The sequence below is a fragment of the Macrotis lagotis genome, chromosome 7, assembly GCF_037893015.1.
Source record: "Macrotis lagotis isolate mMagLag1 chromosome 7, bilby.v1.9.chrom.fasta, whole genome shotgun sequence".
NCBI lineage: Eukaryota > Metazoa > Chordata > Mammalia > Peramelemorphia > Peramelidae > Macrotis > Macrotis lagotis.
Genome location: NC_133664.1, coordinates 67663678 through 67952035, shown reverse-complemented (window position 1 = coordinate 67952035; position 288358 = coordinate 67663678). Strand labels below are relative to the sequence as shown.

The following is a 288358-nucleotide window of genomic DNA, read 5'->3' as shown; positions in this document are numbered from 1 at the left end:
GTTCAGGGGACAGTCTGTTCTGAAGTATAAGAACAGAGGAATACAGAATGAAGTCAAAGAACTGGGGCCAGATTTGACTAGAATGTAGTATGAGTAAAAGGGAGAACTGAGAACTAAGAATGACAAAGTAGGATTTGGGAAAGACGAAGAGCACAGTCCTACTGAGTCTGAGGGGCCTGAGGGACATCCAGGTGGAGAAGTGGAGTGGAAATACAAAAGAGGTGGAGGGTGGAAAAAATGCTCAAAGGAGGTGGAGATTTGAAAGTCATTTGAATTGAGGCAATAATTGAAGCCATGGGTTTGGAAGATCACAAAGGCAAAAAGAATTTTAAAAAAAGATATAAGGAAAAAGAACAATCTTGGGAGATGCCTAGATTTGGCGGGGGGGGGGGGGGGTGCCTGTGTAGGATATTGAGAGGGAGTAGTCAGATAAAAAAGTCAAGGATATAGAATTGTCACAGAAACTAAGATTAGAGAGAACATTTAAAAGAAAGTGGTCATCAGCAATACTACCAGACAATGATGAGGACCCATTGGTGACAAAGAATAAGAAAACAAGGGATCCTGTTCCAGCTCCATCACTTACTAATCATATGATCATTTTATGGGCACTAATTCATTGTATTGTTCTATACCCTGCTGGGTTTTTTGCCTCCATTTCTCCAAGTCTCATGTCTAAGTTGTCTATCCCCACTGGGAGACTCACTGCTGCTATCTATAGAACTCTTATCTGTTGTCTTCAGTTGTGGTGATACACCTCTTCAAAGACACCCAGTCACTTTGGTTTCCATCAGCTAGGATATAATGACTAAAAAGGCCCTCCCTCATAACCATTAATAGATATTTCCTTTAGGGAGGCTAGGTGGCGCATTGGATAGAGCACCAGCCCTGGAGTCAGGAGTACCTGAGTTCAAATCCAACCTCAGACACTTAATAATTACTTAGCTGTGTGGCCTTGGGCAAGCCACCTAACCCCATTTGCTTTGCAAAAACCTAAAAAAAAAATAGATATTTCTTTGATCATAGGCCGAACAAAATTGAAGCAGAAAGACCTTCCATTTATCCAGTACTGAGTCACAATCCATTGATCCTGACAGTTATTTCATTTAATATTATAAATTCCATGTAACCCTCACCATTTAACCCCTTATGGGAATCATATGCCCCTAAAAAAATCTTGCAGAGAAATCTATCAAACAAACTCATAATTACTATATGGAAGTTGACTTCTCTGCCAAGATTCTCTTCAGAATGACATGTAAAAGACCCAAGCAAGAATAAAACTAAGCAAAGGAAGTAATGTCATTTTCCTGAACCCTCCTGACACCTCTTCTAACATATTATATACCATTAGAGGGGAGAAATTGGGAAGAAAAGGAGGACGGGGGAGAGGAGAGAAAGGATGGGCACTAATTCCCTACAGTCCTACTACAGATTTATCAAAATGAAGGAAATCCATATCTTCCACAATTACATTCACTGCTAAATAATAACAATAATTATTTTAATATGATGTATAGTCCAAAGGAAGAAATAATGAAGCACAATATAACTTTCAAAACAACCATTTTAGCAAACCAAAATTAAAAAAAAAAAACCTCTACTGCAGAGCCAACTTTTGAAACCTAGTAAACTGAGACTCAGGACAGGTCACTTAGCTTCTTGGCATTCATTCCTCTTCTGTAAAATAAGAGGTTTGGAGTAAACAATCTCTTCTAATTCTAAATTATAAAGAAAATTCTGTGATTCTTAGTTTATTTCCAAAAAAAGATTTAAAAAAAAATCAGCTCCTGTAAAGCCTGGAAAAAGAAGAATTTAAGCCAGCAAGAGGAATTTGGGTTTGATATAAATGGACAAATTTCCTAACTTGAGTATGATTGAATGAGGGATTACAAATATAAGCATTAGTGTACTTTCCCCTAGGGATCTTTTAAACTGGGATGAATTCTAATCAGTCTTGGATGATTTAAATGTGAGCTCTGAAAGGCAAAGGGATAAATTATTTGGTTTCATTAAGCCATCATCAAACCCCCACCTCCCTGAGGAAGCTTTGGCTTCCCAATAAAGTGGAAATAAAATGAACGCTCTTATTCTCTTCCCCAAAAACAAGGTTACTGGATTGTGGATTCATCTTCCTTTTTTTATAGTTTTATAACATTTTCCCAAGGGCAGAAGCACCACCTGAAACCTAGAGACACATCATGAATGACGATGTAGGCAGAATAATTATAAAGATTGTCACCCAGAAGATCATTATTCGGGATGGTGCTATTAATCCTTGAGAAAAGTAAAAGATCAGCATTGAATTTAAAAGATTATTAGAATTGGAAGGTCATCTAATCCAAAGATTTCATTTTACAGATGAGAAAATTGAGACCCTGAGATATTTAAGCAATTTTACCAATTTCTTATAGTAAGTAAAGATAAGCAACTAGCTCATTAGTACTTTGAGACACAAGTTATCTTTTTTTTAGGTTTTTGCAAGACAAATGGGATTAAGTGGCTTGCCCAAGGCCACACAGCTAGGCAATTGTTAAGTGTCTGAGACAGGATTCGAACTCAGCTACTCCTGACTCCAGAGCCGGTGCTTTATCCACTGTGCCACCTAGCCGCCCCTGCCTAAGTTAACTTTACTGACTAGACATTGACTTCAGGATTCAGAATAAAAAAGGAAATGAAGGATGCTTCTAATCCCAATGCAAACAAGTTTGGAAGGTTTGAATATAATCATCTCTTCTAGGTCCTGGAAGTCTTGAGTTTGCATATGTATAGATTCTATGGTACCTGGATTGAGAAGGAACCATGGGAAGCCTATATTATAGTAGAGATATATATATGAATTATTTGTTTTGCTCCTATGGCCACAAATAAAGATATACACGGATAAATTGGGTTTATTTGATCAATTTCATCATGGAACGCATGTGGAAAGGAGTATTTTGAAACTTTGAAATAAGAAAAGAGCAGAGAACCCCATGTTGAGAATAATTAGATAACTACAATAGTTCCACACTAATGAAATAAGTACTGTCACCAAGGAAGAGGCAGAGCTAAAGGATAGACTGAGCTAAAGGATGCCAGATTTCTGAGAACCATAGAGCTTGGTCTTAGGTGAAACATATACCCACAAGACTGAATATGGGATAGCTAGCTAGCTCCTGGTTATCATTCTTTTTTTTTAGGGTTTGGTTTTTTTTTTGGCAAGGCAATGGGTTAAGTGACTTGCCCAAGGCCACACATCTAGGTAATTATTAAGTGTCTGAGGCCAGATTTGAACTCAGGGACTCCTGACTCCAGGGCCAGTGCTCTATCCACTGCACCACCTAGCCACCCCTTGGTTGCCATTCTTGAAAAGGATCACATGCTTAGTGAAATTCAGCAATCACACTTGGGAGTCAAGAGTGAGAGTCATCCAATTTACAAATGAGGATATCAAAGCTATCCATAGTCATGAAAAATCGCTCTAAATCATTACTTGTTAGAGAAATGCAAATTAAAGCATCTCTAAGGTACCACCTCACACCTCTCAGACTGACCAATATGACAGAAAGGACAATGATCAATGTTGGAAGGGATATGGGAAATCTGGGACACTATTACATTGTTGGTGGAGCTGTGAACTCATCCAGCCTTTCTGTAAAGCAATTTGGAATTACACCCAAAGGGCAATAAAAATGTGCATGCCTTTTGATCCAGCAATACCACTACTGGGTCTATACCCTGAAGAGATGATGAAAAATGGTAAAAACATCACTTGTACAAAAATATTCATATTAGCTCTATTTGTGGTAGCAAAGAATTGGAAATTGAGTGAATGTCCATCAGTTAGGGAATGACTGAACAAATTGTGGTATATGTATGTCATGGAACATTATTGTTCCATTAGAAACCAGGAGGGATGGGAATTCAGAGAAGCCTGGAGGGATTTGCATTGATGCTGAGCAAGATGAGCAAAACCAGAAGAATATTTTACATCATAACAGCAACATGGGTTTGATGGTCAGCCTTGATGGACTTGTTCATTCCATCAGTGCAACAATCAGGGACAATTTGGGGGTATCTGCAATGGAGAATACATCTGTATCCAGAGAAACAACTGTGGAGTTTGAACAAAGACCAAAGAATATTACCTTTAATTTAAAAAATAAATAAATAAATAATCTGTGGCCTTGGGCAAGCCACTTAACCCCATTGCCTTGAAAAATCTAAAAAAAAAAATTATCTTATCATGTAATCTTCCTATCTCATATTTTTTTCCTTAAGGATATGATTTCTCTCTTAACACATTCAATTTAGATCAATGTATAGCATGGAAATAATGTAAAGACTAACAGACTGCCTTCTGTGGGGGTGGGGAGGGAAGCAAAATTTGGGGGAAAATTGTAAAATTCAAAAATAAATAAATACATTTATTTTCAACATTAAAAAGAAGAGTGAGAACCATCTATCTATCAGTCTCTGAACAGGGGCTGGGGGCAGACCTGCTAAAGTTTCTCAACTCCTTTCTCATTTTTACATTCAAATTCCTCTTATTTACCTCTTTTCCTACTCGGAGTATCTGATACAACAGGTCTGAACTTTGCCACTCACAGATTTTTTTAAAAAGTTTCAAAAAAGGATGACATGTATACAAAAATGGAACCAGAGAGAAAGATGAAAATAAAACTGATTGCAGAAAAATTTGAACTTTTCCCCTTTCCTATCTTATTTATTAGAGATATAGGCAGTCTAGCATTTTAAAAATATCCTTAGATTCAAATTGCCTGGTTATAGTACTTCAGAATCACTCAAGTAAGTAAGGAATAGCAGAAGCCTGGTAGCTACATTTCTAAAAAAAAATATGAGAACATCTGGCTGATGTGAAAGAAATATACCAGAAGCAAACTGGCTGATATTCAAACATGTGTATTTGTGTGTGTGTGTGTGTGTGTGTGTGTGTGTGAATCTGTATGTGTCAATTTGTTGATGATATCCAAATCAAATACATGCATACGGCTCAACCAGAAAGGATGTGGTTCAGTCATAAATATCTAAATTGCCTGGATCTTCTAGAATCACATATCTCTCAGCTCATGATAGAAGAAAGATAGAAATGTGCAAAGAAGTAGAAAAGTCCAGGCAGCTGGAGAAATTACTTTGGAAAGTGGCTTAGGATACCCTTAGGAAAGAGACCCTGAGAAAAAGAGAAATCCATTTTAACAAGTATTATTATGACACCAAAAAAGGCTACCCTTATGCCAACCCACGATACACTGAAATAGCCATGGGGAAAGTCACAGTGAGGGAGGGATAACTGTAAAATGTTGCTATTGTTATTGTTGAGTCATTTCAGTCATGTCCAACTTTCTTGCCAATAAAATCCATTTTATTTGGCAAGCATACTGGAGTTGTTTGCCATTTCCTTCTCCTGCCCATTTTTGAGAAAAGATGAGGAACTAAGGCAAACAAAGTTAAGTAACTTGCCCTGGGTTCGTGTCTGAGGCTGGATTTGAATTCAGGGTTTCTTAAGTCTATACATTGCATAACTAGATGATACATACATACATACGCAAACATGCCTGTAGGTGTATATATAAAAGTCACTATACACTTAGCTGCTCTAAATGTGTGTACAAATTTCCATTTTACACATATGTGTTGAATATATATAACACATATGTTTTTTAAACCTAATAGATTAAAACTGCCCTAAGACATTGGGGACAACCAGTATATAACAATATATTCAAAAAATTCTCTGGGGTAACAATAACCTGGAATAGTCAGTGGTCATCAGTTGGAGGAAGGGTTGAGCCAACTGTGGGGTATGAATATAATCCATGGTGAAAATATCATGTGCAGTAAGAAATAAGAGGAAATCAGAGAACTATAGCAAGACCAATATGATATGATATAGAAATAAGCAAACAAGTAAATGAAAATATGAACTATAACAATTCTCAAGGCCGTAGAACTCTGATGCTTGCTAATAAATAACCTGGGTCCTAGGGCACTGATAATGGAAAAAGGCCTCTTTTCTCTCACTATAATGGTGGAGGACCAGGAATGTGGAGTGCAATCTATCATATGGGGTCACTCTTATCTATTGGTTTTCTCAGATTTTTATAAAGAAGGGCTGTGATATAAAGTTAAAAGGAGTTTAATCATTGGGAGTTTTTAATAATATAAAATTAAATTCAATGCCTATGAAACATACCTACTATGTGTAAGATACTAGGTTTGGTCTGGGATATTCCCCACACCTTTTGTTTCCCAAAGCTGCAGATATTGTATCTGAAATCCCAGTGCTTAGTAAGGGCCTGAGACACAATGGACAATCAATGCTTGTTGATTAATTTCTTGGAAAAGCTCAAATAAGAGAATGCATGTAAAATACTTTGTAATCATAAAGCTTTAAATAAAGGTAAATGATTATTGCTCTCAACCACATAATATAAGGGACTGGAAGAGACTTTAAGAGATTATTAAATCTCACCCCTCATTGTACAGATGAGGAAGGGCCTTCCCAAACTCAGGAGAAAATAACCAGATTAGATCTGAACTCCATTCCCCTGATCCTTGGGCCACTAGGCCATGTATAATTGTTAGCCAAAAAACACAACCAATTATAGCAGGGTCACAATATAATAATATCAGCAATGTAATGGATTTTTCACCTACATCAAGGTAACAGGTGCTTGGCCAAATTTCTTTCCCCCTTCAGAAGGAAAGAAAATCCTGGCCAGGAAGACATTCCACTTAGATCCTCCAGGCAGTAGCCACACAAACTAAAGGTGAAAGAGAAAAAAGAAGGAAACTAGTTGCTGGGGTATATTGAAATGTTAAGGATATACCTGGTTGGGGGGGGGGGGGGTCCATTTATGAGAAAGCAATTCAAGAAATCCATCCAAAGGATTTGAGAAAGAAACAAGAGTGAACTGGGGCATGAATTCGATCCTGGGAACTGAAAGGTTAAATATATATATATATATATATATATATATATATATATATATATATATATATATATATATAATGTCCTGAGAGAAGAAGAAAACAGATAACACAAGAGAGATTAAAAAAAAAAGCACTTACAGGGAAACATGGACCAGCAGATAAGAAAAGGAAGAGATAGATCCAAGGATAAAGAGGAAACAGATCAATAAATAGCTGTAAGAAAGCTGAGTGAAGAAATCCAAGCAATATGTACTCAGACCTTTTAGAGATAGCCTTTTTCCAGTTGAAGGAGGAAGTCAACCATCAGTGAGTGGAGGGATAAAAGATAGTGAATTAAGCACTAACCATTGCTTCTGAGCTATGACTCCACCTTTTATACCTAACATTAGAAGCTCTCCTAGATATAAACAAATAAAAAAAAGAACTAGGCTCTTAGAACTAGCTTCTGGAATTCAATGTCTCAGAAAGGGCTTTTAAAAAGACTATCATAATATTAAAACTCATAATAAATATAATTAGGGAACCTAATTCCATGGTGAAATGGATACTGAGCTGAGAGTGAGGAAACTTAAATTCTGGTATGATTTGTGCTTCAAACTAACTACATGATATGGGGTTCTGTCAAACTCCACACCCCTAGAACCCAAAGAAATTAGTAGCCTTGTCCTGGGAAACCAAACTGCCAGTGGAAATAGGGTTAACAGAGTAACCCTTGAGTCTATATGTGCTACATATCCATCATAAATTACACATAAGGGCAATTCGTTTAAGAAGGGAAAATCAGTTCCAAATCAACTAAATGGTAAAAGAATATGTTTATTCAAATTCAAATGATCACAAGTTACATGTAAATCTGCAATTTAACTTGGATACCTTAAAATCATGGCTCTGGAACATATTAGAAAGGAATACAATATATTTAGAATATAGGATTTTTGAGATGCAAAAGACATTAGAAATAATATATAATGCATTGCCTGTATTTTATACAAGAGTTAACCGAGGGGGCGGCTAGGTGGCATAGTGGATAAAGCACCGGCCTTGGAGTCAGGAGTACCTGGGTTCAAATCCAATCTCAGACACTTAATAATTACCTAGCTGTGTGGCCTTGGGCAAGCCACTTAAGCCCATTTGCCTTGCAAAAACCTGAGAAAAAAAGAGTAAACCGAGGTCCAAAAAGGGTGAAGTCATAGTTTGAGGGGGGAAGAGTAAGAAGGGGTTATAGGTTTCTTTTTACTCCTTATACTTAACAACTTTGAACACATTATAGTAGCCCATTATATACCACAAGTTATCTAACCCTATTGCCTGATTATCAAATATTTGGACAGTTTTCAGCAGTAAATAATGTTACCATAAACACAAAGAGGTGTATATGTAGAGATAAATCGATGTGTTTATATGTAAATTACATGTATGTAATGTGCAATTCTATATAAAATTAAATGCATCTATGTAGATTTGGGGAAGGAAAGAAAGATAAAAAAGAAATTTACATAATAACTATTATATATTTAAAAGGAATAGCAACTTATACACAATAGAACTGGAGTTTCATTATAATCTTATTTATTATACTATGTTATAGAAATGCTTTTTAATTCCATAAATTAAAAATAAAATAAATTTTTTTAAAAAGCCAATAATACTGTTATATTTTTACATATATCCTTTCTGATAATGTGCTTAGAGTATTTTCATCCTTTGAATTTTTCTTTTGCAAGAGTCAGTCCTAAAAAGCTTAAAAAAGCTTTAGTCTTTCATATTTAGGAGATAAGAAGGTATTTCAAATTTACCCTGGCAGTTGCAACACTGCTATGTTTGGTTTTTATCCCTTTCTGATCCTCCTTCTGTTTGCTTCTGTGTAATTTTTAGTGATTCATTGATATTCTCTACCCTCTACTTTTAGCATCACTATTACTTTTCCTGTATTCCTCTTGCACTATGCAAAGCTGTCCCCAGAAATAAAAACCTTCCCTTGTTATTGCTAAGCATGTAGTCATAAAAAATTACATACATAGGCTGTATAAGCAAATCCATATCTTCTTCTCCATCTCTAATCTATCACCTCTCTGCCAAAAAAGTGGGAAGACTCATCAAAAGTCTTCTAGAGATGTGATTAGTTATAAGGTTATACAGAGTTAATGAAAAAAGCAGACCAAGAACCCAAATCCTTCCAGTGTTATATTAATAAATGCTCAACAACCATATTTCTTTTTTAAAAAAAGGATACAGGGGGTGGCTAGGTTGCACAGTGGATAGAGCACCGGTCCTGGAGTCAGGAGTACCTGAGTTCAAATCCAACCTCAGACACTTAACAATTACCTAGCTGTGTGGTCTTGGGCAAGCCACTTAACCCCATTTGACTTTCAAAAACCTAAAATAAAAAAGTCTATAGTACACACTTTTAAATTTAATCTGAATTGTTAACTTCACCATTTTCTCAAGTCTAGACAATAAAATAATAATAACAATAATGATTGATGAGGATGATACCTGATTTGTAACATTTGCTGGGCTTCTAAATTATGCGTGTTCCTACTTAAAATTTAACAATCAGATCTTGCAAGCCCATATAAACTTGCACCAGCATCTACCTGTCAGATTCCCCAGTTAGTATGCTATCCACTGTCCAAAGAAGACTCCATGAGAATCATGACTTAATCTGTTCACTATTCTCCCCTTTATAAAGGACACCATGCCTTGATTTAAAAAACAAAACTTAAATAAACAATGCTTAACAAAAGTCAGAGATGTTGTAGGGTGATTTCTGCACAGAGTAGGAGTTAAATAGATGGCTTCCCAAAGGGTCCTTCCATACCCAAAGACTGTGTGAGGATATTTTTGATAAATACATGAACTTGTCAACTATTCATGCACATGAAGGGATCTGTGGGTGTTGATGATTAGAAACAGCAAATATTTCTGAAGTGTTGGATCTCATTTTGACTGATGGATGGTTTAGTAAAGAAGATATTTCTAGACTATGACACAATGAAGAAACAAGCTGGAAAGTAATAAAAGACTGGACTCAGGGGAAAAGAATTATGAGAAAAAAACACCTAGGTACCTTTTTCTAAGTCTTGTCTCCCTTCACCTGAAAATAAAAAAACACTAAATTTGTATTCTTTGTTTTTAGAAAACATAAAGAGAACAAAATGAAGAAAACTGTACAGTATTTGCCTTCATAAGAAGGACGGCGCCAACACAGAAGGTCTCCAGTAATCCTGTCTGGCTGCAAAGGCAATTAAACAGGAGTGGGGTCCTGTGAAAAGGAGGCCTGCAAGCCAGATTATCTCCCAGCAAGCAAGAGGTAGCAAACATTTTCCATAAATCTCTCTTTCTGGCAATTTAAAAACCAGAGAAAGATAAATGAGAGGTAAACCTAAAGGCCTTTCTCTTTTCACTTGGAATAAGCCATGGTTACTGTCCTACTAATCAAGGGGAGATAGACTCCTTTCATTTTTTAATGAGGTCATAATCATTACTCACTTCCATATTATCATATGACCTGACCCTTGTTCTGTGGTAGGCAGAGCTGAGGGGTAGCAGAACCTCACTCTCCCACCAAAGAGTTTATCCCCAACATTTTAATGAGTAAGTAAATACACTTCCACTCAGCCCCAAATTCCAACAGTTGGATAGAGACTCCCCCTTTCCATGATAGGGAGCTTAGGCTTCCCCATTATTTCTACCTATTATATATAATTCCCCCATTCTTTTGTAACTGGTCCATGTAGAGATAGAGGAGGCAATTAGAATTTTCTTCTTCTCATTACTCCCCCAGCTGACTTTCAGGAATGTGTTCTCCTTAGCTAAAACCCAGACAGTGAATAAGTGTCCCAAACCAAAATTTGGTATTCACTAGTCAAGTTTCCTATCATATCTAGCTGTCTGGGAACAAACAATGGCTTGTCCCAGTCTTTCCTGCCAGCTATTGTCAGTATGGGAAAAAATGCATCTTCCTTCCTATCTACCACCAGCTCTCCCAATCCTAACTTTCCTCCAGACAAGAGAGAGGGAACTTGAGAGTCAGAAGTGCTTTCCATTTCATATCCAGTCAGCTGGATACTGAACTTGAGGATTCAATATGAACTTCTGGAATGTCTTGGTGCTGAACCCTCAACTATCAGTGACAGCCATTATTGCTATGTATTTTTATATATCCATCAAAATAAAAATGTTTCCATCTGCTCTATCATTCAAGAAACATGGATGGGAATTGGAAATCAAGCAAATGCCCTTCAATTGGGGAATGGCTTAGCAAACTGGGGTATATGCATGTCATGGAACACTATTGTTCTATTAAAAACCAGGAGGGATGGGAGTTCAGGGAAGCCTGGAGGGATTTGCATGAACTGATGCTGAGTGAGAGAGATGAGCAGAACCAGAAAAACATCGTACACCCTAACAGCAACATGGGGGTGATGATCAACCTTAAGGACTTGCTCATTCCATCAGTGCAACAACCAGGGACAATTTGGGGCTGTCTGCAAAGGAGAGTGCCATCTGTATCCAGAGAAAGATTTGTGGAGTTTGAACAAAGTCCAAGGACTATTACCTTTAATTTAGGAAAAAACCTGATATCTTATTGTCTGATCTTGCTATCTCTTATACTTTGTTTCTTCCTTAAGGATATGATTTCTCTCTCATCACATTCAATTTGGATCAATGTATACCATGGAAACAATGTTAAGACTGGCCAATTGCCTTCTGTGGGGGGTAGGGGAGGGAAGTAAGAGTAGAGGAAAAATTGTAAAACTCAAAATAAATAAAATCTTTATAATTCAAAAAAAAAAAGAAACATGGATGGGGAAAATAACGTCCTCTTCCAGAATGCATACAATACATTCATTGAAATTCAGTAAAAAAAAATATATTAAATCAATATAACAATTCCTGGGGCAGGATAAAAAATGACATCACCCATTTTTCATGAACTTTCTTATCTCTCTCCTCCCTATATCCTTTGACATTTACTCTTTCTTTCCTCTGCTCTCAAAGGGTAAGGTAACTTTTCTCTATGCCAAAATGAAACCCTCCAATTGAGTCTATTTTCCATCCAGTCCAGACTTTATTCCATTGATGATTCTCTTCCTCTCTTTCATCTCTTGTCTCATTCTCCTCTATTACAAATATGCAAGTCTTCCCTTCTTTACTTGCAAACCCTCCCACCATCCCTCAAGACAGCTATCTGTATTATCTATCCCTTTAGTCCTCCTTCTCACTGGCTCTACTTCCTATGCAATCTGGCTTCCATTCCTTCTATGTTGATGAAACTGTTGCCCTCGAAGTTACCAGTGACTCTCTAATATCCATACTCAAAAACTTGGCCTCATCCTCCTTGAGCTTTCTGAAGCATCTGTTACTATGTACATCCCCCTCCATGATGCTCTCTCTTCACTACTCACTCCTACCTATCATTTTCCTCTAGTCTCATAACTGTCTTTGGCTGTCTCCCTTTAAAAAAACTCTAATGGTTCCCTACCTTGTTTAACTTGCCTAGTTTGTTCATTCTCCTGGCATCAATTAGCACTTCTATGCAAATAACTAGCAGATCTCCATATCCAACCCAAATCTTTCTGCTAAGTTCCAGCTTCCCATTTCCAAGTTCCTACTGGACATGTCCTCCTGGATGTCCCCAAACATATTACATAAATTATCTCTTAAGAAGGTTAAGTGACAACACGTTCCAGTTGTGTGACTATAGAGTGCAGATTCTGACCCAGATCTTTCCTGATCTGAGCCCAACTCACTTTCCATTAAGCTTTTCTACTTCACCACTGCCATTGAGCCAGTGTCCTCATCTACCTTAATAGGACAAGCACATAGATGGATGCACAATGTGGTGACCCATTTGGGGGGGGGAGCAAGTTTTCTTTTCCTTGGAGTTATCCATTTTCAATCTGAACAACCCTTAAGTCATGTTGAACAATGACATTTTTCAGAGTATCTTAGGATAGCTGAGGAAGTATTAAATTTCACAAATGGTACAGACATAAATCCAGATGAACTACGCTGGAGGTAGATATAGCATAACAAAATTGATGTGTGGGACTCTTGGACTGTTCCAGGTAAAGAGCTTTTGATGATCTGCATAAGTTTTATGTAATCTCTGGATCCCTTTCTTTCTCTAACCCCTTTTCCTTCCTCATAGCTTGTTTTGTTGTTTCAATAACATCTGATTTTTCATTATACCATTTTGGGGTTTTCTTGGCAAAGTTATTGAAATGATTTACCATTTCCTTCTCCAGTCCATTTAACAGATGAGGAAACTGAGGCAAACAAGGTTAAGTGACTTGCCCAGGGTCATACAACTAGTAAATATCTGAGCTACATTTAAAGTTAATAAGACGAGTCTTGCTGATCCCAAGCCTAATGTTCTATACACTGCACACTTATCTTTCCCTTCTCACTTATCACAAATGAAACTTCATCCAGATAAATCAGGACCAGGATTGATATCTGTGGAATTAGGGAGGAATAAAGTGGAGTCATAATATATAAATATGTATATATATATATATATATATATATATGCAATTTTATAGTAAAACATGAAAGAAATGTTTTTATAGCCTACTCAGTTTTTTTCACAAATAACTTAGGAATCTAAAAATTATAGCTAGTGGAACATTTGCCTGTAATCCTATCCATCCTTTATTTTGTACATTTTTTATGTTAACAAGTAGTATTAGTCTTTTTCCTGATTATAAATGAGTTTGTTAAAACAATTATAGTAGCCCTTCCTTGAAACAAACATGAGATTAGTAGGCAGTATAAATTGTGATTCCCATCTCAAAGATTTAAAAAATGGAGGTCTGCAGAAAGGAAATGTCTTATCCAAGGCTACAAATGACAAAATATAAAATACAGATTTTCTGAGTTCAAATTCAGACTTTTGCCAACTCTGGTGCCTATAACTGTCCAAACAGAATCATAACCTTATATTTAGAGCTGGCAGGAACCATAGCCACCATCTAATCTAGCTCTGTCATTTTTGCACATAAGAAACTGACGTCCATAGGGCTAAGTGACTTACCCAAAGTCACACAGGTACTAAGTTTCAGAAACACCTCCACAGAAGACTATGAAGTGGCTCTCTAATTACACATAGTCACCTCGCTTTTTATGTCAAGAGCTGGATGGGTAGGGTGCATGGCCAAAATCGGGCCCACTCTACAATGATCAAGTATGACAGAAACATCTGGTCCAAGGTTGCTTTTGTAGCAGAGAGTTTTCTTTGATCTCCAGCTGGTGTTCTCAATGGAGTCCAGCAGATCAATTAGTTAAGAGACCTTTTCTGCTAGTGGTTGCAATCATTGCCTATCAGGGTACAGTATAGAAATCAGCTCTTCTTATCAATCCTTCCTTTCCCCTATCCTATTTTAAGTAGATATTTTTCTTCCCTCTTGAAATAGCATAACTATTAAACAACTCCACTGCCGCCTGTGTGGTTAATGATTTCCCTATTTTCTTCTGTTCCGTTCTCATGCTGAAACCTATTTTCAGGGGTTTTAAATATGCCACTCCATAGCTACAGTTTCATTTCCTATTGCAGTTGAGGTTATGAAGAACTTGCTATGTCATTATTAAAACTAACATCTTGTTCAGGTTTCTCTGGTATTTGGGAGAATTCAATCATTATGGTTTTATCATTATTTCTCAAAAGTTCAGGGATCCAATAGAATGTTTCCATTTCACCTGGATTTCATTTTGATGGGGTTTGACTAATTTCCCTTGTACTCAAGTATCTATTTCAAAAATGTCAATGAGTAAATGTAAACTTTCCCACACAATCTTCAGCTCATTCATATCAGCACTAAATTTGATGTCACAAGGAAAATGGAAATTGTGCATTAGGGAACAATGATGAATTATTTTGAAACACCCTTTTAGTTCCACTGATTTTGAACAATATGATTCTCTAAATCTATACCTAACCCCAAACTCCAATTTCTAGGGAGGTTAGACTAGATTTGTTTCAAATCTAAATTCTATGATTTTTGCACTTGATCACTTGGCTTAATCCAAAAGAAAAATTCATGTGTAGGGTTCAATTCAAATAGTTAAATCAGTTGGATACTTTTTGGTCTCTTTTTTTTTCCTAGATCTGTGACTTCATCTCTCTCCACTGATACAGATCAGTAAATATTTTGTTAATGTTTTGTCTTTCACAGTTACCAAGGACACCAAAAGGGTAAGGTGTATTAATTAACTTACCTGTCTTTGAATTCAATCTTCTCTCAATTCCTTTCTATTCCATTCCACTCAAGAAATATCTATGAAGCACCTGTGTGCCAGACACTGTCCTAGTCACTGGAAATACAAAGTCAAAAGCAACCCAGACCCTGACTTTAAGGAGCTAACCCACGATGCCATACTCCCTCTCATTTGTGCAAAGACAGTTATTGGTAACACATTGCATTGGCGGACTTCCTTGCAATCTGTACCATGCGTACAATGCATTTCATGACCACAGAACTCAATCTGATTTATGGGCTGTGGTAAAACGCACACTGTGCAGGAACTAGAGCTGGCCATGAATAAAACACACAACACCACATGGGAAACATGGCGACCACTTCCCAGGGTTTGCCCAAACAAGCCAGACAGTTGAGATCAAGGAAAACTAAAGAAGAAATTTCAGGAAGCAGAAGGTAATTATCCTCTTTGCATTTAGCTTGAATATATGAAATAAGCACAGCATCCTCTGTCTTGAGGTGGGTAGAGGAGAGAAGGAAAGAAGGTCAAAGGATATACCTATACCCAAGGAAAAAAGGTGAGCTTTACCTTCTCCTTCTACTTCTATAGATCACAAATTCTAATGCTCCCAAAGAAATGAAACATAGACATCTATCTATTTACCATCCCTGAGCCTTAGTAAAAGTTCAGAGTATTACTGTAGAAAGAGTGCCAAAGTTGGAGTCAGACAGACCTGGGTTCAAATCCTACTTCTGACATTTACAGATTCTCTGACCTATGTAAATTGAATGACTTCTCTGAACCTCAGTTTCCTCATTCATCAAATAGGGGTAATAATAGGACCTACCTCACAGTTCTATGGGAAGCTTCAAGTGATTGTTTTCAATGTGTATATGTACACTCAGGGAGATAAACATATTTACATATTTTATCTAAATCTATATTTTCACCTTTGGAAAGAACTCTCAATGTGGAAACTCCCTTTTCTAATGCATGCTGTTGTAGCTCAGTCATTTTTGTCAGTCATGTACAACTCTCCATGACCCTATCCAGGGTTTTCTTGGGAAAGATCCTGAAGTGGTTTGTCATTTCCTTCTCTAGCTCATTTTATGGATGAGGAAACTGAGGCAAAAAGGGTGAACCTTCCCAGGGACATACAGCTAGTAAGTGTCTGAAAACAAATTTGAACTCAGGAAGATGAGTCCTCCTAACTCCAGGACTGGGGTCACCCAGGTTCCTCCTTCTAAAACAAAAGTGCTACATAAAGTCTGAAAGAATTAGTTGGAGAGATTTAATAACTAGGGGCACTAAGCCCAAATGTATCAGAGGTAAGATTTAAATCCAGGTCTTCCTGAGACCTGATTATAAACTATCCATTATCTCAAACCTCTATACAGGTTTCAGTTCTTAAGTGTCCCAAGTTAAGGACCAAGCTTTTTCCCAGCACTGACCCTTCCTTAGTTATCATTATTTCCTTCATAATTTTAATTTTTGAAATCTTCAAGAGTTGAAAGAGACAGTTAAAAGCTCCTTGTTGAATCTGCAGTCTCATTTTCCCATGGCTACCTTTTCTTGTTGCTATTCTCATTCTAATCTTTAAATTGTAATTAGGGAGGGGCACCCCATCTGCTAGGGCAAGACATACTTAATGGAGTGAATAAAGGCTAAGTTGATGAGGTCACTATCAATCAGATGCCTAAACAGGTTTCCAAATTTTAACAGGTCCAGAGAGCTCAAACTGAATGGTGACCAAGCCTTTCACTTTAATTTTTTTTTCACTTTAAATTTAGATACTTGAGTAGTCAAAAGAAATAAAAATCCAAGGACCTCTACCAAATGATGACAAACGCCCTTCACAAAGGTCTCCAAAGTTTATGGAGATTTCACAAGTGATATCACATTTGATCTTTACAACTACCCTAGGAGATAACTTGTGGTACAGTGATCATCTTTGTCCAAACTGAATTCTACCAAACCTTAAACAATTCTCCTTCCTTCTCTAGGTCTCAATCATTTAGTCAGTCAACACGAATTTAATGAAGGACTAATCAAGGACCCAGGGCTGGAAATGCAAAAGAAGGCCAAACCTACTCTTTGCTCCTAGTCTAATGGGGAAGATTGCAAACAACTATGTACAAACAAGATATCTACTGCATAAAATGGAGATCATTTCACTGGTAGAATTACTGGTTTTCAGGGGATTAGAAAAGGTTTCTTGAAGATGGGGTTTTAGTTGAGACTTAAATTCCAGTTGTAGATGACAACCTGAGAAAATACCTTGAGTTGGAGATGGACGCCTTTGGCATGTTCATATATATGAAAGGAGTAAATTGGACTGAAGATCTCCAATCTAAATCTACAATCCTAAGTAACTTGTCCATAATCATATAACTTGGTGTGCATAAGAAGAATGATGTAAACCCAACTGTCTCCTGACTCCATACTGATTTCATCTGATTTGGCTCTTAGAATTATACCAGTTAACTCTGAATTATGGGAAAAGTTAACCATAAAATTAAAAAATGAACTATTCTTTAAAATTTTTCTTGCATGAAGCTGAAAGCATATGTGTGTGTATGTATGTATGTATGTATGTATGTATATAAAGCTCTCCTATTTCCTATTCCCATTTTTCTACAGAAAGGATTAAGCCTCCTTTTCTTAGGAATGTTTCTAGGTCACACATACTTCCCAGAGGCTAGGACAAGGGAAATTTTCATCACCTGGATCACAAATCACGATGTAGCAAAGATAGTGTCAGCACCAGGGATGTAAGAAGTCCATCTGCCATTTTTGACCATGCCATTTTTATACCTATAATGACTAGGTAGGTCTTAGTCTATTCCCTACCAAAACTACTATAGCTCCTACCAGAGGAGAGATTACCTCTTTCAAAGAATAGTTCAAAAAGTCTCACTTATGTATTTTCTTCTTTTCTCCCTACTTTTATTGTCTCTTCAAATAAATATCAACCAACAAGTCAATTAGTAATCATTCCTTATGAACCTGCTCTCTGCCAGGCTAAATTCTAGAGATACAAAAAGAGGCAAAGGCTATCCCTGACTTCCAGAAGCTTTGGAGGAAATTTAAATTTAAAGATCTTAAATTAAATTTAAAGATCTTAAAAATTCAAGCAAAAAAATTTGTTTGGGTATTTAAGCAAATGCTCTGTGCTTTTAAATATGTACCTGGTGGATCCTTTAGTACTTTCATATGAGGTGGAAACTGAGTCATAGACATTTAAATGACTTGGTCAAAGTTATCAATTCAATTACTATATGTTAAATCTCTTTTTGTTCGGGTTTCATATTGGATAAGATTCCATGGGATCTTGAATTCAAGGTCTTTTAACAGGAGACTGGAAATAAATGTCAGAAAGATGGATATTCAGCCAAGATAAAATAGAGAAGTTTTTACTCTTTCTCTCTTCTACTTTCAATAAAGTTGTAATCTAATTATTGTGTAGAGTCAATTCTTTAACAAGGAATGTCCTAAAAGGACCACCAAACAACAATCTAAAATAAAAACAAACAAAAAAAGATTTATGTATCCCATGTGTATTCTTAAAAATCCCATTTTACTCATTCTTCAAACATTACTAAGTTCCTGCTGTTGGCAATGAGCCATGCTGGGCCTTAGAGAAATTACAAAGAGAAATAAAATATTCCCTGCCCACAAAAAGTTATTAAGAGAGTAAAGGTAATAAGGCACATATACAGATGATCATGACATGACCAAGTATGCAAATGGGATGTAAAGAACTTCGATCAAATGAGGGAATAAGGACACCCAGTTGAGGACAATGCAACAGACAGCAAACATTTGTTAAGCACTTAGTATGACAGAGGCTTGGTGTCAAGGGCTGGAATTCAAACACAAACTAAACAAAAGACAGTTCCTACCCTCAAGGAACTTACATTCTAAGGAGAGAAGACAATACATTAAAGGAAACTAATGGGGTAAGGAGGATTATGGCGCAGCAAAGCCTAGAAAGTCAGTGGCTCAACCAGGAAAAAAATGAAGTCTGGCCCTCTTGGGTCCATTCTCAAAATGGAAATCACCAACAGGAAAATGAAGGAAAAATATTTCAGGGAGAAAAAGCCTGGATAAAGGGGACTTTAGGAAGATTCCATGGAAAAAGTAACATTTGAGGTGAGCCTTGAAGAATAGTTTAGACCACCATAGGAAGAAATGAGAAAAGAGGACATTCTGCATATGGTAATGGTGAGAACAAATGTGTAGACACGGGTAACTATTTGTCAGGGGACAGCAAATAATCCAATTTGACTGGTACATGGAAGTCAGACATGATAAAATGAGAAGAGTGCATTGGAAGCATATTGGATAGGACTTTAAAGGCCACAATAAGAATTTTGAACTTTATTCAGTTGACAATAGGGAATTATGAAAGGCAGTTAGGTGGTACAGTGGATAGAGTACAGGCTCTGGAGTCAGGAGGACCTGAGTTCAAATCCAGACTCATCCAGCCTCAACCACTTAATAATTGCCTAGCTGTGTGACCTTAGGCAAGTCACTTAACCCCATTGCCTTGAATCAATTTTTTTTTTCAAAAAAAGGTTATTGAGCAGTGGAGTAACCCAGTTAAGACTGTATAAGATAGGGGCAGCTAGGTGGCACAGTGAACAGAACACCGGACCTGGAGTCAGGAGTACCTGAGTTCAAATGTAACCTCAGACACTTAATAATCACCTAGCTGTGTGGCCTTGGGCAAGCCACTTAACCCTGTTGACTTGCAAAAAAATCCAAAAAATAAACAAACAAATAAATAAACAAACAAACAAATAAATAAATAAGATTGTATAAGATGATCTGGAGAAGAGAAAGACTAAAGACTAGGAGACTACAAAGAGGTTTATAACAATCCAAATCCTAATTTCTACTGCCTGAAAAATCCATCCTCCATAATCTAGTTTCCCCCAGGTCCCAGTTAGAATGGCATGAAAATTTTTCTGAGGGGTTAGTCCTGCCCAGTAGTACTTTTCTCCTATTGCTGCTTTTCTAGGAACTAGCTTTGTTTCCCCTCTTTTAAAAAGGTGTCCTAAAGGCTTTATATTTTGGTAATGTTTCTAAAAAGAACTCGATGAATGACTTCTTGGGGTAGGGAAGAATATCGATGTCTCAAATATTAGTCAATAGAACTAGTACACAGATATTTCATTCTGAAATGTGTCCTTAAAATTCCAAAACAAATAGTAGGCACCTAATAAGTGAGTATTAATTGATTCTCCTCTAGTCCATTTTTAGGTGATGAAGTCTTTTGGCAGTTAAGGCTTCAGAAGCATGTAAAATAAAATATATAGGATTACAACTGAAACTAAAGGTTAATTAAAAACATAGATGTGATTTTTGTTTCCATCCAATAACCCCCCTTGAATCTACAGACCCTTCAAGCCCCAGGTGGGGCAGTCTTACAGAACTGAATTTCTAAATCTACTGCCCCATACAATGGAATGGAAAAATGTTCTGAGTATAGATTGAGAAGACCTTCAGGTCCTGCTTGTCTCTGCCATGTATGTAACCTTGGATAAATCATTCATGCACTCTGAATCCATTTTTTCCTCTTGTAAAATAATAGAGTTGTATTAAATGACCTCAAATGCCCCTTTGACCCTGAATTTCTGATCCTACATAAGATTTGAAGCCTGTAATCCCCAGGAGAGGCAATGAATATTAAAGGAACTACTCAATAATACTATGTTTGATTATGATTCCTTCAGATTTAGATTCCAAAACCATTATCCAGCCAACATGAAGTCCACTGACCCTGTTAAAGATGCAGTTACCACACAGGAAGACATTCTGATTATTCTTAGGGTGGCTACCCAATTCCATCTAACAGGTCTAAATTGATGATACCCAGGTGCAACATTAAGCAACAGGGGAAGCATCTTAGTGGCTGCCTTTTAAACAAAAACATCCTCATGCATAAGCATGTCTTTGAAAAATTAAGGTAAACATCTTCTGGACATATTGCTGTTGACAGCATGTTTCCAATTTGCAACACAAATTCATCGGAAGCTTTTCTGCCAGGGAGTCGGATAGCTCAGGGAATTAGCCATTGGTAATGAGTCAGCTCTCAGTTACCATTTTGAATCCAGCTCAGACCAACCAGTACCCAATTACCTGATGCTTTTAGAGCCCTTTGTAATTTGACCCTGTCCCCTGGATCCAATTTTTCCTGTACAACATTGTGTCTGGGGAGGGAAGATAGGACAGGACAGGGCAAGGCAGAGAGAAATGTCTTGACCATATTAAAACTTGAGTCTTGATCCTGGTTTTGTCCTGGTCCTGGCTAGCTGAGCTAACTAACCCCCTACCCCTCTATTTCCCCCTTATTTCCACCTACAGGTCATTCTTTCCCCTTGGTCTCCTAAACCATCATCCCTCCCCCCCCCCCCGAAAAATAAATTCAGTTTTCTCAGGAGTTATCCTATGGCATAAATTTGCTTTCCATTTGGCCTAGTGCACTGAAGACCTGGAATTTCTTGAACCCAAACCTCCAGAACAGGCTATGGAGGTGGGGGGGATACATCTTCCTCATCTCTCTCCTACCTTAAAAAAAAATGAGTATTTACATCTTCCTTGGATTTTCCAAGGATTTTTGTAATAGAGAAACAAACTTTGATATCCCTTCTTCTACCAATGCATGCCTTTCTCACCTTAGCTGACAGTCTTTGCCATACATCTGTCTCGTGCTTAAAGTCAGTGTCTACAACATTCTCTCTCTCTCTTCTCTTTGCCTGTTAAGATCTTACCAATCCTTTAGAGCGGGGCTGTCCAACCTTACTTTTGAAAGTTTTTATTGTAACAATAAACAGTATATTTTGCTTTTCCATTTTAGGGAGAGTTCTGCCATAGCTCAGCTTTGTTTACTAAAGCATCTAGTAAACCCACAGGTAGGTTGCAAAAAAATCACCCTGCAGGTCACTTGGGACCCATGGGCCACATTTTGAGCAACCCTGCTTTAGAGCCTAATGCCAATGGAAACTCCATTGGGAAGACTTTCTTGAAAATGAAATGATCCTCATTCAAATTGCTGTTTAGTTTCTAGGACCTCAAACATTACGGAGAACTTGGCAAAGGTCTTTTTAATGTGTTTATCATGTGTTATATTTATTGGGGAATGGAACTTCTCCAAGATTATAAGCTTCAGGAGGGCAGGTATTGTTGGATCCTATACAAACCTTCAGAGTAGATCCTTAACAACAGATCTTAAAATAAGTATTTGTTGAATTACATTGGTAAAATATGCCAAGGGGGCAACTAGGTGACACCATGGATACAGGGCAGCAGAGGCAGGAGACCTGAGCTCAAATCTGCCTTTGGACATTTGACACTCGCTAGCTTTGTGACCTTGGACAAGTCATTTAATCCTGATTACTTTGCAAAAAAAAATCTGCTTGTGTTTATCTATATCTATATCTACAGATATAAAGACATATGTATAAAATAAATGCATAGATACAAACATATATACATATATGTGTATAATATGTGCATAGATGTGTGTGTGCCAGAGTTCATGCTCTACTGGCATAATCCAAAGTCACTTTCACCCTAAATTACATAAGGGAAACAAAAAGGAAATTAAAATTATATACACACAATACATACACACCTGATTTTTGTCACACTTAAACATAATAGATGGAATTACACATTTCCAAGAGGACAATATGGCCAAGGCAATGGGACACAGTGGAAAGGATACAGTCCCAGGAATCAAAGAGGTCAAATCCTAGCAAGGTAGTTTCCTCCCTTTTCAGCAAAGAAGTGAACCTCAATAGGTCCAAGTTTCCCCCTGCTAAAGATTCCTTTAAATTCTAAATGCATGACCCTGATAAGTTCTAAACAACTTGTGAAACCAGATAACCCTGGTTTCTAGTGAAGTTCCTTATTCTATTCCTTCTTTCTAATCCTTGAAATCAACTTGGAGCCCAGTTTTCCTATCCTTTCTTTTTTTCCCTCAGGCCTCCTTTTGCAAGTGGAAGTAAATTCCCTACCTGTCCCCAAACTCAGCCCTAGCCAGCTTCAACATTCACCTTAATACAATAGGTGTTAAATGGCCCAGCAGGCCTAAGGAGGCCAAGGTAGGGTTCATTTACATCTCAGAGGAAATTCCAGACTGGCGGTCTCCATTTCACATTCCCCTAGGTCCCTCTCACTTAAAGAAAAATCCATAACTTTCTCACCATTATTCACTAAAAAATGGCGTCAGTTTGGCAGTCTCAGTTGCTGAATGGTGATTTGCAAGTGGCACCTGGACCATGAGAATGGCATGGTGATGGAGAGGCAAGAGGGAAGAGTAACTTCCATTCCTAGGATTTGTTTCCCAATATTTCCCAGGCACCACTGCTCTGAGTCCTTAAATTAGATCATACCTACAAAACAGTACTTGGGTCTAGATTATCTTTACTGAAAGGTCAAAAATTCCAGGTTTTATTTCTAGCATCCTTATCTAGACCAGATGAGTGTTCAATGCTCAAAATTATCCTATAACTATTATAAAGCTTAACTGAGGACTTTGATATTTAGGAGGAATCCTCCAAGAAGCAAATTTATTTAGAAAACTACTGAGTCTTAAAAAAAAAAAAGAAATAGAAAAAGAAACAAAGAAAAAAAAGAAAAATAATTAGTCTTCTTTTCCAAGTGAGTTATCAAAACCAAATTTGGTGTTACAATCTGGTCTGCTCTGTTTTATTTTAGGTATTTGCAGCCATCCTAAGGGAACCATCTTATAGGAAACAGAACATTTTACATTTCCAGTTTTCCTTACCTATTCCAATTCCATATTTATATTGCTCCTTTTCCTTTACACTCCACAGTTTAGAAGAGCAATAATTCTCCCCCATATATCGTTCCACCAACAACCAATTAACAAATGCTCCAAGCAGTGAGCATTCTTGGCTATGGGGCCCAGTCAGTCATTAATTTGGTGAAGGAAGGGCTAACAAACTCATAAAGGGGAACTTGATTTTTAGAAGTTAGTTCAATTTTACATTATTAAAAAGGAAAATGCAGTAAAAATAATAAGGGCATTGCCAAGACTCTATTGCAAAGTCAATTAGTCTCACAAAAAGCCTGGGATTCTGAGATATAGACTTGCATTTGGAATCACTTACCCTATTAAAGCAACTCCAACTATCATCCCTGGCAAATAATATTTCATTGCTAATGTCTAGGGGCCTAATGATTCTTTAGGTTTTTTTTATTCTTTCACCATCTTCAATGCAACAAAATTTATAGCATCTCATATTCAACTATATGCATATATTATATACATACATATACTTCATAATAAAAATTCCATTCAGTGAATACAAAAGTGTAGCTAAATACTTGTTACGTGTATGTGTGTGTGTGTGTGTGTGTGTGTGTGTGTGTGTGTGTGTATGCAAGTTCGTTAAATGCTGTCAAGGGAAGAGGGAAGGGAAAGGAGGGAGAAAATATGGAATTCGAAAATCTTGCAAAAGGGTGTATGCTGAAAACTATCTTTGCATACAGTTGTAATAATAAATAAATTTTAAAAAATAAAAAATAAAGTCTTTTGGGGGAAAAAAACTATTCAAACTTCAAAGTACCAACCTTTAACAAGCTATTGATCAATCTAGTACTCAATTTTATTTTCTGTAAAATGAGAGTGTCAGACTAGATCAGCATTTCTCAAAGTATGGTCCAGGGATTTCTATGGGTCTCCTCATTCTTAGGGGGGCTACAAAGTCAAATCTATTTTCAAAATTATACTATAGCATTCCAATTTCTTTCTTTTTTTTAAGGTTTTTGCCAGGCAAATGGGGTTAAGTGGCTTGCCCAAGGCTACACATCTAGGTAATTATTAAGTGTCTGGCGCTGGATTTGAACTCAGGTACTCCTGACTCCAGGGCCGGTGCTTTATCCACTGCATCACCTAGCTGCCCCTAATTTCTAATACAATAAGCATTGATGGATATTACCTACATATACAAAAGTTCTCTAGGAGGCTCTTGACCATTTTACAGATTTCACAAAGGTGTCCCAAGCCTCAAAACCACTGAGAACCACTGGCCTATATGATCTTAAGACCAGTTCCAGTTGTACCATTCCTGCTTTCTATGATTCGAAATCTGTGTTAAGAATAAGCTGCATTCTAGTTCAGAAGAGTAATCATTCCTACAATTTCACCGCAATAATTATTCAATATCTTAAAGTCTTCATTTTTTCTGACTCTGCTCTTTTAATTAAGACATTTGGGTAAACAGACCAAAGGAAATATACCATTTGTACATCAGAACAGACCTCTAAATGAGAAACATGTTTTTTTGATCAGTTACTGGTAGGCAGAGAATGGTAGACAAGATTCTTTCAGCAGCCCGTTTCTGCAAAGCAATTGCTTTGCCAAATTCATGGATTCTAAGACCATTTTAAAGGGAAAGAACATTTAACCTTATGAAGTTCTAACAGAAACAACCAAAAGAAAAAAAACCCTCAACATTCCTTCCATGGAAACCAAGCTATATCCATTCAGGCACCCCACTTGCTGCCATCAAACCAAAAAGTCCCAACAGATTCTACAGGTTTTCACAAGGAAGATTCAACTCTAATTAACTGTAATCTTGTACATATTGCATTTTTCTGCTGGTTAAAAGACTAGCAGGGGGTGAGGTCTGCAGAAAAAGGAGATTATTAAAACTTTAATAACCTGAGCCTTTGAACCTTTTCAAATTCTTTACAGTTTTCTCACAATTCCATACCCAGATGTCTACATAGAGTTACTGTGCCAAAGTGGGCTTCATGTTTGTGTTTTCATATCTGTTTTCTTGCTTATGTATTACCACTCCCTTTTTTCTTACAAAATAGTAGAATATGCAGGGCTTCTTCCAGGTCTAGGCAAGAAAGTCTAGTTATTCTTAGAGGGAAATTTGCACCAATGATTTTTATTCATTACTAGCATTAAAAATTTCCAACAACTCAATCATTCCTTCCCAGCTGCTAGAGGTAAATTGTTAGGCAGCCTAGCAACGTGGTAGGTTGAATCACAGCCTTCATCTCAATCCACTGACAAAGAAAACCTCAAGCTCTTAAATAGCATTGATTTGGGAAACCTGGACTAGGCTTGTTACAAAGGGAAGACAAAGAATATAGCCCTTAATACAATGAGGAGGTCATTCTTTTCCCAAAGAGGAAGACATTCCAGCAAGTACAACAATTACCCATATCATATTAGGAGTTACTATCCCACAAGCTATAGTTCCAAACCTGGGGATTTATTTTGTACCTATGTAAAAGATTTATGAAATAAAGCTGAAATGAACATTAGCTATCATCTAAATCAAAGCTTTAGATTCAAACTCTTTGGCTTTCTTTGGGTGTTTCATGGTTTGTTATAGAGCGTCTTACATTTTGTATATTATTGGAACTCTTTAAAATGAAAATTCCTTAAGTCTCCATACAACCTACATACATACATTCTGTAATTCATGATATCAGTCTTTTGACTCAACTCTTACCCAGACCTTAATCATTGAATGGGCATGGTCTTAGAAGAACTGAGACCTTAGAAAGATCTTAATTTAGAAAGTCCAAGGTCACCTATTGAGTCTTGGGCCATCACCAGTCATCTTCACTTTTGTCCTGTCAATAGACTTTGACCACTCTGGAGGAGAGAATGAGACTATTGACTCCATACAGTTTTGTCTCACATAAATCCATTTCACACAAAAATTAAGCTATAACCCTCATGACATTATTGGTTCTCTTTAAGAACGAAGGACAAGGGGCAGCTAGGTGGAACAGTGGATAGATCACTGGCCCTGGAGTCAGGAGTACCTGGGTTCAAATCTGGTCTCAGACACTTAATAATTACCTAGTTGTGTGGCCTTGGGCAAGCTACTTAACACCATTTGCCTTGCAAAATCCTAAAAAAAAAAAAAAAAAGAATGAAGGACAAATAACAGTTCCACCTTATTCAAAGGCTCTATTATGTTAAGATATTAGTCATTTACCTATAAAATAAGGCTCTTGAAAAGAGTATCTTTCTGGAATATTCTCAAATATGAAAACAGAAGTGGGAAAAAGTATTCCTTTTTGTAGATTATAACTCACTTTGGAACAACTCAACAACTTCTGAGTAATGCTAGCAAAAAAGAATTCTCTTTTTTGAAGTCAAAAGAGACCGGAGTTTGCTTCCTGCCCCTGCTACTTTCCTGGCTATGTGGCAATAGGCAAGTCACTTAGGATAATAGAATATAGATTTATAACCTAAGAAAACTTAAAGTTTATCTACATCAAGAATTTTTAAACAGAGGTCCATAAGGGGGCAGCTAAATGGCTCAGTGTAGAGCACCCACCCTGGAGTCAGGAGTACCTGGGTTCAAATCTGGCCTCAGACACTTAATAATTACCTAGCTGTGTGGCCTTGGGCAAGTCACTTAACCCCATTTCCTTGCAAAAACCTAAAAAAAAAGAAATTAAAAAAAGAAAACAGAGGTCCATAAACTTGTTTCGATTGGTTTTTATATTTATTTATTTTGATAACTATTTCAATATGATCGGTTTTCACTGTAATCCTGTATATTTTATTTTTATGCATTCACCAGACTGCTAAAGGAGTCCACGATTCACACACACACAAAAAAGTAAAGAATCCCTGATGTAGCCCAAATTCCTTATTTTACAAATGAAGAAAGTAAACGAGACTGGCCCAAGGCGACACAGGTAGGGAGTACTAGATTCGAAAAGAAAAAGCAAGTCCTTGGAACCCAAATCTAGGAAAAACTCTTTACACTCTACGTTTTGCTACCTGCAAGATAGAGATAACAATACCTGTCATATTCACCTCACAAAGGGGTCAAATGAAAAATGTCCAAAAAAATTCTATGTAACCTTACAGTGCTCCCCTGACTACTGTACTGACCATCTCCCTTCTTGTTACTATCATTAAAAAGTAAAACCATTAGCAGGTGATATAGCCTGCATATTTGTAATGAGATGAGTGTATCTTTTTCCTATAAGATATATTTTTAAATAATATAAAAAGAAGTTATTCATTATTATTTATAATTTTTAATATTTCAAATCCCATTATAGGCCATTAACTTTCACAAAAATTTGAGGTGCCTTCCTATTCCCATTGTAACAAATTTGGGAAGAGTGTCTGAAAACAGAATTTGGTTAACCTAACCACAGTTTAGGAGTGTATCTATTAAAGATTAATAAAAGTAAGTTTTGCTTGAAGACTTGGGAAATTCAGTGTGGTCCAGTGGAAAGAACTTTGGATTTAGAATCTCAGTTTTGCAGCGGCTAGGTGGTGTAGTGGATAAAAGCACTGGCCTTGGAGTCAGGAGTACCTGGGTTCAAATCTGGTCTCAGACACTTAATAATTATCTAGTTGTGTGGCCTTGGGCATTTGCTTTGCAAAACCCTAAAAAAATATACTTGTAGAGTCTCCATTTTACCACTTTCTAACTATGAGACCTTAGATAAGTTTATGAAACTCTAGAAGTTTCAGTTTTCTCATCTGTAAAAATAGTAGATTTAATTACATGATGTTTCAGATCTCTTCCAACTCTACATCTAATGATTCAATGATCAAAAGGACTTTAAATTGAAAATGGAAAGGGAAGGGGAAATACCCACATATTTCCATCAAACCAAAAATCCCAAAATTATAATACATATAAAGAAGTATAACAGTGAAAAAGAAGAAAATTGTCAAGATAGAATACTTAAAAGAAACAATAAAACCTATACAGAGCCTCAGATATATTCAAAATAAGGACAATTTTTAAAAATGAACTTGATATAATAGAAAGATATAAATTTGACCTAACTGAACCTTGGTGGAATATGATTTATGTCAAAAGAAAGAAATTAAAGGAATGATAGAATAAATAAAGCCATATAGGCATAGACATATTTTGTTTTTGTAGAGGGCAGTCCAACAGAGAGCATCAGAGTGAGAATCAACAAAGGTAGAACTAGAAATACACTAGAAAACAGATATAAAGTTGGGGATACATTATAGAGACATGATATAGTGGTAATTGAGAAATTCAGCAATCCAGATTTTTTTTTTTAGGTTTTTGTGGGTCTTGCCGAAGACCCCACAACTAGGTAATTATTAAAGTGTCTGAGCTCAGATTCAAACTCAGGTCCTTCTGACTCCAGGGCTGGTGCTCTATCTACTGCACCACCTAGCCACCCCTGATTCAGATATCTTTTGAGTGCTATTCTGGATCTGATGGGGACCAATTTAAAAAATGAGCTATTATACAAGTAGAACTGATAGGAATTGTGGAAGGAAGCAAAAAGTTTACCTTAAATTTCTTGACATTAAGCAAGAGAATGTTTGTCATATTCTGCTATACACCCTACAGATCCTAGGTTTGGGAAGGGTATAGATTTTAAAGGATTCATAAAAAGGATAGGTAGGATCCCATGTCCTAGAATTCTATTTAGGTAAGTCAGTTCAAGAGGAACTTGGAATTTCTGAAGTATGAAATTCCAGTAACACAAATGGCTCCAAGGAAGTAGTAAAAGGAATATGGTCTAAAAACACAAATTCATGAACCAACATAGATATTAAAAGATAAAAAGACAAGAAAAGAAGACAAGAGCAGATAACTGAGGATAAATCAAAACACAAATGTACAGTCCATTAAGGACAGCATCAGAAAAACTAAAACTCAGACCTGAGTGTGACAAAAAATGCTAAAGTATCAAAAAGGCTTTTTTGAGCTACACTGGGGACAAAAGGAAAAATCAAATAAAAAGTAGAAATGCTTCTTGGTGTGACTGGGTCATAGTGATAATGAATAACAGAGAGGATCATAGCATCATAGATTTAGAATTAGAAGTATGTTTAGAGATCCCTGCTAGGGCACAGTGAATAGACTGGACTTGGAATCAGAAAGGCAGGTTTGAGTTCAAATTTAGATTTGGACACTAGTGGTATGACTTCAGGTAAGACATTTAATGTCTGCCTGCCTCAGTTTCCTCATCTGTGAAATGCAGATATAATAACATCTATCTTCAGTTATTATAAATATAAAATGATATGCTATTTGTAGAGTATTTCACAAATCTTAAAACACTAAATAGATGCTAGATAGCAATAAGTAAATAAATGCTGAATTCAATACCTTCATTTTACAGATGAAAAATTGAGGCACAAAGAGGTTAAGTGACTTGCCTAAGGTCATGCAACTAATAAGTGTCTGAGATGGATTCGAACTCAACTCTTCTTGAATCCAAGTTCAACACTATTAATCCCCTTCTTCATCTCCAAATGTAAAACCACTTCAGTATCCTTGTCAAGGAAACCCCAAAAGGGGTCACAAAGAATTAGATACAACTAATTGATTAAACAACAAGGATCTGGAATTAGGAATGATTAGGGAAAGTTTCCTGCAGAAGGTAGGAAATTGCAGGCCTCTTGAATGGATTATGGCACAGTGGATAGTACAGATCGTGGAATCAGGAAGACAAGAATTCAAATCCAGCCCCGGACATATGATACTCACTAGTTGTGTGACCTTGGGCAAATCACTTCATCCTTACTACCTCGCATTCAGATTCATCTCCAATCATCCTGACTTATATCTAGCCTCTGAATCCAAATGGCTCTGAAGGAGAAAATGAGGCTGGTGACTTAGCACAGCCCTCCCTCCCTCCCTCAAATCCAATTCACTTGCTTGATGTGGCATCACCTCTCTGATGTCATAGTCTTCTACTATGAAGGACAAACATCATCATCATCATCATCATCATCAGTGGGCCAATTTCTATTGGAAACCACCACTCTTGGACACACCACTAGAAACCTCCCCCAAGTTGACAATCATCTATTAAGTTCTGGTCTTTCAAACCAGTCAGCCCAGTTCTAATTCCACCTCACCATCATATAATACACTTCTCTCCATCTTGTCTAGAAAGAGAGTTCAAAAGACTTTTGTCAGAGGTTTTTCTTAAATATAGATAAACTATGTCAAAAAGATCTCCCTGCTTTTATCAGTGCAAAACCCTCTTTTAAAAGGAAATAAAGTTAGTCTGTTGTGATTTATTCTAGTTGAAGCCGTTAGCTCATAGTGATCACACCCTTTCTAGATGTTCAGAAATCATCCCTTTAGTCTAAAACTCTAAAGAATTCAAAAGTAAACTCAATGACCTATATTTACAAACTTCTCTATTTTTTGAAAAAAATAGAGACAATCTTTATCCCCTCTGCAGGCCAGGAGCACCTTTCTCACTCTCCAAAAATTTCTCTAAAACCACTGACTATCCTCTGAACACTACATTGAGCTCCCCTAAAACAGTATCTTGAATTTTTTTTGAAACATCTTTGATTTCAATTCTATATTGAATACATCATTTCTGTTCTATCTTTTCCATTTTTCTTAATAAAAAAAAAACAAGCAAAATGAGTGTGGTGGTATTGCCTTCTCTCCATGGTCTCTTTGTCCTTTTCATATTAAGATCCTCCTCTTTTTCCTCAGTATTAATTTTTAAACATCCTGTTTGGTTGTTCTTATTACTCCTTACCAGACTCAATTCAGTTCCTCCCCTTGGTCTTTACAGACAGTTCCACCTCATTCTGAAGATTCCTCTAGTCTGCATCTCAGCACACTCTGCATTCAGCTTTGGTAACATGTCAAACCACAAGTACAAAAAACTCAGAGGGATCAACTGAATTTGTTTGTTGTACTGGAATTTTGTTGTAAAAGAACATCAGCCAAGTCTTGAACAATGTGTTATTATCAGTATATGTCATATAGAAATTTTCATTGTAATAATATGTTACAAAAGAAACTACCCTCTCCATCATTTTGTGCTCCCCAAAATGTGGCAATATTTTGTTTGTATACAGGTTGACTCCCTGTTTAGATTCTAAGCTCCTCAATTTAAAAACGGATAGTATGTCTTTTGTGTTTATCCTACCCTCCTACTACCCACTCAGATTTCCAATACCTAACACAGCACTCCACATAAAGAAAGGACTCAACAAATATTTAAGTGATGAATAAGTTCTCCTAAAGGACTCCTAAAGATTTGAAATTTAAGGAGTCACATTAATGGCTCTGTCTTAGAATTTTTTTTCCTTTAACTGTTAATTCTACTGTAAAATGGGAGTAAAGCTGAAGAGAATAAACTTCTATGACTCTTGGTTCTATTAATGCTTTTTTTCCAATGATTTGGGAGCCTTATTAATGGCTCTGGTTAGAATTTTCATTTTTTCTTCATTTAACTATTAATTCTTCTGTAAAATGAGAGAGGTTGAAGAGAATGACATTCTAGATGGGACCTTAAGTAAGGTCTTTCTGGAGTCAAGAGCTAGACCTTCAAATCTCTTCCGAGTTAAAATTAATTTTCTTCTGCCTCAGTTAATTCACTCATAAAATGAGGGGTTGAAGCAGAACCTCCCCCATCACCGCCAAAAAAAACCTGCTCTTCTTTGGAGATAACTGCATTCCTCCATACCTCTATCCAGTTGTAATCCTGTGATACATTGAACTCCTCACCATCTATTTCAATGAAATGAATAAAACACTGATTTTTTGGAGTCAGGAAGACATTAGATAACAAATTAAGCACGTTGCCAAACTTCTCTGAGACAATTTATCTATCTTTAAAATGGTGATAATAATAGTGTCATTGAGAGGATCAAGTGAATATATATATGCATGCATGTATGTATCTATGTGTGTGTATGTATGTATGTATGTATGTATTGCTTTGAAAACTAAGGTGAATCATCCTAATTCTAATTCAAATCCATCTTTCACCTGTACTATTCGTCTCCCTAACTCAAGTTCCTCCTCATTCCAATTCACCCTCTACATAGCTGCCATTGCTATTTTCCTAGAGCACGAATTTAATTCTGTCACCCATCACCTCAGGTTTCTAAGTAAACTCTAGTAGTCCTCTATTACCTCTATGACCAAATATAAACAGAAGTGTTTGGTATTTTAAAACAAGTGCCCAGGATGGAGAGCTTAGTATCTCCAATCAAGGTTAAATGCTAGAAATGCAAATAAAAGAACTCAGAATCTATATAGCCTTGTTCATAGTCAGATCTAAGAAAAAGGTTGGATAACAACAGCAATAATGATAGCATGTATAAAGTGCCTACTAAGTTCCAGAAATTGGCACTTTACAAATATTATCTTATGTGATCACAGGGAAAACCTTAAAGGTAAAGGAAACAGGTCTTGGGAAAGCCCAAAAAAAGTTTACTAAAGAAAAGAATTACTTAAAAAGTAAAATCAGTCAAATGTAAAAGGAGGTTCAAAAGGTCATGGAAGAAAATAATTCCCTAAAAACTGGAATGGAGCAAGCAGAAGCTAATGGCTCTGTGAGAGAATAAGAAACAATAAAACAGAGTCAAAAGAATGAAAGAAAAAGAAGGGCATGTGAAATAGATGCCTAATTGGAAAAACAACTGACCTAGAAGATAGTTTGAGGAGAGATAATTTAAGAATTATTAAACTACCTGAAGCCATGATCAAAATTTTTAAAAAGCATAGGCATCATATTTCTTTTTTTTTTTTGCAAGGCAAACGGGGTTAAGTGGCTTGCCCAAGGCCACACAGCTAGGTAAGTATTAAGTGTCTGAGACCAGATTTGAACCCAGGTACTCCTGACTTCAAGGCCGGTGCTTTATCCACTACACCACCTAGCTGCCCCGGCATCATATTTCAAGACAATCAAAGAAAACTATCCTGATCTCTTAGATCCTTAGTGTAAAATAACAATTGAAAGCATCTACTGATCATCTCCTGAAAAAGATCCCAAAATAAAAACAAATTATAGAACTACCAGGTCAAGGAAAAAACATTACAATCATCCAGAAAGAAACAATTCAAATATCACTCAGAATCACAGAAATTTAGCATCTTCCACATTAAAAAAATTGATATTTTGTAAGGCAAAAAGAGCTAGGGTTACAGTTAAAAAAAAATAAGTATAATCCTTCAGGTGGAAAAAAAAAATGGACATTTAAGGAAATAGAGAATTTCCATACATTCCTTATGAAAAGACTAGAGCTGAAAAGAAATTTTTATGTTCAAAAAGAAGGCTCAAAAGCATAAAAAGACTAAACATAAGGGTTTCAATAAAGTTAAACTATATACATTCCTATGTAGGAGAATGATACCTGTAACTTCTAAGAACTTTATCATTAAGATAATTTAGAAGGAGTCTACATAGAGGGCACAGGTATAAGAATGATCTCAAAAAAAGAGGAATGCACTGGGAGAAGGAGAGAAGAAATGATAGGAAAGAAATTTTCTGATACAAAAGAGGCACACAAGAAAAATCTTTTTATAGTAGAAGGGGAAATGGGGGAGGTAGCAGGCAATGCTCAAACCTCACTCTCAGAATCGGTTCACAAAGGGAAGAATACACAAGACATCCATCTTAGTCAATTTGGAAACGGAAAGGAAAGTAGTCAAGAAATATGGCAGAGGGTGGCTAAGGTGGTACAGTGGATAAAGCACCCACCCTGGAGTCAGGAGTACCTGGGTTCAAATCTGGTCTCAGACACTTAATAATTACCTAGCTGTATGGCCTTGGGCAAGCCACTTAACCCCATTTGCCTTGCAAAAAACCTAAAAAAAAAAAAATATGGCAGAGAGGTGATAAAAGAGAGAGGGAAGATTAAGGGAGGCAGTGGTCAGAAGCAAAACAGACTTTGAGGAAGGATAGGATCAGAGAGAGAGAGAGAGAGAGAGAGAGAGAGACAAACAAGAACAAGACAGGATGGAAAGAAATACACAGTAATCATTACTGTGTGAATCGAATGAGTTAACCCATAAAACAGAAGTTATAGTGGATAGCAGAATGGATTAGAAAACAGAATCCCAACAATGTGATGTATATAAAAGATACACTTGAAATAGAAAGACACAGAGTGAAAAATAAAGGCCTGAATAGAATCTATTGCTTCAGTTGAAGTAACAAAGGCAAAGGTAGCAATAATGACCTCAGAAAAAGCAAAAGTAAAATTTTACCTAATTAAATGAAATAATCAGAAATACAATATTTTGCTAAAGGATATCATATTCAAGGAAGTAATAACCAAAATGTTTAAGGGAAAACTTCTCTGGCAAAGGTTTCATTTCTCAAATAAATAGGTAACTGAGTCAAATTTATAAAAATAAGACCTCTTCCCCAATGTATAAATGATCAAGGAATATGAATATGTAGTTTTTAGAAGAAATCAAAGTGGATAGTTATATAAAATTTCTTTAAACTACTGTTAATTAGAGAAGGGCAAATTAAAACAATTCTAAATTACTACTTCTTACACCTATGATAAATGATAAATGCTGGAGGGAATGAGGGAAAATAGGTACATTAACACTGTTGGTGGACTAGCAAATTGATCCAACCATTCTGGAGTACAATCTGGAACTTTTTCCAAAGGAATATCAATCTGTGTATACCCTCTGATCCAGCAAAGGTATATATTCCAAAGACATCAAAGAAAAATGAAAATGAGCTATATGTACAAAATATGTGTAAGCCATTCTTTTGTGGGAGCAAAGAATTAAAAATTGAGAGGATGTTCATCACTTGGAAAATGACTGAATGAATTGTGGCATATGATTGTGATAGGTTTCTATTGTGCTACAAGAAATAATTTGGGGGATTAATTTCACAAAAACCTGTCAAGACATATATATATATATATATATATATATATATATATATATATATATATACTAATACGAAGTGATCTAAAGTGAAGTGAGAAGAGCTGGAAGATCATTGTACACAGTAACAGCAATGTTGTAATGATGATCAACTGTGAAAGACTTGGCTACTCTGATCAATAGAATGATCCAAGTCAATTCCAAAGGACTCATGATAAAAAAAAAAATGCTACCCACCCCCATTGAGAGAACTAATGAGCTCTGAGTACAAACTATAGTTTTCTAGCTTTCTTTACTTTTTTCTTTTTCTTTTTGTGATATGACTTATATGGAAAAATATTTTGCATAATTGCATATATAATTGATATCATTTTTGTTACCTTTTCAGTGGATGGGGGAGGAGCAGGAGGAAGGGAAAGAATCTAGAACTAAAAATATAAAAAGAAAAGAATGTTTAAGACAAAATTTAAACAAAGAATTTAGGGGCAGCTAGGTGGCACAGTGGATAGAGCACTGGCCCTGAAGTCAGGAGGACCTGAGTTCACATGCAGCCTCAGACTCTTAATAATTACCTCGCTATGTGGCCTTGGGCAAGCCACTTAACCCCATTGCCTTGCAAAAAAAAAAAAAATTAAACCTAACAACCTCTCTAAAATCACCAGAATAAACCAAAAAGAAATCAGTGATTTCCATAAGACCACAAGAAATAGTAGAACTAAATCAAAAGAATGAAAAAAATAAAAGGAAATGTAAAATATCTGATAATAAAAAACCAACCTGGAAAACCAATCAAAGAAAGAGAAGTTGAGGCCCAATAGTCTTCCTAAAACCATTATTTTTAAAAATCCTGGACACTATATTTAAGAAATCATAAATGGATATTTCCTAGGTCAATTAGAACCAGAGAAAAAAGTAAAGCTGGAAAGAATGCACTGATGGTCTCAAGAGAGAAATCACAAAAGGAAAAGCTCCATGAATACTATAACCAAAATCCAGAGCTCCCACATCAAACAGCGATGCTCAGCAAGAATCCAGAAAGAGTATGTGTACCATGGAACCATGATCATCCAAGACCAGAGAAGGTTTTGGAATACAATGTGATAAATGGCAAAAGATACACACCCAAAATGAAGTTTAATGTAATCAGATGAGGGAGAGGAATAAGCTATAATTAAAGAGAGGATTTGCAAATAATACATCAGGGAGGTAAAGTGGATATCAATAGTGACAGAGAGAGAGAGAGAGAGAGAGAGAGAGAGAGAGAGAGAGAGAGAGTTTTTTAAATACCAAAAAACCCCAGAAGGAAACAGAAATAAGCAAGACAGTTTTAAAAGTAACATGTGGAATTTATTATATACTTTTTAAAGCAAGAGCTAGAGAATAGAGATTCACAGTTTCATAAACAATTCTTTTCATATTCTGATGTGTATATGAAAATACAGTACTCTTTCTTTGTGTATGTTTGTGTTTGATGATGGTTTTCGTCCCTCATTCTTGAAATGACATCAGGGAGGTGATGCCATGACATGCAAATGAATTGGATTTGAGTGAGGAGATGCAGGGTTTAGTCACCAGACTCATTTTCTCCTAGCAGGAATTTTAGCAGGTATTTGAAGGAAGCCATAGAAGCCAAATGGGAGAATGAAAAGTCATAATAAAATCCTTCACCATCTTGGTCACTTCCTCTGGACACTCTCCAAGTGAGTCTCCCTTCTAAAACTGAAAAGTGGGCATTATACATCACGTGTGATTGGGCAAACACAAATGTAAGGCTTTAAGATAAAAGAAGGAGGGATTTTTGATGGTAAGCTTTTATGACTTTAGAGTTTCTCCAGGATCCAGCTCTACTTGTGTGGCCCCCAGGGTAACTGCCTTTTGGAAAATCTATATTTAAGAAGTTTTCCAAACAATCTCAAGGCAGAAAGAACAATGTATGTTTTCTGGATAGTACGTATCCTTCACTTTCAAGTATTATGTTTAGTTTATGAACATTCATCTACCTGGACTGCTACTGGGCCAGAGTCATGAAGAGACAGCAATGCCAGAGCAAATGTGACAGAAAAACGGGGAGCAAAAGGAAAAGGGTGTGGCATGGGGCAGCTAGGTGGTACAGTGGATAGAGCACTGGTCCTGGAGTCAGGAGTGCCTGAGTTCAAATCTGGCCTCAGACACTTAATAATTACCTAGCTGTGTGGCCTTGGCAAGTCACTTAACCCCATTGCCTTGCAAAAAAAAAAAAACTTAAAAAGGATATGGTATAGGGTTTTATACATCAAAAGCCAAAAGGGTCTTCAGGTATCATCTAGTTTAGTTCCCTCATTTTACAAAAGAACATAATTAAAGCCCAGAGCAGTCAAGTGATTGGCCTGAAATCACATAGAGAAATAGTGGCCAAATCTGAATAAGTGGGGTCTAGTATTCTTTGCATCAGCCCTACAGAATTTTGACTTTATCCAGATTTATTCTAACTTTATCCACTTCAATACTTTAATGCAACTAAAGAAGCATTTCCCTCCAGGAGAAAAGATCATATCCAAAGCCCATATTTACATATGGAGTAATTCTTGTCTGTCACCTCCTAGAAATCCACCACACCAGACTCTATTCAACAAGCTGGAGATCTTCAGCTAGGTCTTTTAACATCCCTGGTGTTCCATTGGTGCCCTGGGGCTATCTCCTTACCTGACAAGCTCACCTTTTCTAATATTAGATTTTGTGGTTGATATCTTTTACATCACTTGCTGCATGAAACATGACCAATAATATACTGTAGCCAGTACCCACCATATGTCTCCATTGCCCTTTGGTTCACCTGAGTCAAATCCACAAGCATTTGTTAAATAATAATTTTTACTCACAATGTTGATTCTTTGGAGAACAGTTTTTCATTGATTTGTGGCAATGAAGCACCACTGGGAGAATGTTGGTGTCAAAAAGAAGAGATTTGTGTGTCAAGGAGAAATTTGGGGTGACGGAAAGTGTGAAGCTATTTTCCAGATGTTTTCCAGCCTACTCTCTTTTTAATTCTGGTTCCAGATCATTGTCCATCTGCAGTGCCTTTGCAATTTACATAACTAACAATAACAGCAATAATAGTTTTAGATTTGCAAAATACTTTACAAACATCATATCATTGATATTCACAACAAACTTGGGAGGTAGGTGCTCTTAATATCTTCATTTTGCAGTTAAGGAAACTGAGGCAGGTAGGAGCTCAGGGACTTGCCCAGGGTCACAGCAGGTAAATAGTTGAATTAGGATTTGAACCCAGGTCTTCCTGTGTCCGGATTCAATGCTTTATCCACTGTGCCATCTCGCTGCATTACATTGTTGTACCAATTCAATTGGTTACCCAAATAACCATATGTGGTAAATGTGCTTCATTCCCTCGTTTTCCTCTGAGCTTACTACAAAATATCCACAGATTGCCCTTAAATTTTATTGAAGAGGTCCCGCAAGACTCTGAAGCTTGATATATAAGCACAATGTCATCTGTAAACAGAAGCATCTGGAGAACTTCACTATCCAGAAAGAATTCATCTTCTGTTTGGACTCTGCATAAAGCATGCTCCATGAAAATGGCAAATACCTTTGGTGAATATTTGTCTTGTTTATTATACCTTACTTAATATTAGTCATCAGATGAATATCGCATAATGTTTTCTCTGTGACTTCATCTATTGAGAAATCTTGTAGAATCTTAATATACACAACTGAAGGCGAGTTTTTAAGGCTTTGTTTTGCTTTGCCAAATCGAAAGCTTTTTGCAATAATAATAAAATAATAAACACTGAAGATTATTGTTATTGTTGGAGTCTGAGAATGCCCAGGTTGAAAAGTGGGATAGTCATACTCTACAAAGTATGTCAAGATCCAGATGCCAATCTTTCTGTGGACTTTATTTAAAAGATATTGAGATGTGTCCACCAGTTGTGTGGAAGGAGGTTTAGCCTGGGAGTTGTAGTTAGAAGAGTGACTCCTCCTGGAGAGCATCAAAGTTTATTTAAAAGAGGAAAGAGTAAGTAGAACATATCAAGGAAGAATTTATTTTTCAAGATTTATCTACATTCTTGTGTTGTACTACAAAGTTGCTATTTAAAGGGGACTTTTTATGCAAAGATAAATGAGGGAAGACAGTAAAAAGATCAAAGGCATGAATCAAGTAACAGGTAGTTTTATTCTCATAAAGAAAGGGAATTCAGGAACAGTTGAGAGGCATAGTGGAGAGAACACCAGCCCTGGATTCAGGAAGACCTGAGTTCAAATCTAACCTCAGACATATGGCAGTAATTAGTTATGTAAACCTAGGCAAGTTACTTGATCCTGATTACCTTGCAAAAGGGGGGAGGGGCAAGAGAAGGATTATAAGCAATTAAAAATTATATAATGATTATAAATCATTGAGTAGTAATATTCAAGTCTTATTAGGACATTTGTAAAGGGCCTACTCATTAAGTATTTTACATTTCACTTGATGATCCATGACAAGAAGGCATTTTCTTTACGGATTGTCTGTGTGATTATCTACTTAGCTTTGTTTCTCTGTCTCTCCATCTCTCCCCTTCTCTCCATTCTTCTCTCTCCTCCCTTTTTCCTCCCTCTCTTTGTTCCTTTTTTCTCTCTCCCTTCTTTTTCCTTCTTCTGTCTCCTCCAGCTCCCTCTTTTTCCTCTCTTTTTCTCTTTTTTCTCCCTTCTCCTTCTCTCTTTTTTCTGTCTCCTTCCCCCCCTCTTTTTCCTTGATCCTCTCTCTCATTATCTTTTCTTCTCCTTCTTCTTCTTCTTCTTCTTCTTCTTCTTCTTCTTCTTCTTCTTCTTCTTCTTCTTCTTCTTCTCTCTCTCTCTCTCTCTCTCTCTCTCTCTCTCTCTCTCTCTCTCTCTCTCTCTCTCTCTCTCTCTCTCCCCCCTATAATTGCTCCTATAATCTATATTGATTTTCAGGAGTCCTCCAAGAAAAGGAAAGATTCTAGCTAGCTTTCAAGATTTCACAATACTCTGAACCCATCCCAGACATAGATTTGCCTAGGAAACCTTATATTAACGGCCTCTGACCCAGTGGTGGTGATGGTGGGTTTAGAGAAGAGTATTCATTCTACTAATCCTTCAGAGTTCATGGAGTTATCCTTACACTTCAAGGTCAGAAGAAGGAACAAAGATTATTTCCACTAAATCATACATCTAAACAAGTTTCTCTACACTGGCATAGTGGGTCATCTCCTATTTTCCTAAATGATGGTCTTTCTTAAGAGGATTCTTTCCTCCCTTGACAATCTTCTTCCACTTTGCTCCACTCCACCTATTTTATGACCTTCTTTGCTATTCCATCACATCACATCAGATGCCCCTGCTGCCCTAGAATGTTCTCTATTCTCCCCTTCATCTCCTAACTTCCCTGGCTTTCTTTAAGTCTCAGCTAAAATCCTATTTTCTGAAAAACACTTTTCCTCCCCCTCCCATTCACACTGTAAATATCTTTTACATAAATAGCTGTCTTTTTGTTATATCCTACAATAGAATGTGAGCTTTTTGAGGTCAAGCAATGTTTTTAACTAATCTTTATATCTCTAAAGCCTGCCACACCAGTAGAAGCACTGGTCTTAGAGTCAGGATGATGGAAGTTTGAATCCAGCCTCAGACACTTGCCACTTACTAGCTGTGTGACCTTGGGGAAGTAAGTTAACCCTAATTGCCTTGCCTCAAGGACCATCTCCAGTAGTCCTAATTCATGTCTGGACACTGGACCCATGTGATTCCAGAGGAGAAAGTGAGGCTGGTAACTTAGCACGGCCCCCCCCCAGTTGAAATCCAATTCATGTGCTTGTCATGGCCTTGCCTCCCTGATGTCATGGTTTTCTTCAAGAATGAAGATCAAACAATAGCAACATATCCATTAGAATATCATGTTCTTGAGTACAGAAATGAGTTTTGCATATGTCTTTATCTCCAGAGCTTAATTCAATGAGTAAGTGCTCATTAAATTGAACATTTCTGAAAGTACCAACAAAGGATTCGCAGTCCCTTCTTTGGAGGGCAATGAATTGAATTTTCCTTCTAATCTGAGCCTTCAAGACCAAGCCCTCTGTCAACAATGCCAGTTGATATTCTAGCAGCTCAACTCTTGGCTTTTTGAAGGGGTCTAAGCTCTTCCCAAAGAGTTTTAGGGACACAAGGTACAAGAAGAACTCAAAAGCTCTGAAGCAACAATTTAAATTATTGTACCAAATCAGCATGCCATGTTTTCTTTGACTTACTTGTAAAATGACCATTAAAAACAGGAAATTAAGCCACAAGAAAAAGAATTTCAACAAATTAAAATAATGTTCCTGCTCTGTCCTGAGCCCACCAAAGCCAGGAATTTTACAGGCACATTTGACTCTCTACTCTTAACTTGCCCTCTTGGGCCAAGGAATTAGAATGGAGCAATTTTGCATCAGGTCTGAGCAGGAATTTCCACTCACTAAAAGGCTGGGCCTAGGACAAGAGTTTCCACTGTGAGTTTGATTGATTGGTTTTCAACTTTTTTCATTGAGTCATTTTGAATGAAAGTGTAGTATTTTGTTGTAAAGAATCTTGAAAGAACACCTTCACACTCAACCTCATTTCATGGTGCAGAATTGGGCTTCTGCCTTAGCCTATCTTGGTGATTCTACAGCCTTATTCTATCACAATTCCTCTTCTCCTTTCCTTCATTCTCACTGCCCTTCCCCTCATCCGATTTTTCAATCAATGTTACGATGTTTGTTAAGTGTTTATAAGATGCCAAACACTGATCTGGGTTCATGTTCTCATGCCTAAATTACTATAGCAACCAACCTCATTGGTCTCATTGATTTTGGTCCTTCTTCTCTCCAGACTATCTTAACTTCCACTAGCAGACATCTTCCCAAAAATCACTTTCATCATAGGATTTGAGAATTTAAAACTGGAAGAGACTGGAATACAAGGGCAAAAGTTACTGCCTTCAGTATGGGTATAGTATGTATTCTTAACCTAGATTCTTGGGGAAAGAAATTGGAAAAGATTGGGGGGAGGGAATTCTTGAGGAAAAAATTACATCTTTTTTTAACTATCTTCTAACTGAAATTTAGCATTTATATTATAAATGCAGGCAACAAACTACAGAAATAATAAGTTTCACCAAACTATCAAAGGCATCCAAGACAAAAAAAAAAGATTCTTGCCCCTCCCAGGTGAAGTTCATAACTTCTAATCTCATCATCATGCTGCCAACTGAAGCCTTGATTGCCACCACCTCCCTAGGGTTCTTCTTCCCTCTGATTGGAGAGCTCAAGAACAGAGGACTAAATTCAATACTTTCTTTTACTGAGGGCAGAAAATGGACTCTTCACTTTTCATTTTCTTCTCTGCCTTGTTGCAATTCCATGGAACTAGAAACATGGCAGGGAACCCCAAGTATTTCTTTCCCCCACCTTCTTGCCTCCTTTTAAATGTCTCCTTTCATTGGATTGTAAGCTTCTTAGTGGAATACCTGGCAAAAATGAGTAATAAATATTGATTGGACTGAATTGGATTGTTCCCAGAATACAAGGCACATCATATCTGCAGATAAGCAAATATAAAATATATGTGAAATAAACATAGCTAATATTTAAAACTATTAACCTAGAAGTCATAGAGAGGTCACAATCTGTGTAATTAGCAGAGTCACGGTTCCAAGTCACTAGGTTAATAAACATAATATATTATAGAAAAGTTTCCATCAAAAGTAGTTTTATTGGATTTTATTTGGTGTTTAATAAGAAATTGCTTGGAAAACTCTGTTTTGTGAAATCCTCATTCCCTAACAGTGTGTCAGTACTTCAATCTGGACATTCTTAACTGCTAGAAAGAAACAGATATGTGACAGGTTGGTTCAGCCCTTATCATCACAAGAAGAAGATGATTCATCCAGTTATGATCCAGCACATCCAACCAGATGCTATAAGTCTCCTAACCAAGTGGAATGCTGTCATTCAAGAGCTGCAGGTAGCACTTGAGAAAATTTTCTACCCAGATGCAATAGAGGAATGGCTGGAAGAAAACATCCATCCCACCATCGAGAAGCTACAGCAGCTATTTCAAGATTTAGATGCAGCAATAGCAGTTCAGTCTTTACCATGGAAGTAACCTATCTTATGTGGAAAGCTTACCCGCCACTAACCTCATGGGGATTATTACAAATGGCTAAGACCAATCATCTTAAACATGAAAGCAGTGCTGAGGGGAGGGGAATAGGGTTGGGAGGATTCCTGTGAGTATGATTGAAAAATCTGATGCTAGGTCAAAATCTGAAAAGACATTGAGGCATGAAGGCTGGATATTGTGTTAAAAGCTATTACTATGCAAGGATGAAGCTGAATTTATTATGTCACAAGTGAATCCAAAAAATTAGAGGTGTGGCAATCATAGTTTCCACAAGGCAGCAGTTAAAAAAAAGTAAAAGTAAAAAAGCCAAAAAAAAAAAAAAGGTAACCAAGGAAATTACATTGTTTGAAATGCTATAAATAAATAATGTTAATACTAAAATATATGCACAAAAACAGCAAAGCATTCAAATACTTGAAGGAAAAAATAATTGAATTATAGGGTGAAATAGACAACAAACTTTAAGAGTTGGGAATCTCAATGTGTCCCTTTCTACCTTTCTTTACAAATGTATCAATAGAAAAATCAGATATGATAGACATGTGGTAATTAATGGATGGAAAGAGAAAGGTAAAAGTTCTCTGCTATGTATGGTACCTTTACAAAAACAAATGAAAGTTTAAATACATCCTTTATTGAATGGTTCATTGACAAAAAAAAAATCTGGACATTCTTTTTACTGACAGATGACAACTCATCCTTACAAGACAATCTATGAGCATTTCAGGAACCAACAAATCACCTTGTGTCCAACTTTCTCAAACTGGGAGAAGCCGGTCCCATATCAACAGCCCTGGATCTCAGACAATGGACACCTAGTTAATCTGTCATTAGACTTGTACTTGAAGACTTTCCAGCTTGGTTGAGACTGCCAGAGCTTGAGCTCCATTGGCCTAAGAGCTCAGGGTCATCTCCATATCCTGCTGAGACATCATCAATAAACATTACTCAATAATAGGTGGTGCAGTGGATAGACTGCCAGGTCTGCAGTCAGGAAGATGAGCCTTCCTGAGTCTAAATCTGGTCTCAGATACTTACTAGCTGTGTGATTCTGGGCAAGTTACTTGACCCTATTTGCCTCCATTTCCTCAAATATAAAATAAGCTAAAAAAGGAAATGGCAAACCATTCCAATATCTTTGTCAAAAACACCCCAAATGGTGTCACAAAGAGTCAGCCATAACTAAAAACTGACTAACAATAATTGGGAATATATGAGGCATACTATCTTATACTTCTTTGTACATATGTTGCCTAGAATCATGTTGACAATACAATCTGTAATCAACAAACATCTGTTGAACAAATGAGTAGGAACTATCTATTATAACTTCTCAGCATTTAGTCAAGAGAGACCACTCCTACCCTCTCTTCCAAATCTAAAGACTGATCCCAGAAATAATGTTATAGCTTGTGAACAGTCCATGTATGTACATTTTGGTGGTTAACCAGGTTTCAATGCACATGATAAGAGCCAGCCTTGGTAGTCAAGTTGATGGTAGCTACCAGTCATCAATAAGCCTTGGCCATGGGTCACATAGCAAAATTCTTTTTATTCCTCATAATTGGAGCTCCTGCTTAAGAACCTAGGTGACTCCCTATGATTGGCATGCAGCAGCATTCTTGACTTGAAATTTATTTTGTTTTTTAACAGGAACCCTTTCCTTGGTCTTCTTTGTTAAGGAAAGCCTCATCAAGGAATAAGATTTCAGTATATGATTAGGAATCACTTGTGATATTTATGTGATAGTTTTCATTGTACAGTGCTGAAGTCATTCAAGATCCAAGTATTCACCTGAGTCCATGATACTAACAAGTCATCTGTCTCATAGGACTACCTCCTCACCAGATAGTTTAAATAAAGAAAGGGTTCCAAAGTATTTGCATTTCAGAGACAGTCTGGAAACAAAAGAAATAGGAAAGGGAAGGGAAGAATTTTTGTCTGTGTTCACATCTGACAAAGCAAAAACCATTTTAACCATTTGGTTTCATTTTCTTTCTTGATCTCCAAACATAATTGAACTCTGAACACCAGAAATGAAAACCAGAGTTCCTTCCTCATTATCCCTTAAATCTATTCCAGCTTCTTCCCTGAATGGTAGTATCAAGCTGATGGTGAAGCATCTGGGAAACTCATCTCAGTGGTATTGATCACCCCTAAAATACTCAGGTCTCTTAGAAAAGAAAACCATGTAAAGAAGAAGAAATGTATCATTCAAGAGGCCCTAGGCAAGCAGCTTTTCAGAAACAATTATCTCATACAAACTGTAGATACAGTTTTTTTCCCCCTCCTTTTGGCAAGGGAGCCTTTAAGAAAAGTGATTTACTGTTGCCTAATAGGATTAAATTCTTAACTGAAGCATTTTTGTCTAATCCATCCACTACTTTCTAATCCCTCATGAGTCAGAGAACCTAAGGAAAAGTTTCTACTTTGAATCAAAAGCAACAGTCTTCCATTCAACAAAATTTAAGAGTAGGCCCCACATCTCTCAGACTAAAGGGCCCCTCTTCTGATGTGACAAGGCCAGACTGAATGTCAAAGTGGCAACAAATCTACAAGGACTTTTGGATCGTTTTAAGAATACCAAATTATCTAAGGACTTCCTTCATATCCTTGGTCAGCTGGATGACCCTTTCTTGCTCCTTGGCTCTTCCAACTTCACAGTAGAAGTAGATAGCAGCTAGATGGTGCAGTGCGTAGAGCACTAACCCTGAAGTCTGGACCTGAGTTCAAATCGGACCTCAGATACTTACTAGCTGTGTGACCTTGGGTAAATCGCTGATTGCCTCACACCCAGGACCATTTCCAATCATCCTGATTCCTATCTGGACACTGGACCTAGATGGCTCTGGAGGAGAAGGTACTCAGCACATTTGATTTCTCATTCAAATCCATTTCACAACCTTGTTATGGCATCACCTCCCTGTTGTCATGGCCTTCTTTGTGAATGAAGGACAAACATCATCAGAAGTAGAGGTGACTCCATCTGCCCCAAAATAATATTTATGAGATCTTGAAAGCCAAGGGTTCCCTATAATGTGCTCCCAGAGTGGTTTTGTTTTCCACAATTATAATTTTGCTTTGAAAATCCCTATGAAAATCCTTGCTTGCATGTTAACCCCCCCCATTAGATTGTAAGCTCCTTGAGGGCAAGGACTATCTTTTGCCTCTTTTTGTATCCTTGGTGTTTAGCACTTAATATCAGAGGCACTTAATAAATGCTTACTGAATTGTAATGAATTAAATTTATTGAATTTTTGAATAAAGCATTGTAGTACAATGAGAGAAATACTATATTTGAAGTCAGAAAACCAGAGTTCAAATCCCAGCTTCAGCAGGTACTCTCTGTGTGTGATTTTATTTTTCAAGACTTCTGTTTTCTCATCTGTAAAAATGAGAGGATGGATTTTCTAATTTTTAGCATCTCTTTCAGCTCTAAATCTATGATGCAGGACTAGAATATTCACTTAAATCCTATTATTTTCTTGGGGGGGGTTGCAAGGCAATGGGGTGAAGTGACTTATCCAAGGTCACATAACTAGGTAATTATTAAGTGTCTGAGGTGGATTTGAACTCAGGACCAGTGCTCTATCCACTGCACCACCTACCTGTCCTGTGATTTTCTGAATAGGACCAAAGAACTATTTCTCAGTATAATATATTGTTAAGAGACAGGATGCTGAACTATAAAGAAAACAGATCTAGAAGGAAGAAGACTTCACTAGCCTAGTCATGGGTCTTCTTACTACTTTCATTTGATTTCTCTGAATGTCAGCTATACAAATGTGAACTGTTGATTATTATCATCATCCCAGGGACTTGTTGGAAGTTGAAGGAAAAAAATGCAAAAAAGCACTTTGAAATCTATCGGGATCATCACAAACCATCACGATGATTATTACTGACATAGTGTTTTCATATAAGCCTTATTATCTTCCACTCTAAACCTTAGTCCCAGAAAGTGGTTAAAAACCCTTTTACTTAGAATAAATACAAAGTATTATTACTAGTATTATCTCTTGTATAGGGTATCCACCCTAATAAATACCAGTTATCTCTGGTCCTCTGGACAAGACTGTGAGTCTATAAAAATAATATTAATGTTATTTAATCCTGGGTTATCAGAGGTTTTTCTGTTTGGCAGGTGTAATAGCTCTGTTGGCATAAGATGAGACTGTTAGACAAGGTCAATGTTTTACAGAAATATTTATTTCTGCAGCTGAACAGGAATTTGCACATTAAATCACTGGAAAGATCTTCATGGATATGTGATATAAGAGTATGCTTTCCCATGAAACTATGTCTAGTATAAAATACCAAAGTAGATACCTATAAATTGGGAAGCATTCTTGTGATTTATTTATACAATTGAAGGGGAAATGAGTGTTTCATGGTTTAATGATCAGGTTCATGGCTTCTCTATCACTTTTTGGACATATTCTGTTGAATCTTTCCCAGAGAACCCTTACTCAGTGAACTCTGACTGCCTCCTGCACTACAAATCATATGGAATTTTGTCAGACTTACAATAGTGTCCAAGCACCTAAGTAAATGAACAGAGCATCTCCACAAAAAGAGAATGCCCAGATATCCAGGTCCTGGAAGGACCTCAGGTATCTGGTCCTCCTGTGCTCTGACCTTCCACCAAATTCTTCATCCCTTCCTGTAAAGCACTATATTGAACAGCTTGCTAGGTGACACAGTGGATAGAGCACCAGCCCTGGAGTCAGAAGAGCCTGAGTTCAAATTCAACCTGCTGTGTGATCCTGGGCAAGTCACTTAACTCCAATTGCTTTCACCCAAGGCCATTTCCAGTGACTTAGCACAGCACCCCCTCACTCAAATTCAATTCACATGTATGTCAAGACCTTGTTCCAGAAGGAAGGACAAAACAACAACATAATGAACAGGTTACCTCCCATAGCACTGGGACAGGTGTGGCTGTCCTCTGATTAATTAGACCCTTAATAAATACACCAGAAACCTTTTCTGTCCCATTCTAGCAGGTGACTCACTAATTGCCAGTAATTACAACTCCCTGATAGACCTGCACCCATTTCCCTGTGCAAATACAGGTTTTTATCCCTATAACCATACCTGCCTGAAAATATATGCTATTGTGATGTAATTGGAAATGGCTGAAAGACTCAGCCCTAAGTAGCCATAGGAGATGTGATTTGCATATTTAAGAGAATAAAGTCTTCCTCTAGGCCCCCCCTGCAGTCAATGGGTTAAGTTAAAATGGGTATGTGAGTTTTTTTAAATTATATGCCAGAGTTCTTTTCAAATTTTGTTGTTTTTTTTCTTTCAGCATAGGAAAGGTAAAACCACATAGTCACTTCACTATTTCAGATTAACTGGGGAGAAAACCAGTCAGAATGACAAGATTTTAGAAGAATTTCTTTCAAATGGATATAGTTAAACAAAATTAATAAGTAATAACAATAGAGTATAAGCTATTTGCGGACAGGAACTGGTTTATTTTTTCTTTGTCTCCCCAACAACTAGTATGGTTTGGTTTCCTGTACAAATAATCCTCATAGGAATACCCATCAGTTGGGAAATGGCCAAACAAGTAATGGTATATGAATGTTATAGAGTACTATTTTTCTATAAGAAACTATGAAGGATCAGACTCTAGAGAAGCATGGAAAGAATTACAGAAACTGATCCAGAGTGAAGAGAGCAGAACCAAGAGAGCATTGTACACATTAGCAACATTGTGAGCTGATCGACTATGATGGAAGCAGCTCCTCTCAGCAGTTCAGAGAGTTAGGACTATCCTGGGAGGTCTGTTATGGACAACACCATCTATATTCAGGAAAAAACCAAAACACAGAATATGGATGTTCACTCTTTCAAAAATTTCTCTTATGTTTTTCCTTCTTTTCTCATGTTTTTTTTTATTTTCATTTAGTCCTAATTCCTTATACACAAAATGATAATATATAAACACATGAAATACAAATATACATGTACAATGTTCACTGGACTTCGCCACTGAGGGAAGGGAGAAGTGGGAATGAAGGGTGCAGGAAAATTGTGTAACTTACAAATATAAAGGTGGATGAATATTGAAAAACTTTCATAACATGTAATTGAAAAAATTAAATAAAATAAAATACCAATTAAAAAATCCAAATAATCCCCATACCAAAAGTTCGCTCAACTGAATTGGATACTTAGTTGAGACTCTGCTTTAATAAATAAAAATTACTTTTAATTATTGTATTATTAAAAATTCTGCTGACTCAGTAACCCATTATTCCAGCCCTGCTTGCAATCAATGTTGGGAAAGGTGTCACCCAGTCTTCAGCTTTATATTACAGCTATATATCACCTACCAAGACACCCCTACCTGTTTGTACCTGGAAATTTTCACAGCCTTATGCACTGAAGAACTGAGATGCAATGGCCCATCTCCTTTTGCTGATGTGGACTTCTGATTAGTTTTTATTTTTTGACAAAAGTGATCAATAAAAGTTAGCTCTATCTTGAAATCCTTGCAGACCTCCAGTGATCAGGTCTTCAATGTATTGCTACCTGGATGTACTTTTAATAAACTGTTTCATTTTCTTTAGCCTGAGATTTGTCTCCTTAATCTGGGGGTGGAGGGAGCTCGAACAAAGAACTTTCCTTTTAGCATTATCAAAGGTTTGTAAGTGAATGATGCCCTTAATGGGTTTTTAGGACATCCGGTTCTTCTATAGATTTTTAGAATCTAAATACTGTAGACTAGAACTTCTCCCTAATCCCTTGCTAAGCCATTAGTTTACTTTAAACATTTTCTCCACAAATAACAACAAAAATAATAATAAATGACATTTATGGGCTTCAGGGTTTAATCTTAGGAGAACAAAAGTAAACTACAAGCAATCTTCTCCCTACCCCCTTTCCTAATTTATCATGAATTCTGGATTGTAAGGTTTGAGTTAATGAAGTTTGGCTGTAATCTTACTAATAAGACACAGGAGACACAATACTGATAGGTTAATGTCAAACTCCTGAACCCCCATGAATCATTTATCAGTGTATCCTAAGGCATGTTCTGCTTTGTGGAATACATGAAATTACTAATCCTTACATCTTTTATGGCATAAAATAAAAAAACCACAGATTATTAACACCAGATTCTTGAACATTGTTTCTCCCCCCACCTCCACTTTCCCGCCTTGAATTGGAGCTTTGTAGGGAAGGCAATAATGCATTGCCCTGGAAAAGAACAAAAAAATAAAAATAGAAATCTATGGACATCACCATGCCAATATAAGAAAAATGGGAAAATGTTTACTATTTAGCAGAGGACTTATTGCAGTAGCAATTGTGGAATGTTGTCTGTATCTCAGCTGCCTAGCTACCTCAGCATAGTCAATGACATTCTTAGTGATGTTCGGTTAGCAGCCTTCTGAAAACCCCTTCCTTCTAAAGAGACTTTGGACTCTAGCTCCTACCAGCTCTTGTAGAATGATCATCTTAACCAAGTTTGATTTTCAGTACCCTCTTATTTGAAAAGTTTGAAGAGATAGCACTGCCCAGTTCTGCTCCTTGTTGTTTGTCCTTTTGAAGAGGACCAAGGACATCTTGGGCAACCTTATGATTTAAGAATGAATTGTTGCTGCTCAGTCATCAACCTCACTTTTTCTTCCTAAGTCATGGAAGTTCAGTGGTAAGACAAAAGTCTCGATGACTTCCATTAGGTCTGAGGCTGGCTGATTACTTCAACCCTGCTTACCAGGATGTAGCCACTGCACATGCTACAGTTTCTTTGGAGCCACAGGTGAAAGTTGGGTGGCAAATCGTTACCAAAGGTGAGTGAGCATTCCTGAAAAAGACTCAGCAAATCCTCACACCAAAGGTGCTGGTCCTCCTGAACACCCATACATCTCTAACAATAGCTCATTGGCATACAACTGCAATTCAAAAAGCTCAAAAAAGGGGCAGCTACATAGTGTAGTGGATAGAGCACTGGTCTTGGAGTCAGGAGAGCCTGAGTTCAAATCCAACCTCAGACACTTAATAATTACCTAGTGGTGTGATCTTGGCCAAGTCACTTAACCCCATTACCTTGGAAGAAAAAAAATCAAAAAAAGTTTTTTTTACATAATGGGTCAATGGGCTGTACTAAAGGAGCAGAATTAGCAAAATCTGATCTCTTTGATGAAACTCTCCAGTTCTTTAAAAGGAATTCACAGAAATTCAATCAACAGACATTTAATCTTGTATAAGACTTAGAATACATGATTCAATTCACCTAAGGACCAGATAGAGGATGGAAATACAAGAATGGGGGGGGGGAGAGACAGTTCCAGCCCTCAAGGAGTTTCTACTAAAGGGAAGCAACTTGTTCAAAGAAATATGCTTTTAACCTAAGGCAAGGAGGTGACTCCATATATAAATAAATATAATTTATTATAGGAGTAATAACACCTGGAAAGGTGGAGAAAAAGAAAAGGGAAAGGGACATTGAAAAAAATTAGGAACAATTTCTTGTAGAAGACTTTGATTTTGCCTCCAACTCTCAGAGGAATAGACTATAGAAAGACTTAGAAAGAATGGAATTGGGGCAGCTAGGTGGCATAGTGGATAAATCAGAGAAGGGAAGAAGGTCCAAGAAATAGGTAGATGGGGGGAGTTGCTAGAAGGAAATAAGGCAATGTCCCATATTGTTTATACTGGTTTGGGGATTTAAGATGGGTTGTACTCCTAGCTCCAGAATTTAACTAGCTCTGAAACCAAGAGCCCTCCCTCTGTTTTTTCATTTGTAAAATGGGGATATCTTGTATCACCTATGCTTAGCATAGTAACTAGTATATAGTAATATAGTATATAGTAACTAGCACCACCTAAAAGGTCTTTCCTGATCCCTCTGGATCCTAATGACCTCCCTTTCTAAACTTACTTTGTAGATATTTTGTCTATGTTCTGCATATTCTTATATATTTACATATTATTTATCTTGATGGTATATGAGCTCCTTGAGGTCAGTAATTGCTTTGCGTTTTTTTTTTGTATTCCTATCAATCAACCATTCAGCAAACCACTTGATCCAAGGCAGAGAAAGCCACCTAGCCACCCTTCCCCCAACATTTAGAAGCTCACAAGGTCATAGACATCCCTAATACTCCTTTACCTAAAAGTAGGTTAAAACAAATACACAAAGAAACAAAGACCTTGGATCAAGTGGTTTGCCAATACAAGTCTAAGGCTTCCTGCATATCTCTCTCACTCACCCAAAGTCAGAAAATATTTGGGCCTGGTCAATGACTTTTGAATATATCCTCAATCTATGGAATAGGTTCCGCTACTTCACATAATTCAATACCCATATATCCTCTGAATTAGCAATCAGATACCTTTCAGAAGTATGACCTTCTCTAAGCAGGCTCTGCATTCTCTTCCACACAGACTATCAGTAGTTGAGGATGCTGTCCGCGCTTTGTAGATGAGTCTCCTATTGGCCAAGCCCCTCATCCCCCATAGGTTTAGAATCAGAAGAAACCTCACAGGCCTTTTAGTCCAATTCCTTCAATTTACAAATGAGAAATTGAGATACAGAGAGGTATTGACTTGCCCAAAGACACAAATAATAAAGCCAGCATTCGAACCCAGATCTGATTCCTATCTTTTCATTGATCTATAATTACTAGCTATATAACCATGGGCAAATCACTTGATTCTCTGACTCCTTAGTCACCTCCCTCATTGAATTATCTAGAGATTATTTCTTGTACTTTTTATTAATTTTTTTATTTTTGTACAAGTGATGTTTTTTATATATTACTAAAATATTCTTGCTTAAGAATAAACATAATATCCCTTCCCCCAAAAAAATATGGACCCTCATGAGAAATAAAGTAAAAGAAAGAGAAAAAAAATGTGTTTCAGTCTGTGTTCTCATACCATCAGCTCTGTCTTAGGTGGATCACATTCTTTGTGATAAGTCCATTACAAAAGTTACTGCCATATTTTTTCACTGTTGTTGCTGATCACAACCCCTCCATTCATACCTCCCCACTACCATATACTATATTTTCTCTCTCCTTTCACTCTGTCCCTCTTCTAAAATGTGCTATAGCTGAGTGGTGCAGCAGACTGATCACTACCTCCTGGGGTCAAGAGACCACCCCTGAGACCCAACAACCACCTGGCCCCGTGGTCCCACACAGGCCTCCCAATCCCAGCCCTTTGCAAGAAGTAAAAAAAAAAGTGTTATATCTGACTATTCCGCCTATGATCTACCCTCTCCTCTATCACCCACATCCTTCCTCTTCCCTCTTTCCCCCTTCTCTTCTTTTTACTCTAGATGTCTATACCCTATTAAGTATATATGCTGTTTCCTCTCTGAGCCATTTCTGATGAAAGTGGAGGTTCCCTCATTCCTCCTCACCTTCCCCCCTTTCATATCACATGGAATAGTTCATTGCAATAAAATTTAAAAAATCTTTTATATAAAATATCTTAGCCTATTCCACCTCTCCTTTCTCTTACTCCCAGTATGTTTCCCTTTTATCCATTGACTCCATTTTTACAATATATTATATCTTCAAATTTAGTTCTCTCCTGTGCTTCATCTATGTAAGCTCATTCTACCTACTCTATTGAATAAGAAGTTTCATATGAGTATTATCAGTATCATTTTTCTATGCAGGAATACATGCAGTTTATCATCATTAAGTCTCTCATAATTTACCCTTTTCCTCTGCTCTCTATGCTTCACTTGAATCCTGTATTTGAAGGTTATACTTTCTGTTTATCTCTGGATGTTTCAACAGGAACATTCGAAATTCCCCTGCTTCATTGAAAGTCCAACTTTTCCCCTAGAAGAAGACATTCAGTTTTGCTGGGTAGTTGATTTTTGGTTGTATTCCAAGCTCTTTTGCCTTCCAGAATATTATATTCCAAGCCCTATTAGCCTTTAATGTAACTGCTGCTAAGCCCTGTGTGATCCTGACTGCAGCTCCACTATATTTGAATTGTGTCCTTCTAGCTGCTTGTAATATTTTCTCTTTGACTTGGGAGTTCTGGAACTTGGCTATAATATTCCAGAGGGTTGTTTTTTTTAAGATCTCTTTCCAGGGAAGATTGGTAGATTCTCTCAATTTCTATTTTGCCCTCTGCTTCTAAGATATCTGAGCAATTTTCCTATAGGAATTCTTTAAAAATGAGGTCAAGGCTCTTTTCCTGAACATGACTTTCAGGTATCCCAATAATTTTTAAATTATTTTTACTGAATCTGTTTTCCAGATCAGTTGTTTTTTCGGGTTGTTTTTTTTTTGCAAGGCAAATGGGGTCAAGTGGCTTGCCCAAGGCCACACAGCTAGGTAATTATTAAGTGTCTGAGACCAGATTTGAACCCAGGTACTCCTGACTCCAAGGCCAGTGCTTTATCCATTATGCCACCTAGCCACCCCATGTTTTTTCAATGAGATTTTTCATATTTTCTTCTAATTTTTCATTCTTTTGGTGTTGAAGTACTGTCTTGACTTATTGTAAAGTCATCAACTTCCTTTAGCTCCATTTGACATCTGAGGGATTTGTTTTCCTCAGAGAGCTTTCTTATCTCCTTTTCCATCTAGTCAATTTTGCTTTTTAAAGCATTCTTCTCCTCAGTAATTTTTTTTTTAGTTTTTGCAAGGCAATGGGATTAAGTGACTTGCCCAAGGCCACACAGCTAGGTAATTATTAAGTGTCTGAGGATGGATTTAAACTCAGGTACTCCTGACTCCAGGGCCAGTGCTCTATACACTGTGCCACCTAGCCACCCCCTCAATAACTTTCTGAACTGTTTTATCCATTTATCTTATGCTAGTTTTTAACATGTTATTTTCTTTAGCATTTTTTGGATCTCCTTGACTTAAGCTAATGACTTCTTTTTTCATGTTTTTCCTGCATCTCTCTCATTTCTTTTCCCAATTTTTCTTCTATCTCCCTTACTTGATTTCCAAAATCTTTTTTGAAGTCTATCATAACCTGAGACCAACTTTTGTTTTTCTTGGAGTCTTTAGATGCAGGAATTTGTACATTCTCATCTTCAGATTGAGTATTTTGATTCTTCTTGGGATCATAGACAATGTATTTCTCAATGGTGTTCCTCTTTTTTCTGTTTACTCATTTCTCCAGCCTGTGCCTGGTTTTGGGGTGCTTCCTGAGTTTCTGGGTATTATTGGAACACCCCCATACACATAAGGATTTCAGTGTGTGAATCTCTGACTTCCCTCCTGGTTTGTGAATGACCACAAGCACACCCCTCTGCCACATCTAGAGATGATTTCTGACATTAATTTCAATGTTATTGTTATTATAAACAAATTCACTGGTGTGGAAGACAGTGAGGTTTAAAAAGCTGAACTTCTTAGAAATGTTAAAGAATTTGAAAATAAGAAAAATATCAATGCATTTGGTCATAAAGAAGCTAAAGTTCTCTTTTATGTTAACAGAGAAAAGTAATTACAGTATTCTGAAATAATCTCTCTCCCTTTTTTTTGGCCAAGGAACCAAAAGGTCATCTGCCCTGGAATGTCAAGAAAGAAAGATATTTTTTAATTAAGAAATACAATCACAAAGCAAAATGCCTTTGGTGTGATTTTACTTTAAAAATCTCTAAGCTATATGGGCAAAGTTGAGAGAGCTAAGTAATTTTTAATAACACAAATTCTTCAGAATTCTGGTGCTTGTTCTGCTTGCCTGCAGTCCCCTGGAGAGAGAAGCTACTAAGGAAATGAAGAGTGACCCTGGATGCTTGTGGAAAGGAGAGTCAGTCTGTAAGGAAGCCATCCTATGATACAGTAGCTCATATGAGACTAGATTCGGAACTTGAAGGGGACCTTAGAGATTGAGTCTAATTCTCTTCTCTACTTTACAGAAGGGGAAACTGAGGCCCACATACGTTGGACATCTTACCAAAAATCCCATTACTCTCATTCTAATTATAGCTTCTATAGTTAAGTATAAGGAGGAAGAAAAAGAGGTTCTCCCAGCAGATTTTATTGGGGAAGTCAGGGAATATGGAGCCCCAAAAGCCAAACCTAGGACCTGTGTTGCTTTTAAGGTCCAGACCCAGGCCCTCTGGCTCCTCTGAATGAGAAAACCACTCCCCTATCTAAATTAAATGCAGGGGCTGAATTAATACAAAGAGGAAAGCTATGGTAATAAAGAATGGCTTTTCATGATGGGCAGGGCAGTGCAGATCATTGGTCCAGAGGATGCCAAGGTTTCAGCCTCTGGCTCTCCTCAAAGAAGAGGAGACCTTGGTTTGTGCCACTGAGACATTTCTATTTTGAGACTGTCTGCTCAGAAGATGAGGTTGCCACATCAGTAAGAGCTGGCTTGGGCCTTTTTTTCTCCTCTCTTCCTCCCACTTGTACCCCAGCCATTAATTCAAAGCATAGCTTGGCTTCTTCCTTCTCACTGGGCCTTTCCTATCAACCTCTGAATGAGCAAAACAAACCTTTCTATTTGAAAGATTATCTGACGCAAGTCCACTTTGAGTCCTATTACCATGATTTTTTTAAAAAGTCTGTCTACTTGAAACAATCCAGCAAAGAAGGTCTTTCCCACATGGATAACCTCCCATCCCAACCCCTTCTTAAAATGAAAAAGGACTTGATTTTCAACAGTACAATTTTATTCAGCTGTTCATCTACTCTTGCTCTCTCTTTTTAATCATTTGGACTACAAAGTAATTAAAGGGAATGACATTCCCCAGTAAAAATATCAACAGAGCTTTGTAATTCTAATTTATACATGTAGATCATTGTAAATGTTCATATTAACACTGGATTGGAATGAGTACTCAATGCTAATTACAACCCAGACCCCTGACTTTTTTAAACACCCACATTTTTCCACAGGGTCCCAGATGATGGGTTCTAATCACCCCCATAAACCCATCTGGGACTTCCTTCCCCTCAGTTTCCAAACCACCACTACCCCCAACAACTCAATTCAAAACAGTCATTCTTCATCAAATCATTGTACAGGCAAAGTTAAAATAATGTTTTGGGAGAGGGGGGGGAGGAGCAGAGAATGGTAATTATATTCCTAATCACATGTAATTTTAGAGAAAATGAGTAGATGTGAGAAGTAGCAGTTTTCTTTCTGTCTCATATGTAATTCCACAGTCTGGGGGCACCCCTGTTATCACCTGGGTGACTCTCAAAGCTACCCCCAAACTCAGTGGCCAACCTACTAATTACCATTACTTAAGAAAGAAGTTTATTCATTCCCTGGCATCTGCAACCAATGAGACAAAACTATCATCAGTTACCTCCCAAGTCCCAGAGATCTTGGTGGCCAACTCCTTTGTTCAAGATTCTCAGGACTTTACAGTGATGATTCAAATGGCTCAGGAGACACATGTGGACTTAATAGAAGTCAGGATAATTTATGTAAAGTTAAAGGAACTTTCAAGATCATTGTAGGTGAGGAGTACATCATTTTCTTCCCAAACCCACTCTATTACCAATTCCCCTATTACCTTGGAAGGTAATCTTTCCAGGGTAAAAACATCACTTGTACAAAAATATTCATAGCAGCCGTTTGTAGTAGCAAAGAATTGGAAATTAGATGAATGTCCTTCAATCGGAGAATGACTTAAACTGTGGTATAAGTATGTCATGGAACACTATTGTTCTATTAGAAACCAGAAGGGATGAGAATTCAGGAAAGCCTGGAAGGACTTGCATGAACTGATGCTGAATGAGATGAGCAGAACCAGAAGAACATTGTACACCCTAACAGTAACATGGGGGTGATGGTCAACCTTAATGGACTTGCTCATCCCATCGTGCAGAAATCAGGGACAATTTGGAGCTGTCTGCAATGGAGAATACCATCTGTATCCAGAGAAAGAATTGGGGAGTTTGAACAAAGACCTTTAATTAAAAAAACCCATTATCTTATTATGTAATTTTGCTGTCTCTTATACTTTATGTTTCTTCCTTAAGGATGTATTTTCTCTCTTATCACATTCAACTTAGATCAATGTATACCATGGAAACAATGTAAAGACTAACAGACTGCCTTCTGTGGGGAGTGGGGGGAGGGAAGCAAGATTAGGGAAAAAATTGTAAAATTCCAAATGAATAAAATCTTTCTTTTAAAAAATAAATAAATTACTCCACCCTGTTTAGCCTTTATCCAATTTGTCAAGTGAAAATATAGTTTAATTGTTCACTAAATGTGAATAGAGCCTGGGAACTTCAATAGATGCAACAAGAAATCTATTCAGATTGATTTAGGGACTTGGTCAAAGTCTTTTATAATCTGAATGAAGACCTAAAGCTTGGTGGAACCAAGATATTAGAGTATCTGGCAGTAGAAAGGAGACTGAATGCTTCTATTTGGTCTGGAGGAATCCAGACTTTTGGTGTTCCCATTGGTGTCCAAAAAGTGTCTTCAGAACAGTTGACAACAGTATCTGCATCAGGAGTCAAGGACTTACTACATGAAATTAGGAAAGCAGATTCAAGGATCTACAAAATTCCCAGTAAGAACACTAAATCATACATACCAGGAACATCATTAGCGTTCCAGAAATAGGACTTCCAGAAACTGTGAATTACCCCTAACCCATGTGCCCTCTCTTAGTTTTAGCTAACTTTTTCTGGGACTCTGATGTCCCAGAATGTATGGGAAAGAATGTTCCAGACTTTTCAGAGTATATTTTTATACCAATAGCTCAAGTTAATTAAATCTGGCTAACTAGTTGATATCAACTAATAATCAAGGCAAGAAAACTAACTGATGAAAGTATATGAGATACAGCACTAGAAAAAAAATGTTTCCCAGGACCTCAGTGATGAACCTAGAGCCCTGAGGAAATATAGTAGCCATACTCTGGATGCCTATTCTACCAATGAGAGTAGAGAATGAGATAATATCCCTAGAACATGTGAGCATTGATCTCATCCTTTTTAAATTTCTGCTTTTGTGTAGGTTTCATAATATATATATAATTACTAGCACATTAATTTATGTTTATTGGTTATAAGTAAATATCTATACATTGCATTGTATTCAATTATTTATAAACAAATAATCAACTATTAAGAATGTATGATCAAAAATATTTTACTGAATGAGGTATGCAATCAAAAAGTTTTGAGGTCTAGAAAACCTACTGAATCTAAATGTAGGCTGACAGAGCTAAAAGGGAACTTACAGGACATTTAACCCATTTTTCTTGTTTTAAAGATAAAGAAACTAAGGCCATGCTTGATAATTACATGACTCAACTCCTCATATTCATGTGGTAGCAACATGTCACAGGAGAAAGAGTAACTTTTGAGTCCAAGACTTGAATCTGTATCATGACTGCTACCTATGTGACACTGAGTAAATCATTTAACCTCACTAGACTCTATTTCCTCATTTGTAAAAGGAAGAGATTGAAGGAAATAATTTCTAACTTTCCCTCTACTCCTAGAAATACAATCCTATGATCTCTTCAGGTATATGCTAGCTCTTAAGAGCAGAAATCATATCTCTGAATCTTCCATGGAGGACTGAGAAAAGATTTGAAGTAAGAAAAACTTGGATTTGAATCCCCACTTCACACACTTACTAACTGTGTAACTCTAGGCTTGTCATTTTGTTACCCCAAGCCTTAGCTCTGTGTTCTTTGTAATGATAATGACAATATAGTAGCCACATCACAGGGTTGTTGTGAGTTCCTCCATGTTAAACTATTTCAAACATTTCTGCATTTAAATCCAATCTCATCCTAATTGCCACATCTACATATGTGGAGAAATTTCTACCAAGAAAATGAATAGAATTATTACCCCTATCTCATAGGAATGTGAAGGATCTACAATCTCCCTCCATCAAACAGATCACAACTGGCATGTTTTTTAGCAGATATGTCCTAGCGAGTTGCTTGAGGAGTATAGAACTTAAGTGACTTACAAAAGTTTACCCAATTAATAATTTTCAGGAGTAAAGATTCAAATCCTCATCTTCATGATGGCAATTCTAGCATACTCTCTCCACTCTACCAGGCTTCCTCCATTATCCCCATATTACAGATCCAAAAATAGAGACCCTGTAAAAAGAGTTTATGTCCATACAAGGCAAGAATTAAACCAAGATGCAAGGTCAGCATCTCCAGTGCCACATCTTGTATGCTACATGATACAAGAGCAAAAACCACTTAGCTGAACACAGTATAAGGAAAGGAGTTGAAATTTTAGGCCTTATATGAAGTTCAACTATAGTGACAGTTTGGCTGGATCCCAAAGCAAGAATATAATCACCCATTTCCACACATGATACAGGTGAGTATGCCTGGAACCCTCTGAAGAACCCGGCTGCCTGAACATGTAGCCAAACTGGCGAAACTTGAGAGAAAATCCACCCAAGTGTTTAAGTGGATTTTTGAGGTAAAGCATCAAAGAATGAAATATTCAAACGAAGTTAACTGATGACTGGGAATGGGACATAATCACTGGCAAGTTGCAAAAGGGTACCAATTTAGGAAGAGAAGAATATTTTAGACACAAACAATATTTTGGAAATGAGCAAGTTCAAGTAGAAGGACTCCCTTGGTTTATGAAATAAAGGCAATCCTGAAAATTGCTATGCAAAGCAAATTCCACAAATACAATCCTATTTTCCCAGTGACTTCTATCTTAACACTGAAACTACATCCCAGAGTTAAGGAAGAATTATGCTCAAGTGCAGTGACTTTCTGACTAGTGGCATACTTAAGCTAACTTTACTCCCCATCTGTAAATAATTTAGGATTCTCAAAGGATGATTCAATTCAGACCTGTAAAGGTTCTATCCTCATCCCCCCAATTGCTAATGTCTTCCTTTTTCCCCAGACATTATGAATTTATTCTGTATATATTTTCTTTTTACTTATCTGTATACACATTATTTCCTTCAAAATAGGATATAAGTTCCTTGAGGGCAGGAATTGATTTTTTAATCTCTATCTTCAGTGCCTGGCATGTACCAGAAACTTAACAAATACTTGTTGAATGCCCATTGAGTGAAGTTAATACTCTGCCATCAAGGAATATACAACCTAGTTGGGGGGCAGAGGATAGGTAGGTAGTGAAGTAAATAGGTAGGGTAGTAAATAGAATACTAGCCTTGGAGTCAGGAGGACCAGACTTCAAATTTAACTTTATACATTTGACACTTACTAGCTGTGTGACCTTGGGCAGGTCACTTAGCCCTGATTGCCTCAGATCCAAGGCCATCTCCAGTCATCCTGATTCATATCTGGCCACTGGACCCAGATGGCTCTGGAGGAGAAAGTGAAGCTGGTGACTTAGCACTCAAATCCAATCTACTTGCTTGTCATGGCATCACCTCCCTGATGTCATTGTCTTCTTCAAGAATGAAAGACAGGGGCAGCTAGGTGGCGCAGTGGATAAAGCACCAGCCCTGGAGTCAAGAGTACCTGGGTTCAAATCCAGTCTCAGACACTTAATAATTACCTAGCTGACCGGGTTTACCTTGCAAAAAACCTAAAAAAAAAAAGAATGAAAGACAAACATCAGCAGCAGCATCATTATCATCATCAACCTACTTGGGGAGATAAGATAAATAATACAAGTTTAACAATTGGATAAGAATTAACAAATATAAAAGAATGTTATAATACAAAGCAATATATTAGGAGTACCAAAGAGAATATTTTAGACTACAATTAAGAAGCCTTTTATTTTTAATGTATCTGGATGGAAAGACATCAATTAATTCTTTCTTAGATTCAGAAATACTCAGTTTAATATAGAATAAAAGTTTTCTAATGTACATTATAAGCATTTCAAGGAAGAAGAGATCACAATGGGTTGGATGGAGTGCTCATAGAAGGCTTGTACCCAAGATTCATACTTTGGGGGGGGGGCAAGAACTCACTATTTGATAAAAATTGTTGGGAAAACTAGAAAGTAATTTGGCAGAAACTAGGCATAGAGCAACATCTCCCACTATATAATAAGATAAGGTAAAAATAAGTACATGACTAAGGCAGAAATAAATATTGTAGGGGAACATGGAAAATTTTACCTGACAGATTTATGGATAAGGTAAGAGTTTATGACCAAATGAGAGAGAGGATTATGAAAAGTAAAATGGATAATATTGATTACATAAAATTTAAAGTTTGTGAATTAAAAAAAATGCAACCAAAATTAGAAGGAAGGAAGAAAACCTTGGGAGAAATTTTACAGCAAGTTTCTCTGAAGGATTTTAGGCCATCTTTCTCAAAAATATATATATTTGAAAACTAGGTGAAATTTATAAAAATAAGAGTCATTCTTCAATTGATAGATGATTAAATGATACAGAGTTTTCAAAAGAAGAAAACCATGTGTGAAAAAATACACTAAATTAGATTAGAAAAAGGAAAATTAAAGCAACTCTGAGGCACCACATATCACAGCAGATTTGTATTTCAAAGAAATCAAATTAGAAAGGAAAAAAATACTTATAGCAGCCTCTTCTGTGGTGAAAAAAGACTTGGAAATTAAGAGAATAGCCATCAACTGGAGAATGGTTTACCAAGTTGTGGTATATGATTATGATAGAATACTATTATACTATAAGAAATAATGAGGAGTGTAATTTCAGAATAACCTGGGAAAACCTGTATAAATTGATAGAGTGATGTAAGCATAATCAGATGATCATTGTACAAAGTTAAAGGAATATTGTAGCAATGATCACCTATAAAAGATTTAACTACTCTGATCAAGACAATGCTCCAAGACAATTCAGATTTACTCATGAAAAACAGATGAACTCTGAGGGAACACAATTTTTCACTTTATTTTTTCCTTTTTTTTTTTGCAACATGGTTAATATGGAAATATATTTTATCTGATTTCATATGTGTAACTATAGATCGCTCGCTTTCTCAGTGGGTGGGGGAGGGGTGACAATGAGAGAAAGAATTTGGAACTTTCCAGTGACATTGATATGCCATTAAAAGAGGGGTTATTTTTGTTCCAGAGACAAGTTATTTATCTCAATTCAAAATCGGAGAATATGGAATATATAGAATGCAACAATTTCATTCTGATACCAGACCAGGGTGAGATAAGAAGATCTGGGTCAGACCAACAGACATACTATAGTTCCTTGAGAAGACAGTTTTCTATTCAAGAAAGTTCCAACATTTTCTAAAGGGACAATATCTGGAAAGCAAGGATAAATTATACTCCTTCCTTTCTGTCCTTGGCTGCAATACTCTTGCAACAAGACTATTAATTCATCCACTTTGTCCTCTTTAGCACTTACAAGCTATACATCATCATAAAAAAAACTTTAAAAGCAAAATCTTAAACTATGTCCATACAGACCAGCATCATATTTTATGATTTCATATCATAAGATCATATATTTAGAGTCCATCTACTCCCTCCCTTCATTTTACAAAAATTGAGGTCCTTCTGCCATTGCTAAGTCAAAGGCAGCTGTTCAAAATGAATGGATTAAACAATGATAAACATTTATTAAAGGCTTAATAAGTGCTTGACCCTAGTCTAAGGATATAAATACAAAAAAAAACAAGGTAGTCCCCATCCTCAAGATGGGAGGAAACAACACACAGAGAGAAAGTAGGATGGTTGGTTCCTGTTAACTGTTAAACAGTGATTTATCATTTCACACACAGAGAAAAAATGTAGGTCAAATCCAATGGGTTGTGAGCCTATAAAGCAAGGTAAAACCTTGAAGGAGGCAATTCCACAGCTCTGAATCAGTCTCAAGAGCTCGTTGATCCTTCATATGTTCTTGTTCAAGACTTTTGGTCTAAATCTAAACTTCCTGAGCATCAAGTTTAAAGAAGCAGAGTTCAGTTTACATAGCTATGAAATTTTTCACCCAAATACTAAATTTATTGATATTAATCTCATGCTTTCTATAAACCCGTCTGTCAAAGTAGTCAGTGTGGCATAATAGTAGTAGTAGTCCTTCATAATCAAAGAGGACCATAAATACATATCATCTATATGACAGCATAATTTGCACATTATATTTATTATAGTGAGGGGAATGTTGTGCAAAGACACCACCTTAAAGAGAGAGGACTGGACTCTGAGTCAGACAGTCCTTAGGTTTGAATTCTTTTCATGACACTTGTTTCCCCATGTAACCATGGACAAGTCATTTGACAGTTTCTTTTTTTTAAGAATGAGGATAGGGGGCGGCTATGTGGCACAGTGAATAGAGCACCAGTCCTGGAATCAGGAGTACCTGAGTTCAAATCCGGCCTCAGACACTTAATAATTACCTAGCTGTGTGGCCTTGGGCAAGCTACTTAACCCCACTGCCTTGCAAAAACCTAAAAAAAAAAAAAAAGAATGAGGATAATAATATTCCTCATACCTACCTCACAAGGTCATTGTGAGAACCAAATGAAATAATAAATCTAAAAGGCTCTGTTAATTTAAAAACCTCATATAAATATTAGTGATTATTGCCTTTTCTTGACATAGGAAGAAACTGAGGCTCAGAAATGTCAAATGACCTGGTCAGAATCAACAAATCAACTAGCACTTAATGTCTACTATAAGCCAGACACTATGCCAAATGTTGGGGATACAAAGAAAAGCAAAAGGCATTCCCTGCCCCCAAGAAGTTTAAAGTCTAATGGAGGAGAAAATGTACAAATGATTTTGAACAAACATGATAAAGTCAGGATAAATTATAGATAATATACAGAGAGATGGTTCTAGGATTACAGGAAACTGGAGAAGAGAAAGATTTCTTGTAGAAGATACAATTTTAGCTACGACTTGAAGGAAGCTAGAGAGGTCCCATCACTAATAAAAATTGTGGCTGGGATTCAGGCCTCTCCTAATGTTGGTTAAATGTTCCTTCTGCTACACTGTTCTGCCTTTCCAAAAAATCGAAATTTTTAGCTATACCATTATTATAAGAGGAAATTTTAGCAGTAGAATTTTACCTAGAATCACACAACAAACAGTATTTAACACCTAACCCCAAAGTCAGAATATAAATTGAATAATAGTCAAAAGCAAGTCATCTCTATAGTACATGCAAACCTGGTCCAATGAGTTTGTTAGCCAGTCAACTTGTTAAGACACAAGGACCAAAGAGAAGCGCTACATATTATCTTTTTAAGTTTTACCTCCACTATTGAAACAAGAAAGATAATTCCTGTTGGCTTAAAAAGGAACATAATAGCAAGTCCCTACAGCAACTGAAAGCGTGATAAATCCACCCTAACAGCAGCGATTTCTGCCTAAACTAACAATTCATTTCATTGCTACAGTTCGCTGCTATTGTCATCACTTTCATGCCTCTAATTAACGTACATCTGTTTTACGTTTGAAGTTTACAACACTTGCCCACTTTGGCTACAGTAGTTTACATCTAACACCAAACATATGTTTATGTTTACTACATTCCAGTTCTGCATTCTTGGACTTAAAATTGTATCAATTTATAATCCCATTAATGGAAAACTTATGAGAAGGATCCGGCTCTTTTAATAAAACTAGAAAGAACAACCATTTGGATGCTGTTAAGTCCAAGCCCATACTGAGGGCTAAATGGTTCCATTAGCAGTACCTCACTCAGATAAGTGGCCTTCATGAAATACTATCTTGGCTGCCACAGAGCAAACTTTGCTTGGAGATGCCTTAAGACCTCCCATTTTCTGGTCCTTTATTCTCCAGTCCCATGCAGTCTTCATTTTGGAGACAAGCAATGATCAAAGAGATGAGAATTGGGATGTACTTTAATCAAATAGATTGGTTTTTAACTGGTATTCCAGACACATGGAAGCCATGTTTGTGATTCAGCATGGAGGACAAGGAGAGACAAGTTGAGGGTGGGTGAGGAGTTAGGAAGTTGAATTACTGATTGGTGGGAGCCTCTTCATGCAAAGTTCCCTAAAAGATGGCTGGTTACACATATCTGGACATCTCTACCACTGAAAACTTTCCAAAGCAAACTATATGCAGATAAGGACAATATTTGAATCTGAAGGCTTTTAGTTCCATAAAAAAATACTCTGGGAATTTGGAAGAGATAAATTTTATTCCCACATGTTTCATTCCATTAAAGGGAGAACAACTCTTTTCCCTGAATCCTGAGGAGTCAGGGAGTCAAATAATTGTCTCTGCTATCTTTTAGAGTCCTTCTTTTATTGACAAAAAATTTGATCCCTAAACCTGGTAAATAGACAAAATCCTCTTTGACTTGTCAGTGACTTGGAGACTCTTTTCAAGAAACATTTCTTTAAAAAAATATCAAAGAGAAATAAACATGTAGACTGCTCATTCAGCAGTCAAGATATGAGCAGTATCCTCACCATTTGAGGACATTCAAGAATAACAAATCAGAATGACAGCTATGAGGAATCTGGGTCGTTTTCACTAACATGTCTTAATTCTGACACTTTTCCTTCTTTTTAATTGTTTCCTTGCTTTGTATATATTTGTTCATATGCTGTCTCCCCCATTAGATGAAAGTTCTTTGAGGGTACAGACTATCTTTTGCTTCTTCATGTACACTCAACACAGCACCGTGTTGGGCAATTGATAGACATTTTTAAATGTTTATTGATTGATATTGATTGACCATTCTGTTTAATGAGGAGTTTTCTTGGGACGAGACGTAAATTCCCTGGGTCTTATCTATAGAAGACTTCACAGGAGGATAGGAGAAGAAACCCCCAAATTAAAATGAACCTCAAAAAGTTCTCCTAGAAACAACATATATCAATTAAAACTTTAAAAACTAGTCCTTCTCAAGCTCTCTAAGAAATAGTGAACAATACTAATTACATCACTAGTTGATCCAGAACTGTGATTGATATGGAATACTTTGCTGGAGATTTTTCCCATCTTTACTCCCACCCACCTCTACCACTGCAGTTCTAAGAGAATTTAGATCTAAAGAGCATATATACACTCTTAGACACACAGAGTCAACTTGAAGGTTTAGTTGAAGGTCAGGTTATAAATGTGGATCTTAAGTTCTCTTAGAAGAGATAGCTGTGTCTGAGTTCCAATCCAACCTCAAACAATTGACACTAGCTATATAACCCTAGGCAAGTCACTTAACAGCTGATTGCCTCATATAAAAGGGAAAAAAAGAAGAGGTATAAAGAGGACAGTAGATTTGGCATCAGAAAAGATCTGGTTTTGAATTCTGGCTTTCATAATTACTAGATGTATCTCATTTTCTTCATCTGTAAAATGGGTATAATGATATATGCACAACCTACTTCATGGGGTTGTTGGCAAGAGAATGTTTTATAAACCTTAAGGTGTTATGTAAATGTGAACTGTTATTATTAGAAATTCTTCTATAAATCAAACAGCACTTAGTAAAAGTATTTTTCAGGGTTGGGGGGAAGGGAAGAAAAGAGAAAAGTTTTTCAAATCACTTCCATGGGACTACAAAGAGAATTCCAGGTAAGTCAAAACCCCAATAGTGCATTCTCAGAAGTAAACAGAACCTTCAGGGGAGTTTCAAAGATGGCTTGCCTTGCTCATGTGCTCTCTCTATTCTCTGTCTCCATGTCTATCTCCTCTGTCTCTGTCTCTCTGTCTTTCTTTATCTCTCTGTGTCTCTATGTCTCTTTCTGTCTCTCTCTCTCTCTCTTGGTTTCTGTCTCAGTCTGTCTCTCTCTCTCTCTCTCTCTCTCTCTCTCTCACACACACACACACACACACACACACACACACACACACACACACACATACACATTCTGAGGAATTTCCTAACTCCATACTCAAAGTTTTCAAAAGCTCCCTTCCTCTATTTACCTGGAGTTTCTCAATAGCTAGCAGAGCTTAGTTGCAACATAAAACTCTACCAATATTAATATCATCAATTAACACATGATAAAGTTTAGACTGAAAATTTCTTAAATGTAAGACTTCAAGTGATGGAAGATATGTAGTGAGAATGACAGATATTGAGTCAGGGATTTCAAATCCCAGTTCTGTCACTCCTTACCTTTAACTTTGAGGGGACCACTTGGCTCTCTTTGGGTCTCCTCCTCTTTGGCACAGGGATGTTGTGGAAGGGAAAGAGAATAAGCATTCATTAAGTGCCTGTTCTGTGCTATGATCTCATTTGATCCTCACATCAATCCTGGGAAGCAGGTAGTATTATTATTCCCATCTTACAGAAGAGGAAGCCAAGTCTGAAAGGGGTTAAGTGACTTACCCAGGGTCACATAGCTAATCTGAGACCACATTTGAAGTCAAGTCTTCCAGACCCAAGGTCCAGCTCTCTCTCTCCAGTGTGCTACCTGGCTGCCCCAAAATAAAAGACTTTTGACATCTCTCCTGTATCAGAATCAGTGATCCTATAAAAATATAAAATGAATGGAACCTGTAAGATCAAGTTTGTACATCAAATTTACTTTAAATCAAGGCTAACATGGCCTTGGTAGAATTCCAACTCCTTAGTCTGAATCTAGAGGTATACCCTTCTTTTTTCTTAAGGTTTTTTGCAAGGCAAATGGGGTTAAGTGGCTTGCCCAAGGCCACACACAGCTAGGTAATTATTAAGTGTCTGAGACTGGATTTGAACCCAGGTACTCCTGACTCCAGGGCCGGTGCTTTATCCACTCCGCCACCTAGCCGCCCCGAGGTATACCCTTCTGTGGGAAACACAGGATGTTATAGGGATAGATGCTTCTCTATTGATATTAGCAAGAGTTTTCTCAGTAGTTTTTTCTTGTAATTTTTGCAGAAAACATTAGTGCAAAAGAACTAACTATGGATACCAAATAGCCTCCCTTACCCTAAATTGGAAAAGAAATCTCTTCTGGAAAAGAAATCTGCAGGTTTGAGGGATGTTTTCCTTGACCTCTCTTGAAGAAAATTTTTCTAAGCAAGTATCTTTTTGCACCTACCCAGTGGTTAAGCCATAGAACTAGTCACAGATTGCTTTTGGCCCTCTGCTTTGGATCTTGGATAGACCTTTCTCTTTAAAAAACAAAACAAGACTTTTGCATAAATGGTCAAATTTATTGGATCAGGGTATAAATGTGTGGGCCATTGTGAGAAAGGAAAAATTTTCCATCAAAAGTCAAAGGTGGTGTAGCAAATAGAGTATCAGCCCTGGAGACAGAAGGATCTAAGTTCAAATCTGATCTCAGATACTTACTAGCTCAGTATGACCCTGAATAAGTCACTTAACCCCAATTATCTCCAAAGAAGCCAAAAGTCACACAAAACTTTCAGAAATAGGGGAAATTACAGGTACCATGAAGGTCATGACATTTTCTACAAGATGCATATTTTTAGAAGTAAACAACAGAAAGTTAAATACCCTCTTTTTTTAAGCAAATGCAACTTACTGATTATCTGATTCTGTCTGAATTCTCCCCACCTCATCATCCAATCTCATGTAACTTTGTAGTTATCTATATCTCTTCCTTCTTTCTCAAACATCACAACCAGTCACCAACTCCAGTCAATTCTAATGCCCTATATCCCATATCTTTCTTGCACAAAACAAATGAAACAATATTATTATGGAAGTACTATATACAGATATGATATATAATAAGCTATTTCAATAGAAGTAGATCAAAAATGGAACAAATTGTGGAGTCTCTTGGAAGAGAATGAGGGCTAAGCCATTATTAGATAACTGTGCTAAACCCTTAAGGAAATAATACAATATTGCTATCTATAAAAGAGCAGAGGAGACAGACAGCAGACAGAGAGACACAGAGACACAAAAAGAGATGGGTAGAGACAGAGGAGAGAGAGAGAGATAAAGAGAGAGAGAGAGAAGTTTCTGATATTAAGTCACGCACAAATCCACTATGTATGAACATTGAGTTGAGAGTACCTAGTCCCTAGTGGGAGCCACTATAATAGCTCACATTTATATAGCACTTTAAAGTCTACAAAGCACATTATCCAGATCAGCCCTGACCATTTTGTAGTTGAGAGAACTAAGACACAGAAGGGTAATAACTTGATAAGGGTCACACAACTATTAAATATCAGGGAGTAGATTGTAGCCTGTCCTCTCCTAACTTCGGGCCCCATTCCTTTCTACTATAACATCCTGCTTTGATATAATTTGCAGAAGACCTGGATTTGAATCCCATCTTACTGGCTGCGAGTTCTGTAGTCTCTGTTTTCTCCCCTATACAATGAGGAGAATGGACTAGAATCTAGTCACTAGACCATCTCATCTTTGACTCTCTAGCCTAAAGCAAATACAAAACTTAACTTCTTGATTAGATCTGGAACTGTTCTTTAGATGACAAGTAAGGAGCTTCAGAACACAGGTAGAGAACAGAGGCTCCAGAGCTTGACAAAGATTTTCTAATTTAGCAAGACATTAACAGGAAGGGTATCTAAACCCATCTGTTTTTCTTGAAGGACTAGTTAAGGCAAAAGAAAAGTTTCCAGCTGATAAGCAAATGATAATATAGCAAATTCATTAGACAATAAAGGCTAGACTAGATGAATATATGCTTGGGAGTAACTCCAGTCTCCCACTTATGTAGCTTTTAGAAAGCTTATTTTATATACCACCAGCGGGAATTGTCCTTCAAAGCCATTCCCTAGATTGAATAATTATGTAGCATGTCTTCAGGGAGGGTTCCATCTGTAGTCAAGAATCCTCATTAAAATTTGTGGGAAAATGCCCTGGCTCTTTCATTAGAGCCAAAATGTGATCACCCAAGATTAAAACGCAAGGAGTGGTTAAGTGGTTTTAAAGGTGAACAGCAAAGCTAAATTGAGAGTTGACTTAATCCCATTTTTATGGGCTGATTAATGCCTCCAGTAACCAGGCTGTGGAAGGGGTTTAGGGTCTATTCTCCCTTAATGGAATGTTCCTTACTTCTTGGACTTGTCATGCAGTCCTATGACCCAGACTAGACGTTCTGAAAAGTTCCAAGTGTCCAATGGGTCCCCAAATAGTTACTTACCAAAAGTAAGGGAAAATAAAATAGACCAAAAATATTTTGATAACAGGCTTTAAAAAAGCACATTCTGCAAGTGTGGATACTAGTTAAATGTAAACTAGGATTAAACCCCAAGCGCCTACTATTGAAAAGGTCCCTCAGTTAGATTGATGCTTCCTTTATTAACCAGAACTGTACTGTTTCTCTGATTTCAGGAGCAGTTTATTTATAAATTTATGATTGTTTAAAAATATACTCAAAAAAGTTTTTCTCTTATATAAACCCCATGAAATTCACTCTTTGATTCAAGATTATTCACATCCTGTCATTCCAGATTTCCTGAATTCCTGTGAGTAACTTTGTATGAGGCACTGTGGTAGAGTGGATAGAGAACTGCTCAAAGATCTGGGAAGACCTGGGTTCAGATTCTGTCTCCAACACATCCTGTCTATAACATGGGCAAGTCCCTTAGCCTTACAGTGCTCTAGGCAAATGTAAATCTATTAATTACAGTGAATGTGCCCATCTGAATTCATAAAGGAGCTCCCTTACCTGAAAGTTCTTTATATCAGTAATTTCATAGGTCCAATTACTATCTCTATCCTAACTTTAGAAGAACACATGATAAGGTATTAACAACCTTGGTGGATGAAGTTTGGAAAATGGTTGTTTTGGGTACCTATGGGTATAGATTACACACACACATACACACACACACACACACACACACACACACACACACACACACACAGTGTGACCATAAATTTCTAAGTTTGATTCAAGGAGTCCCAGATGAAAAACAATATTATGGATATACACGTACCCACATAAAATACACATATGTGTATATGAGTATATCTATTTTAGATTTCATGAATTCTTGAAACTTCATGCAAGACACTGTGGTATAAACATATGTGTGCATGTGTATGTGTGTGTGTATATATATATATATATATATATATATATATATATGATATATATGAGTGTGTGTGAGTGTGTATATATGTATCTAGCCATAAAAGTTACAGATGTTTTCCCATAGAAAAAGTAAATAGTTTGACTTTATTAAATTGCTTATAAAGACCAATGTCTTTAATGTTTACCTTTTAATGTTTCTTCTGATTTCATTCAGTTCTGGTTGTTTCCTCATGAATACCTGAAAGTCCTTTAATTCCTTAAATTTCCATCTTTTCCAAGGAGGATTACACTCAGTGCTTCTGGGTAAGTTATTCTTGGTTACAAACCCTATTCTTTTGCTCTTTGGAATATCATGTTCCATGCCCTTTGGTCTTTTAATGTAGAAGCTTGTATGACTGTGATGCCACAACATTTAAAATGGCTTTTTTTTAGTTGCTTATAGTACTTTCTCCTTGTCCTAGAAGTCTGGAAACTTAGCTATAATGCTCCTGTGCATTTTCATCTTGGGACTCCTTTCAGTAGTGATTGGTGGCTTTTTTAAAATTTTTATTTTACCCTCTAATTCTAAAACTTTAGGGCAATTTTCCTTACTAACCATAACTTTCATGTTGTTCAACAATTCTTATATTGTCTCTGCTTGATCTGTTCACCAGGACAATTGTTTTTCTAATGAAATGCTTCACATTCTGTTCTATTTTTTTTCATTGTTTTGAAGTTAATCTTATGAAGTTAATAGCTTCCCCTTGGCTGCTCAAGTCTAATTTTTAAGGAGTCCTTTTCTTCCATAAATTTTTGAATCTCTTTTTCCAATTAGTTAACTTTCTCTTTGTAATTTTCTGAATTTTCTTGCATTACTTTCTTTGCAAAGTTTTCATTTAAAATTTTGTGAGGCTATGCTCCTTGAAAATCTTTATTAACCTACTCCATAAGGTCTTCAAATGATTTTATAATCTAAATTGTAATTTTCCCTGGTTTCCAAATCTATCACTTGATTGGTTGGTTCTTATCCTTTGTTATCAAAGAAAACCAAAAATGGCATCAATATATTTGAGACAGATTACACTATGTCCAACTGTAGCTGATCTGACCAATATGAACTTGGAATGCTCTACTGCAGGTTGGGCACAAATAATCCATGTGAACATCTGGGGTGAGTACTCTAAACTTACATATGTCAATTCTGCCTTCCTCATAGAGTGCAGTACCCTCACTGATGAGGGTACACCATGCTGGGCAGTCCTGTGTAAGTGTCTCTCAAGCTGTCCAATCAATTCTAAAGTTTTCAAAGAAACCTTCAGAATGTCCCTGTATCACTTCTTCTGAGAAATGCTTATGAGCACTTTCCCTTTGTGAGTTCTCCATAAAAATAATTTTTTTTGGCAAGCATATGTCTGGCATTCTAATAATGTGCCCAGTCCATCATAGTTGTACTCTTCTATAGTAATGTTGGAATGCTTGGTAGTTTAGCTCCTGAAAAGACCTCAGTACCTGGTATCTTCTCCTGCCAGGTTATCTACAGAATCTTCCTAAAACAATTTTGTTTTTTTTTTAGGTTTTTTTGCAAGGCAAATGGGGTTAAGTGGCTTGCCCAAGGCCAAACAGCTAGGTAATTATTAAGTGTCTGAGACCAGATTTGAACCCAGGTACTCCTGACTCCAGGGCCGGTGCTTTATCCACTGAGCCACCTAGCCACCCCGAAATACTTTTTAAGATTCATTTTTAAAACTTTGAGTTCTAAATTCTCTCTCTTCATCCCTCCTCAAACCCCCTCATTTAGAAAGCAAGCAAGTTGATATAGGCTATAAATGCAAAATCTATTTTCTTAACAATTTTTCATTTTTATGTCAATTTGTTTAAATAGGGTTAGATGAGAGTCTCTTCAAGCTATCTCTAAGATAAATAAATTAAAGCATCTGATAAAATATAAATGTTATTTGTTGTTATTATTATTATTATATCTGAATTGCATAATATATAGAGTGTTGGGCTTGGAGTCAAAAGGCCCTAAAATTTAAATACTACCTTAGTTATTAACTATATGACCCTGGGCTAGTCACAACTTCTCTCTGGCTCAGTTTCCCCATCTCTAAGATGCAGACAGTAAATCCCTCATAGAATTATTATAATAAATAAGATAATATCCATAAAAGCACTATGTAAACCTTACAGCACAAACTAAATGTTAGCTATTTATCATTGTTATTCAAACATACATTATACTTTCTCATTTTTATCCTTAGAGGCCTAATGTTCTCCCAGAAATTTCCCAGTCAAACCTGATTTCAAGTAAAGATTTGAAACTCATTAACACTAAAGTATAACAGCTTTACTCCCAGAGGAGATTAGCATTTGAGCACATATTAGAACTATGAATTTAAAAATAAAGTTCCTAAATTTTAAACATCAATAAGTAAGTAAATGAAATTTGAATTAAAGAAGAGGGGGGCAGGTAAAAAGCCTTCCCAGAACTCCTAAAGTCACTTCTCCTAGCCCTATCTCTAGGTCTCATCCAACAGTTCATTTCTGTTCAGGTAGTGAGTGATGTCTCAGCTGAAATTGAAGCAAATCATTCCTTCCTCCACCCCCTCCTAAGAAAACTTAAAAGATCAGGAATAGATATTTTAATAGATCAGAAATTCTTGATCATTTTTGTGACATGGATCCCTTTGGCAATTTTATGACGCCTATGGATTTCTCAAAATAACATTTTTATATTATACATGAAGAATCATGTTACACATATTTCCATATTAGACATGCTGTGAAAGAAGAATCAAAACAAAAGGGAAGTCATGAAAAAGAAAAAACAAATTAAAAAATTGAAAATAGTACACTTTGATCTGCTTTCAGATTCCATAGTTGTTTCTCTAGATGTGAATGAGATTTTCCATCATAAGTTTTTTAGAACTGACTTTGTTCTCTGTATTGCAGAGAAGAGCCAGGTGTATCATAGCTGATCATCACACAGTTTTGCTGTTAATGTGTACAATGTTCTCCTGGTTTTGCTCACTTCACTCAGCATCAGTTCAAAATTAATATTTTTAAAATGCACAAAGAAGATGGGCTGCCAGATCTCTTGAATGGAATCCCCCAACCACCCAAGTTTAGATAAACCCACAGAGCTGCCAAAGTCCCCAAATACTTTAGTAGCTAGAGTTTGGAAGCAAAGAAAAAAATCAGTTGCTGGGATTCTAGAGGGACTCCTTAAGTACCTGACTAGCATCTATTATTTTGAGCCTAAAGTCAAGTAGAAGGATCATTTCAACTTTCTCTGTTCAAAGCTTCTATCTACCCTTTGAGAGAAGATAGTATTGCCCCAGGTGAGCCAGAGTCAGCTCAAACCTCTTCCTCTTGAGATTCATTATTAAACTTTCAGTGTGAGTGACTAAAAATTTTCAGTCACTAATAATGAGAGCTTGATTTATTGTTTTATTGATTACCTCTGCTTAAAGTAATGTAGAAAATATTAGTAATGTAAATTAAACTTTAAATGTCCAGTGTACTTTTTTTCAGAGATTATGTTGTTAAATATTTACCAGCATTCTGTTAATCTTTCCCTCTCATTCCCACCCTCCTTCAATATCACAATCAGGGTTAGTTATCACAATAGGTATGAATCAAATCCACCTGCACTCTGAGCAATCATGAGTATGAATGGGGATAAAAGGAGTTCTATAAAGGTCCAATTGTTGTCATTACTCCTATTCTCCTTAACAGGGAACAGCACTACTAATTTTATACAATCCTTCAGGGTATTTTTATGTCCCCAGATTCTTTTTCAGGCGACACTTAAATGATAGCCAGAGAAAACATTTTCATGATTAACACTGAGTCATATGACGGAGTCTCCCTTTCTCTCTCTCTCTCTCTCTCTCTCTCTCTCTCTCTCTCTCTCTCTCTCTCTCTCTCTCTCTCTCTCTCTCTCTCTCTCCTCTCCTCCAAACCAGCCTGCCAGTAAGAGATGACTAATTATATTTATTCCCAGGGTGTTTTTTTCTTCCAATTTTGTGTTTGAGAGGGAGGAAAGGAGATAATAGTTGGTATTAGTGGTTGGCGTGTCTGCCTTATTTCCTCTTCTACAAGAGGCTTCCTCTTGCCTTTTCTTACTCTGGATCAACATGTCCATTTTAATACTTGAGCCCTTAAAGTTTGCATGTGTCTTCTAGATATTTGTGTTTCTTTTTTAGACAGGATAAGCTTGGAAGCCCAAGCATATATCAATCTAATACAAAAACTGGATAATGAATTGGATCTTATTTCAGTAACTTTCCCTCCATACTTTTTCCTTTCCCTCCCTCCTTTTTTTTCTTTTCATCATTCTTTCCTTCCCTCTTTCCCTCTCTGCTTCCTTCCTTTTTATTTCCTTTCAATACTTCTTCAAACAGGAAACTCACAGGCTGTCTTATACAAAGAAAATTGAAATAATATCCACCTCCAGACCTAACCAGATACATTCCCAAAGGAAATGGAAGACTTAGACTGTTTAATTAGATATTTACCTTTTCCTGAATGGGAAACATGCTCCTATATGATGCATCAGCTCCTATATGATGCATCTGTGACAAGGATTGGTGAAAAGCAACTGGGAGGAGCTACCACTTGCTCTCTGGACCACCAATGAAATAGTAGAGCACAGACAAAAACAGAAAAGAAATGCCCTAATAGTACTCCAGTAACAAATGCACTTCTCTATACATACTTGTATCTTACCTGGATTCTTCTTTCTCTCTTTTTATGAAATCACTTCAGAATAAACAGTTTGATTGTGTGTGTGGGGGGGGGGGGGGTTGTGGCTTGATGTCTTCTTTGTTTTTATAGTCATTGATTATAAACTTAATTACAATGTCCACAAAAAAATTCAAAAAGGGGAAAGTCCAAATTTATTTTATCCTTTGATTTTAAAAATGAATATGTGCAAACTAGAAAATTACCATAACAATTTATTTGCTCTGGGTCCCCTTCCCTTCTTTTCTGTGTCTATGTATTTACTGTTTATTGCTGTTATTGTATTAAGACACAGTCAATGTGTACATTCTAATTCTTTCTTTTTCTATATTTCTATCTTTCATAGTTTACCTTAAGTTAATAACCTATTACATGGATAAATGGACCACAATAATTAACAATTTTCCAATTATTGAATTGATATGTATCTAATTATAAATGTACTTTTAATGTTTCTGTATAGTTATATCTTTTTATCCTATGAATAATATCCCTTAGATAAAATCTTAGTCATATAAATCATTGTGTTAAATATGATTATTTTTACTTTTAATTAAATATTCCCAGATTTCTCTTCAAAAGAATTGTATCAGCTTGCAGTTCCTAACATATTCTTAAGATGCCCAGTTTGTCAAAGTCACACCACCAAAGAATATCATTTTAAAACTTTTTTGTCATTTTTAGTATATATTTGTACTTCAGGTACTTATATTCCTCTAATTCTCAGAGTTTGAACAATTTCAAGGCAAAATTAAAAATTTTATTGTCTCTTTTAATAAATCATCTGTTCAGCCAGGAATGAAGGATCCCTTCACCTATATGCCTTTTCTTACTTCATGGAATAAGTAGAGAAGTCCTTCACTTTCAGAAGGAAATGCAGAGGAGAAAAAAACATTTAGGTGTTAATATCAATGTATAAAAAAGGAGATCAGCAAAATATTCCCAGAAACCATTGAAGAAAATTCCCCAGAAATATTAAGACCAGATTTTTTGAATTTATCATATACTTTTGAAAAAGCAAGTTCTATATACAGTAGATTTGTATTTTCATATAAAAAGCTTCATTTTTCTATTCTATTTTTATATGTGAATGTTCTTTTGGGGAAGATTTATTAAATACAGAATTTAAAAAAAAGATTTTTAAATATATGTGAATAGAAAGAGGACTAGATTTGCAAGTGGACATTCTGATAGCTGAAAGGGATAAAGAGCATTTATGCAAGGAAAACCAAAGGAAATCAAATATAACCTACTCAGATAAAAAGGTTTAAAGGAAGACACACATCTGGGAGAAAACTGCTCCTCAGATGAATGCACTGATATCTGTTTGAAAGCAGAACAGTGACTCCCTTAAAGATGGTTATGTGGGATTGTTGTGCATAAACTCATTTGTATGTGGCTATTTTCAGTTTTGAAAGGGCTGATAAAATATAAAACAAGTAATTGTTTGGGGGCAATGGGAAGATTATCCGTTACCTATCTGACAGAAAAGTAGATTTGCAGTATCCATAGTTTAGTAATTGTTCAAGGCTATTAAGAAAGCCAGGATCTGACACACTAGAAGCCAAAGGAGAGAAGTAGCAGATGATTAGATGAAGATAGAAGGAAAAGAAGCTTATGTAGGAAGCTTTCAGAGATAGAAGACACAGAAGTTATGGAGAAAACTGCTTATAGAAGACAAAATATAAAAGCTAACAAAAACCAGGATGACAAGCAGGCTTTGCAACTATTTTGTTGGGAACTGTGGATTGGAAGAGAATGGCTGAGGACTGATTGGTGGGAGAAAGTGAGCATTCATCTTCTACCACCAACAGCCTGAAAGAAGGGGAATTTCTTGAAGATTTGCTTATGTTGCCTTTACTGCTCTCTATGATTCAAGAGGGAGAAATAAAGGATTAAAGTCAGACTTTGTATCTGATTTGCAGTGAACTGTGTCAACTAAAGAAACAACATGTCTTTACTAAGAACTTGATATTTTGTAATTATGAAGGTTAATGTTCTTGTGCCTGAGGGAGATGATTTTCAGGTTTTTCTTTACTGAAGTTCTATGGGTTCTATTTGTGGAGTGGTGATGATTTTTTTTACAATCCTAGAGAATTTTCTTGGACTATCTGCTGAAGTACACAAGTGTTTAGGTTATTTTCTACTTTGACATTTTCTGAGAACCTAATTCTGCAGAGAATCCTTTCCCTTGTTTGAATCTATTATTTCCATTTACAATTCTTTCAGACCTTTTCCTGGTCATGTTCTTTCCCCCACTTTTCTAAAATACACACAAATTTTCCTTTACAGTTAATGAAAGATTCCTTATCCTTACATCTTCTGAGTTGACAATATGACCATACTTCATTGCCTGTAGTCAAAATACAGACCCCTTAGCCTGACATTTAAGGCCCTCCACAACCAATTATATTTGCAGCCTTATTTCATATTACCATTCTCATGAATGTTAAATTTCAGACAACAGCACAACTCCCAGACTTAATACTTCATTTTCACATTTCTGTGCATTTACATAAGCAATGGATTTCCGAGACAGGCACATTCCTAGAATGTACTCCCTCCTCATCTACAACTTTCCAAATACTTATCTTCTTTTAAGATTCAACTCAGGGGTCATGTCATCTCTTCTCTGAAGCTTCCCAGATTCCCTTATTTGTCAGTGCTCTCTCCCTCCCAATTTTTCTTTTTTAATGTCTATTTGTATGAGTTCTACCCACAAGCAGAACATAAACTCCTTAGTACTAGTAACTATTTAATTTGTATTTTTATATACCTAATAGCTTGAATATAATAGATAATAAATGACTAAATTCCATTTATTCCTTTTTATGGTAGTATACCTCTTCCTATTTAATTTTTCTAATGTACCTGGATAATGATTTCTCACTCTATACTTCCCTAATAATTTCTGTTTCCTCTCTCACCAGCTAAACTATTTTATATTGATTTTAAAATATTACTATGTTCTGTTCAGCTATGTTATTTTAAATTTTATGTTCTGATAACCTTATTTGAAAGATTATTTGAAAGGTTATTTCAAAAGGAAGTTCAAATCTATTCCTATCTAGGTAATATTTTCTGTGAAACTACTTTATGTAAATTAAGAATCAAACAATCTTTAGCTTCAAAGGACTAAGAGAACTACTGCTGAAAGGGAAAATTACTTCTTTGGTAAAAGACAATCACAGGGTTTCACATGAGTAAATGTAGAAACAAACTAGATTTTTTTCTTTCTTTGCCTAACTGGCTGTGGACAGAGTATTTGCTCAATGTCTTACACATGGTAAACACTCTATAAATATTTGTTGATGGATGGAATGACAGAAAAAGCTAATAGAGCAGAAGGGACATTCAGAAAGCCAAACCAACTGTTGGCAGACACTTTTAAATCAAAAAGAACATTACTAGAGCAACTAAAATCTATCCTTGGAATAACTGTAGATGCAGAGTTGGAAAGAACTATATCTCCTTGCCCCCAACTCCAGTCACCCTCCAGTTTGTCAAAGTGTACTTTTAATTAGGGAACATGTGATAACTGTCTTCAAGTAAAAGAGGATTGTCCTATGAAAGAAGGGCCAACTTTGGGGGGGGGGCAAGGCAATGGGGTTAAATGACTTGCCCAAGGTCAGACGGCTAGGTAATTATTAAGTATCTGAGGCCAAATTTGAACTCAGGACTTAAGTATCCAGGACCGGCAGTCTATTCACTGCACCACCTACCTGTCCCAAGAGCTAACATTTTGTAATAAACTGAAATAAAACAGTTATGTTCTCCATAAAGAAGGACTTTCTAACAATTAGGTCTATCCAAAAATGCAATGGACTACTATGGGAGGTTGTGAGGGACGAAAGAGCTTCTTCATGCAAAGGCTGGATAAACTCTAGCCAGGTAGAACAGATTCTTTTGAGGGGGTGGGGGGTGGGGGGGTTAGATGAGACTCTTCCAAATAGAGTCTCTCCCATATGAGGCATTATGCAATCCTATGAAACATAGCTAGAACACTTGAAACTGAAAACAGTGTGGGATCAGATGGGATCGGATGAGGCCTGACCACAGCTCAGAAGGACCACTACTTTCTTGTGACTTGCATTCCTTTTGTGCAGTTGGAGATCACATTACAATTTGCACTCCTCTAGGTCAAGTCTAAAACTTCTGTGATCCTGAGGTGTGATAGTCGCCCTGATTTTCCACCTTTTATTCGACACGGAGAATGGAACGGATAAAATACACGATGGACTGAACTGACTGCATCAACACTCTGTTTCCTCTGTGTGCAAGCAAAAGGAGATATTAGCAGTTGTTGGTTTGTTTGTTCTTTTGGAACCTACTTGATGGTTCCAAGTGATTAGGCTGTATAGTCTCCTGGAGGGAGAAGAAATAGGATACATAGTAGATTGGGTCATGGGGTGATGACAGTTCTGGGGGAAAAAAGTGAAAAGGATGTCTTTGAACAACATTCCCCTGACTATAATCAACATAAAGTGCATGCCGTGCCATCATTCATTTGATGTCATGAATTTTGATTTCAGAGGACAATAATAACAGCATGTTGAATTAACTGGAAGTGCTACCATGGTCAGAACTGGAAGATCCGAGGATCATGTGTCCCAAAGAGGAAACTCAGAACTGAGAAACATAAAAAAAGGAAATAAATAGTCATGATCTAAGCTTGGTTCTTGTTCATGTCCTCAGCTTTTCTGTAGTCTCATAACTCAGTTCTTCCAGCAAAATGTTCTTTTCTTAACTCAGTTTTAAGACATCTGGCAAAATAGATTCTGAACGGAGGGGAGGAATGACAAGGCAGAGGCCTGAGCAAGATGACTTTCATGTTCTCCAACCCCGCCCCCCTCAATTTGGGGTCTGGTAATATTCCAACACAGATCCTGTAGTTCATTCAAGTGTCTTCAAAACTGGGTCAAATACAGAGAGGGGGCAGTTAGGTGGCTCAGTGGATAGAGCACTTACTCAGGAGTCAGGAGGACCTGAGTTCAAATCTGACCTCAGACACTTAATAATGACCAAGCTGTGTGACCTTGGGCAAGTCATTCAACCCCATTGCCTTGACAAAAAGCCCATAGAGATTCTAGGACATGCCTGGGATTTAGTTTATCAGAGCCTAGAATGATTCTGAGGAAAGGCAGAGAATGAATCTTGAGCCAACTCTAAATTGGAAATGAATGGATACCAATCCCCAGAATAGTGAAGGAACCAATCTCACCTCCCAAGGGTTCCTTCAGTAAGGACCAGGCTAGACCCTCTTTGAAATTCCTAAGGTCAAGAACCTACTCATCTGATTAGATGTAAAACCATGCAAAACCAAAGCTAGAGAAGATACACCAAATGATCAGAGATTATTGGAAGGTCTTGTAGAAGGAGCACTAACTTTGGAATCATAGGAACTGGAGCTGAATCACAGCTCTAAAATCAATGACCTGGATATCCTTCACCTCTTGGGTCTCAGTTTTCTCATCTGTAAAATTAGGACATTGGTCTTTATGACTTCTAAAGTCCATGTTTGTTCCATGTTGCCTCTAAATTCCTAAAACAGGCACCCACACTCCACAAGTTACTTATACAATTAACACTTTCAGTGGTGAAATCAAGTATAGTCCTTCAACCCTGCTTTCCCACAAGTGTTACCTAGATTATTATCTACTGAAAACTGGAAGGAAGGAAACAATTAATAATACTAATCAGCCTTCAGTCAAATCATGGAGTGTGTAGGCTCCAAATGGAGTCCAGAATTTGGGATCTAGGCTGGAAAATGTCATCTTCTCTAAAGGAAGCTATTGTAGACTAACAGAATCAACATGAAATAGATAAGAACAGTTGCATTCAAAAATAATACTATGTTAAATGATCTGAAATTTTACTTATGACACTGAGGGGCTTCATAAATTTCAAGTGAAGTTCATCTGACACATGAAAACTTTGGGCATGATAGATTCTAACACATGGAAATGTGTTCTCTGTGTCTCTCTGTCTCTCTGATCCTGTCACCCTCTCTGCAAGTCTCTGACTCTGTCTGCTTCTCTCTAATATATCTCTGTTTCTCCATCTCTATATGTCCATCTTTCTTTCTCTCTCTTCATCTCCCTCCTTTCCCTCTCCCTCTGTCTGTTTTTCTGTCTGTCTGTCTGTCTGTCTGTCTGTCTGTCTGTCTGTCTCTCTCTCTCTCTCTCTCTCTCCCATCTCTGTGTGTCTGTCTTTCTCTTCATCTCTTTCCTCTATGTCCCTCACTCTCTCTCTGGCTCTCTCCTCATCTCTCTCTCTCTCTCTCTCTCTCTCTCTCTCTCTCTCTCTCTCTCTCTCTCTGTTCTCTCTCTGTCTGTCTCTGTCTCTTTTCTCTCTCTCTCTCTCCTCCTCCCTCCCTCCCTCCCTCCCCTCTCCCTCCCTCCCTCCCTCTCCCTCTGTCTGTTTTCACTTCCTGTCACACTCATGCCTATTTTTGCTGATTTAAGTTAAACTTTTAAGAGAATAATATTGATTCTTTATAAATTAAACCCATTCTTAGTCTAATATCAAATAACTCATTCAATGGCCCAATGATGTTATGATTTCTGTGTTATTTCCGTACCTCTGCACTTCCATTCTACTCTTTCTAATAATGATATAATATCAAATATTCATTGGCAGATAAAAGTTAGCTGTATCTGTACTGGTCCATTATGATGGAAACAGATATCCCATATTCTATGAACTCAATCATATTAAAAAAAAGTTCTGCTTTGTAATGTTCATTGATTATTTTCTAAAAATGGGAGATCTTTTAGTAGATCTCTATGAATGGAGCTGTCAAATTTTATTGATGGAGAAACTAGCTTCAGAAGGAGTCTCATAATCCATATAAGAAACCTGTTGACACATAGTTTCTTCAGAGTGTTGTAAGGCCATGGAAATAATAAATCAGACAGAGTTTCAAGGTAATGGCTACCAAGAAGTGTGTGCTGATATCATTTACCTAAAATTTTAGCAGGAGTTCCACTCCTCGATGGGAAACATAAATCAGAGTTTCTATAGCATTAAACTGAATGAGGCATTTTGGTTAGTTGAGGTGCTTTTATATATTTTTCACAAGACAGCAAATTACTCAATCTTCAAAGTTCTCTTAAAAAGGTTCATTCCTTGAAGTCACATAAGATCTCCAGAATCAATATTTAGGAGAAGAGGTTGACAGGAGAGGAAGAGACAGGCAGAAATGTGAGAAAGGAAAGAGAAACTTCTTTCCCTCTCTCTTCTCCTTTCTCTGTCTCTATCTCTGTCTCTATGACTCTATCTCTGTGTCTCTATCTCTGTCTCTGTGTTTCTGTTTCTGTCTCTTTGTCTCTGACTGTCTGTCTCTCTCTGACTCTGTGACTGTCTCTGTTTCTGTTTCTATCTCATCTCTCTATCTCTCTCTGTCTCTGTATCTGTCTCTGTCTCTATCTCTTTGTCTGTGTGTGTGTGTGTCTCTCTCTGTCCCTGTGTCTCTCTTTCTCTCTCTGTGTCTCTGTCTCTGTTTGTCTCTCTCTCTCTCTCTCTGTCTCTCTCTCTCCTCAGTCTATATGGGGGAAAGAGGGGAAAGAAAAGAGTAAAAGTAACTTCTCTTTGTCTGAGGATTGAAATAGTCACTCAGGACTAGACCAGATCACAAAATATACTCACAGAATTGAAGCAAAGAAAATGAAAAGAAATTTCTCTACCACCCCCAGCCCCTATTCCAAAAAAAAAAAATCTTTCAGTAAGATAGAAAATTCTTTCATGCTTCCATTGGGAGGGATGGGTGGTAATTTGGCAGAAGGGATGTGGGTTTTGGAAAGCAGGATTAAGGTTTGGGTTTAGTTTGACTTTTGCCTTCCTGAAAGGTGGAGAACCTATCTTGGACAAAGCTTCATTGTGAAGCTTCCATTCAGAAATGAAATATCATAGACTTGACTTTTTTCCCCCCACATCATTTTTTTCACGAACTCTTGAATGAGGAAGTGCCCAAAAGACAGAAATGCTTGGTCTGTCTTTAGTTCTCTCATGGCCTTGAGCAAATCACTTCACCAGCTTTTCCATCTATGTGAGTGAGAACACTTATCTTTGCAAAATGTTTTGAGATTCTTAGACATAATATCCTACAAGTGGCCATTAGAAAACCTCTGATGAAAAAGGAAAAGGAGATTTTTTTTCACCTTTAAAAGTCATGGTTGTGCCTAGTATCCTTATTCTGCACTTTCTTCATTTAATGAATTTCAAAGAAGCATAGGTCTGATGACAGTAAAAGCAAAGAGTATTTCATTGTTACCTAATATACCTGAAGACTTTGGACAAAAGAGGAAAATCTTTCAAGTAAAATTATCTCTATATTGTGTTTTATCTGGTCAGGCGTTTTGTTTTTTTCCTTTTCATTTTATTTAGGGGCCTCAAAATGAGTGTGTTCATTTTTTTAAATGTGCAGCTAATAGCCTAATAATAATATTGTGACCTTTCCTTTTTTTCCCTTAAACAAAATTAAATTTTAGGTTGATTGTTTTAAACCTAAATTACATTATATCTGGAGGGGAGGGGAGGTCAGACTTGTAATTTCTTTGGTGTAGGACAGGGAGGGGCTTTTAATGGATAGTTTTCAGGGGATCAGTGACCCTGAATAGGAAAAAAATACATCTTTATTTTCACTCATCTCTAATTGCATTATAGCATTTCTTTGGATTATGAATGTAAACAACAAACCATCAAGCTCTGAAAGCTTTACCAGATTGTTAGAGGAGTCTATGATAAAAAAAAAAAAGGTAGGAAGCCCTATATTAAGGGAATTATGTGATGAAGAAACTCTCTCCACCAATGCAGGTCCACAACTGCTCTGCAACATAGCCTTAGAGAGACACTTCGAAATTGGAAGTTATGTGACTTATCCAGAATCACAGTCAGCCTGTGTCAGAAGCTGAAATTAAACTCAGATCTTGAATGCAAGTAAGTGATGTTTGTCCTTCATTCTCAAAGAAGACCATGACATCAGGGATGTGATGCCATAACAAGAAAGTAAATTGGATTTGAGTGAGGGGGTGCTGTACTAAATCACCAGCCTCACTTTCTCCTCTGAAGCCATCTGGGTCCAGTAATCAGATATGGATCAGGGTGACCAGAGATGGCTCTGATGGGAAGCCATCAGGGCTAAGTGACTTGCCCAAGGTCACACAGATATCAAGGCTGGTGCTCTATCCATTTTCCTAATGCAGCAGATTAAATTCTGGATCTGGAATCAGGAAAACCTGGGTATGAATCCTGACTGGCATTCACTATGTCACTAACCAAGCATAAATACCTTCACTATGTTGATTGCTTTCTTGTTCAGTCATTTTCTACTCTTTGTGATTCTTTTGGGGGTTTTCTTGGCAAAGATACTGGATTGCTATGCCATTTCCTTCTCCAGTTCATTTTACAAATGAGGAAACTGAGATAAAAGGGTTAAGTGACTAGGCCAGGGTCACACAACTGTAAGCATCTGCAGGCATGATTTGAACACAGTTTTCCTAACTCCAAGTCCCATGCTCTATGCATTGGGCGATCTAGCTACCTTTACTTCACTGCTGATTACATCCCATTTACTAGAAACAAGACTTGTTGTGGAGGGACAGCTAAATGGCACAATGGCTAAAGTGCCAGCCCTGGAGTCAGGAGGACCTGAGTTAAATTTGGTCTCAGACACTTAATAATTGTCTAGTTGTGTGACCTTGAGCAAATCACTTAACCCCATTGCCTTAAATAAATCAAATTTTTAAAAGAATACTAGTTTTCATGTTGCCTCCCCTATTAGATCTGAATTAGATCTTTTGAAAAGAATCCCAGAGTTAACAAGGTGCCTGCCTAGCAACCATATGGTGGGTTCTTAATAAAGGTCAACTGAGTGATTTCACCTCTCTAGGCCTCAGTGTTCTCATATGTAAAATTTAAAGAACTTGACTCAATGAGGTCCTTCCCAGCTCTAAATCCATGTCTCTGTGTCTTCCCAATGCTGAGGCCACTTCACTATCCTCTCTTTACCAACATGCCTTTCAATTATAGACCATCTTATTAATGTGTTGTGAGTCAGGGAAAGTTGTAGAGAAAGGAAAGATCGCCTCAAGCTTATGGAGCAGTGAACTTTTTCCATCTTCTTAATGCCTATTTTATTGGTGTAGTTATAAATATTCTGTTAGAGACATGATTTTAAAACTTCATGAAGGGTAAAGAGAAGTGAAAATATTTTTAAAGGAAAATATGGAAACATGATAAAAATCTTTCTAACAAAAATAGTATTTTAATCATTTCTATTTGTTTACTGACTTTCCCAGGGAGATCAAAGCATCTTCATGAAATAAAAAGAGCAGGGTGGTACTGTGGAAAGTATTGGATTTAGCATCAAGGCCCCTCTTGTTCAGAACCATGGTGACTTCTTATGTGACCTCGGTCAGATCACTTCTCTAGTCTTCAATGTCCTCGTCTTTAAAAAAGTGGGTCGGCTGAAAAGACAGCGTGGTATTTATTAATGAGGAACCGGAGTTAGGAAGTCCTGTGTTCAAATGTTACCTCCAACACTTCCTCCATGTATAACCAGAGGCAAATCATTTAACCTCTCTCCAGGCCTCAGTTTCCTTATTTATAAAATGAAGGGATTGGACAAATGATTTCTAAGCTCCCTTCCAGTTCCAACTCTTTGATCCTAACAGTTTCTTGAAAAACAAAACAGAAAATCCTCAACTTGAAGGCAGAGATTACTTCATATTTTTTTCTGAATCTCTGTTGCCTAGCCCTAGGCCTGGCAAATGCAGACCTTCAATAAATGGTTGTGCATTGTGTGATGGATTTTTCACTCCAGCTATGATCAGAGTGAGTGGCTGAGTGTCAAAGACAGTATAGCCCCCTTTCGATCAAGGGAAGAGCTGGGAGACCCCATGGAAACTAATTCAATGTTGATAACCATGAAAAATAGCCTCATAAATCTAGAGGCCTTGATGAAAGGGGTGGACTTTCCTCGACTGCACTAAACAAATTGAGCATTTCAAAGAGATCTTTTAGGTACCAACCCCAATTTGCATATGAATGTCAACAGCTAACCTCCCATTGCTCTACAAGGAGGCAAAGGCCATTGGGTTTTATGGTCTAACCGAGTCCCTGGTCACAATCCAGACCCTCCAAGAGACTGACCCCACCTTTGACTTCACAACTAAGTGACAGGCAGGGAAATGACCCTCTGTATTTAGCTGCCTGTGTTAGTTAGACATGTCTCCACCTCCCCAGCAAAAAAAGAAGAGAATACAGGTGAGGCCACCTAATCTATCGCCAACAGCCCCTTAATTTTCCCCAGTTTGAGAATTTTTTAAGACTCCTAGAGCAGCCAAGGTTGGAATTAAACAATAATCAGATTAGGCCTGGGATTCAACTCAGACAACTTTGATTCTGTAAGGGATCTTTTACACTTTTTAAATCAAAGAAACAGGTACATTCCTAATACACCTGGGAAAGTAACAGGTAGCTTAACTTCCTATCACTTTTCCTAGTCTTTCTGCAAAACATTCATACTCTTAAAAGCAAATTAACAGGGGCAGTTAGGATAGAGCACTGGCCCTAGAGTCAGGAGGACCTGAATTCAAATTCCTCCTCAGACATTTAATAATTACCTAGCTGTGTGACCTTGGGCAAGTCATATAACCCCATTGCCTTGCAAAAAAAACAACAAAAAAGGCAAATTAACAAAATATTCTTTGTTCTCTGGGATGGCTGTCTAGGAAGGGAAGGGAAAGGAATGGATGGAGAAATTTAGACTGCGTAAAAGCAGAAGATATCAATAAAAACTTGTGTTTTTTTAGTTTTTTTTTTTTGCAAGGCAAATGGGGTTAAGTGGCTTGCCCAAGGCCACACAGCTAGGTAATTATTAAGTGTCTGAGACTGGATTTGAATCCAGGTCCTCCTGACTCCAGGGCAGGTGCTTTATCCACTCCCACCACCTAGCCACCCCTAAAACTTGTTTTTAAAAGAACAAATTAACATAGGTTTGAGGGATTCCTTAGACTAGAGATATCAACTTTTTCTAAATCTCAGAAAAGAAAAGTTACAATCTGAAATAGTCCATTTTTTCTCAGTTTAATCCCTATGAGAAATTTCAGGGAGAGGTGCAGGAGTCTGAGTATCCATTTGAGTATCCTTGAGAAAAAGATAACATGAGCTATTTATTATATTTACTAACAAATGTCAATGAGCAGAATTACAAAAAAAAAAAATCTCCTGAATAAAGGGAAGGAGAAAAAGCACCATAGAGTTTTCTCTCTCTGGGGTCTATAGAGTCCCTCTTTATACCTTTAAAAATGGGATTAGACTGATGTTTTCACTTGTAACAAGCAAGCATTTATTAAGTGCCTGCTATATGAAAAAGTACCAATCCTGGAATCAGGAAGACCTGAGTTCAAATCTGACCTCAGACATATAATACTTACTAGCTGTGACCTTAGACAAATCACTTAACCCCTTCACTCATCCACCCATCCCCAAACTAGTACCTACTATTTGCTAAGAAATGAGAATGCAAAAAGCAAAATCCAAAAATTCTTACCCTCAGGAAATTTTTATTCTACACATAGGATTTTATCAGACAAAACTTGTAGTTCCATTTTTTAAAAAAATTCTCTGCATTAAGATGCCACCTGACCATGGACTTTTTAGTTTAGCTTTTATTAAAGTAACTGAGCACCTCCCCCACTTGAGAGAATTCTGGTCCTCAAATATCTTCGGCAACTGTACCCATACTTAGGAGGCAGGCCAAGCAATTTGACCTTTGTGATGCTTCATTAATTCCCAGGCCATTTGGATCTTTTCTCCTCTGCTCGCTTAGCTGACAGTTTGTTTGCTTCAGGATTCCCCCCTCCAGGATGATAAACTGAGAAACAATGGCTTATGGGGAAACAAAAGAGGAAGACAAGGTTTGTTTATTTTGGTTAAAAACCTGAATTCTGTGGGCTAAAGACAAGCCTTTTTGCTTAATCCCAATCTAATTCCCTCTAGTTTTTATGGAAATGTGCAAAGGTTAGTATTGGCATATTTCAGCTGCCCTCCACTGTTGGTCACTGACTAATTATTAAACTGAGACCTGAATTAAGCTTTTTTGAAGTATCTGAAAATGGGAATCCTAAAAATAGTACAGACCCCCCCCCCGAAATATCAAAGGGGAAAGGATTAGAGATGACTCCTAAAAATTCTCTTGAGAAACGAAATATTGCCTTTTTAAAAATATATATATATACCATATCATTTTTTTTTTACCTCCAACACTGCACTAGTGAAGACCCCAGAAGAATTCCTGAATGAAAAAGGACTGGAAAAGATGGTATTTTCTGGGATTCTTCCTGGGGGGGGGGGTTGTTTTTGTTATTTAACAACAATTTAAACTCATTTTATTCTATCAGGTCTGTAAGGTTAGATGTTTCTGAGTCAATTTAGACAACAGGGAGTTCATTTTATTCACTGGAAGTTATTTGTTTTGTTCTCACTATGCTGAAAACAAAGGAAGTTTCTCAGAACCACATTATTCCAGCCAATGTAGGCTTCACTTGCGTTCAGAATTATTAGAGAAAGAAGCATCCAGCATTTCTTCAGTCTTGAGCTAGTTCTTAGTTTTCCAAATGAACTTGGCAGCAGTGGAGGGCTTAGAAGGTAATATGAAATAGATCTTTATAAATAATTCTTATTTGATTGATCTTCCCAGGGTCCTACTGGTCTCCAAGGAAGAAGAAATTGAACCCCAATAGACTCAACTAAAGCAGCTCCTTAGAGAACTTTCCAAATCCTAAGGATTTAGTGAGGTAAAGGAACAGAAAGACCATCGACTTGCATAGATGAGCTGAAAAGAGACACCTATAAACACTTTGAGATACAATCTTGACTGCTCACCAACAGGTACCTCCCATTGTGTCCCTCCTTGCCCCCCACCCCTTTCCTCAAGAGTTTGTCAAAGCTGCTTCCTGTTCCCCCAGCTTGTATTCTAAAGTCCCTTTTTAAATTCAAGGGATGGGGGTGAGGTGAGCCATTGCTGAAATATAGCCAGAGGGTCCCCCCTCCCACTGAAAGGGTTTACAACCTCCACAAAGTGGAGAGACCCACTGGGAAACTGCTAACTAGCTCCAAGGATTAATCTGATTGCCAGTTAAACTCGATTCTCTTCCTACCAGTCCCTTTATCCCTCTCTCACCTCCCTCCTAGCCTACATTACTCAAGTGAAAACCTATACGTTACCACCCCTTCTGATATTAACAGAATGAATGGGACGTTAGGTAGTTAGAACAACATTGAATGGCAAAGCTGTGTCCTAACCAGAGGGCACCAACTGAAGCTTCATTTCCTAGGGCTTCAAAATAAATGACATGTTCTAAAACAACAGAGAAGAGGGGGGTTGGCAAATTTAACTAGGAGGAAGACTATCCATTTGGAATCCCCTGATTTAAAGAATAGATATCCAAATAGATTACTCATTTCTTGCAATACAACACACCTGTATTTTGGGGGGGAGGGGGCACTGCAAAACAAAGGGGTTAAGTGACATGCCCAAGGTCACACAGCTAAGGAAATAAGTGTCTGAGATCCAATTTTAACTTGGGTCCTCTGGGGCTGGTGCTTTATTCACTATCCAAGGGCAGACCCGTATTAAACAGAAAAATTAAATTCTAAAAACAAGTTGCAGAACAACTTTCTATTTGTTTGGAACAACATAGATACAAGTTCTAAAGCACCCATTAGAGCCAAGCAAAGATTTGCCATCCCAGCATCTGAACTGGAATCTAAGTTTTGCTTCTTCCTATAAAATCAGATAATATATGCAAAGACTTTTGCCTATCTTAAAAACAATATATAACTGAGCTATTATTATATTGTTATTCCCTTGGGACTTTAAGCAAATCATTTCAATTCTCTGGAGTTCATTTTCCTCATTTGTAAAATAACAGATTGGGACTAATATCTCTAAAGGCCCTGCCTACCCCAAATAATATATTCCACTTTCTTGAAAGCCTCAGATATCCAGAGTGGATTCATGAAGTTTGCCATATTAGGTAGAATGAGCATGATATGGTGAATAGTTCTGGATTTGGAGTCAGAGACCTGGGTTCAAATTCTCTCTGTGTGATAATGTACAAGTCATGTGAACCTCAGTTTCCCCCTTTGTAAAATGAGGATTGGAATATCTTTTTCACAAAAGCGTTGAGATTCCAATAGGGTGTATGTGTGTACCAGAGCTTTGCAAATGTACATAAATGCCTGTTATCAAAACAATCCCTCTGCTCCAATTTCCTGAGAGGATAAACTGGCTGCAAGTAGCAGAATTACCAAAGAAACTACCATTCCATTTGGATGTTTTCTGCCAGAAAAACATCAACAGTTACCTAAAATCGAAATATTTCTATCATCAACCCTTGAGGTTATTTCAAAGGGAAACCACTGCAAACCAACCTGAAAATTAGAAAAGATGTTTCTTCTCCAAAGACAGCAAACCAAGAAAGAGATGGAAAAACCCTCTGTCTGGTTTGCAGGTCTCCATTTGTAATCCTCAGTCATCCTAAATAAAGAAAACAATGACCTAGAAAGATGGAGATAAGCTCCCATATAGTTAACCTGTCATGGCGGGTCAATCCATCACTGATAACATGTCTCTTATTAATTATATAATCCTTAAAGCATAAAGCTTCTAAAATATCTTAGGTTAGTTGGAGCAGAGGGAAAGATGTAAGAGGCAGCAAGCAAAGGATCAGTCAAATGTAAAAAAATTATCCTAGCTCTGAGAAGCCTACATCCAGCTCCCAGATACTGGATGCCACTGGTTGCTTTCAAGCTTTCAGCCTGTAATCACCCAATATTGAAACCAGATTTACAGGCCCTTTAGAGAGGGGAGCTTTGTGATTTTCTAAAGCATACATGTTTGGTATTTTAGAAGGTCAAACCCCCTGTGGTATAGTGTTTTTAATAGAATCAACTCAGCAAAAGTTAGGAGGAGACACATCAACCAAACCCCAGGAAGTCTGAGACCAATTCCAAAAGAGAGCAAAAGAACAAAAAAAAGTTAGGCCTATTGTACAGAACAAGATGACCAGGAACACAAGAGAGAGTGATGCTGTTTGAGTATCATAGGCATTCTGAAATAACCACTCCTAAGTTGGAGAAAATTTCCCTCTCAAAACAGAGGATATGATTCTCAGAAGTTTAGCATTTTTGAAGGGATCAAATTGTACTGCCACTCGAATAGAGCAGTATTGGGGAAGAAAGTAAAATCCCCACTCCCAACCTGCAAAGTCTGGCCTTGAAAATGCTCTAGCCTCTCCTCAATGAATATTGTTCTTTAAGGATTGATTCCTCAAAATCTCAGCATCTGGGGCGGCTAGGTGGCGCAGTGGACAGAGCACCGGCTTTGGAGTCAGGAGTACCTGGGTTCAAATCCGACCTCAGACACTTAATAATTACCTAGCCGTGTGGCCTTGGGCAAGCCATGTACCCCCATTGCCTTGAAAAATTAAAAAAAAAAAATCTCAGCATCTTAAGTCCTCCTGGAGAAAAAAGAAATAGGTTCACACCTAAACCTCTAAACAGGCTATATCACCACAGAAAGTCATTCAAATTTTGTTCAGAACAATGAACAGAGGTTAGTATTTTAAGAAACCAAGTGATGTTTTCACATGGAAACTTTACCTGGGGAAAGGGTTTTAAGCCTGGCATCAAAGAAGCAAGGTCATATCTAAAAGGTTGAAATGAAGTTCTAAGTAATGTAGAGATGGAGCTGATCTATTTGTTTTTGCTTGCTGGGCAAAGTAGAATCAGAAATCAGCTGACCTCTAATAAGTTTACAACCAAACCTCTGAAATGCTGAAGTCAACAGACGGAATGAATACAAATTTAGAAAACATAAGACAAAGGATCGAAGCTAGCTAAGACCCTAAATCCATTCCTTCCTCTGTAGGAGTTAACTAGTTCAAATTTAATTTTGTTCACTTTAATGTAACCTTAGTTTCATGATTTAATTTGATCTCAGTTTTCTGACTAAGAATTTATGAACTGAAAATTGGAAGCCTAATGTTCTCCAAGTATTTCAAGATCTGTCATCTGGAAGTGACAAAGAATTTTTCTGTTTAGTCCCTGATTGGAGATCCATGAGTAGAAGCTGCTGAAGAAGACATAAAGATGTATCTCGGATATAAAGAAAAACTTCTTAATAGCAACCATCATCCAAGCACAAGAACATGCTGCCTTCGGAGAGGAAGATCCTCCCCACCAAAGATGTTGGAGAAGTCTAATGGATTTATACCAGGGAAGGAACTTTACAGGGTCACCTAATCCAACTTTTATTTTAAGCTAAGGGCAACTTGAAGCCCCAAGAGATCAAATACTTTGCCCCCAGGTAGCTAAAGCTGATAAGCATGACTCCCAAAGCAAGTGCAGGTCTACTGCAATCCTGCTCTCTACCATTAAAGTAGGGTCCGGACTAAAAGACCCATGAAGAGTTTCCAAAAAAATTTTTTCCCTGATAACTTGGCCCTGGAGACCAAGGTATCAGAATCATCTGATATTGCCATGGGTTATATGGAAAAATGTCAGTTCAGTACCAGTAAGACTGGAAGATCTATATGTAAAATCCTGCTTAGAGAACCATCCATTAAGGTTACATGACAGTGGCATAGACTAAACAGAAATATATAGTACAAAAATCCATGAAGCTGTAGGCTTTTAACTTGTTAGATTGGACAAACTAAAATACCAATAGATAAAGGACACTAACATTTGACCTTAAAATTAATTTTTACCAGAAACTTCAAAAAAAAGCACAATGCTAATGTTGTGACTTTAAATATTTAATTTTAAAAGGCTTCCTTATCTTTCCAGAGCTTCATTTCCTTCAGGGACCATCAATCAAAATTGATCCAAGCATTCAATATAACTTTGGGATCACTCTAGTTGAAGGCAGAACTGATCATTACATTAACCTCATTATAGGATTAATTTTTTTTTAACTTTCACAAAAATAATATGCCCCAGAAAGAGATAGTAAAAGCAAATGGTTTTTCCCAACTCATAGAAGAGAAAGTCTTAATTCACAAATATACAAATTCGTAGGTCCTCTGCAAGTCAAAGAGATCTTATGGCCAACAGACATCCGTAGATTAAGTATAAATTAAGGCTGGACAGTATCAGCCCAAAGAAAATACTTAAGAAGATAGTGTAAGGATCTTGTTTATTTAACCACATCCTTGGCTAATATCAATGCTACATTGGGTGGCATTAATCAGATGACTACGTGTAAAATAAATTAAAAGAGATAACTTCCTACTCATATCATTTTTCATATCTTAGCTGGCACATCAGGTTCAGTTTTGTTAGGTCCTTTTGGAACGAAAGGAAATAAAGAGATGTCAGGATAAGGAATGGATAGGTGATAATAAGAGCTGTGATATAATGGAAAATCTGGTCCATTTAAGTGTGAAACAAAATGAAATAAGGAATCAATCACTCAACAAAACAAGTGCAAAGTGATCAGCTTGAATAAGAAAATCTAGATTGGGGGAGGGGGGGTGTGGATAACCAATAAGCAAAAGGGTGAAGCCAATTTAAACCAACGCTAGAAGCATTTCATAGAGATTTGACTGAAATACCTGGCCTGGGATAATTAAAGTTAGCATTTTAGAGAAGGCTGAAAATAAAGAGGATTCTCATGACCTAGACAATTTTGGGTAAGGGAAAGAAAGATGGATATGGCACATTTAGGGCACTATCCAAATTACCCAAAATAATATATATGAAAAGAGTATGTACAATCTTGGTACTCTTTACATTGTAACAGATCAGATCAAAACATTTATTGAGCATTGATTCCTTGTAACAGAGCCTCAAATATACAAGCTAATCTGTAGTTAGATCATCTTCCAACTGTTTTTTTTTTAATTTAAGAAAGACACCACTAAATTTCAGACAAAATAGATATAATATATATTTTTAAATCTTTACAATAAATCAAGAAACATGTAGGAGCTTGTGTACTGTATATTTCAGTTTATTTTGGTACTCATTTCCAGCTCCCTACAGTTCAAAGAACCCTGGTGACAGTGTACAACTTCTACTTTTTGCTTTTACAGCTTTAAAGCAAATAATACATTTGAGTGTATTTTAAATCTGTGCAAATAATCCTTCAGAAGAAATCTCCAAGACTCTGTTTGTAGAGGTTATTCTCTCTCTCAAAGATGATAAGTGAATTTTGTTTTGTTTTTCTTCAGATAAAGTGCTCCTGTCCAGCAGAACCCAAAGGCCTTCAAGAGTTTTTGTTTTTTCCCATTGTTTAACTGGGGGTAAAAAGTTGGTCATACAAATTCCAGCTTCCCATGCCCACTGTACATTCCCCAGTGAACCAGTGAGAGGATTTTCTCGTTGCTGAGGTCTGTTTGTCTCATTTTATCACAGGTCATACAGCAGTTCTCATGCCCACTGACTGGCACCATGCATTCTAAGTCTAACTTTGCCACCTGTCCCTTTTTGGAATGGTGTCCATGAAAACTATAGTGCAATCGGGAAATCATCTGCTGCCGCTGGTCCTGAAGTCTCTTGTTTTCACTGCGGAGCATCCTCAGAGCTAACATGATAAGCAACACTAAGATCAGCCCACCAGCTATGGGCACAGCGATGACGGCCGCTCTGAACCACAATTCTTTGGAAGAGGTCAGCTCCTGGACCTTGGTGATGAGATTCCGGCTGCTGTCAGGCTGATATCGGTTTCCTTGTCCTGCCGGGGAAACGAGATGAGAAAAACCATCAATCCTCTTTGTTTTAATTTAGGGACAAGTCACTTTTGACCCATCCCAAATGAAAAACACAAGATTACAACAAAAAGACCTAAGAGTGACTTGGCACAGGAGGGTTGGTTAGACAATCCTAACCCATTTAAAAAAATACCATGCTATGGACTACAATCGCTAAGACACCCAATATGAATGAAGACTAATGTTCTTTAACCTCTTAGAAATCTTGAAAAACCAGGCCAAGCCTATTAGGCAGACAGACATCTAATGCTTATGCAGACATAAAAGCTACTCTAGAGAGACGCATTTTTGTATCCAGCCATGCTTCTCCCTCTGGTGTCTCTAATTACATTAACAACAAAATCAATAGCAGACATACAAAGTCTTGGCTGTCACAGGCCTATAGATCAAGCAAGCGATTGAGTTTACAAAACCTCCTTCTCCCTACCTGAGGTCTCACCCTTGGGAGCAGAGAGAACATCATGCAGACCTCTATAATTGCACATATCTTCATGACAACATTCCAATGTGGGCACAGCGGTGCCGGAGTGGTTTTGTGCCTGTTTGGCTTGGCAGATGTCTGCTCTGCTTGCAATAGAGTCCAGGCAGCCATGAGTAAGTGGGGAATTCGTATTCTGGGGGTCAAGAAGTCTAGAGAAACAGGCATTCAGCTCCGATTTACACATATAGCCAGTTGCGACACAATGGGCTGCATCACAGTAACATCGGATTTCACCTGAAAAGGAAAGAAATCGGGTCAAAAATGGTAGCAGTGAGGAGGATGGGGTTGGGGTGGGGTGGGAGAGAACAGAGAAAGCAGAAGGAAGAGTATGGAAAGGGAGGAGGCCTACTAGAAGTAATTTCTGTAGCTAGTTCATTAGAGTAAAATCTTATCCAAGGTCCTTTTCATTGAGGTATCTTTTATTTATTTTTGGAAAGGAGGGGAATAGATCATGAAGATAGACTGGGTGAGAAGCCAGTAGAATATTCAACTCTACAGTATACTCACAACATGGAGTATTATTGTTAAAGCACTCTGGGTAATTGGTGACTAAATCCCAGTTCCTATTAGACTATAAGCTATGGGTCAACAGAGTTTTACAGAAACAAATTTCTAAAGAGCTAGAGGGTAATTAAAACGGTACTTTTTAAAGTAATAATTTCTGTTTTCTTGATTTTTTCCTCTTTACAGGAAAAGTAAATCACATTCTTTATTCACTTCATTCCCACATGACTAGAGAACATAAAACTGCTGGGCTTTTTGATTTTGTCAGTATAAATATTTGATCGGAACTGCTGAATTGTTTACTACCTCCAAGAGCTGTGCCAAGGTTTAAGAGCTTTACCTAACACCTTATAAAGTTATTAAGTAGAACCATAACAATCTAGAAACTTTTTTCAGTCAGGGGCTTTAAAAACGATGAAACTGGGCAGCTACTCTGCAGTGTCTCCAGAAAAGGCAACTTTTCCTATAAAGATCTTTTCATGCAAAGAAGTTTTTTTAGCCAGTATACTGTAAAATGGGCACTGCACAGTTTACAATTAGTGGTTTGTTTGCCAAAGTCAATTTCTTTCAACCTAAATGGAAAGTCATAAAAAGAGGCAAATCTGCAAAATGTTCAAGAGTCTCCTCCCTTCCCTCCCCTTCCCCTTCATATTAGCTCACCCTTCCTTTACAGTTTTACATGAAATTCAACATGTGATCTAAAAGGGGAACCATTTAACCTGGAAAATCCTCCACTGCTTGGATTAAGCCTTGTCCCCCCCAAGAAAAGTCTTCCAGGGAACCTCAAAAATTTCTGAAGGAAGCGATTTTTTTCAAGTTTCTTTCATAAAACTCTTTTTGTGAGCTCTGCCACCTCCTTCAGAGCAATGTGACATCTTCCTCCAGAAAACTTAAAACTCAACTATTTCAAGATCTATGAGTTATCACTAATCTGGAAGTCCCATCCGATCAGACTTTGCTCATTGTTCTATGAAAGGCTCACTTGGATGGCTTCAACTTCTTTCCTTGCCAAGTTCTCAAAATCTGAAAATCTGGAAATCTGTCTTCCTCTTACAGTCTAAACTGTGAAAATAAGCACCAGTGACTCTCCCATAAACCTGTTCTCATTGAGGACCTCTCCTCCCTCTTCTTTCTAAATCCATTCACAAACTCGACATGGCCTGAGCAAGGTAAACCAGCTGATTTTTCTGTCTCACTTGCAGTCCACCTTTGCCCACCACCCCTCTATAGCCTCTAACACAAGAGCACACATCACTCTCTGGCAGCTGGGTCAAAAGATGAAGTGGCTTGCTCCTAGTCTGAATTCATTCTCTTGGGCTTAATAACCCAAAGTAAAGTGAGCACCAGCCATTCCTTCCTTCCACCCCAGGTTCAGGAAGTTTTCCCCGTTTCCTCCCCTCAATCTTTGTCAGTATTTTTTCTAGAATATCACTAGATCTTGAAGCCTTGGTGAGGCTCTGCTAAAGAATGAAGAACCTCCACTTCACGGTTTTTAGATGTCAAATAAAAACAATTGACCTAAAAATCATTTACTCCTCAGAAGACATTATGAGATAACACAAGATGCCATTTTCAATGTCTGTAGGAGCTTGTTTAAAATGTTACCTTTTTCATTGATCCAAAATGGTCTAATAAACAAATTTCGACAGGCTAGTCATAGGATTGTAACCAGTCTTTTTAATTAGTCACATTTTTTTCCCCAAGGAGAATGGACTTTTGTGCTACTGTATTAAAATTGTAATTTTTTTTGTCGTTTCATAAAGTTTCTTCCTGTGGTATGCAAAAGGCCAGAAAGGGTATTGGTATTTTGAAACAGTGAACAATGCTCTTCTGTTTCCCCCCCTTTCTTGTTACTGTATGTAGCTATTAAACAAAAATGTCTGCTTTTAGTCAAAGATGGCTACAGGAGACTGCAGGCTTCCCTTAAAAGCTTTTGAAGTTAACAGCAGTCAGAAGTCTGTGATCCCCTAATTATATCATTATCAGGCACATAGTTTCAGTATCTGTGACTTCACATCAGTCTCAGTCACTCCCTGTTCTCCCTGCCTTTGATGGGGCCAGAAGGCTTCCCTCTGCAGGCTGCAAGGGCTGTTATTTAGGGCTAATTACACCCTTCCTTCCAAAATAAATAAATACTGTAGCACATCATCATCACTGTGCTAGCTTATCCTTTAACCTCATGCAGTGAACATAGCAATTAGAGGAAGGGGGGCTAAATAGCGCTGCTTACTTAAAATACATATAGGATCTATTCACATACTGCTCTGGGGGTGGGAGGAAGGAGAGGCGAGCGTTCTGTAAGGGAAGCCCAGCCCTTGCTACCCAAAAGGTGAAAAACGGGGTGCGGGTAAGAAAAATGACCAAATCCATGGCCCACCCACCCGCTTTTGGGGCAGATCGGCGGCAGAGTTCAGAATAAAGAGGTGGATCGTGGCCGCACAGACACGCACAGAGACACACAGACACACTGTCCCCCACTAGCCGGCTGGGGCGAGGGGGGGAAGAGGCGGCGCGCCTCCACTGGAAGTTCATTAAAGACAGACGAACAAAAACATTTTGACAACCGCCTGCCCCGGAGCTCAGACTTGGCCTCAGTGAGCGGGGCCGCCGGCTCGGGGGGGCCCCCCGCGTCTCGGGCAGCCCCCGAAGGCGCCTCCGCGGCCGGGCTTGTCGGGACCTGCGAGCCCGGCGCTGCGAGAGCAGCTCTCCGCGGCCGCCGACTACCAGAGGCTCGGAGCGCCCCCGGCCCCGCACCCCGGCCCCGCACCCCGGCCCCGCGGGGCACCCCCGCAAGTGGAGAAGCCGAGGAGTGGGGCCGGGGCCGGGGGTCATCTCCTGCACGGCCACTGCGCCTCTCGGCGCGGCGTGGAGCCCGCGCGCGCGGACACCCAGGCAGCAAGCCCTTCCCACGAGGGGCACGCGCGCCCGCAGACACACAACCCGAAGGCCCGCGCCCACGGGCGCCGGGCACGCTCACACACGCGGCGCCCCACGCACCTTTGGTGAGCAGGATGGCCATGGCGCACAGCTCGATCTGCAGCCAGATGAAGATGTAGCTGGAATGGCGATCCATTTACCCACCCCCCCTGGCGCCGCGCCCGGCCGGGCTCCCGACGTCGGGGGGCTCCGCCGCAGCCTAGGACGCCCGGGCCGGGCTGCTCATGGGCGCCGGCCCAGCGCGGCCGCGGCCGGACGGACGGCTGGAGCGAAGCCAAGCGGCCGGCGCCCCCGGGTGGCCTCCGGGGCCCCGCTCGCCGCGTCCGCCCGTCCTTCGCGCCGGCCGCCGGGTCAGCCGCAGCCCGGGGCCAGAGCCCGTCCCCGCCGGAGCCCGATCCCGCCGGCTGCCGGGGCAGCGCCTTGGCCTTGGCCTCGGCCGTGCCGGGCCCGGGTGCCCCCGCCTGGGCCGCGCGTCCCGGCGCCTGTCTCGGGCCGCCCCAGCCCGGGGCCGCGGGCTCCGCCTGGCCGACGGCCGCCTGGCTGCGGGGGACGGCTGCGCTCGCGGGCCCGGGCGAGCTTCTGGCCGGCGCGCTCGCCTCCTGCGCTGTAAATAGCGCCGCGGCAGGCCGAGCGGGGTCCGCGGGGCCCCGCCCCGCCCCGCCCCGCCGCGCCCCCGAGCGCCGAGCGCCGCCCGGATTGGTCCGGAGGCCTCTGTCAGTCAGTGGGGGGAGGAGGGGGCGAGGGAGGGGGGAGGATTTGGGGTCCAGTCTCCCGACGGGGAGACCCCGGATCGTGTGACACACACACACACACACACACACACACACACACACACACACACACACACACACACACACGAAAACTCCCAAAGAAATGGTTAATCACTTTGATAGACATTCTCTGTCTACACACGCACACATACACACAGACATGTGAAAAATCCCAAAGAATTGGTTTGATAGACACACACTCGGAGCTCACTCACCCACTGAGTCCCCACCCCTTTTGCCCCCCATCTTTAGAAGCTTTAACCGGCTGTGTGCATGCGGCTTTCTACGGGGTGCTGTTCTCACAGCAGTTCCAAAGGCCGCTTAAGGCCAGGGCCACCTCGTTGGACAAGGGAGGAAACTGAGGCCGGAGACGCGGACTCTGCGGCAGCCGCTCCTCCGCGGCTCTCTGCCTGGCCCTGGCCCTGCCTCTGCGTCCCAACCGCTCTGCCTCCCTCCGGACCTCCACGAAGCCTGCACTCCCCTGCACCCCCACTCCCTGCACCCCCACTCCCTGCACCTCCACGCTGGCCCTCCTCCCGGACGCCGAGCCAGCGCAGCCCTGGAGAGCAGGTGCGGCTCCCTTCGGCGCTGGGCGCCCCGGGACGGGCCCGCCAGGCTGGCAGCAGAGTCGTTTTGCACCTATGGAGAGGACCGCGGCTCAGGCTCCCATCCTTCCCCCTGCCACCCTGGGCCGCCTCGACCCCTCCTCCCCGGGATCAATAAAGCCCAGACAGACAGACTGTGGATCAGAAGGAGCCGAGTGGGCTCTTTCTCCCCAGCAGACTGGGTTCGAGTAGCCCGCTAGAGACACTTAACGAAAATTAGCAAATCCAAAAGCAGCAGGCGCCAGAGAGGCGACCCAGGCCGAGCCTGACACTCAATTATCCCCCGAACAATCGCGGGCAAACACACAGGCAGGACCTGATCGATATCAGCCCCGCCGTGAGCTCCTTCCTGAGATGCTAATTCACTTATTAGGGCTGGCTCCCGGGCCGCCCGGCCCACACACCCCGGGCGGCTCAGCTCTGGGGATCTGGTTCGAAACTCTCTCCCAGCAAATTCCCTCCAGGGTTGCAGCAAGCTAAAGGCAAACCCAAAGGCAAACCTGCCTTTTAAGACCCAGCCAGGTAAACTTCGGTAACCCCAAACGGGTACAGAACAGACAGTTGTCTGATTGCTTTTTCTTAAAGGCATCTCCCTGGAGACGCGTTTATTTAATTTATTCTTGGGTGGCAGGTGTTAGGTAAAATCCTAATAGTGAACACTAGTGCTAAGAACTGTGAACCGATCCGTTGGGTGCAATCACCTAAAAATGTCCCAGCCTGAAAGTTAAAAAGATGCGAGGTGTTTGCAGATTTTACCGAGGAAATGATCTTCGAAAAGAAATTGCTTCCATAGAAAAGGCTTGGGAAAACTTTGAAAAGCTTTTGTAAAAAAAAATCACTAAATTAAAATCCATTTGAAGAAAGGGAGGGGCAAATCAAATATTGAAGGAGAATTAGTTCTGAGACAAAAGTAAAGAGCTTGAGGACTACAGTAGATAGCTTGTGTTTTTCAAAGGCTATGAGACTGTCTTTGAAGTAAAGTTTATTTAAACTGGGTTTAAATCTTTGCAATTTCTGTTGGGTTTTTCCAACTAATAATTCTACTTATGATGCAGACTATTCATAAATTTTTGGGGGGAAAACCTCTAAATTGTTCAAGTTTACCTTTATAGTCATCAAGAAATTAACTATCCACTTAATTATCAAAGGTGCCTTTTTTGGAAATGATATTGGAAGTTAACTGATATATGATGATATATTTATTTTTTCTCCCTCACTATGTATCGGTTCTTTTTAATTTTTTTTTGTGAACAAAAATACATTGAACTTTCATACATTAGAACAACCTCTTTTTGGTGATTTCTCCACCAGTGAATTAAGACAGTTTCATGACTGAAAATTTAAATAGCTGTTAAGTTATATTCAAGAAATTAACTACTCTCAATATTTTATAACCACTATGAGTATGGTGGCATTGGAGAGGAGATACTGGACAAAGCCATCTGAGAAATGACTATGAAATATAAAAAAAAATTGTGAAGATTATAGCAGGCCTTCAGTGATTAGCTTCCTAGCTCTCCTTGGGGTAAAAAAATCTTATGTAATTTTCATCAAAAAATTAAGATAATCTTTTTTATTCTTTATTTATACATTTAGGTTATTAGAAAGTATATGCTTATAGCAGGAAAAAAAGGAAGCAAAATCTGGGGGGTTTTTTTGGACTTTCAGATTAAGGAAAACTTTCATGCTCTGGGATAAAAAAAGAAAGAATGAAATTACTTTATAGGCAAGAAAAAGAACTCAAGCTGTCCTTGGCCAAGAGTAGCATAATGATGCCTTTGCTGCATCTTCTTTGAATAAGGTTCTAGATATGATTGCATGTAAATGTATGTATTAGATAACCACAATTCCTCACGACTGTATCACAAGTCCTTCATCTTTGCCATATGCTATAAAATCACTTTCTAAATTTTGTCTTCATATGGAAACTACAAAAAGCAAAAACAAAAGCAAAGACTATTTTTCCACAGTACCCATTACTTGCTACCCAAATTGTAAAAGCTGTAATAAACTCTAGCATATCTAAACATCTAAGGAAAAAAGAAAACACTGTATTCCAAAGTAATATACAATTCCCACCTTCAGAAATGTCTTTCCATAATTCTGAAGAAGTAATTAGATCAAATTCATTGAAAAAAATGCAATTATTTCCAAGTTACTACCTGGCATACAACAGTAAAGCTATGTCTTATACTTCAGTGATAGAATCTAATATTTAGGCCTGCTATACAAACTTTCTAAAATACACAGATTTTTCAACAGAGGTCAGGTGAGATTTAGAATTCCCAGGACACCTTTTTTTAAATCCCATATTCTCAGTAGCAGTTGGAAGTTCAGACCTAAAATTGACTTTCATTGGAATAAGGTCAGAGGTGGGAGATTAGCCCAGTTCAAAGGAATGACAGACCAGTGAAACATTTTTTTTTCCACCAAAATGGAATGGGAGATAAGGACTGCAGAGGCCTGGGGCAGTATGATAGAATTTAGGAGGAAAGTTAGCCCAGAGCTTTACTTTTGTTGACTGAAGCCCACATTCCAAAAGGGCCTTCCTCCCTCCCACAGACAAGCAAAAATACAATGAGGTCTTACAAATGGACCATAGATTCACTTACCCAGTTTCTCTTTTCTCCCTACATGTTTATGAAGCACCGTTCTGGTCAGCAAATAGCCCAACATGCTAATTTAAACAGTGCAGCTTAATTATCAGATCAGCATATCCTACATTGTTTCTAGACTCTGCATATGCCTTGGGTTTTTTTTCCAGATCTTCTTGCTGTTGCTGTTGTTCAGTCTTATCACCCTCCTCATGAAAACCATCATACTGTCCATGGGGCTTTCTTGGCAAAGATACTGGAGTGGTTTGCCATTTCTTTCTCCAGTTCATTTGATAGATGAGGAAACAGGGTGAGTGACTTGCCCAGGGTCACACAGCTGGTAAGGATCCGAGACCATCCTTTACAACAGGCCACCCATATCTATTCAGGTTCCCGTCCAAGACTGTCCACTTCCCCACCTGAACTCTCAAGACTATGTTTTAGCCAACAAATAGAACAGCAAGATAGGCTTCAATAAATTCTATTTATTTCAATTTGATTGACTCTTTTATCTCCAGAATGCCTTCCTCTCTTCCCCAGAAACCACCCCAACCTTCTCATCCTTCTGTCCTTGGTGGTTCCATTATTAATGACTCCTCTAATCAGAAGGCCTTCACCTCTGATACTGGACCTTCCAACTGGAGGTCTCATTAATAATAACTAACATTTACATAGAATTTTAAGATTTTTGAAGTATTTTATAAAAACATAATTCTTAGTGCAGTTTTATGCTTATTTTTAAAGCTTTAATCAAGATTAAGCTGCACCAAGACTTAGGACAGCCTGTAATATCTCCATTGTTCCTCACAGTAAACCTGTGAGCTGTTATCTTCACTTTAATGGTGAGGAAACTTAGGCAGGTCAAATGATTTGCTGAAGATCACAGTTAAAAAGACTCAGGTCTTTGTGACTAAGAGTGCAAAATTCTATCAAATATGCCAAACTGGTTAAATAAACATTAGTGATATCTTTATATCAACTAAACTATCCCAAATTTTCATTCATCTGTCCTATTGCTTAGGAGACCATGATCCACCATAATTTCAATATACATTTAATAAGCATCTGAAATGTGCAAAGTATTAGGGGCAGAGAGAGAGAGAGAGAGAAAGGAAGGAAGGAAAGAAAGAAAGAACCTCTGATCTCAAGGAACTGATGTTCTACTAATACTTCATGTACACAGATAAATGGAAGGGAACAGTAGAGACAGCTAACAAAATATTCTTGGAAAATTGAGAAAGAGTAACAGAAAGACAAAGAGAGACAGAGATAGCTAATACATCAAGGAGGAGGTGGAAAATGATTTGTTTTAACAAAATTTAATATTAAAGTCTATGAAAATAAAAGTCAGATTCAGTTCATCATATTGAAAGACAATGTTTTCAAATGGTTTATTTCTGTCATTTTAATTAAATTTGGCAAATAGATGGAGATCTGATTTCACTGAACTCTATAGTTTGACAAATGGCAACTTATTTTTAGTAAAAGAAGGGAAATTTTTCCCCTAATTCATTTTTTTCTCTAGCTCTCCCTCCTTTTTTTTTTAAACCATCCATATGTTACAAAGACATTCATGCAAGTCTACAAAATTCTGTTATCTACGAAAGGCCTTCCTTGGTCTATTTTCAATTGATTAGTATTTACTTTAGCTACATATTTAGTTTGTTCCAACCAATTTATCACTTTGTAGGCATAATTTCAAACGCACAAGTTTGGAGGAACTTGCTTTTTAATTCTCTGGTACAAAAATTGTATCACTTAACTCCCCCCCCCCCACTCCTCCCAAGGAAATGAGTCAAGGCCAATTCTGGAGTTTAATTTAACTATCTTTTAGACTCTTAGGGTTACCCCAAACACTTGACAAAATATTATTTTGTTTGATCCTGGAAACAATTTTGATAAATGGAATGCATAAGTATTTTCATTTTACAAATGAAGAATATTTCCTTTTTCCAGATGAAGAAACTAAGGTTTGAAGAGGTAATTCTTAACTTACAGGGATAACTGAACTAGTAAGTAGAAGTGATAGCTCTTCAAATTCAGGTTTTCTCAACTCAAATCATTCTGATTCCTCTTTTTCCTTCCTCCCCCCCCCTCCCATTTTTGGGAGGTATGATGAACTATATTAGTTTGAGAAATTCAAATGACTTGCTCAAGATCACAGTTAAAAAGACAGGTCTTTTTGACTAACAGTGCAAAATTGTATCTAATATGCCAAATTGGTTAAATAAACATAGGGGAACTGGTATAGATGAACAACTTGTCTCTAACTCGAATCCTTGGAGAGTCTTTTGGAACACTGAAAGATTAAAAGTCTTTCCTAGGGTAATTCAGCTATATATGTCAAAGAGGCAGTATCAGATCTCCCATCCTTAGACTCTAGGGAACTTCAGTCTCATTCGACATTGTGTGAAACTGGATTTGACATAGTCATAGGACCAAATGACCACAGTCCTAGGTTTATAGGTTTAGTGCTGGAAAGGAACATACAGATCAGCTAATCAATCTTATTTTACAAAGCTCAGAGACCTGTCTGAAGTAGCATTTGAACCAGTCTTCTAGATTCTAAGTTTAAACTCAAGCCACTAATAAGCTGCATCAATTGGGGCAGTGGATAGAGCACTGGCCTTGGATTCAGGAGGTTGGAAGTTTGAATCCTGCATCAGACTCCTGCCACTTACTATTTGTGTGACCTTGGGAAAGTCACTTAAACCTGAGTGCCTTGCATCTAGAGTTGTCTCCAGTCATCCTGACTCATATCTGGCCACTGAACCCAGATAGCTCTGGAGGATAAAGTGAGGCTGGTTAGCATAGCAGCCTCTCACTCAAATCCAGTTCATGTGTTTGACATGGCATCACCTCCCTGGTGTTATGGTCTTCTTTGAAAATGAAGGACAAACATTAAGCTGCCTCAATTTGATTTTCTTTGCTTGACCTTCTGAAGAGGACAGAGAAATAAGTTCTGAATTTGGGGGCTTTGCCTTGAATTTCTCTCCCCCCCCTTTCTCTGTCTCTCTCTGTCTCTGTCTCTCTCTGTCTCTGTTTCTCTCTACTTTCAATTGTTTTCTTCTAATTCCTAATAAACTCCTCTTAAAAGGGGCCCTGACAATAAGCTACTGTGGTCTCTCCCTTGTACCTATAACAGTGGCAGCCAAATTGTACAAAGACCTCCTACAAAGCAGATGTGTATAGATGGGCACCATTACTTACTAAACTTGATTCATTGTTGGGATTAATAAGTAATTTATCCCAGTGAAGAAAAGAATTGGGGAATGGAAATGGTATAGGTCATCTTTCCTTATGCAATTAAAATAATCCTGCAATAATTTTTTGAAGAAGTCACTTAATACCACCTACCCCATCAGTTTCCTTAATTTAAAATAGGAGTGTTGAATAAGATGGTTTTTGAGCTCTCTTTCAGCTCTTCATCTGTGATTCTCTAAGCTATATTATTTAACTCTCACATTATTTCACTTTTCCTATGCATATTTTGTCACATCCTCCCTTTACTTTCTTTTTCTTTTTTCTTTTTAGATTTTTCAAGGCAATGAGGTTAAGCAGCTTGCCCCAAGGCCACACAGCTAGGTAATTATTAAGTGTCTGAGGTCGGATTTGAACCCAGGTACTCCTGACTCCAAGGCCGGTGCTCTATTCACTGCGCCACCTAGCTACCCTGATCCCTTTACTTTGTAAATTCTGTGAGATCAATACTTTCCCCTTAGCTTGGACTATGGCACATAGTAGAACTCAATAGATATTAGTTGAATGAATAAAATGAATGAGTTGGAAAGGGTATTTATAATATTTAATAGCAAATATATTTACTAAATCTTTTACCAATAAATAAATGCTTTTTTTTAAATTGGAGGGAAAAAAGACTTCATTTAAACCAGAATTTTAGTCATTCTGAGTAGTGATGGGAATCAGCTGACTTGCTTTGGAATCCTGGCTCTGGTTCAAATATTAAGTGGCCTTGATCAAATCTCGTGAGCCTCAGTTTTCCTATTTGTAAAATGGTATATGTCTGTGTCTACAAGATGGCCTCTAAAGTGGTTTCCAGCTCAAAATCTATAATCCTAAAATATTCGTGTTTGATTTCAGGATTCTTTTAGCAAAAGAGACTTGCCTCTTCCCTGGGGCCTAAGATTTGGGCAGGAATGTTACCTGCACCATCACCACCCTACTCCACCCCCACCTCCAACCTCCCAACCTAAGCAAAATGATGATATCTCTTCAAAAGCTTTATATGTCTTGCCAGCAAGCGTTTGCATCCATTGGTTTACAATTGTCTGAAAATCAGCCTAGACAAATTGGTCAGAGTGACTTACCATTATGCAAGAATTCTAGACAGCAAAGAATAAGAAATGCTTCTCAAGTATCCATAATTCATGCTCTCTGATCCCTGACTAGCAGGAAACAAAAGGGAGTATTTCTGACCAGGTAATAGTGTTCTCTCTGGTGAGCAAGGCAGACCTACAGAATATTCTTTTGAAGGCTTCTTCTGGGGCTATCTTCACTTTTCAAAGGGAAGGAGGTTTTTCTCAGGAATGCAGTATTCCCAGATCTGGATCTCTAAACATTCTAACTTCTGAAGGGTCTATCTCATCACTCTCCTGAGACCCCTTGCAAATAAAAAGGGGACCTAGGAGAAGGCCAGTGGAGGCATCTTGACACTTGTTGGCCCCTTTTCCTCCCACCCCGAAAATATATCCAGGAAAGAAAATGGAAGTTACTTCTAGGAGAGAATCTGAGCAGGGGGCAATTCAACTTTTGGTTCATTCAACTTAGACTCAAAACCTATGAAGAAATCCAGTTAGAGGAGCAAAGCAAATCACTCAGTCACCTGTAGGATTAGTTGAGGCAAATCTAACCCTGTGTGTGTGTGTGTGTGTGTGTGTGTGTGTGTGTGTGTGTGTGTGTATACGTGTGAGTGTATGTGTTTGTGTAAGAGACAGAGCCAGAGCCAGATGGATGCCTTCTAGTGACGCCTGCGGTCTCCTTTTCTGAAGTTTTTAAATGCATTACAATAAAACTTACAGAATTAAGAAGGAAACTGGAGGTTAGTGAAAAGAACAATGTCTTTTTTCGCCGGCAACCTTCATGGACCTCTTGAAATTTGCCCCCAGACCTGTCCCGTGAACCCCAGGGGTGAGAACCCAAGGTCTAGGGGAACAGAGAATGAAAGACTGAGGGGTGGGGGGCCTGAGACAAGCAGATAGCAAGTTTCAAGGGAGGAAACTCCCCTTGGGCTCCGCGCATTCTTCTGCTTCCTGTTTTATTAGAATGAAGGCAGCTAAGGGCTTTGGGATCTTATAAACCAAGCCATAAAACGCCAGGCTCCTCTAAGGTTTTCCATTTAAAAAAAGAAAAAGAGCAGCAGCATTCGTGTCTCCGACCAATCAATAGTAAGAAGACTTGCATCCGTCGGCCCAGAAGACTCGGGGGCGGGCAAGGGGCCAAGAGGATCGATAGGTGGAGAGTGGGGCTGGCCAGGAGGCAGCAGGAGGCAGACGGCAGGGAGGAGAGGGAGGAGAGGGGAAAGAGATAAGGGCGACTGGGGGGAGAGACGTAGGGAGGCCGACGGCAAGAGATGGAGCCGGGGAGGGAAGAGAGGGAGGGAGGGAAATGGGGGGGGGGGGCAGACAGACAGAGACAGGCAGAGGGAAGGAGGGAGGGACCAGAGAGAGAGACAGACAGACAGACAGACAGAGACAGAGAGACAGAAGGAGGGAGGGAGAGACAGAGACAGGGAGACAGACAGAGACGGAGGGAGACAAAGACAGACACACACAGAGAAGACAGACAGAGACGGACAGAAAGAGAGACAGAGACAGAAGGAGGGAGGGAGGGAGGGAGGGAGAGAGAGAGAGAGAGAGAGAGAGAGAGAGAGAGCCCTCAGGGAGAAATGCAAACACTGGAGAGGCAACAATTATTGTAATTGAAGGTAATGACGCGGAGGCGCCAGGAGCTCCAGCCCTGCTTTGCATCATTCCGTCCGGAGCCCCCACGCGTGCGCACGCACACACAGACACAAGCAGAGACACACAGACACACTCACCCGCGCACGCTCTGGCCCCCCGGCAGGCTGGGCTCCTGCCCCCCGGGCCCCGGCGCTCGGGCCCCCTGGGCTTGGCCAGGCTCCCCCCGGACTCTGCCGCCTCTGTCCCCTCAGCTCCCGCTGCTCCGGGGCTCTCCCAGCACGCCCCTTGCGCCCCCTGCGCCCCCCTGCGCCCCCCTGCGCCCCCTGCGCCCCCCTGCCGCTTCTTCTGCACTGCCCGGGCCGGACTGGTCTCCTAGAGCCCCCGGCCCCGGGGCTTCCCAGCTCTGAAGTCTGGAAGGCGCAAAGTCCAAGCCTCGACCCCCCCCCCCTCACGTTTGGGTCCCAAACTGGGCCAGACATGCTGAGACCATCTGCTGTTTGTGAACTGAAAGCGGAGACTGGGGGGAAACTTGGATTTGGAATGACCTCGTGGGCCATCCCGGTGCGCTCTCAAACGCAGAAACCTTCAGGGCAACTCTGTCATCGAGGGAGGGAGGGAAGGAGGGAGGGAGGGAGGAAAGAAGGAAGGAAGGAGGGAGGGAGGGAAGGAAGGAGGGAGGGAGGGAGGGAGGAAAGAAGGAAGGAAGGAAGGAGGGAGGGAAGGAAGGAGGGAGGGAAGGAGGGAGGGAGGGAAGGAAGGAAGGAAGGAGGGAAGGAAGGAAGGAAGGAAGGAAGGAAGGAGGGAAGGAAGGAAGGAAGGAAGGAAGGAGAGGGAAGGGAAGGAGGGAAGGAAGGAGAGGGAAGGGAGGAAGGAAAGGAAGGGAGGGAGGGAGGAGGAAGACTGTAGTAGACAGTAGACGAGGAAGCATAGGAGATAGGTGGTACTCCTTGGTAAAGCAATGGATGTTTAATTAAGGTAGAAACTGGGGAAGAGGATTCTAGGTTTGCACCTTTACAGAATCCCAAACCTCCTCACTCCCAGTCTTCTCCAGGGTCACCTCTCAGAGGGACCAGATACTCTGTGGGTCTCCAACTGAAAAAAAAAAAACCATAGCTCATAGTTGCAAAGCAAAACCACTTAATGGATTAGTATAGTTGTGTTGGGGGGGGGGGGTTTAAGTAACAATAAGAGTTCCTTCCATTGTGTCCGTTTCCTGGGACACACTCTCCCATGAGTACATGTGCCATCAATAGAGCAGAAAGACCCACCTAAGGAAGACATATAAACATGTGAAAAACATATGACCCGAATATATACATATGGAGAAACATGTACAGGTATGAACATGACTCAGCTAGGCAGGTTATGATTAACATCCTTAGCCAAATAAAAAGACTTTCTTGACGTAGTAAAATGTGTTAAAAAAAAAAAAAAAAGCAACTTGCTATTGTGAAAAGAGCCCCAGAGTGAGTGAAGGATCTAGTCTCTGGTCCTGGTCCTGAAGCCTCATTTATCTCTGTACAATCAAATGGCCTCAGGTTTGTCACTGGGTTTTTGAAAGAGAACCTTGGCAACAGTACACTTGACACCTTAATTACATATTAGATGAAATTTAGTCTCAATTTAAGTGGGATTGTTTTATTTCCCTTCAAAAAAAATTTTTTTAACACAGCATAGTTACAACATATTTCAATTCAAAAATACTTCAGCACTCTTAAAAAGACATGATTTCATCCATGGGATTACTCCTGCTGCCAAGATAAATCATGACTCCTCCATTCTTTGGTAGCTAAAATCTTCATGAGTTGCTGTGGACACCACCACGGATATCACCTAGTGAAAGGGCTTCTAGAGCCAGGGAGGATTCATTCAGCTGGTTGGATAGAGACTCAGAGTCTATCACTGGGTCTGTATCTGATGATCATCCAGAGGTACTGCTCCATGTTGCCTTGGCCTCCCTCCCACGTTCCAAAACTCAGGGTCTGTTTCCTACCTGAACAAAGAAGGTAATTAATGGATAGAGAGCTGGACCTGGTGACAGGAAGACCTGGGTTCAAATCCAGTCTCATTCAGTAGCTGTGTGACCTCGGGCTTCACTTCCATTTTCTCAGTTTCCTCACCTGAAAAAATGAGATCATAATTGTGTGTCTACATTCCAGGATTTTTGTGAGTTTTTATTTTTCAAATAAAATTTGGAAAGTGCTTTGCAAATCTTAAAAATGCTACATTAATTGCTAGCTAATATTATGTATCAAAGAAGAGCTTTAATTGGATTTTGAAAATAGCATAAATAACAAACATTTCTAATGATGTTGTATGACTATGAATATTAAATGTATAGACCCATATTTCTCAAACAATTTAGCCAAAGAACATCATCAGGCTGAAATCATTTGATGAAATCCATAAATGTTGATGTAGGAGACTCTTAGGATATGAAATATCTCCCCTGGGGTAAGGACGTTTGTGGAATAAAATAAAGAAAATTAAGTTTATCTTTATCTTCCTCCTCGATTTGGTACAGGATAAGTATTTTAGATTAATTTAATGCTTAATATTGTGAAGGATTACTCCCATGATTTAATTTTAAATTCATTGAAGTTGGTCAATATTTTTGTTTAATTTTTAAAAATCAAATTCTCCGGTGGAACACCTTTGAAAATTTTATGGGACACCCAGGCTATGGGGATCACAAAGTGTGAAATATTTATCTAAATATTCCACATCTTCATATTAGAGCAGGATAATCTTAACCTCCTGTAACAGGAGGTCTTTATTTCAATATTAGGACTTAAGGTCCAAACTGGAATCTCTTGGATCTGTCTGTGGTTGTTAAATCCAGAAGTTAAAAGTCCAAGAGAGTTGGATTATTAGAACTTACTGATAATAATAGTTAATGGAATATGGGAACTCCATTGCCCTTGGATCTTAGGGACAGTTGTCATTCTATAGAAAGTCAAGAAATGATTTCATAAATGTTTTAAATTATTGGTGTTTCTCCCCTCTCATTGTTCCACTTTAACAAATGGTCATATCTCCTTCCACCTCTCTTCTCCATGTCATTATGCCTCATGCTTATCTTTCTCCACCAGCTGATGCAAAGACAATCACAGGACACAAAAGGTGATTTCTTAAGTGATGTCTAGTGATGGTGACTTTCTTGATAAGAGTACTTCCACATAGAGAAAATTGCCCAATTTACAGATAAGGAAACTACAAGCTTATGGAATTAATAGGATTCAAATTCAGATCTTCCTTACTCCAAACCTGGTGCTCTCTCCACTCTGCCAGGGAAGGGAAAAGGCTATTTCTTTCTTCCTTTCTTTCTTTTTTAATTTTAGAAAAGTTTTATTTATTTTGAGTTTTACAATTTTCCCCCAATCTTGCTTCCCTCCCCCCACCCCCCACAGAAGGCAGTTCTTTAGCCTTTACATCTTTCCCATAGTATGCCTTGATCTAAGTTGAATGTGATGAGAAAGAAATCATATCCTTAAGGAAGAAGCATACAGTATGAGGTATAGCAGAATTACTAAGATAACACTTTTTAAAAATTAAAGGTAATAGTCTTTGGTCTTTACTCAAACTCCACAAATTCTTTCTCAGGATACAGATGGCATTCTCCATCACAGATATTCCAAAATTGCCCCCGATTGTTACCCTGTTGGTATGAGCATGTCCATTTAGGTTGATCATCACCCCGATGTTGCTGTTAGGGTAGGGCTATTTCTTTCTTTAGAGAACAATCTTATTTCGGATTGTAGAAATGGTGTTTAAGAAATGCTAGTTTGACTGAACCTGAAAAACAAGTCACTCGTTCCTTCTTATAACCGGGCCTACAAGAAGGTCCTTTACAACTACTGTCACTCCTCTTCTCAGAAAGTTGTTTGATTTTGTTTTGTTTTCCTTCCAGTCCAGTATGGAGAAGCTATGGTCTGCTCAAGTCTGGATTCCACAGTGTGGGTTTCTTGCCCTCTTGTGGTGAAAGGGGAGCAGCTCTCTTTTGGGAGGTCTAAAGCATGACTACCGCATGAAGGGGATGGTTGATCCTGAAGCATCTCCAGGCCCACTGATCAGTAACCAAACCTCAGTATGGCCAGGGGGGGTGGGGCATGAGGGAGGAGATCCAGATATCTCTGGCTTCTATTCCTGCTTCATGATGCTTTGGGAGTTTAGTTCAATAATAAGGAGCACTGCCGAGAGCTGAAGAGATTGAAAGTGAGGTTGGCACTTTGGGGAAGCCACAGTGATGTTTTCAGAGCCCTGGGTAATTCCAAACATGATTCTTTGCCCAAGAGAGCCATTGTCCCTTACCAACTTCCAAAACCTTTGAAGTTTTGAGAACCAAGAGATTCTTAGATGCAAAAGAATCTGGCTCATTCATTCCTATTGAATATTTTAAATAGTTTCAAAATACCAGTTGAAAAATGATGGAAGAGGTGAGAGAGTAGATGGAAGATCAGTCTCGGGAAAACACTAGCAAGTCAGAAAGATAGAAGTTTAAGAACCTGTGATACATGTCAACTATGTGAGTAACGACAAGTCACTTAACTTTTTTGGTTCCAAGTAAGTCACTAAGACAGGTCTACATAGGGGCAGCTAGCTGGTAGGAAGGGTACCTGCCTGAGTTCTAATCCAGTCTCAGATACTCACTTGTTGTGTGACCCTGGGCAAGTCACATTTGCCTCAGTTTCCTCATCTGTATGAGCTAGAGAAGAAAATGGCAAATCAGTATAGTATCTTTTTGCCAAGAAAACCCCAAATGGATCAGGAGGAGTTGGATTGAAAATGATGGCTGAATTTTCCATCCCTGGAGTTTTCACTGATAAATCACAGATCCTTATCAAAAACCAAAACAAACAAAACAAAAACATTAGTCAATGGGCAGAACAATTATGTTAAGTGTTAAGTTGTTTTTACCTGCATAAGCTTTTGAATTTTTTATCTGAAATGTAAAACAGTTTTCTAATTTAATTTTCTAATTTCTTATTTTATCATTGAGCAAACTGAGGCTCAGGGAAATTAAGTTTACTCAAGATATATAGGAAATAAGTAAGGCAAAAGGAGGATTAAAATCTAGGTTTTTTGACTCCAAATTCAGCACTTATTCTTGTGTTGGCTCTATCTGGGATCTGCCTCTGAGATCCTGGCCTTTGATCACTGGTCAAATGCCTTGTCAATGAGAACCAGGCCTCCACATCATTTCCTGTCCATTTCTAAATCATGACACTTAGCAAATCTCTCTCTCTCTCTCTCTCTCTCTCTCTCTCTCTCTTTCTCTCCACACATATATTCACGCCCATTTTATAGCAGTCCTTAAAAGTGGAACTACTCTGTTTCCTTTTGACATATTTGCATTTAATAAATCCTTTTTTATTCAATAATTTATTCATTCAAACCCTCAACCACAAGCCTTCAAGTCAGCAAATAACCTCCTTCTTGCTTCTTTAATGTCACTTCTCTCAACTTCTTTCCTTCAATTCCTCATGACTTTTCTCAATCTTAGTTCATCTTTTCTATTTTCTTCCCTTTTCCCCCTACTATCCTGGATTTTAAACCACCATTCATCTCCCCTCTTTCATCTTCAATTTCTCCCATCCAATTTGATTCTTTCTCCACCTATGGCATACTCTGGTCTCTCCCATCCTCACTCTTCCCACCAACAAAAGAAAGAAGGTTCTCTAAACCCTTTTTTCCCCACTTGATATTTTCTTTTTCCAATTACATGTTATGAAGGTTTTTCAACATTCATCCACATGCATATGCATATTTTTAAGTTACTTCCATAGACTCTTACACACATACTTATATCTGTATATGTCCCTCCCCCCACTAGATTGTAAGCTCCTTGAGGGAAGAGATTATTCACTTTTTGTCTTTGTATCCCCAGTGCTTGGCATAATATCTACATCACAGGAGGCACTTAATAAGTACCGATTGTTAGCTTGATTGATTCCACACCTCTGAAGTTACCACCTCATCTCTAGGTTTCTTAGTCCAACTTCTAGTAAGAGTAAAGTTTTATATTTTTGCTGACTCTGACTTCTCTAGCACTTACTACTCAACCCCACTGCAACCTGACTCCTCTCTTCACCAATTCAAATAAAATTACTTCCTTAAAGGTCCCTAGTGACCCCCCTAATCTCCAAATCCAATGGATTTTCTTTAAGTCATTATCCTTGACCTCTCTATATTATGAAAACATTTATCTCCTACTGCTGTCTTCCTTCTCAACACTTTTACTACCCTGGTTTCTATGACATAGCATATTCCTGCTTCTCCTAATTCTTCTCTATATTGTTCGCTGATTCTTCCTTCTCCTCCTGTTCCCTAAATGTAATTTTTCCTCAAGGCCCAATCTTACTCTCCTCTCCCTTCTCTTCTTCCTTCATCTCATTTCCTCTTCTCTCCTTTTTTTCTCCCTCTCCTCTCTTTTCTCTTAGTGATTTCATCCATTCTCATTAATTTATCCTATATACTGATACTAAATGAATTTTCCTAATGCAAAGTTTTGATCATTTCACTTTCCTACCCAAAGGCCACTCACAGCTAACCCCTGAATTAAGTTCAAACTCCTTATCCTGACATCTAAGACCACCCCCCCACACACATACACACAGTATGGCTCCAAGTTACCTTGCAAATTTCTTTCTTTTTCTTTTATCTATTTTTTTCTAATTACATGCAAAAGTAGTTTTCTACATTCATCCTTTTTTTTTATAGGTTTTTTTTTTTTGCAATGCAATGGGGTTAAAGTGGCTTGCCCAAGGCCACACAACTAGGTAATTATTAAGTGTCTGAGGTCAGATTTGAACTCAGGTACTCCTGACTCCAGGGCCGGTGCGACTCCTTGCTGCCCCCTCCACATTCATCCTTTTGCAAACTTTTGAGTTCCATTTTTCTACCACCCTCCCTTCCCTCTCCATTCCCTATTGCAGTGAACAATCTTTTATAGATTGGACAAGTTTAATGGTGTTTAACATATTTCCTTATCTTGTGAAAGAGGAATTAGAACTGGGGCGGGGGGGAATCATAAGAAAGAAAGAAAAAACATAAAAGAAATGTTTAAAAGTGAACATTGTGCTTTGGTCTGCATTCATACTCCATAGTTTTTCTCTGAATGTGGATGGCATTTTCTGTCATGTCTTTTAGAATTGTCCTTGATCACCAAACTGCTGAGAGGAGCTGCATCCAGCATAGTTGGTCATCTCACAATATTTATAATGTTCTCCTGGTTTTGCCCATTTTACTCAGCATCAGTTCATACAGAGCTTGCTTCCTGATCAAACTAGAAAACTCACTATTCCAAAAACAAATCTTATGTTGCTCCATGTCTATATGTTTGTAATTCCTCATACCAGGAATGCCCTCTCTATTCATCTCTAATTATCGAAATCTTTCCCATCCTTCAAGATCCAGATCAAATGTCCATTCTGCCATGATGCTTTTGGCAATCTCCCCAATAACTCTGAAGGAAGGGCTTTGTTTGTGCCTCCAATATGCTATTAAAACGATAGAAGTGGGGGCAGCTAGGTGGCGAAGTGGATATGATGGAATCAGCTTCTACAGGCATCCAGAGCTCATTGTTAAATTTTCATAGTGAATATTTGCACCTCAGAAATGGCAAATATAATAAATTGGGCATGATTTATTGATTTGTCGATAGTCTACACTTAAGAGCATGATGAAGGAAATATTAACAGTGAAGATTAAACTTAACTGGGTCATTGGGGGGGGGGGGGAGCCAGTTGTTAAACATTTACCAGCACACTCCTCCCCAAAGTCTTGCAAAGCAAAGCACAAGATGAGCTGTGATGAGAAGAAGGGTAGTTTAAAATGGGATTAATACTGTCTGTCCTATTTAACCTCAAGGGGTTGTTGTAAGAATTAGATGAAATCATGGCATAGAAATGCTTTGTGAAGAATATTTGAATCTTGTCTCCAGCCTTTACTATGTGCATTTCTTGGGCCTCAGTTTCTTTATCTGCAAAATGAGGATATTATTCATCCTATTTATTTCAGAGGATTGTTGTTCAGGAAACATTTGTAAGCCTTAAAGGCCTCTATCAATGTGAGTTATTCTACGATAGAAAGGGAGGGTCTTGATTGACTCACTATTATTTCCAGATCTTCCTTTAGTTCCTAAAAGATTGGTCAGGGTTTCTGAGAACAGTTTTATAAATCATCCTTGGACTTGGATCTTTTGTGACAGGAGCTGACCTGCCTAGGTATCTGTCAGTGATGAATTTTCCCGTACAGTCAATTTTGATGAGTATGCTTTTCTCTATGCAGACTTTGGCCTTCTTCTGTGGAAAAAAAAATGCTCTGAGTATAATTCTTTGCCACAAATCCACAATCCTTGGGAAATACATAAACAAGAAGGATGACGGGTCATTATCCCTGAAGCTGACAGCAATATGATTCACTCTGGGGCACACTGGTGACAGAGAGTCCCTGATGGGGTCACCTGGGGACTCTTACTGAGAAGCTCAAGCAATGTTTCATGGTTGAGGATGCTGAATGAGAGGACCATAAATGGTTGCTGAGAAAATTGAGGATATAAATAACTTTTAAGGTTGGCTTCAAGGAGAGACAATTGTGCCTTTCCTTTCTAAGTCCCATGGAGGGAATGACTGGCACCAGGGAACAGAACAGACAGACCATGGGTCTGACCCAAGACAGCAAACCTGGCTTTCTTGAGACTAAACTCAGACAGCAGAATATTACAGAATCTGGGCAACTAACCAGATAAGTTTACAAGGCTGTCCATTTCTCCTTCTCCTTCCACTTTCCTACAAGTTACTTTTGAAGGGAAATTTCTTGGCCCAGGTACTACAGAAAGAGGTAATTCAGGGTATTTTAAGGAGCACTAGATCTGGATTCAGGTGAACAGAGTTCTAGATTCATCCATCTCTGCCACCATCAATTGTGTGACTGTATGAAAGTCTTATAATGTCTCTGGACCTCAGTTTACCTATGCATAAAATGGAGATGGAGAGGTCAATTAAGAATGTATAATTTCCAGAACTCCTTTCAACTCTGATTAAAAGAAATTCTGTCTCTCTTATTTATGTGAGCATATCTTAACTCCTATCAACTATATACCACAATATATTATGGCATTTCCACATTATATCAAGAATCAGGGTTGTGGAGTGACATGAGTCCAAATGTAGAATCCAGATTTCTTGAACACAACAGCAACTCTGGGAATAACAGAGACCAGCTAAAATTTGAACCCAGATACACAACCAAATTCATTAGTAACATAAAATGCCCTTATTCAAGGCTCACTTTACCCAGGGCCATTCTTTTAGCCATTCTATTACCCTAGTCATTTGTCATGGAATCATTCCATAAATATATATTGTCCACTTGTTACAATCAGGTATCATGTATATAGGCAAACATGGAGCTTCCAATCCCTTAAGCAGACCACAATATGGGCATAAAGCATCATCCACTATTCTGTTTGTTTGTTTTTGCAAGGTTAAGTGACTTGCCCAAGATCTCATAGCTAACTAATTTTTTTCTTTTCATAACTTTTATTTATTTAAGGCAATGGGGTTAAGTGACTTGCCCAAGGTCACACAGCTAGACAATTATTAAGTGTCTGAGGCTGGATTTGAACTCAGATCATCTTGACTCCAGAGCTGATTCTCTATTCACTACCTAGCTGCCCCTTCCATTAGATTCTAAAGGCAATGCACCATTTCTGTTGAGCATATATTGGAAGCAGAATCCAATACTGGGTCCTATAAGCTATTGTCATGGCAACTGTCTATGCCTATTAGAACTCTGAGGTTTAAAGGAGGTGTACATCAGAAAGAAATCAGGAGGACTGTCAAAGACACAAGACACATCCCTCATTTTTGTGAATCACAGATAACCTAACAATATTTTTTTCCCAGAAAGAATAAATTTTCTAGGGGCATTGTTTCATGCTTTGAATCCCCATCACTTGGCACAGCACAGACTCTTATACTTGTTGATTGATTGGTTTGGGCCATTTTGCTAGGAAGTATCTATTTTGTCAAAACACAAATAAATTTTTAAAGGCAATGAGTGATGGTTATTTTTGGATCAGATTCACTGTCCAAGCCATAACTAACATTGGACAAACACAGTTTTATCCAAAGGAGCTGCTATTTAGAGGATTCACTTCCCCTTCTCCCCATGGCAAGGAACTACCATTTGCTATGACTACGAACCCAGTTTTTGCTCCAAGTTTTTCTTTACTCAGTTGCCACAGGAGCCATGGCTGAACTTCCTCCCTTCCTGCTATAACTATTCACACTGTATTCTTTCTATTATATCAAGGCTGCCCCCTCTCCCCCACTGTTTTGACCAAGGTAAATAAATGGATAGTTATGGCTCTATCTGTGGTGATCCACTTTTATACATCACTAGTTGGATTATCTCCTTTCCTCTCTGACACCTAGTACATTGCCTGGCCTATAGTCAATTTTTAATATATGCTTATTGTCTGAAGCTGCCAGAAGTTGCAACTGGAATTGTCTGAAGAAGCCAGAAGTTGCAACTGGAATTAATCACTACTTGAAATTCTACCAGATAAGTACATTTTCCCTTCACTTGTCTTGGGAACTATATAGATAAATAATAATTATAATTTTCATAGAGAATTTTAAGATTCCTAAAGAATTTTACAACTCTGTTCATATTTATATATAAATATATTATACATATTTATATATAAATATATTATATATATTTATAATAATACAAAGTATTATTGTTGTCACCGAATAGGTGAAAAAGAGGTTATGGCTCAGAGAGATTGGTTGACTTGCAGAGGTCCTTAAGTGTCAAAGCTAGAATGTGAACCTAAGAGTCTCCTGTCTCCAAGTCACATCTTTTCGTGATACTTTTCTGGCAGTCTTTGGTACCATGTCTGCCCTAGTGGTTTCCTTAATTCATTTCTTTAACACACCCAGCATGCCTACAAATAGGTTTTTGCAAATACTCAGGAAATCATTTGCTCTCACCTAATCATTGAAGATCAGCAAGAACGTGAATTGGCTCTTCTATTGGGATTCCACCCAAGAAACAGCCTAATGGGCCTATGAGTCATATTCAAGAATCATGTGATCAACTTTTTCCTTAATTTCAGTCACCATCAGTAGCAGCACCAATCAAAATTTTCTTACTCCCCAGAGTACTGGGGGAAAACACTTTCAGGAAAGGATGACAGCCCCCCCCCCAAAAAAAAACCCTCATCAATGTTAACTTTCACTTTCAGTGTTTTTTTTTTAAATCTTCTCTGCACTCTTGATTCCTTCCTTTGTTTATAGCTGAAAATTAACAGAAAGTGCTTTGAGGTATTTGGCAGGAAGAACAACAGGTAAAACTAAGTGATGGATGTAAATCAAGGGATGAGGTCATTCTGTCTTATGTACTAACACACCTTCAGTACCAGCAGTGACTAATGAGGAATGGTAGATAAATGACTTGACAGACATGGTCTCTCCCTGGTCCCTATAAGGAGAGGTACCCACATCTCCAGGATTCCTTCATTGTCTCACTGTCAGCCAGTGATTCCAGAGAAGAAAAAAAAGTTCCACTCTCTTTTGGGGAGCTTCAAGGCTCTAAAGCAGACTAGGGAACACTGTTATTTCTGGGAATGGAAAAAGCAGATTAAATTGTCAATTTAGAAGCTCTATTCTTTAGGACAAAATACCTCATTTTAGCAGATTTGTGCTCTCAGGGGCCTCCATAGCCACCTACTGATGTAGTGAATTTCTACTTTGTTAATTATGCTATATTTTTGTGTAAGATCTGTACTGGATAGGGAAGGTTGGATCTAAGTAACAGAGCCATTTCCCATCATTTTAATGTACCCAAATCCTACAAATAAAGTTTCCAAATCCACCTGGAAGATCTGATATTTATTCCAAATTTCTCTTTCCCCTTCCCCTTCCCCTTCTTCATGGGAACACTGACTAATATAGGGCAAACATGTTATCTAATTAAAAAATTGAAGACCCTTGATTTTTGAGAAATAAATTTCTTCCTTCTGAGTTATTTTTCAGATAATATTTGGTCTTCTATAAGTTGATTTCTTGCTACTATCAGCAATGATATTGCTCCTCCTTGAGCTAGGTATGACTGCTAGACACAATTCAGCATTTAAAAAGTCCCAATAGTGGATAGAGCCTCAGCCCTGGAGTCAGGAGGACCTGAGTTCAAATCCAGACTCAGAAATGTAATAATTACTTAGCTGTGTGCCCTTGGGCATGTCACTTAACCCCACTGCCTTGCAAAAACAAAACCCAAAAAAAAAGTCCCAATGCCTGCCCACAAAGATAGACTGGAAGGAACTTAGAAAATATACTTATATTTGACATCTTCTCCAGAATTGTCCCTTGGGTTAATCAAGTAAGGGTAGGCAACAAGCCTACACTATCCTAAGCACTGGGGATATAAATATAAACAGAGGAAGGCAATCCCTGCCCTCAAGGATTTTACATTCTAATGGATGAAGACAACCCTCAGAAGGAATCTGAAAAGTGGAAATAGGGAAAAGAGAAAAAGGAGCAGCATGAGGCTAATGGTGTTAAAGTCTTAAAAGCAAGCCTGAAGGGAAAGGAAAGTTGATGAGCCTCCTCAAAACACAAGTTGTCAGGGGAATTCACTGGAAAGGGAGAGGGCATGGTAGAAGGATGTTCCAAGATGAGCAGATCCCAAGTTCAGAAGGAAGTTTCAGGGTGAGACAGCACCTGAAGCATCATGGTGGCAACCTAAAAGTTGTATAATCACAATGTTATTTTTTTTTTTCAAAAACAAAATTAATAGTGAAGGTTGATCACCACTCTGTCCTTCACTCCCATTGCTGGCCCCCTCTCTAATAATATTATGAGTTCAGGATGGAATGTCAACCTTAACTTTAACTTCTGTGGGACAACCAGTCATAACTCAGTTGGAACAGACTTTTTCTATTTGATTGAGTGTTCTCATTTACTTATGAACTTCCTGAGGCCCTTAGGTTAAAACAACATGATCTAATGCAGTGAATGCCAGTAGAAAACATTCTTTATTCCTATTAGCATGAGGCCAATTGAATTTGCTCAGAAGACCCTTAAACAGTATTAATCAGCCTGAAAGTTGAAGAATTCTCAGTTCTGTCTGCTTTTTTCCTGTGTCCAGACTGTGATGCAAAGAATAGGCTAAGGGTAGGGGCCTTCAGACTCCTTCCAGTCAGGAATTGGTTGCCATGCCATTTGGGGAATGACCAGGGACGAATGGAAGCTAAGGAAAAATAGTAAAGTAGAATGGCACCAAAGAAATTTTTTATGGGAAAAAGAGAGACTCAAACAGGAGGAAAAGGAAAGGTAATCTGGGAGACTTCTCTGAACCATGCTCTCCCAGGATTTAAAGCTAGAAGGGACCTCAAGGGTCATCAAGTCCAGCTTCCACATTATTACAACTGACAAAATTAAGTCTCAGAATGGATTAAGTGACTTTCCCCTAAGTCACAGAGTGAGCAGAGGTGGGATAATTCACATGTTATCTTCATTGAAAATCCAGTCAATTTTCCATGACACTATATTGACAAATAGATATTGAGGGCCTACTGTGTACTCAGCCACATTCTAGGGCTAAAGAATTCATAATCTAGTTGAGAGATAGGACTAGTGAAGGCTTCATAAGGCAGAGGAACCTTGAACTGAGCCTCAAATGAGGGATAGAATTAGATGGGTCAAGCCATGGTCACCTGCAACTCTATGCATCTGTCATCTTCTCTCAATGGAACTCAGACTTCATAGTTGAGTTTTCATCTATTTTGCTCAGAATCAGACCACCACACACTGCTTCCCATTCATTTCCAAACCATGCTTCCTGTACTCTGACCATCTGAAGAGATGAAAGATTCCTCTTCCACCCAAACCAGGAACCTGAGACACTGGACTCTGGTGAATGTTTGCCTTTCCTAGAATTAGGCTTCCGTGTTACTTTCCAACCATTTCCAAACCATACGTGTGTGTGTGTGTGTGTGTGTGTGTGTGTGTACGTGTGTGTACTTCTTCCCCTTGTCTTCCTCCATTGTCTTCTTCCACTGGAGTGAATGTAGGCTCCCAGAGAGCAGGGGATCTCTTGGTTGCTTGTATTCAAATCCCTATAACTTCACACAGCCTCAAATGGTTTATCTTTTATAAATAATGTTTTACATATATTATCTCATCTGATTCCTGAAATATCTCTGAAAGGTAGAAACTATTATGCCCCCCATCCCCATTTTACAGTGTTACATGGCTATTAAGTGTCCAAGTTGGGATTGAAATTTAGGCTCATTCCAACTCCATTTTTCTTATCGACTACACCAAGCTGCCTCTCACCTAGGTAAGGTAAGGCTAGGTCCTAGCCAATCTAGAAAGAAAAACAGAGGAATTTATGACTCGATGGAGTAACCAAGAAGACAAAGTTAAATATTTTGGGGTAGACTCATATCTAAGTGGCAGCATTACTGCTATCAGTAGAGAGACTGGAAAGACGAAGAGGTTAAATTCAAGATTAGATAGGAGGCTTCAGTATTCTACTTAGAGCAAATAATTCTAGATCTCCATTGTTGATTAGGGCAGGACTGGCTTGAGTCAAGATGTTTCCCTAGATATCTTACTTATGATGCCAAGGAGCCAGAATCTCAATTCTGGCTGACTGGTTACAGCTTCCTCTTGCAACCCTGTCTGGAAAATTTATTCTAGCCTCAAACCTGGACTGATACAAAAATTAGAAAAAATTCTGGTCTCTCTTATAACTGACCTCTTTGCAGAAGTCCTTGTTCTTTGGTGGAAGCTGGTTGACAGGAGGAGCCTGCTCCAGTCAAACAGGATCAATTTCCCCACCCCCTTCATCTTTAGGACCTTCATCTGATATCCCAATTACCCAGATGTATACACATGGGCCGGAAGGCTTCAGGATCAAAACCTTCCTCAGAAATTAGAGACCCTTCTCTAAATTCCTAAAGCACTTGGTCATTTCATTATATAGAATATTGCAAGAGCTATAATCACATTAGGACATTACTCCATTTAGGAATACTGAATTTCCAGCATATCTCTCCCTAAATACACATTTATTTAAAATAACCTATAACTAGTCCTGACTACAAAAGGATATGGATAAGGACGGTATGTATATCTAATATGCATATAAATAATAAATTAGAAAATAAATTGAAAAGATAGAAAAATCATCACTCAGCAACCACCAAATAAATCCTGAAGATCAGTCTGTCTTTGATAGACCAGAAAATCAGCACTAGATTTTATCTCATTTGATTCTCATGACAACCTCTAACTTTCGGGGAACTTTTCCCTGTATACTATGAAGTCTATAGGTCATCATTTTTCTTCATCTTAGACTCTGCATCGAATCTCCTCAATGACAGTGGCAAATGCCTTTGGCAAGCATATCTCTGTCTGTTTTATGTCTCATTTAATATTTATAACTAAAGTGTCAAACAAATATCTCTACTGCCGCATCTTTCAAAGAATACTCCATATGCTCCTGTCTGTAAATGATGTTGAACTGATGGATATCAAGTATTGGATTCAATCTTGGATTCAATCCATGGGCACTCCAGGGTAGCTTCCTTCTCATGATCAGAGGACCATCTTACATTTTTCTGCTCATTGTTTCATGTGAGTGAGGCCTCTTGCTTCCCTCATCTCAAATTAGTCCAAGAGGCTAGCTTTTTTTTTCCTGGGGCATACCAATACCACAGGGGACTCTTGAAATTCTCCAGCAACAATAACACATCTTTGACTTTAGTCATATTTCTGTAAGTCTTGGGAAAAGCTAACCACCAATTAATTGGTATAATCTACATCTTGTCCAACAGATGGCACTACACTCAAGCCACCAGTCAAATGGTTTTATCAGAGGGCATCCAGTCCACCGGTAAAGACTGCCCTAAAAATTGAGATAATGCTACTGCCCTGCATAGGTTAATTTCCTACAAATTCTTTTATTTTCCCAAAGTCTCACGATCCCTTGACATTGGCAGCCCTGGCCCTTATTCAATATCTATCTCAGAGTATGAAAAAGAAAACAGACTATCACTCTGAATTAGGAGAATTATGGAGATCTCCATTTATTCATTCCCGACCCTGTAGGAATTTTTGCCTGTGTCTGAGAAATTTAGTTCAATTTAGTTCAAAGGGTTGTTGAACCTGAATGGAGACAGATGACATCTTTATTTTTACTAACCTTTAACTGAAATTTAGTATTTCCTTCCATTATTTAAAAATATTTCAAGAAAAGAGAAATAGATTTCACTGGACAGTCAAAGGTGCCCATCACACACACACACACACACACACACACACACACACACACACACACACACACACACACAAACTACAAAAGAGTAAGAACCACTCTTTGTATTTATATTGAGGAGACAATTCATTGGCCACCTGATTTACATAGTAAAGTAAGATTTCCAAGCAGCTGTCAAGCCTTCCCTTCTCATGAGTATTCTGCCCAAAAGTCCTCCCAGACCTCCCAGTCTCAATTTTCAACTTGGGAAAGATGAAAGGAACTGAAAATTTTTTTTTCTATTTTTTGACTGTATTGGTTAGAATGCGCCAGGATCATCTCTGCATGCAGCAGAGAAATAATAATGATGCACTTTTGAATGGAGTTGGTCTCCCAGGCCAGTCTCTTCAGTGGCAGCTTCCAGTCAAAATCCTCCTTGGACTTTGTCTTTGCCTCTGCTCACTGGTCCATCTCACCATTAACATGTGTTGGTCTCCTCTACATCTTGGGTTCTCGGATTCTCCATCTGAGGAGGATCCGTTCCAACTCTGACTTTGCTGCTCCCAGTGACAGCAGGAAGGAGCAAGTAGGCACTGCACTATTAGCAGCTCTCCATCTTTCCTGTCTCTGCTCCCAGGGAATGGGGAACCCAAAACCTTTTACATGGTCAGAGAAAGAGGAAAAGGGCCCAGTGTTATGGACTGCTTAGAACTTGGTCAGATATCAAAGATGCCAAGGTCACCCTTGCATCCTGGACCAGCAATAGTAGTCTTGACTATTGTCTTGACACTGACCTTTGATGAAAAAGCCAGTGAGACTGATGACTGTGCAACTCTGTCTCACTTAGACACAAATCACAAGTCAAGACATCACTGTGATGTCATTGGTCCTCTTAGAAAATGAAGGACAAACAACTACTGTTCTTTCTTCTCCTATATGTCTCATTAATACAAATGCCCTTGTTAGGACTTCTGAATCACTCTGCTGCATTGGGTTAATGGCATTTTAGAAACATTTGTTATACTTTTTAAGGGTTTCGGGAGCAGAACCAAAAGAACATTGTACACATTAACAACAACATTGTGTGTTGATAAACCTTGATGGAAGCAGCCTCCCTCAGCAGTTTAAGAGAGCTGGGATAACCCCAGGAGACCTGCTATGGACAATGCTATCCCCACCCAGAGGAGGAAAAACAAAACAAAACAAAAAAGAACCAAAAAACCCTTTAGAATCTGAAGAAATACACATTCACTTTGAAAAATATCTCTAATGTTTTTCTTTCCTGTCTCATGGTTTTCTCTTTCCCCTTAATCCTAATTCCTCTTATAGAAAATGATGCAAACATATTTTACACAAATGTGTATTTAAAATATTCACCAAACTATTTGCTGCTGAGGGGAGGAGGGTGGGAAGGGAGGGTAGAAGGAAATTATGTAACTTAAAAATATGCATATGCATGTGGGTGAATGTTGAAAAACTTTCATAACTTGTAACTGGAAAAATAAAATATCAATTGAAAAGAAAAAAAGAAAAATTTTGAGAGAATATGTCTCATCATTTTCCATTCAGTGGCTCTCTTGGGCTTCCTAATCTCCAGAAAAAAACATCATTCTTTTTTTTAATTAAAATTTTTATGTATTTATTTTTCCAAATACATGTAATGATAGTTTACATTTTTGGCAAGGTTTTGAGTTTTACATTTTTCTCCCTCCTTCCCTTCCCTCCTCCCTCTCCATGACAGAAAACAATCCAACATAAGCCACACATCTCAAATCATGCTAAATATAGATGAAAGGCATCATTCCTCAAGAAGAAATGAACTCTGTTAACTTAAACCTCCTTAGATCATTTTATCCTCCACCTTGAGGGCTTTATCATGTCTCTAAGTCCAGTTCTCTCCCCAAATCCAGTCATTCAGCTTCTTTTTAATGTGCCATCTCTCCCATTAGATTGTGAGATCCTTGAGGGTAAGACCTATAGTGTTGTGTGTGTGTGTGTGTGTGTGTGTGTGTGTGTGTGTGTGTGTGTGTGTGTGATCTTTAGCACAGTGCTTACTGTTGGATAAGCCCTTGAATATTTATCGACTCTAGCCTTAAAAGACTTAAGATCAGATTTTAACACTTCTTTTGTATCTTCTGCAGTAATTAGCTAGTCCCCAGCACCATATTGAATTAAGTACTCGTGCCTCAATTCAGCTACTTGCTATATACTCCATTAAATCTTCTTCTGCTGTCTTAAGAACAGAGTCACACAAATTGTCTAAACTCTTGACTGGAGGAGAAAGATCTGAATACTTACTGCTAAATCCCTTAGAATTCCATTTACTATTTTTCAGGGTTATAGAAATGGGACCATCACATATATTTTTGCTGCCCAATGGTAGAAAAAACTTTTGGAGAAGGGAAGAGGGAAATTCAAAAGCCTAGTGTGTAAAGGATCTAGCCCTGAAACTTAGGTCTGGATTCTTGACAAATCTCTTCTCTGACTTATTTGCTGTTCCCCATATACAGCACTTCCATGGCTTTGCAAAGCCTATCAGCCTCTCCTGAAATGCCCTCCCTCTTTATCCTTGGGCTCTTGGAACCCACAGATACCACCTTTGCCAAAGGCTTTTCAGTTTCCCCAAAGATTAGCATTACCCACCCACTGACAAACTCCTTTGTATTTACCATTTGCATTATTTTATCATTGTTCATCTATGTTCATGTTGCTTCCCCTTAGTAGAATGTAAGCTCCTTGAGGATAGGGCTTATTTTGTTTGTATTTGAGTAACTCCAGAAGACTAATATAATTTTTAGTAGATAGAATGTGCAGAACAAATGTGCTCTATTGAATTTTTCAGATTCTAATCCAGAAGACCTTTGTTGTTAACCCCAGGGCTTACATCTTTCAATACATTCAAAATCTTTGCTGATTTCTAAGAGGGAACCTGCAAACTGGTCCTTCCAGGTCTCCCAGATTGCCTGGCTGCCAAATTTGCTGATGTGTTAGAGCTAATCTTTAATTACCTTTCACCTTTAGTCTGCTTTTATCATCATAACTGCTTGAGTCTATCATCCACTCATTCTTTCCCATCTACCTTCTGTCACCACATACTCTAGTTAAAGGAGCAAATAGTCAAAGCTCAATTTATAAGAAAAAAAGAATATACAAAATCAGACACATTATACCACAGTAAGATAATTGTACCTAAGTTTTCTAAGTTATTTCATCTAACTAAAGTTCCCAAGGCTATCTTGGACCACAATCCTCTCTAACCCTGGAGGGCCCAAGCTACAGAGTCTAACCCCTTCAAGAGAATATTATCTTACTAGCCAAAATACACTGAGGTAATTTGAGCCATGTTGACTTGGATGTTCTGTTCAATATAGAACTCATTTGTTTCATCCTACAACCCGAAGCTAACCATGACCAATCAGGAAGTCTGCTGATTGAAAGTCCATTTCCCTACCCAATAAGTAACTTTCTAATTTCACCCTGCTTTCACCATGGTAAAACAAATGTGGCTCCTAGACCTCTAACATGGGCCCTTGTTGGCTACTCTCTCTTAATCCAGGATTTATGAACACCTTTTTTTCCCAATTAATTTCTCTGACCAAGTCAGAATGAAATATATAATCTCATAAAGCAAAGGATACTTATTTTTAAAAGGTAAGTAAGAGTTAAATGAAATAGTAAAGACCCCTCATACCATTTTATATTCCTAAACTACCATTTCCTAAATTCAAGAATTATAGGCTATTTAATCCTGCTCTTTACTTTTAAGAACAGCACTGAAAGCAATGGGTCTTAGAATCAGACATATAAAGTAGGAGGAATGGAAATGGAAAAGAAGGTTTCCTCAGGACCCAAAGGGTAATTCTTATCACAACACAAAATGCTCAAACCTCTTCCTCCTGCTATTATATTGATCAGAAATGTTAGCCACACCACTCACTATTCTCCCTAGGGGAGAAATTCTTCAACTGTTAGCATTAACATGAATTAGACAGGACTTTCTCTCTCTCTCTCTCTCTCTCTCTCTCTCTCTCTCTCTCTCTCTCTCTCTCTCTCTCTCTCTCTCTCTCTCTCTCCCCTCCTCTCTCCTCTCCCCTCCCCTCCTCTCCTCTCCTCTCCTCTCCTCTCCTCTCCTCTCCTCTCCTCTCCTCTCCTCTCCTCTCCTCTCTGTCTCTCTCATTCATTCATTCATTTGATCATTCCTTCATTTAAAGTTCTCAAAAAGTAAATTCATTCCTTGAACAAACTTGCATAAGTGATTTTTTTTTTGACTAGTCTAAGGAAAATGGAGGCCAACTTTGACCCACAATTGAAAGAATAGTTGAAGAGCCAGATCTTTTCTTAAGGATCAAACTGTAATAAGGAAGCCCACACCCCTAAGGGCCCAAAGTTTCTTTTCCCAAAAGTCAGGAAACTTTAGCTGTAGAATTATAGCAGTGGCAAATGGATTGGAACAGAAGATAGAGACCGACAATGATATAAATTTCTAAGGAATTGGTATAAGAACACCCTAACATAAATAAAAGAGGAGCCACATATACAAGTCTTTGCAAAATCTGACAACCTTAAAAGTCAATCCAAATAAACACTGGACAAGTAGACTTCATAGTGTCCCTGTGATAATAATAATAGTAATGATTACTGACATTGGTGACTGGAAGACTTTTCACTCCATAGCTTTGGTCTGGACTTCTAACAGTCTTTTGGCATTAGCTCCAAATCCTGATTCAGTTTTCTAGATAAATAAATCCTCCCAAGGCCTGATCTGCTACTCCTCACTCAAGTAAACCTCCCTTTGACGTCAATGGGAGATTTGCCAAAGCGAGGGCTTCAGAACTTCATCCTTAGCAAGTATTTGATCAGGTGTGGGCAGCCCAAATGGGTATGCATGTGCCTCCAGAAGAAATCCAAGGAGCCACCAACAGAACTGTCTGAAGGATTCCATTGCAATTGCTAAGAATAACTATGACGATGTCTAAGTATAAAAGAAGTTTCTAACCTCTCTAGAAAGCACAAGCCTAGACTTAGGACAGAAGACCTCAGTATTCTAATTAATAATATGATACAATCAATAATTGATCATAAATCTTTGTATTGAAAGGGATCAAATTCAATCTTTTCATTTTACAACCTCTTTCATTTGTCTTCTAGCTCAGCATCTTCATTAGGAAATAAAGAACCAGTTTCAAGATTTGAAATGAGATCCACTCTGACCTCAGAGTCAGGGATCCTTTCACTTTACCATGATGGTTCCTTAATTATAAGATAATGCCCCTTCTCATCTTTCATTGATTTATTGAACTTTCTATTCTATTTCTTCTTTTTTTTTTTGTAAAATCACAATTTTTCCTGCTTCATCACTATTCTTCCTCACTTGTCACTCCCCAAACTGGAAAGGCTCCCTTTACACTTTCATTAATGGAATCTTCCAAATGGACTTCAGAGACCACTGAAGTCTCCATCTATAGCCCCAAGTCATTAGGAAGAAGATGTAGTTGAAGCATACCAGCTAGATGAGAAGCAAGAGAAATTTTGGCTAGGTCTTGTTCTCAAGAGTGCTAATCTTAGAACTTGAGTATACCAAATCTCAGTTTTGCTACTTACTACTTTGGTTATCTTAGGAAAATCATTTAACCTCTCTGTAGCTCAGATTTCTGTAATACAATGGGTTTGGAACTGATGCTATCTAAGCTGCCTTCCAGGATCCAGTTCCTGCTCCTTGGTAGAAAATTTATCAAGGCTTGTGGATTGATTTCTTGATGGATTCCAGAATCACCAAAATGGATCTCATCCAACTCATACATGAAAGGGATCCCCATCAGTTTAAAGACCTCCAAGGAGGCAGAAGTCTACCATCTCTCAAAGCAACCCACTGCTTTGTTGTTAAAACATTCTTCTTAATATCAAGTTGAAATTGGCTTTTTTCACAGATTCCACCAAATGCTCTTGGTTTTGTCCTCTGATGACAAAGAGAATACATCTAATCCCCTTTCTACATGCAAATCCTTCAAAGAATGAAAGCTGTCATGTATACCTTGTGTCTCTTCTTTTCCAGATTAAACATCTCTAATTTTTAAAAATATATCTTCATAAGACAAAAAACTTAAGACTCTTCACTGAACGGGCTGCCTTCCATCTTAGCAAGGTCTTTATTAAACCAAGACTTCTAGAACTTGTCCAAGTATTACACATGAAGTTTGATTAAGGAAGGCTATGAGGTGATCATCACCTCCCTATTCCTGCATTACTTCTTTGACCTGTTGAGCTTGCAGGGCAATAAATCCCCCAGGACCTCTCAAAACAACATACTTGCTCTATATTATACTTGGGACGTTGGCTTTTTGCACCTAATGGTTAGATTTTATGTTTGTCTTCACCAAAATTCATATAATTCAATTCAGCCTTCAGCTCTTTTTGGATATGAATAGAGCCATTCAGTGAGTTAGTTATCTCTGCCATCTGCAGATTCACTAAGTTTACCATCTATGCCTTTATTTAGGTTATTGTTAAAAATATTCAACAGCACAGAACCAAGCTCAGATCTCTGAGCAACCCTATTAGAGATTCCTTGCCACTTTGGTATTGAAAGATTAATAATTATTCTTTGAATGCAGTCAAACAGCTTTTCATCCAACTAATTTTATCTTACCTCTATCCATATCTTCATAGGACTAAATCCTATAAACCCTTCACTGCTTGAAAATCTTCCTTTTATTTAGTCTAAACCCCTTGCACAGTATGTTTCTTTCATTATCACTCATTTTATCCTTTGTTGAAATAAAGTATAAAATGATTATAATCTTTTATATATTCAAATTCATTTATTTGATAACCAGATCATGTCTGATCCTTCTTTTCTTAGAGCCACTTAATTCCTGTTTCTTTAGCCTATGGAGCTATGAACATCTGGCCTACAGCTGGCCAAATAAGACCCTCAAACTCATTTGGTCTGCTGCTAACAAGACTTGAAATTCAATAAATATAGGAGCTTTTTAGGGAAGAACTAATTAAATTCTTGATCAGATAGCACTAATTTTTTTAAGGTTTTTGCAAGACAATGGGGTTAAGTGGCCCAAGGCCACACAGCTAGGAAATTATTAAGTGTCTGAGGTTGGATTTGAACTCAGGTACTGCTGACTCCAGGGTCGGTGCTCTATCCACTGAGCCACCTAGTGGTCTCTCAGATTTCGCTAATTTTTAAGTTTTGTTCTTTGGTGGAACAAAAGTTCCCAATCTCTGATTTAACCTTTACTCATCAGCCTTATTTTCTGAATCCTAAACAACATAGAAGAAGCAACTGTAGTAGTGCGGTTTGAGGTGAAAGCCTTGGAATCAGGAAGATTCTAGTCCTTCTTGTCCTTCTTTTTAATTTTTGCAAGGCAGTGGGTTAAGTGACTTGCCCAAAGCCACACAGCTAGGTAATTATTACGTGTCTGAGGGCAGATTTGAATTCAGGTACTCCTGACTTCAGGACCTGTGCTCTATCCACTGCACCACCTAGCCGCCCCCCCTTCTTCACTATCTTGAACCCCTCCAGAGAATGCAGGAAGGGATTATTTAGTTCTTTAGCACCTCAGTAGGGAGGTGCAGAACCAGGATGATGGAAGAAAGGCAAGGACTCATCTGAGCTCTCCTCCAAATACCTTTAAATAGAGTCTCTGCCAAAGGGTCTGGATGTGATCCCACTTTTCTGGTGCCCACCACAGATCTTGGTCACTGATCCCACACTTGCATCACCTGGGAGGGATAGGTAGCAGGTTCTTTTTATATAGAACCAGTTCTCATAGGATGCAGATTCCTTATGTTTAACCAATTTTATCATGTCTATCATGTCTGCTTCCCTGTTGAGGAAGGCAGTCAAGACTGGACAAATTCTTGCTGTTTTACATTCTTCACTCCAGGGATCCTGTAGATCTATGGAACTAGTTGGAGGAAAGATGATAGCTTTTACTTTTTCATAACTTTTATTTCCTCACATAATTCTTCCTCCCAAACCTATATCCAAAAAGCAAAGAATAAAAAAAAATGGGGAAAATTCAGTTCAGCAAAACTAACCAATATATCAAAAAAATCTGGTACTTTATGCATTATTTCCCTCCTTTCAAATAAGGTTGGGGAGGATCTTAAGGTGACTTCCCATATCCCTTCTTTGTGACCGAGAGTGATAGAATTTTGCAGCATTCAATTTTCAATTCTTTGTCATGTACATTTGTTGTTCTGTATATTTACATTCTTAGAGTCTCTCTCTCTCTCTCTCTCTCTATATATATATATATATGTCTTGTTTTCTTTTATCTATTTACCTCACTTGTATCAGTTCCTATAAGTCTATCCATATTTTATGTTCATTGCTTCCATTATTTTCATGTGTCAGTTTATTTATCTATTCCCCAATTGATAGAGAAGCTCTTATCCTTTAACAATATATTTGAACTATTAATGCAGGAAGTAATCTTTTGAGGCTCAAATTGGGAAGGATTTCAGGACCTCTGATCTGAAAATTGATTAGATAGTAAAAGGGAGTGAAGCTTGAAAATGTGCACTCAATTTGGAATTAGATAGGACCTCTACTTTCTTTTTCAATTTTTGATATCTTTTTTTCATATGTTTTCCCCTCCTCAGGTCAGCATCTCATCTTATAGATAGAATTCTTTAAAAATAACAAAGTGGGGGCAGCTAGGTGTTGCAGTAGATAGCGCATCTTCCCTGGAGTCAGGAGGACCTGAGTTAATAATTACCTAGCTGTGTGACCTTGGGCAAGTCACTTAACTGCATTGCCTTGACAAAAAGAAAGACCATCTGTAAACTTCTTCTCAAGTCCCTTATTCTTTAATTGTCAAAGAAACTAACATAGTTTGTCATCAGCTAAATGGATGATATGCCCATTAATAGAACCAATTTGAAAGGTAGAATCTAAGGATCACCAAATCCTAGAAGTCAGAGCTGTGAGGCAATTCAATGGTCTTGTATTTCAACCTAAATCTGAAGGAATCAGAACATATATAATTATTAGTTGATATTTATATGATATAAAATATATTAACATTTGACAAGTATTGATTCAACCTCAGCTTGTCATCCTCCTAGGAGGGAAAAGGTACTGACCACCTCTCAAGGAAACCCATTTCACTTTTGGAAATCCAATTGAACTTTGCAGAATCCCTGAAATATAGAGCCCTGAGGACCTTAGGGGCCAATGAAGCTTCCCCGTACCCAAATGAAAGATTCTTCCTTAAACTTGTCCTTGACAAGGGGCTGATCAACTTCTGTTTGAAGACCTCCAGGGACCCAGGAAGCCATTACCTGAATGAGAAAAACCCATTCTACTTCTGTAAGGCCCTAATTAGGGCAGTGATGTGGCACAGGGGCTATCATGAGAATCCTAGAGGTAAGGAAGACCTGGGTTCAAAGCCAGTCTCAGATACTTGCTAGCTGTATGATCCTGGGCAAGTCACTTCATCCTGATTGCCTCAGTTTCCTTACCTGTAAAATGAGCTGGAGAAGGAAATGGCAAACCTCTCTAGTATCTTTGCCAAGAAAACCCCAAATGCCAAAACCCCCAATTTTTTTTTAGATAAAGGGTTGAACATGACTGAACAAAAACAACCAAATATGATGGCATGAAATTAATGTATTATATAGGCAATTAGGTGGTTTATGGATAAAATATCAGACCCATAGGATGACTTGTCTGGCTTATAATGAGTGTTATATAAACATTAGCTGTTAGATAATATTTGTAAAACTTCTTAACACAGTGCCTAGCCTAGAAATGTTCATTTCCTTCCCTTTCCCTCCTTTATCATCTTCTAAAGTGATGAATGATGGCTGAGTAAATCAGAGTTCCTTAGTTTTTCAGACTTGTCTTCTTTTTATTACTTTGCTCATTACATATACTTTATTCTACTTCTCACTTCATTTTATATGAGTTCATGCAATTTTCCCCAGAATTTAAAAAATGATCAAATGACACAATAATATTTCACTTCATTAATATATGACAATTTGGTCAGCTATTCCACAATTGATAGACATCCTTTCCTTTCCAGTTCTTTGCTCCAACAAAAGATGCTGCTATAAATAGATATGTGTATGTATGTATGTGTTTTCTCTTTCTTATAGCCTTTCTCCTTCTCTGCTTATAGACTTCTCCCTTCCCCCCAACCCCCATTTTAGCCCTCTAAAATACAGTTAACTTGGCTAAGGTCTTTTTCAGGGTTAGGCTTATATTATTTCTACTGAATTTTCAATTCCCATATGATTAAGCATATGTATGTATGTATGTCACCCTTAGGTAATGACCAACTGTTCAGCTCGAAGTCCAACTTTCCTCTTGTCCCATTCTTCTTCCTCCTTACTAAGTAGAGAAAGTCCAATAAGTATCTGAAGTTCAGCATATTAGTTAAATTTTCATTTCTCATTATCATTAGGAACCAGTCCATGTTCAGTTATTTTCAGATGTATCTGACCCTTCATCACCTCATTTGGAATTTTCTTCTGACTTGCCTATGGTCATGAAAGGAATACATATTTGATCTGGGATTGGAACTTAGATCTTCCTGCCTTTGGGTTCAGTTTTCTATCAGCACTCCCTAGCCATCTCTAGTATATGGTATATGATAGTTCTAAAGTGGACAGAATAGCCCATTCCTCAATCGTACAAGATAATAAAGAGCTTACTGATCTGTAGTTTGAGTGACTTAATATTTATTCAAATACAGCTTCTTCCCAGAATCTTTCATTTTCCATCCCAAGGAGTTAGCTTTGTGGTGTGGATTAAGCACACACATGCATACACACACACACACACACACACACACACACACACACAAACACACACACACCATACCTCACACATCCAGGAGTTATAGTAAATAAATTAGCTGTCACAAAATACATTCTTGATGAGAATTTAATTTGCTGGTAGCATATTAGAAAGTTTATTTGTTCCATTTAGAAAATAATGACTAAGGAGTATACTTTATTCTGATAAAGATGGAGAGGAAAGAGCTGGAAGAAGGCAAAATAGGTGAGTTATGGGATTTGGGGAGAGGAAGAGACTGGCTGGGCTAATACACATCCTCTCCTTATGCCTCAACTTCAGATCAAAATTCTGGGTGTCTAAGACGAAGTAAGGTCAGGTAGGTGTTGATTTGTTAAGAACAATTAACACTATGGTGTGAAATACTTTCCCTCTCTAGGGGGTATCTGTAAGGAAAACCTTGCTAACCTAAAGGAACTTCTAATTAGAAGCACATATGTGGGAGATAGTTTTGAACAGAGGTCTTTCTTTGGGGCTTTTCTAAGAGGCAGAACTAGTCTCTCTAACCATCTTTCTCCCCACCCCTTCCCCTCAACATGTCTGCTAGGGAAGAAAATTTATGGAATAAATGTGGAATCTCTATTGTTTAGAACCATGTGGTAGTTCTTGACTTTTTTTTTTAACAAGTGGCTCTGCACTCTAGGGTTTTCAAGAAAAGAAATTTAGAGTCAGAGAAAATTTTCCAGGACACCAAAAGTCTAAATGATATGGTCACAGTCGCAAAGAAAAGTGGGATCACATCCAGACCCTTTGGCAGAGACTCTATTTAAAGGTATTTGGAGGAGAGCTCAGATGAGTCCTTGCCTTTCTTCCATCATCCTGGTTCTGCACCTCCCTACTGAGGTGCTAAAGAACTAAATAATCCCTTCCTGCATTCTCTGGAGGGGTTCAAGATAGTGAAGAAGGGGGGGCGGCTAGGTGGTGCAGTGGATAGAGCACAGGTCCTGAAGTCAGGAGTACCTGAATTCAAATCTGCCCTCAGACACGTAATAATTACCTAGCTGTGTGGCTTTGGGCAAGTCACTTAACCCACTGCCTTGCAAAAATTAAAAAGAAAAAAAAAGATAGTGGAGAAGGGTCAGAATAGAGGCTAAAAGCTGAAATTTCAAAGACTGAGAGTCAAGGACAGAATTGTCCGACACATGGCAGATGCCAGTAAAAAACATTAGGACATATCCCACTTGGGTTGATTAATAAATTTACCTTTATGTTAAAAAGACAATAAATATATTTTAAAAATGGGAAGGGGCTTCCAAATGTCAAATGAATAGTGACTTTTCTGGGGTTATATCTATCAAGGTAGGTATGTGGTGAGGGGGGAGAAACCACCTCCCACTAGACTTTGGGTGACTCTACTCACTGAGCCACAGGAAATATCATCCTCAGACTCAACAAAACTCTCATTTTCTGCAAGAAGATGTTCCTTAATATTAGTACTTCCCTCTAAGCTTTCCTCCAGTTTATCATGTATATCTTGTTTGACCATAGTTGTTCACATGTGGTCCCCACCATTAGATTATGAGTTCTTTGAGGGCAAAAGTTGTTTTTGCCTTTCTTTCTAACCTTAGTCCTTAGCAGACTGCCTCCTCCACAGAAGGAGCTTAATAAATCCTTGCTGACTTGATTTGACTCTCTAGCCTCCAATGGCATCTTGGTCAGAGAAAGATGGAGCAATTAATTAGACCTGATGAGGATCATCTCTTGAGAATTAAGTTAGAAAGGTCTAGGATTCCACCTTCAGGTGTTTTCCTTTTTTTTTTACCCCAAAGAATTTTACCTCTGGTGTAACCCAAGAATTTTTCCACCTACCCATCCAAAAAACCAGTCCACTGTCTAGGTAACAAATACCAGAAATAGATCAAAATCTTGTCAACAAAGGAACCCAGACTGAAAGGGAAAGAAAATCTCCTGGTTTATGTTTATTTTGCTGCTTCTTATCTCTTAACTTTTCAGAGGTCAGACTTTCTATCTTTTACTCTGACCACGTAAGCCCACTTTACCCCCAATCCCTTTAATGAGTATTTGCAGACATCTCTCCTCACCTGCAGAATTTGTAACCCGACATTGCCACCTAGTGACTAGAACCGCCTCCTGCATAACCAACAGCTGGATTCTGGATATGAAGACTAGTTCCAGTAAAGAAATGCAGTGCCTCATAATAAACGGAGACATCATCCATGCCACCCACTGACCCAAGAAAGACACTGGGGGGAAGGAAAACGAGGAGCTGAGAGGGTCTAGAAAATGATATCAAATTAAAGAATTATTCAGAAGCAGGAGGAGATAGACAACACAATGGGGAAAAAAAAGCAAGAGACTAGGAGGAAAGAGTTCTGGGCTCTTGCTACTTACTAGTTAGGTGATTTGGGGCAATATCTTTTTTTTTATTTTAGCAAAGCACTTAATGAAGTCTCTCATGCTATTCTTCCAGACAACCCAATGAGATGGGGGCTAGGTAACGGAATGGTTAAGTGGGGGGAAGTGAACCATTAAGATTATTTTGTACGGATCTATCTAGTGGAGTGACCCAGAAATCTATGTATGTTTGTGTTGCTTAGAATTTTTATCTATGACATTAACATAGGCAGAGATGGGATGCTTCTCAAATTTAGAAGTGATAATGTATTGACTGACACTCAGGATCCAGAATGGTTTCAACAAGCCAATAACATTGAACCAAATCTATTAAGACAACACTTAATAGCCATAACTAAAGTTTTATACGGGAGTTTAAAAAATTCAATTTTACAACTTTAATGTGGGGAAATATGGCTAAAGGGCAGTTTATCTTCAAAAATATTTAGTGGATGGTAAGATCAAATAGAGTCAACAATGGATTTATGATAGTTAAGAAAACAAATATAATCTTAGGTTACATTAGCGAATAAATCAAAGTATTTATTAAGTGCCTGCCATGTATCAGTACTATAATGGGTATATAATGAAAGACAAAAACAATCTCTGGCTTCAAGGAACTCACAATCAAATGAGGGAGATAACAAGCAAACAACATGTTAAATTGGAGATAGCCACTGAGAGAAATCATTAAGGGAATAGGAAAAGGCATCTTATAGAAGGTATTTGATAGGTGATAATTGATGACATTTAGGAGAAAAAATGAGAAGGGAAAGAGCTCCAGGTATGGATGAGCTCCAGGTATGGATGTCCAATAAATGAAGCTTCACAAAATGTCAAGTAATGGAGTATCAGTGAGAAGGGAAAAAAGTCAGTGTCATTGGATAGAAGGTATAATACTGGGGAGTAGAAAAGAGCCAGGTTATGAAGGATGAAATAGGATTTTATATTTTACCTTAGAGATAAGAGGGAATCATTAAGTCTATAGAATGGGAGAGGGAGTGATGACAGTCTTTTCAGGTTGGTGAGTCATTTCAGTCATGATCTCCATTTGGGGAATTTTCTTGGCAATGATATAAGATTGATTTGCCATTTCCTCCTCCAGCTCATTTTACAAATGAGGAAACTGAGGCAAAAAGTCAAGCTAGTGTCTGAGGTCAAATTTGGTCTCAGGACAAGTCTTCACAGTTGGTACTCTATCCAATGTGATAACTAGCTGATCTCAAAGAACTTTTAGAAAGGTTTTAGGAGAATCAATTTAGAAAGATCAATTTGACAGTGGATTAGAGTGGGAATGACTTGAGGCAGGGAGACTAATCAGAAGTGATGAGGACCTGTACCTGTGGTGGTTGTTTCAAGTTCAGAAGATGCTATCAAAGTAGAGCTTTGGGTGACTGGGAAGAAAGTGGTACCCTCAATAGAGGAAGTTAAAAGAGGAGAGTATTGGGGGTGGATATATTAAATATATAGTCAAATTTGGATGTAATTGAGTTTAATATGTCTACAGGATATATCCAATTTGAGATATGTAATAGGCTATAGTTGGAGATGTGAAATTGGAAGGAGAGAAATTAAAGAAGGATAAACAGATCTTAGAATCAGCTGCACAGAAATGATTAGTGAATCCACAGGACACTGATAAGACCACAAAGTGAAATAGCATCAAGGGAGAAAAGAAGATAATTGGGAAAGAGCCTGGGGATACCCATGATTAACAGACATAAACCAACTGAGGAGTGGTCAGACAAATGGAAGGAGAACCGGGAAAGAGTAGGGTCACAAAAACTCAGAAGGGAACAAAAAGAACAGTTGCCAAAGGCTGCAAAGGAAGAAAACGGATGATTGAGCAAAGACCATTAAGAGATCATTGATAATTTTGGAAAGAATAGTTTAGGTGAATGATAAAGTAGGAGGACCAGACTACAGAGAGTTAAGATAGTAAGAAGAAAGGAAGCTGAAGTCCTGATTATAGTCTTTTCCAAGGAGTTTACTAACAACAAACAGGAGTGATAGAAGATGAAAGCTGGTGATGGACATATGTAGGAGTTTCATTTTTTTTTGTTTTTTTTGGGGATGGGGGAAACATGGGTAAGTTTGTAGGCAGTAATGATAATACTAATCCTCCATTTTCAAAGACCACAATACCAGGGATGTGATGCCATGACAAGCACATGAATTGGAATTGGGGGGTGGTGCTGTGCTAAGTCACCAGCCTCACTTTCTCCTACAGAGTCATCTGAGTCCAGTAGTCAGATATGAATTAGAGATGGCCCTGGATGCAGGGCAGTTAAGTGACTTGCCCAAGGTCACACAGCTAGTAAATGTCTGAGGTTGGATCCAAACTCCTGTTCTCCTGATTCCAAGGTCTGTGTTCTATCCACTGTGCCACCTAAAGATAAGATAATAACTTGTAGGTAGTAAGGAAGTAGCAAAAGATTGAAAATTAGTGAAAGAATGGGTTAATCTACTGGATAAGACAGGATGGAAAGTTGTGTACAGAGAGAGGTTTGCTTTGACAAGGGCCAGCTCTTCAAGTGAGATAGATGAAGTAAGATAGTAGGAGAAAGGATCTGAGGGATAGGAGATGAGGAGGAGGGGAGCAGAGGGGAGAGAATGACCTCATTGTTTTTTCTGTAAAATATAAGGCAAGGTTCTCAGCTAAGGGGGCAGGGGCAGGAAGAGTCATAGGAGATTTAAGGAGAGGTGGAGAAGAGGAGTGGAAGAGAAGCCTTGATGAGTGGGAGAGTGGAAGAGAGACTCCATTGGGGAGATGAACAAGGACTGGGCCCATTTGGCATTACCTCACCTAAATAAGCCCAATCAACAGTTTCATGATTTTTAGCGACACTCGAGTAGGAGTGGAAGACTACAGGTTTATCCAAGGTAGAGGCCTGGCAGACCCAGATTGGTGGAAGGATAGAGGGAAAGGGACTGGAGAAAAGAAAACAAAGTAGAGTAGAACTCGGTTAACCAAAGGGTCAAGATAGAGAAAGAAAATGTAGTGGGCGGGGGGGGGGAATGAATGGCCTGGGAAAGATAGAATGGAGGTTCCAGTGAAAGCAAAGAACAGAATAAAGGGTCATAAAATAAAAGAGTAGGTGGAAAGAAAAAGATTAAGGGATTTTAGAGTTAAGAAAATGAATCCAAGATAATAGAAGAGGTAGTCCCTTTGGATGTTGCTCTGGTTGCACTTCTGAAATATTGTATTCAATTCTAAGTGTGACATGTAAGAGGAAAGAGAAGGCAGTGGATTGTGAACCAGTGAAATCCAACCAGACTGAGTCCCAGAATTCTTATATGCTAAAGCTAATTAACCCAGAGATTAGACATCATCACCTCCACCACCAACTTCTTGCTGGTTTACAGATAAGGGAGTTTAAGCTCCTTGTGTCTCTGAGACTTATTCCTCTCTTATTAGGCAATTTAGAAAATGCTCTTTCCACTGGTTCCGGCCCTACTCGTCTTCCCCATTGAATGAATTGGTAATCACCAGTAGGCTGCCTTGTCATTCAATGGGGAAGACCAGTAGAGTGGCCTTTCACCTACAAGACTTCTATCTTCTTGTTTCTATTCCTTTACAATGGTCATCCTTTCCCACATATTTGCAAGGCATTCCCTTCTCACCTCCATTTCACCAAATCTCTTCTTTCTTTAAGATACAAATCAAGTATCGCCTTCTACTTGGAGTTCTTCCTCATTCCCTATGACTTCTAGTGTCCTCCCTCTAAACTGATTTGTATTTAAATACTTTGCATTTATTGCGGCTTATTTGCTTGACTTATTCCATCTATAACTATCTACTTGTTATTTTCCCATTCAAACGTATGCCTGTTCTTCATAGAGATTGTTCTGTTTATTTCTAGCACCTACCCCAGGGTTTGACAGAGTCCATGCTTAATAAAAGTTGGGCTTTAAATTTTTATTTTAATTTATGGAATAAAACATAGCATTACACATGGCAAATCTATTATGTACAACTTACTATTCCTTTTAAATATATAATTATCATGCAAATTTTTCCCTTCCCTCCCTCCACCCTAAGTATGGCTATATATAATATATGTAAAACCATTCTATACATAATTCTATTTATCAATTCTTTGGATGCAGATAGCATCTTCCTTCTTACTGTCTTTTGTAGTTAATTTGGGCATTTATAATGTGCAATATATTACTATACGTGACTCAGTATATTACTATAATGGAATACTCAAAATTATTCTTAAAACAGTATTGGTGGTGGGGTAAGCTAAGTGGTGCAGTGGATAAAGCACCGGCCCTGGAGTCAGGAGTACCTGGGTACAAATCCGGCCTCAGACACTTAATAATTACCTAGCTGTGTGGCCTTGGGCAAGCCACTTAACTCCATTTGCCTTGGGAAAAAACCTAAAACAAACAAACAGTATTGGTGCTAACTGATTGATTGAATCAGGCCCAGGGAGTTGAGTGACCTGCCAAGCAGAGATGCATAAGGTTATCATGAAAAGGGACAAGCAATTGGGAAGTGTGTTCTATGTTTGCCTACTCTTCCCACTCCTATGGTGTATAGATGTGGTGAGTTTGCCTATTTGATTCTAGAGGAAATGTACCTATTTTGTTACTATTGCTCTTTGCTTTTAGCTAACCGCCTTCTCTTGCTACGTGATGCCCTCAAGGTGTTTTATGAGTTATAGTTTTAAGAATGTTAGGTCTATGACAGTTCCTTGGACCTAGGGTGTTCAATCCCTTAATGGAAATTTGAGTTGGGGCTAGAGTTAACTGTAATTCACTATGCATGCCCCCAATCAATTTATCATTATATATATGCTGGCTATTAGTATGACAGAAACACTAATTCAGACTCATCAATGTACATAATCAAATTTATTAATTTAGAACATGTAATTCAACGATACAAACATCAGCTCTTCTACTCTGCCTTCTATCCCAGGCAGCTGATCTTGTGCTGGTGTCCGAGTTCTCTCTCTCTCTCTCCCAGCCACAGATGCCATACTTCACTCCGAGGTGGTGTTTTCTATGAAGAACGAGGCGGCACTGCTCTCTTAAATGTCCAAAGGCAGTGTATGCTGGAATCTGTCCCAGTGACCCGGGAGCTGGGACCTCTGGTGGGTTTTTATGGTTCTGGCTAAGTTGTATCTAACTACGCTTAGGGTGAAAGGAAACAACTGAAACTTTAGTTTCCTTAATGTCATTAGTAAGTGCTTATTAGTTATTAACCAGATTTGGAACTCATGGCTAACAGTTGTTTATAAGCATACACATAAATAAAGGGGCTAGGGGAAAAAAATTGAAGAGAATGCCATTAAGTTACTTTTCAGTCTCAGGGAAAGAGATTTCTTAACTGAACAAAACATTGATCTCTCTCACACACACACACACACACACAGACACGACAGTTTCAATTATGTGAAATTAAAAAGCTTTTACAGGGAAAGTAATCAATGTAAAGAGAAAAGGTGGGGAAAATCTTTGTACTCCATATCTCCAATGAGGGTTTAACAAATGGGCTATGTAGGGGATTAACATAAATACGGAAGACCAGAAACTATTTCTTCAGAAACAGTTCTCCAAAAGAAAAAAAAAGGGAATTGCAAACTATGAATGATGTAAACTATGTGTGACAGCTTGAAATCACTAGAGACATGGATCACACATAGGAAATGGGTCAACAGTTTATGTTGGAGGTGTGTTGAGGACATGGGCTGACTGTGCTGCCTTCCAATTAAGCTTTTTACACGTATGCTAATACGTTGTTCATGGGAACTGTGCATGTTTCTATACTTTTCAGAAAGTAATTTGAGATGATGCTAGACAAGTAACTAAAATGGCCATTTCTCCCCCCAAGAGATGAGCCACCCAAGTGTTCCACTGAACAACCAGGACCAGGGGGTCTGATAATCACTGTGCTGGGTAGCATGCCAGGTGCTTTTAGTGTTTTAGAATTGTTTGGTTCCCAACACAATCCAGTAGAGTAGGTATCATCATCATTATCACTGTTTTCACAAATTAGAAAACGAGTTAAGTGACTTGCACAGGGTCACACAGCTTACTAAGTGTCTGAGGCCAGCTTTGCACTGACTCCAGGCTCAGTGTGCTATCCATAGCTTCTATAGAGAGGGTAGAGTGGAGGAGAAAGGGGAAAACCATGTCCCCCCTTCTGGGCATGCTCATACTACTATCAATGGCCAAGGAAGAGGAGCAGCTTTCATCTTCCAGTCACCAGGAGGGTATGTATGGAGGGTAGAACCAGTGATGTGATGGCAAATGTTTAAAACGGGCTGGGAAAGGGTTACACAGGCCACATTTCTGGGTTGAGTTTGCATTATTAATATTTTTCTTCAATCTAGAGTCTAAACAATCAAGAAACAAACCCTGATTTGTAGTTTGCCAAATTCTGTGGCAAAAAGTGCTCACACTGGAAAATTTAACCTTCAACTCCTCAGGGTCCACCCATATGCCCGACGTCTGGATTGAATGAGTTCGTCAATTTATACATTATGTATTCATAACTTATTTTTTTGTAGCTAAACACAGAAATCCTATTTTTTGGTGCTTCCTTAGATCCCCTTACAGAGCTCAAGGGAATAAGCACCTACTCTGGAAGGCACTCCTTTATAAAAGTAAGCTTTGAATGACTTGGCCCTTTTCTATTCTAGAATTTATTCTCGTTTGAACTTCCCCGCCAGGGTACAGCAATGAGCAAGAGTATCTCTCCCCACTTCTTCCCCTCTCCAATCCTTCTCAAGGAAAAGTAACACTTGCTTTCCAGTCTGGAATGACAAACATGGAGGGCAGGTGGGGAGGATGGTGGGGGGGATTCCTTTTCTGAACACAGGTCAGAGACATACTCTAGAGTGACCTTTCCCTGAATGTTTGAGAGTTCCTAAATTCCAGGCACTTAGTAATGTGCCTACTGGATCAACCAATCCGTTAAAACGCATTATGAAATGCCTGTGTCAGAAGCTGTCAAGTGCTGAGGATACAAAGATAAAAATAGGCTCTTCTCTCATGTCATTTATCTTCATTTTATCAGGGAAACACATATACGTATCTTCCGTTTTCAGAATAAATGTAAACTGAATAGAGGGTAATTTAGGGAGGCTCCATTTACAAGATAGTGCTTGAGCTGCATCTCAGTCCAGGAGGTAACTTTTTGTGTTTATCCTTCATTCTCAAAGACCATGACATCAGGGAGGTGATGTTGTGATAGGCATGTGAATTGGATTTGAGTGAGCAAGGATGTGCTAAATTACCAGCCATTCTCTTCCAGAGCCACCAGGGTCCAGTGGTCAGATATGGATCAGGACTGGAGATGGCCAGGCAGTCAGGGTTAAGTGACTTGTCCTAGACCACACAGTATCAAGCATCTGAGGCTAGACTCCAACTCCTGCCATCCTGACTCCAACATCAGGGTTCTATCCACTGCCCACCCAGCTCCCCTTCTGAGGTGCAGGGTGGCATGGGAAAGTGCAGGAATGGATCTGGAGGAGAGTTGGGTCTGTCATATATAAAGGGTAATAACTTATAGGCAGGTTGGGGGCCAGGCCTCGTTCTAGAGACAATGCCCCAGGTGTCACTACTGTCTCTAGTGTACTAATTAGAGTTTGTCAATTAGAACACTGACATGATAAGAAAATCATCTCAGCATCTATATGGAAAAATAGATTTGAGTTCAGTTTTGAAAAAGGGGGAACAAATTAAAAGGTCATTGCAATAATGCAGGGAAGAGGTTGTAAACAGAGAAAAGGGGGCAAGATACGAAAAAAATGTAGATTTCTTAGAAACAGCGAGATATGGCAACTGATGATCAGCATATGGGAAGCATGAAGATCAAGACTGTTGAACTGAGACCAGAAATATGGTGACGTCATTGGGAGAAATAGCTAAATTTGAAAGATAGGATGGCTTTGGAGGGGGGGAAACTATTTTGAACATATAAAGTCTAAGATGTCCCTGGGACAGCAAGTTTAAAATGGCCAATAAAGCTCAGGAAAGAAATTAGAGATAAAGTAGCACACACATACACTGTTAAACTACTGAAGTTTATAAAGTCACTCAGAGCCCTGGGGAAGTAGGCAACTAGGTATTATAAAATGCATTAGTTAAGTGGCAAAGAGGATGAAATAGAAAGGACAAGATGACAGGATCATCAAAAACCCAGAGGAGCAGAAAAAATATTCAAGAGAGGATAGTCATTAGTATCAAAACCTAGAGGTCTACTCTCTTGGCACTGGATAACTTCCCTATGAGTTTGGCCATAAAAGTGGGACTATCTGACAATAGTAAAGAGCAGACTAGGGAAAAGTTTAAGGATGGGATTGTTCCACATTAGTTCTACATAATTAAACCAGACTCAGACCCAGTATCGTTCTCTGCAGCCATCTTCATCTTAAGCTGATGCTAACGTGCCTTGCATCTTCCTCTCACCATCTCCAACTTTAACCACTTTCCTCTCTAGCTGAGAACAGTACAAATAACAGTGCCATTCCTGAAATAGGCTAATCACTCTATTCTTCATGCTGATTATATCCCCTGATTTCTATATTTTTATCACCAAGACTTTAGCAAGAGTCACACAAACACTTAAATACTTTTTTCCCCTCATTCACCTGAGGTAGCAGGGAGGGAGGAACTGTGTGTGTGTGTGTGGGGGGGGGATGGAGGAATGATTATGGTGGTGGAACAATCTGCTAGAGAAGACAGGAGTCAATGGGATAAAGGGTATTAAGAACTGGACCTCAGTGAGATCATTTCGTTATTTTTTTTCAGAGTCCAAACTGCTTAAAATCCCCATTTTCAAATATAGTATACCTCTAAGAAACAAACTGCTATGTAAAACAAATGATCTGTCACAACTTCACAATCATATCAGAATTTCACCTTTAAAAGGCAAACAGCATTTAATGTTAGACCTATTGTATAAGAATGTCACATCTGAGTGATCATTAAAAATCATCAAATATTTTCTATGTAACTCAGAATAGAGAACACTAAAGTAACCTAGATGGATTTCCCAGTCAAATTACATTTATAAAGTCACTTAGAAATTTAAGTTTTCAAAATGAAGTCAGAAGTTGGAACCCTAAGATTAAAGATTGAAATTTGCTAAATTTAAAAAGAATTGTGCATTTATGCTAGGGCCTATGGATGAAAAAGTCCTGGGGGAACCAAATTAATTGCTATGTCTGTCATTTTGCCTTGACTGACAACAGAACTTTCCTCTATTTCCTCCCTATTTCCAGTTTTAAAAAAAGTGTGTGGGAGGGAAGCATGTTGCTTCAAAAAATAGTAGGCTGGCAATATAATGGAATTGCAGCTCTTAATACATTCAGGTGAAATGTTCTAGTAATAATTCTATAACTTGAAGGTATTTAAAAGAAATTTCCACTACTAAAGAAATTCAGAGTTGTGAGCAAAAATTTTAGTAACAACTATAACTAAGCTAGTAAATTATTTGTTCCATCTTTTGATGCACACTAACATAAGGAAACTCAAGTTATAATTTATTATTTGAAATTATCTATGATAAATGACATTCAAATGAAAAATATAAATTTTAATACTATTTCATGATCAAAATGTACTGAAATAATCGCACAACATAGTCAAAACATATTTATTACTTTTTAGTGTAATTTTATACACTCCATTACAGATACAAGAATATAGCCATATTTACAGGTAATTGAAAATAAATCAGCATTTTCAAACCCCACATCTAAAAACAATAATTTTAAGTCCTAAACTACAATTGTTGTGGTATGCAGAGTGAATTACTTCTTCCCCTTAGAAAATAGTTCCTTCAACATTAGGGTTAGGCTTATCAGTAAATAAGAACTGATTTCCTTTTTAAATGATCTAACTCTTTACAAATTATATCCATCCAAAGGAGGAAGTTTTAAATTTTTGTGGCAAAATGTCAAAAAAGTTGAATTTCATTGGTAACAGAAGTTTCTGGGGCACAAATGTTAAAATTCAAAAAAAAAATCACCCTGTTTCATTCCCCAGCCATTCCCTCCCCCAACCTCTAGAAAAATGTTTGTTTGTTTTTTTAAATCTCTACAGTTATAGCTTGATATATAGTTTTCAGTTCTTGGGCAAATCATAAAAACTGTTCTCCAGAATTTACTCCTAAAAAATTAATCGAATACAGTCTACAAGTTTCAAAACTTAAAAAAAAAACTGGAATAATGTAGAAAACAAAATGTTCCATAACTTAAAAGAAAAAGGATGAAGAAATTTCTCAAGAAAACTTCCATAGTAAGGTGGGGTTCAAAGAATTAAAACAAGAAATCTTCACAAAATTCACATGGTTCCAGTATCACCTAGAATACTGTTTTTAGTGTTTAATTATGTACTATTCAAGGTGTAGTTTGAAAAAAAAAAAAAGGGTTCCAAAAGCCACCTGAACTGTCAAATAAGGGTGCCCACTAAAATGAGACACTAATGGCACTACTGTGTAACTCCAAGACTGTGGACTATTCATCCACTCACAGGAGAAATAAAACAATGGTGATGCCACACATGCCAAATGACAGATGAATTAACTACAAAATGGGATACTGTATCTATTTTTAATAACATTCAAATTATTCCTGGGTTGCTTCTAAAAAAGGTCAACAACTGGATACCATGTTTTAAACAAAGGTTTAGAGCTGTAGTAAGATCATATATATTAAAATTATGGGACAAATAAAATAAATTGGAAAAATATTCCAGAGCTTAGAAATTTTAATTTTTTCAATGTTAATTGTAAAAATACACCATTTATGCAACTTTAGGTTAATTTGCTCTAAGGTGTGGCTACTTCATTTAAAGACATGAACATAAATATATATGTAAATGTATGTATACAGATATACACACATATATTTAATGGGGAGTACAAAGTGGCATAGAGCAATAAATGCTTCACATTTGCAAACTATTCAAATTTAGCTTAAATCACAAGAGAAATCACCATCCACTTTAGTGAACATTTGCCTACTACATCACAAAATAAATTACCTACTTCTTTCTAGGAAAGGCACAGTGCTGAAATAGTAAGGAGTTAACAGGTTTAGATTAATACAGCTCTTAAAAGTTACATTTGAATGAACTATTTCCAAGTCGAGCATATTATTCCAGTCTCAAAAGTATGAACATTTCTTGTGACATTTACCTTTTCTGTTACATTCCGAATAATCTTAGAATGGGGGGGGGGGGAACCCAAAAAAAGCTGCTTTGTGCTCAAATAGTAAACAATTCTCAAGAGATTAAATACAATACTTTTAATCACACTAGCATTTTGTTGCATTTTCTGAAAACCCAATGTAACTTACATTTTAAAATTTAATAAAAAAAAAAAAGACTGAACCTTAAAACTCTCAGAGACACTTGATACAGAAACAACTTAATGTATCAGAAACAAGTGACTCTGGTACTCTTAAGTCAGTATCCCATAATGTAAATATATTACATTAGTGTCTAAGATATTAAAATAAGCCCTTGGTGCTGGCAGTTGTGAAAGCACATGAGTGTATGCCCCAACAGAAGAAATCTCTCTATGGAGAAAAGTATTTCAAGTCAAGATTTTTAAATAAAAATATTTTACTGCATACAAAAACTATTGAGATTTATACATATCTGGCAGTGTCATGCTAATGCCATGTGAGAACTAATGAAGACTTTAGCAAAGAAAAAAAAGCCAAGTTGATTTTGTAGTAGCAATAGTTTCTTTTTTTATTTTTAATATACTTTAGGAAACAATATACAAAGCTGAGCTTTCCACCATTTCCAGATAACAGTGGGATGCTCCAATTACACAAATTTAGCGTTTTGTGATGGCTAAGAACAGCAGTCAGCACCAGACTTGAACAGTTAGCTACAACACAAACATCCTTCCAAATGAAATGTCATAATAGCAAGACAGGTAAACCAGGGTTTAACATATGACAACCCTTGGGGATGTTTCAATCATTCTTGTTGAATGTCATAGTTCATTAAATATTTTATACAGAATTTGTTTACAAGCTTTAAACAAAACTTCTCTTGAGGGATTATTTCAATTAAGTACAAATGTTCAACAAGAATAGTTCTGATAAAGAATCCCCAAGTAGTCAAATTCTAATATGCGCTGACCGAAGGAAATGAAAAATAACCATTTTTTTTTGTTTTTTGTTTTAACATGTTTATTACAACAGATACAATTCACATCTGACTAGGTTTTTTTCCTCTTTCCCCTCCCACAACCATGTTCATTGGGCTATTTCCTTATATTTGAGCAATCAATGTACTTTCAGCACACATGCCCAAGCAGTACTAGAAGTCCATTCTTACAGGGTGCAAATGGAAATACATTTCAATAATTTATACAAACAAGTGGGTTATGCTCAATCACTGCAATTTTTAAGCTACTGTACACAGGAATGAAAAGATTATAGAAAAAGTGCCATAGCAACAGTGCCTTAAGAAAAGAGAAAATTAGAAGCATTAAAAAAAATGGATAAAATCAGATCTAGGATTTCAGAGGGGAAATGGAACACAGAAAATGAAAAACATTTCTCTGCAAAAACAGAAATGGAGAAGCACTGCTCTTGATTGGGTGCAAGTGTGGAAACAGTTGTTTCATGATATTTTGTACACTGCCCAAACTGTTCCAAATTGTTGCAGCTTTAGACACAGATCGCCTGGCGCCTGCACTGAATTTTCGGAAATGCAAGATTTCTGAATGATAAATTAACCCCCAAAATTAAAAAAAAAAAAAAAGCTAATTTTGCAGACAGGTTTACATGTAAAAGGCTAGGTATTTAGCCACCTCAGCATTGATTAGTTTTGGATGTCTAAGCTCTGATACACATGGCTTCCCATGGCTTCACTCTACAAAACATATTTACAACGTGAAGAATACATCTACAAGAAATCTACATTTCAGGGGGTATTACAAATCAATCTTGTAGCTTCCCCTGAATTGACTTTCATCCCATCCCCTTGTCATTTCCATTGCCCAGCTTAACGGTCCAAAGTCTACTCAAATGCAGCTCAAAATTGTTAAGATTGGGCAACCAGTTCCTGTACTCAAAACCATGTGCAATTATTCACATCTTCACACCATGAAGGAATTCTGATTCTTTAGCTTTTCAAGTTCTTTAATTTGTTGTCTCAAAAATAGTATCCTGAAAAACAAAATAAATGATTAAACTTATTTCCCAAATAATTTCCCATTAACTAAATTAGCTATACCTATCAATCTTTGAATTATAAAATTTATCAGTGAATATACATTCTCCATACATTAACATTAGAGAAATATAGCAAGTTGACAAAATTTAAATATAATTATGTAATTAACTGCCTAATTTAAGTCCTTTAAAGCATAAAGACAATTTGATAGATGCTCCATACAATATCTCATAGTGTTGGAAGACAAAAGTTAGTAAAAAGATGATCAAATACTTTTCTTAAAAATGAAACACACTTCAATTCCTAGAAAATAAGAATATAAAGGGAATACTTGTGAGGGTAATAATACAACACATTAGAACCATAAGAATCTAGAATAAATAAATTTATCATATTATAATTACATTGCATTATTACAGAAACAGTAAGATAAAGTGGACTTAATAACTATGAAACTAGAGTGCTCAAGGAATGGACCATAGTTAACGTTTGTTCACCAATTCAGTTAACAAGAACCTATCTTCCTCCCCTGTCCCTGAACTCTTCTTGTTGAATCTAAAAATTATTAGCCTCCTTCACAAACCTTAAATACAAGACAGTCAATATAGATTAAATCATTATTTTATAATGGGCTCTTTACAGTAAATTGGGGGTCTTGCAGAAATAAAATTCCATTGTGCCCCAAACAAAGACTGCTGCTGTTGCATTTTATGCAGTGATTAGTTGGCTTAAAAAGGCCAGATGTTAAGGGAAAAAAGTTTTCCTATGGTCCAATGTACCCCCGAAACCATTCCTAATCCCTTAGTTGGCTTTGTATTTCTCTCAAGAGCTTTGAGTCTAAATTTTTAACCTTGGACCCATGTAAAGATTTCAGGGGATCCTTGAACTTGATAAATATGCTTTATCTTCACTAATCTCTAACTGAAATTAAGATTTCTTTCAATAATTTAAAAATATAATGCAAAAAAGGTCAATAAGATTTTATCAGATTGCTAAAGGGATCCATGACAGAAATTGAGAACTCTGTTCTAGAAGCTGAGTATTTTTTTGGGATCTACAGGCAAACATTTATGCTCAAAAGCATCAGTTTTTACTTATACTTTCAACATTTTTAATTACCTAGAACTGCCTTTATTTTCTTCAGCGAACTCACTAGAGTGGGAAACTCCTTTTTTATAATCTAATGACTCCACAAACTTGGGAGGAGGAATAGATAAGGGTACTGAAGTAATGGAAGGGTTTAAATGTAGAAGGTTGTTTCCAAAGATGACAGAAAAAAAGCCAACTGATCGGCTTTCCCCCCCTTTTTTCTCCATTTTGTGTTACAACAAGTGGTTCAATGGTTAGGGAAGAGGGGAGGAAATAATTCAGAATTTAAAGGTAATGTAGTAGACTAAAATTAAAAAACAATAAAGCTCCATCCTCTTCTGTCCCTTTCTTCTGGGCTCCCGCTCCCAAAGACTAGTTTCACCAGGGTTTAGAACTAGGAGGTGCCTGTGATATCAAATACTTTTCCTGGAAGAACATGTACATTCTGAGAGATCAGTGCAAGTGCAGGAACTTTTTACAGATAGGTTGTTGTTATAGAACATCGACTCCTGATTCCTGTTGGAGTTGGGTTGGTGGAAACAGTTCAGAGGCAGAAAGAGAAGCCATGGTACTGACCAAGAAGATATTGCCCTGAGGAAGTTTTCTCTAGGATGTCTCATGACCTAATACTCTGGTCCACAATGACATCGTCTTCCTCTAGTTACTTTACTATTTATCATCTGTAGACACTCACTTTGGCACTTATTTATTGGATAGTACTGTTATTTACTTCAAATATATTCCTTTTTTTCTCCACAGTTTTAAAAAGGCAGGAGTAACATAAGACTTCTTTGTAAATCACTCTTAGTGCCCTGAAATGATGCAATTCATACTAAATGTTCAAAATTTTTTTGAATGAAATGACCTTTAAGGGAAATTTGTTTTATCTGAAAAGATACTATAACATTTACTGAAGGATATCTAGGTTAATTGTATTTTAGATATGATTATTATAAATAAGATATGCCATATTTTCTATCCCTGTTTAATGAAAAATGAAGTTATTTTAATGCAAATTAGCACCAATTTCACACGTCTCCCAGAATGGACAAAATTCCCTGCCAAAAAGTATATGCAGATAGTTCAGTGCTTAGGAGTAAATTTCCTTCTTTCCTCACTCTACCAGAAATAGCACATGAGTTTCTACAATATGTTTCTTTGGTGTTCCAGGAGAAGATGGAACTTATCCAGAGTGACTGACTTAAAGTAAAACAAATGGTAAGTAGTGTGAACAGTGGTCCTAATTATAGAATCATTGTAGATTTGAAAAGAACCTTACAAAATATTTCAGTCCAAGCACAACCATAACAAATCTCTATAAAAGTAGCTACAGTCAAATACACACACACACAAAAGTGCTTAACCATCAAACTCATCCCTAAAACAGGCAGAAAGTTTAAAAATGGCATCACCCACATTCCCTAGCTCAATAATGAAAACATGTACTTACCTTGGGAAATTTCATAAAGTTGCTGTGCAAGACAGACAACAAGTGTAATGAAACGTTTATTTTGTGTTAAAATACATAAAAATAAAGGAGGCAATATTCTTGTGGCATGGAAGTATAATAATGTACAAATTATCAAGGACAATGTAAAGTAATTAAATTTATTGGCTTATACAACACACCTTACAACTTTTAATCTCTTTAAATGCAAAAATTTAATATGTAATATGTTCTAATTTGCCACAATCATTTATATGACTGGGCATTGGATTCAAGATTTTGAAACATATACCTTAATTCTCTTCATCATGAAAGGACACGTTTATCACATTGGATATTAAGCATACCTTTGATGAACAGTCCATTTTTCCAAGTCTAGCCTTGATTATAATCATCCCATAAGTTTTCAGTGGGGTTTAAATCAGGCAAGTTCCCAGGTCACTGAAGCATGTTTATCTCCATCTCTTGGCATGATGAAAGGCATGGTGCAATAGTCCATCTCCATTTGGGAATTATTATTATTATAATTCTGCTTCTCAATATAGGAATATATCTATCAGACTTCACCATTCTCTCAATGGTAACAAGACTTCCAGGAATACTAGAAAGAAACCCCCCCCCCTAAACTGTTTTTGGGGGGTGTATATTTTATGTCTGACAAAGATGCCTCTGATCTTATAAGGCTCATCTGGATGTCTTCTGACAAGAGTTCTGGCATATACTTGAATGAAAATGTGAATTTCATCAGTAAAACATTTGCAATCTCTTTCCAACCTTCAGTTCTCTAGTCTTTATACTGTCTTGCTTGTGACAAAAGTTTGTTTTTTCTTCACTGCAAGGAGTAATAGATGATTAAAAAAAAAAAAACAAAACTAAACTTCTTCTTGCTATTCTTCCAACTTCAAAAAGCCTATCCTGCATTGTAGAGGTATAAATTACAGCCCTTCCAGTTGCCACGTTTCTCTGAAGGCCTCTGACTTGTTTTCCGGGGATTAATCTGACTGTTTTTCAGCAACAGTTTGTCAGTTCTTGACGGCATTTTCCTTTGTGCTTTGATGTAACTTATCCTGTTTCATTGTGGACTTGAATGATCATTTAAATGCTTGACTTCCCCACATCAATAGCAGCTGCAATATCTAATAGTCATTGAAGTGTGCTCTTTAAGAGCTACAATTTTTGCATGTTTCCTTGAAGTAATATTCATTCTTAAAAACCACAGAATTAAAAACACAACAAGAGAGCAATGAAACATGTGTATTGTAGGAAATTTAGCACTCAACTGAGACAACTAACAAATGGAGTTCAATCTGATTTCAGGTGATCAATGACAGATGTTTTTGAGTCAACCTAGTATCAATAGAAGTACACATCATGACCACTGCTTCACTAAATGCCACCATATCAAAATTATTATTTGTCCCAAGTCACACATAGCATTTTAAAACTAAGAAACTGAATAAACCTAAGTTTAGATCTCAATTGAAATATTATTTAATTATTTGAACATGGTAAAAATATGTCAATGGAAAACTAGGAGAATTAAGAATTTATGATTATGGTCAACAACATATTTGAAAACAAGGCACAGGATTTAAAAAAAAAAGAGACAAATACTGAGTGAAATCTTACCTTTGTTCACGCAAAGTTGCTTGAATTTCACATACTCGGACTAAAGATCTTAAATTTTTTAATTCAGTACAAATTTCTGACATATGAACACTCCCCATGTTATGAGCTTCTTCACGTAATCTTGATGCCTAGGTACACAAAAACGACTTTAATACTGGGATAATGTACTTTTATTGAAAAGTATTTAACTTTTGAAAGTTATTGAAAATTATTCAACTAGCAGTAATCTGTAGCATGGGATTATACAGCAATTAAATAAAGGATATAACATCAAAAGAAAAAGTAAAATTTTACTAAGAGATTTCTATCTATTCTCCATGCTCTCAAAAGCATAACAGATGAGATGATTATTTTTTTAAGATTTTTTTTTATTTTTGCAAGGCAAATGGGGTTAAGTGGCTTGCCCAAGGCCACACAGCTAGGTAATTATTAAGTGTCTGAGGCCGGATTTGAACTCAGGTACTCCTGACTATAGGGCCGGTGTTCTATTCACTACGCCACCCTAGCCACCCGGACAGATGAGATTTTAATCAAGAAGGATTAATAACTGGAGGAAATATAAATTAATAGCTTAGAGTAGCAAAGAGAGTTAAAGGCTGTCTTTAGGGGCACTAAGGGAACCATACATATCACAGGGAACCTTACTATAAATGTTAAAAGCCAGAATTCCTTTGTTGAAAATCATGAGAAAAAAAAATCATGAGGAGTTGTCTAAGCCAGACTTCTCCAAATCACAGAAATTTACTTCAATAAGATTTCACTTAATTGATGGATCGAGCCATAAGTGGAATTAGGGATACTTGAACAACAGATGTTAGTTACTAGATTCAGTAATCATATTTTCTCAAAACATATCCTGCTGAATCAGCAAATGCTACAGGCACTGAAAATGAAATGTGCACCTCTAGTCTGTGCTATGAAAATCTGGTCTCAAGAAAATATAAAAAAAAAATTCATTTGTTGTAGAGCCTATGACTAGAAACGACTACGTGACTTTCCAATTTACCATCAATCCTAGGGACCTGAATTTTAAGCTTCAATCTTAACTTTTAACCTTAAGGCTGGTTTTTATGACATCTTAATAAATAGGAGAAATTAAAACTGTTCTGTACTCTACTTATACCTTAAGCTAAAATGTTTGGAATTAATATAGAAGTTATTTTGGCCTCCACTTTACAATGAATTTTGAAACCTATACTCAATACAGGTCAGATCTTCTATTATTTTCTTATGGATTTTAGTTACATTAAATATAGCTTGAAAAAAATCTGTTTCTATAAAAAGCTTTGTTTTTTATGAATGGTATATGGTTGGATGGTTTTTCTAATGTTGTCATGGCAAGTAGAGAAATGTAATCACACCAAGCTTCATTGTTATTCTAAGCAAAAATAATAAACACCCCCTGGCCTCCTTTCACATATATCAGTCTATTAAAAAAATCCATAAGCATAAGAAAAATTTCTTTGAATTGTCTATCTGCTAAGAGGGTGGACCAGAAAGATGTCAATAAAAATTGCTTCTACCTTACTTTTAGGTTATTTTTGATTGTCTTTGGGAAAAGGAGGAAAAGTAGAACATAAATATGGCTTTTAGAAAACTAGAACACAAATGTAAAGTAGTGACATTAATTTTCACTATTATACAATGATATAGTAAAAAAGGATAAAAAAACTACAAATGATTTCACTTGATATTTTATGATAAAGAATGCATGATAGAGAGAGAAATTATATAGATATATGGATATGGATATAGATATAGATATATAGATATATAGGCAAATCGGTAAAAATTTCTTCAAGTAGGTTTTCTTTGAACCTCCTGGAAAGTACTGAAATTAAGATACTGAAGAACTTTATTGCTTCCCAGTTTAACTTCAATTAATGAAGAAAAATAGGCAAATTTCTGAGGCAATAAAGTTTTATTTAATAGATTAAACTGCTTTGATAATCTACCAATTCTCACCTTTAATACGTCCATTGCTTGAAACATTTTTTTTTAAATCAAGGAAAATTTATGTGTTTATCAAACATTTAGCTTAACAAATTCCTTAGCTTACTATTCAAGGTCCTCCCCAATCAGATGACATTCTTAGCTTTCTTATCTCCTTCCCCACCATCTACACTCCAGTCTAGGACCAGGGGACACTGTCTTTATATAATCCATATTTCCCTGCCTCTCAGATGCTAGACCCACTGCCATCTCCTCTCTATCTGCTTCACCATTCATTGTAGTACAATTCAAATAACATCACTTTGATGTGCTCCTCACCTCAGCAATGATTCTGCCCCTCTGAGTCCCAAGTACTTGGACATCACTTCCATGTATGAAGTTTATTTGTGTGTGGCACATACCTAATAATACTGTAAGCAGATTGCCTGATGTTTCAGCAGTGTGTTATTTACAAGACAATTCACTGTCTCCTTTAACATGACCACATAGTTATTTTGGCCTCCACTTTACAATGAAATGAGAAACCTGTACTTATTGCAGGTCAGATCTTCTATATTTTCTTATAAATTTTAATCACATTAAATATAGCTTGAAAAAAAATCTGTTTCTATAAAGAGCTTTGTTTTTATGAAGAAAACTGAAAAAGAAATGAACTTATTTTAAATATCCACCCCAAAGTCCTACATATTCTGTCATTTAAGACATGTACATACCTGCTTTTCTGCATGATCTGCCGGCCATCCTTGAACGTGTTTTATAAGATTTTCATTGAAGTGTGCTGCTAGGGTAGGTGTTAATGAACATGTAGGTCGGGCAGATGAATTCTGTGGTACAACTGTTGCATTAGGTGCATTACTACTAGAAGTATGATTTGGACCAGGAGACGGACTTCTCTGACTACTGCAAGAAAATACGAAAGAAAGAAAGAATATTTCAGTTTGTTTCTAAAGAGTTGATAAGTGTTCTGAAATGGCTGTCAAGTGTCATAATAAAAATGTTTTAAAAATTATCATATTTTAGGTCCAAGGAAAATAGATAATTTATAAATAAGATTTTTAAGACAAAAATATGGATTCAGCAGACCATTGTGCTATGGGGGTGGGGGGGTGTGGAGGTAGGGCAATGGGGTTAAGTGACTTGTTCAAGGTCACACAGCTAGTATCAAGTGTCTGAGACTGAATTTGAACTTGGGTCCTCCTGACTCCAAGGCATTGTACTAACTAGCTGCCCCAAATTGTACTACTTGTTTTTTTTTTAAAAGTCTGTATCCCTCTCACTCTTCTTATAGTGCCTTAGCCAAACCTCAGTTTGACTGAACCTCAGATTCCTTCAGTAGAACATCTTCATATGGCATCTTCATGACTTGTTATAGCAGTGTTGTTCAATAGTGGTATCATCATGTTACATTCAGAATTAAATTTTCTTCTTGTTGTTCATCATTTTCAGATGTGTCCTACTCTTCATGACCCCATGTACAGTTCTGAGCAAAGGTTTGGTTTCTTAAATGGGAAGATGGCCTGAACAACAGATGGCACTATTTCTGGGATCAACTTCAATATAAAAAGCAAAAGAATACACTATCTTGTTAAAAAAAAGAAAAAAAGGAAAAAGCTAGAATCCAACTTATGTTAAAGGAACACTCTATGTTTACAAAAATTTAATGAAGATCAAGTAATCTGAAGTATTATTCAATCAATTAGAATTTCTACTATTTTTTAAATTTTTTAAAAAAAAGGACAGCTAGGTGGCATGGTGGTTAAAGCACTGACCCTGGAGTCAGATAGCCCTGAATTCAAATCTGACCACAAGCCACTTAACCCCATTGCCTTAAATAAATAAAATTTAAAAAGAAAAAAGCCTAGTTAAGTCTACTTTTCTTGATATTTTATTTAAGATTTTTGTGTCTGAATGGGTTAAAGAATTAGTGAGGTAGGCATTACCAAACATTATTTGATGTAAAAGAATAGATGAGTTATCTGACATAAAAGATGTAATTTAAAATAAAAATATGAAATGAATAAAATCTACAGTATGTATTTTGCCTGTGTCTCCCCCAACTCGTACAAACCTGACACTTTTTCCTTTTGAGAATAATAGGTCCCTTAACCCTCATTTCCCTTGACCTCATCCAGTACATAGAGATGGTCATACTCTTGGATCTTGCCATCAACCCTAAGTTTTCGACATGCATATTCATGAAATCTGAAAATCCTTTATCTGATCATAATTTTGCTATCCCTCAGTATTTCCCTCAGCCTTGCAATTCCAACCCCTAATTTTTGTTACTACCTCTGTCTCCAAGTGCTCCTTGAGTTTTTTCCCCAGGTCAACACACTTGCACTGGCTGCACTCTTTCTTCCCTTTCCTATCTTGACCTTTTGGCAAATTTGTTGCACTATACACTGCCACCTTCTCTCAAATCCCTTGCCCCTTTATCCTATCTCATATTATTTCTACCATCCTCTATACTGTCTTTGATCCTCATCAAATCCGCTAAACAAAGCTGGAGAAAATTCTAACAATGGACTAGCAAGATTCCTTACAAAACTGGCTCACATAATCTCACTGGGCCCTCACTGCAGGAAAGCAACACATTCCTAATTAACTTACTGTCCCATTCTTTTTTTTTTAAGGTTTTTTCAAGGCAAACAGGGTTAAGTGGCTTGCCCAAGGCCACACATCTAGGTAATTATTAAGTGTCTGAGGCCAGATTTGAACTCAGGTACCCCTACTGTCCCATTCTTTAAAGGCTTTTCCTTCCAGGTCATCCCTCTTTCTGTTTCATTTCACTTAAAAAATTTGAACCCATTAGCCAAAGTTTTTCCTTATCCACTCATCTTAACACTTAGATGCTTACTGCTACTATCTCCTTTACTTTGTCTAAGGGTATTAGACATCTTAAACTGGATGTCCCATATTTTTAAAAAGAAATGTCCAAAACTAACTTTTCACAAAAGCCTTCCAACTCTTCCTAACTTCCCTATCACTGCTCAGAGTACTACCAGTGTCCCCAGTTCACATGTCAACCTCAACTACTCACACATTCTTACTACCCATATCTAATAATCAAATCTAATTGTTTCTACCTTTGTCACTTTTCATCCATACAATTCTTTCCCTGCTTTGACACTGCCACCACTCTGGTTCATATTGTCATGGCTAGACTAGACATTGCAACAGCTTGCAGATTGGTCTCCCTATTCCAAATCTCTCCTCACTCTAATCCATCCTCTACTCAAAGTTGTCAAACTGATCACAGAATACAGATATGACAATGTGAACATCCTAGGCATTCAATAAACTCTAGTTCCTGTTACCGCCAGTAACAATAAAAGTCCACTGTGGTCTTTTCAATATCTTTCATAACTTATCTTTCTGGTTTCTTATAACAACTTCCCTTATATGTATCAGCAAGCCAGTGACACTGGCCTCCTTGGTGTTCCTTGAATAGGACACTATCTCTCCTGACTCTAGTTTTTCTGGCTGTCTTCCATGCATGAAATGCTCTCTCTTGTCATCTCTACCTTCTAACTTCCCTGGTTTCCTTCAAATTTCCACTGAAGCCCCAACTTTTTTAAGAAGGTGTCTTAATATTCCTTAATCTTACTGTTTTCCTTCTGATTCTGAAATCTATAAATCTATAAAAATCTGTAAGTATATATGTATAAGTGTGTACACCCCCCCCAAGGGCACAGCACAAAAATTAGATATTAATACTACCTGTATTATAAATCCTATCAATTACATAATTCCAACAATGAATGTGTAGTGGGCAGGACAATGGGACTGGTGAAAATCCTGGCTCTCTCATTTAATAACCAAGTAACAGCAGTCAACAACTTTTAGAACTTCCTTTTTTTCTCAATTATAAAATGCAAATGATAGACATAGCTAATTACTTTCCACAGGGCTTTTGCCACAAAAAGTGCTTTGTAAGCTACAAAAATATATTTAATTATTTTAAATTTAAATATTTTAAAGTATAATCAACATATTCATGAAGGTACCATAACAGTTTACACTTCAGAGAAAATACTTATTTCTTGAATGGAAATGAAGTGGGGCATACTGGAAAGACAATAATAAAATAATTTTTAAAAGGCAAGAAAAAAAATCATAAATTCGTGACAATATTGATAAGATTGTTCACTTATCCTAGTGTTGCATGATTTACTCTAATTTGTAAAATCTGATTTTTTTGGATATTGTACTGGTGGCATGTATGTGTAAAATAAATTTTAAAATGACATCTAAAAATCTGTGCTATATACAGCTTCCAAGAGTGATTTAAAAATTGTTCTTTTGGGGGGTGGGGGCAGGAGGGAAGAGAGGCCAAGAAGAACAGGCAATTGGGTTTGGGTGACCTATTTGCACTCAGGTTCTCTTCACTTCAAAGCCAGTGCTCAATTCACTACATCACCAAGCTGCCCCAATGTTAAAGATGTTCTGAGAAAAGGTATAAGTATGCAGCATCTCAACAAATAAATATAAGATTCATTTAGATGTGTGACTTCAGAAGGATGGTACTTGACCAAGTAGGTAGCAAAGCAGGGATTTGAACTTTGTCTTCTGCCTTCAATTCAATTTCTATGGCATAATATGGCTGAAATAATGGAATTTCAACTCAGTTTGGTTCTCAAAAAGATCTTAGCAAAATCCCATGATAAAGATACTAAGATATCATTACACAATATTTTGTGTATAATTGACCTGCAAACACTTTATTCTATTTTTAAAAAAGAAGTGAAAACTACATTTTTCAAAGATTCAGGAAATAATTATATAGACATGATACTAAAAAAATAAGATTATTTTACATGAGAATAACACAAAAGGCACAGACCCAATATAAATATACCTTGATCGTTGAAGACTCCTAGGAGAGGCTGGTTCATGACCTTGTTGCTTGTCCACAGATACTGGCTGCTGAGAGGTCGATTGTGAGACTGGTCCTTGCTTAACCCCTGGAGTACTAACCTAAAGTCCAAAAATACAGTTAGAACTTTCCCAAGCTTTAAAGGGCACAAAAATGTAAACTAAGGACATAAAATTAAGAAACTGATGGTGGTGGTGGTGGTGATAACTAATGTTTATATAGTGCTTACTATATGTCAGGCCTCAAAGCACTTTACAATTCTTATTTGATTCTCAGAACAATCCTGGGAAGTAAGTGCTACTATATAACCCCCATTTTAAAGATAAGAAAACCAAGGCAAACAGGATTAAGAAGTACAGAGATGGCATTTGAACCCAGGTCTTACTGACTCTAAAGCCAACACTGTATCAACGAGCTGCCAATAATCGAGTCTTTCTTCCAATTCTATCTTTAAGGATGAATTTTATGACTGATTTGGGGATAGGTAGGAATATGGCTGTAACATTATCATTATGTGAAATAGAAAAAATTTTTAATTCTACCTCATTTATAAAATGAAAAAATAAATAGCATTTAGTGTACAAATACTAATATTTTATGCAAGACTTATGAACACAGTTCTTGACTTAGTGTTAATGATTTTAGAAAACATCATGTAATACATTATTATATACACTTAATTTTCCTTCCATTTTATGTAGTGTCTCCTATCTATACATTTTCAAATCTTTTTCAAAATCTTTTTCAAAATCATTTTTCAAATCTTTTATAGGAATCAGTAGATTCATTAACAGAAGAACTGGAATTTAATCCTGGCTCTGCCATTTAAGTAGCATATGATCTTTTTTTTTCTTAAGATTTTTGCAAGGCAATGGGGTTAAGTGGCTGGCCCAAGGCCACATAACTAAGTGTCTGAGACCAGATTTGAACTCAGGTACTCCCGACTCCAGGGCCAGTGCTCTATACACTGCCACCTAGCCGCCCCTAAATAGCATATGATCTTGAACGACTACAACCCTCTTCCAGGCTTGATTTTATTTTTATTTTTAAAAGAACAGCACTGAATTAATGCTTTCTAAGAAACCTACCAACTCTGTAATTGTATTATTGTAAGTAATAAAGTGATCAATTTTCATAATTACCAATAATTTTAATATAATAAACATTGAAAAACATTAAGAGGCATGAGGCTTAACTGTGAATAAAATTTACTAGAGGCACACATTTCAGCTTAGACATCTAAATATTAGTTCTCCCAGGAAAAACTGTTTTTAGAAATGGAAAGTAATTTAGAGATAATCTAGTCCACATAGCTAATTTGCAGTTGAGAAGATCAAGGCTCAGAGAGGTTAATTAGCCAAGGGGAAAAAAAGGATCTACATGCCAAGTGTCATAACCCATACAACCATCTATTATTATTCCTAATGCTAAACATTTTATAATGCATTTTGTGTATTTGGAGACTAGTTTCAAACTTAATTCTTTCATTTATTACTTGGTACAAAACACTGGATCTCAAGTTTCCATATCTGTAAAGTGAGATTATTTTAGCTCCAAATCTAAGAGCTTAAGAGTTAATTGTTTTAAACCTGAAACATCAGTGTTACCAACCTTCTCTTTTAGAGCAAGTACTTAATTATATTTTTATAACCTCTAGATTCAAGAACCAACAAAATTATGTTTTAGATTAAAAAGTCTTAGTGTATATTGCATAAAGGAACTAAAATTACTAAAAAATATGAAACAATAGATGAATTAATTCACTGTTGAATTTAAGGTAAAATAATGAACTTTGTTCCTTCATTCTCAAAGAAGTCCGCAACAGGGAGGTGATGCCATGACAAGCACATGGTTTGGAACTTAGTGAGGGGGGGGCTGTGCTAAATCACCAGCCTCACTTTCTCCTCCAGAGCCATCTGGTCCAGTGGTCACATATGGATCAGGACAAATGGAGATGGTCCTGGATATGAGACAATCAGGGTAAAGTGACTTGCCCAAGGTCACACAGATAGTAAGTGCTTTGAGGATGGATTTGAATTCAGGTCTTCCCAATTCAGGGTCAGTATTCTATCCACTGTGTCATCTAGCTGCCCCTAGGCAAAATAAAAGAACACTATAGAATGCCCAAGCTATGCAAAATTTAAATCTGAATAATCTTTCACAAAGTCAAGCCTTTTCCTTTGTACCATGCTAACATGAGTTTAATTCAAAGCTTCTTGACTAACAGAAATTAGCTTTTTGACTTCAATGACTGGAATGTGCTCTTCTCTGGAGGATATTGTTCAATCCCAACAAACTCTTACATTACAGACCATTAGATTTCAAGTCAATTCAGGGGTGGGTTCAGAATCTGATAAAAGTGATACAAATTATACAAAGGTAAAAAAGACAATAAAGCTAAAACAAAGTTAAGGTTTCATACTACATTTAATTAGGAGGGAAAAATGAAGTTTTAAAATAAAATATTTTTAAAAGTAACACTCCAACCAGATTATTAATAAGTATTGTAATGAAAATCATAACTTGTAAAACTTGGGAGAGAAGGAATCCCATTTTTTGAGCTACATGTTAACTACAAAAGCAAATGTCTGAAAGAATGCATTTTAGGCTTTTAACATTATCAAAACCAACAAAGTTTCAATAGTGACATGTCTTAGTCAACAAGTCAAGAATGAGTGTTACTAAACTTTATTTATGAATGCAAATTCACCAAGGAAAACAAAACAACCATTTCAAAATGCTTACCTTTACAGAAAAATAAATGGATATCAACTGGGGATAGGCAGGAATATGGCTGCCTGGATTTAAATCAAGATTTTGTCACTATCTAGCTGTATGACCACAGAAAAATACAAACTCTGTAACTAAGTCTCTTCAACAGTCAAAGGAGGCTAATGAACCAAAAGGATCATGATTTAGAGAAGTGAGTTTATTTCAAAATTTGCTGGTTCAAATTTCTTTTATTTTACAGATGAGAAAAATGAGATTAAGAAATATTAAGTGATTTGCTCAAGATAAAAAATTAGTAAACAGAAAATCTGATTTAATCCCACTCCTCTGCCTGCCAATTCAGTGTCCTTTCTCTTGCATTAGATTGTCCTTTGAGCTCTGAAGTTCACTTTATGTTCCTCCCCTTACAAAGTCATATGTCTCCCAATAAAATTCTTTGAGGAAAGGAGGTATGGGAATGTGACATGCCCCAGTAGAGTCAGGTACACTGCTTCCTGAATCCACAATGATCATCTCAAAGGCTTAGTGCTCTAGACTTTCAAATATTTCTCATCTTCCCACAATAACATCACTTTGAACTTTATGCCATTTCCCTCAGGATCAAAGGTACTATTCTACCCGAGTTTCATTTAACAGAGATCATTTTCTTCAAACCCAGAAATTAAAAATGCATAAATTAACTTCCAAGAAAAAATATTTCTTCAAGGCGGCAATCAGTAAATAAATCGCCACTGCATAAACATATATTTTCTAAGCATCATACCTTTGGCTGTGATGATACAGGAGGTGTATTTATCAAAGGTTTAATAGGAACTGTATTAGTTTGAGGCGTGCTTATCCTTGGGGATACATATGACCTTGGGGAGGAGGCATCAGATGTTAAAGACATAGGAGACTGATTAGATGGCTGAGCTGTAAAAGAAGAAAAGTATTTACTATAAATTCATACAAAAAGCTGATGATGTACTCATTTAATATTTTAAAATTTCTATTTTGTGTGACATGTCTCTAAAACAATTCAAGTTTCCAATAAAAGATTTAATTTAGCAGAGGCTTTATATGTGCATATTGAACATAAATAGAAATACAGAAATAGAAATAAATTAAAAGCAAAAGTTGATTTTGACTAAATATTCTTAAATACTTTAGTTATCCAAAAACAACTCTAGAAAGCAATATTATGTGTCATAGTGATTTCTTATTCAAAACTGAAAACTTCTTAGTTACTCTAAATATAACAATGAATTCTAGGATATAACCAAGAAAGTAATCTTACTAAAAATTAGACCTTAAATACCTTGTGTAGAAAGCTGTGCAGCTTGAGAAATCAAAGAAGTTATATTAAAAGCAGATGGTCCAGCAGTAAGAATCTTATGGAGTATAGATTGCAGTGAAGCTTGTGTCACAGCTGCTGTAAGAACTAAAAACATCCAACTCATTATTATTCCCAAAGCTAAGAGACAAAAAAAATGAATGCAAAATAACCGACACAATTCATTTCACTGAAGTAATAGTTTAAATAGATACACAAATCTTGATAATTATTATTATTATGCATAAGATAGAAAGCTGAGGGCTGGATAAAAGCAGTTAGTTGGATTCAGAACCAGATGAAAACCTGGATCCAAAAAACAGCCACTAATGATCCAATGTCAAATTGGAACAAGTCTCTGATGGGAGTTCCCCACAGATCTTTGCTCAGCCCTGAACAGTTTAACATTTTAACTAGTGATGTGGAAAACAAAAAGATGTCATGCTTACCAAATTTACAGAATATACAAAGCTAGAAAGGATAACTTCATGCAATAGGGAAGAATCAAGCTACAACAAGACAATTTGAATTCTGAATCGAACCTAATAAGATGAAATTTAAGAAATGAATGTAAAGTCAAACTTTTTTTAATAAAAAAAACTCTGCAAACAAAAGATAGGAGACATCCTTCATTTCAGCACACTAAAAGTTTAATAAGTCAACAATATGATGAGGTAGCCATAATGTGAAATTATCCCAAGATAGAATATAGGGCTTTGATAGTGTATTTAGGCTTCCTGCTTCTAGATGATATTTGCAGTGTTTTATTAAATTGTCTATACTGAATCATTTTATGTTGGAGTTAAATTTATTATTTTTGCATAAAATGCTGTTGAAAATCTTACCTTCATTTATTTTAGATATGTCCACATTAGAATTATTAAGCTGCAAGGTGGCTTGCAAAGCAGGAAGCAACTGTCGAAGAAGATTTGGGTCCTGAAGTAATGGAGGTATTGGTGACTGTGGAACAGGTGAAACAGGGACTGTTGAAGCAGATGTTGGAGGTGCAGAAGTGGGATTTAGACCAGAGGCAGATGATGTGGAAGGAGTTGTGCAAGAATGGGATACAGATTTATCTCCTGTTGCAGATTCTGAATGGAGAGAGAGAGGGAGGGAGGGAGGGAGAGAGGGAGGGAGGGAGAGGGAGAGAGAGAGAGAGAGAGAGAGAGAGAATGCAAGAGATGGAAGAAAAATTCCTTTAAAGACAAAGTTATTTTTTCCATAAAATCGGCAATTTTTCATGCACTATGCTGACAGAATGTTAAATACACTAAAAATTTTCAATAATTAACAACTGATTTGCAGGAACAAAAGAAAAAGTACACATTAATTTCCATCTTTTAAAAATGTGATATATTTAAATTCATGGATTGAATTTTAAAAACCTTTCAAATTACTAATCTATTAATTAGCCAAAAAATGAGCTAAAATCCCATAGACTATAAATTTGTTCTTAAATTTTAGTCTAAAAACTAAAAAGTAAGACTGAATTATGTATCCAGGGAGGGGGAAAAGAAGAAGAGGGAAAGTAAGAAGGCAATTACTTTTATGGTTAGTTCCTACTCTAATATCGAATGGTTCCACAATCTCATACTCATTAGTGGGTTCCAGGTCCATTAAAGGAGAAAAAAAAGGGGGGGGGGGGCCTGGGAGCCCCATGATCCTTGAGTCCATTAACTGAAGAAAAAAGAAACTCTGTAGAGAATCTAAGCAACAACAGCATTTATATTTAAATGAATTCTTAAAATTTAAAGACCTATCAATTCAGATTTACTACTACAGAAATTGCTTGTGAATGCCTAACAGTTTTCACTTGCTTTAGCTACACAAACTACATTATTTCTCAATGATATACAACATTTATGGTAACTAGGTTTTCTTTGAAATTTGTTGTTGCTGTTCTACCATTTCAGACTCTTCATGACCCCAGCTGAATTTTTCTTGGCAAAGATATTACAGTGGTTTGCCATTTCCCTCTCCAGTTCATTTTACAGATGAAAAAAATTGAAGCAAATAGGATTAAATGACTTGCCTGGAGGTCACACAGCTAGCTAAGTATCTGAGAAAAGATTTGAAGCCAGGAAGATGAGTCTCTTCCGGATTCCAGCCCCACCAATCAGTGCACCATCTAGCTGCTTCTTTGCAGTAACCTAGTTGTTATTTCTTGAAATCTATCACATCCACCACATGAATATTCACCATTCTCAGAGTGATTCTTCAGAGAATGGATAACTCAATGAATCATACACATACAATCTCACCCAAAAGACCCCAAAGGGGTCTTCAGTCTTCAGTTCATGAAATTTAGGGTCATTAAAGAAGATGAGCAATTTCTCATATATTTTTGAGATGTGTACAGTATGGAATATAGATAGTTGGACAATGTATTTCCCCAGGAAAAAACAAAAATAAAACAAACCACAAACAACAAACAAAAAGACCTAACCAGAAAATATGTCCTAGAATAATTTTTCAGGAGAGTTTGCAATATAAGTAATAGCCCCAAATAGACCCCAGTTAGAATTGTTGGCCAGATGGATGCATTTAGTATATCTGTTACAACACACAACAGATGTATTGAATTATAAAACAATAACATTAATACATTAAATAAAATTATTTACATTAATACTTAAAATAAATGATAATATAAATCATAAATAAGTATTTGTATTTACCAAGCACATGCCTTTAGACAAGAGGTAAACTACCATGAAATGAACTCAAAAATTAACGCCTAATGGCCAATCGGAATACTGACACAACACATGAATAACGTGTGCACTTATATTAATGTCTAGATCAAACAAAAGTTCCACCTCTAATCATCACTAAGGGCAAGAAAGATAAGACTGAACAAGTCTCAGGCATATGTGCTTTTCCCCCCCTTTTTTCAGGTTCTTGTAAGGCAAATGGGGTTAAGTGGCTTGTCCAAGGCCACACAGCTAGGTAATTATTAAGTGTCTGAGACCAGACTTGAACCCAGGTACTCCTGACTCCAGGGCCGGTGCTTTATCCACTACGCCACCTATCCGCCCCCTCATATATGTACTTGAAATTGAAAAAAGCCCGGTGTTCACAAGTAGTTATAACGAAGTGGGTCGATTTAATGCTGCCTCTTCTTTTTGCAAGGTGGTCAAAGAGGTCAGCTAGTCTGAGATTCAGTCAATACTCCTCTACTTGCAGAGGGAAGAAAAGATCAAATAATGACTCCCACAGGAATGACTGCCTATCTCCAGACTCTTGATAATTCAATAAACAAGCCATTCAAGGACCATTTGCACATGGAAATCAATACTACATTGAAAATAGAATGAAGAGAAACCAGTGTGGGAATTCTGTGAAGCCAAGCCTGCTGGAGGTGGTAACCTGGGTGAAGAATTCATGGGATAAAATCACCGACTGTGTTGTCAATGCACTACGAGCAGGCTCCATGGACAAGGAGCACCTCTGTTGCTGGACATGAGAGATTGGGGCCATTGGGTATATAGGAAATGGGGTTGCAAGAAATTCAAGTCAGAAATTAGGGTTTGGAGAGTTATGACAGTGTTCCAGAAGAAGATGACATGACTGTATCTGAAAAAATGTAGATTGTCATACATGAAAAAAATGGAGTAAAAATTAGTATAAGACCTGGTCATATTTATGGGAAAATACAGTAGTTCAGACAATAAGTATACACTTGGTTTTGACTATGTGAACTGTTTGGCCAAACTAATTTTTACTCAGCATAGAGGGTACTCAGCATTTGGCCGTTTGACAACTGGAGCACATCTACAGGAAATTTTCCTCCGATCTGAACTCTGCACTGGATCTCTTCCATTACAGGCGCACACATCCTTGACAGGCATATTTCCCTTGATAAATATCTTAACCAACAGGTTATTCTTATATATTTCAAGGAATATTTAATGCTCTCTTGTTGGAAAAGAATCAACTGTGTATATGGAATACATCTTGATAGAAAACTATCTTTAAGGCAGCATTTTGTTCTATCAATGGCTTTGCAGAATCAAAAATTTTCTATTCTCTCCTTCTTTCTTCTCTTCCTATTCACTGATATCCTAAAACAAGGATGACTTTAAGAAGCTTGTAAATCATCCTAATAAAAATTTTATATAGAAATGAGTCACACAGATCTGTGTTTGATGATGATGTTTTACTGATGTTCTGATGATGTTCTACTACTATTAAGTTAAACACTTCGAGAACCAATACATCCATGCTTCATCATATATAGCATACATCTTTTCTATGTATGTGATAGCCCCACTTTCCTGGACAAAGTTTTTCTCAATGCAGTAAAACTATTGAAATCCTCACCAGATGGAAACCATAAATCATTTTAAAAAAGTTTTAGGCAGGGGTGGCTAGGTTGGGCAGTGGATAGAGCACCAGCCCTGGAGTCAAAGAGTACCTGAGTTCAAATCTGGCCTCAGACACTTAATAATTACCTAGCTATGTGGCCTTGGGCAAGTCACTTAACCTCATTGCCTTGCAAAATCTAAAAAAAAAAATTGTTTTAGGCAAACAGAAGGAAGGTCCACAAATCTACCTCAGAGATTTGAATGAAAATTGGTTAAAGTCAGTTGTAATCTCAGTGACAAAAAGAATTATTTCATAGGCTGTACAGTAGTCACACATCACCATGAATGGCTTATGAGCAAAAGCAAAAAATGACCTGAATTATAATTGGAAAAAAAAAACTTTAGTGATCACTCAATTCAACCTATGCCTGAATAAATGCTTCCTTTACAACCTTTAAAACGAGTAAACCTAGTCTAGTCTATGAAGAAAACTAGATCTCGTGAATTAATTTCTGTTGCAGATGGGAATAGTACATTTGACAAGATTCAATTGTGAAGCTACACACAGGAAAAAATGGTGAAATATATTAGAAAATATAATACAGTAAAAGATGTGAATGGCTTATAAAGAGCTCAAATGATTAAATGAATACTCTCTTCAGTTAAAAAAATAGAATTAAATAAGACATGGGAAACGCCAAAACTGATTATAAAAATTTAGCAGAAAATAACTTTATCAACATAGGAATCATTTCCTAATTTCAATCTGTGTACAATGAAGAAAGACTAAAGGTTAGGAAATCCACTGGAGGAAAAGTGGGAGAATGAGCAGGGGGGGGAGAGACAGAATTGCAAACCTTTATGAATTTAGATGCAATGTCATTTCATTCATATGATTAGCAATGCTATCAGATCACTATGTTTCCATTAAACAGTATATTAAAAAAAAATTTTTTTTGCTTTGATTCCACAAATGTAACCTCTGCTTTTTTTGGATCTACATAATGCAAAGCAAATTTTGCTTTCTAACCTCTCATTTTCATTCTGTACATATCTCTACTTTTCATATATGAGTGTTGTGTACAACAAATTGCTGGGTTGTTTCTTACCCATTGTCACTCATCTTTAATGAACAATTTAAGAGGTATGTTTTAAGACTGCTTTCTGCCCTTTATGTCTTTAGTGTTTTTCAAAAATAAGTCAGCAAGTTTTCTCTGTGATTAGTTGTTTCAAATATTTTGATCCTAGTCTATTCCTACACACTACACTACATCTTTTCCCTCATTCACCTATTCTTTCCTAAGTTAATCTTACCTTATTTTTTGTGCTTTCATCTATTTTTGTTCCATTTCTATTTCCCCTCTGATTTATTCAGAGAATGCAAGTTATCTACTAATCTTTTTTTCTTTATCAGTGAGAATAGAGCAACAATCACATATGGAATGCAACTCATTATATAATGTGCCATATGGAAAATAAAAAATGGAACTCAAAAAGTAGTATGGTAGAATGATTAGGTTACATCAAATATACAGGTGCTAGAGACAACACATTTTTAAAATTACTTTTGGCATCAATTTCAAAAATATTAGGGGGATAAAAAAATTTCAAGAGGATGAAGAAATTCATAGATAATTACCCTAAAGAGGCAGTAAGAAATTATCAGTTAATTATTTATGGTCCTATTTTTGGATAACTGAGGATGATTTATGACTACATTATGCATGTCTACAGCATATAGTAAGCATTTAAACAATGGTCCCCCCCATCCTTCCCTTCCTTTTTTGAATGGAAGAAAAGAACATAAATAGGCTTTCACATATACTTTTCTATAGCAGATACTTTTGTGAAAGTTGCCTCAATAGTGCAGCAAGGGGAACATCTCCTTTTAACTTAACTTAGATCAAGAAAAATAAAGCTTTAAAGGTTTTCTTACAAGTTATTTCCGATGCATGTGTTAGGAAGATTTCTTTTCTGACAAACTACTGAGGTTAATTTTTGACAAATCCTCTAATTACTAACACCAAAACATAAAAAGTTATATGTTTCATGTTTGTCACAGTTAGGGTGAATATCCAATGTAGAATCCAGTTGGAAGAGGGATTCCCTAAAATGGTTTTCCCCAGATACTACTTTGACAGCTACTTTGTCTAAACTTAAGATGGTCTCCCCCAAAAAAAGATTCACCATTACTCAATAAAAATAACATATATTGCATAATTTTACACATGCGAAAAACTGAATAATTATTTATACTTCACACGGCTACTAAATACAAAGTACTTTGTCAACCTTAAACTGATAAAAAGTCAACGTGTTCAACTGTGAGTCTTCATTATCAGAAAAAGAAAAACTTGAGGAGATGAAATGGCAACAAAGATATACAAGTATAGGTAGACTGTAGCAGAATAGCAAGACTTTAAAAAAACAAGTAGAACAAAAGATATTATCTAGAAAGCATAGGATGATGAAGACACTAAGGGGGGGGGGGGTGTCAAGCAGTAAGAGTGAAGGAAAACTGAAGATCAGCCTAGTCAATATGCTGCCATAAAATACTAAACATTTTTGCATTTAGAAGACTACTTCCAAATAAATTTGAGAGATATAAATGTCAAATAAATGTCAAAGTCCAAGTTTCCTGCCTTTCTTCTAATTTTCTTTTCTAAATTTAGATGTCTCAAAGTATATAGGTCAACTTTTTTTTTACATGTATGTCAAGGCACATTATATTAGAATTTTTTTGGTTCCAGGAAAATAATTTCAAAAATTACAAGGAAAAAAGGAAAATCATTCAGAGATCCATAACATTTTTATGGGTATATATTCTATGAAACCCATAACCCTCAGCAGAGAATATTCATAAGCAATTATGGTAAAAAAAAATCACCACCAGTAGCCAAAATTGAGATAACAATAATGGGAAATGGTGATGTGATAATATAAAGATAATTGCAAACAAGATGGTAATTTAATGTTATTTGAAAAGCTACATAGCAAAATAATAAGATGGAAAAAAAAGTTTAAATCTAACTTAACTGTTTCTATCTCTAGATTTGGCTAAAAACAATTTCCGTATTGGTCCCAAAACATTAAAGATCAATTTCATACATATGATTTACATAATGCCAATGGTACCAAATAATAGAAGCATTCTTACTTCCACCCCTGCCTTATAACGTTCCAAGACAGAAATAAGAAAAGGAGGAGGGAATCTCTACAGAATAAGATGCTTTGCAACAGATTGAGGGGCTGTGGGTGTTTTGAACCCCTCTTCTCAGCAATTAAAAATCTTTCTATTTAAAATCTCTCTGTCCCAGGCAAGACTAAATTACAGAATTTTCACACTGGTAGAGGAAGTATCCTATATCAAAATAAGAGCTCTGGAAAAATATGCAAAAACAATTAAGAATGTAATTGCACCCGACAATTTCTTAGAACAAAGATATAAATTGGCAAAAAGCTAAAAGAATAAACATAAAAGGGGGAAATGGTATGCAGTTGATGCAGCTCAATTTTGACCCATTCAAAAAGTCATTGTATAATGAAAAACAATGAACAACATATAGGAGACCAATTTTAACAAAATCCAATCATTTAACCAAGGCAAATCAACAGCCACAAGAAATCATGAGACCAAAGTATGCTTTACTTAGTAAATATATGAATTATTTGTCCAAGTGAGGAGTGACAGTTAATGAAAATAGTTCAGGATAGTTTAGAAATAAACATATAGAATCTTCCAAAGGAGGATGCAGAAAGATTATGAACAGCATCATCCAAAAAGTAGAGGAAAGCTGGGGAAAAAAACAATCAGTCTAAAGTAAGCCTGGGAGATGCCCAAATAATTAAAGTATTCCCTAGAACATATAACAATGAAAAATTAAAAGTTAGCTATCAAAAGTAGTAAAGATAAAAAAATTATGAGCAATTATTTTCACCATCCAGGACAATAGCATCATGATTTAGAAGAAGGCAAAATGTTACTGAAGAAAGTAAGATGAAGAAAAAGAAACAACTGAGTTTAATCAAGTGTACATAGGAGAAGATCTGTGCTGGAGACAATACAATTATTAAAATGTGAAAAGGAAGGTGTCAGATTGTGGGAAAAACCTCAGATCTCATAACACAGCCCTCCAAAAAAAAGTCAAGAGAGGCCACCAACAACTAACTATGGCTTTTTGTACCAACATCTGCATGTATACCAAAACACTGACCCACACGAGAAGGGAAAAGGCATGCAAATGATATTAATTATAAAGAAGTCTTTGACTCAGAAGACCAAAATCCCCTTGACGACTGGCAATAAGTTGTCTCTCATTCATATGTTAAAGATTCCTTGAAGAACGTAAAAACTATGTTAGACTCATTCATATCACTAATCTCAAATATCAAGTGAGGCATAAAACAGGTAAAATACCCTAGCCAAAAGTGTTGTGTCCTAACACAAATGATTCAAGTTGCAAGGAATTTTCTTGGGATGGTGAGATGTCACAGACACTCTTGCTGGAGATGACATCATGCTAGCTTTATCAAGTCCCAAGAGCTTGACTTAAACCATCTTCATTGGAAAAATCCAAAGGATGAAATCAAATTATGGCAGTTAATCTATAGAAACTGACTATCAATACACCTCTCCATCTGGATGAAGAGTTTTAATGAATAATAAATTGAGGAGGGTGGGACAGATTCACCTTCAGGAAAAAGCAGTTTCTTGAACAATCCGAGAAAGGGCCATTTTTTTAAATACTACTATTTTATAAGCATTGTTGTATATCTTCAAAACTTAGAACACAAGAGTTTTCATAGAATCAAAAAGCAGTATGACAGAGTGGACAATGTACATATTCATGGTGAATGTCAAGCCACTGCAAAATTTAATGAGGAAAATATATCAAAGAAGGGAAGGAGAGAAAGAGAAAGGAAAGAAAGAAAAAAAGGTTTATTAAACAAAAACAATTTATTAAGTATGTGCTCTGTAGGGCAGCTGGGTGGCTCAGTGGATGCAGCTTGGCCATAGAGTCAGTCAAATTCAAGTTCAAATCCAGACTCAGATACTTAATAATTACCTAGATGTGTAACCTTAGGCAAGTCACTTAACCCACTGCCTTAAATAATTTTTTTTAAAAGTATGTGCTCTGTAGCAGACATATGATCTAAATGCTCTACAAATATTGTCCAGTCAATCCTCACAATAATCCTGGAAGGTTAAGAGCTATTATTTTACAAACCAGGAAACTGCAGAACTCTGATGTGAAGAAGGGCCTTACCTAAGTTTCAGTCAGAAAGTCTGAGTCATATTTAGACTTAGGTCTTCCTGACTCCAGGTCCAACAATCTATCCTCTGCTCCCCTTAGCTTCCTAATGATAATACAATTATTATCTTCTTTTAATTCTCACAACCCAGGGAGGTGGGTACTAACATTACTCTCCTTTTACAAATAAAGAAATTGAGGCAAGCAAAAATGAAGTGATTTGCCTAGGATGATTACATAGCTCAGGAATATCTGGGGCCAGATTTTAATGTGGGTTATTGTGACTGCAGGCTCAGCCCTGAGTATATGTGTGCATGTGCATCCAACCAAGTTATCCTCTGCTGCTTTAATCTTAACGTGGAGGTGGCTCTGAATATATATCTCACCCCTCCAAGCCAAACTTCCAAGCTTCTCTGTCTCTGTTGAGGGCATTGTCATCTTCCCAGTAATCCTTGATTATCAATGGAATTTTGTTAAGTCCTCAGTCCTCATCAGATGTCAATTCTATTCCCATTCCAGCTTTACACTTGATTCTCTCTCAAGTTATCTGCTACTGAATCTCATGTTTTTTTTCCCTTTACATAGCTGCTAAGCTGATCACCTGCTCTCTTTTCTGGCCTCTCTAGACAGTACTCACTCCTACCTGTCTACATACTCATTTCATAACTCCTCTGTAAGTAGTCCACAAGACTCTGTCCTAGGTTTCCTTCTCTTTATATGTTCTCCCTTAAGGATAATTCACAGATTCATAATATTCAGTTCAAGAATCTCCCCTAAGATTCTATGACATGACCATTTATTTATCAGGCACTTCAAACTGAATGTCCAAGAGACATAATAAAATTCATTATGTCCAAAACTGAATTTTTATTATCTATTTTCTCCAAAAGCACATATCTTAGAAACATATTTTTCTCAAAGGTACCATTTTATCCATCCAGTTTCCCATGGTCTATTAACTTTGGCATTATCTTCAATTCTATACTTTCCTTCACCCTTTCCAAATGGCTGTCGAAACTAGCCATTTCTATCTCCACAGTGACTCCCACATCTAAGCACTTCTATTCATACAGCTACCACCTCAAGTTTTCAGGTGCTCATACCTCTCTCATATATTATTTTACAACGGTCCCCTGACCTCATCTATTCCCATTTCAGTTCATCATCCACACTACTAACAAAGTAATTTTCCTGTAGAATAGATGGAATCATGTATTCTTTTCTTAATCAACTCCAATGCCTCCTTATAACCAACAGCTATGAAGACTTAATGTTTAAAATGTAAAGTCCTTAAGAAAATCCCACCCACCTCTCCTTCTAGCTCATTGGACATTATTCTGCCCTCTGAGATCAAGTCAAAGCAGCCTTTTCTGTTCCACACTCACAATGCTCTCTACCTCCCTTCTCCATGTCTTTGCTCTGGCCAACTTCCATGAATATAATCACACCTCATCTTTACCTTATAGAATTCTTTTCTTCTTTCACTATGATTCTTGTTCCCATCAACTACAGGCCCCAAATACCAAGTATTTAACTACTTTGTATTATCTTTATCTTTATATTTATTCTGTGTATGAATGTACATACACATGCATAGAACATACACTAATTGTTGCTAAGAATCAACATTTGAGTCCATTATGGGTTACATGAAGAAAAAGCTGTGGGGGCGGCTAGGTGGCACTGTGGATAGAGCACCACTGGTCCTGGAGTCAGGAGTGCCTGAGTTCAAATCCGGCCTCAGACACTTAATAATTACCTAGTTGTGTGGCCTTGGGCAAGCCACTTAACCCCATTGCCTTGCAAAAAAAAAAAAAAATAGCTGTGACATTAAATAAAATAAAGATGGGAAGAATAGCCAGATCAGGTTAAGTATACATCAAAAAGATTTATGCAGGAGATAACAAAAGTGAAAGTACTGAGAAATCACTTCCTGAGGAATCTGAAGGAATATACCAAAAGGTAGTGGAAAAAATCTGAGAGCATAAAATAACTCAAAAAAGGTAATGGGAAATCAGGTACTCTTGACCCATCTTTATAAAATATTAATGAAAATAATATATCCATAGGCCAATTATGTTTGAGGAAAATACCAGAGAGGACCCAAGAGGCTTTCAGAAATGATATTATGTAGCACAATGCATCTTTTTAGTCACACAATTTACTTTTCAGTAAAGACCAAGGAAAACCAGAGCCTAATACTGCCTATTAAAAATCGTTTTAGTTTAAAGTACTTCTCCAAAACAGTATCTCCTTGTATGTATCAAGATCATAAACAGCTTGGTTAAATAGTTAAATTTAACTATAGAGATTAATCTGGTTGAAAATCAACTGGTGATTACTATCAAACAAGGAATAAAATAAGGATTTGTATGCTCGCCTTGTTTAATACTCCTCTATTAACATCAAGCGGGATATATGTGTGTTGGCAAAGTTTGCCACCATCATGAAGGACATCCAGCACAGAGTCCAAACAGAAGAAGGATTCCTTAGAGATGGTGGTCTTGTAGATGCTCCTGTTTGTGGATGATAGTGCGTTGACTGCATCAAGCCCTGGAACACTGCAGAGCCTCCTAAAAGAAATCCACAATCACTCAAAAAAGTCTGGCCTAACAATCAGGAAAAAATAGGCTGATGAAGGCTATCTGCTAACTAGATTATGAAGCACTTAACTACAAGGACAACCCATAAAGCTGGCTATGGCTAGATAGATAATACAGATAAGACACCATGCACTAGGTCCAGAATAAAAAAAGAAAGGTATGATGCAATTTTGATGACGGAGTTTACCCAAAATACAGTATATTTTAAAAGCACTAAGCATCTTTGAGGGATACTATCTTCTTATAAATCATAGAAATCCACAATCTTTGAGGAATCAAAGTTATGGTCACTCAAAGGTTAATGAAATATATGGTATGTATAAACAATCAGCAATATTCCACCAATTATAACATACTGATCAAAGTTACACTTCCTCATTTCTCAGAATTCAGATGATACAGGCATCTCCATCAGCCTGTCAAATACATACCAATGCAACTACATACATATAAAAGCGTGCCAATATCTGTTGTACATCTCGGTCTCCCAATTCCTTCTTCTCAATTCTAATAATCTACATCATCTTTCCACTTCAATGAAACTATGGTACCACAGAAAGAACACTGCTTCTCAAATCACAGGACTTGGGTTCCAATTTCAGCTCAGACACCTCTCTGGACCTTATGTAAAAGACCTTTAAGATTCTAGCTAATTCTACAGCTATGATTTTATCTCAATGTTTGTTGTCTTTTTGAACATTTAAAATTTTGTTTCTAATTTTCTCATGACCCTTCATATTTTTTCCTATTTTTTTTCAAATTCAATCAGTGATTTATGAGTACATTTCTAGGGATTTGTTTCTTAGGCTTCTGGAGGATGAATACTCCAAGACAGGGTACCAAACTTCGTATTTAAATGACCTAGTGCTCTTTCAACATTTCTTTTGATCATATATTGATCTTTTCTAGTCTGAAGCTCATTCTTCTTGAGTCAGAAGCACATTTTAGGGGATTATAAATTGATGGAATGCCCCTACCTAATCCTATTTGACAAAGAGAGATTTAAGTGACCTGCTCAGTCACATAGCTAATAACTGCCTACTTAGTCTAGCCATTAACTGCTTCATGCTACTTCTCTATTGTTTTCTTTCATTTCCCTAACTAGTTTTCATAAAGAACCAAAACTAAAAGCAGAACCTGGACTATTTTATCTGAGATCATGACATCATGGAAATAAAATGAACTAGATGCCGTAAGGCCAAAGTACAAGTTCTAGTTCAACCACTAAGCTCAACTATGACTTAAGTGATAAACATGTTTAACCTTGATATTCTGTCAAAGTTGAACTATACATATTTTCTTAAAATTTATACTCATTGAGATGGAATGCTATAAGAACAGAAGATGGAATGCTGTAAGAAAGGATTAACAGAATGGTTTCAGAAAAACCTGTTAAAACTTATAGGAACTGATACGAAGTGAAGAGAGCAGAACCAAGACAACATTGTACACAGTAACAGCAATACTATATGATGATACAACTATTCTCAACAACACAATGATCCAAGACAATTCCAAAGGACTCATGAAAAATGGCCATACACCTCTAGAGAAAGAACTAATGGGGTCAAATGTAGATCAAAGCATTAGAAACGTTTTCTTGTTTATATCTTCTTTTGCTAACATGGCTAATACAAAAATATGTTTTGCATGACAGGAAGGGAGAGATAGAACGTAAAATTAAAAATTAAAAAAATTAACGTTAAAAATTGTTATTACATGTAATTGGGGAAAAGTATGAAAATTTTCACTATATACACACAGAGTAATCTTAGAGTTAATACTGTAATCAATATAAAAATGAAAATAATTTTCCATGAAATATAATTTTAGGAGTTTATTAGTTTTAGGTAAGACTTATTCCTTGATAATTATCTTACAATGAAACTATTCAAACATCAGAGAATATTGCAGTTTTGCCAGTAGGGGGAGCAAATTACCAAATTATTTTAGATTCTCAGACATGAAAATTCATCAAAATTATATCATTAACAATCTTGAACACTTAGTATCAAAATTACTAAGCTGTAATTTACAAAAACAGCCTAGAATTATATAAATTTAAGCAATTAAGCCACTTCTATATTGTAGTTCTGTTATTTCAAATTTGACTTTCCTCACCCAGGTCTATAATAACACTTTCACCATAACACTTGTCAAAGGTAAATGCTACAAAGAAGGGTATTGACCTGTTATCCTCCAATAAAATATAAATTCCAAGAACAGAGTGACTATTTAATTTTTATCTTTGTTTCTTAACACCTAGCATCAGCTCTCTTCTGTCTAGTACACAGAAGACATTTAATAAATGCTGCTGTTTGGTGCTTTTGGTTAATTTGTTGAAATACTGTTTTTTTCACTTTTTCATTATTTTCTTGAATGGGTGCATTAACATGGGAGGGGGCAGCAGCAAAAAATTCAGGAATAAAAACAAAATACAAAAATTACAATTTTAAAGTTCAAATTATAATTTAACAGATATTGATAGCCCCAAGAACATTATGAAAAGTAGATTAATGGTGGATTCAGACAAAGGCATCTGATACATCTAACATTAACTGACATGTGATACACTGAGCAATCTACTTGACCTCCCAAGTATCCTTTCAGCACAACTCTTAAATTGCACAACAATGCTGACCTGCCTGCACCTGTATTTTCATATTTTAAAGCATTAGTATATATCATGGAAAGCCAATAATAAAACTAATTCTTTTTTTAAAAAGTTTCCAATACCATTCAATTATCTTTTCTTCAAAATCAATTTTATACAATATTTATAAAACGATTCTAAAAATGTCATTCTAATGCCTCTTAAAAACTCGCCAACAAAGACACTGAAGCAATAACCCAAAATATATTAAAATGACTACTCATTAACTCAAGTAACCAACAAAAATCACCCTTTATGAAGAACTCCAAGTAAAAAGTGTTTCATAGAAAACTTTTCAGTTTTTCTAAAACCTGGGTTAAGACCCTTCTAAGGAATATAAAGTTAGGTTCTATTTTGAGTCATTTTGTGCTTAAATCTCTTTCAGCTATTAAGTCGTGCTTTTCTCTCACATTTAAAACTTGTTAATAAGATAATAAAAGGAAGAACTAAACTATGATGCAAACAGTCATAATGTGGCAATGCCTGGCTTCCCTTTATGTTGAAGGAAGAGTGTCAGTTATAGGATGAAATTTTTATAACCACAACTGTAAATTAAAGTTTACACAACAGAAATGGATTATTTAAAAAAAAGAAACAAGTCAACCAGAAGCCAATGTCTATGTTTTATTCACCATAAAAGAGAAAAGGTTCAAATGAAAAAATACAGGAAAGATATAGGAGAAGTCCAGTGTTATGGACTCTTCTGTCAAACTCTGTGTCTTAGCAGTTAGATATATCTTAAGAAAATTACCTGAGGCACAATGCAGTTAAATGACTTGCCAATAAGGCTGATTTAGTGTCAATTGCACGATGCAGACTTCCATATTCCTCAAAAGGTCATAATTCTTCAATGTGCTAATTATTGTTTGTTGTTGTTGGGGGTGGGTGGGTAGGTAGGTAGGTGGATTAAGGGATAAGTATAAAAAATTATAGAAATGCAAATTTAAAAAATTATCAACAAAAATCTATAGAAGAAAACAAAAAAGTTCAGAAAAGGATGAAAATGGAGTCATTTATTACTACCTTGTCAAATTTAAGACTGATTTTTAAATTCAATTTCTCAAGTTCAGTTTCATATACAAATCTCAATTTTTATTTTTAAATACAGAATGTTATCTGGCAATCAACAAGTATACATCAGGAAAACTTTGTTGGAAAGGGGAAAAAATAAAAAAGAATGCTCCAGGCTAATTTTCAAGTTCATAATCTTAAAAATTTTACTAAAAATTATTATGAGAATAAATAATTTGAGAGTTATATAAAGAAAGTACATTTCTGAACCTCAAATGAAACCTTAGGTTCATGAATCAGAAATGTGTAATAAAAAAGAAATCACTGAGGGCATAAAAAGGAAAAAAGTTAAATGACCAAATGGAAGTAAAAAATGAAATTAAACACTAATTTTTCTTGCTCTTGAGCATCATGTAAATATGAACAACCCCAGAAAGACTGTGGCTTATCTAAGGTCAAAGAATGATACAATCAGGAATAATATCTAAGTTTCTTAAATTGCAATGTCAAACTTTTCCATTGGATCACATTACCTATAAAATGAAAGTGAGTCTGTTTTGTATATGTGTGTATATATAAGCATATTCTATAGCGTAGCCAAAGAGAGACAGGATCACTAGCACATCTAGATTAATGAAGGCAAATCACAGCCCAGGGCCCTTTTTTGTTTGGTACCCCAAGCTAATATTGGTTGATATATTGTAAAATAAAACAAAACTTTTAAGATATAAAAAGCTTTCTTAGCTGGGGTTTTACAAAAACAGGATGCAATTTACTGACCCCTGGTCTGCATGATTATTTCACTACATGATTATTTGCACAAATTTAGAATGGCTTATGTATATTTGATGCTTCTACTTGATGAGACTTGGTGAAATGTACTCAGCTTGATATAACAATCAATAATAATGACATTTAGATATCGTTTTAAGGTTTGTTGGTCATTGAGTCCTACTTAATGAGCATTCAAAAAAATTGGTCTTGCTGTCCCATACTAGGAAATAAGTAAATGAAAAAATACAAATTGTTCAAATTATTGACATACAGTTGGATGAGCAGACCACTGTAAACAGATTTTACATATGTATCACAAATCGATCACAAATAGATCTACTAGATGCAGAGTAGAACAGGCGCTGAGTAGGTTCTACTGTACTATCAAGCTACACTTTCAATGATCCTAAAATGCAATTTACGGTTAAAATCTATCTCTTTTGATGCTAATAATCTCTCAGGAATGATTATATATCTGTGAGTCATTAGCATAGTATTGTGTAACATAGCAAATACAAAACAGATTTTTTTGTTCTTTACATTAAATAGAATCAGGAAACATAAAATAGAATCAGTGCCATAAAAATCCTAATGAGCAAAAGACACATACTGAGTCACATTAAAAACAATGTGACATCAAGAATATGCATGAATGAAAAGGCAGTTGGACAATTTAAAGTTCACCAGTATTCATCTTTTTCTACTACTGAATTCACCCTAGAACCCCTCCCAGAAAAGTCATCCTTTTTAAAGTATAAATAATAAGAAATAAGTGCCTCAAAACTAAACATTTAGATAGAGTCTGCCTTTATATGCAGTGTCCTATATAGATTGTCATTCCTTTCCTACAAAGCTGAAGGTCACTATCTGATGTCTTTTCTTAGGGGCCAAGATTGGTCATTTTAACTTTATAGTGTTCAACAATAAAACAATAAAAACTCAATGCTGCAAAATTCATAAATTACTGAAAGAATCAGAGGAAGAGTATCAGATAATCTTAAAGACAAAAATAACAAATAAAACGATTTGAATAGGTTGGGATCTATAGCAACTAAGGATAATCCCATTGCTCAGACCAACTATCCACGGAAATAGCAACAAACTTCATTAAAAGTCAAACTTGGATATTTTAATCAACAGGGATATTATTTATTTAATGAATGGGAAGTATATTTAGACTTAAAAAAAAAGATATGCCAACACCAGACCACATGTGGTCCCCAATTTATGCATACTCAAACTAAAATGTATCAACTTGTTTCCCATAAATAGAAATATAAAGGAAGGGGAAGGAATGAGCAATCATAGGTTTTGAGCTCAAACTTTTCATTTCAGAGATGAGGAAACTGAGACCCAAAGAGGTAAGTGACTTGCCCAAGGCCACATAGGTAGTAGATGGCCATCCAAATTTGAGTGTAGACCTCCAGGCTCCAAATCCTGCTTTTTTCAATATAGGTAATAAGTCTTTTTGTCGTGTTGTTTACCTTTAAAAAGGCAATAAAACCTGAAAAGATTTTAAGAAAATCTGAAAAGAACTGAATATCAAAGTTATAAAAAAAGATGTGAGATTGATTCATTCCAAAGTGGATCAGGGAAGAAAAGGTCACTGGTAAGAATAGGGGGTCAAATCAGTAATTACAGAAGATAGATCAATTCCTATGCACCAAGTCCTGGGCTAAAATTCAGAATATGAAAAAAATGGGTAAAAAACAGTCCCTGATTAAGTTAAGAAATTAAGTTAACAGAGGAGACAACATGTAAATAAATAAGTACTTATAAATAAAAAGTAGAATGAATGGTCAATTTAGAGGGTAAGTTGAGTGGAGGTGTCTTGAGAAAGGGCTTCTGCAGAGGCTGACATGAATCGTCTTTTTTTTTTTTTTTTTTTTACATTTTTGAGCTGGATTTGAACTCAGGTCCCCCTGACTCCAGGGCCTTACTCACTGTGCCACCTAATTGTCCTTTGAGTCTAGTCTTGAAAGAAGTCAGGGAAAGAGGAAGAGATTGCAAAGGAGAGCATTCCAGACATTGAGGTTAGCCAGTACAAAGGAATGAATACAGGAGACAAAACTATGATGAATGAGGGATGTCAAGATGGCCGATATAGATTCTGGATGGGAAACCCTTGACATGTTTAGAAAAGTTCAATAAATTCTTAATGAAAAGGAATAAAATAATTTATTTCAAAACCAAATTCATCACTTCCCCAGTCCCCATTCCAGAAAGTAGAAACAATAAGTCAAGAGAGATAGATTGTCTCTGCTGCTAATTATGCAATATTGCACAGAAGTCTTATTTGTTCTAAACTTAATTTTCTATATATGTAAAATGAGAAAGATTCCTGCCACACCTCTGCTCCCCATCATGAGCGTCTTTCCTATCCTATATTGCTTGATATTGTGTATGTATGGCATTCTTTGTTAGACTGAAAGCTTTCTGAGAGTAGCAACTGTATCCTTGTTTTATCTTTGTATCATCATAGGGACTAACAATTTCTTAAAATATATGGCTAGACTGAATGATTTAAGGACTAATAATGGATAAACTCAACTTTTTTTTACCACTAAAAAAAGATAAATAAAAATAAGGTTATAGAAACAGAAAAATTATAATGAACATAAATGAAGATTAAACCTATGCCCCATTAGTTAGATAAAATTACCTGAGGCAAAAGTTTCTTGAACTGAATGTATTGAAAGAATATTATATTTCATGTAGCCCAATAAGGATTTATTAAGTGCTCCTTGTGCCAAGTCCTATTCTAAGCAAAAACTTTCCCAAAATGTTATTGTTGTGTTGTTCTTTCTTATCCTTGGATTTGGCCTCAAAATAAGTCATTCACTTTAAAAACAAAAACAAAAAATCCCAAATCAACAACTCTTTAATTTAGAAAGGCCCCAATTTCCTTTAAAAAAAATTATAATTCAGAAGACTGTCAGTTGTTTTCTTTAGATGCTTTTGTTTAATGTATCATTGGAATCATTTAAATTGTGCTATCAAAATTTGTTTGGGGGGAAATTTTTTTAAGGGAGTACAATGATGTAATGCAAAGAGTGTTGGATATGGGGTGAGGAAACATTAGAGGCACCACAGCACAGTGAAAATAATCTAGTGGACTTTGGTTCAAATTCCACTTCTGATATTTACTGTCTTAGGTGAACTTGGGTAAATCCTTTAACCTCTTTGAGCCTCTGTTTTCTTGTCTGTAAAATGAAGGAGGGAAGTCTTTGAAATCTAAATCCATGAAGCTATGAATTTAAATCAGTCTAAAAAGAATTATAACAATTAGCTGCCTCCTGAGGGAGTCCAAAGGATCCCTTTTTGATTCTTTGGTTCAATGTAACCATAAATGACTATGACAAATAAAAGTGTTTCTCTCAAAATTGCCATCACTCTATCTCACCAACAAAACTGTCTTTACTAGAAGAGTCATACCTCTTAAGCAATTCTTCTAATTTCAAATTGTCACCAAAGACAAGTAAAAAATTTGTTAAAATGCTCTGCTTCTAACAAGTTGAAACTTTCCATCCCTGCAGCATTTACCTGTATTCCAACTGATGTTGGCTGAAGTCTCTCCCTACTCCAATCCCCTTTCCACACAACTACCAAGTATTTTTCCCTTTTTAAAATCTTTTATCTGAATATGTCCCTCAATTAATTCCAATGGCTTTTGACTGACTCAGACCCAATATAAAGTCCCCATCTGCTAAAACTCTTCACAAACATGAAGGTTCCCAGCTCTCTCAAACTTCTTCATTCTAGGTTTCTGTCATACACTGACTTACCTGATAATCCTCACAAAAGATGTACCTCAATGTCTCTCACTCCTGAAATACATTCTTCCACCTTTCCAAATTTCATTTCTTTGCAGACTACTCTCATTTACCACATCATGAATAATTCTAATATTATAACTGATCCCACTATTGTCTTTCTTTACCATCAAACAAGAGTTAAGCTGCTGCTCCTCCTTTAACACCGATTAATGCCTAAATCTCATGCAATCTGCTATCTCCCACCATTCTAAAGAAATTACTTCTTATTTTCACATGCTAAATACAATGATTTTTTCCCCTTAATTCCCATCCAGATCTACAGTAGAATAGCAGCAGTATCTGAAACTACTGACTCTTCCTTCCTATGTTCTCCTTTATTCATTTATTCATAATCATTTATCAAGTGCCTAATATAGACCGGGCAGGATAAAAAGTACTGGGAATACAAAAACAAAAAAGATCTTTTCCTGACCTCAATGAGTTTATCTTCTAAGATAAAACTACTCAGACAAATAAAAGTACAAATTATAGGAGTGGATGATGGTAGGGGGGTAGAGAAGAGGATGCTACAACTAGAAACTTAAAAGGCCTGGTATATGTCTTTTGAAGGGGCACATAAATTGACTAATAAAAAAAGCTAGGAAGTATATAGACAGAGACAAGGACATAGTGCATTTAAGCCTAGGTGATAAAGTTCCATGAAATGGAATGTTACATAAGAATAGTAGGTGGGTCAATTTGGTTGGAATATAGAATGGATGAAGGAGAATAATATGAAGGAGCAAGATGGTGAATGAGCTGAAATACCAGTTTTTATTCTGACTCAAGTGATAAAAAGGAGCCACAGTAACTTCTAGAGCAATTTGGCAGCTGTGAATTGAGGAAGGAAAAGACCAAGTCATTATCAATGAATGGCAAAATGTTTTGTTAGAATTATACAATTTGATCCTTGCAACAGTCCTATGAGGTATATGTGTGTGTGTGTGTGTGTGTGTGTACACACACACACACGCTACAGATATAACTCCCATATTAAAGATGAGGAAACCAAGGCTCAACAGGTGACAACAAGGTCACAAAGTCAAGTATCAAGAAATGGAGCTTGAACTCAGGTCTTCCTGATTCCAAAGTTGACCATGTTATCCACTATAGCACAGCAGGGAAACTAATTAAGAGTTTATTGAAACAGTTTGGTTAAAAAAGTGAAGAAGGCTGACAGCCATCTAAGTGTAGAAGAGACATGTGATGTGTTGTAAATGCAGAACTTACACATGATTCAACATGGAGGAAGAGGCAAGAGGGGAGGACAACTCCAGAGTCATAAATCAAGGTCACTGAAAGGATGCTTAAAATGCTCACAAGTTGGCTTCTGAGACATGCCCTCAAACTCCTTCTGAACCTCCTCAGAAATTATATTTAGCCTTCCTCTCTGCTATCTCTGTAATTTCTCTTTTGGATTTTACTAATACCTATGGCTTCAATTGTCAAATGTATCCAGAAAAAACTTAAAATACATTATCTCCTTCCTGTTTCTTATGCATCTTAACAGTAACATTTAAAACTGAATTCATTTATACATCTTTATTTCTGTTTTTCTATTAATGATAGAGTCATCCTGCCAGTTACTGCAGTTACATAGTTGGAATTATCCTCAACTGTTATTATATCCAGGTACTTTTAAGTCAAATCCATTTTTCTTGCCTTTCCTATTAAATTTCTTGAAACCTTGATCCTAATGCCATATCTATGTCTGCATCTTCAGCACTTAACACACTTTAATCAAATGTCCACTGAATCAGAATATAGGACATCCAGTCAAGGAATAGCACTGTCTTTCAGATTTGGGCAAATACGAACCTAATCATTTAAAAAGTAATCTCTATTTTGATAAAGTATCCCTGAATGATCAATTCTGTAGTTAAATTTTTTTTTTAAATTCCTTTCTCCTGGAGACAAAAGTAATTTAGAATGGAGCTAAACTATAGATTGTCATAAAGAAAGGTAACGTTCTTTCTTTCAGGTCCATACAGCAAAGTCCATCACTAAGCTAAGTAGATGTCTGAGAAGAGGTTTGCGGAGAAAGACAATGTGTACATACGAGCAATCTGTGTTATCAATGTTTTGTGCATAAACGGTAGCTCTTAAGTGAGTAAATGTAATTGAGAAAAATCTAAGTTAAGAAATTCTTACTCTGGTCTATACATTGAAAAAATTTTAACAGTAATTTTTCTTTTTGTAAATTGAGTAATGCTTAACTTAAACTATCAGATTTATGATTAATTCCTCTTGTCTATCACAATTATGTTTTTTTCATAGAAATCTTATCACTATTTCCCCCATATCCAAAAAGATTATGTTTAATAGACTCAAAAATAATAAAAAATAAGTAACTATTTTGATTCTAAGGAACAAGTATAGTCAAAGAAACTCTGTAAAAACATGAAGAAATGGTACATGTAGTTTTACACTCTTCAAAGGACTCCAGATATGTATGCATGGAAAACTAGAAAATTTGGGATGTACTATCACTAAAAAAAAAAGTTATTAGGTAAAAAGTACTTGCTGTAACACATTATTATGGGACCAATTCTACTGCATAAATATCTAACAATAGGGTTATTTATTAATGATGTGGCATATCCTAAATAATAATATACCTAAGGTAAGCTAAAATAATCATAGAATTAATGCTGAAGGTTTAATTATACATTCCCAGAATAAAAGGCAAAGTGGGATGAATATTGGAGTAGAGGCTCAAAAATTACCTTAGTTCACAAATGCTTCCATAGTCCCAATTTATTCTTTAAGATTTTTACATATAATGTGCTGTGACTATGAAATGACATTTCACCTCTAAAATTTCACATTCATAATGTGTCATGTCTTTCCTGACAACTGTTATCTTCTCAAAGAAAGAAATATTACTTGTTATTGCTACTGTTAATATTGTTACTAATATTATCCCACAATTTGACCATGCATGAAGTGTAGATTAATGCTTTATAAGTTGAATTTACTTCACTATTATGTCTTATACTTTAATCCAGGTAGTGCTATTTATTGATTTGGGGTGTTAAAGAAATCATTGTATGTTTTCTAATCTAAATATTGTGAATAATCTTAGATTAAATAAATGTGATTCATAAACTAATTATAAAGTACTTTAAAATTGTGTCATAAATGTCACCTATTATTTAAAATTCCTGATTCTTAGAAAATTTAAGAAATGAAACATTAATGCAATTCTAAATTAATTGAAAATTTATACGTATCTGAAGGGATGTTCATTCTTTTTTAGCAGGTCATTTAAATTAGTTATAACCATTATAAAGTAAGTTTTTAAATTTTTAAATAGTTCAATTAAATAAATGTTTTTTTAAAATTGCAAACAGCTTATTCTATAATTGAATATTTACTAAGTCACTCTAGAGAATTTTCTTCTTTTTCTCTGTTAATCTTAAGTGAATTCTTAAACCAAATGGAAATCTTACACTAATACCAGAAATTCCACTCCAACGTGCAATATCTAACAATAGAGGTCATACCAGGCATACCTTTTCTTTCTGTTTTCTGTGCAGGGATGGAAGATGTGGGTGTAGGCAGTTTTGATAAAGTAGATGCTCCATTAGCATCAAATGATTTCTTTGGCTGGTGATCAGATTGTAGAGGAAATGGACTAGAAGGAAGAGTGCTTGGGGTAGCAGTTGGATGAACCACTGGTTTGATGGGGTGCTGTACTGGCGTAGAACTACTGTGAGTCTCTGCTCTTGGCAGTCTGTAGTCTCTGTCATTGTGTCTGCTTGTTTGAGACAAAATATTCTGTGGGAGCATACTACTGGCATCACTGGAATGCTTGTCTTCCACTTTTGTTCAGTTCGCAAAGTAATGTTGGAATGAGGGGAAAAAAAAAAGATTACGTTAGAAACCTGTCTTTAACATTGGCTAATTGAAAACATACTAATACTTAAGTCTCTCTTTTTATAAAACTAACCCTAGTTAGTTTCTGATATTCTATCATCATGATGCAAACTCTCAATCAATGGATGAGGTTAACTGTAAAACACACCCTTCTCAGAGCTGCACTTAAATGTTAAAATAATTTAAGTCTTAACCTTTCTAAATTCTGAGAAATGTGATAAAAACAAAACAGACACACACACACACACACACACACACACACAAGAATTATTCTGTGTCTATTTCTGTATATCTGGAAGTATAGCACCTCTTAAAGCAAAATATAAAATAAGAAATAGCTGGGACCTCATCACTAATTTTTTAAAAATAGAGCCAATAGAAAAAAGGATATAGTGATATCACTTCTCTTATTACTACCAGTCCTATTTCTAAATTACCACCTATACAACTGTAAGTCATTTTAATCTACGCTAAGGTAAGATATAACTGTTTTTAGGCAGCTGATTATTTGAGAAACTATATATTAAAGCTAATTACAAGAATTTTAAGATGGTTAAACAAAAGTTAAATGTAAATCATTGAACACAATAAAACTACCTGAAAATAGTCTGAATCAACATCTTTTAAAAAAAATAACTTAGCCAATACTATTAGATACAAAGATTCTTTCTTCCAACTAAAAAAGTTCATATATGCTTACATGTAGGTATATACTTAAAAAAATAAACTCATATCACCCTGAATTAAAGTCGTTTCACTAGCTCTGAAGCTAATAGGGAAATACTTGATAGTATAAATGCCCTAATATTCAAGGCTTTTTAGAACTACCAAACTAGGGTTGAAAATTGAACACAACTCCACCAATAAAAGAACAAATAAAAATTTATTACAAACACTTATGTGCCAAGGAGAATGGAATTTTCAGGAAATAAAAATATTCATATTTATTAATACAAATTATATCCTTTCACAAGTCATGTTCCAAGCAGCTGTATCTTCCTTTATCTATGATGCTATGGGAAAGCTTATTCACTTCTTTTATCTACTTTCCAACTTTATCTACTTATCGACTTTCGCCAAGCCCAACGACCCAGAACTCTTCCTAATGTCCAAAACCTACCACAAAAAAAATGTTAGGACAGGGATTCATTTTACAATGCTTAATATCTGATTTGAACATCAATCAGCAATCTTAGAATGTGCATATGGTAAAAGTTGTAGCCAAAGCACTTTTAATATGTAACATGCAATTTTGTATGAAATTATTAATTGGTATAACAACAACCAAAAACCTTTTTCAATTAAACTTACATTAACTGATTATTTACTATTTTTAAGAGGATAAGTTGATAAAAGCATACCAATAAACCTATAAGTGTTTTTATTAGTTAGAAAATTAATACATCACACAAAGATGAGCAATAATTAGTTTTTACTGTCTAAGTTGCAATTTTAAATGAATTAACTATCCTGTAAAATGCATTAGGAATGTGATCAATTGTTAAGAGAAAAATTTATGCATAGTCAAGTTGGAAAGCAGTATTTCAAGGAGTTTTCCCAATGATCTGTCCCATTTTCTACTTGACTTATCTTTACTGTACCACAAAAATTCCTAAGGCTAAAGAAAATGTTCACTAAAGAAATTGCTTTTAAAGTTCTCTAAGTCAAACTAACTGCATAAAAGAAATAAAAATATGTTCTAGTTAACACTTTTACATTCTAATATTGCAAACCTTTTATGCTATTTCTTCCAAAAATATGTCTATCAAGAATTAGGCAGTGAATAGGTAAATTTCATCCACATAAATTTCACTAATAATTGCATAAAGAAATGGATTTCTATAGAACCTATCAGATGAGCTATAATGAAATTAGATAGAAAAAATAATGATCGTATAACTTCATCATCTGCTGGCTAAAACTTACACATTAAAAAAAATTCAGACCTTTTACCACAAACTCATTCTGATGTTCGTTCAATTAGGCATGTCACTATAAACATTTACTATTTTCCACACCATTGTAAAGAAGATGGATTTAAAATTCCTAATCCTCTGTGAAGTAAGAGAGATAACTAAGGCATGGTAGATAAAACTGAACATAAAGACTTGTGTTCAAATAAATTCAAGTCAGTCTCTGACACACAGGAGCTGTCCTCTCAATGTTACAGGAAACTCTCTAAGACTCCAAATTGTAAAGAAAGAGCCCAGTATCCTTTCTGCCAACACCCCTCTATTTCTATGCTTAGAGGCACATAAATTTCCAATGTCACATACTTAGAATTTTGAGCATCAATATATAGGAGATACCAGGGACATCCTGTCAAAGGTTATGCTTACACAGGCAGGAATATTTGCAGATGAAGAGCATGAGAAGAAATAATGAGTGTTTTTCCCCCCTCTTCTACATTATACAAAAATATCAAAGGTTACTACAAGAAATTGGGGAATGAGGTTAGGTTGGCTTCTTTCCCCTAGATCCTGGATCCTCTACTTAGATCTTTAAAAAAAAAAAAAAAAAATGAGGTTTCACCATTTTAAAAATTGAACAATCCCAAAACAAGGAGTTAAGGGGGAAATTGGGCACAATGTTCTCTTAATCTGAAAGACATTTTTATTTTTGTCATTTTCCCAAGTGAACTTCTAATTTTATAGGAAACCAACCCTTATGTCATATACTGAAAAATAGTATGTTCAATAATAAACAGATTGTAAAGACAAAGGTTTTCCCACAACAAAATTTGAAACCCATCTTAATGTTTAACAAGAAGAAACTTTGCTTTCAACTCAATCAGCACAATCAGTGGTGATATAAACATAAAAATCGATGCAACAGAATTTTGTCAACTCTCTTTAAAAGTGATTTTAAAAATTAAACAAAAACCACACACAACAAAATACCATTTAATCTGTTTTCTCATCTGTAAATCAGAAGGGCTGGAATGGGAAGTGGAATTGTCTCAAAAGTTCTTTTCAAATCCAGAGAGAACTAAAATTCAAATTCTACCTGCTTTTAAAATTGAATGGTCAAATGGGAGCATGATGTACACAGTTTAATTATATTAAATTCTTCATCACAAAACAAAAAAAATCATCAATAACAATTATTCTTATATATTCAATGATTAAGTGTACCTTACTACCAAACATGTTCAAAGGTGAATTTGATCTTTAGCATAAGCATGCTTCAAAGAATAATTAATCGAGTACAAGTATGAATATAAAAATCTACAAATACAATATAACTTTTAGATTATCTAAAATAATTTTTCTGAGGAGCAAAGAAAAAATAGATAAATAATAGATGTGATTGCACTTTATAAATATGGCTAAACCAAAACTGTTATTTTTCATCTCTCAGGAATTTAGAATAATCTACCAGGAGACTAAAACTAATTGTTCTACAAAAGAACAAAAGCAAAAAGAAATCAAGCACCATAAAAAAATCATCACCATTTTGATCCTCTTAAATTTACATTTTTTAAGCCCCCACCCCCCAAAAGAAACCAACAAAAACTACCATTGTAGTATGGCTACTATACTTTAAATGCTTTTGACTTTTCTTTTTAAAACATTTTTTTAACCAAAAGTGTTTCCAGAATTGCCTTCCCTCACCCCACCTCTCAACTTTACAGAAATCAAATCACATGTTCTTCTTGTGGATTCTGTATTGGGTCAAATACTGAAGATATCCCTTGAATGAACTATTGAACTTTGTGGAATTTTAAGTCTATGGAATTAATGAATTATTATAGAATAAAGAATATGAATAATATTACTATAATATTAATTAGTGATATAAAATTGTTTCCATAACAGATTCAGTTTGCATGTGGTTCATGGCATATTCAGAAGGAATTAACCAACGCTGACAAAATTTTACACAACACTAAACTGTCCCAAAGACAGTTTGAAACTGTTTCAACAGGCATATTTTCTAAAATTTTTAACAGATTTTAATGAAAGAGGTAAAGATTAAAGTAATACTGAAAGCATTTAAAAATCACAGTTGGTTGGAATTTAATTCTCAGGACATTATCTTAGTATGAAAATTAAATTCCCAGAATTAGTGTTATCAAAAGGCAGGTTTTGTTCAAGTAAGTGTCTCTCCTCTATAATCTGCTAAGTGATATCACAAATTCACTTAGCTCTTCCCAGTTTTTCAAATGATTTATCAGATAGGAATTAGTACTGCTAAAGGTTATGTCATTATTAATTTTTAAATGTTGATTTCCTGTTTTGAAACAACAATAGTTTATGCAGGGGGTGTACATGCACACCATCCTCTGAGTCTATCAAGACTAAGCAGAGTGTGTGAGTGTGTGAGTGCGTGTGTGTGCGTGTGTGTCTGTGTGTGTGTGCGTACACATGCACTCAAGTGCACATGTGAGGCATTGAATCATCTTTATACTGTTTATACATAAATGTAAACAACACGTATTTGCAATGTAAATAAACATAGAGAAAAGTAAAGATTTTAGAGACACTTTCACAAAAATAATACTTACTTCCACCTGCAAACCCACTAGTAGCCGTGGTTTGCATCACCTCTCTTCTGTAATCCCTATCTTTTGGGAAACTGTTGACTGCCATTTTACTTGCTTCTTTTTGTCTCTGCTCTCTGAAAAAAAATGCACATGCCCAGTAAAAATTGAATGAAGGATATGAATTTCACATTATAAATGAGTTCTATTTAAATAAATCCAATACTTCTGACAGACCTGAAGGAGCTGGGTACTTACTGGGTATTGAGCATTTTTCTAAACTGCAGAATATGAAGTGCAGTTTATGTATAAAATGGTTAAGAATTTGGGTGTGGTTCAACTGGGATAGGGAAAAAGCAGGAAACAAAAAGTTGACAAAATCTTTTTTTAGTTTGCTACAACATCTTTTTCATGATCAGCCCATTCCCAATTACAACTAGTTCTAATGAGGTTCACCCTCACACCTGCATATATAACCAGATAATAAATGTCTACTATTGGTCTCTCATAGCTCTTAAAAGGATAAGAAATGTCATTAGGCTAAATGGTGCTGGTTTCTCTATCCAAACCTCAATTTGGGGTGCAAATTCCAATAGTTACGTTTACAATTAAGCTTTGTTAAAAAAAAAAAACTCAATAGAAAGGAACCTTACAGATGTGAAAAACTCATTAAGGGATAACTTTGCCCAAGAGCACACTATTACAAGGATAACAAAGCTAAGACTTACAATACCATTCAGTTATATTCCAGTTGTATATGAAAAGTAGCCCAAAGAATGGCAAATATGAATGCTATTTAGATGTTATGGAATGAAAGATGGAATGAAAGTAATATTTATTTCAATTCTTTTTTTTTTCTTTATTCACATTCATCTTAGGGGTGTGGGAGGTGAAGGGAATACTTATGTCAAGAAATATCTATAAAAGAACAGTACTGAACCTAAATGAAGAATTTTATCTTAGGACTAGATGAAGGAGGGAACAAAAAAATAAAACTCACAGAAAGCTGAGAAATGGAATTTAAAAAATTAGTATTTTCCAACTACCTATATCGTAATAATAGATTTGCTTTAAACAAAAGTAGGATGTATTTAGATGAAAACAGCAAATGTATCAGTGCTTATTTTTTTTTATATATATATAGTTGCTAATAATGGCACCTGTGAAAAGAAATATGCCTTTGCCTATATGTATGTCCTCTAGGATTCTGATTTAGTTTTCTCAACTGTTTCCAATTGGTTTTGCCTCAGTCTTCCCAGCCCCATTCAATGGGACCTCAGCACACAAATAATATTATAGCATATGTTGTATGAAAACAAATGCTTTCATTAAATGTTTTCCAAAATTGAAGTACATCTGCTCTCGGAGACTTTCCATTAAAAATCATATTTTGTAAAGAATCATGACGAAGGACTATCCATTGAGAGCATCAAAAAAAACTGTTAAAAAGAATTTACATCAGAAGTTACATAAGGTATTAAAAAAAAAACCTCTTAGAAAGAATTTACATCAGATATTGAAAAATTAAATAACCTGCCCAGGATGACAGTCAGGATGTGTCAAAGGGTGGAAACTGAACCCAGATCTCCTTGATGAAGACAAGCTTAATTCCTACATGCAACTAAAAATGTAAGCTGCAGAGCAGATGTTCATGAGCACTGACAAAAGATGGTTCTTTACTTCCGTCTGGCAAAGGAATCAGATTCAACAGGACAATGGTACATATAAAAAGGATTTTAAGCTACAGGAAAAAAAAATAAACATCCTTTAAGTTGAAAAGCAATACCTCTCAAGCCACTCTTTTGGTTTTTCCCACTGTGAAACTTCTGTTCGACAGTTGTAGTAGTACTTTTTCCCAGAAGAACTGATGTGTTCAGACCAGTCATCTGCAGAATCATAAGACTAAAAAAAAATGTTTAAAAGGTTAGGATAGGTTGTGCAAGTTATTAAAAAATAAAAATGTAACACATTGAGGACTATATATAACATATAAGGAATATATGGAATAATGCTACCATCTATTAAAAGTTGAATTTATTAAATATTTATAATTGCCTTAGGAGATCCTCAAAAAATAAAGCTGTAGTGTTTAAAAAGGTTTGAGAACAATTTCTAGGTAATTTAATTATTTTATTAATAATGCTAACATTTTAATAAAAGGATATAATTTGGCCATTTCTCTCTTATACCAAAGCAATCATGGCTGTAGGTTGAAAGCTCATATGCTTCCTGGAAAAAGGTGTTCCCAAAGGTGACAATCAACTCTTAACAGGTTACCAATAAAATATTACAACGAAAGGCTGAAACTGAACTTTGATTATGTCCTTTATTTCTAAGCTACCCCTAGTCTTGGGCAATCTATTCAAAGAATTTATGCCCATTCAATCTTGAGTAAGGACACAAGGGCTTCTCCACATGAGTGGGGTCTAGAGAAGAGGAAAAATACAAGAAAATGTATATTCTCCCCACCCCCATCATTGGTTGCTAATAATCATTTCTCTCAGAGTAAAAATCAAATTCAAAGCTACCATAACACATACATTTATTTATTTGTTTGTTTGTTTGGGGCACAGGGATTAAGTGACATAATCAATAATTAAGTGTCTGAGGCCAGATACTCAGGTCCTACCTACTCTAGGGCTGATGCTCCATCTATTGCACCACCTAGCTGCCCCCTTGCAATACTACTTATATAGAAAAAAAGTGGTGAGATACAATTTTCCTGTATTCAAAAACATTATACATGTTCTTTATGCTTCAAAATTCTTATATCAGCTGTTTTTTGATTACTATAACAATGACATCAAAAACACTGTATCCATATTTTACTATCTAATACCTCTTTCAAACATTTTCTTGAAAAAATGAAAGTAAATTAGTTCTACAATCATGAAAGTAGAACTATTTAAAGATATTAATTTATTATTATATTAATTGATATCGAGAGTAGGAGGGGAGGTTAGGTGGCACAGTGCTTAAAGCACTGGCCTTGGGAGTCAGGAGTACCTAAAACTTAAAGAGAAACCATAAATGCAAATGCTATCTTTAATAATAGCAAGGAACTTGCCTATTCTTCTCTGCTATAGCTTCCTATCTCCTCTAAACATCAACCTTAAGAAAAAAAGAATAACTTAGATGTAAATTCACTTTGCCACTAATTTTTTTTACACTAAAGTTTAATGAAACTTGCTGAGTAAAGCTGGACATGATTTGAATCTTCCTATGACTTATTTATAGAACATTGGGTGGCACAACCTGTTTCTGACCAGGGTCTATCAAAGCCTCTGGCCCATTTCTTCTCATAGCTTCTCTACCCTCTTGCTACAGTTAAAAAAAAAAAACCCAACAGAATAAAAAGCCCTTCTTTGTTATCTCATTTTTTTCTTTTTTTCAATTAATAGAATAAAAGTCACAATTTCTGTGGAAATGAATATATGTAGATCTTAGGTAAATTACTAGTATTGACCAAGTCTTTGGTTATTATCTAGAATCTAGTGATATATAAATTATATAGAAATGAACTCAATATAATTCACCTTTGAACATATTTCTACGACACAGAAGGAAATAGCATCTATTATTTTCAAATTTTGAACATGGGAAGATTTGCATATACAGAAAAAATTATTTATGATTTAGATATCTTTATGACTTTTAGGTAAAACTGATTTATATAGTTATTCCTTAAAATCTTCCTGGTCTTCAAAATGACTACAGTGAACAGCTAATTTATTATTCTGAACCTGTTTTCAAAATAAAAACCTGAGAAGCTGGAAGGAGATAGGACTCAAGTTACATACTAGTTGGGGTAAATCTTAGAACAAAACATCAAAATATTTAAAGAGTAGGTTTATTAGCAACACAGATTTCACAGTAGACAAATCACTATGATTCCAAAAGCTTATGTGTGAAGTTCTAGACAGACATAGTAATGTATCTTTACACACACACACACACACACACACACACTCTCACTCACACACTCACTCACTCACCTCTAAATACCTCAATAGTAACAATAAAACAAAGTTTGTTTTTTTGCAAGAGGGACTTAGCAATAATTATGGTATATTTGTTTAAACCTAATTCAAATTTTGAACAAATTATTAAATAAAAATTCTTTACTTTAAAAGTAAAGAATTTATATAATACAACTTTTAAAAAGTTTTGCTACTACCAACAACTGAAGGTTAATTTTTAATTAGGTAATACTATAAATACTTACTGCGTCTGAAGTTTTGCTTGGATTTGGATTATTGCTTGGATTAGAAGAATGTGAATTTGAACTATGAAGAGCACTGTGGTTATGTGAATTTTCTTGTGGAGAGTAACTGGTCCCTAAAAACAAATTAATTTTCACATTAAATTTAGAGATAAGTATAATATAAAACTTGTCTCTATATTTTATTTTGACTCAAAGATTTGCAAATTAAATTTATAGTCCTGATTATTATTCATCAACAATGCATATAAATGATACTTCTAATATAACCCATAAACTGAGTTTGTAAGTATTATAAATGTGGTATCTATAAAAAGTATGGATTGGGCTCATGTATACCATGCCATAGTATACACTATACTTTTTGAGAAAAATCTCAAGCCATAATTTTCCAGAATCTCTTACTAATAATCTAATTAAGATATCTAGTTGTACTAGCATTGTACTTTGGCATAATGTGACTTTACTTAGTAAAAGAAAATCTAAATTTCCCAAATAAATTAATCACAGAGTGATTACTCATGGCATAAAATTTCTTGCTAGACTGATTGATTCAACTACAGGATCCCTTTATGGTGTTTTCCAAAAAAATTTATCCCCAAAGTTTTACAATTTTTACAAAAAGAGGCTAATTTACAATATAAAAACAATTTAAGGAATTAACCAAACAAATGGGTGAAATAAAAAGTATATGCCAAAGTTAATCTTAACTAAATTATAATTTATACTTGGTAAAAAAAACCCCCATGAATTCAAAAAGTTGAATTACAATCCAATAATTCAGGAAAAAAATGTAGTTCAGGCATTCATTTAAAGATAGGTAGAGAGAGAGATAGACAGATAGTTATGGCTGAAAAAACTTTTGTCAATGAGGATGAGCAAAGGTCAACATGTAAACCAGGTTGTCTGAAGTAGGAAATTTTTAAATATAATAATGAATGATGAATATGGTCCATATCTTAGAATTTCATACCATTAAAGTTTAAATATTTAGTAGGCAAATAAAAGGTAATAAAAAAGCATCAAAATTATCTTTGAAAAATATTAAAGATAAAGATTAATTAAAATGTTATTGTGTTGGTCCTAAGATGAAATCACAGTGATATGAAATGATAAAACTTAACCATAATGTGGAAATAATATTCCTACAAGAAAACTAGATGAGATGAACTACAAATGACATTTCCATTTTTGTTTTTAGGCTGCACCATACTATCCCCATTCTTATTATTAAACCCTAAGAATTGTCTACCTATTGCTCTTTCCAGTGTTAACATTTATTGTTTCTGACCATGGTTTATCTAATCCCTGGACCACTCCCCTATCACTCTGTCACTGAAGTATTTTAATACTTAACACTTCAGCAGCAACTTCAGCAGTTAACTGATCTAACGATTTTGGAGAGCAATTTGGAATTATGTCAGAGAGTTATAATATTTCTACAACCTTTGACCCAGTAATACCACTTCAGTATGTTTGTTTCTCAAAGTGATCAGTGAAAAAGGAAAAGAACCTCAAAGTTCTAAGATTTATAGTGGCTCTCTTTGGGATGGCAAAGAACCGAGGGGAGGTCTATCTATTGGGGAATGGCTAAACAAGTTGTGACATATGATTGTGATGGAATATTAATGTGTTATAAGAAATGATGAACTGATTGGTTTTAGAAAACATGCAAAGACTTGCAAGAAATAAAGGATGAAATGAGCAAAACATTGTATTAAGAGTAAAAGCAATATTGCTGAAGAACAACTGTGAATGAATAAATTATTCTGATAATTATTATAAGTACTCAAGTGAACTACAAAGGATCTATGAAGGAAGGACCATCCAACCTTCAGCAAAAGAACTGATAAAGTATGCTTAGATGATTATACATATATACATAAACACATAACACATGTGCCAAATGGTGGTACTCTCTGGTGCAGAGTAGGGAGGAAGATAGTTCAAAATGTAAAATGCAATAAAAATTGAATTAAATTAAATATAGATAAAAGGAAAAGATAAACCAAAAGAATAACACACTCCTCATAACCTTGGAGGTTTTTGGTTGCTGCTATTGTGTTACCTAATGGGAGAAAAAAAGTGAGTTTTAAATTTATGTCTCTAGGTATACAAAAGAATTAAGTAAAATTCTCATCTGTAGCTCAGATTTAAACTCCAAAAAGATAATCACTTATGGATAGGAGTTTAGGTAATGGAAAGAGTACAACTTTCTGAGAAACACTAAAAGACTGGAAGCAGATTAATAAGAAATAGTAAAAGTAAAATGAATTAGCAATTTGCTACTTAAAAGAAAGACCAAAGTACAAAAGGGAAACCCAATAAACCACAGTACTTATGGCTCTAATTTGGTACTATTCCTCTAATTTGCTACTATGGATTTCCTACAATTGAAAAAACTTATAGGAATTACTAATCTTTTGAAAATTAAAGGTTATGTATCAGACTGCTTTCTGTCACTGGGAGGGGGGAGGGAAGGGAGAAAATTGTAAAACTTTGGAAAAAATGATAGATAAAAATTATTGGGGCAGCTAGGTGGCATGGGGCAGTGGATAGAGCACCAGCCCTGGAATTAGGAGGACCTGAGTTCAAATCCGACCCAAAACGCTTAATTGCCTAGCTGTGTGACCCTGAGCAAGTCACTTAATCCTACTGCCTTGCAAAAACAAACAAAAACTATTATATGTGGTTGGAAAAACAAAATATTTATTTATAAAAAAAGACAATTAAAGGTTAACATTTCTTATGATCAAGTTGATCACTCTTGATAATTGTGTTCCTGTTCCAATATGTCCCTCAGAAAACCTCAAAGGGAATTTCTTATATAGAGCTTCATTATTTCTTAAATTAAAAAATGTAGATACCATGCAAGTCATATCATTTTAGAGATAAGGATTGAGAACCTGAAAGATTAAGTATTTTGGCCTAAGGTAGCAAGTAGAAGAGCCAGAATTTGAATCCAAGGTAATCTATCTCCAAAACATTAATTCAAAAAATAACATTTAACATACAGACTAACAATGATACTCATACTAGTTCTCTACAGGGATAAAAGATATTCTGAGGGAAGAATAAGTAAAAGATAACAACATACTTCAATGGTGCTACCAGTTTACATGAACATAGTTCAATGGTTTTATAGATTTTGACAAGTGCCTTAAAAAGATAATCGCAATTGTTTTTACATATATCTGAGGAAAAATAAAATACTAAAGAAACTTTAAAAAAAACCTGATGTGTGAAGATTTCAGAAAAACCTGAGAAGATTTGCATAAACTGATGCAAAGTGAAATGAGTAGAATCAAGAAAAACATTGTATCAGCAACACTGTACAATGATCAACTATGAATGATTTAACTCTTCTGAACATTATTCAAGACAAATACAAAGGACCCAGGAAGGAAAATGCAATCCCCAGCCAGATAAAGAACTGATGGACTCATTGAAGATTGAAACATTTATTTTTGTGGATTTTTTTCATTTGATCTTTCACAACTGTGACTAATATAGAAATGCTTTATAATTGCACATATGTAATATATTTCACATATGTAATATATAAATATATTACACATATATACTATATATCAAATTGCCTGCCTTTTTGAAAGACTGGAAGGGAGAGAGGAAAACAGAAAAATTTCAAAAAAATCTTGTAAAAATGAATGCTAAAAATTGCCTTAACATATAATTGAAAAAAATTAAAAACTATTAAAAAATGTTTTAAAGATAATTGCAGACAAAAGATACTATTAGTAATGGGACCAAAGCTGAATAATGAATGAACCAATTAATGAAAAAGCATTTATTAAGCACTTACAAGTTCTGAACTCAAATACATATGATATAAATATTTTTTAAAATTTCCTACTCAAAAATATACATTCTAATAGGGAATGAAAACATAGAGCAGTTGTGACTAAAGATGGTGTTTTGTTCTGAGTAAATTTTTTTAGAGTCAGATGAAATACGAAACTGAAGGATGTGGTACAATTTACAAGGACCAATCAGCAGATACAATGAGGGCAGAGGGGGTTTGTCTGAACACATTGAGTTACCAATAAACTGAGTTTAGGTCCTAGGCTGGAGCTCCCAAGAGCTGTCAGGGATTGGGAATAAGAATATAGCATTAATTTCAGTTCCTGGTATATTCTCATGAAGTATGTTGAATTAATTAGATAAAATTCACTTTTAAAAGTCTGATACTATGTATTAAACATCTATCAATTATTAAGCATTATATTATAATTATAATATATAGTTTCAAATTTAGCTCAATTTTTAAGCTTAAGATTATGAACAGATTTTGGTCAATAAAATAAAATGTTTCTCTAGATTCAGACTGATGCTTTCTTTTGGAAGCAGAATGTTTATGGTAAAGAAGGAGAGTGGTGTTTTGAAAGGAAAGTAAACTCAAGAAAGCAGAGACAAAAACAGAAAACAGTGGAGGACAAATAAACAACCTAACACAACAGTTGATTAACAGAAGCTATTTTTAAATAACTAATAAAAAATAATAAATAACCAAATCATATTAACTACCATCCACAAAATTATCTGACCACCACTTAAAGAACTTCTATGCATATGTAATATTCACTATAAAAACTATATTTTTCTGCATGATTGAATAACTTATTCAAAATCTTACTACCAAACTAGTTGATTTCACTAGCATTTGGTTAAAAAAAACCACTTTAAAATGTTTTCAAAAAAATTTCTGAACATAGTTTACAAATTGTTTTCCTTGCTTAGCCCTTCTATTGATAAAAAAAACTTAAGAAGTCATTGCAAGGTTAATACCTTAAGAAAAAAAATAGGCAAATACATTAATACACTAGGGTTTTGTTTAACCTGCTAGCTGCCAAAGTTAATAATTTATTTTGTTTTAGAAATTATTTTGTTAGAAAGGGTTCATCGACTCATACCACTTATTTTGGGAGTTACAAAGAACCTAAAATGCTAACTAATCCATTCATATAAAAAAAAGCCTCCTACTATAATTTTTTGACACATCAGTTTTAAAGACACTGGGAAACTTCAACTGAAAAATAACTAGTACAAAGAGTCAGGAGGTCATCTATATATTGTTTTACAAAAAAAAAAAAATTGAGGGTTGGATAGTGAGGAGAAAGACACGGAGAGACAAGCAGAGTCAACTACCCCAGCCCAAAAATATAATCCAGACAAAAAACCCAGGAAAAAAAAAGTTGAAGAAAACACATTGAAAAAAATATACAAATACACACACACACACACACACACACACACAAACATATAGACCAGTATCATAAATTACTTCATGTCAAAAGTCTTTTTAAACTGACTAACTATATAAAGGACTATAAAAGGAATGAAGAAATAAAATGAAATGACTTTTGAGAAAATAACTGGAAGGAGGCAGCTAGGTGGTGCAATAGATTGAGCACCAGTCCTGGAGTCAGGAGGACCTGAGTTCAAATGCAGTCTTAGACACTTAATAATTACCTAGCTGTGTGGCCTTGGGCAAGGCACTTTAACCCATTGCCTTGCCAAAAAACAAACAAAAAAAAAACCTGGAAAGAAAAAGAAAAATACTAAGCACTAATAATAGCTAGCATTTAAATGGCACTTTACAGTTTACAATGGGTTTTACAAATAATATCTCACTTGATTCTTATTTCAACCCTGGGAGGTAGAAACTATACATTAACCCATTTTACAAATGAGATCAGAGAGCGGTCAAGTGGTTTGTCCAGGGTCATACAGATAGTGTCTGAAGTCAAATTAGAACACAGTAAAAATAAGTCTTCCTGATTCCAGGCCTGACACTGCATAACCTGTCACCAACCTGCCCTGTGATAACATGAGACAGAAAGAAATAATGGGTTCAAAAATTTTTTTAAATAAAAACTTAAGTGCCACAATTAATTTTAATATTTTAAATTTTAAAAAAAGTAAGTGATCTATTATCATAAACAAGTGTTCTGGAAAACAAGCCAAAGAGAAATCAATAAAGAATCATCGCAATTATATTTCAAGAATTATAAAATTGCCAAAACTGATTAGAAGAGGAAAAATATAAAAACTCCCCTAAACACCTCCTGAAAGGCACCTCAAAAAGAAAAGTTCTAAGAATGGCAGAGACAGAATCTAGACCTTCCACAAAGAAAAAAAACACAATTTTTTTTCCCCAGAAAAAATTTCTCCATTTAAAGGAGAGTCAAGATCATACTACATCTGGCAGTTTCTACTATAAACAAGAGATATGATCTTAAAACACAATATTCCAAAAGGCAAAAGAGAGAAGCTTACAACCAAGAAATAATATCTTACCCTTCCAAGTTTTTTTTACTATGGAGACTGCAAGAGTGCTGAGATAGGAAAGGGGGATTAACAATAGTAATAATGAAAAAAACAGAGAGCCATTGAAACATTTTTTAAAATTCATAAAGTTCAAAAGTAAGCACAAAAAGAACAATTTCAAAATTTGTAGAATTTAATATTTCTTTTGTGTATTCTAAATGTATACAAATGCTCTTTTAGGAGTATTAAAATTCAAAATAATTTTTTAACAGATCAATATTTTTAAAAAGGCAAGGGACACTAGAAGCACAGTGTTATTATATATACATTATCAGATTTCATCACTTGTGTTCCTGTATATAGCTTTTATATAGTTAAGTTTCTTGCAAGTTTAAAGTGAGCTCCATGAGACCTTTCTGCCTTAATTTCTATCTCCTACATTTTACATAATGTTTGGCATAAAACAGATGCCTAATTTTTACTGAGTTGACCCCTTTTTGTTTTATTGAGAGTTCATTCTAAGAATAGAATATGGACACTTCAAAAATGACTGGAAATAGTATGTAAATGACATTAATAAACAAACTGCATCAACAATAAAGATAAAAGAAATATTGTTTTTCCATTCCAAAAATATAAAGGACAAAATATTTTTAAACCTTAATTTTTTTTCTTTTCCTCATAAAAGAAAAATAACATGGGGAAAAGTGCTACAAACATGCAAAAGAAATATTATAGTACAGTAAATCCTCAGTAATATCTTTGGTTCACACTGGCTGAATAGCTAATACACCAAACAATTCAGAACTTTAAACTCCTAAGTAAAATTGACTAAGGGCTCAATAATGAACAGTATTAATGAACAGTATCAAATAACAGTTATCAAATAACTAAGAATACATAATTTATCTTTTACCAAAATTTTCCTTTTTACTTAATACATCTGAAAACATTCCCCTTCTCTCAACCACAATGGATAATTGTTTCTAAAAATAAAAAATAAAAAAAAAATTAAAGGAGGGAAAAACTAATCAATGCATCTACTGTATTTGACAGTTTAAGCAGTGTTCCACACTCCTAATTCCTAGTTCTGCAAAGAAGGAGAGGAGAGTGGCATATTCTTATCTGCCTCCTGGGCATTATAATTAAAAGACAGAGCATTGAGGGTTTTTTTTATTGGTTCTGTATTTACATTATATACTTATCAACTGTATGTATTACTTTTCTCTAAATGAATTCAGTGTTTTCCAAAACTCCTCTAGATTTTTCATATTCGTCATTTTTCAAAGTATAGTAATATCATCCATTGTATTAATTTACAACAATTAAATTTAGACATTTTCTGAATCAATAAGTTTCTGCTTTTTTCCCCATTTCTTTGCTACCCTAAAAAATTATGCAATGCAAGTTCAGTTTATATGAAATAAAAGTCTTTTAAATCCCTTGGTATGTTTTCTAAAATGGCTAGATCAAGTCTATTCCCATCAATTTAATAGCTTTCTGGGTATAATTAAAACATCAGATGGATTCATTTGCATTCCTATTACTACTGATTTAGAACAATCTTTTACATTAATTATAATATCCTGTGATTCTTTTTGTCTGTGTTTTGTTTTTGTTTTTTTAACATTTATCTATCTGGAAATGGCTTATGGTCTTGGATGCGTGCATATTAGATCCTTATCAGAGTTATTTAATAGAGTTATTTTCACCAAGCCACAGCTTCCCTTAAATATATAGTCCCATATGAAAAAATTATATAAGGAAACAATTTATTTTCTAAAGCGAAAAATAATGCTTCTAAACCAAATTACTCTCTTGGCCACATCCTCCACAAATTCTTCTCTTCACACAAGGTCACTCTAAAAACTGATCAAAAAGTTATCCTTGTCTTTGTCTTCTAAAAAATCTATCATCTTTTTCAAACCATTATATCTCCTAAATGAAATCCTTTATTTTTATATTCAGAGTTCCTTATTTGGTATATCTTACATTCTATACAAACTCACAATGAGGAATAACATTACCTAATCTGGCGATTTTCAATTTAATTTTTTCAGAGAATCTACTGATATTATTAATCTATTATTACTCAAAGCCATACATATCATTGGTAGAGTATTGTTTTTAAATAGCTACATTTGTTTCTGTTGCAAGTTTAATGTCATTAAAGTAGTTCCATAAAGATGCCATTTTGTTTAATTCCAAGCTCAAATCATTGGACATCTATAGTGCCTGTACAAAACACACATATATGCACTCATATTCACACATATGCATGAGCACATGCAGATGAACAAGCACTGTAAATTGTCCATCCAAACTATAGAGCATAAATTGGAAAATACACATCTTCACCTGGAACCACATAAATATCATTTTTTTTCTTGTTGGTTCAGTCATTTCAGTCATGTCCTACTCTTCATTTTCTTGGCAAAGACCAGAATGGTTTGCCATTTCAGTCTCCAGCTCATTTTACAGAAGGAAAACTGAGGCAAATGGTTATGTGACTCGCCCAGTCCAAAGTCACAAGGCAAGTTGAGTGTCTGAGACTGGATGATGAATTCATGAAGAGGAATTTTCCTGATCCCGAGGCCCATACTCCTATCCACTGTACCACCTTTGTTGTTGTTCAATTGTTTCAGCAGTGTGTGACTGTGCCACCTAGCCATCCACATTTATAAATATCAAATCTTGCTTTAAATTAAAGCTTTTTTTTTTTGCTAAATTCTTCCTGAATTCTGGGTACTGACCTTTCTAGAATCTTATGAAATAAGCAATAATTAAGGAGATGGGAATATAGGTTGATCTCAAGAGTGAGTATTTAATCCTAGTAGTAACAGAAATCCATAGAGTTGGTCAAATCTTTAACTGAGGGACCTTGTTTTGGCAGTAGCATGTAAGATGGACTAAAGTAGACCAGTAAACCAAACATGGCAGGAAGACCAATAGGAGAGAAATAAGTCAAATAAAGTTATGCTATGATTTCGCAAGTAAAGGCAATGGAAAGAATTCAGAATAATGCCAAGATGACAAACCTTGAGACACTGGAAGGATGAGAGAGAAACAAGAAGTTTGGAAAAGTAAAGGATTTAGGGGGAAAGATAATGAGATTCTTGACTTCAGTTTTAGTCCTGTTTAAGATATTAAGAGAGGACTATAGTTTTAAAAGTCCAAGAGGCAACTAACTGGTGATTCAGGGAAGAAATTCAGGGGAATGAACAGGGTCAGCATAGGAATGGAAATTAAACCAATCAAAACTGAGAAGGTTCAGAAAGAAGATGAGGACCTAGGAAAGAATTCTGGAGAGCACAATGCAGATGAAAAGACAGTAATGAAGAATGAAAAGGAGGAGGCAAATAGGAGTTGAACCAGAGGACAGCAGTATCACAAAAACCTAGAGAGGAGAACATAAGGTAGGCATTAGGACTTCATGAATTGAGAGCAAAAGATTTGACAATTAAGAGATGACAAGAAACTTTGGAGAAAGCAGTTTCAATGTTTGAATGTTTGAAACTGATGTTGAAAAGTTAAGAGTTAAAAGATTAAGAAATGAAAGGAGCTAAGTGGAAGCAAAAGGAGCTAAGTGGAAGCAAAGGGTAAACAAGTTTTTCAAGAAATTTGACTGAAAAAATGGGAGATATATTAGAATAGCTTGAAGGTAAGTAGCTAGTGAAGGTTTCTTTAATGATGGAGGAGATTTGGTCTTGTTTGATGGCAGAAGGAGAAGAACCAGTTAATAGGGAGTGGTTGAAAATCTGAGAGATGAGATGACTCAGTGCAACCCTCTAGAGAAGGCAGGAGAAGATGGGATCAAGTATCCATGTAGAGTGAATGTTCAGGCAAGAAGGGCCACCTTTTTTGTAAAGGAAGGGAGAGAGGAGGAGTGGGACATAAGAAACAAGTTTTGAAATGAAGACTAAGCAAAAAAAAAGGTGACATATCAAAAATGCCTTAAATTTTTTTTTCATAAATTGGGAAAAGAAATGTGAGAGATGCAGGGAAAACATGAAAAAATAATTCAGCAGCTAAAAAGGGCTAAAGAAAATAGCATGTTAAAAACCAGCTTAGGCCAAATGGATAAAATAGTTCAAAAGTTATTGAGGAGGGACGGCTAGGTGGCGTAGTGGATAAAGCACTGGCCTTGGAGTCAGGAGTACCTGGGTTCAAATCCAGTCTCAGACACTTAATAATTAGCTAGCTATGTGGCCTTAGGCAAGCCACTTAAACCCCATTTGCCTTGCAAAAAAACCTAAAAAAACAAGTTATTGAGGAGAAATTTTTTTTTTCATTAAAGAGCAAGAGAAAGAGATTGGGACAGGGGTCCCCCCCACAGAGTATTTTTAGGAAAAGAATATTTGGAAAAGTTATTGTAGGGGTGTGCCATTTAGAGCTCATATAATGTAACCCACATATCAGATATAGATATAAATAAGCAGATATAGATAAAAAGAGCTATATCTATATGAAATGAGGAACCTCCAGCTCAGAAAAATTGTGATTTTCTATAATCATACAGTATTAAAAAAAAAACAGGGGGGGGGGTTGAGGGAGGGGAAAAGGAGGCTTCCCTTTGCATCTCCCTCCCCGTATGAAAGTCAAGATGGGTCTTTCCCTAAAATGCAAGAAATCTCTATCACTTCACTGGGTCATGGATTAAGACTCAAACCACCTCTTTGTTGAGGCAGCTTCCTGGTGGCCTAAAAAGGTCCACTCACATGGAATCTTGGCCTTTCAGACTTAGTAGGTATTTCAAGGACCAGAGTCAATACACCTTGCCCTGTCAAGTAGACACATAAAAGTACTAAATTTTCTTTGAGTATTTTTTTGTTAATTGTTAAATGACCAGGGACTAGCCTATATCAGGCATAGCTCAGAAATAATTTGCAAGTGGAATTCAGGTCCTCAAACTACAAATTCAGCATTTTGTCTCCTATTGACTCACATTACCTATTAACCTAAGAATGTTTCATTTTAAACAGTGTTTACAAACACAACTCCAGGTCCATTTTTCAAAGTTCTAAATAAAATAAAACATCAAAGAGTTTATCCCAAATTTTAAGATTATAAAATCTATAATTTAAGCTTAATACATAATACATTAAATAAATCTTATAAAAATATAATGAAATGTTATAAGGGGTTTAGTGCAGCTCTCTCTTTTTAAACTTGGTAAATAGGAGTGTCCCACAATTAAATGACTTGACCAGCACAATACAGTCAATCTGGAGCTTATTTAAGATTAGCAATTGATTTTTCTCAACCTCAAGAATTATGAATTAAAAAATTAAAGAATGTAATACTGAATATTAAAACTGAATTCATATTGCATGCGATTGCTTTCCCATAACAAAACTATAATACTAGGCAAAATGATAGCAGTATATACTGTATTCAAAATGCTAACACCAATAAGTATCTTATTTCAGCCTTCATGACTGTGTCTAATTTTTAACTATTCTTTCTAAGAATTTCATTTCTAGCAAATATTATTGTTAGAAGTTGTACTAATTTTTGTACCAAAATTGTACAATAAAAGTTACTAGTCAAAAATATGCAACTTAATACTTTCCCCTAATAATTTTACAAGGTAAGACCTTAATGTACTTTGGGATCTTTAGATTCCAAATAAAAAAATTTTAAACCTTAAGAAATGAGTATGCTCCTTTTTAATAGTTTCATCAATGACACTTTTCTTCAAATACTCTATGCAAAGATCCTTTAAAAGATACAGAGCAATGATGAGAGACTTGGATTATATGCATCCCTTTTAAAAATTTGATAATATACCCCCCCCAAAAAAAGATACTGCAAAAAAGCAGAATCTCATCATCATTCTTTCAAAATCTAGTTTTTGAGCCTTCTGGAACTATATAATTGACTTACATCAAATCACTGAAGTCCATAGCTAGAATAAAGATCTTAGATAAGCAAAATGACAATATTCAAACTCCTGCTTCTGACTCAAAACAAAATCTCCAATTGCCTTCTCAATAATCAAAGATAGACTAAATAATGTTCACTATTATAACTGAATTCTTGGGAAATTGGCAATCTATATGTAGTAGGTAGAGTAAACTTTAGTTAACAAGCAACTCGTTTTTTGAGAGTTTATATTACAGAGACTATTGTGTTAATTTCCACTTAGTCCTTAGTTCCTTAATGGGGTTCTCCAAAAATAAGAATTAGAATAAAGATATGTCAATTAAAAAACCAAAAAAGAATTATAACATTTGATAAGCTATCTTTAATAGTAAAATTATTTCTAGATGTTACAATGAAGACACTTGATCCTAGGCAGATAATAAAACTAAATAGATAACCCAGGGGAAAATTTACACTAAATAACTAAAAGGTAAACCTAAAATTTCAACAAGTCAGACAAAGAACCCCAGGCATATCCAAAATCTCTAATAATCAGAGAAATGCAGATTAAACCAAATCTTAATATCTGACACCTCTTATATTAGTAAGAAAGTAAAAAGCAATTAAAACCCCCAAATAAAACAAATGTGGTACAACAATAATGCTATGTTACTGCAGTCCATCCTGTGAATTGGTCCAATTGTTTTAGATAACAAAAAAGAATTCTAATGATTAATTATAATCGTTGAACATCTTTGATCCTAGGATTCCCTCTAAATAGGAATATACTACAAGGTTAGTGATAAGGGGAAAAAAAGAGACCTATTTGTATTCCAAGGAATACTACTTGGAATAGACTGCCATCTCTCAAAAAAAAGACACACAAAGAGAAGTTTAAAGTAAAAAATGGTTAAAAAAAATTAGAGTATACAGATATGAAGCAATATTATTGTATAATAAATTCAAATAAAAATTCAAAACCCTACATCTAATAATGCTGATTGGGGAAAAAAAAAGGAACCAAAGGCCAGTGCACAAATTAAGTACAACCATGTAATTATAGTCAAGAACCAAAAAAAAAAAACCAAAAAAACAAAAAACCCCAACCCAAACCACCCACAAGACACCCCCCCCCAAAAGATCACAAAAACAAGGATGACATAAGGTGCATGTTAGTTGATGTAAACTTTAAAGTTAAGGGATAACAAATAATGGGAAATTATTCAGGTGTCAACCAAAGTTCATTGTTCTTGTTTTATTTTTATTCTCTTGCTTATTTATCTTAAAACCTATACTTAGCACTAAAAGTTAAAACTATGTTATCACATATGCAGGAAAACAAAAATGTTATAATAAATTAATATTACTATGACATTTTATAAATCACTGTCAAAATTAAGCTAACCTAACTTAAATAAACAGAGGCCATTAGACTAAAAAAAGAATGAGAAAAATATGATACAACAGTTGGAAATTAAATTGTTTTGTAACAATGACTTAAGTGAAACTAATACCAGTTTAGTGGCGTTAATTCACTTTTAAAACAGTTAATATAGCAAAACACTTTAAGGCATTTGGTTTTATGAATCTGGTCTTCTATGATATCCATCAAGACCAATCTTTTTTTTAAACCTGTTTTTCCATGAATCCTCCTAAAGAATGGAATTACTTTTAGAAGTTCTTGCAATAACTCCAAAAAGCCACTTAAACTCAAGTATATAAAACACTCTGAAAGGCAGTATTACTTTGAGCAGTGATTTCCAAACTAGTTGAGTTCAGACTTAGCAAACAAGTAGTCGGGGAGGTGAGATGGGGACAGACACAGAGCCAAATAGAAAATGTGTATGTGACCGTGCAACTCAATCAATATAACCAACATAATCATACTTTGCCCCTTTACCCATTTACAGTCCAGCATTCTCCCATCCTGCTCCCTTTCTAATCTAGCCCCTATTTTTAAGAGCATTAACTGTTCCATGCAGTTCTAATAATCAAATCCCATCTTGCCATTAGGAAAATTTATCTCTTAACACTCAGCAGAGGGTTCACTTTGTAGTGCCCCTCAGAGTACAAGAGCCCTGGGGCACTGACCAAGAAGGAAAAATCTTACTTGTCTCTTTCATTTTGGGTAAAAGAGAGTAAACTGCACAGGATGAGTAAGAATCTCTTAAAACATTCCTTAGATTATCTTTCCCAAAAATCTACCTTCTTCCCCACTTCTCTATTTCTCTGAGGAGCACCAGATCCTTTCAGTCTCAGTTACACTTCACTAGACACCTCACTTTACTTACTCCATATATCAAAGCTACTATCCAAGTATTCTGATCCAACCAAGTCACTCCTCTACTCAAATTCCAGTGGCTACCCATTAATTTTCATTCCTTTCCAAACGGAGCTGCCAACTTAATTCCTCCTCTACCATGCTTCCTGTCCTCCTGGTCCCCTCAAGCCCAGGAATTTTGTTCCCACCCGTCCCCCACTTTTTAGCACCTTAAGGATTCTCTTCTGCTCCTTGCCTTTAAAATTAAGTTCCTTGAAAGCAAGGACTTGTATTTCCACTGCATGGTATGCCTTAATAAGGATCAAAAATAAATTCTTATTTGGCATTTAAGGATCTTTACAACCTCTTTCCAATCTTCCCCCCCCATTTTTTTATATATTACTCCTCTTCCCCTTGCACCCCCTATTCTACTGGCCTTCATACTATTTCTCAGTCAACCAAAAACAACCAAAATAGTTGAACATGAATAGAAAATTCAAGTTATGATACAATCCATTAAGCAGACCCACAAAAGGTGGAATGAGATTCATTAAAATCAGACATTCACTTTACTTTGTTTTTTTGTACTGTGTATGGTGAATTTCACCATAAAGAGAAACGTGACTCCCACTGGAAAGCTGTTATGTTCACTGATCGCTACAATTTAGGATCTGATTATTACTGAATATCTAGCAATAAAAAAATCCATCTGTTTTGTTTAACTTCAGCAACCAAATGAACTGAATTAACTGCTAACTGAATTAACTGCTCAATCATATTTACAAATCTCCTTCATGATATATACAAGCATTTTTCAAAAACAAATCTTATTTAACCATACTGTTCTCAAGAGAAAAAAGGGTTTTTGATACTGGTAATTTGTTTTTAAATAATTTTAATAGTTTATTTCACCTATAGTTATCTAATTTTAATTCTTTTTCCTTTTTTTCTAGTTTTAAAATACATTAATACCAAAGTTCATAAATATTACATATACACAGAGATATAGGTGTAAATACATACATACACACATTTATTGCAGATTTGTGCTCAAAATTTTTTTATTGAAGGGATATGTGATTAAAAAGGTTTACAGACCTTTAGCATAAAGAAGGGAGTACTGACCCAATAGGAAGACTTGTATAAGAATCTTGTATAAGACACTAGATGCGTAACTGTGTAAATCATTTAACCACTTTTAGCCAGTTTCTATATCTATATAATGAGAACAATAAAGATCAAAGAATTATGAGATACTATACATAGCACAGCACACAAACCCTCTATATAAATGCCAGCTATTACTAAATAGGCTATTCTGATATCAAATCCTACATTTAAATGAAAAACTGTGCCTAAATTAATCTACTATACTGTATAGAAAAGGATTTGTGAATTAAGGGTACTTTAGGTTCTTCTTATGGATATGATGTCTATATAGCAATAACCAGCTGATCTTTATTCAACTCAACTTCCTCTATTCATTGACTGTCAAGACTTAGGGATTTTGGTTTAAGCATTATCAAGTAAAAAAGGCAATAATCAACATCAGAAGTTAGTACAGTGGACAGGACACGGGGCTTGCCTGAGTTCAAATGCAGCTGTAGAGCTCTAGGCAAGTCACTCAACCTGTTGGTTTTAGTTTTCTCAACTGTAAAACAAGATTAATAATAATGAGGATAATATGCACTCAGCACAAGCTCCAGAACACAGTAGGTTACATTTCCCTTGTTATTCTAGAGATGTGAATCTTCCAAATCATGACTGAATAGAGGCAATAAAACTACCAGACCCCAAACAAGTCTTGGGGCCCCTGAGACCCACAGAGCCATTCTATTTCTTTGTCTTTTCTTGTGGTTGTTATTTTCTTCTCCACTATCACAGCAGAGTCCACAGTTCACCTATTCACCAATCATTGCTTCAGAAATAGCTAATATTCCTTTCCCACTTTCTCCAATTCTTTCGGCTTTTCTTCTTTTTTATTTTTTTTGGCTCCTATCACTTGTTTCATTCATCTTTATGTTGCCCAAAAGGAAAATGATATATAAAAACATCATCAGAACAAGAACAATCTGACAATATGTATTATGTGAAAGTTTCTTCTTTTTAGTTTTGCTTTTTGTTTTTGTTTTGCAAGGCAGTGGAATTAAGTGGCTTGCCCAAGGCCACACAGCTAATTATTAAGTGTCTGAGGCCAGATTTGAACTCAGGTACTCCTGACTCCAGGGCCGGTGTTCTATCCACTGCACAACTTAGCCACCCATGCAAGTTTCTTCTAAAAAGCCAGAAAGTTTCTTCTAAAAAGCCAGAAAAAGCCAGGAAGTCATTACATGCTTATGAACAAGTCAGGTATTAATGTTTTCATTGTATCCTTACTTCTGAGTTCAACAGATCTATTTACCCAGTTCTAATCTCTCTCTCCTGAGTGCCTATTATAAACAATCTCAAACTCAATATACGCAAAAGAAATCATCTTTCACCAGAAACCAGAACTGTTTTCATTGTCAGACCCAGATTCACAACTCAGCAGTCATCCCCCATGACCAACATTACCTCCTTTTCTCACCATGCATATATCCTATGATCTTCCAAGTCTTTTCAGTTTTTCACCATAACATTTCTCATACCCCACCTTATTAAATCACAACATCATCACATGTCACCTGGACTAGTAAAATAAATTAATGGTGAACAAGTTTCTCTTCTAGGTTCATTGATTTTTTTGTTCAAACAAAACTGAAATTATTATTTTGTCTCACAACTGTCTCCATCCCTTATTCAATTAAAAATTAACCTCAACTAGATGAGCAGAACTGGAAGAACATTGTGTACCCTAACAGCAACATGGGGCGATGATCAACCTCAATTGACTTGCTCATTTCATCAGTGCAACAATTAGGCACAATTTTGGGATATCTGTGATGAAGAATACCATCTGCATCCAGAGAAAGGATCAAGGAGTTTGAAAAAAGACCAAAGACTATTACCTTTAATTTAAAAAACAACACATTACCTTATTATGTAATTTTGCTATCTCTTATACTTTATTTTCTTCCTTAAGGATATGATTTCTCCATCATTACATTCAACTGAGATCAATGTATACCATGGAAACAATGTAAAGACTAAAAAACTGACTTCTGTGGGGGATTGAGGAAAGGAAGCTAGATTAAGGGTAAAATTGTAAAATTCAAAATAAATAAATTTTAAAAAATAACCCCCACTAATACTGAGTTAAGTGAGCAGAACCAAGAGACCACTGTACACATTAACAGCAGTATTATGCGAGCTCTTCTCAGTAGTTCAGAGATCAAGGACAATCCTGAGACAGCTGCTATGGACAATGCCATCCACATAGAGGAAAAAAATTATGGATAATGCATGCAGAGCTAAGCATACAATGTTCACTTTTAAAAACTTGTTTTGTTATTTCTTTCTCATGGTTTATTTCCCTCTTTTAATTCTTCTTCCACAACATGACTAATATGGAAATATATTAAACATGATTGTACACGTACAACCTATTTTACATTGTTTGCTGCCATGGGGGGGAGGGGTTAGGAAGTGAGGTGGTAGGAAAAATGTGAAACTCAAAAGCTTGCAAAATGATGAGTGTTGAAAACTATCTTTACATGTAAGTGGAAAATAAATTTTAAAAAATATCATAAAAAATTAGCCTCTAGATGGTTTTGTTTTGACAAGGCAATCCAGGTTAAGTGATTTGCCCTGGGCAAAATATCAAGTGTCTGAAGCCAAATTTGAACTCGTGTCCTTCCTTGGCTCCAGAGTCAGTGCTCTATCCACTGCACCACCTAGGTGCCCCTCTAGATGGTTTTAAGGAAACCTGAGAAGGCTTGTAATGAACTGATGCTATCAAATACAATAATAACAATACAGCTGTTATTATGTAAATAAAAAGACAAACACTGAAAGACTTAGAAACTCTTATGAACATAATTACCAACCAAAATTCCAGAGGGTTCAAGATGGAACATGCTACCCACCTCCTGATAAGAGAGGCATTATTATTATTTTGGGGGGGGGGGGGGGGGGGGAGAGAAGCCAATGCAAGAGTTTGTCTCGTTTTCTCAATAATAAAAGGGATGGAGTGGAAGAGAAAAAAAATACAAATCTCAAAATAAAATTTAATTTAAAAAAGACTTCACTCCCTATCCATGGCTGTGAAAGTTAAATTATAGAGTCCTTATATTTTTCCCAATGGCATTCAGTCCCTGAATTCACTTTGAATTTATTATGTCATAAGACATAAAACATTAGGGAATTTATGTTTAGGGGGGTTCATCAGATCCTGGGGTGAGTTCAATTATTTCTAATTCTTTGTAAAGTCTGTTCTATGGATCTACTTTTCTGGGTTTTTTTTTAAACTAGTATCATAGTTTTGATGACTTACTTTATAATATGGGAACATATGAAAATTTTAGGTCTGAAAGTGATTTCTCCCTTCATTCCTATTTTTTTCATTGTAGGTATTTTTGGTTCCTCTAAATGAATGTGAAGTATTATCTTCTTGGAAATTTGGAAGTCTAACACTAAACCATACTGTCTTGAACCACTATAAGTCTGTTACATTTAAACTAAGCCCTTTCTAAATCAAAGCACATCTTGAATAACTCCATAATTACCACACTGTTCCATTCAAATCAGAGGTTTTTCCAAACCTTTTCATCCCTCCTGAAACTTCTTACAACTTTACTGCTTCTATTCTCTCAAATTACCCTGCCTCATATGTCAATGAAAAAAAATGAGGCCATTCCCAGAGAGCTCAGAGTCTTCTCCAATTCTTATCTAGCATCAGTCACATACCTTCTACAGCTATTTATCTCTTCTGTTATCCCCATTTTCAGAGGAAGAGGTGGGATTTCTCCTTGCCAAGGCAAACCTTCTATATGTACAAGGGATCCCATTCCATTCCATATTCTCTGACAAACCTGGTTTTTGATCCCTCCAGTATTACTTCTCTATTTTCAATAATGCCCATGTACATCCCATCCTCAAAAAATAGCTGTATTTGATCCATGCACTCCTACTTAGGTTACTGTCCTCTATCTCTCCTCTTTATTGGTTAAATTCTTTTTTTTTTTTTAAAGAAACCAATGTATTTTCCATCACCATTTTTCCAACACTATTTAGACCATCTGGGTAAAACTTAGGACCACTCTGTGGCAGTTCCTACCCATTCAGTGGCCTGAGCAGTAGGAGCTGCAGACCAATCCTCAGTAGCCAGCTGAGACTCCAATCTTCAGTAGGGACCTGCTGGATGGGCATAGATGGCACCTAGACACCCTCAGACCAACCAGCCACCTCTGGCTGAGCAGCAGTGAATTCTGGGGCAGGTGCAGTCCATTCACCCTGAAATTCCTCTTTTGTCACTGCCTTCTCAGCTGCAGCCTGCTTCTTCCTTTTCAATCTCCTCTGGATCTCTGCAGAAGTAAAGATCAGGCATGACCTCCCACAGGTATTCATGGGAGATGGTACCACACATCCACAGGACTTCTCGGGCCACATCAGACCCACTGAGTGAGCTCCCTTGCTGTTACATGGAAGGGCAATGTCCACATAGCGAGGTGGGGAGTCTGTGTTGCACAGTGCAATGGTTGGAAGGTTAACAAATGATGCTTCAGTCAAAGGCTGATGATCTGCACGAGGATCAGTGACCACCAAGAGGCGAGGCTCCCTGAAAGCTGCCTGGATCTGGTTAGTGAAGGTGCCCGGGGTGAAGCAACCAGCAATAGGTGTGGCGCCAGTGGCAGCAGCAAATTTCAGAACAGCTCTCTGGCCAGTGCTCCTGGATGAGATGACACTCACATCAGCTGGATTTTCAATGGCAACAATGGCACAAGCTGCCAGCAGAAGCTTTTCCCAAGTTCTCTTCAAATTAATGATATAGATGCCGTCACTCTTCTTTTTGTAGATATACTGTTCTATCTGGAGGTCCAAATTGGTGCCACCCAAATGGGTCCCTGCAGCAAGGAATTTGAGGACATCTTCCTCCTTCATCTGCAAGACATCCAGGGCTCTGGACATTGTGAAAATTTCCCTTTAAAGTTACGACAGAAACCATGAACAACACCATTATGGACCCCTCTTCCGGGCAGTGCGGAAAGGGCTCTCTGTTGGTTAAATTCTTGAGATGACCATCTACAATAGGTTACTCCACTCTTTTTTTCTTCTTTCTTAACTCTGTAGGCTAGGGCGGAGCCAAGATGGCAGAGTGAAGGCAGGATTTCCCAGAGGCTCACTTCCAAGAAACTCCAAAGACTTAAAAATTATGACTCTAACTAAATTTTGGAGAGCCAGAACCCACAGAAAGATCCAGTGACGCAAATCACCAGCCCAAGGCAACTTCGAATATCTGTGGGAAGGCTCTGTTCCACCGGGTCGGAAGGCGGCAGCAATTCAGCCAGGATTACAAATGAGGTCCAGCCTTCCAGGAGGAACAGCCCCAGTGCCTGGGCTCATAGCAGTGGAAGCAGTTAACCGACCCTCCCCACATTCAGGGATCACCAAGCACAACTTGGAAGATCAGCGGGAAAACTCTGCCAGAGTAAGCATAGGGCCCCGGCCAGTGCAACCCCACCCTGGGAAACAGAAGCAGGCCTGTGAAGCCACCCAGCTGCTCCCAGTGCTCCCAGAGTAACTGCCCACAGAAGGTAAGGGGCTGGGAGAAGACTGTTGACGTCTCTCCTCGGTCCCTGGGACAGGACTCTGTTTTATCCACATTCAGACCCTGGTTGCAGTCTGGAGCCCCACCACTGCCATAAGGAAGCGAGCATCCACACAACTCCATGGCAGAGGGAAGGAAGTGCTTGCGGTCATCCACAGACCAGAGGACGGGCAAGGAGAGCAGTCACAGTCTCTCATGAGACCTTGAAGGAACTGGGCTCCCTGAGATGTCCCAAAAACATTCAAAAGCTTGGGAAGCATCTCAAAACCAGGGTACAGGCTGGAGAAATGAGTAAACAGAAGAAAGGAACCATAGAAAATTACTTTGGTCCCATGGAGAATCAAAACACACTCAGAAGATGACAATCTAAGCTTCTGTATCCAAAGCCTCCAGGAAAAATAGGAATTGGTCCCAGGCCTTGGAAGAGCTCAAAAAGGATTTCAAAAATCAAGGAAGGGAAATAGAGGAAAATTTGGGAAAAGAAATAAGAGTGATGCAAGAAAATCATGAAAATTAAGTCAGCAACTTAGTCAAGGAGATACAAAAAAAAACCACAAATAACATAATACTCTGAAGATCAGCTTCCCACCTTCAACTCAAACTGCTATCTCCAAAAATATTAATGATCTTTTAATTGCCAAATTTAATAGTCTGTTCTCAATTCTATCTACAATCTATGACATTGATCACATGAAGTTTTTGTGATACGGAACTCTCTTGGTTCTCCTCCTGTTTCTTTTACTGGATGTTCATCCAGGCCACGTTCACTAAACTGAATGTCTATCAAGGTCCTGTACTAAACTCTCTTCTATTGTCCAACTATACGATTTCAAAAGCTACGTTATCAAATTCCATGTGTTCAATTATTACCTTTATGCAGATGCCTATAATCTATTTGTCCTGGCATAGCATCTCCAGATTTAAAATTCCAACTATCTTTTACATATCTTAAGCTCAATGTGCCCAAAATTGAACTCATATTTCCTTCTAAATCATCCCTTTTTCCTAATTCCCCATTACTGCTGAGGATACTACCAACCTCCCAGTTACCCAGGTTTACTAGATATCACCCTGGAATCCTCTTTCATCTCCATCTTCAGTCCCAAGCTCTCTATTATTTTTATCTGCTATAAAATGTCTTCTCTAGAACTGCCACAACTCTGAATCAAGCCCTCATAACCTCACCCCAGACCTAATGCAACAGTAAACTAAAAGCTCTCAGTTTCAGATCTCTCCCCATTCCAATCCATACTTCAATGAACTAACAAATCAATCTTCCTAAAATGCAAGTCTGACCACTTCCCTATTCAATAAATTCCAGTGGATCCTTGTTGATCTCCAGGAACAAAAATAAAATCCTATTTGCCTTTAAAGTCTTTTATAACCTGTCATCTTCCTACTTTTCTGGTTTTTTAATACCTTTCACCCCACCCCCTCATGTTGACACTGGCCCCCAAGCCATTCTTCCATGAGTAATTCCTAGTAATTTTTCTGATTGCTCCCCATGCTTGGAACACCCCCCCATCTCTGTCTCCTAACTTCTCTGGATTATTTCCTTCAATCTCATCCAAAATTGCTCCCCTTATTCAGTTTTAGTCATGTTTGACTCTTCATGACCTCATTTGTAACTTTCTTGGCAAGGACACTTAAGTAATTTGCCATTTCCTTCTCCAGCTCATTTTACAGATGAAGAAACTGAGGTAAAAACAGAGTAAAGATTTGTTCAGGGTCATACAACTGTGAGGCCACATTTGGTCTCAGGTTCTCCTTACTGCAGAGTAGGGTGCTCTATCCACTAAGTCACCTAACACTTTATTTCTTTAAAGGCTATATACAACAGAGTATTTACTTTTTGAGTCTAAAATTTCATTTTTGTCTTTTGTTCTCTAACAATAAACAGGAGGTGGATGGCACATAGTAGGTTCTTTAACAAATGTTTATTGGTTTAAAGAACATATTATACAGAAAAAAACGACCTAAATGCTCATACTTCCTTTAATTCAGATATACCAAAGCTAGGCATGTTCCCCGAAAAGGTGGTTTTTTAAACTAAAATATTTATAGCAACAATTTTTATAGTAGCAAAAAAACTAGAAACATACTATAAGTCTTTTGCTAGGGATATAAATGTGTGGTGATACATTAAATATTACAATAATATCAAAAATGAATGCTGGGAAATTTTAATGACTTAGCTTAGCTTGAAAGAAGAGGAATAATATTGTCTCCCATCTGAGAATGGGAGGAGGGAAGGAGAGTGCAAGAACAGAAGAAGGAAAGCATCTTAACAAAACTGCTATCAGTACAGTTTTTCTGTTCTAATTTTGCATTGTGTAGGCTAATCTGGATGTACATTTCAGCAAGTCTGAATATCTTTTTATTACTTTTTTCTACTATTTTTTCAGTAATTAGACAGCTGAACTAGGTGAGATTATTGTATGTAGAGATTTATTACACCTGACTATATCCCACTGTTTTTAATCAAAGCAGTTAAATGGAAGATTTTTGAAAGGTAAATCTTAAAGTTTATTAAAGGGCTTTCCTTTAATAAGCTGTGATATATGTAATAATCATAAGATTTCTCCAGAGAGAATTTTGTTCAATAATCTGACAAGTATCAATACCAAAGGAGTTATAAAACAGGGAGAACCAATCCTTGCCAATGTATTTATTTGTTCATTCTTGTATTTGATGGAGATTCCTGGTATTACCTATAACTGTAATCTGGACATTCTGTATGCCAATGACACTGTTGCCTGTACAAGCTCCATATTAAGAGAGATCTACTTCAATTAGATCCACTCAAAAGAGCTTAGTTTAATAATCTCTGGGGGAAACCCATGAACGTCAATTACATGAATATCAACTATTATACCAGTATTTATCCTGAGTTCTAGCTTTTTAACAACATTGTCTCAATTATATTATAACATGGCTGAGAGAAAGAAGAAACATGACAACCTACAAGAATTAAAATTTTAAGTGACAGCAAGAACAATGAAGAGACAAGCATATTATCAAGGACAAATTGTACAGAAGAAATGGGATAAAAAGTTATAAGGAAGTGAACCTATTATAAAGCGGGATTACAAAACAATAGATGAGAAAGCCCAAGTGCTATATAAACAGCTAGTGGGATGATTCTGGCATGTTATATAACACTTTTATAAAGGATCATGAAAAATACTGAGTAAGAATTACAAAGGTATGGAGGCCCACTAGTTTGTGATTTATGATTAGCCTCTTCAAATCTAATTAGGCCACTGCCTGTTCTGAACCTGAACTCAAAAGCTTTTCAACTGTCTAGTTCCTGCAACAGTTTTGCACAACCTTTAGGAATCCCAGGTCACACACCCACACCAAACCTGAATATAAGAATAATATGTATATATTAGGTAAATAACACTAAAAAAAACTAAAAAGAACTACCTTACTGGCACCTACAACATACCTTTTCTTGCCTCCTCCTCATTCAATATCAATCAACAAGAAAACCATCGTTGAGGGGTGTGAAAGGGAAAAGCAATAAAAATTTTGTACTTTCCTACATTAACTTGAATTGAGCTCTCCCTATAAGAGCAAACTAAGAACAGAACATGTATGATATGTTGCTAATTCTAAATAAACTTTTAGTCCCTCTGAAATAATTAATCACAAACATCAAAACCAAGTCATATTACCAGTATTTCCAATATTTTAAAATTTAAATGTTATCTTCCAAAGGGCAGCAATTTAATAATATCTGTAATGAGGCAAAGATGACAGTGGTTAAGTTCTAATAATAATAAATTAGATCAGATTTACTTGTTCTCCTCTGCCTTTTTTACTTCCAATATCCTGAAATTCTCAGGCATAAATAAAGCATATATAGGGCTAAGGGCTACAAATTTTAAAAGCATATGTGAAGATCTAATAGTAAGAATGAGGCTACATGTTTATGTAGCATTTTATGTAGCCCTACATAAACATGTAGCCTCATTCTTAACCATATCGCAAAAAAAAGCCTATGATTTCCATCTTGAAGGTTACTATTTCTCTTAAAACTTTTATAGTACCTAAGCCTTATAGAGATTGCCTTGATTTCCAACAATATGATGCAATGAAGATAAAAAAGATAAAAAGTTATCCCAATTTCTTATCCAGACACCTTTATCCTAACTCCAATTGTTTCTTGTTTTGAAGTCTCAAATAAGAGGTTATTAACCTGACAATGAAGCTAAAAATAAGGTATCGATATTTTGGTTCAAAAGACTTTCAGCACAAAGACATAATAATGGTAGAGTTATTTATTAAAAACAAGTATCTACATTAGCAGAACTTGAAAGCAAGATTTAACGTATCTACTTCATGGACAGTTAGTTGTTGTTCAGTCCTATCCAGAACTCTTCCTGACCCTATGGGACCATACCTGTCTCTGGGATTTTCTTGGCAAAAATACTGGAATACTTTGGCATTTTCACAATCAGGAACTGAACTCAGGTCTTCCTGAATTCAGTTCCTGATTGTGAAAATGCCAAAGTACTCCAATAATTTATCGACTGAACTCTGCTCTATTTCATATATTATTCTCAATTCAAAAATTTTTTTGAATGCCCAAATAACTTCTGGAAAAAAATTTTTTTTGCTTCTTTTTTTTTAAGGCAATGAGGTTAAGTGATTTGCCCATGGGCACACAGTCAGTATCAAGTGTCTATGGTTGTATTTGAACTTAGGTTCCCCTGACTCCAGGATCGGTGCTCTAATCCACTGCACCACTTAGCTGCCTTTAAAAAAAATTTCTCTAATAACTGAAATAATTGAAAATATAATTTTCTTACCCTAGCAGAAACTTAATTATCTAACTTGAAATAAATGTTTTCTCTACCATCACATTCAACTGGGATCAATGTATAACATGGAATCAATGTAAAGACTAACAGACGGGGGGGGGGGGGGGGAGCAAGGTTAGGGAGAAAACTGCAAAACTCAAAATAGTCTTTTTAATTTAAAAAAAGAAATAAATGTTCTTAATGAGTATTAATTACCTTTAAAGAATACAGTTGTCATGGGATTTGCCTCATAAAAATGACTGGTGAAAAACCACTGTAGCATGTTGGTGAAAAAAACAAATAAAATATTTTTTTTAAAAAGAAAAGAAAATATGAGCTCCTCTAACAATTTAAAGTCCCTCACAATATGATTCAAGATAACATTCCCAAGCAGATTACAAACTGTTCCCCAGCCACTCAAAACCAGGCAAACAACTTATTACTGCTCATATCCCTTCTCTCCACTCATACAGCCACACTAGTTCATCACCTCACCCTAACTGGTATCTTCCCATTTCAAATCAATCTATCACACACCTATCAAGTGACTATTTCTAAAGTTCAGGCCTTACAGTATCATTCACATACTCAAAAAGTCTCAGTAGTTCCTTATTGCCTCTAAGACCAAAGTGAAACTATTTGGCATTTTTTTTAAAGGCTTTGATCTGGCTCTAATTTTCATGCTTATTCCACCCATCATCTGAAAAAAAAAAAGTCTTATTCTGTGTCCTAGTCGAACTGGTCCACTTACTTTTGTCCATAAATGTCCTTCTAGATCCTGCCTCTGTGTCATTCCAAACACAGCTGCATCCACACCAAGGCTACTCTTCTGACCTCTGCTTCTTGGATCCTTTAGTTCTTCTTCAAGAAGTCTGTCCTGAACAGCCTCTACTCTCCATTGAATATTGGTTGCTATATTTGATTGTATTTACTTATTTGTATTTACCTGTATTTACTTATCTTTGAATAAGCTATTACCTTCTCCTCCTAGAATTTGAGAGTCTTATCTCAGGGATTGTTACATTTGTGCATTATTAACCCCACAGTCTAGAATAGTCACTAGCACTTGGTAGGAAGGGGCTTAATAAAACACTTGTCTAATGTATGTAGAGAATTATTAAGGAAGAAAAATATAGCAGTTCTGTGTTACAGCCTTCTTTAACAGACCAGTCTAGCACAAAGAAATACAAAGGGCAATTTTCAAAGAGTACAAGAATGATATCGATGTGAATTTGAATTTCACTGACAGTTAATAGCTACTCAACAAAGGAAATTACAAGCTATTCATAGTGCAGCTGTAGCCTCAAATCAATGAATAATCTTCTAGGATGCCATCACCAAAAGGACTCCACTGATGCTAACATTGGGATTTTTAATCATACCTCCACAAAGAGCAAATACTACCAGCATTTTATTTGGAAAGTTGGAGGTGATAGTAAAGATTATCTAGTCTCATGCTAACCAAAAGCAAAGAAAAACCAAGACAAGGGAAATTACTCAAGGATTCCCCAGCTACAATAAAGAGTAGTACCTCAGTGAAATGACAAGTTCTCAAATCCGTCATATTCCTCTTCACAATATATTGCATCATTAGTTTAATTATGATTATGATAAAATATTTTGCATATTAATACTCAATTTTAATTATGGTTATACTGCCAATAAGAGCCTTGGAAAAGTACTCATGTCTCATTAAGGTTAAAAAAATTGCTTCTCTTTAAAATGTGTCCAATGAAGAGACTTCAATGCAACACATGTAGCCTGATTATCATAACAGATTCCACCTAACTGAGAGCAGAATTTGCTAACATCAAATATGCTGCATATATAAAATGTTATCTAATGAAGCAAGAAATAGTCAACTTACTGCTGATGTTTTAATACATAATTTAAAAGTTGAAAAGTACCTCTAGAAGCACATACACACCCTTATTGTATAGGAAGTCCGCTGACATATTGCTAGTCTGCTCTTTTTAGAAATAAATCTCTTGGGGCAGCTAGGTGGCGCAGTAGATAAAGTACCGGCCCTGGAGTCAGGAGAACCTGAGTTCAAATCCAGTCTCACACACTTAATTATTACCTAGCTGTGTGGCCTTGGGCAAGCCGCTTAACCCCATCGCCTTGCAAAAAAAAAAAACAAAAACAAAACTTAAGTAAACAAACAAAATCTCTTTCGAGGTAAGGATTATTTCATAATTTGTAATAAAGAGGCACTTAATAGATGTTTTGATGATTGATAGAAGAAAGAAGGAAGAAGGAAAAACAAAACTGAGCAGAGGGAAAAAAGAAAAAAGCATTGACCTAAGGGAAGGGATGTACTGTGCCTAAAAAATGTTAATTCCAAAACAGAATTTAACAACATATCTTTGTCTGGCAAGATTCATGTTAAGATTTCAGATTCTATCCAATTCAATGATCATTTCTTAAGTGGCTACTCTTATTTGGCCCTAGACAAAGAGTGAAAGATGTCTAATTGTGCTATATGTAACAGCTCAGTTCTCCCAGTTTATGCTGGTGGAGCTTTGGGGTTCTACTGGGATAGAATGGCAACACATTTTAGGTAACATTCTGAGGCCCAGTTTGGTGAAATACAGAGAGATTCAATGCACCAAGGATGCTCAACAGCAATCTGATGATGTTTGTCCTTCACTCCTGAAGAAAACCATGACTTGAGGGGAGGTGATTTAATGACAAGTAAATGAAATGGATTTGAGTGAAGGGAGGGCGCTGTGCTAAGTCACCAGTCTCACTTTCTTCTCCAGACCCATCTGGGTCCAGTGACCAGATATGAATTATGACAACTGGAAACAGCCCTGGATGTGAGGCAATCAGGTTTAAGTGATGTGCCCAAGATCACACAACCAGTATCATTTATCTGAGGTTGAATTTGAACTCCTGTCTTCCTGACTCCAAGGACAATGCCCTATCCACCACACCATCTAGCTATCCTAAGGAACAAATGGAAGATACAAAAGCAAGCCCCTCTCATAGAAATGAGAGATCATGGCAGAGTAGTAAAAAAAAGGAGATAGAGGTTTTAGAAATCACACTATTTTAGTCCACCCACAGGTATTAATAGTCTAAAGGTAAATTTCTTGCCCAATGATAAGGGGGCACAATTCTACAAAAAAATTTAATTTTGCCAATGTTGATGAGATAAAAATAACTAAAAGAAAAGGAAGTTGAGCCACTTTTCATTTATTTTTATCTTCATCTTGAAATGGTAAAGAAAGGAGTAAATTTTATTGTGTTTTCAAGAGGCAAGAAAAAGCATCCCTAATAGGACCTCTGGTAATCTCATATGCAGTATCTATAAATATTTTCAAAATGTTCACCATAGGAATTACAGATTATGCATCAACAACTGTTGCACAGGATGATGAGAGAAGACTTTTTGGTATTTAGTAAGACCCTCCAGGTTAAAAACACAATGTAGATTAGCAGTTGGCAAACAATGTAAAGTTGGGAAAAGATGACATAATTAAAAATATGCTGAATGCAATCCCAAAAGCTTTGGTATACGGTCTCCTTTTTGTCATTTTCTTTGATGAAATAATCTATTATTTCATTTTTAATGCACCAATTCATTAGGATTATGTCAGTTTCCATTTAACTGAATGCATTCTTCAGAGGGTCTTTGAATTATAGCTAGTAAAAGATTTTTTATGCCTTACCACAGGGTAAATTTTTGTAAAGGTGTTTTATATATATAGTTGAGTAATGTGCACATTACTTTCTATTTCCAAGCATATCTAATTTTTTAGAAGTTTTATTAAGGTACTTAATAAATCGTTCATGTAAACCTTTTTTTGTTATATTTAAATTCTCAGAGAAGTACAATACCATTCATAACTATTATAATTTTCCATGCATTTCTTCCTTCCTTTTTTTTCTTTTGGTTTTTGCAAGACAATGGGGTGAAAGTGACTTGCCCAAGGTCACACGGCTCCGCAATTAAGTGTCTGAGACCAGATTTGAGGACCTCCTGACTGCAGGGCAGTTGCTATATCTACTCTATCCACTGTGCCACCTAACTTCCCCCATTTCTTTTTATAATTTGATTAATTTTGAAGTACTTATGTGCTAAATCATTAAGATGAATTTATATTATTTTATTGTCTGTAATGCCTTTAATCAATTAATTTTCCTTGATTAGCTCAACTATTTTACCTCTAAGATTATAATGACTATCTTTGCATTTATATGAAGTAGTTCTTAGGGGAAATTTTATGTTACTAAACACTTTTATCAAAAAACACAAAAGAGGGGAAGTTAGGTGGCGCAGTAGATAGAGCACCGGCCCTGGATTCAAGAGTACCTGAGTTCAAATCCAGCCTCAGACATAATAATTACCTAGCTATGTGGCCATTTAACCCCACTGCTTTACAAAAAAAAAAAAAAAAGATGAAAGGATCAATTTGGGATTATAAATAAAAATTCAGAAGGGTAATAAATCCCCCCCCCCCAAAAAACCCAAATCCTGAAAAATCAAAGAGGAGATTGAAAATAAAAGAATAAAAGCATATATATATATATATATATATATATATAGACCATAAATAAAGCAAGATTTTTTGAACCAAATAACTCAATCACTAGCTAATCAAATTCTTAAATAAAAAAAAACAAATTACCAATCTCAAAAGGAAAAAGGAAATTTTAAATAAAAAGGAAATGTCAAAATTATATGCCAACAAAATGGATATTTACAAAACTATAAAATACTCAAATTTTAAAAAGACAAGCTATAAATGAATTCTCAAAAAAAACCAAGACCAGAAAGATTTATAAATTATATCCAACATTTAAAGAATTATTTGAATAATTTATAAAAAATAGAAAATGTTCTTATAAGTTACAATTTTAATATTGTTACTTAAACCAAGGAGAGACATTGTACAAATAGCCACATGAAAATGATTCCAAAATATTGAATTAAGTATTAGAAAGAGGGCTACAACAGAAATACTCAAATATTATACACAAATGAATTTATACCAAAAATGCAGGGTTGATTTAATATTAACTGACCACACTAATAAGAAATGGACTTTACCTTAATATAAATTTTATCTATCTAGCATTAAAAACTAACATCTGTAATGGAAAACACTAGTATCTACTCAAAGATCAGTAGCAAATACAATGTCCATTTTGACCATTATTACTTAATCCTGAGAATGTAATAAGACAGTTAAAAAATAAAATTGAAGGAATAAGTATAAGCATAAAGGAAACAAGATTTTTTTCAGAGATGTTATCTACTTAGAGAAGCACAGGTGCAAACTAAAAAATCTAATTGAAGCAAAAACTTGGCAGGAGTTAGCAAGAAAGATAAAAATAAATCAACATAAATCAGTAGTAACTCAGTAAACTGAGTAGTAAAAGACAGAGAAATTCCATTCAAATTAATTACAGAATGCATAATATTGTTGGGAGTCCACCTACCAAAACACATGCAAGAATTTATAAAACTCTTACTTTACTGCACATGTTATATGATTCAATAAGTTTGAGAAAGATTAGGCCCATAACTATGGTCTATAAACTTAAAGGGATTGAAGATGGATGGGAAAAATTTATATCTTTCACTAACTTCAATTATTTCAGGACATTATTCTGAAAATGGTTTCCTAAGACTTCATTTTTATTTTATTTTTTGTTATTTATTTTTTTGCAAGGCAATGGGGTTAAGTGGCTTGCCCCAGGCCACACAGCTAGATAATTATTAAGTGTCTGAGCTCAGATTTGAACTCAGGTCCTCCTGACTCCCGGGGCTGGTATTTTATCAATTGCACCACTTAGCTACCCCTTCCTAAGACTTCAAAAAGTGTATCATAGAAAAAAAAAAACCTTAAGAACCCCCATCCTGATCAACCTTGATGGATTTGCTCATTCCATCAGTGTAACAATCAGGGACAATTTTGGGCTGTCTGCAACGGAGAATACCATCTGTATCCAGATAAAGAGCAGCAAAGTTTGAACAAAGTTCAAGGACTATTCCCTTTAATTTAGGGGAAAAAAAGATATCTTATTGTCTAATCTTGTTATCTCTTATTACTTTTTGTTTCTTCCTTAAGGATATTTCTCTCATCACATTCAATTTGGATCAATGTACAACGTGAAAACAACATAAACACTGACAAACTGCTTTCTGTGTGGGGGTGGGGGAGGGAAGTAAGATGGGGGGGGGGGTGTTTTACTGAAAAGTACTCTATATAAGTCCAAGGCACCACTGAAAAGGGAGAGATAGAGAACATGGGACAAATAAAAGAGGCACTGCAAAGATTAGTATGTGAAATAAGCAAGCAATCAGAGAAGTATTGTTGGAGATAACTAAAAAATCCAAGATTCTTAGATAAATCCAACAGGAAAAGTTTTCATAGAATACATTCATTTCTCCCATTAAGTAAGTTATTCTACATCAAAATTCACCCATGGAACCTTCTCAGTGACTCGCCCAAGGTCACACAACTAGCATCCAAGGTCACATTTGAATTCAGGTCCTCTTGACTCTAGGGCCAGTGCACCACTTAGCTGCCACTATTTACCACCTTTTTTTTAAAAATCCATCCACTATTTTCTCCAAGATCTCAAAGTACAACCATCAGAAACACCTCAAAAGGCATAAAAATTGAAAGTAGGCAAAGGAGACCTAGCAGTACCAGATTTCAAGCTATATTTCAAAACAACTAGTATCAAAACTGTATGGTACTAGCTAAGAAATAAAGTGGTGGATCAATGCAATAGAGATTAGGTATATAAAACACAGTAACAAATGACTGTAATAATGTAGCATTTAATAAATCCAAAAATCCAAACTTTTGCATAACTTGACAAAAATCCTGGGAAAGTTGGAAACTGATAAACCTAAAGATCCAAACATGTGGGGTAATCATTTGAGAAAAATCCTGGGAAAGCTGAAAAGCAATCTGAAGGAAAGTAGGCAAAGACCAACATCTCACACTGTATACCAAAATACGGTCAAAATAGATAAATAATTCTTAGATATAAAGAATGCTATCATAAGCAAATTAGGGAAACAGAAAAATGTACCTCTTAGATCTATGGATAAAGAAGTTCAAAATGAGATAAATAAGATCCTGGGAAATAAAACCAATTTTGATTATATAAAATTAAAATGTTATTGTATAAACAATAAAATGCAGCCAAAAAACAGAAGGAAAGAACACTCATTTCAAAAATATATACAAAACTGAGTAAAATTTATAAAAATCAGTCATTCTCCACTTAATAAATGGTCAAAGGATATCAACAGGTAGCTTTCAGAAGATTCAAAACTATTAATATTTACATTTTAAAATACTCTAAATACTCTAAATCACTACTGATTAGAGAAATGCAAATTAAAACAACTCAGAAAATATTGACTAACATTGACAAAAGAAAACTGACAAATGTTGGAGAGGATGTGGAAAAGGGGGGACTGTTAGTCAAGTTGTGAACTAGTCCAACCATTCAAAGGGGCAGCTAAGTGGTACAGTTCTGGGTCTGGACTCAGTAAGACTCAACTTCCTGAGTTCAAATCTGGCCTCAAGACAGAGACTAGTTGTGTGACCCTGGGGAAATCAACTTAGTTTTTAACTCTATTTGCCTCAGGTTCCTCATTGATAATATGAACTGGAGAAGGAAACATCAAATCACTCCAGTTTTTACCAAGGAAACCCCAAATGGGATCATAAAAAGTTGGATAAGACTGAAATAAATGAACAACAACCAACCAACGACAACCATCCTGGAGAACACTTAAGAACTATGCCCAAAAAAGACTATTAAACTTCACATAGCATTTGACTAACAACATCAGTTTACAACATCTATTTACCAAAGACAGTAAAGAAATGTTAAAAGTACCTATTTGTAGAAAAATATTTATAGGATATTTTTTTTGATGGTAAAGAACTGGAAACAGAGGGGATGCCTAACAACTGGGGAATGGGTGAAGAAGATGTGGTATATGATAGTGATGAAATGCTGTGCTGTAAGAAACAACAAGCAGAATAATTTCAGAAAAACATGGACTGAAAATGAACTGATACAAAGTGAAAGATGCAGAACCAGTTCAAAATTGTAGTAAATAACAGCAATATAGTAATGATAATCAACTGAGAAAGTCTTAAAACTACCATAATCAAGACAATGACCCAAAACATGTCCAAAGGACCCAAGATGAAAAATATCTTTTATTGAAGAGAACTGATTAACTCAGCACAGACTAAAGCATACTTTCACTTTCTCCTTGATTGTGTTTTCTTTTGCAACATGGCTAACAGAATATTTTGCACAATTTCACATGTATATGCCTTCTCGATGTGAAAAGCGGAAGGGGTTTGAGGGAGAGAATTTGGAACTCAATATTTTTTAAAATATTAAAATCTTTTTTCATGTAATTGAGAAATTTTTAAACAAAATAAAATATTTTTTTAAAAATTTAAAAGTTGACTACAACTTCAAAAAAAAAAGATGCCTATGGGGTTTCTAGTATTACTATTGGAGGATATAAAAGAACAAGTTTCTAATGTTTAGAAAAAAAGAAATGAGGGGCAGCTAAGTGGTGTAGTGAATAGAGCATCAACCCTGGAATCAGGAGGACCTGAGTTCAAATCCAACCTCGGACACATAATTGCTTAACTGTGTGATCTTGACAAGTTCACTTAACCCTAATTGCCTTAAATAAACAATTTTATAAAATAAAATACAAAGGAGAACTGTTTAACAAAATAAAAAAGTTAAAAACAATAAAAAACCTCAAAAAAGTGGAAAAAATGAGAAAGGGATACAAAATAAAATCTAACTTTTATAAGTGTACTCAAAAAAAGTCAAAAAATAGTTCTGGCTTATTATTAATATTAATTTAAATTCCTAGCTCAAATATTTATTTGCTTTGTGATCCTGGGAATATCACTTAATCTCTCTTAGCCTCAGTTTCCTCATGTGTAAAATGGACATGATAAAAATAACATCTACTTTCCAAGATCAAATGAAATAGCCTTTTGTAAAATGTTTTGTAAACCTTAAAATATTATTATAAAAACTTGCTACTACTACTTTTAAATGTTAAATGTTGATATAGCTAAAATGAAAACTTGTTTAATTGGCATTACATAGTGTTTTAACATTTCTACCTTTTATTTGAGAAATATTGCTGAACACATGACATTACTGTGATCAATTATTAAAAATCTTAAAATAATCTTATCAAGGGGCCTTTGCCTTTGGATGAAATAGAAAATTGCAAAATTTTTTTTCCATTGATTTTAATGAAAGTTTTATCATTTTTAAAGTTTTATTTTGTTTGTTTTTTTTTCAAGAGCTGTGATTTCAGCAGTATAAGGAGATCCCAGTTCCAGCCATCTACATTAGCACCTACTATTGCAACCTTTTTCCCAGGTGCTGAGAGATATAGGATCAGGACAAGTTTGCCCAGCCAATAGGGTGGGCTTGAATTTAGGTTCCTGCTAACTAACAGTTCTCTACATGCAGCCTCGAGCAATGCACTAAGACTAAGGATTTTTTAAAAAACACCAATAAAAGTTAGCTACTTGTAAAGTTATTTAATGTGCCAAAGTGCATAAAAAATAAGTTTCATAGGCATCCACAGCAGAACTGATCAGCTCTTCTGAGTCTAGAGCTACACATACATAAGTCACCACAGATATGTTTAGCAAACATTTCCCATGTCTGAGTCTTATTCATAAAAATTTAGATCTCTTGCTTAAAAAAAAAAATCACAGAGTGTCCAAATTTAGAAGTTCTTTTTACATTATACCACCAAAGTTAAGAGAGAACATTCTAAGAAATGTTCAAATCATTCCCAGGTTTAATACTTACTTCTACTCCTACCTGTATTTTATAGGTATAAAAGGCAAATATCAAAAGGATGATAGTCTAACAACTACAAGTGCTTAAGAAATAAAGTTTATTCTGTTAAGCTGATCTCTTTTTCAAAGGTAAATGTCAAACTTATTTCTTATTTTAAGCTATAAAACTTTCTCTGTTATAATTAAGCATTTTTCATTTTACTCTCTCTGCAACAGTCAGCTTCAGAAAAATCTGCAAATTCCTGGGCAATTTTCAAATACAAAAATCTGTAATTATCAAACTAGAAAAGCCCTCAGGCTACAAGATCTAAAAAAGAGAGCATAGCTGCTTTGAGCCATTGACTGGCAAAGGACATAGCAAATATGTAACCCCCAAACACCACAAACCAAGAGATATTCCTGTTCTCTGAAGGATCATTCCGTGCACTAGTAAAGGTGACTCATTTTGCATCTGCAGTATGCCACCATAAAAGTGAAATTAAAGAAATTCTAGAATTTAATATATGAATATTATTCCATCTTGATGCTATAAATCAACCAAGAATTTGACGTAACAACACTGCTTAAAAAGTTGTAGCCTTCTATTCTTATTTTCTTCAATATTAATATCACCTAATACTGGAAAGGAAATAGGATGCACTGTGTTCTAACACATCAACAAGCAAGTTTAAAGAACAAACCATGTTTCACCTGGAGAGGACTAATGCAGCTGTCTTCAAGTACCTGAAGGACTTTTTGTGGAAGAGACTTGTTCTGACTGAGGGCACACAGAAGGCACTGATAAAAACATTGAACAGAAATTTATCAAAGAACAAGTCTTATAGAAGGATGACACTGGAGACCTTCCCAAAATATTAAGGGCTTCATGATAGAGAAGTGACTTGCCCTATCATCTAGGTAACCTATAGTAACACGTTTGGCTTTTTTTTTGTCCTTCATTCTCCAAGACCATGACATTATGGAGGTGATGCCATGACAAGTACATGAATTGGATTTGAGTGAGGGAGAGGCTGTGCTAAGTCACCAGCCTCACTTTCTCCTCCAGAACCATCTGGGTCCAGTGGCCAGATAGGAATCTGGACCACTGGAGATGACTCTGGATACAAAGTAGTCAGGGTTAAGTGACTTTGCCCAAGTTACACAGCTAATGAGTGCTCTATGCAATACATCAACCTAGCTGGCCAGTAACAAAGCTGGCAGCAAACAGCAGGTCAGTCTGATTCCAAATCCAGGAGGCTTTCTCCTGCAATTTGAGGATCATCAAATTCTCATAAAAAAAAAAAATCCAAGTGTAGCCTGTGAGGTGGGTTCACAAGTTATTTAAGAACTGAGGTATCAGAAGGAAAACTGGCATTTTCCCATTAATCAATTAATAAGGCTGTTTCCAAAGTGTCAGATCATGCGATATACCTTTATTCAAAAGCAGACAAAAATTCAATGGTTCCCTATCAAATCTCACCTTTAACTTATCCTGTCTACCTTTAAATAAGCTTTATAATGAGAGTAGTCAGATAGCTCAATAGATAAGAGTACCAGTCCTGGAATCAGGAGGACCAGAGTTCAAATCCAGCCTCAGACTCTTAATACTTACTTAGCTGTGTGACCTTGGACAAGACACTTAACCTCACTGTCTTGAAAAATAAACCAAAAAAAGTATTTAAGTATTGTACAATGAGATGTCCCAAAAATCTTAGTGCAGTCTTAAGCTTTAAAGATTAAAACTAGGCTTTGGGGAACATCTTGTGCATAGCAAAGAAAGTTTATTAAATGAATAAATTATACCACACTGGGGACTCAAAAATATTATACTGATAGAAGGGCTCAATCTAAATTTGGAAACCACTGACATAAACAATAAGTGAAAAACACAAAGTCATAGTCTATGAAGCCAAACCACCACCACTGCTAAAGTCAGTGTGTTTAGAGATTTTGTAACTAAGGGCCTTCTTAGCAAGTTATTTCAACTTTTCAGGTCTATCTTCTCATCCATAAGATTCAGGTTTTGAGCAAGATTATTGCTGCAGGCCTGGCTAATGCTCAGACTCAGAGAATTAATGACCCTGAAATTACAGGAAAGTAAATTACAGAAGTAGGAAAGAAAATACCTCACAAATTTAAAACTAAGCTGATCTGAATTTTAGTAAGGAAGAATGCACTTTGTAATTAAAACTAAGATCTTCAGAATAAAAATTTTAAAATGCAAAGAGATAACTACAGACACAAAATAAAACATGCTCTACTAATTATTTTTCGGGCAAAAAAAGGATAAATACAATATAGTGTTTAATGTGATGAAGTCAAACATGGATGGCAGTTAGTAAAATAGAATGCCACACATGAAAAGTTAAGGAAGCTATATAGTTCTATAAAAAGCACTGTGCTTAAGTTAAATAAGAGTACATCTGTAGTGAGGTTCTCAAAACTCTTTTAATTTCCAATGTGATGAAAGGGATAATTAAAAGTCAGCACAGATAACAAAGCTGGGAGTTTAGACTCTTTACAAAATTTTAGAATGTAGTAATTCCTACCAAGCAAAAGTAGTTATATGCTTAAGCCTTGGCATATGCCTACAATCAAAAACATGATACATAGATAAATGAATTACTTCCATGTTTCAATTCAAAAATAAAAAGCAACCAATAATAAAAACACAAAACTCAATTTAGAAACCTAGATATTTTGATTATACAGAAAAAGAAATACAGATTAGATCAACTATGGAAAACTGCTGAGCTTCTACATAGAAGATATAGTCATATAAATAAAACTCATGATCCTTTCAGTATTCTCTTGCCAATTTTCTCAAAGCACAACCTTAAAAGATAATATCTCTTAGGAGATATCCAACTGTCATTCATGAATTCATCAAAAAGTCTTAATGCTTTAATTATGTATGCACAAGTAGCTAAATAATATTTAATAAAGCTGTTTCTTTAATCATATTTTCATTAAAAACACAACAGCATTTTTAGCATAAGACTCAATGTATATGAGTGGCTCCTAAATCAAACTCAATTTCAAAAAAAAAAAAGTAGTTTAAAAAAGTAAGGATTTCAGCCATACACCAAATATTGCACAAAGATTTTAAACAATCCAGTGCCTAACAGTCACTGTTAAGCAGTAATTTGCTTAATAAAATCTTAAATTGATCCAACTCATAGCCTTGATAGGTTTCTTTCATATATAAGAAATATTAATATTTATTAATATCATATTAATAAACAATATTGCAATCATTTCTAATCATTTCTAATTACTACTTTTAGATTTTAGTTAGGGGAAATGTGGAAATTTAGCAACTATTAAATAAGACACAGGGAAATCAAGTTTAGAATTTGAGACCTATTAAAAATTACATGAATTTTACTTGAACTTTTTCCATGAATTGTACTCTCAAGTTCAGGTAGCACTATTCTCTCTTTTGAAACAAAATGAGATGTAATATAAAGAGTCAGTTAGGAATAGTTAGGGAAAGATAATTTACCTCTCAAATATATGTGATACTTTTATTTTTGGTCTAGAAATATAAATTTGTCAGTATAGGAAACTCCCAGAGTGGAGTTGACTTCAGTAAGTGGCTTAAGAAAATATGTGTTTGAGGCTGAAACCGAACACCTCCCAAATCCAAAGTCGGTCCTCTACTGCCTCACAAGTAGCATTTCCTAATTCCTCTGGTATAAGTAAATTTACTTTCTTCCTCCATCACAGAATACTTCATAAATATATATGCTTTTCAAAAGCATAATAATTATATCATGGTATATATTTCTATATATACTATTTTGCCTCACCCTCTTCCTCATCAACTTCATTCTTAATAAATTAAGCTTCACGAGGAGAGGGATCAATTAGGTTTATTTTCTACAGCAAGTATCACGATGCTTCCTTCATACAGCAGGAGGAGCTTTACATTGTGTGAATGGACAGCAATACAATTTTGTTATTCCCCCCCCATATACAAGTTAAAAAAAAACTTCCCTTTAGAATGTAAAATCTTTAAGGTCAAGGAAGATCTTTCATTTGATATCTGTAGTACAAGTATCTAGTGTCCTGCTAGTACTTAGAAGGCAACTAAATGGATATTGAGGTCTGTTTTGTCCAGATTGGTGAATGAATTTCAAGTCCTGTTCTACCTAAGGGGGATCCCAGATTTTCTCCACACAATTCCAGCACATCTTTCTTGCTATTCACCCTAATTACTATACCTATAACCGCCCCCCCCTTTATACAATGAGCAAGGTAATCAAATCAATAATAACACTGATACCAGAATGGGACTAATTTCCCATGGTTCCAACTTGCAACCCCTATGACTTTTCAAACCAAACTACTCCTCTCTAGTCATCAATTCCCTACATGTGTTCCCTTCCTCGAGGGTAAGAGTTATTCCTTTCATATTTGTATTTCCAGCAATTATCACAGTTTTTGGCACATGGCAAGCATTTACTAAATTCTTCTCTCATTTATTTATTCTAGTACAAATATTCCTCTCATTTTACCGTCATAAAAACTGAGACTTGAAAAATTATACTTTTAACCAAGGTCATCTATCTGGGAAGCATAGAGTTGAGATTTAAGCTTTTAACTCCAAAGTCAAGTGATCTTTCTACTGTACTGCAATTGCCTCATTGGAACTAGTAGTTTAAACAACTTCCCTGAATTACTGAATATTGTGTGCTTAGTTTAACTTTTCATTAGTAATGCAGATATGAATTTTAGCCCATCCACAACAGGAATTCCAAATTTATTCTTTAATGATAACTATAATATATCCATCAATTAATGAAATCTAACTTAAAATGAATTCAATTCATTCTTGGAGCTAAATCAGAAAATTATTACTTTCATAGCACTTTATTATAGAACACTATATCTAGAGATTTCATATGGTATGTTAGATATTCAATATTATCAAACATAAGTATATATAAGTACATAGCAGGCAAAGATCAGTACAATTTGCTTGGTGAAGAAGTATTTAAGAAAGGCAGATGGGGGGACAGAGCCAAGATGGTGACAAGAGAAGGGTTAGAGGGGAGGCCTGCCAGAGAGAAGGAACTTCAAACTCTCGGAGGCAGCTCCAGGGCACCTGTGAGCCAGGGTTCACGGCAGAGGGGGCAGTTTCCTGACCTATAGTGCAGGGAGCACCAGGCACAAATTTGAGGATCAGAGGAGGGGACCCTCTACCAGAACAAGTGCAAGAAGCCCAGGTCCTCAGAGCAGTTACAGCAGTCAGAATCGTCGGCTCAGCAGCTGCAGCCCAGATCCAGGAAATGGAAACAGGGCTAGAGCCAGTAAGCAGGAGTCCCCAGGCAACTGAGCCTTGAGTGCTCAGCCCACTTAAGGTAGGGGAATGGAGAGACTTCCAAGGTCTGTCCTCTGTACCTGGAACACGATTCTGGGGCTATGAGTACATTCAGATACTGATTACATTCTAGGCCCCCCCATAGAACAGGCCCCCACCCTACCTCAGCCCCGTGGCAGAGGGGGGCACTTGTGCTCATTCACAGACGAGGAGGGAAAACAGAGCCTTCACACGCTAAGATCCTTGTGGGGGGGGGGGGCATCCCTATAATACTCAAAAGCTAAGGAAGCACCCCAAAACCAGGCACAGGCTGGAGAAATGAGTAACCAGAGAAAAAAGAGGAACACCATTGAGAAATACATTGTCTATGATCCCAAGAAGGATCAAAATACTCAATCTGAAGAGGAGGAAGTACAAGCTCCTGCATCTAAAGACTCCAAGAAAAATGGAAATTAGGCTCAGGATATGACAGAGCTCAAAAAAGATTTTGAAAATCAAGTAATGAAAAAAAAGTCAGCAGCTTAGTCAAGGAGATCCAAAAAAATGCTGAAGAAAATAACATGTTAAAAACCAGCTTAGGTCAAATGGATAAAACAGTTCAAAAGTTATTGAGGAAAAGAATGCTTTAAAAAGCAGAACTGGTCAGATGGAAAAGGAGATAAGAAAACTCTCTGAGGAGAACAAATCCTTCAGATGTAGAATGGAGCTAAAGGAAGCTGACAACTTTATGAGAAATCAAGACACAATACTTCAAAACCAAAAGAATGAAAAATTAAAAGAAAATGTGAAACATCTCATTGAAAAAACAACTGATCTGGAAAACAGATCCAGGTAAGATAATTTTAAAATTATTGGAATACCTGAAAATCATGATCGGGAAAAGAGCCTTGACCTCATTTTTAAAGAATTCCTACAGGAAATCTGCCCTGATATCCTAGAAGCAGAGGGCAAAATAGAAATTGAGAGAATCCACCAATCTCTCTTGAAAGAGATCCAAACAAAAAACAACCCCCAGGATTATTATAGCCAAGTTCCAGAACTCCCAAGTCAAAGAGAAAATATAAGCAGCCAAGAGGACGCAATTCAAATAACATGGAGCTGCAGTCAGGATCACACAGGACTTAGCAGCAACTACATTAAGGGCTCGTAGGACTTAGAATATTATATTCTGGAAAGCAAAAGAGCTTGGAATGCAACCAAGAATCAACTACCCAGCAAAACTGAACATCCTCTTCCAGGGGAAAAGATGGACTTTCAATGAACATGGGGCATTTCAAATGTTCCTGTTGAAACAACCAGAGCTGAACAGAAAATGTGACCTTCAAATACAGGAAGGACTCAAGTGAAGCACAGAGAGTAGAGGAGAAGGGTAAAATATGAGGGACTTGATGAAGAACTGCATGTATTCCTGCATAGAAAAATGATACTGATAATATTCATATAAAACTTCTCATTTAATTTAAGCTTTTATAGATTAAGCACAGGGGAGAGCTGAATTTGAAGATATAACATAGTGTAAAAATGGAGTCAGTGGTGAAAAGGGAAATGTAATGGGAGTAGGAGGAAGGAGAGGTGGCATAGGCTAAGATATTTCATATAAAAGATTTTTTTTAATTGCAATGATATGGAAGGGGGAAGGCAAGGGGGAATGATAGAACTCTCATCAGAGGTGGCTCGGGAGAGGAAACAGTATATACACACGATGGGGTAAAGACATCTAAGAGCAAAAAGAAGAGAAGGGGGAGATGTGAGTGATGGAAGAGAGGATGGTTTGTGGGGGAGAGTGATCAGATATAATACATTTTCTTTTTTACTTCTTGCAAGGGGCAGGGACTGGATGGCCTGTCCTGGACTACAGGGCCGGGTAGTTGCTGGACCTTAGGGGTGGTATGTAGGCTCGGGGCCTCTTGACCCCAGGGCCAGTGATCAGTCCGCTGTGCCACTCAGCTACCCTACGGCACATTTTAGAAGAGGGACAGAGTGAAAGGAGAGAGAAAATATAGTGTATGGCGGTGGGGAAGTAAGAACGGAGGGAGTTGTAATCAGCAACAGCCAACTGTGGAAATATATGCAAATAGCTTTTGTGATGGACTTATCATAAAGAATGTGATCCAGGGGTGGCTAGGTGGCACAGTGGATAGAGCACCAGCCTTGGAGTCAGGAGTACCTGGGTTCAAATCCAGTCTGAGACACTTAATAATTACCTAGCTGTGTGGCCTTGGGCAAGCCACTTTAACCCAATTTGCCTTGCAAAAACCTTAAAAAAAAAATGTGATCCACCTGAGATAGAGCTGGAGGTGTTGAAACACAGACTGGAGCAATTTTTTTCTCTTTCCTTTACTTTATTTCTCATGAGGGTCTATAGTTTTTTAGGGGGGGGGAGTATTATGTTTACTCTTAAACAAGAATATTTTAGTAATTATAAAAAACATCATTTGTACAAAAATAAAAATAAATATAAAAAAAAAGAAAGGCAGATCACAGGCCAAATTTATTTGCTTCTAATATGCAATTCTGTGTTCTACTATAATTTCACTAAAGAATCTTAACCCAAGATCCTGGGAAAACTAGGAGAGCTCAAATAACAAGTCCATCAATGCATTTTTTTGATGACATCCTTTACTCTGATTCTTCAAGGATTCCTATTTTTTTATGTATCACAATATAACCAACCACTATCTTCAAAATGACACTCAGGTTGAAAAGGGATTTGTTATATATGGTGAGTCCTTCTGGATATTTCTGTTTTCAGATGATACTTAGTACTGGCAGTCATTATGTAAAGACTTCTTGAATGAGATGTATTTAACCTAGCCATTCAAATAAGGGATAAAGAATACCTGTTGTTCAAACTATAACATGAAGGGAATATGAATAATCTATAGTATTTGTCCATCAGTATTAATAACATTTGTCCTCAGACACATACTGCAAAAATACAAGTTGAAGCTGGAATTACATGCAGGTAAAAAGTTGGACTGGCTATAGGAAATTGCAGAGCTCCTTTAATAATCCCAAACTTCTCCCCAAGAAGTCCTTCTTATTAATACTCATAGTCTCTTTCAGTATTATTATGTGGCTAAAAGTCACATAACGGTACAGTCTCTGAAAAACAAACAAATTACCTTTAATTTAATTTTTTTTTACAAGAGTGAACTTTAAAAGTATCTCTCTATTAAAGGTCAAGCTACTAAAAGTTAATTTCTTAAAACCACTTAGTCCTGAGGGCATCTAGATGGCACAGTAGATAGAATACCAGTCCTGGAATCAGGAGGGCTTGAGTTCAAATCCTACCTCAGATACTTAATACTTACTTAGCTGTGTGACCTTGGGCAATTTACTTAAACCCCATTGACTTGCCAAAAAAAAAAAAAAATTTTTTTTAATCTGCTGAATTCTCTAACTGGCATAATCTACATGGTATTTTGTCCTATCAATGATTTAAAAAAAAAAGTTTTTAAAAATTTATCTAAAATAAACATTTGTTTATAATAACCAAGTTGTATATGACCTTTATCAATACCGCCCCCCCCAAGTTTTCATATCTCCATATTAAACATCCTAATTTTATTATTTTCTCTTAAGTATAGTTGCTTCCTTGGCCTTTTTTTTTAAAACTTTTCTCAGAGGTCCACATATTAAGGGCTTAAAAAGACCTTGGACATATAGCCTAACACTTTCTCTGGACAATTTTTTCCTTCAGGTTCTTCAAGAGAACTACACATACAACAAGGTTTCTTAAAAGGATACAAAATGCTTCCAAATTTGTTTACAAATATACTTCTCCTGATACTAACAGCCAATATATTTTGTCCTTTGGACAACAGCAAAAAAAAGGAACCATGTCTTCAGGCAACATTTAATGATCCTAATGTTCCTATTCCTAGGAAATGAAAGCACATCAACTTCTATCTGGATTTATTTTACTCAGCTTGCAGACTCATTTGTGACTTCATTTTACCCACTCACAACCTAGTATGCCCTGACATCTGCCCCATTTAAATGTACCAAGATGTTAAATCTAATACTTTTTAGCTCTTATAATCAGTTTTAAAGGACAAAAGGAGAAAGGTGTAACTTATGTCAGTAAAAACTGATATTCCCTAACTTCCCCCACCAAATAAAAAAGTAAAATGTACCTATCAGAAAACATAGAGTAGTAAAGAATTCTAAAACAATAAAGTTGATGGAAAGCTTTCATAGAGGTGACCTGATAAAATACTTAAATAGAATATTATCAATTTTAAGACCCCCAAAGCAGCCCTTTCATCCAATTTTAGATTCCCAATATATGCCATATATATTACACCATAAAAGTATAACAAATGCTTTTATATCAGCAAGCGAAAACAGACTATGAAAATGAAAAGCTGGGTTCTAGTCCATGATTTATTATTATCACCAACATCTTATATTTATAGATCATTAGTTATTAAAAAAATGATCTCTGCTTCAAGAAATACAAAATTTGAAAATGATATTTTCTAAACATGTATCCTTATTATAACTACTACAAAAACTTCACTAGTTTGCAAGCTGTCAGTGTTGAAGACTAAAAAACAAAATTTTTCCAATTATCATTTCATATTTTTAAAGTGTATATATATATATATATATATATATATATATATATATGAAGAAATTATAGAATGTCATCTATAGAAAAAGGAACCTCAGATAACTGGTCTAGATCCTTTACTTAAAAAAAATGGAGAGAAAAAGGTTCAAGAAAAATGACTACATTTACTAAATTGTTATTATTACCTAGCCCTCTGGAAATCTGTTTTTAACAAAAAAGAGCAGAAATGCTTTGTAACAAGTCTATGGTGCTTGAGGAGAGGCTAACAAGGCCACAAACCCACAATTAATAAAGCTAAGAAGTGATTCCACCATTCTTAAAAAAAAAAAAAAAAGGAATTGTAGGAGATGTTACTAAAATAAACAACTATAATTCAATGATCCCATTATCTATTCCAAGGAGGTCTAAGAAAGGGTCATAAACATAATGCTATTCATAACAATACTTCTGTGCTAGAGGACAAAAAAAGTGAGAAATTTAGCAAAACATGAGATAAAATGCCTAAACTCATCAGAACTAAATGTACATATATAACCAGAATACACACAATGGCTACAATAAAAAGCAATTAAATTCTACTTGTAATAACCAATTTCAGCCCTAGAAAAACTAATGACAAGACACTTACCACTGTAAGAGGTAAAAGGCTATACATGTGGAATTGGTATCCCATTTTTTCCCCTAAAGAAATGTTTGGTGGGTGTTCGGGGAGAGGAGACATAGAAAAAGCAGTCAAGGTAAAAAAAGACTGCTGCAAAAACAAAAGGTACCAATAAACCTTTTTAAAATAAAGTATTCACAGATCTTCTAACCAAGATCAAAAGAAATGTAGTAAACTGGGAAACAATTTTTACAACTAGTATTTCTGACAAAGGACTCATTTCTAAAATTTCTAAAACAGAGAACTGAGTCAAATTTTCAAAAAAAAAAAGCCATTCCACAATTGACAAAAATGGTCAAAGTTGATAAGTAAAGGCAATTTACAGATGAGGAAATTAAAGCAAACCATAGTCATATGAAAAATTGCTCTAAATCATTTCTTATGAGAGAAATGCAAATTAAAGCATCTCTGAGATACCACCTCACACCTTTCAGACTGGCCAATATGACCAGAAAGAACAATGATCAATGTTGGAAGGGATGTGGGAAATGTGGGGAAACTAATACATTGTTGGTGGAGCTGTGAACTCATCCAACCTCTCTGGAAAGAAATTTGGAATTATGTCCAAAGGGCAATGAAAATGTGCATACCCTTTGATCCAACAATACCACTACTGGGTCTACACCCTGAAGAGATTATAAAAAAATGTAAAAACATCACTTATACAAAAATATTCATAGCAGCCCTGTTTGTGGTTGAAAAGAATTGGAAATCAAGTAAATGTCCTTCAATTGGGGAATGGCTTAGCAAATTGTGGTATATGTATGTCATGGAACACTATTATTCTTATTAGAAACCAGGAGGGACAGGATTTCAGGGAAGTCTGGAAGGATTTTATGAACTGATGCTGAGTGAGATGAGCAGAACAAGAAAAACACTGTACACCCTAACAGCAACATGGGGGTGATGACCAACCTTGATGGACTTGCTCATTCCATCAGTGCAACAGTCAGGGTCAATTTTGGGCTATCTGCGATGGAGAATACCATCTGTATCTAGAGAAAAAATCATGGAGTTTGAAAAAAGTCTTACCTTTAATTTAGTGGGGGAAAAAAACTGTTATCTCACTACATAATTCTGCTATCTCTTATACTTTATTTTTTTTCCCTTAAGGATATGAGTTCTCTCTCATCACATTCAACTTAGATCAATGTATACTATGGAAACACTGTGAAGATTAACAACTGACTTGGGGGGGGGGGGTTGAGAAGGAAAATTAGGAGGGAGAAATTATAAAACTCAAATTAAGCAAAATAAAAAATAAAATAAAATAAAATATAGCGCTCTAAGGAGAATACCATTTGTATCCAGAGAAAGAATCATGGAGTTTGTAAAAAGACTGAAGATTATTACCTTTAATTAGGGGGAAAAGAAACCCCGTTATCTTACTATGTAATTCTGCTCTTATGCTTTATTTTTCTTCATTAAAGATATGATTTCTCTCTCATCACATTCAACTTAGATTAACATGTACCACAGAAACAATGCAAAGACTAACAGACTGCCTTCTGTGGAGGGTAGGGGGGAGGGAAGCAAGATTAGGGGAAAAATTGCAAAATTTAAAACTAATTAATTAATTAATCAAAGTGCTTATCCTTTTTTCTTTTACTAAAAAATTTTCCCACTGATGTTATTTACACTATTAGCAAAATATTCTGGTAAAGTTTGAAATGGAGACCTTGTCTAAATTAGCACTAAGCATGAATTAGAGAAATTCATATTAGTGAGCCTATATTATATTAAACAATAAGTGGGAGGCAACTAGGTTGCACAATGAATAGAACACTGGCCCTGGAATCAGGAGGACCCAAGTTCAAATGCGACCTCAGAGAATAATTACCTATCTGGTGTGACCTTGGCCAAGTCACTAAAATCCCACTGGCTTGCAAAAACAAAACCAAAAAAAAACAATAAGCAGAATGAAGTGAGGGTTTCAAAACTGAAAAAAGATTTTTGTCTCCATGTTTCTCCCTAATACCAACAAGACAGACCACATATTTACTGACTATGCCTGAAAAAGCATCTTCAACAATCCATCAACTTAAGTTAACTATCATGACACATCATTTCAGAAGTTTACTTCACAAATACATTTTTTAAAAATCTAAAAACAGATTAAGCCATTCCTCCCAATTCTAATCAAAATCTTCCAAATTAAGTTTTAAATGCTATTATTTAGGTTATGAGTTTAATGTCAAAGACCACAACTCTTCAAGAGTGAAGATGCCAAAGAGATGGCTTTTCTTGCATGAGAGGAGTTTTGAATTTCTTAGTTTTAAGTTTTGAGGGGGCAGCTAGGTGATGCAGTGGATAAAGCACCAGCCCTGGAGTCAGGAGTACCTGGGTTCAAATCCGGTCTCAGACACTTAATAATTACCTAGCTGTGTGGCCTTGGGCAAGCCACTTAGCCCAATTTGCAAAAACAAACAAACAAACAAACAAAAAAAAAACAACCCCTAAAAAAAAGTTGTAAGTTTTCATTTCATTTCAAGGTTAAGAGAGGTCTGGATACAGTACAAAAGTAAAGAGACTTAGAACAGAGTACAATGAATCCTTAAGGGGAGGAGAGAAAATTATGTAGGGTATTCAACAGTCTTACCCTAGGATCACACTGTCACCAAACTTACTGACTGATGATCCATATTGGAGACTGCCAATGTCTTAATACAAAATCCATAGTATCACTGAATATTCCTTTTACTAGATGTGATACACATTAGCTATCAAAATAAATAAAATACCTACTATGTAATGAAAAAGCAAGTGAAATAAAACACAAAAACCCGTGACACTCAATGCCAAGAATTGCTACATAACTATTCGAATAGTTAATCTATATCCTCTAAGTTCATGGATGATTTGTCTAATTTCCATTAATCCTTCAAAAAATAATTTATCAGGGAGCAGCTAGATGGTGCAGTAGATAGAACACCAGAGCCAGAAGGCCCTGAGTTCAAACCTGACCTCAAACAATTTCCTAGCTGTTTGACCTTGGGCAAGTCACTTAACCCCACTGCCTTGTAAAATCAAACAAAAAAACAAATTATATATATATGTATATATATATATGTATGTATGTATATATAGATAGCAGATTTTCTTATACTATTTTACAAACTTTTACTACTTTACAAACCCCTAGTCAATGCTAGTCTTCATTTTTATCATATATACAACTATAATAAGTCAAGTCTGGTATATGGGATAAAAGGCTACCCTTGAGGTCAAGAAGACCTTGGTTGAAGTTCTGCCTCTTTTAGAACATGCCAACTGTGTTATCAGGACCTCCTACTGTCCGAGCTATCTCTAAGACTAGAGAAGCTGTCAATTACTGAAGAGAATTTAGATGTAAATAGTTCTTTATACTAGTGAGATCATAGGTACAAACTATATGAACACATATAAATAGTATGTTCATGACAAAAATACCCTCACTTCCCTCTGACCTTTACACACAGTACCCCATATACTTTAAAAAGCCCAGTTTCTATGAAGCTTTTCCAGGTTATTCCAAGTTCAGTGATATTTATAAATGCATAGTCATTATTACTCTTATGCTATTTAATTCTTATATCATTAAATTTAACTTCTCTTCCCAAATGATCAGCTTAAAAATGGGTACCATATTATTATATTTCTCATATTTCCACTTTCTTCCATTAAGCACACAGTACCATATTTATATGTATATGTATATATACACATACATATATATTAAATAACCTGATAAACATTCCTTAATTTTATGATTTCTAAATTCCAAGCCTGCAAACTTGTTTCATGGGTCTTTGTTGTACAGTCAAGCTTTAATGTATGATTTTTAAAATGCTTCCTAACAACTATTTGTCTGATGCTCTGCCTATAATAAATGCTTTTTTTTTTTCATTCTACAGCACGGAAAACTATATATGTATCGGTGAAGGGAGATAATGAACTAATAATATCTTATAAGATTTAAAGTACTTTAGTATAAACAATAAACTTTTAAAAACCATGCAATTTAAAACAATTCATTCTCATGATTTTCATATGAAAGTAATCAATGTTTACTTAAACAATTATAGTTATACGCTAATTATTAAATAGTGAATTATTTAAACTCAAAAAAGCTCCTTAATCATTCTAATTCAAAATATTTTTGTGGCAACTTGCATAATGCTTGAACACCTACTACGTAACAAGCACTGAGAGGATACAAAGCCTCTGCAACCTTCAGGGGCTTGTGATCTGGGGCTTGTGATCTGGGGGGGGGGGGGGAGAAAGAAGAGAACCAAGGTTCCAGCACTGCAGAGGGGCAGCTGAAGGGACAGCTGGGGGAACCCAGTCTGTGAAGTTCTGTCTGTCCAATGTCACTGGACTAGGAGTCCCCTGATGGGCAAAAACACTAGTCAGCTTTGTGGGGTGAGGGAATGAAGTAGGGAAGGCCTGTGCAGGCAGACAAGCCTGAGGTTCCTGCAGTCAGTCACACAGGTGAGAAGAAATGAGTACTGCAGGAGGTGGAGATTGTGTCAGAGATAATAAAATATACTATAAGAGATTTCACAATTAAAACCAACAGATCTTGGGAGATGAGGGTGAAAGTGAGGAATCAGGCTGAGGCCCACTCTGAGGGGCCTGAGAGGACATGGGGGGAGTGGGGGTGTTTTTTAGATAGGATGAGTTGCAAGATTCCTGTCTCAAGGACATCTGGTTTAACAAGGCTAATATGAGATGGGAGCACAGCACCAATAGTTAGGATAGATTAAAAAGACCAGAGCATCAGTGTATAGAGATGAAAACAATCCATGAGTGCTAATGTGCTAATGAGTACCCCCTTGAAGAGAAGGAGGCCCAGAAGAGTCATGGTGGAAGCCTGGATGCAAATCTAGCAAAGGAGAGAGGGAGAGAAAGCAATCCCACAGGAAGAGAAAGACTATGATGCACTAGGAAGAAAAGGAAGATGGCAGGTACAGAAAAGTTAAGGATGAGGTCTGAGAAAAGGACTCTGGATTTGGCAATCAAGAGATCATTAGTAAATAGAATGAGTCAAATGAAGAAGGCAGGAAGTTAGAGTCTAAGAAATTTAATGAATTTAGAAGCTAAGTGGAAAAAAAAATGACTCCATCAAGAAGTGGGAGCCTACTCAATGGTCATCTCTCCCTAGGCATGAAAAATCAACTGCTTCAGTTCACCTGAACTGAAGGCATACATTTACATGTCTGCAGGAGCAAATAGCAAGCAAAGCTCTGAATATATAGGATTCAAAATGTTTACAAAATGCTTGCCTCAGGGTTGTGAGAAATCTAAGACACTAATACATTGTTGGTGGAGCTGTGAATTCATCCAACCTTTCTGGAGAGCAGTCTGGAATTATGTCCAAAGGGCAACAAAAATATGCATACCCTTTGATCCAGCAATACCACTACTGAAGAGATGATGAAAAAGGATAAAAACATCACTTGTACAAAAATATTCATAGCAGCCCTGTTTGTGGTGGCAAATAATTGGAAATTAAGTAAATGTCCTTCAATTGGGGAATGGCTTAGCAAACTGTGGTATATGTATGTCATTGGAACACTATTGTTCTATTAGAAACCAGGAGGGATGGGAATTCAGGGAAGCCTGGAGGGATTTGCATGAACTGATGCTGAGTGAGATGAGCAGAACCCAGGAGAACACTGCACAACCTAACAGCAACATGGGGGTGATGATCAACCTTGATGCACTCGCTCATTCCATCAGTGCAACAATCAGGGACAATCTGGGGCTCTGCAATGAAGAATACCATCTGTATCCAGAGAAAGAATTGTGAAGTTTGAACAAAGACCAAGGACTATTACCTTTAATTTAGAAAAAAAAAAACTGATGTCTTATTGTCTGATCTTGCTATCTCTCATAATTTATGTTTCTTCCTTAAAGATATGATTTCTCTCTCATCACACTCAATTTGGATCAATGCATACCATGTAAACAATGTAAAGACTGAGAAACTGCCTTCTGAGTGGGGGGTGGGGGAGGGAAGTAAGATTGGGGATAAATTGTAAAAAAAAACTCAAATAAAATCTTTAAAAAAAATGCTTTCCTCACAACCCTTTCAGTTAGGTAAAACAGGTTTTGTTGTGCCAATTTTCCAATATTCTTTAAGAGAATTTTTTTTTGACAGATACAAACCACATTTTGAAAAAATTACTCGGTGAAAAGGTCAGAAAAATATTGGATGCCAAGTACTATGCTTACCACTCGATATGTTAATTTATGCAAATGAGAATTCTACCTATTCTATTAACTTATCATAGGGATATAAAAGTTAGTAATGGATGTGAAAAACATCTACAAAGTAGATAAAAGTAGTCTTACTTTAATTTTAAGTTTGCACTTTAGGAACTTCTCTGGTACTATGAAATCATCCATTGTCTCTCAAGAAGATTAAAATATTACTAAACTTTCATGAAAGACTTTCAAAAGGTTTTTTTAAGCAAGGTAATTTCTCAATTCAAAACTAATTTACTCCCAAATTCTTATTAGTCATTCCCAAAGCACAAGTAAAATGGTATCACTGATACAAACTCATAACCACTGATACGACTGATAAATGACACCACACATTAAGTGAATGAAATTCACTTCAAAGGGATAGAATTTTTTAACTTACTGTTATATTGAGATGGTGTTATTAATATTAGATATATTTCTATATAGAACCCTCTATATTTTTCAGCATGGAAAGAGGTAATATTAAGCTACTCTACTGAACTGCTGTGAACTTTTAAGATTCTAAGCTCAAAATCTTTAAATAAATGGCTTAATAAACTAAAAGAAAGCATTTTTTATCGATGATTAAAAGTAACAAGTTAATAGTTCTACATATAAAGCTGCACAATTATCGGAACACCTAGAGAGATATTCACTCATTCAGGTATTTATAAAGGGCCTAATTAAAAATAATTATGGTTCATTTACTATAGACCAAGTGCCTCTTCATCAACACATTATCAAGTAGTTAGTAAAAGTCTATGTTCAATGGACTTACATTAAGGGCAAAAGCAAGCACTAGGAGGAGGTGCACAAAATCACAGTGCTAGGAGCCAATTAGCAGAAATTTTCTCCAATTAACCTATTCAGCTTGCTGAATACTAATAGGTTAATAGCTACACAGAGTAGCTTAATGTTCTAATAACTATTCCAAACATAACTTTCAGTTATACAATCTGTCCATTTATATATGGATACAATCTGAATACCTAATTTTGGTGATATGTATAAATTTACTGCACTTGATTGTTTTGATCAGAATCATAATTAGAATGCTTTCCTAATCCATTCTGCTGCCCCTAATGTTGATAAAACCTTAAACTTCACCTCTTCTATGATCAATTCATCTTTACAATGGCAGAGACCCCATATCTAATAACACTTGTAATTATAGCTTTCATAGAAAATAATTATAAAAGGTGCCACATAAATTCTCCATATCATTTAATACTATGAAGTATTTGATTAAATAAGCATTAATAATTAGCAAGCACAAATAGAAAGGGTAATAAATTACTGATAAAATTACTTAAGAATATATCAAATCATTATAAAAGTAAACTGCTAAGAATCCTATAAGATAGCCATGCAGTTAGGAGACTAAGTTTCTTGTCCTGCAAAACCTTATCAACTCATTTCTATATCATCTCATTTAAATTTTTAAAAGACTACCTTCAACAATTCAATGCAGTAATATAACTTGGCATCCTCATTTAAATTTTGCGATTTGGATATTCAAAAATGCTTCATAACTGAAATCTGAGGGAAAATGGACAAGTAATGGATGGAAAGACACATTGGAAGCTAAAGAAATAGGAAAGAAGAGAAAAAAGTACACACAGTAAAATATTAATCTTTTTTTGATGGAAAGTGAGGTGACACAATGGATATATAGTGCCAATCTTGAGTCAGAAAAATTCTTAAATTCAAATGGGGCCTCAGAGACTAGCTATGTGACCTTAGGCAAGACACTCAATGATATTTGCCTCAATTTCCTCATCTGTAAAAATGAGTTGGAGAAGGAAACAGCAAATCTCTCTGGTATTATTGTCAAGTAAAACCCACATGGGTATATGATGCAGTAGATAGAGCACCAGCCCTGGAGTCAGGAGTACCTGAGTTCAAATCCGGCCTCAGACACTTAAAATTACCTAGCCGTGTGACCTTGGGCAAGCCACTTAATCCCATTGCCTTGCAAAAAAAAAAAAAAAAAAAAAAAAAAACATGGAATCACAAAATCTCAAAAAACTGGAAAAAAAATCCCTTTTGATAACTAAATATTTTCTATTCATAACATCCCTGTTTGTGGTAGCAAAGAATTGGAAATCAAGTAAATGTCCTTCAACTATGGCTTAGCAAACTGTAGCATATGTATGCCATGGAACACTATTGCTCTATTAGAAACCATGAGGGATGGGAATTCAGGGAAGCCTGGAGGGATTTGCATGAACTGATGCTGAGTGAGATGAGCAGAACCAGAAAACCACTGTATACCCTAACAGCACCCCATGAGGGTGATGATCAACCTTGATGGACTCGCTCATTCCAACAGTGCAACAATCAGGGACAATGCTGTCTGCAATGGAGAATACCATCTGTATTCAGAGAAAAAACTGTGGAGTTTGAACAAAGTACAAGAACTATTTCCTTTAATTTAGGGAAAAAAACTGATGTCTTATTGTCTGATCTTGTTATCTCTTATACTTTATGTTTCTTCCTTAAGGATATGATTTCTCTCTCATCACACTCAATTTGGATCAATGTATATACCATGGAAACAATGGTAAGACTGACAGATTGCCTTCGGGGGTGGGGGGTGGAAGGAGGGAAGTAAGATTGGGGATAAATTGTAGAACTCAAAATAAATAAAATCTTTAATGGAGAACTGAATATTTTTGAGAACTCTCTTTCTCTCTTCCTCTTTCCCTTTCTCTCTGTATAATTTTTTGAATCCATTCCTAAAGAAAGGCAAAGAGGTAGTTAGTTCTAAAGGCTTTAAAATACTAATTAAAATAATTATTTCAAGAAAAATAAATTATTTTCATGCTCAACAGTCCCCAGAGATGAAAAACAATAAACATCACTTACAGGTGCCTCCAAAGAACATATATTCTCTATTATTAAGCTAATAATAATTAGTGCTTTTGGGTTAAAACACATTTACAAACATTCTATCAACTGACCACAAAAACTGAATTTTATTTTGACTCATTTTTTCCCCTAAAACAAAAGTCTAACATTCCTATATCTTAGAATTGTTTATTCAAAATATAAAATTCAATATGCCTAACCAAATCAAAAAAAATTTTTCTTTAGTGGGGGACCAAGGCTTTTTCCTTACCATTAATCCCATTTTCCAAAAGCATTTTCACTGGCAGGGATATTTTTAAAGGCCATTATTTTGAAGTTATTTACCAAGATGAATAGAATTATGACATCTTCTCTAAAATAATCTAATGGTTCCTTTCTATCATATAAACATAAATCAAATAAAACAAAATTAAATGATACTAAAAAACTGCAAAATTTAACAAATTCAAAGTTACTTCAATACTTCATCATGATGAATGCTGAAGAAAACATCTTTAGAACGAAAGTTCTAGCAGATTGTACCAAACCTCTATATGTTTAGAGAAACAAGGGCCAATGTCAGTGGACAAAGAGGACGGATTAGTTCAAGTAGGATCATCACTAAAAGGTTAACCACCAGACGGACAATTATTTTTGGCTACATAAATGAATAAAACGCTACCTTGGTAAATTTAAGAGTCCAAGGGAACAACAGCTGGCCCAAGACCCTGGGTCCTGCTTTTTAAGTTCAACCCCTATAGTCATCATTCAGCAAAACAGTCTCTATGGGGAAGAAGCCAGTCATCCCCAACAAATGCTGACAAACTGCCATCTCTGGACAGCAAACCAGCCTAGCTAAAATAGCAAAGCACCCTGAGGGAAGGGAGAAAGCATGTGCCAGGAGAGTCAAACCTTCACCATCAGTTCAATCACTGACTCCATTCAAACCTAGGTAGAAACAACTTGGGAACCTGATCCTAAGGAGCCCTGAAAATAGCAGCACTTCACTTCTTCCCCCAAGGCCAACCACTCTGCCCTTGCAGCCATCCTCAAAAGGAGCTACTTCTGTGAACAGGAGATCCTACCTTCCTTGCCAATCCTAACACCACCTCACGAATAACTACCATTATCAAAGGGAGCAAGCCTGTGGGGATTCAACCTAACAGTTGCTTCGCCAAATGCTGACGACCCCTGAGTCCTTAGTAGTAAGACCTGTAAAAAAAAGAGTTCTTACAACAAAAGTCCTTGGTGCTGTCAAATAGTTCAACATTAGGGATGAAAATATTAAAGTACCTTATTATCTGTTTTGATGATGTACCCTAAAGATCAAGGAACTTTCTGACTTGCAAGTGTTTTCTCCTCTAACAACTTGAGAATGGGTATTCTTCCAACTTTTTTATTTATATTCCCAGTGCTCAGTTAGGTGCTTTGTATATAATATTGTTTTTCAGTTGTGTCCCTGACTCTTCTTCCATAGTGTGCCAATATTTTCCATGGGGGTTTTTCTTGGCAAAGATCCTAGAGTGATTTGTCAATTCCTGCTCCAGTGGATTAAGGCAAACAGGGTTAAATGAATTGCCCATGGTCACACAGCTAACTATCTAGTGTCTGAGACTGAATGTGAACTCAGGTCTTCCTGATTCCAGGCCCAGCATTCTATCCACTAAGCCATCTAGTTGCCTCCTCCAAAAAGTCATTGAGCTACTTCTAATATAGAGCAAATCTTAATAAATGCTTCTCCATTCATTCAATCTACAGCAGGGAGAGTATACAATATGTATCAATGGAGAGAGAACTTGCACTAATGATATCTTGGAACCTTTGGAGTACGAATGGAATAAGTAACAAATTTAAAGATCTCAAAAATCACTAAATTTAATGTGCACCAGTAGTGATGATGGGCTTCACATTTAAGTAACTGATGTTTAAGAAAACAATTTGATGAGCTATAATTCTTAAATAGTGGTTAGGTTAAAACAAACTCGATCTTTCAAATTCAAAAGATCTTTAGTGCAACATGTCTAATTAAAGCTATGCTAGAACTTTTAAAATGTAACAAGCTACTTTTAAAAATCAGCTGTGCATAGTTCTTATTTCTTAGAATCATAGATTTAGAGCCAGAAAGGTTTTGCAAAGGTCACCTCATAAGTCACATTTTTACAATTATGTGAAGACCAGAAAGGGTAGATAACTAGCCCAAGGTCACAGACTTCAAGTAGCAGAACAGATACAATCCAGTTTCCTTTCCTCACATGGACTCTTATTTTGCTGTTCTAAAAATGTTTTACAAATGCACTATTGTATAGGCTCTTTCAAAACTCTCAAAGATATTCAGTAGTTTCTTCTCAATCCTAAAAGTAAAAAGAGTTACCTGCATCTTTAAATCATATATGTAAGAAAATAAATAAACGTTCATTTAAATCACAGATGTTAGAATTGTTATGGACTTAAAGATCCCCTACACTATCTCCTTCTGTGTACAACTAAGGAAATAAAGCCCCTGCCATTTAAGCGACTAACCCAGGATCACCCAGCAAAACTGTATTCGGTCCCCAAGAGTCATGCCACTGAAGCATGTAATACAGTATCTGAGAGATATATTCCTCTTTTATGCAACCTCTATAGCAATGATGTATATCTATTATGTAAAAAGTTAGGGTACTATGGAACATGCCTAAGGTTCTCTTAAAATTATGGTTAACATATTTAATATCCATCAGTGCCGAGTCCCAAATACAAATTCTGATTTTTAAAACTAGCATAGTTTTCACGAAAACAGGAATATAGTCTCTCTATATTCTCTGGAAATTTAAAGGTCAGATAAACTAAAATCCTATCTGTTTCATTTTTTTGTGTGTCTCAATGTCTAAAAAATAGTTGTGACTGTAGCTCTTCTAGAGATAAACAGAAAAACTGCATAAAATAAAAAAAAATTTTAAATTCTAGCAACCTTTCATTTTTTAATTATTTTTAAGCAAAAAACCTAAAAGTAGCAATGGAATTAAAAAATCAGAGTACAGGTAATTCAAAAATCACTTCAGCTCAAGAATTTTGCCATTCAATTTAGAATGTTTCGTTCTCATATTTAAGTATAAATTATGATGGTCATGAGAATCATAACCACTATAAAATAATGGAGAATCATTTCTAGACTTAAAAAAACTTTTTTTCAGTCCTAAGGGCAAATCTGCATCTGAAGTTAGTTACGGACGTGAATTAGTGATATTTGCAGTGTTAACATAACATGCCTTCTCTCCTCCAACATCCCTCATTTCAAATCAGTAGAAAATTAGATTATGATCCTCAGCCAGGGCTTTCAATGTGAAAATATCCTTGCTTAAATGGTAAGAGGAATACAAGGTGTACTTCCCTGGGCAAATGTGTATTATGAGCTCCTGAAGGGGAATTCTGTAAAAAGATAAAAGTATATTAGATATAGGTGAGATGGGGATAGAGATAAGATGTGTGCAGACCTAAAGGGTGCTGGGGGGGGGGGGGTTTAAAAAAAAAGAGAGGAAACACTAAAAGACCTATGTACCAATAATTCATAGTACTTGATGTATTGGTGAAACAACTGCAAAACCCTAGTTTAACTCAGAAGCCAATAAAGAACCTGGGACCCGCACAAGACAACATTCCCTAAAGACTAAAGGGAAAGCTCATTAAAAAAGTTCCACTAGGGACTAAAAGGTGGCCTAAACTTAAGGACTCATAACACCCAAAGGTCATTCACTTAAGGAAAGATTAAAGGGAATGATAAGCACAGTAAGTGACTGAGTATTTAATGCTCTAAAGCTAAATGAAGAGAATTTAAAAAAAAAGCAAGATCACTTTTTTTTTAAAACCTTAATTTTATTGCTTACTAATCTAGAATTCCCTCACACTATAAAAAAGGTTGCTTACACAAATGAAGTGACTGAGTATGGTGGCTTTAAAATGATTCAGACAGAAAAAATTACGAATAAGATGCAAGGTCTTAGCCTTTTGATCCTTGAATACTGAGAGCAAAAAGATACTGTACCCCATTTTCTTTCCAAATACCAATTACAATTATAAGTACTCTATCCAGTAGAATCTGCTGACTCAGCTTAACACATCCAGAAAAATGAAAATATTGCCAATTTAACATTATTAGGCTTTTAATTTCATATGAAAATGTTGGTTTTTAACTCTCAATCTTTGCAGATGATATGATGGTAAAAAATCCCTTGAAACAATTAACTTTAGCAAAGTTGCAGCATTTCTTTATATGACCAAGCAAAGTCCAAGAGCAACATAGAGAAATTCCATTTAAAATAACTGTAGACAATATAAAATACTTGGGAGTCTACCTGCCAAGACAAACCCAGGAACTATATGAGCACAACTGCAAAACACTTTTTATACAAAGCCAGATCTAAATACCTGGAAAAATATCAATTGGTTATGGGAAGACTCGGACAATCAAATAAAAATAGTAATTCTGTCTAAACCATTTTACTTATTCAGTACTACACCAATCAAACTACCAAAACATTTATTTAATAGAGATAAAAAAAATAACAGAATTATCTGGAAGAACAGTCAAGTATATCAAGGAAATGAATGAAAAAATGAAAAAAAAAAGTGACCTAGTTGTACCAGATCTAAAACTAAAATATAAAATGGTAATCATCACTATCAAAACTATCAACAATTGAGTAAGAAATAGTGGGGAATCAGTGGAACAGATGAGGTATAGAAGACTCAGTAGTCAATGTCCAGAGGAACTTAATAAACCCGAAGAGCCAGCCTTTAGGATAAGAATTCATGATTTGACAGAACCTACTGGGAAAACTAGAAAATGACAGGATACACACAGTAGGTACCTCTCACACCACATGTAAGATCAAAATGGGTATATGATTCAGACATAGGCTAACTAGAAGAGCAAGGAACTAGAAGATTAGTCTACCTTTTACCCCCTAGTGGAGCTATTTAATAAGCTTTCCCTTTAGTCTTTAGGGAATATGTTTCATTGTTGCGTGGGTCCCAGGTTCTTTATTGGCTTCTGATTTAAATCTGCATTTTGCAGCTCTCAAGAGCAAGACCTGTCGGGAAGAATTTACCATCAAACAAGAGGAGAATGACAAAAATGTAAAACGGATAATTGATTATATTAAAACAAAAAGCTTTTGTACAAAAATCAATGCAATCAAGATTAGAAAGGAAAGCAGAAACCTAGGAGACAATCTTTCTGGCAAGTGTCTCTGATAAAGGCATCCTTTCTCAAATATAAAGCGAACTAAATCATTTTCATAAGACTACACAAGTCATTCCTCAATTGACAAATGGTAAAAGGATAGGATCAGATATTTCAGATGAAGAAATCAGTTATCTAGAGGCACACAAAAATCCTTTTTTTTAAAATCACTTTTGATGAGAAATGCAAATTAAAACAAGATACCACCCTCACACCAATCAAATTAGCTAATATGACAGAAAAGAAGGGAAAACTGGGACATTAATGGACTGTTGGTGGAATTGTGAACTGATCCAACCATTCTGGAGAGCAATTTGGAACTATGCCTAAAGAGCAACCAAACTGCATACCCTTTGATCCAGCAACACCACTACTAGGTGTGTATCCCAAAGAGATCATAAAAAAGAGGAAAGGACATGTGCAAAAAAACCAAACAAACAAAAAAAACCTCTCTGTTACCACAACATTGAAAAGCGAGGGGATGTACATCAATTGTGGAATGGGCTGAACAAGCTGTGGCATATGAATGTACTGAAAAGACTACTGTGCCAGAAAAATAACAGGCAGATGTCCAAAAAACCTGTAAAGACATATATGAACTGATGTAAAGTGAAAGGAGTAGAACCAGGAGAATATTGTACACAATAACAGCAACAATCTTTGATGAGCAACTCTTCAGCTCTTCTTCAAGGCAAGTATGAAAAGATTCACAAAGGAAAACACTATCCACATCCAGATAAAGAACCAGTGGACTCAAGATCAAAGTTTACTTTTTTCCATTACTTTTTTTCCCTTTTTTGTGTTTTTTTTATCTTTTGATCCATTTCTTTCACAACTATGACTAATATGGAATGTTTTACATGATGGAACATGTATAACCTATGCGAAATTGCCCACCATTTTTAGAAGAAGGGAGGGAAGGAAGGACAAAAATCTGGAACTCGAAAAAATGAATGCTAAAAATTGTCTTCACGTGTGACTAGGGAAAAATATTATTTTCAAGAAAGTAAAAAAGAAAATGCTTTTTTGCATTTGAAAAAACTTATTTTGAGTTTTCCCAGTTCTTTCGTCCTCTATTTAAAAAGAGATGCTTTTCCAGTAACAAAATAAGTTTTCATTCATACAACATACATTCTATTCAAAGGTAGGATAAGGTTTATAATATCCAACATATATCAAAAAGAAGTACTAAAAAGGGAAAAGAAGGAAGTCTCTCTCAGCACACCTCAGATTACTCAATTACTCCCTTTTGAAGATACACAAATCATGAGTGTATTTCAAATCTGTTTAACACAACATCTGCCTACAGACAACCAATCTTGTAACTTTCACCATCAATTAAATAGGCATTATTTCTACCTATCAAGTAATATTAGAGCAAACTGCCCCTAGCTGCCCCCCACCAATTTTTGAGATCATGCACAACCAGAAAAATGATTAGGCTAGTTAAGCAATGAAGGTGACAGTTGTTTTTAATACACCCTGGAAATTGGGGGGAAAAAGTCTTGGTCTATTTAGGAAGATCAGCTAAGATTTCTGAGAAAAACAGAGGGAAAATCAAATTGAGATGGCAATATATTAAAGGTTTTCAACTTGTATAAGAGTGTAGCCCTACTAAGAGAATCACAGATTCATCAAGAAATGGAAAATACAAATTATGAAATACTTAGTGGTAGAGTCAAAAAATTGGGGTGTTATATGCCATACCAGATCCATGATAAGGGATCATCCTAGATCATACTATGGGTTACTTTGGCACAGTGACTGGAGAACAAACCTCAGAAACCAAGAAGACCTAGTTTCAAGTCCCAGGTTTAATATATACTAACTCTGTACCTAGCAGTGCCTTCTTTAAAGACTATAAATTGCACCTGCAATGATAAAGTTTCAAGTACCAATAAAATCACAGTCCCTATCCCTATCATTCTTTCTTGTATGATAATCTTATGTGTCATTAGTTAAATACAAGCTCTATCCCCAACACAGGAAAAAAAAAAATCAGTACTTAAATCAGAGTGCTTTAAGTACTTTAACTGAAATTTTAAGAAAATTAAGATTGGAAATAAGAATTCAGCTGAGTGACAATAATAGAAGTATTCTGAACCATCCAAACTAAGCAAAATCTCTGATGGAAAATTGTTAAATAGTATACTATATCAAAACTTCAACATTACTTAAAGCTGTACAACAGGTCAAGTGAGCAAGTATGGAGAATGTGGCCATTCATTAAAATGCAAAATTATTTCCATAAAAATTCCATTATCCATAAGGGAAAAAATATGAAAATATTTCTAAGGTCCATAAGAAAATAGAAATTAAGGCTGGGAAATGTTTTCAGCATTACACATCTTTTATGTTTGTCATAAATATCTAACATTGAGTTTTAATTACCTCTGAGGATTTATAAAAGTTATCAGAAAGATAGAAACACTTAAATGTGTTTAAATGAGCAAAATTTTTAAAAAAACCAATCTAATTCAAATTATTTTATTGCTTCTTTAAAAAAAGATGAAAAAATTGGTTCTCTATATTTGCCTGATTCCAAAATAATGATGGTTCTTTTCTGTATACACTCATTATGTCAATTTCTAACTTCTCATGTTCCAAATAATGATACTGTTGTATAATCATTATTTCTTCTTGAGGAATCTAATAGATTTCAATTTCTAATGTACATCTTGTTTCCAAATAAAGGATCAAAATATTCTGACAAAATATAAACAATGATGAGATGAAGTGGCAGAGTTCACCAGCAATAACATAAAATTCAAAGATTGATTTTGATTGAATATATGGGAAAAACTTCAATAGGCATAAAAATTTTATAGAACTACTTACCACCATCCCTCTCTCTAACTCTGTGAGTATGCACGTTTTTTGCTTTACTGTGACCTGTGCTGTCACTATATTTGTTTTCAGGACTATCAGATCGTCGTAACATTTTATTTGGTGGTGAAGGATCTGTGGTGTCTCGCATCTTTTCATGTCGGTGATCACCACTACTGGGGTGACTCTTTGATGAATATTTAAGAGCCTGAAAAATATCACACAAAGAAAAACACAGAACTTTAAGGTGGCCCCTTAACTATTACAACTAATATGAAATCTCTTTTAAGTTCCATGACTTTCTATCAACAAACTTTAGTGTTAGTCAAATATGATTCAAGAACTCAAAGTATTTAGAGTTATGATTTGAAAATATATATATATACATATATACATACATAAAAGTCATTCCATAGAATATTTTAGAATAGTTTAAAAGATCTTGGGGTAGAATTCCTTATTAACATGGGGGGGGGCAGCTAGGTGGTACAGTGGATAGAGCACTGGCCTTGGAGTCAGGAGTACCTAAGTTCAAATCTGGCCTCAGAAACTTAATAATTACCTAGCTATGTGGCCCTGGGCAAGCCACTTAACCCCATTGCCTTGTAAAAACTAAAAAACAAAAAAAAAACAACAAAAAAAAACATTTTGGGGAAGGATGAGGTAGGGAGAATGACTTTATACTATTATAGAGTGAAGAGCCACAACTGACTCAAAGATCATATGTCCCACTACTTCATTTTAGAAATGAGGAAACAAAATTTAACTGTGATTCCTTGTCTACATTCCCCAAATGAACTGGACATTTTGGCATCCGTTTAACTCGTCATTACCCACCCAGGAGAAATCAATAGTTGAGTGCTAGGTCATCCATTTCTGCCCTAAAATTTTGTACATGTATTCAAATAGACGTTAATGGATTTCCTTGAAGTCCTTTAACTATAAGACCATCTTTTTACATTAAAAAAAAAGGCATGTGAATAAATAATAACTCTGGTATCCCATGTTTTTAAATACTTCATTGTAAACTAAGTGACCCTTAAGGCCCCTTTCTATCTCGGGGATCCTAAACTAAGTGACCCTTAAGGCCCCTTTCTATCTCGGAGATCCTAAACTAAGTGACCCTTAAGGCCCCTTTCTATCTCTGGGCTCCTAAACTAAGTGACCCTTAAGGCCCCTTTCTATCTCTGGGATCCTAAACTAAGTGACCCTTAAGGGCCCCTTTCTATCTCGGAGATCCTAAACTAAATGACCCTTAAGGGCCCCTTTCTACCTCTGGGATCCTATGTCGCTAGATTTTTCAATTCTAAAGGTAGCTTAAAATGCAAAAGATCAGGTCGAGAAAGTACTGCCGGTGTGGTAACAGAATCCGACACCTCCTCCTCACAGAATGAAGCGGGGTCTACCAGACCACGGCATCAAGGCGGGCACGGAAACAAACTGTGAGCCCTTCCAGCGACCAGACTGCGCTGTTCCGTGCGGGGGCTGCGGGGGCTGCGGCGGGGCAAGGCCTGGGCTGTCCCATTTGGGCCTCCCCAAGGGCCCCTTTGACAGCTGTCATCCGTTTCTGATGGCTTTGGGAGAGCCCTCGGGGGAACGTGCGGGCCGGGCCGGCGGCGCGGGGCCCCGGGCTTCCCGGCGGGGCGCCCCCTCCCCGCGGGGCCCGCTCTCGCGACCGAGGCAACAGCTCGCGGCCCTGTTTTCCCTTTTTTCCCCCCCCGTGTGCTAAGTGAGTGCGGGGCACATCCGGAATGGCGGCCCCGAGGCGGGCGCGGGGGCCCGGGCTGCCCCGCGGGGCCTGCGCCGCGGCTGAAGCCTGCGCTCGAGTAGCAGCGCCCGGCCCGGCCCGGCCCTCCCTCCTCCCGGGCCCCGCCGCGGCCCCTCCCCGCGGCTCGGCTGGTACCTGGTAGGGCTGCGCGTCCCCCCTCCGGTCGTGACAGCTGAAAAACAGGAAGAGACAGCGCCGTTAGCGCCGCGGGCCGCGCCGCGCCGCCCCCCGCCCGCCCGGCGGCCGCCCCGGCGGCCCGGCCCGCCCCCACCGCCCCGCGGCGGCCCGGCCCGGAGCGGGGCTCACAACAAACATGGCGGCCGGGCCCGAGCGCGCCGAGCAGGAACGGCCCCCCCGCGCCCCGCCGACGCCACATAGAGAGAGAGAGGATTTACCCATCACTGAGTCTCTGCTGTTTCCTCGCATACATTACCATCAATGCCCGGCCTGTGTGTGTGTCGGGAGCGGGCAGGGGGCCGCGGCGGCGGCAGGCGGGAGGCGGGCGGCGGCGGCGGCGGCGGCCGGCGCCCCTCGGCGGGTCTCAGCGCCGCTCCGTTACTGGCGCCGGCGCTCTCGGGCCATGGCCCGCCCCGGCACCGCGCACACGCTCGCTCCGGCCGCCCGCCCGCCCGCTCCGTGCGCCCCTCGCCCGCCCGCCCGCCCGCTCTGGCCGGGGACGGCGGCGCCAACTACGCCGCGGCAGCGGCGACCCGGGGGGAGGGGGGAGAAAGAAGACGCGGCCGGCTCGGGCCCGCGGAGAGCGACGGCTTCCTCCGCCTCCTGCCCGGCTCCTGCTCCTCCTCCTCCGCCGCCCCCCTCCTCCTCTTCCTCCTCCTCCTCCTCCTCCTCCTCCTCCTCCCCCCGCCGTCGCCGTCGCCGCCGCCGCCGCCTCCTCCTCCCGCCGCCGCCGCCGCCGCCGCCGCCGCTGGTGGTGCCGCCGCCGCCGCCGCCGCCGCCGCTCCTCCAACTACATCCGGGCAACTCGGACGCCGCCGCCTTCGGAAAACATCGGCAGTTTCCGCCTTCCGCCCCTCCCCCGCTCCGAGCGCCGCCGACCTCGGGCCGCTTCCGGCCTTCCTCTTCGCGACCCGTCGGCTCCTTCCGCTTCCGCCGCTCCCTCCCCACGCGGACGTACGCTGCGTGTGCGCTTCCTCCTTCCTCCTCGCCGTCCCCTCCCCCCGCGCCCGAAGGAAGCCCGAGGCGCTCGGGCGGGCCCGGCTCGGCCCCTCCCGCCCTCCCCCCGACCCTAGCGGGCGGCGCCGCGGGAGAAGCGCCGCCGGGAGCCTGCAGGAAGGGGAGCCTCGAGGCCTAGGCAGGTAAACGCGGCCCCAGGAAGGCGGGGAGCCCCGCCGCACGCTGCCCGCTCCCCTCCGACCCCAACGGCCCTCTTTGCCGCCTTTTATTCCACGTTGCTTTTGAGGAAAAAAAAAAAACCAGGGGCGGCGAGTGGCGCAGTGCGTAGAGCACGGGCCCCGGGTCCGGAGGGCCTGGGTGCAAATCCGGCCCCGGACGCTTCGTAGTGACCGGCCGGGCGGCCTTGGGCCCGCCGCTCCGCCCCACCGCCTTGCAAAAACCGAAATAAACAAATAAAAAATGCAGTTTGAAGCTGAGTGTGTGAATGAGGCGCCCTGGGGCCCGGGGGCTCTCGAGAGGCACAGAGTGGGGGAGGGTCGTCCGCGTCTGCCGAGAGCATCCAGAAAGTGGTCTGTTAGGCAGGTCTGCGGGGCAAGACTCGGGGGCCCCGCAACAAAGTGGGAAAGCGGGCACGAGAGGCCCCCCAGACACCCAGGCAGTAATCAGCTCTGAGGCTTGCCCGGGCGGTGGGTGCTTCTGTAACCTTCCTAACTGGGGAAACTGAGGCACTTAGCCACGAAATGACTCGTCCAAGATCGCACAGCATGCATTTGTACTCCATAGGAGTCAGTAAAAAAAAAAAAGATCACCATAAATTGCTTTGTGGAAGGTTAATCTCAGCTTCCTACAATTAGTCTTTCTATTTCAGTCTTCATTTCTCTACTTTACCTAGTCCCAACTAGGCTCTGGGAATCCCTCACCAGGCTGGGGAATGAAAAAAAATAAAACTTCAAAAGCTTACTGAAGTGGAAAGTATCCGAATTCCACTTGAGCTTCTGACCTGGATTTGCTGCGTGATCATCAACCTCTGAACCTCAGTTTCCTCTTCTTATAGATGAGGATAACCCCTGTTCCTACCGCCAAGAGTTGTGAGGCTAAAATGTAAGTTATCATGCAAGATAATGTGATATCCATACAGCATTATAGAAGTGTAATTTGCACGACACAGTATTGGTGGAATTTCCTTTTACAGCAATTCTTCTGTATAAAGAGAGCCTGTTGTCTATTCGAGATTACCATGAGCAGTTTTTATATTTAATCACTTTAAAAACAGTGCTTATTTTTCTCCAAAAGAAAAAAAAGCCCCTTGTTTTCACTTATTTACCTTTTGGAATGGAAAGGAAAAGCATTCCTTGTGCTAATAAGCACTTTGCAAATATCTCATCACTTTCTTACTTTCCCATTTTACCAATGAGCTCCATCCAGTCTTCATCTCCACCGCAGTGCTCCCTAGCGATGATCCCAGCTCCTAGGGAGCTCATTCAGTTAAAGGGAGACCACATGCACGTTGAGGAGGGTACAGGTTTGTGGCAGCTGCAGATCCTAAGACTTAGACTCTGAATGATAATAAGGATCTGACCAGCAAAACAGCAGAAGCCTGGGGAGGAGCAGCAGCAAAGTGCTACTTTTTAGCAAAACAGCTTAAAATCCTCTAATGCAAAGAGTACCGGATTTGAGGGCAGTTCTGCTTGGATTGACGCTGTCTACTTCCTACTTACTGAGTGACCCCAGGAAAAATGATGAGACTTCTCTAAGCCTTTTTCTTAATCTATAAAATAGACTATTCCCTTGCATGGGTCAGTTTAAGATTAGGCAATTCATACCCACCTTCCCTCCCACCCCAATTTCAACAGGTAACCTAACTGTTCTATTTTTCTGGGAAAATTGAGGCCATCTGATGAAAACTTCCTCCTGCATTTCTTGCAATTTTTTCCCACTTTATTCAGGTCACAAAAGAGATATATATATCCCTGTTTTTCACTAAAGCTAATCTTTTTAAATTGTAAAGTCCATTCCCTTTAGCTACCTCCAGCATCATAAACACCTAATGATCATGTTCATATACATTTTAGAACTCCCCAAAAAATTATCCATGAAACTGCAAATCTCTTATGTCCTGCTGGCTTTTATTTAAATATATAATAAATTCCATCACAACTTCCAAAGTTTCACTTTTCTGTGGTCCTGGTCTTCTGTTCTCCTGTGAGTTTGTGGGGTTTTCTCCCCCAAGTGCTTTTTAATGACTTTGGTGGGGGTGGGCCATAACACTGTACCAACAGTCCTTTCTGTCTTAACACATGCATAGTTAAGCAAAATAGTCAGTTTGACCATATCCAAAGTTGTGCCATTCTGCATCTTGAGTCTGTCAAAAAATGGATTAGCATACTTCCATCATAGTCCTCTATCATTGCATTGATCAGACTTCAAAGTTGTTTGGTTTTGCTTTGTTGTTATTCTCTTTTTTTTCTGGTTTCTACAAATATGCAACTAAAAAACACCTTTCCTTTTCTATTCCAACCCATCTTTTCCCCTTAAATTTCTTAGAAAAATTTTCTCCCAGTTGTCACTCTGCTCCTTGTAATCTGGTTTCTAACCCCACTACCCTAAATAAAGCTACTTTCTGAAAAGGTTGCCAGTGACTTGCTATTCAACTAAGTCAGTAGCCTTTTTTCTATCCTTGGGATTCTTCATTTCAATACCACTTTTGAAATGTTAAAATCCTTTCACTCATTCACATATCACCTGTATGCTTTGCTAAGACCTGGACACTATATTAAAAGCAAAATGATCCCTGCCATCAAGGAGCTTGCCTTGCCTGGACCCAGACTTCTGCATGCCTTTGCCACTTATGTGCCCTTCTTCCAGAATTGTATTCCCTTACTTAAAATGTAAGAAGTTCTGGAGCTGCCTTTCTTGCTTGCATTTATATCCCCAGCTCATGCATGACTAAGTGTTTGGCAGATACCACTTACAGATTCTTCTTTTATCTTCTCAACTTCAGTGACCCAACATTTTCTAACTTCTCTAACTAGTCCTCTTAGTTAAGGTGCATGTTCCCAATAATTTGTCTTTGGCTCTCTCTTCTACTTCTATGGACACTCTCTTCCTTGCCAATGGTGGTGGTGGGGGGGTAAGTGACTCACCCAAGGTCACATAGCTTGGTGTCAGGACAGATCTGAATGATCCTCTAGACACTGCCCCACCTAGCTGCCTCCCTTCCCTATCCCCCTTTGACTTAAAGTAAATATCTCTCAAATCAACATTTCCAGGCCTGACCTACATTCTGGAGCTCCACACTCACTGGATCTAATCCAGTTAGCCAGTCAGCATCTCTAGGGAGGCAACAATCATCTTTCTACATAAACCTACTCCACTTTGTGACTTCACTGTTTGTCAGTAGAGCTACTCTTGTCCCCTCATATTCAGGCACCCAGTAAGTCCTGGTTCTACCCCACATAGCATCTCCTATCTACTTGCTCCTCTTTATTTCCACTTCCCCATTCCAGTTATGTCATTTCTTTGCTGAGTCTGTCACTTTGCAAGTAAAAATCATTACTTTTGTCTGACATCTGAACTCAATATGCTTACATGTTTGCCCCACCCCAGTACTCTACTGCCTCTGCTTTTGCTCAGATTAATTATCTGGGAATATCTTCTCTCTCTCTCTCTTTCTCTCTCTTTCTCTCTCTCTCTCTCTCTTGAATCTCAACTCTGCTTTTAAGATGCAAGCTAAACCTCTGAAGCCTCCCAATTTTTACTCTTCTCCAATAAAATCTCTTGTGGATCTCATAGCACTTAATTTTTCAACTGTCTGACATACTGTGTCATCTCATTTTTAAAAGGTGTTTGTGTATATTAAAAAAACCTTTCATGAATGCGGAAACTTAAGTAAATTTACTTCACATCCATCTAGATCTCCCCTCAACCATCTTGCCATCCTGACCATAGCCCACTTCTTGAGGGAGAAGCTCTCTACCATGGACCAAGGCATTGCACTTTCTACCTCTTCTGAGCTCAGGAATAAACTTAGTCCTCTCATTCTATTCTGTCTGGATCCTCAGGGATCCCTCCTTCCCATCCTTGTGAGCTCTACTTAGAGGGAGCTGGTGATCCAGCCCCCCTCCCCGGCTGCAGTGAGGAAAAGATGAGATAAGCCTTGTGTGGCCCTGTGGATGCTAGCTCTTAGTGCTTTTGAATAAATAAGCATAAGTACTCCTTTCATTCTGTTTTATATCTTCTCCCAGACCTCTGAGAACTAGCATATATCAAGGACCTGTGTACTCTGCCTTGGGCATCATCCCTGTCCTTAAGCAGCTTGATGTGGACTAATAGACACTGTTTGCTGGCACTCCCAGATATCCTGTCATCCAATCAGTATGATCTGCCTTTGCTGCTGGGATGATGCCCCGGTATTCAATTGTTGCCATCAGCTTTAAAGAAAAGCAATAGCAGGCAAGGTTTCACTAATTAGCCAGCTGCTTATTCACTTCATTGTCACTTTTGCTATCAAAGTATATGAAGAGAATGTGGAACAAAGTCAAGAAGACATGGGTTCAAATTGTACCTCAGACACTTAAGACACTGGGACCTATGACAAGGTACTTAATCCCTCAGTCTCAGTTTCTTCATCTTTAAAAAAGGGTTAATAATTGTAATACCTTTCAGGGTTGTTGGAAGACATCAGATGATATAAGCAAAGGATAAAACAAAGCATGATAGAAACCAATGACTACAAATTTTAAGTTTTAGTTAGATATTTTCAATTTACCAGTAAAACAAATATGAAATTTTATGCAACTAAATCTTCAGTTTGGTTTTAGAAATTTTTCTGCATGTTTGCAAGTTTCTCTTGAAAAGCAGTTTTTTTCTATTTTTAAAGAATATTCATTTTGAAAATAAAAAACTTAACCTATTTGAGTAAGTAGTATCTTACTGAATCATTTGTGTGTATATTGCTCTTTCATAATTAACTGTACTTTAAAATATAATAAACCATTCCACATTGGCTTAAATCAAATGTCCCAACAGCAGTGTTCTGCCTAAGCTGCCCACGTGGGCAAGACAAAAATATGCCTCCTGATACAACTCATATTTATCTGCTCAGTTGAAGGTTAACAGGGTGGATCCTAGACAATATTATCAAGTTCATGATGTTTTTATTTATTATTACCCTCTTCAGAAATTTCCTCTTACTATTTTTCTGCTTCCTCCCTAACTACCTTGTACTTAGTTGTATTGTCTTTATTCTGTATATATACCTATAAATGTACTTGTGTCTGGCTAAGAGTGTGAACTCTTTGTGAGTAGGAACAGATTCATTCTTTGAATGAAGTATAAACACTTTCTCCCTGATTATGAAAAGAAATTTTAGATCATTTGTTTTCATTTATACTGTAAAGTGAATGAATTTTCATTTACCTTTTTCCTTAATCGAGTATTTCCATTTTAAGCCCTTTGGATTATTGGATGAAAGCCTTTGTTCATTGTTAATAGCATTTCAGGAAACAGGAAGCAAGGTTGAAAAAAGACTTGGGGAAAGAGGCCCCTGTAGTCATACTAGTTCTATTTATAAAGTAGGCCCACCAGGTAAAGCTAATTTTGTCATTTTGTAAGTGGGACATGGGTTGCAGTGAGAGTGACGAGAAGGGATACAGTAGATCTGAAGAAGACTCCATTCTCCCCCACCCATCCCAGGAGACCCTTTACTTCTTAAGGGAAAAATGGTCCAAGGGCTATTCTTGACTATAGCTGTTTAGAGGCTTATTTCTTAGAGCATTTGGAAGTGGAGAAAAATATGTTCCATTATCACTGATTTCATTCCAGTCCTGGAGCCATGTCTCCCCTAACGTAGGTTTACTTCCAAATACTTCATGCCTAACCACAGTAATGACCATACTTTACACCCAAAATAACTAAACATTATTTGACATTTTAGATTCTGTTTTATATTGTAACACATGCCCCATTTTCTGACATTCCAAAATCCATCACTATTCCTTTTAATCTCTGCTTCAAAATTTGTGACAAACAAATGTTCTTTTTGTGAATAGTTCTCCTAAATAGTAGTATTACTAACTAGGTACACATTGGATAGATCTGAATTCAAATTTGGCCTCAGACTTTGGGCAAGTCACTTAGCCCTTTTTTGCTTCAGTTTGCTCATCTGTAAAATAAACTAGAGAAGTAATAACTATTAGTTTATAAAGAATGCAGGTTCTGTGTTTAATGATAGCATCTCAATGTTTTGCCTTCCAGTGTATCAGACATTTTCCCACTACTCACTCAAAATCAAAAAAATCAGATTATTATCTATTAAGCACTCCTCTCTAGGAAATTAAATTCTGTATAGAAATAGGACAAAAACAAAGTAACTGAATTGAGAATGCTCTGTCCCCATGTGGGCCAATCTTGGTTTGCACCATCCTGACAGTCACCGCTTCCCTTCTTTCAAAAGTTGTCAGATTCAACTTGTTCAAACTTCATTACTAAGACTTCTAGGGCACCCTATGAAGTAAATTGTTTTTCATATACATGTTACAGCACTTAAAGGATTGAGAAAAATTGAATAAATGACTTGGTGTCACAACTCCAAAAGTTTAGATACTCTTCATAAATAGTCTACCTCACTAGGGGGTTGAAATCTTTGGTTTTTCTAACTGAATCATTCATCCTGTGCTAAAGACTTGTGGCAATCACAGGAGTGTGTTTCTCTCTTAGTCATTGCTGGCAAAATTCTTGTCAGAGTTCTCCTTAATAAACAGATCTTTCACCTGGAAGATGATCACCTACCTGAGAGCCAAGGTGACTTAAGAAAGGGTAGAGGAACAGTCAGTTTGGTGTTTATTGTCCATCAACTCCAGGAGGAATGCCAGAAGCAGAATAGAGGTTGATATGCTTTTGTAGATCTGACCAAAGCCTTTGATACCATCAGTCATGGCTTATGGAAAATTGTGTTAAAATTTGGTTGCCCAAAGAAGTTCATTAGTATTGCATGTCAGCTTCATGAAGGCATGCTTGCCCAGGTTCTGGTTAGGGGGCAATGCCCTCGAGATTTCCCTTTCACCAATGGAGTGAAATAAGACTATGTCCTTGCTCCCATGCTTTTTAGCATGATCTTTTCAAGCCATGCAGGATGAACACAGCATCAAGATCAACTTACTGCATTGATGACAAATTCTTCAACTTGAAAAGGCTACAAACCAAAACCAAAGAGGAGGGAGTGTTGGTGCATGATCTTCTGTTTGCTGGTGATGGTGCATTCAATGCAGCCTCTGATGCTGAGATGCAGCAAGTATGAATGGATTCTCTGCTTGTGCTAATTTTGACCTAACAACACCAAGAAAATACTTGTGAAGCACCACACCATCTATACATGGAACCACTGGAGAAGCTTTGAACACTGATTAAGTTCTTTTCTTGGCAGTGCCCTTTCCAGGGAAGTACACATTGATAATGAGGTTAGCTTAGTTTTTGGGAGGCTCCAAAAGTGTAGGAGAGAAGAGGTATTAGACTGACCATCAAACTGAAGGTCTAGAGCTGCTGGGCTTGTTTTATGCCTGTGAAACATAGTCTACCAGCACCATGCCAGAAAACCAAATCAGGTATTACTACAGAGAGCACGACTCTGATGGACACATTATTTGAATGTCAAACATACATTTGCCAAAAAGACTTATGGAGAGCTCACAAAGGGGTCAGAAGAAGCAATCCAGGGACATTCTGAAGGTTTTTCTTAAGAACTTTGGAATTGATTGTGCAGCATGGGAAACTAGTGCAGGACTGCCCAACATGGCATGCCCTCATCAGAGGGGATTGTCCTCTATGAGTAAGGCAGAATTGAAGCAGCTCAAAGGAAACCTGAGATGTGTATAAGTTTAGAGAATCTAAAATGTTTACATGAACTATTTGTGCACGACCTGTAATTTGTCTCTAATATAGTGCTGTCATTTGGGTCATCTGATAAGAAAGGATGAGAACCAACCGTCCAGTTTAGTGTCCCATGATGGTGACCCTGACTTTTTGAAAGCAGTATCTAAAGTAATGGTAGGTCCTAGCAAAATAGAGCAATTTCACAAGTATGAGCCTGGTAAGAGCGTATGTTTTTCCTTTTTGACATTTAAATTGTATTTTTTCTCAATTACATATGAAGAATTTTAGCAATCTTTTTTTTAAATACTGAGCTCCAAATTCTCTCTTCCCAACTTGAGAAGACAATTTTATATAGTTTATACATGTGCAATCTTGCAAAACATTTTCAGATTAGTCATGATGTAGAAAAAACAAAAAATAGCAATAAAGTTTTAAAAAATATGCTTCAGATACTACTTTTAGTTTCCCAACTGCTGCTGTTGCAATCTGGGAGCATGTGCTGCCTGTCTTTGCAAGCTTGGAGCCCACCCTCCTTGCAGTCATGTCCTCTGGAAATGCTCAACATTGGGAAACTGGCCCCTGACTTCCATACCACTGCTGTGGTAGATGGGGCTTTCAAGGAGGTGAAGCTATCAGATTATAAAGGAAAGGATCTGGTCATATTTTTCTGTCCGCTGGACTTCACCTTTGTATGCCCTACAGAGATCGTTACCTTCAGTGATAGGGTCTCTGATTTCTGTCAGCTTGGCTGCGACGTCCTTGGTGTGTCTGTGGATTCCCAGTTCACTCATCTGAACTGGATCAGTACCCCTCAAAAAGATGGTGGCCTGGGTCCTTTGAAAATCCCTCTGCTGGCAGATGTAACCAGAAACTTAGCTTGAGATTAAGGGGTGTTGAAGGAGGGTGAAGGCATTGCCTACAGGGGCCTCTTTAGCATTGATGCTGTGGGCCCTGTCCACCAAATCACTGTCAGTGACATGCCTGTGGGACACTGAGGATGAGGATTTTTGGCTAGTGCAAGCATTCCAGTTCACAGATGAGCATAGAGAAGTATGCCCAGCAGGCTGGAAGCCTTGAGGAAAAACTATCAAGCCCAATGTGGAAGACAGCAAGGGATATTTCTCTAAGAACTAGGAAAGCAATGTTGCTGTTTTCTTTGCTCTGGTGGCAAATATTAATATGGTGAAGGAGGCTTCTGCCCTTTCTGGGTAGTGGCCCTTGCCCCATGTTCCCTCTTAATCTCTTTTTCCCCCCTTATGTAGGTGACAGGTATGGGAGGCAAGATGGGACCTATGTCTAATAAAACCTTAGAGAAAATCAAACAAAAAATTATGCTTCAAGATGCATTTAGATTCCGTTTCTCTCTGAGGGTAGAGAACATTTTTCATCTTAAGTCCTTGGGAATTATTTTGGATCGTTGTATTAGTGAAAATAGTGAAGTTATTCACAGTTGATCATCATACATTATTACTGTTATTCTTGGCCTAAAGTCACACAGTCAGACCCATAGCCTTGGATTCCATATTCAGTGCTCTTCCCTGTTATATACAACCTTCATTAGGTGATTTTGTTTTTGGCAAAAACAACTCATCGAAGGTGATCTATAAGCTTGTGTAGGATTGTGATGTGGTTTCATAGTGCTAAGAAAAATATTTCCCTCCCTGTCCCCTATGTATGTATTGTATATATTATCTAGATTAAAATTTTTTTAGTGCCATTCAAAAAAAAAACTTTATTTGGAACTATGCCCAAAGAAATAAAACTGTATTCCCTTTGATCCAGCAATACCACTACTAGGTCTATATCCCAAGAAGATCATAAAAAAAGGGGGGAAGATCCACATATAGCAGCTCCCTTTTTGTAGTGGCAAAGAATTGGAAACTGAGGGAATGCCCATCAATTGGAGAATGGCTGAACAAATCGTGGTATGAATGTGATTGAGTACTATTGTTTCACAGGAAAAGAGGGGGGTGGATTTAAGAAAAGCCTGCAAAGGCTTGCATAAACTGATACTGAGTAAAGGGAGCAGAACCAGGAGAACCTTAATAATAACATTGTGAAATGATCATTTATGATGGATTTAACTTCTCTCAGCAGTTCAATGATCAAGGACAATTTTTAAGGCCTTTTAATGGAAAATGCCATATACTTTAGAGAAGAAATGTTGTCTGAATGAAGACAGCGTATTATTTTCACTTCTTAAAAACTTTTTTTTATTTTTCTTGTGTTTTTTTCCTTTAATTCAGATTCTTCTTTTACAACATGACTAATATGGAAATATGGCAAACATGATTATTCATATATAACCTATATCAAATTACTGGCATGGTGAGGGGACAGGGTAGCAAGAGAGGTAGAAAAATGTGGAACTCAAAAACTTACAAAAAGATGAATGTTGAAAATTGCTTTGCATTGCAATTGAAAAATAAATAACATTCAAAAACTTGTTTTTTTTCTTTAGTTCAGACTACTACAGAACAACATGACTAATAATGGAAATTAGATATAATTGTACTTTTATAAGCTATAATTAGATTACTGCCATGGGGAGGGGACATCAAGGAAGGTGGTAGAAAAATGAACTCAAAAGCTCACAAAAAGATTAATGTTGAAAAGTGCCTTTGCATGTAATTGGAAAAAAAATAACATTAAAAATATTGCTGTTACTGTGAACAGTGTTGTCCTGGTTCTGCTCATTTTGCATCAATTTATGTAAGTCTTCCCAGGTTTTTCTGAAAGTATTCTACTTGCCAAAAGATTTCAGAAAAATCTCTAGAGAGAGGGAGCTAATTTGTAACTCAAAATTTTATTTTAAGTGAATGTTTAAATTGTCTATACTTGCAATTGGAAAAAATACTATTTTAAAAAATGAAGATGTCTTATTCATTATTTCTTATAGTATAATAGTATTCCATCACAATCATATACAACTTATTCAGACATTCCCCAATTGATTGGCATGCCCTCAGTTTCCAATTTTTGTCACTATAAAAGGAACTTATAAAAGGGTTTTGTATATATAGATCCTTTTCATTTGATCTCTTTGGGATGCAATACTAGTAGTATTACTGCATCAAAGGATGTATGAAGTTTTATAGCACTTTGGGCATAGTTTTAGATTGTTCTCCAAAATAGTTGTATCAGTTCACAACTCTACCAAGTATATTAGTGTCCCTGTTATTCCACATCCCCTCCAACTTTTTCAAAATTTTCCTTTTCTGTCATTAGCTAATCTAATAGGTAAGGGTGGTGCCTCAGAGTTGTTTTAATTTGCATTTCTCTAATCAGTAATAATTTAGAACTTTTTTTTCATGATAATAGCAATTTCTTCTGAAAACTGCTTCTTCATTATCCTCTGACCATTTATGAGGCTGTTTCTTTCGTCCAAAGACCAGCCTAATCTAATATCTCCCTTTTTGGTTTTTTGGGGTTTTTTTTTTTTTAGGTTTTTGCAAGGCACATGGGGTTAAGTGGCTTGCCCAAGGCCACACAGCTAGGTAATTATTAAGTGTCTGAGACTGGATTTGAACCCAGGTACTCCTGACTCCAAGGCCGGTGCTTTATCCACTGTGCCACCTAGCCACCCCTAGCCTAATATCCCTTAAGAGACTCACCAGGAAGTTATTTGAAAGTGATGAATTTTATTTTGTGAGTGCATATTTTGCCACAAAATTAGTTCACAAAATTGCTAATGGCAACTTGCTGTTAATGGAAGCAGTACCCACATTGGCCAAAGAATTTTTGAAAATATAAGCAAATTTTATAGTATAAACTTGCATACAGAAATTTTTTTTGATAACTTATTCACTTTTGGGGGGCCTTGGATCTTCATTTTTGCGATGATTACATGAAAGCAGAAATGGAGAAACCGAATGTGATTTTTCACTTCGTGCCTGAAGGGTCCTCTTGTCTTGCCTTTTACTTAGGAATGCTCCAAGTTTCTCTTTTTTGGGGCCACGTGAGAGTTTGGGGCGGACTTTTGGCCTTGGATGAAGGGTTTGCAGTGGGAGATGAAAGAGTCCCCTGCTTTGTCTGCTAAGCCTTAGAAAGATCTGTGCCTAGCCCTTTCAGGCTTTGAAGAGTGGGAACTCTTGAGTTTTATCTGAGCTGGTGGGGGAGGGGCAGTTGCCCCTGTATCCATGTAGTCCTCATAAGCACATCCTGCCCAAACTAGCCTAAGTGTAGGCTGCCTTTTTTGTGCTTCCTTATCCTGTACCAATTAATTTGCCCAGGCTTAGCCCTAGACACTCCCTTTATCATATTCATGGCTCATCAAGTTTCCTACCCCCCATCTTCAGCTTACTCCCTCCCACCTCAGTTTTTCCTCTATGGCTCATATGGAGAACTACAAAAAAAAGGGTCAAATATAGTTTCCAGTATACAGTATCAAAAGCTTATGGAACAGGTAGGTACCTCACTCCAACACACAAAAGACAAGCATTTAAATAAGGTATATGTTAATAAACCTGGATTCTAAAACAATGAGAAAATCTATCATTTTCCTAACTTTTTCAATCAATAAATAATTTTTTTTAAGTGTCTACTATAGGCCAGGCATCATTCTGGGAATTCAAAAAGAGGCAAAAGACAATCCCCCCTCAAGCTCACAAATGGACACAAGGGAAAAAAAATAGATTTATATACATGATAAATAGGAAATAAAAGATGAAAAGCACCAGTATTGAGATATTGGGAAAAGTCTCCAGCAGATGAAGGGATTTCAGCTGAGACTTAAGGGAAACCTGTAGATGAAGATAAAGGAGAGCATTCCAGGCATGGGAAATAATCTGAGAAAATATGCAAAGGCAAGATATTTAATATCTTATTCTGAAGGCCTCTGTCACAAGATCAAAGAGTATGTTGGAAAGTAAAGTGTAAACAACCGGAAAGGTAGAGAGCTAGGTTATGAAGGGCTTTGGATGCTAAACGGGATTTTGTACTTGGTCTTGGAAACTTGGAAGGAACCACTGGAGTTTAAGTAGGGGGGAGGTCGGATGGCAGGAAAATCATCTGGTGCGTAAATGGATAATGGATTGGATTTATTATTTTCAATGAAAACCAATGACATCTCAGACTGAGGTCTTGACTTGCTCCTTAATGGAATTTAAGTAAGGCACAGTTCCACAAAGTGTCACCTAAGTCTAGTGTAAGGGCAAAGGTTGACAAATGGTGATGGCTCAGGATGAAGTGGATGGCCTTGTCTTCCAAATCTGACTAAGGTGTAAGCAATTCACTAGGTCAGCTTTAAACTGCTTCATGGCCTTTGGAATAAATTGTTTTCATTCCACACCTTTCCATCAGGGTAGACATCTGCCTAACTCACTATCAGATTTGAGGCCTGTTGGTTACTCTCAATTTGGTTTAACCCTATCCCAAAGATGGCCACAGTACATGCTACGATTTCTTGGAGTCACAGGTGAAGGTGGACACCAGATATGGATGAGCATCTCTGAAAGACTCAGCAAGCCCGAACACCAAAGGTACTAGTTGTCCCCAAATACCTCATGGATCGTCTCTGAGGGCAAACCTTTAGGCTGTCATATTAATCAGGAGGCAATTTCAGTAGTCTATGCATGAGGTGACAAGGGCAGTGTCAGAGGAGAAGAGTATATTTGAGAGATGCTTCAGAGTTGAAATCAAGACTTTGGCAATAAATTGGATGGGGAGAGGGGGTGGAGCAGGGAAGGGTGAAAGTGAGAAATACTACATTGGAGGCTAAGGAATGAGGAGGAGGAAGCTGCTCTCTTTAATAATAGGGAAAACAGAAGGGTGGGTAGAGTCAAAGGAGAAAGAGAATGAGTTTTATTTTGAATCTAGTGACTAAAATCACTTTAAAAAACTTTTTTAAAAGTTTGAAATTTCTGAAAGGCAATTGAAGGTCAGTGGAGAGATTGGGGTAGGATGGGTAGATTTGAAAAATCATCAGATAGCAATGGTAAATCCATAATTCCACAAATTAAAATTTAAATTTGAAAAAAAATTTTAAATCCATAATAGCTGATGAGATCACAAAATGAAGTAGCCTACAGGGAGAAAAGGTCCCAGGACAGAACCCTGAGAGACATTTATAGTTAGATGACTGATTATTGAGGAGGATCCAGCAAAGGAGACCAAGAAGGTGCAGTTTGATAGATAGGAGGAAAATGAGGAGATAGTGGTGTCCCTAAAATCTAGAGAGAAGACAATATCAAGGATGAGAGGATGATCGATAGGGTCAAAGACTGCAGCAAGGTCAAGGAGAATGAAGATTGAGAAAAGGTCACTATATGCCAACTATAAGATTATTAACAGCTTTGGAGAGCAGGTGGAATGGTAAGGTTGGAAGCCAAATTATAAGGGATTAAGACAAAAGTGAGAGAAAAGTGGAAATGTATAGTAACCAACTTTTTCAAGGAGTTTAGCCAAAAAGCAAAAAAAGATGACAATAGCACAATGAAGGATTGAATAAGGATTTTTGTTTTCAAAATGGAGGAGACTGGCATGTTTGTAGGCAGTAGGAAATGAGCCAGTTGTCAGGGAGAAATTGAAAACAAGTGACAGAAGGGGCAATTTGTTGGAGGAGACAAGATGGAATGGGATCCTTTAAAAAAAGGATCCTTAGTAAAGAGTAAGGCTGCTTTATCATGTGAGAGGGGTTAAGCAATAGCTAAATAGTGGCTGAAGGCATATGAAGATTAGGAGATTGAGAAAAGGGAGGCACAGGGATGGGGAACAGGGAATCATGGGAAGGTTGAGAAAAGACAAAAAGGTTTGGAGGAGCAGCAGTACAGAGTGGGATAGTTTGTGGATAAGGCAGGTATAGAATAATTGACTAGCATCACCAAGTGCCCCATTGAGGTATAACATGAATTTGTAATGGACCCAGTCTGAACAATTCCATGATTTTCTCCATCTTTGTTCAGTGGCACATGGTTAGAAATGGCGCAAAGTTGAGACTTTGCAGGACATGATTAGTGAGGAGTTCCAGGGAGGATAGTGTAGAGTTGGAGGTTCAAGAGGTCAATATAACGAAAAGAGAGATGAGTTGGAAGAGAATCGAAAGGTCAAGTGATTGGTGGTCATAGTCTGCATGAAGAGTAGGAATTTGTAAAGGAAGGCGGAGGGATAGTGAAAAGTCAGTAGATTATGGTTGGCTAAGCGAATTTCAGATTTCTTGGATATGGTATATTTGTAGGTGACTACAAGATCAAGAATATGATCATCTTTGTGTGTGGCTGAGGTGGGATGGAAAAGTAGTTCATGGTTGGTGAGTAGGTTGAGGAATTGGGTGCTTTGTGTATTTGAAGGAGACACCCTCCGCAAAAGGCTTTGTTCCAATGCCCTGGATTCATTTTCAAATTAAGCTTCCCTATCAAGTTTTGGATGAAGGTACAATATCCACTCACAGACCTCAGCTTTCCTTATAGTAGCTTCTACCTGCTCAGTTTCTGACCTGGACTGATTTGCTAGATTAGTACCCAAAGGTACTGAGGCTCATCCTATTGATTTTCAGTCCTACTGCCCCTCAGAACTCCTACACTCAATCCTACAGCCTTGCCACTCCAACAGCAGGGGCTACAAGTGTGCGCCACCATACTGACCCTAGTTACTTGAAAATTATAGTAGGAGGTACACAAGTTTTGACAAGTTCTTCTCAGGTAGAGTATGGATAAATAGGATTAAGAATGAAAAAGGTAGAAGACTTTATTAGAAGTGATGGTGCTGTGCGAAAAGCTAATTAAGAGCACTTTTATAGTTTTGTAATATATTGTTATTCTGTTACTAGATTAGTATAATTCTGTCTTGAATTATATAACCATGGCTACACTATTAATCATTTCTATAAGTTTTATTTCTTAGAGCCTTGTCTATATTTTTCAAAAGTAAATAACATTAAGACTTTAATATTAAACAAAAATACCAACAACTATATACTTGCTTATGATTTACATTTAAATCAGTTCAATCATATTATGATTTAATATAAAATTATAACTATAAAATAAAATATAAAATTTTAAAATGAGTTAAAATATGATTAAATATAAAATTATCAAGGTTTGGTTTTTTCCCCCAAAGTTCCTCAGGAGGAATCTATCCATGATCATTTTTTTCATATACTGAAGTATTCATAAAAAAGTTTAGTTCCGGGGGCAGCTAGGTGGCGCAGTGGATAAAGCACTGGCCCTGGATTCAGGAGTACCTGGGTTCAAATCCAGTTTTCATAATTACCTAGCTGTGTGGCCTTGGGCAAGTCACTTAACCCCATTAGCCTTGCAAAAACCTAAAAAAAAAACAAACTTTAGTTCCCTGCCACCTATCTCCTTAAAACACTGAGAGCAGCAGTCTTCAGAAATTCCTAAATAATGATTTATAGCATAAATGATATTTCCCCTCATGAAACTGATAATCAAACGTGACCAATTCTTAATTTCAAAGTAAATGAACAAATAAAGGATATAAATGTGCACTAGCTAAGACTAAATCTAACAGTAGAAAGCTCAGACATTCTAAACCTGAGTATCAAAGGTCCTGGAGGCTTAGGGATTAGGGAGTGAGTGCCCTACTGTACACGTGGGGTGACTTCCACATACACTTAATCACCATCATCTTGGAATAACATGTCAGAAATGACTTTTTTAAAAAAAATTCTATTAAGGGGCCCAAATACCAGTTGTTTGCTGATCCCATAAACCTAAAGATAATTCCTTTTTGCCTCCCCATGCTACCTGATTCCTCACCCCCATCCCTTGAATTTGAAGGTCTTCAAGCAGAGACTAGAAGACCTCTTGTTGAGCATGCCATAGTGACATGTATAGATTGAACAAACTGACCGTCAAGAGCCCTTACCAAATTCTGTGATTTCTTTCCATTAACGTTTCCTCTGCCCTCATCACTTCATACCTACTCCATTACAGTTAATGACCTAATTGACCTCCCTGAATACAATCTCCCCTTTTTCCAGTCTGTTCACTTATATGCTTGCCAAAAAAATCCCTATTGCTTCTAGAACAGAATAAAAATTCCTCTACCTGGCATCTTTATAGCCTTTCATACTGGGACTTCAGATTTATTTCATCTATTTTCCATAAAGAATCAGTGCTCTAATCGGACTCGGTGCTTTTTTAATTGATATTTTTTCTAATTACATATTATGAAAGTTTTTCAACATTCATCCTCATGCACATGCATATTTTTAAGCTTCAATATTTCCCTCCACCCTCCCTTCCCACCCCCTCCCCTCAGTTGCAGGCAGTCTGATGAATATTGTACATACACATTTTGTGTCTATATGAGGAATTAGGATTAAGGAAAAAGAAAGAAAACTGTGAGATAGGAAAGAAAAATAAAGAGAAAATGTTTTAAAAAGTGAATATAGTGTTCATTCAGATTCTGTAAATTGTTTTTTGTTTTGTTTTTCTTCCCCTGGATGGGGATAACGATAACATTATTCATAGCTGGTCTAATATGCTTGTCCTGGGTCTCTGAATTGCTGAGAGGAGCTAATTCCATCAAGGTTGATCATCTCACAATGTTGTTAATGTGTACAATGTTCTTTTGGTTCTGTTGCCTTTGCTCAGCCTCAGATCCTGTAATTCATTCTCTAGAGTCCAACCATTCATGATTTCAGACTCAATGCTTTTAAAGAGTATCTCCCACCTGGACCCTACCTGTCTCTGTAATGAATCCCTCCTTTCCTCTCTACCTCTTAGAATCCTTATCTTCTCAGCTGGCGCTCAAAACCTTTCTTGATTCCCTAGTTAGTACTTTCGTCTGTCTCTTACACATTGTATCTGACCCGTGAAATGTAAGTGCCTTACAGACTGTTTGCAGAATGACAGAATTTCCATTAGGAGATGTCTTAATAGCCATCCAATCCAACTCAAATCAAAACAAGAATCTCTGAACAACATAATAAAGAAGTGATCTTCTAGCCACCACTAAAAGCATTCCAGTTCCAAGGAAGTCATTGCCTCCTGGGGCAGCTTATTCTACTATTTTCTAACTAGTTCTGTTAGCAAATTTTCTATCAAGCCTAAACATCTTTTTTGACACTCTCACCCATTTCCTCTGGTTCTGCCTTCTTGGGACAATCAGAAAAAAACAAGTCTTTCTTTCAAAAGACAAGCCTCTCACATCCTTGGAGATAGCTACATGATTCCCCCAAGACTTCTCTCCTCCAAGCTAAATATTTCCATTCTTTTGACCAATTTGACATAAGCATTTTCTCAGCAAAACTGAATGTGATTCTCTATGGTAAAAAAAAACCCAAAACTTAATGGCAGAGGACATCCAAGCATTCCTGTTGAAAAGACCAGAGCTGCAGAGAAATGAATTTCAAATACAGGGTGAAAAGAAGTTTCAAAAAGTAAACCCAAATTGAAGCAGGGGAACACTGAACTGAAAAAAAATATTGTAATCTTTCCCCCTTTTCTGTATTGAAACAAATATTGTAATAGCAGCAAACTTATAAAAGCAAGAAATGTACCTAGAAAAAGTTAATCTTTTGAAACTGTTAAACTTTCCCTATATTGACTCTGTACTAGTCCATGGCATAATCCTAGCTCACCTAGATATACATCATAGATTCCTTAAGGCCACCTAGACTTAACTCACAGTCAAACTAATACCTTCAGCTAGGGTAATCTGAATTCTTAACCTATATTTAAGAATTTAAGGTTTATCTAATCATTTTAGCCCCCCCCCCCAGCTATGCACAGAAACATTAAACCATTCCTCAGTTCCTCCTAGTGCCACCTCAGACCCTCCCCTAATTTCTCCCTGAACTGGAGGTAGGCTACATTCCCTATAAGAATTTTGCTCACCTTCTCCAAATTGCGGAATTTAGCTGACTTTAGTTCATCAGCCCAGCTTTTTAGTTACAGCTGCATTCCTTTTCTCCCCTCCCCCTTTCTCATTCTTAACTGTTCTTGTTATGCTCTTGGAGCTGCTTCTTCTTTGCTAAAACTTATTCTTTAAAAAAAAAAAACAATTTACCTTGCTAAAGAACTCTATGAATTAACTTGTAACTTTTTGCAGTAACCTGTGAATTAAAATCTATGCCTTTTCTTACCCCCCCCCCACCCACCCCACCCACCCCACCCACCCCTGTCAGAGAGCTTTGTGATTTCCTCACTTAAAAGAACCACAGATGTCTGTCTCTAGGATTTCCCCATTCCCAGCCAACCTCTGGATCAGCAGCAAAATGAACAATGATAAATGCCTAAACAATTTTAGGAGATGATACATGAGTCTTCTCTGAACCTTATCATCATCATGGTTCATAATTATCAATTAGATAAGACTTTGGAGTGGTTTTGTTATATCTTGATGATCTTAAGAAAAGATTGGAAAGAGAAAGGGTAGGAAGATTAAGGGAAGTATCTTACATGATCAATGTGCACAAGTAGACATCCATATAAACATGGAAGAATAGTTGAAGGAAGTAACTGATACTTAATCTCATTGTCATCTTAACTGGTCAAAAGAAGAAAGACTAAAAAAATACATAGAGTTGGGTACAAAAATACATTTCACTCATCACGAAAATAGGAAGGAAAGGAAGAAAAGGAGGAAGAATTAAAAGAAGGGTAGATTAAGGGATTGGGGTGAATCCTCAGAAATCAAACAAACCAATGATATGCAAAACTATTTATAGCTTTTTTTTGAAGTGCCAAAGGATGAGAATCTGAAGGAAGTGCCTATAAATTGGGGAACAGCTCAACAAGTTATGGGATATTAATGTGATAGAATACTATTGTACTGAACTCATCAGCATAAAGATGAACCCAGAGAACTAACAATGAAACATTCTGCACCTGAATGCAAAATGAAAAATTGTTTTTTTAGACATGACTATTATAATGGTTTTGATTGATTTTGCATATTTGTAATGGGTTTTGTTTTTCTCATGTTCTTAATGGGGGGAGGGAGGAAAATAAAAAGGTGGTTCTCACCTAATTAAAACAAATTGTTTTTTTAAGAAAATAACTTATGGGCGGAGCCAAGATGGTGACAAGAACAGATCGTGTCTTAGGTGCTCTCTCATAAAACTCATAAGCTAAGGACTCTAACTAAATTTTTGAGAGACAGAACCCACAGAGGGACCCAGTGAGGCAGTTCTACTCAAGGTAACCTGGAAAAGAGTAGAAAGCCTATGCTCCCCTGGGTTGGAGGGATGGCCAGAGGGGTGGCCCACCAGAGTGAAAGAACTTCAGCCTCCCAGAGGCAGCACCAGGGCACTGGGAGCCACAGCTGGGGGAGTTTCCTGAGCTATGCCCTGGGGAGCACCGGGCACAAATTGGGGGAACAGAGGGGGACCCATGCCAGAGCAATCATGTGAAGCATGTCAGGGCAGACAGAGAGTGTGGCCACCACAGCGGAGTTGCAGGAAACAAGCAGGTGGAGCCAGTAAGCAAGAGCCCCCAGGGCATGAGTCTATTGAACCTAGAGAGGGGAGTGAAAAGAGAGAGAGACTGCTGAGCTCTG

The 288358-nt window shown here is 36.8% G+C and overlaps 2 protein-coding genes and 1 pseudogene across 4 annotated transcripts; 1 reads left to right on the top strand and 2 right to left on the bottom strand.

The window, feature by feature from the left end:
* Window positions 1–96459: 96459 nt before the first annotated feature.
* BAMBI (BMP and activin membrane bound inhibitor) lies at window positions 96460–101397 on the bottom strand. Its single transcript, XM_074193060.1, has 3 exons — window positions 101224–101397; window positions 97669–97956; window positions 96460–97204 (listed from the first exon to the last, which is right to left on the bottom strand). Exons 1-3 carry the CDS (start codon window positions 101297–101299, stop codon window positions 96786–96788), a joined length of 783 nt encoding a protein of 260 aa, XP_074049161.1. The 5' UTR covers window positions 101300–101397; the 3' UTR covers window positions 96460–96785.
* Window positions 101398–150104: 48707 nt separating this feature from the next.
* Window positions 150105–267399, bottom strand: WAC (WW domain containing adaptor with coiled-coil). Of its 3 annotated transcripts, none has more exons than XM_074193058.1 (14): window positions 267283–267394; window positions 267023–267059; window positions 265132–265327; window positions 201702–201814; window positions 199263–199378; window positions 197501–197613; window positions 192630–192938; window positions 169545–169790; window positions 168685–168807; window positions 168151–168299; window positions 164640–164758; window positions 160495–160681; window positions 157829–157956; window positions 150105–153656 (listed from the first exon to the last, which is right to left on the bottom strand). In XM_074193058.1, the coding sequence occupies exons 1-14, from the start codon at window positions 267321–267323 to the stop codon at window positions 153587–153589; spliced, it is 1947 nt and encodes a 648-aa protein (XP_074049159.1). In that variant the 5' UTR covers window positions 267324–267394; the 3' UTR covers window positions 150105–153586. The 3 variants fall into 3 exon arrangements, with proteins under 3 accessions (XP_074049159.1, XP_074049157.1, XP_074049158.1); XM_074193056.1 differs by having other exon boundaries at window positions 267321–267361; XM_074193057.1 differs by lacking the exon at window positions 192630–192938 and having other exon boundaries at window positions 267283–267399.
* A 5525-nt stretch (window positions 267400–272924) lies between these two features.
* Window positions 272925–283725, top strand: LOC141492605 (peroxiredoxin-2 pseudogene; annotated as a pseudogene).
* The last annotated feature ends 4633 nt before the right edge of the window (window positions 283726–288358 follow it).

Excerpts from the sequence above, each read along its gene's own strand:
- BAMBI (XM_074193060.1), bottom strand. The coding sequence starts at position 101,299 with ATGGATCGCCATTCCAGCTACATCTTCATCTGGCTGCAGATCGAGCTG. Across the intron at positions 97,957-101,223 it reads GGCCATCCTGCTCACCAAAG|GTGAAATCCGATGTTACTGT; the intron begins GTGCGTGGGGCG and ends TTTCCTTTTCAG. Across the intron at positions 97,205-97,668 it reads TCCCAAGGGTGAGACCTCAG|GACAAGGAAACCGATATCAG; the intron begins GTAGGGAGAAGG and ends TTTCCCCGGCAG.
- WAC (XM_074193058.1), bottom strand. The coding sequence starts at position 267,323 with ATGGTAATGTATGCGAGGAAACAGCAGAGACTCAGTGATGG. Across the intron at positions 199,379-201,701 it reads CAAGCAAAACTTCAGACGCA|TCTTATGATTCTGCAGATGA; the intron begins GTAAGTATTTAT and ends ATTTTTTTTTAG. Across the intron at positions 169,791-192,629 it reads ACAGAAAACAGAAAGAAAAG|AATCTGCAACAGGAGATAAA; the intron begins GTATGCCTGGTA and ends CTCTCCATTCAG.